The sequence below is a fragment of the Podarcis raffonei genome, chromosome 5 (genome assembly GCF_027172205.1).
Source record: "Podarcis raffonei isolate rPodRaf1 chromosome 5, rPodRaf1.pri, whole genome shotgun sequence".
In the NCBI taxonomy this organism is placed as follows: Eukaryota; Metazoa; Chordata; class Lepidosauria; order Squamata; family Lacertidae; genus Podarcis; species Podarcis raffonei.
Window position 1 is genome coordinate 48,403,981 of NC_070606.1, and position 288,358 is coordinate 48,692,338.

The window sequence follows — 288,358 nt, forward strand, 5'->3', positions numbered from 1 at the left end:
ATTGAGCTATGGACCTTCCCCAGCTAATAATAACGTGAATAGTAAAAAAGAAATGTGCTACTGCAGTAGGAAGAGATTTGCTTCAGCACTCAAAGGTGGACCATCATTACCAAATAAACCAACTGCAGTATTAGTGTGAAATGCATTTTTACAAGAAGGAAAACAATACAGTTACACTTTTGAAGATTCTCTGAATTCTCCAAGATCCATAGCAGGAACTTTCCCTCCCTCCCTCCCTCCCTCCCTTTCTTTCTTTCTTTCTTTCTTTCTTTCTTTCTCTATTGAGCTAACTCCAGAAGTCTGAGATCCATCAAGTTTTTCATATTTTGAAGTGCCTAGCAGCACCTCAGAAAATACTGTTAATGGTTTGCTAATTATTTACTAAGCCATGAATATTGCAGATTCTAAAGATTGAGTTCTTAACCTATCAGCCATGCCAAAAATTTCAGTCCTTAAAATAAGTGAACAGGGCATGCTCACAGAGAGCATCAGTTGGACTGCATAGACCTGCATAGTCCTGTGTTGCATCTAGTCATCGTGTGACAGTATTCCCCAAACAAAAAATATTTAAGATCAACAGATACAAGGAACAGACAACATTGGCCCCTTCAGCTAGCCCAAGGACTCAGCTATACAGCTGCAAGTAAAACGTTTTGAATGTGTTGTAAAGTGCAATATATAATTGTGACACTAGATGAGCTATAGCAAATTCAACGCATTTCTCAAACTGATTTTTTAAAAAAAGCATTTTCACAACATTTTCAGCATGTGTGTAGATTCCACCACAGTCTTTCCTTGAAGGGAGGGCTGAATGACCTAAAGTTTGTGTGAGCCCTTGTTAATATTTCCTCTCAAGATGGGTGTGCCTGATCTGCCTAGTATGCCTGTATGCACAGGGGAGTTGTCTCTTTCCCCTTCTACATTCAATGACTTCTTATTAAATGCTGATCAGAGAGTGCCCTGACTTTCAGGAGCGACATTTGAAAGCTGTGAGCTATTGCAGTTAGAATGCAGGGTCTGAAGTCTTGGTACACCTGCAGCAGTTTGTATCTTGATTAGGGGGGACTGCACATAATAGACCAATTTTATGAATACACGCACACACACACACACACGGATGGATGGAAACAATGAGCCAGCATTCCCATATCCTGTGTAAAATTGGCCAGATCTCTGAAAAGTAGTTGCATAACTCAAAATGAAAACCATTATCTCAAGTTAATGACATGGGATGAAAAGAAACAATATGCCATTTCTAAGGTCATTCTGGGACAACTGGTTAATTCAGATCTAAGTTCTATATTGTGATCCACAGAGCCATTGCCCAAAAGCAAATTTTAAAAAATATAACAAAGAGGTATATAGGATAGAAGGCTGTTCATTTCATTCTGAACCAAAAAGCAGCCATCTGTTGAATAGGATTCTCAATCTGTTTAATGGTCACAGAAGCGCTACATAATAAGTTAAGATGGGACATTGGCAAAAAATATTGCCTCTAATGAAAATACAGATAGTCGCAAGGCAGCAAAGGTCCATATGGCCCCCAAATACTTATGCACACTGTACAAAGCCTTGTTAAAAATGATATTAAAAACTAACTGATGTATTAAGGCAAGAGATGTTAGAGGAATCCATTGAAAGCAGACTATCAATATTATTTCCTTCTGTCATGGCAGCCCCTCATAGCAACAGCTGCTGTGAACCCCAGCAAGTACTTAAGGTGGAGCAAGGCAGATACACTGAGAAAAATTGAACTAAGCGCAACACAAGAGTGAACAATAAACACAGGTTGCAGCTAGGAGTGACTAGGAGGTAGGTGGAGTCATAGATCTAAAAAAAAAAAGTATAGACTCACACACACTGGCCAGCTTCTGTTTTGACTTGAAGTGTTCTCAGAACATTGGGCTTCTCAGAAGTACATAAAGGCAAGAAGCAGGCAAGGGGACCGCCAGTCCGCAATAGTGTCCACTTGAGAAGTGCTGGAACTGCGCTCCAGCATGCTGTGCTGAAAAAGAAACCCACCAATACTGAGCCAGCTCATTAGTCTATTTAGTTCAATATTATCTACAGAGGAGTCTTTCATATTGAACTGAGACCTTTTCCTTGCAATTTGGTCCTCAAACCACCGAACTGCCATTTCTCCCAATAAGCTCTGAAGAACCTAATTTTGGTCCATGTATGGGCAATCCATCCAGAAGATAAATTGTATTTTGAGGAGTTAGTGATCTGACATGATTACCCTTAAGTTCTTTGATGGCATGAAGAACAGCCTTTAACGCCCTAATCAGTTGGAAGGAAGTGATAGTGCTAGGTACCTTCTTTGATGTTGGACATTGTTTTGAGAAAGTGAGGCATTGGGAAGGGGTGGGTAATGGATGATCTGCATGTAGCCAGTCGGGCAAGCCACACAGGCTAGCTATCTATAAATCGGATGGCTTTGGGCAGAATTTTTGAGAAGTTCATGCACAGACTGATCTGGTTGCAGGGCCATGCAAACTGAAGCTACCTGGGGAGTCACTTCACCTCTTCTTGAGGGCTTCCAAGTGGCAGACTGAAGTGCTTGCTTGGTATGTATATATTGCTTGCTGTTTAGAATAAAATCTTTAATCTTCTCACTCGTGTTTTGTATTACTTCTGAATCTCATTTTAAAATAACCACCTTGCGTTTGGCAAGACAGCCCAACATTTAGTATTGGCTACTCTGCAGAACTCATGCAGAAGCTTTCTAACCTCACTGCCAGATATCATTTCCGACTGAACCTGTGACTTTCTGCAAAACGCATACCTCTCTCCCTGACTCTGGCTATCTCCAAGTGTTGGTCTTCACTGAAATACAACGAAGAAAAGGGAGATGCATAAACTTAATTTAGCATAGGAAGTTTCATATGCTAAGTGCCAGGTATATTGTACCAAAATAGCACCCTAAGTGCACCTCATCAAGGAATTTGTCATGGTAATTCAACGCAGGGGAGAGGCAGGATCAATCTGTCAAGAGCATTTTATTTCAGCAAGGAGCATCAGCTATGTCTGCTTAAATCACTCTGTCCTCACTTCACCTTTAATACAAGGTATAAGTATTATCTTAGAGCTGAGTAAAAATGGGAAGGGGGTCAATTTTTGTGCCCCTGCAAAGCACCCCATCAGTGTTTCAGGAGTACATGAATGGCTGTGATATTGTTCATAGTGAGGAAAATGTGTTAGTCCCTTGCAGTGGCAATCTGATCAGAGCTCCCTGTCTTGTTATATTGTGTTGGTGGGCAATGAAGTTCCAGCACAGCAAGGTAAGACAGACACCCCAGTCCAACAAAAGAGACTGATGTGTGGAATCAGGTCTTCATGTGCCAATCATTCACTGGATTAGGAAACATGTCTTAAATCAGACCAACGTAGAATTCTGATGGGAGAGAGGGAAGGGCAATGTGTTATTTTAGCTTTGAAGGTTAACTGAAGAAACAGAGCCTGGTATATTCTGTCAAATTTAATACATAAACTTAAGTCAGAAGCACATAAATTATGAACTATGTTTGTGTCCAAAAGAAACAGTGGTAATATAAAAGAGATATGGCTTGAGTGAGACATGAAAGGAATAAGACTAACTTGCTAGAGAAAAAGCTACACACAAAAAAATAATAATAATGAAAGGCTGCATGATGGAACATTTCTTGCTCTGCAAGTGAAAGAAAGAGAAAGAGGAAAGGGTAGCAAAATAAATAGGACAAGAATTCTGAAATGACTGTGGCAAAAATTAAACGAAGATCTCACAAAAAAGTGGCTATCACCAAGGAGATGTGTAAATATAGTACCCAAGTTTACCAGCAATGGAACAAGAGGCAGATAGTTTGACATGTCAGGTCCTCCATCATGGAGGGCACGTGTTGTGGTGAGATCACCAGAAACTGCCTTCCTGTTGTGGGGTGGGACTGTTTGGATGGCCACAACGCCCCATTGGTTGCTCCTCTGTTGCTGGGGCAGAAATTTGGTCAGTTGGGTTGGCTATTGGCTGCTGAGGGGCTACTTAAGCTGCTGCATGTCGCTGGAGAGTTTCACTTTCTTGAGATGTGCAGTGGATCACCCATCCTCCTCTCCCTATATTTAGGGTTGTTCTTATGGCCTTGCTATGCCTGTCTAGGGGTTATCTGTTTTGGAGCAGGGGCCCAGTAGGAATTTTGCCATTTCGTTGATTGGCTGATGCCACTTGGTTTTGCCTACCATGTAGCAAATCGTCACAACTTTGTAAGGTTGGTGGTTAGGCATTTGGTTCAATGTTTTGGGGAGGGAAAGAGGTTGGCTGTACCTGCTAGGGAATTCCATTAAAGGAATCCAGGAGCTTGCCTTTCCTTTGTCCAAACCCTGTCAAGGGGATAGGATCACGCCAGAGCCCCTGGGAGCATCTGGGGTGAGCTGTGAGATCGAAGGAGTTCTCACTCCCCCAGGATGCTTTCCCTTACTAACATATGGTGGTGCCCAGTGTCAGTCCTGTTCCTTAGTCTGGAACCAATGCCTAAGCAACCACTCCCATGCTGTAATCAATAAAGTTGTGGCCAAAATTTAATGCCAAAAACCTTAAACTAAAATCTATTTTGTCTTCATTTGGGGGTAGTTTTGGGGGTTTTCACACACAACTAACTCAAGAAAACAATTTTTGAATAGATATTAGAATTGTAGCATTAGGCAATTGAACAGGTTGGGAAAGTTGAATAATCAGATTTATGAGAGGTATCTATGAAAAGTTTGTGAAATGATGTGTAGACAATGCTTAGAGCAGTAAATTGTGTCTACAAGGAACCAAGCCAGATGATCTATAATGCCTCTCTCAACTCCTAAAGGTATGATCAAGTCCCATTGATTTGGCTAGGAAAATTAAGCACGTATCTAATATCAACTGCTGAAATCAGTGGGACTTTGTCTGGATTATGAGTCTAAAAAGGGACCAGAGTGGTTCTGAAATAAAGATTGCCTATCCTAGTTTTGCAATGTATTTCTTTTTCTTGGAGAAAGTAGACCAAACTCTTATTGGATGCTTGCTGCACATACTAGATTCATCCTTGTAAAGTACATATTCATACCTGCTTACTCAGAAATCTCACTGAGTTCACTGATGATGAGTTTCAAGTAAGCATGCACAGGACTGCAGCCTTATGAGTGTAATATTCTGCATGCTTACTCAGAAGTAAATTCCATCTAGTGCACTTGGGCTTTCTCCAAAGAATGTGTGCATTGGGTTGCAGCTTTCATCTGCCAATTTGTTCCACCTTTAATATACCCTCTTTAAAAAACAAAACAAAAAACTAAAGCCATGTTATTAATTGAAATAGTAATATGGTTTCACTTTCAACTTGACAGAAATTAGGATAACTTGAAATAATACAATTCTAATGTTCAAGAATGGCAGTGAACAAAAATTACTTGCCACATAGATCTTGATGACTTTCATGAAGGTCAGATATGACAGAGGTTTTACTCAAATTTATTAGTAGTTAATTGAAAGAATGAGCTACAGACATCAATCTGAATGTTGAATTGTTTGACTCTTCTAAATTTTAAGAGATAATGAACCAAGATTCCACTTTGCCAGTTTTCTGTCTCATTAAATTGCTACAAGGCTTCCTGTGCCAGGTAATTCAGTCCTTCATCAAGGCAACTCCAAGCATTTTCTATAGCCAGGTCATGGCACAAAAGATTTTTTTCCTCAGAAAGAGACTAATAAAGTAGAGATAGACTCACAGAGGGAAGAGGGCCCGTTGCCCAAGTGCCCTCCAGTACCTGGAGCTGACACTGTCAGAAGCCACTGAAGAAGCTCTCCATGCTTCTCTATTGCTATCACTGAAAAAACGATTTGAACATCAGGATTTGCCCTTCAGGTGAGCCAGCAAAATATGTTCTTCTCAAAGTCAAAGGATTATCACTCGTGCATTGGAAATGTGGTACATTCCCCTCTCTTCGCATGGGACACAGCACAGCCACCTCCTTTCTGAGACATTGGAGTGAGGAACTTTCTTCACCCTCTTACCAGCTGAAAGAAAAGAAATAAAAGACAGGGCATGGAGAGTAGCACTATCCTTGTCTTCTCTGGAAGTAAGAGACTTGGGCCTGCCTTGTGTTCCTCCCAACTAATATACAGGTAGCCCTGAGGTTCAGTTGGTAGAGCATGAGATTTTTAATCTCAGATCATGGGTTCAAGCCCCATGTTGGGCAAAAGATTTCTGCATTACAGGGGGCTGGACTAGATAATACTCGTAGTCCCTTCCAACTCTCCTATGATTCAAATTCACATTTTACACTTATTTAGCATACATGACCACAGCTTTACATGTGTTACTGAAAAATAATTATTTATTAAATGGCACAAAAATGGTGTGCAGTGTGAGGTGGAAATAAGAAAATTGCATGTGTGGGGGGAAAGGGGGCAGGAGAGCAGAAAAATGCAGACAGCAATCTCAGAGTGTTTGGCTGCAGAAGAAGCGGTTGCAGAAGGTGATCAGAGGAGCCCAGTTAAGAAGGTGGTGATGACTTTGATTACCTCATCCAGGAAGACGTGGAAGAGCTAACTGAGGGTCACCAGGTACTGACTGTTCAAGAACTGGAAGAACTAGTCAGATCAAGTTCAGAATGTGAGGATGAGTCAGCAATCTGGCACCTCCAGAAATTTTCTCAACTCTTCCAAGTCATAAAGCACACAAATGAACTGATTGCTCCAGCTTGTGGATGTAAGGAGTGTGTTGGAGATGATCTCATTACAAGGAAATTGATGCAAATTATATAGATACTGTACCTCGTTTAAAACTTTCATGTTTTACAATTCCCACAAATATTCTGAAGACAGGATTTTATTTCAACAATGAATCAATAAAAGGGGTATTTTCCAATTAACCAGTGAAATTTCAGAAGTGGTGGCTTTAGAGAATGCACTGATTTTTTTCCTATCATCCACTTGAACTACTTGCTTCGGCAAGTTGATGCCATCTAATTCCCTTGCACTTAAATCCACAGAACTGTAACACACCTATAATGCTCCAGTCTTCAGAGACGACCCAAGGTCAAGGACTGCCTGATTCAACACTTAATGCCTACAATCATTCCTAGCTCCTTGTGCAACTCTCTCCATTTTACTAAAGAAAATAATTTCATTAGCGGGAGATGGGTGTAGGTTTTCCCTCCTCCTTGCAGGTAAGATTCCCAGAACTGCATAAGGGGGGAAAGTATTGAAAGATCTCATTAAGTTCTTCTCCTTACTGCTAACCTAGATAATATGCTCAAAAAAAGGAGAAAGGCAGTATGCTCATCTTCAGAACTGCTACCCTGTGTGGGTGCAGACAAGTAAAATATGCCCAATCTTTGGGCATTCTTACAGAGCAGCTCCAACTTGGCCCATTGCCCAGTTGATTTTGTGCTGTCTCACTTCAGAGTTATAGCAAGCAATATCCCCACAATTACAAACTTTAAACAAGCTTATGGAACCCATAGGTTGTATTTATTTAAATCATTTATCCTTGAAAGATTTGGATCAGTATATGTGATGCTTCCAAGTTGCATCCCATCTAAGCCTTTGCCTGGTCAGGGAATGCTGGGTTTCAGAGCTGAAGAAAATAAATTAGCCACATTCTCAGGCTGTTCTCAGATGCTGCAAGATGGACTATATCTTATGTCAGTTTCAAACATACAATTTTTTCAATCTTTCATATACCCTTTTCCAAGTCTGTCACCACAGGAACACCATGTTATTTCTGTTCCTGATACAAGTCTTGAATGATTTTTTATTTATTTATTGTGAGAATCTTTTGAAAGCTGCTTTGAGAGCCTCTTAGGACCACAAAGCAGGATACAAATATTCTAAACCAATAAATGTAGGCATATATTGGAAACAAATCATAACTACTTAGGGGTTCTTTATTATACAAGCCTGAATACAGATAGAGATGTGACCATGGGGTGCGGGGAGGAATCCAAGGGAAAAAGATCTTTTTCTGTGTTTGGCACATCAATAAATTTAGCGACCTCTTCAAGCTGCTCTGGTTTTAATGTCAGCATTTTGTAATGACCCAAGATGTAAAAGGCGCACTTTGTATGGGAAAGGTATAATGTGCTCTTAAACTGCTAAGTGAAAGCGTTTCCCTGGACAATAAAATATTAAGCTGACTGGCAGAGTCTGGTCTTTTATGGAAAAAAGGTCCTTTTGTTTTTCATCCGCTGACTTTATAATTTTCTATGTTCAGTGAAGCTTTTTACGACTCTCTTCCCAACCAAAATTCCTCTGACAAATTTGGAAGGGCAAATTGCAGCTGCCACCCTGTCTTGGATCTAAGTGGTTACTCATTCTCCTGGAGGAAATGACAGAAAAGCTTTTAGGCAAATCCAGTACTAAATGTCCCTCAGTTGTGGCAAACCCTATGGAAATTCAGGCCATGCAACCATTTCACATTGTGTGGTGCCTCTGAAATCTGTGTCCTCATTGCTCTCTCACAACCTTGATGTACCTTATGTAGACATCACTATCTATCCCATCACCAACTCCTTGGGTGCCATGGGGGAGGGGGCAGTAGGATTACAGGTAGACACTAGCAACCTAAATCCTTGAGAAAACATCTATAGCAACTTCCCCATGGCAGAATGAAGGAAGAAAGCAATACTGAAAATGAATGCCAACCACAATCTGAGGTTTGGAAAGTCTTTTGAAGACAAATGAGTGATATTGAACACTATGAATCTTCAGACAGTTGTAGTCAGACAGAGCTTCCTTTCCAGCTGAGTATTTAAACTTCCTTTTGGTACTTACTACACCTTTATATGTATATTTGTGGCTGCTGAGTTTTGTGGGTGATTTTTTTTCTAGTTTGGCTAACTGAACTGAATCTTTTTGTGAATCTTTTTGTGTAACGTTGTCATTATAGCGTTGCTGGTTGTTCTAGTGGAACAAATTGTTTTGTGTTGAATATTGGATAGGGTATTGACATTGTCCTGTGCTTTTTAAAAGAGTTGTTGATTTATTAATTTTCATAATGAAGTTAATGATTACACTGTTGTTTCCATATCGGAGCCACAATGGGTGTGGGGTAATTGCAGTACACAAATGCAATTCTTGACTTACTTGCAGTTCTGGCAAACGATGACTAGGTGAAAAGATTCCCCCTGTTCCTCAAGACCAATGTTTGGGTTGATGATAGAAGCCACATCCATTACCGGTAAGCAAGCTCCGAGAGCAGTGAGAGGGGCCAGCCTCTCTGGAGGGGGCTTGTAAACCAACATGGCAATGGCGCCCACCTGAGAGGTGCCGGAACTGAATTCCAGAGAGTTCCGGCTGAAAAAAGCCCTGGTACAGTATATTAATCTTCTCAAAGTATAGCCAAATTCACATTTATTACACACATTTATACACTTTATAATATCCAACACTCAGTAGGTGTTATGGGGTTGTAATCAAGTAGGTCCCTCTAAGGGCAGACCAATTGAAATTAATGAACCTAAGTTAGTCATGTCCATTCATTTCAGTGGGTCTACTCTGAATAGGACTAGTGTTGAATACCGCTCACAGACTGTCGGCGACATTCAACATAGTGCTAAGTGGGGATCTGTGTGCAGGGAACAAGTTCTGCTTGCACAACAGGACATCTTCCCTCTTTCCCTCATGCACACCCTAAACCAGTTCTAGACTGAGAAATGGAAAAACCTCTGATTTTATCAGAAAGGTATTTTCTGGGATATTTCATCTGAGCTCCAACTGAAACCCAACACTAGGCACTCCACAACACTGTCTCTAGCAAGTGAGTGAATGATGGGTGCTTTTCACTAGAACAAAACTGGTTTTAAAGAAATGTTTTGTACAAATGCCTGAATCCCAAAAATCTGCACAGAAAAATACCAGTGAACTAGAAAGCGGGGAGTTAAATGGAAAACTAGGCTACTTCTGTGTCCTCTCCCCACCCCCACCCTACCTTCTGTTCCTGATCATGGAGGTTTGGGTGGTGGTGAGAGAAGTACGCCTCATCTCACTGCCAGCATGTCCTGTGACAACTTGGTCCTTTTTTACTTAGAGGTGAATCTCATGGGTCCCAGTAGCAATTACTTCCAAGTATGCTTAGGCTCCCACCCTAGGATAAATCTTCATGATAAGGCACGTCCTTGCTACTGTAAATAGCTCAGGACCCAAGTACTGTTGCGTGGAGCATTTAACAAGGAAGTATTAGCTTCCAGATAGCCTGCATGCATATCAATATTTAATGCTTACCACTGACACTTCAATAACAGATTTTGTTTTACAAAACCTTCCCCTTCTTCCGTATGCTGTACGATGCATGGAGCAGTGTCTCAGCTGGAAATTTACAGCTTTCTCCTGAAGTAGGTCTTTGTCTCTCCCAAACTTTCTACAAACTTTCCAGACAAAATGATGCTGTGCCAACTCTTTATCCATGCCTCTTTGCCTTGTGCCCTTTCCTCTTCAGTACCGGCAGAGAATATTACACGACTCCAGGATACAGAGCTGTGGGTCTGTGCCCTTGTCATCTCCAGGACTGGCCCAATCCATTTTGCTGCCTAAAGTAAAGGCCAAGATGTTTCCTCTCTCCCTATTCCATGTGCAAAAGCCAACCAGATTGGTAGGTGCATCTTACTTCAGACCAGTCTGGATAGTTAGCTTTGGTGAAGACTTGACGTTTTTATCCTCAAAAAAAGTTTTTGATTGAGTTTCCACTGAAATGAGGCTGCATTTTAATGCATTTTAATGTTTTAATGTTGTATTTTAATCTTGTTTTAAGCTGCATTTCAAGCAATTCTTTTTATATTTGGTGTTAGCCGCCCTGAGCCCGGTCTTGGCTGGGGAGGCGGGGTATAAATAAAATTTATTATTATTATTATTATTATTATTATTATTATTATTATTATTATTATTACTTCAATACTGAAAAGTGGGCGGTGTCCTCCATTACACCCCAGAGATGCTGTCTAGATTAGGGCAGGCCGCGTGACATTTGCTCAGATGCCTCCCCATTGCTGCCTACCCTGCAGCATCTGCTGCCTCACTCAGCCTAATAATATAACCCACACCCCCGGTCATCTCTATATTGCAGACTGCAGTGTGTTTGTTGGGGGGATAGTTTTCTTGCAGCGGAACCAAAATATTCTATCAGTAGCAGTGCATTGTGAATTCACACTAAAGGTGATATTTGAAGAAGGACATCCTGGCATGCAGATAGTTCTATTAACCACTATGCTACATTACTTTCCAATTCGTTCTTCAATGGGACTCCCTAGAAACCTAGTTTACCCTGTCTCATAACAGGAGAGAACAAAGAAACAAGCACTTCTGAAAGGAATGTTTGTTTGCCTGTTTCATTATTGCTTTTACCACTATGTCTATATTTACACTTCAGTGCAGGCACTCTAAAACTTCTCAAAGCACCTCAACAAAGCAGAGCGGAGGGAATATAGATAGCTGGATGGATGCAAATCACCTGCAAGAGTCCATATACACCAGCCTCCCTCACTGCCACTCTCCCCTCCTCTTGCTATTTACTGGAGTGAGCCACTGCATTTAATTAAATTAGTGGCCTCCCACAGGAAGATACCTTTCTTTATTTCCCATGTCGTCATTCTGAAATGAAACTCTGCTCCTGGGGATTGGAAAAAAATGATTTTTTAAGAGAAACAAAAAGATGCATGGTGATGAGGGACAGAGAAGGGAGGTATGAAGGCAAAATTATAGAGGAACAAATTGGAAAATGAGTACATGCCAGTTACTTAGGAGAACATGACAGGAGAGTAAACATTGACTATGAGAGGAAGTCCCTTTGAACTCAACAGGACTTGAAATATGCTTAGCATTCTCTTGCATGCAATTGGGCAAATTTGTAGCCCAATTGGTTCAGATCTTCCATGGAAAAAGATTTAGACTGAACATTATGAAGAACTTCCTGACAGTGCAAATATTTGACATTGGCACATGCTGCCTCTGAAAGTAGTGGATTCTCCTTCACTACAGGTTTTCAAGCAGAGGTTAGATGTTCACTTAGCAGGGATGCTGTAGTGGTGGATTACTTGCATGGGGTGAGAACCTGGACCAGATGATCTTTGAGACCCCTAGCAACTGTACAATTCTGTGAGATGAGCCCATCAGCCATGCTGCTTAAGATGAAAGGGGAGTAATGGTCTTGTTGTCTTTATCCCGCAACCTGTCCTCCATGACACAAAAAAGATCAGTTAATCCTACCTTTATGGACCATTCTGAGTTGGACTTTCAACACACGCCTGGAACAGCAAAGCAAACACTATGTTTCCTATTGAAGACAGCCAGCACAACTCCTCGAGAACCTGGAAAACCACTGAGAGTCAGAGTAGACAGTACTGAACAAGATGGCCACATAACCTGACCTGATATAAAGCACTTTCCTATGTCTGAATATTGCTCAGTGAGGAAGAGAGGGTAAGTTAGCAGCAAAAATCAAGCTCAGTTGCAGCAACCCCACATGACACATGCTGTTGCACAAAGAAGAATGCGGTTGTGGATCGAGGGCCCGACCCCCGCTATGTGAAATAAACACACAAGGACACGTGATATAAGGTTAATGGGCAAGAAAAGGCCACAACTTTATTGATTACAGCAGTGAAAAGGTATTGGCTTAGGCATTGGATGACTATAGGAGGTGGGTTTATTCAACAGTAGGTGGAGCCTGTTGATGCTAATCCAACTATAGGCTCACCCCCTGATGTCACCGAGGGTCGTGCCATGGCCTCCCGCCAAGCAGGCATCGGACGGAATACACGACCGCCAGATTCCTTTAACGGAATAACCCACGGTAGATAGCATAGGCGATGGCCACACCTAGCCCTTGACACACATGAATCCAATGCCTAACCTACCCACCAATACCACAAAAGTTGTGACGATTGCTACGAGGTAGGCGAAAAAACCAAAAACCTTAAGGCCAAATGGAAAAATTCCTACCAGGCCCCCCAGACAACCGGGGCAACCAACCTAAGGTCCATAGCAAGGCCAAAAAACCTAGACCCTGAGCTAAATGGGAGTGGAGGGTGGGTGACTCGCTGCGGGACGACGACGACTGAGGAGGAGGCGGAGCTGGAGCCGCAGCATTGAGCTGCTAAACACGCCCCCCGGAGACACCTGGTTGGCTGCCTCTGGTGGGCGTGGGCACCAGCCAGGTGAGGAGGGGCGGGGGCTAAGGCCCCCGGCCAGGGGCGGAGCTCGGGCTCCCGCCCACAACCACTCCCCTCTCTTCCAGGGAGGAGAGTCTTTATCTGCTATGTGCCTATGTTCTGCTCATTTTCCTACACAACTATAGTGAGTAACTCACATTTATAGTTATATAAACATGGGCATGCTCAGAAGCTTAAAAAAAAAGTACTACAAAGCTACAGCTGTGCATTGTACTTTCAAAGATTTAAGTAATTCACCCTGATATGCAGGGAGTGGGAGCCAAACTTGGATTCTCTGGGGCAGCCCACAGACCCGGTGACTGCATTAGCAAAAGGTATTAAAATTCTGGGCATGTGTGCTCTATAACTCCTGAGGGTACATTTCTTCTAGTTGAATTTTCTGGGTAATAAATATTTCAGAGGCAAAGCACCACCTATGCAGTCATTCCTCCTATCACAGCTTCGCTCAAGGGTTCCAGCTCATTTATCATTTCCACAGAACCCCACAAGTCTCAGATGTTTGTCTGGTGGAATTAGGCAAGTGCTTTATAGAATGAGAAAGAGTAGTTCCTCGTGGAGTGGGAGAAGAACAAGCAACAAAAATGGGCCACTTCCATGGAGGCCAACGCTGGCAAGCTCCACTAAATAATTTCTAAGTCTTTCTGCTTAATTATGTTCCAACCACCTCAACCAGGTCAGAATCCCGATAGCTGCATGGGTAGTTCCATCTTCCCAAGCTTTGGGACTGGGTTCAGGGGAAAACAATACTCTCTACCACATAGCGAACCACTTTTGAAACTGTCAAGACTTTTAATAGTTGTTAGAGATATGAGAGGGCAGGGGCTTCTGGTTAAAGAAAAACAATCCAATATCTTATTGAGCATTGAGAAGTCCATGAATTCTACTTCCAATAGTTCTTTGGACCCATATACAACTGATTGGCACATACACTTTAAGATTATTGAAACCTATCTCTATTATTGAAACCTATCTCAACAACCTCAGATGACACAACCTTGATGGCAGAAAGTGAGGAGGAATTAAAGAACCTTTTATTGAGGGTGAAAGAGGAGAGCGCAAAATATGATCTGAAGCTCAACATCAAAAAAACGAAGATCATGGCCACTGGTCCCATCACCTCCTGGCAAATAGAAGGGGAAGAAATGGAGGCAGTGAGAGATTTTACTTTCTTGGGCTCCATGATCACTGCAGATGATGACAGCAGCCACGAAATTAAAAGACGCCTGCTTCTTGGGAGAAAAGCAATGACAAACCTAGACAGCATCTTAAAAAGCAGAGACATCACCGTATAGTAAAAGCTATGGTTTTCCCAGTAGTGATGTATGGAAGTGAGAGCTGGACCATAAAGAAGTCTGATTGCCAAAGAATTGATGCTTTTGAATTATGGTGCTGGAGGAGACTCTTGAGAGTCCCATGTGTTGGGAAAGATGGAGGGCACAAGGAGAAGGGGACAACAGAGGACGAGATGGTTGGATAGTGTTCGCGAAGCTACCAGCATGAGTTTGACCAAACTGCGGAAGGCAGTGGAAGACAGGAGTGCCTGGTGTGCTCTGGTCCATGGAGTCACGAAGAGTTGGGCACGACTAAATGACTAAACAACAACAACATCATCTCTAGTGTGCCAGATCTAGCTCTTGCATACTATTATATTTCTGGATGTCACCTCACAGTGGATGCTAGCAAAGTCAACAAAGTATCCTACGGTAGTTAAAAACTAATATACATATATGTGTGTGGAGAGGGTAACAACGTTCAGATTTTTGGGCATTGAATTACAAGAGGATCTGTCCTGGAGTGTCAACACAAGGGGGCTTGTGAAGAAGGCGCAGCAGAGACTGTACTTTTTGAGAATTCTAAGGAAAAACCATCTCCCGCAGAAACTGCTGCTTGCCTTCTATCACTGTGCCATTGAGAGCGTGCTCACTTATGGCTTATGCGTGTGGTACGGAAGCTGTACTACCCAGGACAGGATGGGGTTGTGCAGAGTTGTTAAGGCAGCAGAGAGCATTGTTGGCTGGCCACTCTCCACCTTAGAGCAGATTTATGCCACAAGGTGCCATAGGAAGGCACTGGACATAGTAAAAGATCCAGCTCATCCTGGTCACTGTCTCTTTGAACTCCTGCCTTCGGGACGGAGATACAAGACGATGAAGACAAGAACGAGCCTTGTTAAGAACAGCTTCTTCTCCAGAGCCATCTTGGCCCTGAATGGGAAGCCTGGACTTTGAAAGTCATCTAATCTTCCTTGCTGTACTATACTGTATTGTTTTAATTCGTGTTTTTATGGAGCAGTCAAGTAATTTTGTTGTCCCCGAGAGGGGGCAATGACAATAAAGATATTATTATTATTATTATTATTATTATTATTATTATTATTATTATTATTATGTTGTGGAAAAAGAAATTTTTGCTCTAAATATACTCTTTATGTACTTCTGTCCACCTTTTTAAACAGCTTTTTAAGTTATTTTATGATTAAGTGGTTTACATATAAATGAATGAGAAATAACAGGCTGCCATCTATATCACCACGTGCATTTTATTTTATTTTACATTTATAGCCTAAGGCAGTATACATGGTTCTCCCTCTCTCCATTTTATTCTCACAACATCTGATTAAGTCAATAAAAGCTGCTGCTGCAATATTAGCAACACTCTTTTATAAACACCCACAATCTAGGTAAAGTCTACCTTGACTAAAGCTGCAATCCTATGCCCGGTTACTTGTGAGTAAGCACCATTAAATCCAATTGTCTTGCTTTTGAAAATGCATGCGTCACATTGCTCTTTTAATCCTGTTGTTGGTTGCAACAAAGCTGTTCCATTTGTTTCATTGGACCAGTATCATTTATACTCTAGCAGGCCAGCACACTACTTTTTTAGAGTTCACAAATAAAGTTGTCAGAAACGTGTTTCCTTGCTTTTTCAGCTTGGTATCTCACCTAGCAGTAAAAGAGCTATCTGGGCTGCTTGCACTCACAAGGGACTCGTACACTGAAACTTAGTCACGGCGAGGTTTAGTAAGAAATATATACTGTACCAATTCAATTCTGGGATGCAAATCTTGGAAACCTCAATGAAAGAAAAAGTAGTATCTTTTAAGTCTTGTGCACACCATGCAACAGCTGGACTCCAGATCATTACCTAGAGCTGCAATCCTATGCATACTTTCCTGCACAATGGAAGCAGTTGATACTTAGTTCTGTTCTGAGCAAGCATGCATAAAATTGTACTGTAATAGTGCAGCCCAAGGGACTACACAGAACTCAGTGTCTACACTGAACCCAATGGCACTTACACCCATGTAAATATGTATAAGACTGCAATGTAAATCACTGAAAATCTCAGCTTTATTATATTCTATTTTAAGGCAGGTTTCTGGCCCTAGGGGGAGTGAAATCTTAAAATGTGTAAGCAGTTCTGAAACCAGACCGATGTTTCACTTAATGAGGCTTGGTGAATATTTTTGCACCTTGTCAACACTTGATACAAGTTAGCAATGTTGCAAACGTGCTTTCAGAATCCACTATTTAGCCTCTTTGACAACGGAACATTCTGTTTCCTTTTAATGAAAGGTAGGGTAAGCATCTCTTTCTAAATCTATTGTAGCAGGGTGGCAGCAACCTTGCCCTTGCATTAAAAGATGCCAGAGAGAAAGAGGGAGAGAGAGAAATCCCAGCGATTCTTTTTTGAAAAGAGAGCATACACGAGGAAATTTCTGTACTGAATTGTGTTTCCATGTAGTTTATTTCCCTTGCCACTTTCTGTCATGTTATTATATAGTGGACACTAATAAAGATAGCGACTTCCAATGATCAGAATGAAATTGATGGTGTGTACATAAATAGCTTGCAATGCTGATTAAATGAGAAACAAGATAGGGTAGGAAAGAAAGCAATCTGATGCACGAGATAGCATCTCACAGGAAGGATATTTCAAATATAATAGTGTTGAGGAGAGTTCAGTGTTCAGCATGTACTGAACAGGAGTTGTTGGCTTAATACCATTCTTTAGCATTCATTCCCTGCCCCTGCTACATGCACAGGCCTGGAAGCCCCACTGAGTGCAGTGAGACTTACCTCCAAGTAAACCTCTAGAGGAGGGTTATATAAATATACCAAACACTGTGATCAACTCCCAAATCTCATATTTTCATTGAATCACAACTCTGCAGAAAAGGGACAAAAGAGAATGAGTTGATAATCTCCAATTTTCGGACTTCCGGGTTGGCGCAATTGTTTAATGGCGGATTCCCTCCGAGCTCCGGAGAGAATCGGCTCCGTAGCGTCTGGGTCTGGCCGCTGCGGCGAAGCGGAGACCCTTAAAATCACAGGCGCGGATGCCTGTGAACACAGAGACTCGGCGGGCACCATTTGCGCCCCCCCAATCCGCGACGGAGCCTTTTTAAAAGCTTCGGAACGGAGGCAGGGTGAGGCGTGGTGCTGAGAGTACTCCCTCGCCTACGGAGTGAAGCCGCAAGCCATTGACAGAGAGCGCCAACTTCTTCCAAGACCGACTGGACTCTAAAACATAAACCCGTGAGTAATACGGAGATTGGGACTTTAAAAAAATTTAATTCTGGATTTGGAACGAGCGGGAAGGGGCTAAAAAGGAAGTCGCCCCCCCTCTTTGTAAACAATTTAAAGCAAAGGACCGGGCAGCTAAGGTCGAAAGAATCTGCTTCTTGTTTTTTAATGAAAAGATCTTGACTTCACGGTTTTGACACTATAAGAAGACTTACTGGAGGATAAAAAGAATTTGGGGACTGAAATTTCACCCCCCCCCCGAGACCCGGGAACGTCCTATGAGAAAGCCTGTTGTATGGAAGATTTTGACAGCTGTCAAGTGAGCTGTTAGTCAGCTAGTTGTCAGCTGGAAAAAGAGAACATTGTTTCTGCTGTTTCTGCTGGTTTATTTGGTACAACTTTGTTGAAAACAAGGAGGGCTGATACAAAATAACTGGACTTTTGGTTTTGAGCTGAAAGGAATATTAAGGAACTAAAATCCCCCTAGAGGGGTAATAGGGACACTACATTACAAAAATGACTGGAGTATGTAAATTCCAAGCAGAATTGGACAGAGCACTCGTTCTCTTGGGAAACTTGAAAGATGAATACAATGCTTTGTCTACAAAGGTATCACTACTACACTGGACAGTAAACAACAGTTTTGAGCCTGATAAGGACTTGAAACAGGAAGCCTATTCAACTGAACAAATAAATGAAACTGAAAGTGTAGAAACGATGGAGCAATGTGTTGTATTTGAAGAAAATGAAGGAGGAGCAGGAGATTTGCAGGAGTTAAAGGAGAGTTACAACATGAGGCCTGACATGATGATAAAAAAGGACAATAAAAATTGGATGTGGAAAGCCTGGTCTGAATGGGAGTCTGGAAAATGGAGAGATCTCCTCTGGAGGAGATCTGAAGACCTGAGGATTACAAATTGGTTGAAGGTGAAAGCTGGAGCTTTGGGGACATTTGGATCTGTAAGAAATTTGAAACAAGAGTTGGAGCACCCCATAGGCTTTGCTTTTAAGTATGGAGGACTGGCTGGAAGCAACATGGATTCTGTTGGGCCGGAGCCCCTCCGAGACTTGGGGCTTAACATCAAGGACCATCAAAGAGACCGGCAGAAAGGAACTGAGAGAGATATAAGGGCCTCAGACGTGAGATCTCCAGGCTAAATAAATAACATAAAGACTGATGGATATTGGCTGGGGACTGGAACCGGGAAAAGGGTGGGTGGAGGTTGGGAATCCAAAGGGTACATAAGGATAATTTGCTTTTTATATTTAGTTAATGGTAAGGAAATTGGGTAAATCGTGGAAGGGAAATGTCGGTCGACTTTAGGAAAAAGGTTTAAGAATAATTAATGGGGTATAAGTATTGATGTGTGTTTTTAATAAGGTAAAATTGGTTTTTTCTTTTTAAATTAATTGAAAATAAGATTGTTAAAAATAAATTGAGGAAAGGGAAAAAAGAAGGAAAGTAAAACAATAGTATGTTAGAACAAATGTATAAGTTAAGGTAAAGAAATAAGTTAAGGACTTGCTGAACTGACAATTTAAATTGGAATACAAGAAGGGGAGGTGTGAGGAGGTCTGAGAAATAAGGTTAAGAATAATAAGTATCAGAAACTTTATGTGTTTTTTCTATTTTTTATTGTTGTTTAGTTTTGAATATTATGTATTTTTGTGGTTTTTTTGTTTGTTTTGTCTATTTTTTGTTCTTGTTTGTTGTGTGTTTCTTGAAAATCCCAATAAATATTTAATAAAAAAGAAAAAGAAAAGGAAAAAAAAAAGATAATCTCCAATTTTCTGAATAACCGATGCACAGAAGTTGAAGAAGTACAAAGCTGCTTTTTCCATAAGGACCACGTGAAGAGAGCCATGCATTCGAGGATTTGGTTGCTGTGCTATTAACTGCTGCCAGATTAACAACCGCAAACTAATTGGAAAACATCACATTTAAATTGATTAGAAATACAATATCAAGAAATGTGGACTACAGCGCTGACGGAAGAATTAACAATTAAGCTGCAAGCAATCAAGAAAAGAACTAAAGTAGATATATTTGGAGAAATTGTTTTATTGAATCTAATACACACACACACACACACACACACACACACACCTTTACACCACCTGGGATGCATGGAAGCCTAGAGCCATTGGCTTTGGTTAACTGTTTAGTTAACTACTTCCCCTCTCAATTATCTATTAGTCTCAAAATTATAGCTTAACAACTACTCCATTATTAATATATGTACTCTCCTGATATTGTGTTGCCCTTATTATTTTTGTGATGTTATGTTTGTATGAAAAACTTTATAAATAGAAATATGAAATAAGAATAGCATATGGCGCTTTGACCTGATACTTCTTCAGCAAACAGCTTATCCAATTTATAGTTCTGTAATCAAATCAGTTAATTGTAATAGCTGGTTCCTCGATGACTTCCTAGTATCAGCCTAGACATGAAATTACTTAATTGGGGGAAGAGATTAGAGGGGATGTGAAGAACTTTCTAATTAACAACCTGACATAGCAAATGCACAGGTTGGAAGGGGGTGGGAACACGCTGGTCCAAGGTGCCAGGGGGTCACTTGGCGAGAGGTTATTCTGGTAATGCTTTAGGAATGAGATTTCTACAGCCAAATCAGTGACTGGATGCAGAGAGGTCTGTGGAGGAAATGACCAGGCCTATAAAAGGCAACAGACTAGCAGACTAATAGAATTGTAAATTGGCAGCAATGAAGGAAAAACACATTTTCTTCAGGATTGTATTTGCCACCTACGGACACAGAGAGAAGCAATGGAATAACAAGGTTTAATTTCCTCATTATAAAAATGCCACACGACTGGCAATTTTGAGCAGGTGGTACCCAATAAAACCCACACACTAATTATTTTACCGAGTGACTACATTTCATGCAATAGGACTTGAGGTATCATTTCATTAGGACAAAGACCGTCCTGAGGGAGTGGAGAAACACGGTGCCTTTTCTATCCCCATCTTCCTTTTCAAATGTCACATTTCATGGTACCTTTAGCAAATGAGAATCAAACAGCTGTGGAAGCTTAATGGGAGCTTACAATATCGTTGCTTGATCACAAGATCCAAAGTTCTACAGCAGGCATAGGCAAACTTGGCCCTCTAGATGTTTTGGGACTACAATTCCCCTCATCCCTGACCACTGGTCCTGTTAGCTAGGGATGATGGGAGTTGTAGTCCCAAAACATCTGGAGGGCCACGTTTGCCTATGCCTATTCTAGGGCCTACAGAACTGGGAGCAATCTCTGAAGTTATTTTGTATTTGTGAAGTTTTGGAGTACAGTAATGTTTCCGGTGAGACTCTCTTCTCCACCCCACCCCACCCCGCATAAACCTTCCCCCAAAACGCTCCTTACTGTATAGAATTTTTAAAGCCTAAACGAAACATTAGCACTGCAATGAATTGACTCAGGTTGGGTCTCCCTGAGTGTGTGTGTGTGTGTTTGAGATAACTCAACAAAGCTTATTACAGCTAATAAAATTGTTCCTCCCATATAATCAAGATGTATGTTTTTTCTATCTTTCATCTATTTGGCTACTGAAAATATTTACATTATGTTGAGGTAAGATAAGATAGGCACTGGCATAAGATTGTAGCCCTAATATAGTATTCCAGGATGTACATAACATACCATTAACAACTGAGCGTTTGGTAACTTCTTGACATGAAACAGAAAGAAAACTGAGACAGCACTGGAACATCTGTAGAAAGAAGTATTTTTGTTCCTACTATGTAGCTGGCAGCAGCTCCTGTGAATAAAGTAATCAGTAGTTGGTGCTAATTTCTCCAGCAAGCAAATATTTTCTCAGCCGAGGAGATTTACAGAAGTGGTGACATATGTTCATAGAGGTATTTCTTTCCTGAAGTGCTTCTGTTTCAATATCCAAAGGGAAGCTAGGTGGATACATAATGCTAGCTTCATTAGAACATTTTCTGCTCATATGCGTGGAGGAAATGAGCTCATCTGGACCTGTCGTTTCACAACTGCTAGAATGCTACAAATTCCAAACACTTCTTATAACTCCCAGATGGATGGAATAATCTTTGGAGGGCGATAGCTACCTTCTCTCTATGGTAGAGAAATGACTTCCCTGTCTTAAATGGGCAAAACCTATCTTGGTCTCTCCTATATTCCTCCTTAAACACTTTGTAGCATGCAAGAACAGTTGGGCACACTTAGGGATAGAAGAATGTGCCATTTTTGGCTCCCTCTGTTTTTCATTCTTACAATCTTAAATTCAGTTCTCCACATTTTGCAGTGATATTTGATTTTATTTTAAAAAATCCTCATGAAATTTCATCAGTGTTTTAGTGCAAATTTCTCCTAATGAATGCATGTTTCTGTGGATCAATGTACAAATCTTTACAAGCAAATTCCCCTAATAGAATGCATTGGTGTGAGTTATTTCCACTAATATCTTCATTTCTACCCACATGTATTTCTGTAAAAAGTGGTTTGGTTGGAGAACTGTATCATAAAACTCAGATAAGTGCAAATTTTGAAGGATAGCTGTGTTTCAATTTGTGCACTGTTTTGTAAAGTGCAAATTTGATAGATGTGGCTTTAGATGCATACTGAGTTACATTTTTTGCCCATCCCCAGGCGCAGTAGGCAGATTTGTGGAGGACATGGCTGTCAATGGCTACTACTCATGATGGCTGTGTACTTCCCCAAGGAGCAGAGGCAACTGAAGACTAAGCACCGAGGAACTGCCATCACAATCTGCCTGTGGGCTTCCCTGGACTAGATTTTCATTTGGTCTGATCCAGGAAAGCTCACCTTGTGTTCTTGTTCACCAGTCATAGGCCAGGTTCCTATTCAGTAGCTTGCTCCCTTACAAAGATAAAAGGGGGAAGCATTGTAGATAAACGGTTTAAATAAAAGAAAAGGTTCATGTGCTATCTCAGGTATTTGTTTTGGAGGAAAAAGCTGGGCAGTTAAGAGTGTGCTAGCACATCAGATATGAGCAGCAGTAGCTCTCTCCAGCAGAAAATGGCTGACATAATCTCCAAGTAAGTAGCAATTTAAATCAAATACTTTACATTTAAATTTTTCATGCTTCTTGGGTACTCTGTTCCCAAGGGAGAAAATAAATCTTTTTTTAAAAAATCAAATGTACCTTTTTATTTTCAACTCCCCCCCACACCAATTAAAATGTCAGTAGGATCAGCGTAATAGTCTCCTTTGTGGATCTCAGTAGGGAGAGATTTACCAGGTTTTTATGTTGCACTGAAAACATCATATTATGACATTTGTGTTCAGATGGAACTGGGAAGATTTCTCCAAGGACATAACATTTATTTTCTTGGGTTTTTCTATGGACAATATTTACAATTGCTACATAATGAGGGTGGCGAGAGCTTTTTAATGATCCAATAGAGACATTAGCCTTATGGTAGGAAAGGAAATAAATTGAGGGTCCAACTAGACAAGAATGCATTTAATGTCTCTGATTTTCCTTATTTAAATAGCAGCTGTGTGGAGTGGGGGTGAGGATAAGGATCAGGGCCATTTTGCACAAGGATGAGGCTGATCCTTTGTCCCTGTGGTCTTGATAAAAAAATGAAAAGGGGGGGGGACTCCCCTGTAGCTGCTATTTGGCTGGTTAGAAAAGCTGCCATTGGCGAGCATCATTTCCCTACCCCTGGTGGATGTTCTTCAAATAACAAAAACCAAGACATGTTTATTGCATTCACGCATCTAACATATCATGTACTTTGGCCCTGAGTGGCTGTGACTAAAATTCTGCTTCATTTTATATATTCTAATAATGAATTAAGCAATCAAAACATTGACTTTCCTTCCCTCCTTTGATTCTTTCCAGATCACTTTATATTCTCCTGGTGATATTCAAGACATAACTCCATCCTGACGTTTACAACTGAGTATTAAGTGGGTCACAGAGCTCATCTTTATACTTCTACATTTGTTTCTTCATTCTTAAGATATCCTTCCTCTGGAGGCTTGTACTCCCCTCTGGCAGTGACTCCAGTTGATACTGAAAATGTTCTTGGATCTGTTGCCAGCACTCCCATAGTCCCTTCAGACGCTTTCCCCCCTCTTTATTCTCCTCACAGGGAGTTCCTTTTTTCTCTTTTTCCCCCTCATGCCTCATATTATTCCATTTGATCTTCTTCTCTTAACCTCTACATTTCTCAGGAACTTACTGGCTCACTCCTTAGATGTGGCTGACACCTCTTCACCCTGGGCCTCTGACACCTTGGGAGACATATTTTTAGGACACTTTCTAGGTTTGATTGAAATTTATTTTAAACCATTTTTAATGTTGTATTTATATTGCTGTAACTTACCCAGGACATCATCACCATTGACCGCTATTTCAAGCAGTGACTAGACTCTATTAAAGACTATTTTCAGGCATTCATCTCCTTAGGAAAAATAATAAAACTAGGTGCACCATAACTCCAGATGGTCAACACAAAGTAGAGACCGTTGCCTGGGCAAGATTTCTTCTATGTTGGCTAAACATCTACCTCACATTAGACAAACATCTACCTCCTTTGGGGTAGGTTCTCGGGAATGGTGGAAGGAGAAAGAATATGCCCATGTGAAGACCACCTGCTGGAAACTCTTACTCACATGGTTCTTAAATGTAAACTATATGCTGATCTCCACCAGCAGTTTCTAGATCAACTCTGCATCCCCAAATGGAAACCAGAGTTGGAGGTCACACAAACACATTGCAAACATCTGATCTCCCTGGAGACCTAGAGATGTAAAGTTAGACTTTTTTGCCTCTTTTCATTTGACAAATGTTCTGTGACATTGGGGAGGTGGTAATTCTATATTGATTTACTATGGATGTTTGTATGTGATGCCAATAAAAGGTTTGATGATAATAATGATAACTCCAGACCAATTTGTCTCAAAATTTAAATTTAAGCTATATAAGAAAATACTCATCTGCCACAGGTTAGCCACAACAAACTGGCACCAAAAGGCTTATTTCATACGTTTTGTTTCAAATCAGTATTCCAGGTCTGAAATTACCCAAAGTGACAGAGATTCCCATTCATTTATTACATGTTATTTGACATCACCCCCACAGAGCCATCTCCAAGAAATTGAAGCTCCATAGTACAGACTCTGTGTCTGACTTTCAGAATGGTCAACCTTCAAGGCAACTTTGTAGGCAAGGGATTTTGGGGGAAATCCAATGAGTATAAGAGTAGTGAAATTTCTCTTGTGAGATTCATACAAGCATATTGGCTCCATCTTAGTACTAGTGATAGGTGAAATCACTACAGATTAAACTGGATTGGTTCAAACATAATCTTCCCCCCAATTATTGTACCTTACACATTGCAGCAGAACAGTTGTAGTGGGAGAGACTGTGTGTTCCCTTTCCTCCTTCAGTTTGCCATCACTTCTTGTCTCTATTATTGGCTGCTTCTATTACATGTTGGAATATATAATCCTTACCTTGTATTTCAGGTGAGTATTGTATGCTTGCCAGACTAATATCTGTGAACCTAGAAATACAAATTTCAATGATACCACTAACCCAGACTTTACTCAGTTATCTGACCAGCTATCCAATGCATTGAGTACCACTGTATGAAATAGCACAAATCTGCTGAGTGCCAAAAGCTCTCTTTGAGTGAGTTCTTATTATATGCACAGAAGGCAACTTCTCCCGATATACACATTGTCATTTCAGTATGCATTGATGGCTGCCAACAAGAAAATATTGTGTAATATAGCTACGATTGAATTTTTATTGTGCATAAGGGATAAGAATTAGGAACAGAAAAGGGACTGCTTTGAGAATGTGGGAACCACTTATCAAAAATAAATAAATTGTGCAGTTGGGTTGCCTGAAGCTATAATAAGTGCTTTGTAAATATAGCATTAGCTTTGTCAAAACTATTGATCAGGGGTAGGGCATCTATGGCTCTCCAGATATCATCAACTCATACTCCCATCAGCCTCAACTAGGATGGCCAATAATCGAGGATGATGGGAGTTGTAGTTGAGAAAAACCTGAAGGGAAACAGGTCCCCCAACCATGACCAATTATATAGGGTATAGGGCGGTGTATAAATTGAAATAATAATAAATAATAATAATGATAATACATCAAGGGTAGTCAATATAGTGCCCTCCATCTGCTTTGTGATACAACTTCCATCTGCCCTAACCACTAGTTATGTTGACTGAAGCTGATAGGAGTTGGAGTCTGCAATGTCTGGAGGGAGCCACATAGGCTATATCTGTGCTAAATAACCAGATGCAAAACTAGAGACAAATCTCTACTGTCCTGTAATTAATCTATGCATTTTCTGCTTCTACAAACCTACCAGCAACAGGGCTAGGATGAATGAAGCCAAAATTTAGCATCTTCTGCTTTTAAAAAACAAACAAACAGAAGACTGAATCATAATTCATGTTTCACTGCCAGAGAAACAGATACCCAGAGCCTGAATGTGTCCACTGAACCAGGCAGCTGTGTTAAAAACCTGGTTTATAGTCTACTGGCTTTCTTTTCTCTCCATTTTCCCCTGAAGCTATAATTCAAAGTCACCTGGGCATCTATTGCTCTGAGTTGATTAGGCCCTAAGAATGTGATGCTACTTGCTTTCAGTTAAAGGACATAATATACCATCTCTGCTAAGCCAAACATTTTGATGCACAGAATCATATCATCATATGCTATCAGTCGCTCTCACATGCATCACAGAAACCACAGTTTCTCCTGGCAAAATGTAGAGAGGTAAACATGAATGAAGCTGAATCTATGACCAGAAAATTGGATTGCGGGAGTTGTATAAAAAGGAAAGAAATAAGATCATTTAGGGATTCAAGGAATACTACAGACGACATTTCCTTTGTGAGACAGCCGTGGGTACTTCCCAATACCAGCTTGATGACAGCTACTTGACAACATTATCAACATTCAGAAGTCAGTAGGGCTTAGAAAGCCAAGTCTCTTGCCAACAAAATAAAAATTACAGCATCACAATGTGCAAAGTTCCCACATTCAAGTTCATTTTTATTGGTGCATTACAGCATTTACATTTCCTTCACATTAAAAGCACAAAATTAAAAAGACACTGATCCACAAAAATGCCTTTTCCTCACCATCTTGCACTAGTAACTGCAGCTCTTCTGGATATTTCCGTAAGGTTTACATCATTACATCCTCAGTAAATTTTAATTACATTAAAATCAAAAGCTTTTACATGGATTCTTTTATGGCCCTCAGTGTAATTACCTCCATTAAATACACTTCATTCTTTTGCCGCATTGCAAACTCTCTCCCAACTATTTATCTAGCAGTATAGATATATTTTTGTGGCACTGAATGCCACATTCTATAATCTGGTTAGCCGGGATTCATTTAATGGTTGGCAAGTCTTCTAATTATATCTTAAGGAAATGGGTGGAAATGGCTGGAGGAGGAAGGGATGTCTTCTTCCAAGACATGGTGAGTTCATACAGCATTCTGGAGGAGAGCCTATGTATTTCATTCATTTTTAAGAATTAGGCAGAACGAAATGCATTTAATGCATCACTTAGAAACATTCAGTCTTGTTGTGAGAGGAAACTAGGAAGGCAGCTTTGTTATGGAAGAGGGAACATTTATGAGGAAAATTAAGAATGATTGATGATACCTTAACATCATTATGCGAATCAAGCCAAGATCCAAATGCATACTGGAACAGTGGCTACATTCAAATCAGCAGAGTGAAGCTGCTCTACATAGTGACCAGGCCAATTTTGCCATTGACACTGCAAGCCACAGAAAAGAGCTTGAAATGGTACAGTGGAAGTCAAATGCCCTGCATAGTGAATTGTGGTGCACAAATGGCTTGCTACAAGAGGTTGCTTTCTTGCTTTTGAAATGGACACCATGTTCAGTTTGTTCCTGTAAACTGGGCCACCATGAGAAGTTTTTTTTAAAAAAAACCATATGGATTAAGCCAGAGCTTGAGGGCCACATTCACCAACCTGGGCAACTTTCTGGGGGCCACATATCAGTGGCAAAAGTGGTATGAGCAACAAGCATGAATTTTACCTTCATACAGTATGCTAGCTTCTTCACATCAAGACGCATCAGAGTTCAATGACATATTTCAGCCAAGTCAAAACACTCAAGGAACATGCCTGGTCAGGCATGTGGCTTTGGGGATGTATGGCCTAGAGGGGGTCTCAGACAGAGAGGCCTAGATTGCTGCATTTGCCTCCTGGGCCTGAAGTTTCCCATACAGTCAACTTGACTTGGTAGCCTCCAAAGCTCCACCTGGTTTAGAAACTCGAGATGTGCCATTGCAGCAACTTTCAGTTTTTATCCCAAATATAGTGACATTGGTGGAGGGCATGTATGAGTAGTACAATAGCAGATTGGGGCCAGCCTCAAAGGAAACAAAGCAGGGGAAACAGACCATTGGAGAGAAACCTTGTGCCTGATCTACTAGTCTCACCAGGACACCTGAAGGCACAGGAGCAGCTAAACCTCCAGGAAAGCTTTTTAAACCCAGGGCAAGTTCAGCAACACCTCCTGCTTAAAGTCCGGTTCCCATGACAAAGGTTTTGGGTGTTCTTCAGGACATTCCCACTGTCCCTCCTCCAACCACAGTTGGCACATATAACATACTAAGGTTTTGAACAGTTTGTTTCATGCATAGACAGATGTCTGAATAAAAAAATTAGAGCACCTCTATAACAGAATTCATTCTGTAAGAATTTTTTTCTCTCAAAAATATAGATCTAGGACCATTGTGAAAATTTCACTAGTAAGACAGTAAAGACAAGTGATTCAGAGTATATGTAAGTATCTGATCATTGGGGGAAATACTGCAAAACTTCCCAAACCCTATAAGGTAGGCAAAAGTTAAGTCATTGCATATTCAGTGAATCCTGATACTATTCTGACTTTCCACCCATTCATAATTTCCTTTTCTCTCATACATACAGAGGTGTAAGATCCATATCTCCACAGTATATTTTACATCCCAATATATTTACATAAAACACACACACAGGAACACAAATGTCTCTTCCTATTAAATTCTACAGGGCTTTTAAAAGAATGTGATTCAAATTTATTGTATATTTTCAGTATACACAATCCTCATTTCGGGCTTATTTTTATTTTACTGTGTGCAATGGATCTATTTTAAAAAGGGGGGTTCATCTGTTCTCACCTCTGACCCAAAAAAACATAGTTGTCAACCAACAATCACTTCCTTCAGGTAACCCCGACCCCCCCCCCCCGCAAAAAAGGAAAAAAATTGGCAAAGAAAATGCTCAGTTTTTGTAGGGAGATGTGAACTTGTTAAATTACAGACTAGGCCAATGCATAGTCCATCAGGCACACATTAGGTGTAAGTATAGCTATGGTAGCAATCCCTTCCAGTTGAAAGCACCATAATGGGTAGCATTGATCAAAGCAGCCTCCGTTAGTCCAGCTAGCTGATCAAACCCAAAAATCCCATTGTCAGATTATTACATAAAACATCTTCTTCCCTAATAGGCTTTTATAAAGATTTCAGCGGCATGTTTTTCTTTCTGCCATCAAAAGGGACATGATTTCACTGCAGTATGACACTTGCACAAAGAATTAATGGAAGAAGAAGAAATAAAGGAGGGAAAGATTAATGAATGTGGGTATGCTACATAATTGCTCCGCTCCTATAAGGGTGGCAGAGACCTTCACCAATGCATCCCTAACTAGACTGGGGAAAAGATGCACAAGGCAGCAACCTGGACCACGTGGTTGTATTCATGTCCTGAGGCTGTGAGCATTGCTTCCAACACTGGGTGCGCAGTGTGCAATGAGGGACCGAAGAAAGAAAAATCTCACTTGAGTCACCCTTGTTATTCACCACACCAAATAGTGGCCAATGACTTTGTGAGTTTTTGCTGAGATATCTGAAATCTGAAGAGGGACTGTTGGAATAATGAACAGGATATAAACCATTTTGTCAGTAGATGCAGTCTTGTGCACACCTGTGAAATATCACAGCAGGTTCACGAATCTGAGGTACAGCCTGAGGTACTTATCAAAATACAGTGGGCTAGTTCATACTTTGAACACTGCCAACAACCTTGCATAAGCGAAAGGCTGCACACGAGTGAAGGGTCCCTATGGAGTTCACCAAAGCAGCATGCTCGGCTGGGAGTCCCCGCTTTTTGCCACAGACTTCTGAAATGAGGTCTACGATTGTTCACATATATGCCACTGAGTGCTGCCACACACACACCTTCCCATGCATGCACTTGTAGTAATATAACAGCAGGCTCCCAAACAAGCATAGCTGTCAACTTTTCCGTTTTCTTGCAAGGAATCCTATTCAGAATAAGGGAATTTCCCTTTAAAAAAGGGAAACGTTGACAGCTATGCAAACAAGGTGCTTGGGAAAGTGCTAGATTCAGAATTGCAGATGCAGAAGATAACACAAGTTAATATAGCGTTGGTGGGGGCAGGGAGAGTCAATCTTCCCAAAAACAGATTGCCATGAATGGCAAACTATTAAAATCCCCAGAAAATAAACAAAAGAAGAAAAACCCATTAGACTAATGTGACTCTAGCTCACATATTCACAAAAATGTGGTTTTTTCACCTTCACAATTCAGGATATTTTCGATGTTAGGTTTTTTTGTTTTGTTTCTTTAAAAAAAGGATTACAACTTGCTGTTTGGCAATGAGTTATTCAGCTTGAATGTAAATTATGCTCTCAAGGGAAAGGGGAAAAAATGTTCCACTAATGTGTTAATATTAAGAGTGTCCAAGTGATCCTATCAATATACGTTATTGCCAGCTGAGAGTTCCAAGGTCTTTGCATAACTGTGCTGTGGACATCTTGCTAAGGAATGACTGATGCCTGCAATCTTGGCCTCCTCCAGCTCTTGCTCTTTTGTATATTTAAAACCATCATTTCATTATAGTCAGCACAGAAGAACGCTGCCAGACTTGATGGGCAGCACAAAGATATTTGCACTGCTACGTGTTAGACAACTGGGAGACACCCAGAATGCTCTTGTAACCGCATACAGAGTTATGAGACATAAAAGAAATAAACCTTTTTGATACATGTTGAATGCCTTCGGAAAAGAAGGTGTGGTGTCAATCACGGTTCAGAATGCCTTTAACTTCTTAGCAGAAGATATTTAATCCCTTTGCAGTCGATATGGTCCATCCGAGTAAGAGTTGGTCCTGATCCGTGTTCTAGCTCAGCCACAGGTTCACTGGGTGGCCTTGAGCAACACATTCTCTTCCAGCCTCTGCCACCCATCTATAAAATGGGAATAATAATGACCTGCCTCAGACGGCTGTTGGTAAGTATGAATAAGCTAGCACTCTGCACGCTGGAAGTGCCATGTAAATAGAGATTAGTAATCATGAGCGGCGTCTCACGGATCTTAGTTCTGTATTTGTCCCCTTAAACAATCATTGCTTTTGCATGGAACAGAGGGTGTGGGAAACACAGGACAGAGGTGTGTGAGGGGAAAGAAAAGGATATGGAAAAGTAAGGGAGGGGTATGGCAGAATCACAGCTGTTTAAGAGACATTTGTTATGCAGAGAGACCAGTTTGGATTGGCGGAATGTATGAAAGGGCTAGAAGTTCATCCTGCATGTGTATTAGTCATACCGGACCTTCTGTTATTCCTTCCAGAGGCAGGCTGGTTGCATTATCCACTGTGGGCGCCTCTTCTTTCTTCAGCACAGTCTGAGCAAGCAGACTGACGTAAGGCTTGTGACAAGACAGGTTACCCAACGGAGGGTAGTGTTGTCTGTAGCAAATGTAAGCAAACATGAGGCCGATGACCCCTCCGACAAAGGCATCTAGATGTGGGAGGGAAAGGAAAACAATATTTGCTTAAAAGTCATGTATTACTGTTAGAACTACAGGAAAGGCAGAAAGGGAGGGAGCCCCCAAATTAGATACAGCACGAACTCATTACGGCCTTCCCACCCCCTTCAGATAGGGGGATAGCTCAGATAGTGTGGGGAGGGTCAGTGGCGTAGCGTGGGGGGTGCAGGGGGTGCCGGCCGCACCGGGCGCAACATCTGGGGGTTAGGGTTAGGGGGCGCAAATCCACGGGTTAGGGGGCACAAATTACTTGCCTTGCCCCGGGTGCTGACAACCCACGCTACGCCACTGGGGAGGGTGGCTTGGTGGCTCTGGGCTACCACACCAGCAGGTACTGAACAATCTTCACGACACAATAGCTTGTCTTCTTAAACTGGACTGCTGAAATGAAGTCAGCTTGGAATGACCAGAGACTGATTTTTAAAAATGTAGAAGCTCACCTGGTTCAAAACAAAATCCTATGCTCTGCTCAGAGGCAACATGTCTGCACATTAAAATTAATTGTTTGATTAATGCCTTGCTCCTGTTGAAGTTTGGGGTTCTAGTAAAACACAAGTGTCAGCTTCCTTCCCCCCCATTTGGATGAGACTTTTCGGGCTTTAATGTTAATTATTACCTAGGGTTTTTATTTTGATCATCTTGTTATATTCAGTAAGTCAACTGAAACAAGCAACACACACACCAAAATTAAGAAAGGTAGGAATCACACGTGCTTGGTTTTGGTTAACCAACATGTTCTGTATTAAAAGGGACCTGGAATACTTTAGCTGCGGAATTCTTACACTTTAGTTTCATTGGTCAACTTTTGATAGTCAGCAGAAGAAACAGTACACAGAGAATCTGTCTTCAGGTGTTTATTTCCCTACAAGATTGATATTGCAAAGAGGAGGAAGCTGAGGTAACTGCCTCCCTGCCCCCAATGCCCTCCAGCGCTGTCCTCTACATAAAAAAGGCAACCTTCTGTACAGTTACATTCAGTGTAACAGTATGAATTACACTGTTACAAGAGCCTGTTACACTCATGTATGCTTCCTGCATGCATTAGAGCCCTAATTTGCTTTATTTTGCAAATACATGTATTTAACTATATAAGGGTTCTAAAGCTGGGGTAGCCAACCCAGTGTTGTGGACTTCAACTCCCAACATGCCTGAGTCATTGCCAGGCTTGCTGTGGCTTATGGGAGTTGTAGTTCATAGCATGTGGAGAGCACTACAATAGCTTTCCCTGTTCTAAAACATGTAAGGAGCTTACACAAGTGCAGCAGACTCCTCACTGCTGAAGTTCACACTCCAAATCATGGCAGATGGCAACAGACAGGTTGAAGAGAAACCCATAGAGGGTTCATATACAATTTCAATGTGATTATTAGCAGTAGCAGAAAACTAATTTGGGGTTTATATCATGTTGTTAGGAAGCCTATTATCTGGAAATGCTATCGCCCTGAAAATCGCTTGCAAAGGTTAAGTGAGAATCACCACCGTAGTTAAACATATGATCTTTAATGACTAGTCCTGGTGCTAACAATTCCACATATTCACTTTAATAGTAACAACTACAATTGCCATGTGGATAGTATAATGACTTGAAAACACTTCATATTAAAGCTGGTCTATGACAGTCATTCCATGCAGCAAAACCAGTTATCACATAAGTACAGTCGTACCTTGGAAGCCAAATGGAAGCCGTCCCGGAAGTCCGTTCTACTTCCAAAACATTTGGAAACCAAAGCGCAGTTTCTGATTAGCTGTAGGAAGCTCCTGCAGCCAATCAGAAGCCACAGAAGCCCTGTCAGACATTTGGTTTCCAAAAATAGTTTACAAACCGGAACAGTCACTTTCGGGTTTGGAGCGTTTGGGAGCCAAAACGTTCGGGAACTAAGCTGTTCGAAAATCAAGGTGCGACTGTACTGGGTTATGCTGTTGCTATTACATTGGTGTTAAATAAATGAAATTTGTGCTTTTTAAGACCAACCCAAGCAATTTCCAAGCAACTGTACTTTGAATAGATTTACAAGGTGGCATCCAACTTCAACCTTGTTCATTATTTGAAACCACTAGAGGAAACTAATACTTTGTTCTATCAAGCAATTAGTGCAAAACAAAACATGCCATGTTGAACAATACATATTTGTTTTAATTGATATTGATGACTAACACCCTCTCTCTGGGCATTATCACCCATTTCTTCCACCTTTATTAAACTCCTCTGCACCTATGTGTGCACTCAAATGAGGGGCTTCAGCTACTTATTGCTACTTTTATTATATTTGACACAATAAAACCAGGACATTTAACCAAGATATTAGTGCAATATGCTTGTTCTTGTTTTTTAATTGCATGACTGCTTTCCACAAGGAATTGCAAAAGAAATCTATTTAAATACATGGCTTCATGTTTATAGTCTTTACTCTCAGCCTTTTAAAAGTTCCTACACAGAATTTATAGTGCCCTGTCACTAAATAACCAAGATCTATTTATTTTTCTCCATTTGTGTTCTGCACTCATTATAATTAGCATGCAGTACTTCTCTCCCATCCTCTATCAAGAGAATCTTCTTCCTTCCCATGAAAATAAATGGTGTCCCAAAGAAGATAAAACAAATTTAACACAAGCAAATATTGGAGATCATCTTGTATTCAAGAGAGCTGTATGCATCTAAGGTTGTCAACGACAACCATATAGAAATGTGAAACAGTGAGCCCCAGGATACTTGAACAATTACACTTGCACACACACACATTCACTTGCGCAACTAGTAAAATAAGAGACATTTTGGGGGACACATATATAGAGCAATTATTTCATGCAATAAACTTAACACTAATGTGTAGGATAATCAGAAACCTAAGAACATAAGAAGAACTGCTGTGAGCAATTCCCTCACAGTGGCCAACCAGATAGCCATGGAAAGCCAGGAGTTTAATTTGAACACCCTGATGAGCGTGCTTTCCCCATCTTGCTTGAAAATACCTCATCTTGCACAGGTGTGTTTCCACTTACTTCAAGGGAAACCTTTGAGTATTCCTCTTGAGTCAGAATCTTCTCCCGGGGTGGGCAAATATTTACATGGATTTTATGTCAATTTGCTTTTTTTAACATATAATTTTATGAGTAGTTAATGAATATTTTATATTTTTTATATAACCCACTTGGAGATTTTTGTCAATTAAGTTCTATGTAAGACTTTAAAAACAAAAGCCTGAAAGCAGAACCTGAATGCAACCCCACTCTTCTCTTTCCTCTTTGTGGTGCTTCCATTAGCAGCTGGCAAACTAGAAAGCCATTTCCCCAATTCCCCACCTCAAATGGAAGGGCCTGTGACTTTGAACTTTTTGGAACTGCCTCAGAATTATTTTACTTTATTTTTTTATCTCTACAGTACGGAAATAAACACAAAGGATGTCACAAGGAATAGGCTGTTAGCCCAGATTTAATGCTTGACACTCAGTAGCCTTTTATCCATTATAATTATTCCTGTGTACCTTGTTGGGAAAATAAATTGCAGTCTTTAAAAAAAGAAAAGAAAAGAAAAGAAAAGAAAAGAAAAGAAAAGGAGGGTGGAAAACCTTGTTAAAAGTAATTACCGACCTGCTTGGAATTCATAATGGAGCAAGTTCATCTGCCATCGTTCCACCGTTATGCTATGCTTTCCCATTAGAGTGGAAAGGGGGTCGTCATATTAATTTAGTCAAACTTATATATGACTTTTTAGGTGTATGCTGTCCTATTTGCCTTTCACATACAGTACCTGTGTCCCATATGTTATGCTGATCGTCCCTGTTTGTTCCCCACTGGGCAATAAAGGCTGTTATCACAAGTAATTCAGCACAATTGCCTGTCTCCTCTCATCATAAGAGACAATGACTGAGCAACAAAGCCTGTAGCTGCATTTTACTGAGTCATTTAAGTCTCCCCATTCTGGACGTGGTCCTTTTAGGTAAGTGCTAAGGCCACCTGCAGAAAAACATGTTGTTAATACAGTCCTTGGTTCCCATCAAAAAGCCAGCAGAGTTTTCCCAGTTCTACCTCCTTAAACTTCAAAGACAAGCATAGACAGCCGTAATGGACATAGCAGTAATCCCCTTGGGTACAGTGTATTTCCACCATACAGAAAACGCTCCTGTAATTATCTGCCTCACAGCACACATTTCATTCCATGAATAATTCTGGCTTTTGGCACAGCAGATTTCTTAAGCACATACTTCTAGACTTACCTCTACAGCAGCCTTCGGAATAGTTTTGCCTTTTACACATATACATATGCATACCCACAGGTGCACACACATACACATTCTGAACACATCACATGCCCTGCATAGCAGATCAGGGGAAAGCATATTCTACAACATAATATCTATGAATTTGACAACACACTCTCAGTTCATGATATGAGGTTAAGAGAAGACTTCCTGTGTGTGTAGAATTCTGAAATAGTTTTCACTGAACTATCCCCAAGAGCCTTCCAACACACCCTCTACGTGCTCATCCAGATGCAAGACCCACTGTATTCAATGGGTCTTCACTGTATTCAATGGATCTTTTTCTAAACCTTTGGTGCATTTATTAGGGAGTTGCAGGACTGTTATCTGACTACCTTTAAACAAACTGGGTTTCTTCTGCTTTTTCTATATTATCTTAAAATGCAACCTTAAAGCTATTAAAGGATTCATTTTCAATGACTCAGAGCTGGATCAAAACACCAGATGATAAAATTATTCAATTCCTTGTCAAAAACAGAAGATAATCTACTCCCAGACCTTCAAAGTGTAAGATAGGTTATCAAAAAATTGCATTAATAGGCAACACCCAAAATGTGGAGAACGTAGACATTCAGACACAAATGCTGACTATAGCAAATGGTTTTTGTGTGTGCCTGAAAATAGTTATACATTCCCTCACTTCTTGAAAAAACACCAGTGTATGCTGACAAATCACATTTAGGAGTCTATTAACAGCCATCTGTTTATTTCTAAGATTCTGGGCATAAGATTCATCTGGGATTCTAATGTTCATATGAATGTAAACATTCTCTATATTTTGGATTCACTATGTTAATGTTATATCATCTATAGTATGATGTTACAAATACAGTATTTATCTATATAGTTAACTACAGATCTAAACTACAGTTAAGCATCTGATGCCTGAAAATACAGTTAAGCATCTGATGCCTGGATATAACACTTGATGATGTAAATCAAATACGTGCATACCTGTACCTCAAATCAGTACCTATCTATAGTGGACACAAAAATGGACACATGTAGGCTCAGTAAACTAACAGTTAGAGTGGACCATCATTTCTTTCTACTTTATTATGTAAATAAAAAATATATTTCCAAAGGAATACCCTGGGGTCAGAAAATTTGTAAGGTGGAATGGGGGACAGGTTGGAGCCTCGCCAACTCTGTTCTGTTTTACACTGGCTAAACTAACTGCTGACCTGTAGCCAGAGATCTAGCTTCCAATTTGTAGTCAGGAATCTTGTGAGTAAATTGCTGCTTATGGGATACCCACTGGTGGAAGAGGCCATCAATACCAATCTCCCCTCTAACCTACATTCCTTCTTTCCTTGGAAAATCTGTTCCAGAGGGTTGGGAGACCCCCCCCCCCAGAGTCACAAGAGAAGTGGGATGGGGAAGAGGAAATTGGCAAAAATGTTCCACAAGCCAGAGCCTCTGCTGGATTATTCATGGAAGAGCAACTCTGAAATTGGAACAGATGTCACTTACAAGCCTACAATTACAAAACTGAACTGGGTCAAAAAGCCTTAACTAATTACCTCTGCCCTGTATTTCATTTAAAAGATTTATTGTATTTATTTATTTTTAAAAAGCCTATGTGTGGATACTGAATCAGAGCAGTGATTTGTCTTTCCCCTTACTGTACATGGATAAGAATCACTATAGCAGACAAAGAGCATGGACAACTGACATAAGGGGGAGATTCCCATGGCTCACCTTGCCAATGATGCTTGTAATCGCACATGCGTGACAGAGCGATCATCATGGCGCAATACAGAGGTAGAATCGCTGCACAGAGCCGCCAGCTTTTCCCACGGCCTTTCTCGGTAAAGCAATGCAACTTCCCAGCCAAGTAGAAGGTGGTGAAGCCAAGGCCTGAAAATGCAACTGCCAAAGGAAAAAGAAAATGTAGAACCAGGTAGCAGATGAGAGGTAGCAGAATGATACAAAGAGGCTGCTTAGAGAGTTGTGCATCTAGAAATCCAGTCCTTTTGCTGCAGGGAAGCAACAGCTAATGATGAGATCTTAAGCTCACAGTGCATCATCGTTAAGGATCTCTTGTGATTTCCAACAACTGGTATTCAGAGGCATTTTTCTGTATCTGCTCTCATACGACTTATTAGAGACTTACATTTTCTCCATCTTTTTTATCTGCAACAACCCCTAGGTACATTCTAGTTTCTTCCTGTTTTATTGCAATAAAGATTCACCTCCGTAGCAATACCAGCATTGCTTAATTCACCTCTCCCCACCCCCATGGCACATTTCAATCATTTGTGAATATTTACATAATGTTACTCTGGTAAACATTACGTAAATATTCATAAATGGCTGATATATATCAAGATGCACATGTAATTGGCTTTAGGTAATGTGCGATGCTGACATTATTTATTTATTTTAAAGATTTCCTTACCATCTTTCTTTTTAAAAAATGTCAAAGTAGTTCACTTACTTTTTTAAAAAACAACAACACACACACACACACAAAATAGAATAAAACAAGCAATACAGCATCAGCTATAAACCAATGCAAATCTCTGTAAGCTGGTAGTAATGACCAGTGAAGGCCTGGAAGAATAAATAATTTTTTTAGCAGGTTCTGATAGCAAAGCACCATTGGTGCCTGCTTTCTTTCAGAGGGGAGGTTGTTCAATACACTGGACTCCACCAAAACAGAAAGGCCCTGCCCCTGCTTGCTGTGAGCTGGATCTCATCAGGATGGTCCTCAGCAGGTTGTTTTGGAGCTATTTTTAAGGAAAATCAGCAAAAACAAGACTGCCAACGTGGGTTGCCATACATCTGGACATTTTCCCCGATTTCTGCCCAGATACTGTTTCCGACTGCAGTATTCTGTGGTTGTCTGGGAAATCCCAGACGCATGGCAACCCTCCAAGGGCCTCATTAGAAGATCTTAGTGAAAGAGCAGGTCAATATGGAAGAGGGCCAGTAGTCGATGGTGGGCTGGGATGGCAACTCTTGGTGGGGCGAGCTAGCACCTTATTGGCTCCACCGGTGCATTTGCACAGCAGAGCTCCTTGCCACTTTTCCTCTTGCAGCTGCTGGTAAGTCAGGTGGGCATCTACATTCCACTCCACCCTAGTATCCACTACTGGAGAAGGCATTTCCTCAGATAAACTGGTTTAATCTTTATAGGTCAGTACCAACACCTTACACCTGACTGTGGACAGCAAACTGGCAGCCAGCACAGTTTTTTTAAAAGTGGTGTCTCAGGATCATGGCAAGTAACTTCACTTAGCAACCTAGCCAGTCCATTCTGCACCAACAGCAGCTTCTAGGCCAGTCTTAAGGGCAGATCCTTTTGTTGTGCCTGGTTTGTGATGCCTTGTCCTCAGGTTATTCAGGTTGGCTCTGGTGTGTCTATAAAAGGTAATTCCAAGAGTCCTGGGATAACTGGTGAGGATTCCCATCTCTAATTAAGGGGTTCCATTGCCAAAAGTGGGAACCAAAATATGAAAAATAAATGCAATTTCTCACTTGATTTAAAGGCATTGCTTACAGGGTGCTCTCTGACTATCCAAGTAAATGGGAGTTGTGTTTACGCATAGAGCATGTGAGATAATTTAAATGGAATAGCTACTGTTATTGCTCGCAAAGCACTTAAAGAAAAATCCCCATTAAATTCAAGTTCAAATATAATAATTTACACATTTGATTTCTATAAACTTGCCACAGGCCTCCACTCGTCCCACTGTACATACCTTCCCATACAAAATGAAAAAAAGAAAATATAATTACTTCAGTGCACTACAGATGAAGATGCAATTTTAGCTGAAATTATAATAGTTGTTTTTTTTTAAGCATGCTCTAATTTGAAGCCTGCAAGCGTTTGTGCACAATTACTAAAGAGCTGCTTTTTGCCTTTAATCACACCAATACATCACCTCTTTGAAACAAAAACAACAGCGGGGGAGCCCAGATACCAAATTCTCTCATGATGATTTCAAAAAAGTCTTGCAAAGATGCAGCAGCAGCCCAATGTAGTGCAAGGAAGGCAGTTAGTGGAAGTAGCAAAATGCATAGACCACATCAACAGCTGATTTGCATGAAGGCATATAGGAATTATAAGGTAAAACCTAGGGGGAGGACTGGTGAATAGATTGTCCCTCGAGCATAAGCTGTCAGTTTTCAAAACCACAATTTAAGTTAGAGCAATTACTGAAACCCCCTCTTGTTAGGGGTTTGCCCCACCTCTGAAAAGATCTGTGGGAAATGCACAGTGCTAAAAGTAACCAGAAGCATAAACTTCATCATGCAAGCCTATTCTCATGAGATTGTTTCACGTGAACACTTCCAAAGGGGTCAGAAAAGTGGGTGAATCTTTTCTGTGGCATAACACTTCTTTGGTATAATGTCTTCTTTCATTTAGCATCAATAAAGGTCAATTTCTACACAGAAAAAGAATCAGCAGCTGCAATTTCCATCGGGACGGCAGCTCCTTACAGTTTTATAGTTATGCCTTGTCTAAAGATAAAACACCTCTCTCAATCAGCCTCCCAACTGAACTTGCCATCGATTTGAATCTGTGATTAAAAATGCATTTGTTTTGAGGGATGAAATGTGCCAAAAGCTTCAAAAGCAAATGCCATTTTGGCCTTTGTTTTCAGAAGCAATGAATGCAAGATAAGAGGGTTAACAAAACTCTAGTACTCAATAATTATGCCTTTGTAGGAATACAATGCCCATTCTTGGCTACTGGCAATTTAGAGAAAGTTTAAGTGAATGGAAGCAAATGGAGAAGGAAGCAAATGGTATCCTATTGGTTACTAATTCCTTTGTATTTGGTGCTGTGGGTTAAACCACAGAGCCTAGGACTTGCTGATCAGAAGGTTGGCGGTTCGAATCCCAGCGACGGGGTGAGCTCCCGTTGCTCGGTCCTTGCTCCTGCCAACCTAGCAGTTCGAAAGCACGTCAAAGTGCAAGTAGATAAATAGGTACTGCTCCGGCAGGAAGGTAAATGGCATTTCCGTGTGCTGCTCTGGTTCGCCAGAAGCGGCTTAGTCATGCTGGCCACATGACTGGAAGCTGTACGCCAGCTCCCTTGGCCAATAAAGCGAGATGAGTGCTGCAACCCCAGAGTCGGTCATGACTTGACCTAATGGTCAGGGGTCCCCTTTACCTTTACCTTTAACGGAGTTGGGCAGGGAAGATCTGGATTACAATCAGCCATTTGCCTAGCTAAAATCACTCATTTGCCAGCTAAAACACTCCTGGTTTAACAAAGCATAGTATATTAAACCCACACTCTCGTTCTGCTTTCCGTTCTTCCTCCTCCCCTCTACTGTCTCATGCAAAATAAATAAATAAGCCACAGTTTCCGATTACATCAGAACTGAGAAACTGTGTGTAGGGATATCGCGGAGTGGGCAGTGGGGTCCGGAGGGAGCACACTCCCCACCAGCAGGCAGCCACAGTCTGCCTGCACGCGTGACCCTGGGGTGCAGGGCACATTCCCCCCCCCCAGACAAGCCACAGCTGTCTGGAACATCGTTCCCTCTGTCTGACCTTTTGCGGTCTCAGCAGTCTGCGGTGTCCTGTCTGTAACCTTTGTCCCTTAGACCTTTTGTCTCCTTCATCATACACTGTGCAAGGGGGAAATGACGCTGTGGAAACAGGTGCCAAAATAACTTTGTACCACCCCACGATCTCGGGACCGAAGATGTGTAAAGGTCACAGCCCAAAATGTATTTGCCTGGTTTGCATATTTGTCTCAATAAAAGGAGGCTCCACAGGGCTAGCCAGCAGCTTGCATGCAGCTCACCTGTGCGCAGCTCACCTGATGACCAACCCCCAGTCTTGTGCCTTCACTTCACTATGGTTCAGTCTCTGACTACAAACCAGGATATCAAACTGGCCTCTGATTGTTGCTTGATATCCTGGTTTGTAGTCAGAGACAAAACCAGAGCTCCCCAGCCACATTTGCAATGTGTATCCCTGGTATTAAAATGAATGGGGTGGAATAATGTAATGATATCATAACATGTCATTTACATAATTCCTTGCGTAAATTATGTAAGCTCACACCCTCCAACATTTCTCCAATGAAAATAAGGACGTCCCATCCATAATGATAATTTTACTATTTATACCCCCACAACATCTTACTGGGGTGGAATCTACACACAAAAAAACCCACTGTGCTTTTTAAAGAAACGTTTTGAAAAATGCATTGAATTTGGCATAGCCAAATGTCACATTTGTATATTGCACTTTACAATACATTTAAAACATTTTATTTAAAACTGTACAGCTGAGTCCTGGGTTGCCCCAGCCACTCTGAGTAGCTTCAAACACATATAAAAACATAATAAAACATTTAATATTTAAAAAAATCTTCCCAATACAGGATTGCCTTCAGATGACTTGGGGGTCGGATAACTCCATACCCTCCAACATTTATTCAATGAAAATATGGACATTCTAAGGAAAAGTGGGACATTCCAGAATCAAATCAGAAACCAGGATGGCTTCTCTAAATCAGGGACATCCCTGGAAAATAGGGACACTTGGAGGATCTGTAAGCTATGCAATTTCATCACAGATGACAGGCAGGCAAGTGATGTAGTGTTTGGTGGAAGATGAACTGCAGCAGAATGGAAACAGTGCTGCATGCAATGAATACAGGGTAGGACAGATAATTAGGCCTTCTTACATTTTTATATGCAATAAATAAATATGAATGGTTTCTATTCATAAGAGGGTTTGGTTGCCGGCACACAGTTGAGTTCAAAGCATGACAAGTAATATTTTTGCTGGCGACTAACTTTTATGGTCTTATGTAAAAGGCATAATGTTTTGTTACACTAAATCTTAGTACTACTTCCAATTGGGTACCAGTGGTGAGAAGATATCCCATCTCATATAGAAGGGGAGATGGGAATCTTGTGCAGGGGTGCGGAGACTGACTGTCACATTTGGGGTACCTGCCACAGAGCTGTCTCAGGGAAGGGTATTGTAAAATAGTGATGAAAATGGTAAAATAGCTTACAAGTCATTTTAATAATCTAAATGGGCACTTGAAGATGATAGACAGATGACAGATAGATAGATGATAGATGATAGATAGATAGATAGATGATAGATAGATGATAGATAGATGATAGATAGATGATAGATGATAGATGATAGATGATAGATGATAGATAGATAGATGATAGATAGATAGATAGATAGATAGATAGATAGATAGATATAGATGATAGATAGATAGATAGATAGATAGATAGATAGATAGATAGATGATAGATAGATAGATAGATAGATAGATAGATAGATAGATAGATGATAGATAGATAGATAGATATAGATGATATAGATATAGATATAGATATATAGATGATTGATAGATGATTGATTGATGATAGATAGATAGATGATAGATAGATGATAGATATAGCTAGAATCATTATGAGTTTTCCTCCAGCCTCACAGAAACCAGAGATAATAGGCAGCTTCCTTGATGCTTCGCTTTTGCAGAACGGATAGTCTCAGGAGGGTTCCCAGAGAATGAGATATTATTTTTTCCTTTTAACCACACAAAGGCAACATGAAGAAGGTACAAATTATCACATCCACAGGGTTTCCAGGCCTTATTTTGGGGGGAAAAGAGGCAGGCTTTAATGCTTTTTCCCCCTTTGAGAAGAGAACAGATGTAATTGGGAGTAAGGGGCAAAAGGCTGTGAAACAAATCAGACTGAAATGTATTACGACTGAATCAAACAGACTATGTGGAGCTGTTAATATCAGATGTGAAGTAGAATTTGTTCCTATAACTAAGAATTGTTTAGGAATGGAGTTGTGGTGTTTTTTAAAATTTGTTTGGTTTTCATTTAAGAGAACTGACCTAATTCACACCTCCTAGACTAAGTATTGGGGTTTTTTGTATGAATGGTATAACAAATAGTTCAGTGTTGAATTTGTGGGGAAAGTGGCTGAATTTAGTTTGCTGGGAATGACATTTCAGGGCTCTTTACGACATTTCAGTGTCCCCACATTGTGTTTTGAATAGTTGTAATATTTTAATGCCATTTGATGCTGGTATGTTAGAGGGAAAGCACTTGTGATGTTGTCCACCTGTGAAATGGAGTCTAATCTAGCTGTTACAATCAATATAGCTCTTTCCTCCTCCCTTTATTAAGTATTATCTTTTGGCTGTGTGAAAACTGGTAAATAATAGAAAGAACATGATAGGATTGAACCAGAAGGTGGATATCTAGCAAACTCTGCCTTAAATTGTTAAGCTTATTTCTTTAAGGTGAAGGGGATGAGGGCAAATATTGACACTTACAGTCCTGAGTACCATCAAATCTTTCCTGTCACGTGGAGCTGCTACTCTTGTGCAAGATGACTAACTGAGGGAACCCTGCTGTGTTGTGTGGCTATGAAACTAAATACAATTTTTGCCAGCCCTAGCCTTTCTAGTGAAATATTTATTGTTAAGATTGATTTTCCCAGCTGTGCAACCATCCAAAATTGGGTTATTTATCCAACAACCAGTGCACAAAATGTTAGCAGAAAAGAAAAGAAATGTAATTATCAGCAGTTACAGAAAGCTCTCCAGTCTTGAGATGCATATGGATTTTGAAATTGTCTGTAGACTAATTCTCAGTTTGATAAGGTGAGGGTGTAATTAGTAAAATAAATAGGAGTGGTAACATTATGTCCTAAGGACTTGGGGATGCTGTTTCCTCTGCCACAAATTAGCTTTGCTTCTTCCAATACTATACTTTGTTTTCCTACACTCTATACATTGTGAGGTGATCAGCCTGTGGCCACAATGTAATAGGGGCTTATGGCACACCGGCACAGTTGCAAAAGGATCCAGAGGATGAGTCATGGCATACAGAAGCCAGCCTCTCTCTCATATGCAACATACTGCTGCCAGGTACCTGGCTCAATGTTGTTGTTTAGTCGTTTAGTCGTGTCCGACTCTTCGTGACCCCATGGACCAGAGCACACCAGTTACCTGGCTCGATAGTACAGCTGATTCTCAATAGTACAACTGATCTGCATTTTCAAGATGGGGAGGTGGTGAGGCATTTTTCTACTAGGACCCTGCATGTACCCCATGATTAACCTTGTAACCATAATTGTGTTGTTAAAACAGTCCCATAGTTTTCTCAGTCTGTCCTCGGTTCACTCTGTGATTTGAGTTTCAATTCACTCTGCGTAAATCAAAGCTCTGTGTTTCACATTCATTCTTAAGGGAAATCTAAAAATGAATATTTTTTTCCCCTTTGGGCAGAAGCGTATTAAATTTGCAGGCACAGAAACTCCTACTGAGTGGGTTAGACCTGATGGCACAAAAAATGCTTTTGTGAAAATGGTAAAAGGCCCCTAAGAATGCTAGCTAAGTTCATATGTAATGGCAAGTATGGTTTGACTGGTGGTACCACCAGAATATTAGACATACATGTTTTCCTCTTCCTTCCCACATCATGCACTCTTGATTTGCTCCCTTACTTCCTTGGTTGAGGAAATCTATGCTCTGCCATTACATTTGAACCAGTGAAACTATGGTTTCTGCAAAGTAGGAAGTAAGGGAAGGAACTAGAATATGCAAAGAGAGGGAGCGTACAAGCCCAGATGTGGGAAATAGCAAAACCATAGCTTGCAATTATGTGAGAATCAAACCACTATTTGATTGGTTTCATGAAGGACAAGGAGGAGGAAGCTTAGGCATGGAAATGCAGCACTCAGTAGAGTGAAAAGGAAGGGGGAGGCAAAGGTAAATATTGGAGGATTTGATGTGGTTGGATTGAGATAGGTTATGTACAGTCTGATCAAAATTATCTCACTATCTTATTTTCTCAGCAATTTCTTTCTTTCCACAATGATTAAGGAAAATGAAAAATCATTTGAGAATAGGTCATGAAGAAAGCACATTCAGTAATCCTATTAACCAAGGAGATACTCAAGCAAAGTATATATTTTTAAAATGCAAAGTATAAATTCATCACCTCCATCCAACCATGCAGACACAAACACACACACAATTCTAATAGACCTATACAAGCTAACAAATAAAGCTGGAAAACGTCATATTAAAGTATTAACTGCAGTACTTTAAACAAGGTTTACATTCTACTTTTGCTCCATTATCAACTGCCTTTCCCCCTAGTTGTGAAGAATTAATATTCTGAGACGGTCCATGTAATGATTTGACATACTACAACTCCAGTGAAAACAGGAGAAAACAAATGGCAAACAATCATCAGAAAGTTTGTCAGGCTTTGATAAATCTACCATTAACATAAGCTCACTGTTTTCAAACCTTGATACTAGGAATACACCTATTCCAAGTCCATTCATCTTGGGTTTGGTGTTAATAGGAAAATAGGAACCCTTGTACCAAGTGGGACTTACTTCTGAGTAAACACACTTGTGTTTTACATACTGTAGTGAACACTTAAGTCTATTGCACTATGTGTAATTGTCATTTGAAGAGGGTTCATGTTGAATGGATGGGAAAATAACCTGCAAGCCAATGGTCTCCATTTCCTTTTGTCTGCAAGCTTATCAGTAGCTCCTTCTTTTTAAAAAAAACCAAACAAAAAGAAAAACCCCCACAGAAGTATGGCTCATTGCATGATCTCCACATGAGGGAGGGCCAAAGCAATTTTTCTCCTCAAAGAGTTCCCCTATCTTTTCAATGCTGAGAAACATTCCATCAGCCCACCATAGGCAGAGGTGAAGCAGTGCACATTCATTTCATGCAGGTTCCCACGGTGAAGTAATACAAAACAGTATTTATCGTCTGCTATGTAATAATTTAAGGGGCAGAAATTCACTGGGGGAGTTCACTGCTCTCTCCGCTTAGGACTCTGCAGTATGTCAGCAGCAATGCCAACCCTGACAAACACTGGAAATATTACAGGGTTTACTTTCTCTAGGCCTTTTGAAGCTATAAGTAAATGCTGCAGAGATAGAGGTAACAAAGCAACTGGGGCAGATCATTCCATAAACACTGTTCTTCTGTGGTGCCTGGCAAAGATGATAACGGACTGGCTTTCCTCTAGGCTGCTGAAGCCCATGGAAGACAGTAAGATGAAACAGAAACCATAAAATATTTGAATATAATATGAATTATAAATATTTAAATCATGTAAAATGATTCAATAGACTTTTTAAAAAAATAAGAACATAAGAAAGCCTGCTGAATCAGGCCAATGGTCCATCTAATCTAGTATTCTGTTCTCACAGTGGCCAACCAGATGCCTGTGGGAAACCAGCAAGCAAAATTTGAGCACAACAGCATTCCCCGTCTTCTGGTTTCCAGCAACTGGTATTCAGAAACATTGCTGCCTCCAACTGTGGAGGCAGAACATAGCCATCATGGCCATGACTCTTTCCTCCATGAATGTGTCTATTCCTCTTTTAAAGCCATCTAAGTTGGTTGCCATCACTGCCTTCAGTAGAACTTCCATATGCACTGAGTGAAATGCTTTTATCAGTCCTGAATCTTCCATCATTCAGCTTTGCTGGATGCCAAGGGGTTAAATTCATTGGATGTTCACATTAAGACATACCTAAGCAGCTTTCCGGGACGCGGGTGGTGCTGTGGTCTAAACCACAGAGCCTAGGGCTTGCCAATCAGAAAGTCGGTGGTTCGAATCCCTGCGACGGGGTGAGCTCCCGTTGCTCGGTCCCTGCTCCTGCTCAACTAGCAGTTCGAAAGCACGCCAAAGTGCAAGTAGATAAATAGGTACAACTCCGGTGGGAAGGTAAACGGTGTTTCCGTGCGCTGCTCTGGTTCGCCAGAAGTGGCTTAGTCATGTTGGCCACATGACCCAGAAGCTGTACGCCAGCTCCCTTGGCCAATAAAGCAAGATGAGCACTGCAACCCCAGAGTCGGTCACAACTGGACCTAATGGTCAGGAGTACCTTTACCTTTACCTTTAAGCAGCCTTCCCAACCTGGTGTTCTCCAGATGTTTTGGACAACAGCCAACAACATCCCTGACCATTGGCACTGCTGGCTGGGACTGACAGAAGCAGTAGTTAAAAATGTTCAGAGTGCACCTGGATCTGTAAAAATTGTGAAAGGCTGAAACTAAAGCTCAATTGTTTATCAGTGCTCCCAGCCTATTTGGTTGCAGTGGTGGAAAGTGGGCAACAGGTTCATGCCTTGCGGAACAATTGTCTAGCATTGTGATTTGGAAAGGACTCCCATCTGCTTGGAACCCTCTCGACATGGACCTATCTCTCAATAAACCCCTGAACATGGGTGAGCATTCTGAGGTACAGCCTAGGGCACACTCTAATCTAGGCAGGGTTGTTGGGGCTAAAACTTCATCCATGTAATAAAACATTACAGCCAAACTCCTCTGTGGTTGTTCATTTACAGGGGAAGATCAGTCATGGCAAAAAAAACCCCTGATTTTCAGGGAAGCTTGGTCATCATGGCTGATTGTCTAATTAAGGAACACCTAATAAATACCCAGGGACATGGGTGGTGCTGTGGGTTAAACCATAGAGCCTAGGGCTTGCCGACCAGAAGGTTGGCGGTTCGAATCCCCGCGACGGGGTGAGCTCCCGTTGCTCGGTCCCTGCTCCTGCCAACCTAGCAGTTCGAAAGCACGTCAAAGTGCAAGCAGATAATTAGGTACCACTCCGGCGGGAAGGTAAATGGCATTTCCGTGCACTGCTCTGGTTTGCCAGAAGCGGCTTAGTCATGCTGGCCACATGACCCGGAAGCTGTCTGCGGACAAACGCCGGCTCCCTCGGCCTATAGAGCGAGATGAGCACGCAACCCCAGAGTCAGTCACGACTAGACCTAATGGTCAGGAGTCCCTTTACCTTTACCTAATAAATACCCAATAAACCCCAAGGTGTGCAAGAAGTGATGGCAAGCCTCATCTTCTTTGCTTAGAAAAGTGGTTCGGCATGATTGTTGCATGCAAACTTGGAGTGAATTTTCATTGATTGATTTGCACTTTTCATATCTAGAATGTGCAAAGCACAAGCTTGTTAGACTGATGCATTAAACCTCAATGGGTGGTATTCTGTGCTAGTCCTGCTCAGAGTAGCCCTACTAAAGTTAATGAGCATGACTAACTTGGGTTTATTAATTTCAGTGGATCTACTCTGAATAGGGCTTAGATACAACCCAAATACAACTAATATGTGCATGCAGCATTTTTTGTATAAAATGAAACAAAAATCGTATTCTGATTTTAATACTGCAAAGCAACATGTATGACAAATTAGCTCTTTCTGTATACAGTTGTCACAGAATGTCTTAGCTTGAGGCAGCAGATGGTAAATATTCATGTGTTGATTTCGTTGTGAGACAGATATGTCTCCGAAGAGTCTTAACTCAGATTTGAGCTGGCTCTTCCCTTTAACATGTTACTTTTTTAGATCACAGAGGCCACAGAACAGGGGAAAGATTGGGAAGCTTAAGCAAAAAAGAAAGTAAAGCAGTGATTGTTTTCCTCTCCCACAGGCATTGTAAGATGTGAATGCATCCTCTCCCCCCCCCCCTCTCTCTCTGAGAGAATTCTGGAAGAAAATAATTCAGGGTGAATATTTATTATTTATAAAGCACCAGAAGTGTGCCAGGTTTTTATTTATTTATTTGCAGAAACAGATGCACAAGAAATTTGCAGAGGAAGCTCCTGGACAGACAGATTTTTGTCCACATTTTAACCGACAAAAACAGGAAGGGTCTGATGAGGGCAAAAGCTCTAACTGCCCTTCATCTGCACCTGAGGCCCAGAACCAGAAAGGGCAACAAAACAGTGGCACAGGTAAGGACCTTGAAAGACACTTCATGGCTGTGCAAAACTGACTTCTTTAAGTGCACCCTTACGGTCTCACTTCGGAGACTGGAAGGAGAGCAGCCATCTAGACAATATGGATTGGCTCCAGATTTCACAAAATGCAGGCAACCCCTGATTTGCAGATCCCATTCCATCCTCATTCTGCTCTCTTCCAGATTCAAAATGACCCACACGTCTGCGGTTGCACCTCAATTGCATGCACCCAAAATGGTCACAGCCTGTACACTATGTTAGTTCTGCAGCCCATAAGCATGACACACATTTGAACCCACGCATACCTGGCAACATGTTTCTGCATGTCAGTTGGTGAATACAATATAGTTATCATAATGAACTTCTCCTTCTTTTTGTAGGGTAAGTCGATGAATGCTTCTCAACACCAGCACATTCCCCAGCCATTAAACGCTACCAAAACAGCCAGCCAGCCAGTCGACAAACAAAACAAACAAACAAACAGAAATAGGAGAACAAAAATATATGGCCAAACATCTGAAGGCCCCAATTACACGGCTATCATTTTAAAGCTGACTTCCGTAGTCGGGTACTAATCTTCTAGTACTGATACTTGACTTTGGAAAGCTTGACTTAGAAGTCTTTGCAATGTGTTACTATGCGTAACATGAAACCTTTTGGATCTGCTGCCAATGCAGCTGTGTTCCGAGTACTTGGAGGTGCTATAATAACTGATACCCCCCCATCTGCCCTTTTCAATCCCTGAAAAAAAATATGTGTGTGATGATGGTGAGGAACAGTTGAGACTTTCAAGGGTGGTTGGCTACCCTTAGTAACCCATCAGTATTCCCTTGGAAATTGGGAACAGAATGTCCCAGGGGAACAGAGCTACACCTATAATACAGCCTAGTGTACCTAGTGCATTTCTTGCTTGTCTCCTGCAGTGGGCTGACATACCATACCTTGAGAATGCTAGGTCATAGAATTGTAGAGTTGGAAGGGACCTTAAGGGTCATCTAGCCCAGCCCCCTGCAACCTCATATAATATTGCAATGTCTGCTGAAATATGAGCTGCATCCGATGAGCATATATTACTTTGCACTAAAGAAGAAAATTATCACAATTTCTAAATGGCAGAAAATTACAGAATTGCCAAAACACCAATTTACAAAGCTGCCCAAGCAACAGCAAGAGACAAATGATCCAGCGCTTTTGTTTATAGATCCTGATACTTGCCATGATTACCATCTATTTTCCAAATGCAAACAGTTAACATTAATCATTGGAATGGCACAACAACTTGCTACAATTCTAGAAGGGGTTTTACACTGCGAGCTTCACACTGTTCCTGCAACTGGATATATGTCTCTCTCCTTAAGGAAAATGCATGACATCAGATGGAAGCCGAAATTACAATCTGACTGTGCAACCAAAAGAACAGTTGATGGATGTACATTTCAAGGTCAACATTCTGGACTTATTGGCACAGGAACAATACCTTTGTGAACAAATGAGATAATAAACCAGGACAGAACGGTATGTTCTCACATTTTTTAATATACAGAGTAGCAGAGAAAGAAGGCAGTGAACCTTTCAAAAGAAGGTATATGAATATTATGAATATTAGACAAAACGTAATAAACAAACAATATAGCAGACATTGGTGATAGGATTTTACAATGATACATAACTTACCAATGCTAGATACAGTATGTGTTCCTCACAGCATCCCTGCAAGGCAGGCCAGTCATATAATCTCCCTATAAAATATGGGAGACTAAGCTCCAACACCCCAACAGTGTTGATACTTCTCTAGAACTTTCCACATTCGGCAGCTGGGTCTGCGAGTATCCATTTAAATTTCCCACAATGCCCTGGAGTGACACTAATTTTTGGCATGCAACTTTTGGCATGGACGTGGCCAACTGAAGTGGCACCTCCCAGCTGCCCCTTGAAGGTTTCTTCTTATCCTATGAGGTTCACCAGGGGGCATTTTGCCCAGGACCACTCTCAGACTCAGAGCCTGCCCTCTAGGGTATGTAGGTATGTGAAGTCAGGCAGGTTGGAAAGCAAGCAAACCAAACAACCAAGAAACAAACCAAAAACACCTTTTGCTGAAGCATTTGTTACAGAGCGTTTATAGCTGGATTTGGATTTTTTATGTGAGGAACACTCAAAATAACTAAACCCATGCAGAAAGTTTGCCTTTCTACTAAGCACATTTATCCTTTTGATGCATTGTACCTCTGTAAGAGGTAAAGTACTGCTTATTAAAGTCAAAGGAGAGCACAAGTGGACATTTTTTACCAGTCTCTTGGGATTTGTGTTTTATTGGAATCTGCCCAGTCTCCAATTACCTATAGCAAGCTTTTTCATCTCCCAAGTATGTATGAGACAAAGGTGTGTGGAATTACCTTTGGGGAAAATGTAGCAAATATTGTTCAAACTGAACTGGGTCATAGCATCACATTTATAATAGTATTACTTCAGCCAACAATGGGACTTCTTTTTTGCTTTCTCTCATAGAACGATATTTAATTTGGCGTTTAATCACAAGCTGCTATGATTCTTCTCAATCCTGCTTTCTTGTCTGCTATTTTTAGCTTAATCATTTGGTTCCTTTCAGTTTCTTTGCCTTTCTTCCCAGAAGCCAGACCGGTGATTAATTTTCCTCATAAGATTTACTTCATCAGGTTCCTATATAATATTTGAGGCCGCACATTTTTTATATATTTAAAAGTTTCTTGAATAATAAAAAGCTAATAAACATTAAACTTTAAACAGGAGTTTTGTTTCTCCTCTGAAGCTTCATCCATGACCAATGGTAGGTAGCTGAAACTGGGGCAGGAACTTAGCTAATTAACTAATAATGTTTGCATCCCGAGGCCCCCAAGCCCTTCCCCTGAAAATAACTTCACACTGACATGTAATTTTAGTTTAAGTTATTGGGCAAAATTTAGGCCACAACTTTATTGATTACAGCAAAGTGAACGGTGTTGGCTTAGGCATTGGCTACAGACTATAACTGACTCCTGCCTCTCTGTATGGAAGTCTGAAAGGGTTAAAACCAAACGAGGGAGCAACATCGATGAAGACCAACAAAGCTCACCCTGGGGTTCCTGTGGTCCTGGCATGGCCCTAGCCCCTCAAGCGGACTTTGGACGAGATCCAGGACCCCCAGATTCCTTTACCGGAATACCCTTATTCATGGAGGGGCAGGTGATGGCCACACCTCCTCTCTCACACACTTCAATAGGCCAATGCCTAACTGCCAAACCTTACAAAGTTGTGACGATTGCTAAGGGGGTAGGCGAAAACCAAGTGGCTACATCCAATATGCCAAATGGAAAAAATCCTACCCAGCCCCTGCTCCAAAGCAGGCGACCCAATCCAAAGCAAGGCCAAAACAGCAGCACCTAAAATTAGGGAGGGAGGGCGGGTGTTCGGCAGCACAATGCAAGTTCCCCCGGTTACGCCGTGCTGCCACTTTTATAGGCCCCAGGAATCGTGCCAACTGCCCAGATTGGCCCAAACAGCCTGGCACGATCCCGGGGCCCAACGGTTAAGGCTTGGGCCATGCCTGGCAACAACTCTGCCAGTGGGGTGGCTTAGGGGTCCGTGCGCAACCAGGACCCTCCATTAAGGAGGATCCTATATCCAGTGCTATTTTTCTTAGAATGGCAATGGTGCCTACCTGAGAGGTGCCGGAATTCTGGCTGAAAAAAAAAGTCCTGGTTGTATCGATTCTAGAAGAAAAATACTTGAGGTTGCAATCCTAAACAGATTTTTGTACACACTTAGGCTGCAACCCTATATTCACTTAATTGGGATTAAGTCCCATGGAACCCAAATGGTAATTAAGTCTGAGTAACCACATAGAGGACTTCAGTGAACAGGAGTAAATTCCATCAAACACAGTGGGCATAACTTCTGGGTCAACACGCATAAGATTGAACTACAAACTAAATTTACGTTTTCACAGCTGAAGTGGATTAAAGTGCTCTGTCACCCTATCACAACAAGTACATTAGGAAATTGAACTTTTGATGTTAAGAAAGTGATGCGGAAGTGCATTGAAAAGTGCGGAACAAATGTGTGATGAAAAGGAAGGCATAAGAAAGGACTACAAGGAAACTGGGATAGAGATTGTCTGAATGCTCATTGTCATATAAATTTCCTGCAAACAAATCAAAATGAATGCTGTAGAATCTAACCACCTTTGTGCAACCTAATCCAAGATGGATGCTCAATAAACAGGAGGAACCTATAACCTGAGACTACCTGTTCATTTCATGTCCGACTGGCCTTCCCTGCCCAGTTTGAACACCAGTGGAAATGTTATCTGAAGCACTTTTTCAAAAGTGGCTTGCTGTTCTAAGTGAGGAGAGGGGAAAGATTTAAAACTACAATGGGAGTGCAGTTCTCTAGACTGTGATGAAAATGCTCAGCTCATACTTGTGTGGTGTGTGCACTGAAAAATCAATGTCATTTTCATCAAAGTAAGCAAGTAAACAGTTTGGTTATAATATACAGCATGAGTAGGCCGCATGCAACTCAAATGATTCTTCGTGGCCCACTTCTCCCCAAGGTGTTTTGTGTTGGCAATTGGATTTTATTAAGCACCAAAGAATCCCAATGGTCCATTTGAAATAGTAAATTTACAGCTCTTGAGTCTTTGGGGGCAAGCTTGAAAATATGATAGCAGTTCTCATTATTTCTAGGCCTCTATCAAGGATTTCATTTCATTGGCTCAGGGGATTTTAAACATTTGGGGTTTAACAACACAGAACTGGAATGTAAAAGCAGCCCTACTCATAGCCCAAGCCCCAAAGCTACTAGTTCCAAATTTGCAGAGGACTGTGTAACAAAAGGAAAAAATAGATTTCTGCTGTATGTTCCAGTGCTCTGGGTGCTCAGAATTTTAGGACTACAAATGCAGACTAAGCTAAACAGGATGCTTAGACATGTGCATTTTGTTCCCTTACTTTATTTTTCCTCTTACAACTAAAAAATAAAAAATGAAGTCATAGGAACTACACTTTACAGCGGAAAACTCATGAAGGAGAGTGGCTTCTTAACCCTTTCCCCTCCTGGCTACTTTTTGCCAGAGAGAACATAATAATAATCTGGGTACCCATATTTGGGTAGCTTTCTCCCTCTCAGTTTAGGGCTGCAGCCTCTGTAACTGCATTTTGTATAACAACAAAAAGAAAAACCCAAACTGAAAGAAAAAGAACATCTTGTATAATTTGGCCGCAAGCTCTTCCATGTCCCAAGCTTCTCTCTGAAAAGCTATTGATTGTCCTTAGTCCTTTGCAGATTTACAATTACACAGCAGAATTTGACCAGCTGGAAAGAGAATTCTTTTGTGGTTGACCTGTCTAGTTGTTTTCTTCTTAAGATTGGTTTTGTCTGTTGTCTTTGTTTCTACTGCTATTTACTTTTGTCAGTATTTTTGCATATAACGCTGCATATAACGTTGCATAATTAGCCAGGCTTTAAAAAGGAAAACAACAATATGTGAGCATCTCAGAGAGAAGAGGGTTTCAAAATGGGGCAGACCAATGCAAGTAGAACTGAAATGGGTCAGAACTGCCAAATTTCAGGTGTGACTCCCTTAAAAAACATATTCCTCCTTCATCCCTACTGCAGATATTCCCCCCAAAGTGTAGGGAAGAAGCCAGTGCAATCCACAACAGCAGGGATGGGGCAAATGTGCACATCCATCATATGCTTGTCACTGCATGCTTCTGGGTGCCTTGAATAGGGCTCACCCCACTCGTGAAGTTTATGGAATTGCCCTTACAGAAGGGAGCGTTGCATGTATATATTTAAGTTTCCACACTAACAAGGAAGCACTGGATGGGGGCAGATGTCCTTAACTCAAATGTTGTTATGTTGGGAGACATTTAAGAGAAAGAAAACCTTCCAGGGTCCAAACTATTCTAAACAAATATAAGAGAATGAGGATAACAAATCACACTAAACGTCCCCAAACTAAAATTAGGAGGTCTACGGGAGGTCTTCATTCTCCTCAACTGAACTCTTCCCTTTATTGCTATGGCTTCTTCAGAGGGTGAAATATTTCAGAGACATTCCTACACAGTTGTTAATTAACAGATTTATCTTGAAAATAGGAAAGTGGTTGCAATTATGGCCAAAGACCTAGAGCTTGTAGCTCATCTATTACTTAAACTGTTCAATCAGTGCTGAAGGAAATATGGTTATACTCCATGAAATTACTAACTGAAGATAATTAATAGCTCAGATTCTCATACCCAACTATAATGGCATGTGCAGAAATCATGCATGATATAAATTCTCTTACTGTACAAAAGTAGGCTATTGAAACTAAATTATGTCTCTACTACACCACACACAGTTTGAGTTTCTTCAAGCTAATGAATAGCTTCAGGAAAAACAAGACTATTGTCTTCCATAATTCATTCATGTCCCAGTTAGTTTATGTGAAGAGATTTTTGATGAAAATAATCTGCCAGATTGCATATTTTTCTACATTAATCTTATTTCATTTGGAATGCATCTTACTAAATCATACTCAGAGTACATCCACTGGAATCAATGAACTCTTTAGTCATCTGTGGTGCAGGAGTAAATCCATATATTCAGAAATGAATTCAATTAGCAAGGTAGCTATGAATCACTTAAATTCATTGATTTTAATGGGTCTACTTAGTGTAAATTGAATGCAACCCTTCAACTTCAGCAGCAGAAATGCAAATATATATATAGATATAGATATAGATATAGATAGATATATAGATATATAGATAGATGATAGATGATAGATAGATAGATGATAGATAGATAGATAGATAGATAGATGATAGATAGATGATAGATAGATAGATGATAGATAGATAGATGATAGATAGATAGATAGATATACCATAGAGGATGTGCTTCTAAACTTAGGAATGCTTCAAACATGCATATCATCACTTCACATACTTGAATGTGCAGATGTCTCATCACAGGTAAACCACAGATAGAACTTTCCTATTATCTCACACAACCACTAATGCAGGAGTTAAGTTCAAATAGTCAGATATTACGTGGAAACATGTATGAATCATCCCATTTTATCCTCCCTCCATTATACCCTGACAGCTTTGCGAGGTATGTTAGGCTGACAGACAGCGACTAGTGCAAGGTGACCTATAGCAGGATTTATGGCCAGGTCGGCATTTGAACCTATATCTCCAATGTCCTAGTTGCTAGTACAACCAGTGCAACCCAATGGCCAAGTGCAGCACTAATTCAATTTCAACTCAATTCAATGCATATCTAGTGAGTCAATCAAAATCAAGCTATCAATTTACCATGCAAGATTAAGGAGTGTGTGGTTTTCACCTTTTATTTCTTATGTAAGATTTACCCTATATAATTTATCTTATGCCTCAATGGCACCTTCAAATTAGAACCATCCATTTCACACCACTAACTGGCTGCCTAATTAAACAAGAGATAAAACAAAATCATGAATGCAACCAGCTGGGTTAAGAAATGTATATTAAGTCATGTCTGCTTTTTGGAGTGTTGCCTGGATAATGCTAAAGTCATTTTTTTTGCACCACAAAATTGACCAAATTAGGAAGTTCCCACCTAAACATAAAATCTTCTTTAAAGTGATTTTATTATGTATAAAATCCTGCAAGCAATTTTTTCTTAGAGGTGTGTTCACCCAACCAGATACTGGCAGTTGCTCCTAAAAAATGTGGAGTTATTGTCAAGGACCAACTGCTTCATAATTCTTACACAGTGAGTGCTTTTGAATACTGTAAACATATTGGGAATAGTTGGTATCTGCACAAAGACGTTGCAAGAGGAACAGCCCTGAGGTTACCATAGCTTAAAATGAAACTATTGTTGAATTTAAGAAGATAAGGGTGTAAGAAAAGCCTACTGGATCAGGCCAATGGCCCATATAGTCCAGCATCTCATATTGGCCATCTAGATGCTTGTGAGAAACCTGCAAACAGGACCCAAGCACAAAAGCACTCTCTCCTTCTGCAGTTTCCAGCAACTGGTATACAGAAGCATTCTCACCTGGGACTGTGGAGGTAGAATGTAGCTATTGTGGCTGGTAGCCACTGATAGCTTTATCCTTTATTACGTTGTCCAGTCCCAATTTAAAGCAATTAAAAAAAGTTACCGGAAGAATAGCAAAAACATCAGAAGGCTATAGTCTTGGGCAGAACACAATGAGATCAATCTGCATTTTGTGAAACAGATAATATTAAACACACACACACACACAGAGAGAGAGAGAGGAGAGACTATTTCACAAACAGCTCATCCAGCTAAAGAACTCTGGACAATTGCCCCTGTTTACTAATATGATGCAACTTGCAGCCATTTCATAGGCTATAAGTTGGCACTGGCACAACACATTCCTACATTTGAGAGTCCATGAGAAAAGGCTATAATTTCTATGCAAGGGGGAGCTGGACAGCAGCCTCAACCAATATATCTGGGTCCAATCAGTTACACACTGAAGTGCTCTTCTGCAGTCCACTGATCATGGAAATATCCAACATGCTGCTTCTATATTTTAGATCTGTAATGTAGCGTAGTGTCAGTGTGATCCTATGTCCTTACACTCAATTTATTTTAATTTTTAAAGCAATATTATACCACTTTCTATACCCTCCCTAACTATGGCAGCTATCCTGAGATTCCTTCACTGGATTTCTACTCATCTCCAGTCAATGCCCCATCGTCTATTAAGGAATGCAATTGTTATTTAGGGACTTATGAGTGAGGGGTCATGCTAGCTGACAGCCTGCAGCTTTCAACACCCCCTCTGAATTCCTTGCTTACATATTAGGTATCTTCCAATTAGCTCACTGATTAAACTGCTGGGGTGGACACAGGCTTCTTAGATATGATACACACAGCTACTGCTCATGGGCATACCTTCCCCATCCCCACATAAGAATGGGAAGCCAAATCCTTGTCCTGTGCAATGGACCACAGTCAGGAGTTGCATACCCTTTGTGCTCCATCCCTGCAGGATGTGTAGCCCCTGGACCATGCGGTACCTAAACTCCAGGTATTCCAATGACCGCTCCCCACATCAAATGGGGGGCACCTTTCGCATGGTCATGTGCAGTCCCCCAGATCCCAATGTGGCTCCCAATAGTATGGGCTGGCTTCACCTTCCCCAGGCTGGATACCTGGAGTTCTCCGCCTACCTCAGCCAATTGCCCAATCCCGCCTGGGGAGGCGTTGCCAAGGGATTGGCCAGGTTGGGGGGCCGCCCTGCCCACACATCAGAAGGTGAATCTCACCTGAGAAGTGTCAGTTGGCTCCAGAGCTTTTCCCACCCTGCCCTCCCTCAGTTAAACCTTCTTGTGCAGGTTAACCTCTTCTCCACAGGTATGCGGGCGCTGCTACGTCATGGTCGCTGTTGAAGGGCCGGAAATTAATTTTTCTGCATTGGCAGGTCTTGCCTTCCCCGTAGCAACTTTGGCGGTTTCAGGCCTTGGACGGAATCCTTTAGTCTATCTTCCCTAAATGGGGGGGGGTGTGAAGCGGTGATCCACCCCCCCTTGCGGCGGTGATCCCAGGGTTCCCCATTAAAGGGGTCTTGAGGGGACGTATTGCCCATAGGCTGAGAGGTTGTCATTGATCTCCCCTGAGACGGCGGCAAAACAGGAGGCAGGCTCTCTGCTTGAGCATATGTTCTCCAGAGCCAGCCCAATCCCCACACATTCCGGATAACCCTGATGGCCCCCAGATCCCCAGCTGGGGACTGGGAAGGATAGACGCCCAATGCCTGAGCCAAGGTCTCCCTACATCTGAAACTTAATAAAGTTGTGGCCAATTTTAATCCCATAGCACGTTGTCTTGAGTCATTATTCCACCCGGGAGTCACCTGGGGTTGGGGGGGACTCTGCCTGTCCACGCAAATGTTTTCTGATACTCAGTTGCCTCCATTGGCACGGGAGGAATCTTTGTATCTTCTCATCTTAGCAGAATCCCAGGTGAGGAAATTCCATGTGGCTCCAGTCTTCTCGCAGGAGTAGGTGGGGTGGGGTGATCAATAAACTTTATATTGGCTGTTTAAAACACTAGCAAAAGTTTTCTAGTGGTTTCGCTTAATGCTTGCTGTTTTATCATTCTTGGCAATAAAAAGTAATATAAAAGAGCATGCTTTTTGACCAGAAAGCATCAACAGAAACAGCACCCCTTATTAGTGCATTAACTTTCAGTTTCATACTATTATGTGTATTGCGTGGACAGGCGGAGTCCCCAGATCCCGCGCGGTCCCCCCATCATGTGGAATAACGACTCAAGACAACGTGCTATGGGATTAAATTGGCCACAACTTTATTGAATTTCAAATGTGGGTAGACCTTGGCTCAGCCCTGATGCCGGGGACCTAGGGAGCATCAGGGTTATCCAGTGTGGGGGGGGGATGGGCCGGCTCTGGAGAACATATGTTCAAGCAGAGATAGCCGCCCCCGTTACGCCGCCACCGCAGGGGAGAGCAATGACGACCTTTCGGCGTACGGTCAAAGCCTCCCTTCAGAAAACCCCTTTAATGGGGAACCCTGGTATCGCCGCCGCAAAGAGGAAGATGGACTAAAGGATTCCGCCCAAGGCCTGATACCGCCAAAGTTGTGACGTTTTGCTACAGGAAAGGCGAAACCTGCCAATGCAGGGAAATTCCTTTCCGGCCCTTTAACAGCGACCTTAACGTAGCAGCGCCCGCATACCTGTGAATAAAAGTTAACCTGCAAAATAAGACATTAACTGAGGGTGGGTAGGGTGGGAGAAGCTCTGGAGCCAAGTGAGGATTCCCAGGTAAGATCCTCCCTCTATTGTGTGGGCAGGTAATCCCTCCCCTACCTGGCCTGGTCTCCTTGGCAACGCTTCCCCAGGTGGGATTGGACAACTGACTGAGGTAGGCGGAGACCTCCAGGTATCCCACCTGAGGGAAGGCAAAGCCAATCCTATGCTGTTGGAGCCGCTCCAGATCTAGGGGCTGCACGCGTCCATGCAAAGGGCGCCACCCGTTTTAAGCGGGGAGCGGTCATTAGTGAACCTGGAAAAGCGAAACAGCTTTTCTTTTATAGGGACATAATTCTTTCAAAGAAAAAAAAATTCTACCTTAAAAAAAAACGGAAGTCAGAGTGCAGCCACTTCCACAAGCAAAGGACACGATAATTACTGTTATAGAAGTTACAGCCAAATACACTGATTACATGCTTTATCTTACGGTTTCTCATAATGAAAGACTCTGATCTGCTGTAGTCAACAGTAATTGCCACAACTATTATTCAGTCAATAGAACTCACATAATGGTTAGATGAAAATAAAAAGAAAGATTTAGTGTAAAGGGCTAAAACTTATAGTGGAAGAAATAAACAATGAGCAGAGATAATACCCCAAATAATGTCCTGATATTCAGATCTCAAGTGAGTGTTGTTGTTTTTAAGTCAATAAGGCTTTTGGCTTCAAAAGCAATTGCTCACTCTACCCAAAAGTCAACATATCACATCAATGAATCTTTACTAATTGAAATATGTCTAAGAAAATTAAACAACTTACAGGGGTAAGGGGAATAAATTAAATCAGGCATCCCCCAACTCAGCCCTCCAGATGTTTTGGGACTACAACTCCCATCATCCCTAGCTAACAGGACCAGTGGTCAGGGATGATAGGAATTGCAGTCCCAAAACATCTGGAGGGCCGAGTTTGGGGATGCCTGAATTAAATGATCTCATCAGAGGCCACACAGTTATTGGCAGGAGTGCAGCATACACAGTAGTCCCTTAATTCATCAAATATTAGGGTATATAAACATTTCTCACAATGGTATTTTTCATTTACAAAGTAATTCAAAGTCTCCAAAAGCCAAGAGAAGTTCAACAGAGTGCCAACACATTAGTGCTGAAATTGTAACTGAGTGTTAAAAAGAGGGAAATCAGGAATTGTCTGGTAGAAAGGCAGATACCTTTTTTTCAGGACATGGATGATGGACAGTAAATAGCTTAATGCCTAGGTTAAAATATTGCACTCCACCCTGCCTGGATTGCAGAATCCCAGCTATATGGAAGAAACCCTGGTAAAGTATATACATTGCATGCAGAATGTTGAACCCAGGAGGGAAACACCCCCATTTTTAAAAAAACAAAATTGATTCATTGCAATGAAAAGCTAGACAGGAGGTACCAGAAAAGCTCCAATTACTATAACCATTTTTAAACAGATGGAAGTTAATTAAAAACTCAGATAATAACTTTGAAAAAGAGACTTGTCAGGTTCTCATACTGTTAGAAAATTGGTATGCTAATTCAGCAGGAGGCTGTGCATATAATGCCCAGCAGATTGTTTTCCAACTTCTAATGGCAATACACATTCCTCCTAATCTTATTAGGGTGGGTTGCTGCTTTTGTGCCCTCCTTGTGATACAAGACTAGGTGGACCTTTGCTCTGATTTAGCAGGCCTTTAATCACTTCCTTTTAAATTCAACAGCTGTGTGTGTGCATGTGCAAGCAATCTGGGAATCCCCCATATATCCCATGCATACTGCATGTTCACAAAAAAAGTATTTGAGAAATGGTTTAATTTTTTATAACACAGTACACATAATTACAAAGGTTTTTAGCTAGACCTTTCATAACAAACTACACTTTAAAAGTTTAACATTAATAATTGTCCTAGAAGACATGCTTTTCAGAATACTTTCCAGTTGTATTAATAACACTGAGCCTTGCACATAAGCAGCTATGTTCAGACTTGCAGGCTAAAATAATACAAGTGTTGATTTAGGTCACACTCAAGCCATTCATCTCCTCCGTTCAAGAATGAATGTAACTTCCCAACCCTCACAAGTAGCAGCTGCTGCCTGAAATCAAGTATTCACTGCAAGGGGCAGAAGGCATTCAGAAATGATGCACTGAGAAATCATTCCTCAATTGCTCAAAAACAGAGGGCTATTTACAGTAACAAAGAGTGGAGCTATTTTTTAAAAGCACCTCCCAGATTTAATTTCCAACCTTTTATCGCTGGACATCTGGTCAGCCTGGATTTGCTTTACTGCATGCAAATGATGGCCTCGGAAGAGTTTATTTCCCATGCACTCTCACTCTGTGACATTGTTTAAAGCCAAAATTACACTTAACAAGAGACGCTTGTCCAGCGGAAATTCTCCAACAAATATTCGAAGAGTGACACATTATTAATTTGCTGATGAATTACCCTACAGGACTCAAGCCACATACCTCCCTTATGAAAGTATATTCTTGACTTGGCATGGATATTAGGACATTGATTACTTGAACCTGCCACAAGTCCAATCTGGAAGTACCATTTGACTATTCTGTTAAAGTACATGGAATGGTTGCCAACGTTTCTATCTTATTCAATTAAAACACATATACTGGTCTCTAGAGAACACAGGTGAGTAGCCCTTAGCCTAGGGGCTGTATGTCCTCCCCTAGTGCTTCCTGAAGCAACTGCATCCATCTACCCATCACAGCTCCTTCCTTTCCAGTTGTTTCCTTCTTATTCTTCCTGCTTTAAAAATGTTTCCCCCTCTTTCAAATGGGGGGAGAATACAAGTGCAGACCCAGGCAGCAAGAATAGCAGATAAAAAGACCAGTACCAGAAAAGTATCTATCAAAAGGAATTTGGAATTTTAAAAAAAGCATTCAAATCCCACTTAAAAACCTTCAAAATAGAGGACATACAACATGATCTAGGAAGGGAATTCCATAGGCATTGGGCCATCATTGAAACCAAAGGGGAGAGAACAAAATATAGTAATATTTTATGAGCTCCTTGGAGAAAGTGCAGGATAAAAATCTAACAATAATATATTTTGTTTTTACAAGATAATGAAGTCATAGGTACCTTCGAGATTTATCTGATAATGTTTGTGTCATTTAATTATGATTGGCCCTGATGGAGAATGGTGCTCAAAAAGGATCTTTTTAGCTTTGCTAAATCCTTTTGCAAGTTTTTATGGCTTTCTTCTTTTGCACTATTCCTGGCTGCTTTGGAAATAACTTTGGTTTGGATTTTTTCAGTGAGCCAACTCTCAAATTCCTTTCTTCGCCACCTGTCTGTCAATTTCTAGAAGTGAGCCAGACCAAAAGCTCCTGCCTGTGACAAAACCCAACAGATAAACCCAACGGCTTTCCTTATGCTTCATTTTTATGGCTGACATGGAATTGATTTACTAATGGTACTCGGCATTTGTGTAGGACTTTGTGAGTACTCAAGCACATTACAGTAGTACCTCAGGTTAAGTACTTAATTCGTTCCGGAGGTCCGTTCTTAACCTGAAACTGTTCTTAACCTGAAGCACTACTTTAGCTAATGGGGCCTCCTGCTGCCACTGCGCTGCCAGAGCCCGATTTCTGTTCTTATCCTGAAGCAAAGTTCTTAACCTGAAGCACTATTTCTGGGTTAGCGGAGTCTGTAACCTGAAGCTTATGTAACCTGAAGCATATGTAACCCGAGGTACCACTATACATGCATGCTGAGAACGATCTTTATGGCTCTGTAAGGGAAATCAGTATTATTAATATTAACCCTATTTTGAAGATAGGGGAGAAGAGACTGAGAAATAAGTGGCTTGTCAAAGATCACCCAATAACTCCATGGCTGTTCTGACATTTGAATAGGGGCATGCAAGGCTCATGTTCTTAATCACTATGTTCAGTCCTTTGCTCTTAAGAAACTGATAGGCAATCAACATCTCTGTAAACAAGCAGTATGTTTTGAAAGACCGAGAGCCTCTTTTTGTATTCCTCTGCTCTCTCATTTAATTTTGTTTTGCAGCCAGCTGAACAGACACCAGCATCTATAAAAAGACTGACAGAGCACAAAATAAGGCCTTTCTTCATGAGCCACACACTTTTCTCAACTTCTGTTCATCAGTTTATTTCAGGGGCTACTCAGCTAATTGTCTTCCTACACATCCGAGGAACATCCAGCCTTCTCCCAGCAAAAAAGGATGGGTGGGGTATAAATAAGAAATTATTATTATTACTATTATATAAAGAGAAATATTCAGCAATACTTCCTGAAATAAGAATAATACAAGGACAGGCTGACATACATCCGAGCAACATCCAGCCTTCTCCCAGCAAAAAAGGAGGTATATAAAGAGAAACACTCAGCAATACATCCTGGAATAAGAATAATACAAGGACAGGCTGACATATCAAACAGTCCCCATTTTAGCACTGTCATAATCAGCCTGCAAAGAAATCACCCTCATTTGATGCCAAGAGCAAATTGTATGATTTAAAGCATGTTTTGATCCTACCACCCACTGATCATTGGTGGTAAGAATATGTTGTTGCTTATTGGATGTTCAGCTATCACACTTGCTCGTTAATAAAGTAGAAAGATAGCAGAGGATTTTGGGGTTTTTTAAGTCTGGCAGATCTAGGACTAGATGTACACAAGAGGATGGACTGCAGATTCATGTGAAAGCAAACTATTCAGCAATTTTCCCTCCCTCTTTAAGATGTGAGATTTTAAGATGTGATTTTAAGATGTGAGATTTGTCTTGTTTTGCTTTCAGTAGGAAATAAATCCAAGGCATAAAGAGAAGAGGAAAATCACAGAATATTCGCCAACATTCTGTTACTATCCAAAAGCATGTCATAAAGACAGGCAGTGAGATTCATTGAAATGTATCTCCCTTCCAATGGAGTTCATGTGAGTGGAGGCCAGGACTTCCACGTCAGGTAGAGTGAGCATGTTTTGCAGGCAGTATAATGCTGAACCCAAATGCAGCACTTTCTTCTTAGCATGTGATCAAAGAGCAGAACTCAAGGCCAACTTTGAAGTGAAAATCTGTCCCCTGGCTCTTCCTCCTTCCCTGCAACTACATCCAGAATCACAATCCATTTATTTAGAAGGGGAAAAGCCTAGAAGGCATTTTCTTGGGCTTCCATGGTAATGGATTTCTAATCTCACTACATGACTCTTCCCCTTTGCTGAGGTGTTCATTGGATTCCTTCTTCTGGCGTTATGCAGCTTTCTCACTTCAGCTGTTAAATATTCGAAAGAACCGGAGAAGGTAATGCATGATCTGGCTCTAGGACCAAGGTGGGAAATGTTATGTAATATGTCAAACATGCCAATCCAATCCTTGCTGAACACTGTCAAGAAAATGGAACCTCACATAGCAAGAATTTGATATTATGAACTAAGAAGATCATCTGTTTTCAACTGGTCTTCTTTACTCATAGTGTGTGACATGTTAGCTTCATCTACAATTTCCTTCCCATGTTCAGACAAACCTGGGGGGGGGGTTATATTTAATCATAGGAGACTGCTTTTAATTCTCCTTTCAAGAGACTCATCATGCATTAATCATGGCAACTGCCATTCTTTTCTGAGAGAGCCAGCTACATTTTTAAAACAATCTTACTGTAAAAAAAATGAAAACCAGCAAAAGAAGGGTTGTGTTGTTGTTGTTGTTGCAATATTTCCAAATGCAACCGGTGCTGGTGAAAATTTGTTGAACTAACCTTGAATGGTGTTTACAACAAGAGTGGGGAACCATTTTCAATCTGAGGGCCACATTCATTCACTGACAGATTTAAGGTAAGATTACCAGATGTCCCTGTTTCCCAGGGACAGTCCCCAGATTTACAAATCAGTCCCCATACCAAATCCATTGAAGTTGAAAAGTGTCCCCGGATTCATTGAAAAAAATCTGGTAACCTTAATTTAAGGGTGCCACATTCCAATAGTGGACAAGGCCAAAGTACACTATTTTTTTCTATTGTAGGCTATGTTTCAACTATGCAAAAGCCAGAAGGTTCTGCACATGCACATCTCTCTCTATTCTCCATCCAGGCAAGCAACAGGCATTATTAAGAGTGAAAGAGCACCTTCCAGTCAAGGGGGAAAGCATTTGAGAAGAGTGTGGAGCAGGCAAGTGGGAAATGTGGCCTGAGGAGGGAGAAGGCCTGGGAAGAATCATGGATTGATAGATTTAGCAGGCCACCTTCAGCACCCAGGCCTGAGGTTCCCTATGACAACACAACATATATTAGCAGAATGCCATTCTGCTGAATTAACTGGCTACAAATAAGACCAACCCTCTCACTTCCATCTCCCGCCTGGCTCTCACTTGTTTCACAAAGTCACAAGTTCACCCCCTCTTTTCCTGCTTCAGCATTAATCCATCTCTGGAGGGCCCAGACATGCCCTAGTGGAAACCATTAAGGAGATACTGGTTTGCCCAAAGTCAACTTTGCACAGGCATGGTCAGTTATTGACAACTGCTTCTTCAAGAGATCCTATATATTTTGGAAAGGGGCGTCTCAGATCAAACTCCATCAAAAGCATGCATATAATTCTACAGCCACTTCTCTAACAACACTGCTAATCTTTCAGCAATTTTCGCAAAGCAGATTACTTATTCATTCAAATGCAATGCACTTGAGTAGCTGCCACTCTCCGTGAATGCCTGACAGCTCTGCATGCACAATGACAGTGTTCTTTTGCATTCTTCTGTACATAATTTGCTGGGTGTGTGTTACTGGTGCATCTACCTGCAGTTGTTTTTTATGTAGGTTTCTTTCTTCCTTTAAAAAACAACAACACAATAACAGTATCCCAACAGAAATGACAGGTGCTGAACAAAAGACTGCCAAGAGAGATGACGATCACAAAGGCTGCACTTGCTCCAACACATCATTTATTTCCTCATTTAAATTTATACAGTTACTTATCTTGTAAACCAAGCCTGAACAACTTGCGGTACAACGTACAAAATGCAGCTCACCAGCCATGTATGATGGCCTATCAAGGTTTTAAAAACTCATGGCCTTCCAAAAAACAGGGACTGATGAAGTAGCTGGCAGGCCATTCTCAGGAGCACCTGGTAGAGGAGGGCAGAGTTCTGAACCTGGCCTCCCAAGGAGAGGCTTTGCTGCTGTATACCAGGATAGTGAGCAGGTGGGGCAGCATAGTAGCAAGGTTGCGACAGTTCAGATTGGCAGAGAAAATCTGGTGCTCCCGCCAGCATGCTCAAACTTTCCTGACTTCGCTGCCACCCTTCACCATCCCAGTATGCAGTACTGAAGAACATTTGCTAGTCCTTTAGACCCAAAACATTTCTTTTTAAGTTGCAGCCCTGGACATTCCTTCCATCTCAAATCACTCTTGAGCCCTCAGGAGGAATAAAGGCAGAAAAGAAAAGAAAAGAGGTGAGCAAAAATGTGGAGCTACTTTGGGATGAACTTACAGGAAGAATGGATACTTGGAAAGCTTTTCCTGCCTTCGGAGACCACATCTGGATCGCCTGTGCAGTCCATGTTAGACTTCATGTCTCCATCTGGAAAGCAGCGGTAAAAGAAATCGGGACGAGGTCTGCAAGGAACACCATGGACATTTGAAACGAAAGAGCAGCCATTAGTAAAACCTCAAAGTGATAATTACATTAAACTGACTGTTTACATTGCGGGAGTTCATTTCCTCCTGTTTTCTGTTGAGCAAGGGTGCTGCAGGAAATCAATTTTACTTGGTGATTTAATCTAGAGTGCTCTGGCCATGAAAGTTGTTAGGAATTCTTAACAGCCTACTACATAGTGTTGGTAAAGAAATAGATGAGTTTCAGAGTGCAGAGCAGTTTCTTTAGAAAATTAACTGGATAGTTCAGTTTTAAAGTACATTTACTATATATATCAGGGAAGGGGAACCTGTAGTCCTCCAGAATGTAGGATTTATCTAGCCTTATATAGCCGACAAGCTTAGCTCTAATTAATGCATGAAGGGGTTAAGACCATAGAGTAAGCTGTCCTGCCAGGCTTTGCTAGGTCACAACTTCTCACCTTGGGAGGAAGAGTTACTAAACACTTTGTTCTCTCTTTTTCCACCATGTGAACCCTACCAGTAAGGAAGTCTAAACTAGATCATCCAAGCTTAGACAGTGGGGCTTAAGCAAACCATCTTTGTGTTTTTATACAAATGATTTAGAAGCATTTACGACTTTTGGAACCTAAGTAAAGCTGCATGTCTTTTCTTGCTGCTGTATGGAGTAGCACCTGAATCTGACCTTTGAAGAGTTTGTAAGTAAACCATTTCTAACTTACCAAATGTGTGGTCTCTTTCTATGCTAAGGGAAGTGGAGAAATTTGGAAGCAATTTAGAATGTGATATTTTGAAGGTCTTATATTTCCACACTTTATTTTGTTGCATATTTTGTTATTTTAAATCTCTGCTGGGGTTCTCACCAGAGAGTACTTGCCCCAAACCTGGATCTAGGCATCCAGGGAATTCACTTTTTATTCTATCATATCTATTTTCCCTTTTACCAAACCAACACAGACACTGCCAGACTTCAGCTTTCATTACCCTCATCCAGCATGACCATCAGTCAGGAATGAGAAAGCTGTAGTCCAACATCATCTCTGGGGGCCTCAGTTTCTTCAACTCTGAAAAGCCCAGAACTGTGTGTGAGGGGGAAATGGAGAAAACTGTGGTATGGGCCCATATGTCATGCAGAAAGCACAACTAAATTCCAGATTATTATAAGTCTTTCTTTTGAAGCTGACAGAGATTTCAGCTTATGAAACAAAGCTAAAAGAGAGAGACAGACTGGTGTGAATCAAACTGAGTAACCCTGAGAAGCTAATGTAAGGAAAACAAACCAAGCCTACACATTCCTAGTAATGACCCCTTTTCACACACCAGATTGAAGAAAGAGAGTAAGATAACACAAAGATGAGGAACCTATGGCCCTGGTCAATGGTGAGGCCTATTGGGAGTTGTAGTCCAGCATTATCTAGAGCTGCTTTCTACAAGTGATGTCCTCCAGATATTTTAGACTACAGCTCCCACCATCCCTAACCACTGGCCATGCTGATGGAGTTGTGGTCCAAAAAAGTCTAGAGGCACATCAGGTTGGAGAAGGTGGATCTAGACAGCCAAGGTTCCCCAAAGCTGAGTTAAGATATATTGCTGCAGCAAGTGTTGAATGCAAAATAACTGGGATGGAGGGAGCAGGAGAAGCACAGAGCTTGACATCAGGCCCTTTATCTGATATTATACATAACAATAATCCCAAAAGGCCTGTTGTGGGTTATGCATAATGACAAGAAAATATACAAAATTCAGCTGATTAATGCATATTTCCCTGCTTAAAATTTTGTATATTGACCAAGCAATGTGCCACAATTCCTCTGCACATTCTCTGTGAGGCAGTTGTTAACTATTAAAATTACATTCCCTTTAACCATCATTTAAGTGACACCTCCTCTTTGACCTTTTATGTTCTCGCTACTAGTTATTTAGCAAAAACGCCTAATGCTCTTCTAGGAAGAAATCTAACTATGTCCAGTCCATTCCACAGTAACTTTCCATAATCTTTCAGTGTGACTATGAGCTTGGTACTGAAACTTATTTTCATGAGATTTTATTTTCAAGGACTATAAAATGTGGGGGTGGGGGTGGAACTCTGGCTGCCAGATTGTTTTTTATAGCTTCTATCTGAATACCTGCACCTCTGAAGAAGTGTGCATGCACATGAAAGCTCATTCCAAGAACAAACTTAGTTGGTCTCCAAGGTGCTACTGGAAGGAATTTTTTATTTTGTTTCAACTACAGCAGACCAACACAGCTACCTACCTGTAACTATAACTCCATTTATATTGTTCATTCTATTGGGCATTTAAAACAATTGTTGTGATTCCACACTGGCCATATGAAAAAAGGGTTCATGCGAGGTAGTTACTGGAAGAAGGAATGCTGGATATGAATACTGTTTCATAAGGTGACTGCATTATTCCTGCTTATGCACAATGAACTATTTCAGGTACAGAAGATTAATACCTTCAGATGTGTTACTGAGCCCACACATACTAGATATTTCTAAAGAATAGCAGAACTGTTAGAACAAGCCATTAGTATCTCCATCCTTTATATAGCAGTTTCCTATTCTACAAGGACAGGTGCTGCAATCATTACACTACCTTTGTACTAACTTTTATTTATGTAAACTTCCTGATTACCATTTCCATTCAGAAGTTCATGGTTACTTGACAGTTAGCAAAGCTCAAGTCAACAGTTGGAATATTCCAGGACTTACCTCCCCACAATTAATTTAATAGTGTTTGTGCAGACTCCATTCAAAGCAAGAGCCAAGGAAACAGCTAAAAAACAAAATGAAACAAGAACATAATAACCCAGAACCACAGCATATAGAGCCAGATTCAAGTCAGTTGTTGCACTGGTGCAACAGGATATTCCATCCCTCTCCTCTCCACATTCCCTCCCCAAATCTATTCAAGAAGGTCAGAAGAACCCTCAGAATAGAGAAGGGAGATCATCCCTCCTGGGAAGCAGAAATGCTTGCACTGAGGGAACAATCTCCTTAGCATGATGTTGAATTCCAACCATACATTTTAAGTGTTCAATATATTGAGAACTCAGAAGTAGATTGAAATAAGAGTCTTTAGTAAGGTTAACTCATAGCTTGTAAATATTCAAAGCGCGCGCGTGTGTGTGTGTGTGTATGTGTGTGTGTATCACCCTTCCTTCAAAAATCACAGGGTGGTTTACAATCTGAAATATTGTATACAAGCTATTCTCAGAGAACCCACACTAAAATCAATGGGCAAGTTAGTCATTTCAGTAGATCTCCTCTGAGTATGAATTACAGTAGTCAGATACAACTCAAATACCCAATTCTCCTTGGTTTTCTTGCATCGTGGGGTTGTGTCTTAAAGTTGCCTCTTTATTGGTGAGATAGATGGTTTTGTGGTGGGCTCCAATTACACATATAGCACTGATGGAGCCCATAAGGCTCCTGATTTCTTAAGCTCTACCTCAGTAAGAGATCTTCTGGGGTATGTTGGGTAGTCTCCCACACTCCTGAGGTTTGGTCAGCCTTTAACAGGGACTGAGCCTTTAGTGTAACTGTCAAATGCCTTACCAACAGAGGTATGGCAGGAGTCATCCATGCTTTCTCATCTTTTAAACACTGTACTGCTTAGCGGGTCTTTAAAAGTCTCATTGTTTCTCCAACCAGCTTTTATCAAATGTTACTGTTCTTGTGCCATGTTTTCAGGTTGCATATCACCTTGCTAGCTTTCCTATAAAAACATGGTTTATAAATATCTAAATAAAGTAACACTACTAACCAATTAGGAAGCTGGGTTGTGATTCCAAAGTTACACTGGGAAGGTCAGCCCTGTACTGAGTCAAGGAGATAAGAGGAAAATGGACAGGAGAAAGCACATGGGTCCCAGCAAGCCAGCAATCAAAGAAGCAACAACCAATCCAACCAAAAGGACAAGCAGGGGATGTTGGTCAGTTCATTAGCATACAGAAAAGTTATACAGAAAACTGCCAAGTGCTGAGACCTACAGATCCTTAAAAGTGAAAGAAAGCTTCTCCCCAACTGCCTTGTGGCTTTGATTAAAAAGCATCCTGCAATATTTTGAGATAGATCACTTAGGTGAGACTTGCTCCATGAGGTCTTGTGTTTTGTTTTAAAACAGGCATCCCCAAACTCGGCCCTCCAGATGTTTTGGGACTACAATTCCCATCATCCCTGACCACTGGTCCTATTAGCTAGGGATGATGGGAGTTGTAGTCCCAAAACATCTGGAGGGCTGAGTTTGGGGGTGCCTGTTTTAAAATCTCATGATGGCTCTCTAATTCAAGGTGATGATTTTAAAAGGCCACACAGTGAGACTTATGTATATTTTGAACTAACTACACCTGGAATCTTGCATATCCAGTGGCATGAAGGCTGTGCTAGTATGAGAGAAAAGCCCACCAATAGCTTAGTATTCCCCATCTTTGAGCAAAATATGTGTGGCTTCTCACTTGTCATGGAGTTCTTGCTCAACAACAAGTTATTTTGTCTAGTATAAAAAGGCCTGTTTACTATTTAAAGAACAGCATTTCATGGCCTCTGTTGACAAACTTATAGGGCTTTGTTACTCAGTGTTCCTTTCTGCAGAGTCATAGCACTGTGCAACACTGTTAGGTGGCAAGGAAGCACAGGGTCATCCAGCAATTATCTGAAGTCATTCAATTGTCCTGAAAATTTCTGAACAATCGTTTTTTAAGGGTTACTTGCCTCTCAAAGGATTCATTGGAAGTGCAAGAATGTCGCAGCACAAGTCTGTGGTATTACCTTGAGATGCTTCTGGTTTGTTGTTGTTTTTTATAAGATATTTGTTAAAGTTTTTTTTTTAAGTACAAAAAGCAACATCAAAAAAACATCCTTTTAAACAAAACAAGATGAAATACAAAAAAGAAAAAAGAAAGATCAAAAAGAAAAAAACCAAGAATTAAAAGCCATTTAAACAAAAAGAAAAGTCAAGAAAAAAAAATACAGCAATTCTTCCCATTTGTTTTCTTTCATTAGCTTATTTCCTTGACCTCCTCACACCTCCCTTTTTTGTATTCTAGGTCACTTTTCCATTTCAGCAAATCCTTTCCCTCCTTTCAAATTTTTGTCCTGTAAATTTATCTTGATATTAATATAACTTTACTTTCCCTCCTTTCACCAATTAACAGTCTGTTTTTTCCTAAACCTTTATAACATTTCTGCTAAAGTCACATAAATTCATTCCAACATCATTCTAACATTCATTAATTTTGCAGTATTTCTGTAAATAGTCTTTAAATTTCTTCCAATCTTCTTCCACCGACTCTTCTCCCTGGTCTCGGATTCTGCCAGTCATTTCCGCCAGTTCCATATAGTCCATCACCTTCATCTGCCATTCTTCCAGGGTGGGTAGATCTTGTGTCTTCCAATACTTTGCAATAAGTATTCTTGCTGCTGTTGTAGCATACATAAAGAAAGTTCTATCCTTCTTTGGCACCAATTGGCCGACTATGCCCAGGAGAAAGGCCTCTGGTTTCTTCAGAAAGGTATATTTAAATACCTTTTTCATTTCATTATAGATCATCTCCCAGAAAGCCTTAATCCTTGGGCATGTCCACCAAAGGTGAAAGAATGCACCTTCAGTTTCTTTACATTTCCAACATTTATTATCGGGCAGATGATAAATTTTCGCAAGCTTGACTGGTGTCATGTACCACCTGTATATCATTTTCATTATATTCTCTCTTAAGGCATTGCATGCCGTGAACTTCATACCTGTGGTCCATAACTGTTCCCAGTCAGCCATCATGATATTGCGTCCAACATCTTGTGCCCATTTAATCATAGCAGATTTCACCGTTTCATCCTGAGTATTCCATTTCAATAGCAAGTTATACATTCTTGACAAATTCTTAGTTTTGGGATCTAACAGTTCTGTTTCCAATTCTGATTTTTCCACCTGGAAGCCAATTTTTTTATCCAAATTATATGCCTCCATTATCTGATAATAGTGAAGCCAATCTCGCACTCTATTTTTTAATTTTTCAAAACTCTGCAGTTTTAATCTGTCTCCCTCTTGTTCCAAAATTTCCCAATATTTCGGCCATTTGGCCTCCATATTGAGCTTTTTCTGAGCCTTCGCTTCCATTGGTGACAGCCACCTTGGGGTTTTATTTTCAAGCAAATCCTTGTATCTTATCCAAACATTAAACAGTGCTTTTCTGACAATATGGTTTTTAAATGCTTTATGTGCTTTGACCTTATCATACCACAAATATGCATGCCACCCAAAAACGTTGTTAAAACCTTCTAAATCCAACACATCAGTGTTCTCAAGAAGCATCCATTCTCTCAGCCAGCAAAAAGTGGATGATTCATAATGAAGTTTTAAGTCTGGCAGGGCAAATCCACCTCTTTCCTTAGCATCGGTTAATATCTTAAATTTTATTCGAGGTTTCTTGCCCTGCCAGACAAATCTAGAGATATCTCTCTGCCACTTCTTGAAACACTCCATTTTATCTAATATTTGCAATGTTTGAAACAAAAACAACATCCTTGGCAATACATTCATCTTTATCGCAGCAATTCGGCCTAGCAATGATAACTTCAGGTTCGACCATATTTCTAGATCCTTTTTCACTTCCATCCAACATTTTTCATAGTTATCCTTAAACAGATTCACATTCTTGGCAGTCATATTAACCCCTAGGTATTTCACTTTCTTAACCAGTGTTAACCCTGTCTCCGAGATGCTTCTGGTTTGAGGAGCCAGAATTAAATTAAGGTGTTGTCGTATGAATAGCATTCTTTCACGCTTTATGTGCCAGCAGAAAAGTGCTGGACAGCTCCTAAGAAACAGCTTTCTTGGGTAGAATGTGGCAAGGCACTTCACACTTTCGTGATTGAAAGTATCCTTTTTTGCAATAGAGGTAGACAACCCAAGTAATGAAGGCTACAGTGCTGGAAGGGGCAAAGTTGACATTAAATATGTGCCATTCCAAGGAACAAGTTCCATGAAACAGCTTTGCAGCTGGTATGAAGAAAATAACTATGAACGGTAAATGAGCAGGGGATGTCAATAGTTTTGTGGTGGAATTGGAACTCTCCCACCCGCAGTTCTTGTTTATGTTCACACTTCAGATGACTCAAGTAGGTGCTTTGAAATAGTGGCATGAGAGCACGTCCTCAGTGACTGCTCAAAGCAAATGTGTCTATTTCCTTGTGTAGCATTTGGAGAGGCCATAAAGATTTGCTAAAAAGCAAAGCCACTGAAAAGGCTAATGTAATAGGAAGGGACATGTAACTCTGGTGGTCTGGGCAAAATAGAGTGGAAAGGGGTAGAAGGGAGGGATAGAACTGGTTTGATGGAGTGTAGTGGGAGGTGACTAGATCTTTCCAGTCCCCAGTTGTCCACAGGCTACTTTGACAGGTGATGCCACTAGCATGATAGCTGCTTTGGCTTCAAATGAAAGAGTACAATCCTTTCTTCCTTGAAATCAAATGACACCTGCAAAGGAAGATCAAACTGGGGATACATAGGAAGATTTGGACTCTAAGTGAACTCCTGGATTTTTTGTGTACACACCAGGTGTGGGGATCCTTAAACCTTTCAGAAGTTGCTGAAATAAATTATTATTATTATTATTATTATTATTATTATTATTATTATTATTTGTATGCCACTCTGGGTGGCTCTCAACAGAATATTAAAAGCATGATAAAACATCAAACATTTAAAACTTCCCTAAACAGGGTGCCTTCAGACGTCTTCTAAAAGTCAGATAGGCACCCAGTTCAAAAAGCACAGAGTGTTGGCTGCAAACTTGAGAGTGTACTACAAGTTCTTTTGTCTTCACTGCAGCTTCAAGTTTCAAGCCATGGCTTGAACTTTTCTGTGCCTGGTTATCATATATGATCCTGGGAAAGGTTGCTGGGTTTAGCCTAAAACTGCCTGGCAGTCTGAATGATAATATAAGGCTTTGGTGTGGGGCTCACTTAGAAAGTTTAGAAATCTCTCACTCTTTCTCTTTAGATCAATTACCACAAGAAGAAATGTAGGCTTCTTCCAAATAGCTGCAGCAGAAATTCAAACACGCACAATGCTGCTCATCTCCCCAAGGACAGAAAGAAACACTATTTAATACAACCTTCCACTGCCACATAGCTTTCGCCCACTCCTCTCACCTTTGCCTGTTCTTTACTGCTCTATCGGTAATTTCTGCTGACTTTAAGGTGCTGTAATGAACACAGGTTTCAGGAGAAATAAAAGCTCTTGCCTAACAAAGCCCAGGAAATGTTGGTTGTTTTTGTTTTACTTTTCCTTTTAAAGGTATAAGAACATCTGACACATGCTTCCTGAAAGAAATAAAAATGTTCCTCCCACATTTTCTGAGAGCAATAGCTTTCCGATAAAAAACAAATGAAAAAACAAGAATATGATTTTCAGTTTACCTAAAAAAGCTTCCTTAATTTCAGTCTTGTCTGTCCGTCGAATGATTTTCACCACAAAAATGACAGCCAGAGGTGTCAGGAATGAAATAGCCTATGAGAGAGAGATAAAAAGGCATCATTTGTTACTGCATCTTCTCTCCATCAGTCCCATGGAATTAATAATTTCCAGTTAGCTTCATTTAGATGATCTGGCTGAATTATCTCTGGCGAGTTCCCTAGATTAGAGCAAAGCTGCATGATCACTATCTGTAGCCAAATAGCACACATGCTTTAAAAAAAATAAATGAAAAAATCAGAGGCTTAGTTCTGAATCTTAACTGATATATAAATCGCTTGGAGCCCTACTTAAAATGTGTCAGCTTTTAAAATGGAAACTAAGAGCTAAAAGAGGACAGATTACTAAGTTGCAGATCAGGAGTGTTCCCCAGAAATAGCTACACTGTTTGTAAGCCCCAAATGTGTGGAATCTCTGTGTGTACATGACAGTCCAGTTTGTACGTCATGGTCAACCATAGTTAATGGTTTCCCATGAGCACACCAAACTGGGTACTTGCACTACTTCCCAATCACACCAGGGAGAAATAAGCCATGATCTCTGGTTAAGTATTATGTCCAACCCAGGGAACATGATTTGTTTTTCTCCAACAAACCAGAATCAGTAAGCCAAGAACAAACATTGGCTACATTTTGTTGTTTGTTAGGTTTGGATAAACTCCAAGGCAAGGATCACGGTTGGTTTCCTCCCAACACAAGCTGGAAAGCATGGGGCAGAGTGGTATTTGGTGTGGATAAGGAACTGCAGACAGAAATGAAATCAGCAGCCTCCTTAGGCTTGAGCATGAGCTTCCATGCATCCCTGATGTGTGGGTTTACTGCCTGGTATGTAATGCATCTAAATGTTTGCAGCATCAGGATCTATTCCGATAGATAGTATACTATAAAAATATTGTTGCAAAGTTAAACAGTAAACTAGCCTGTATGATTTTTGCATTCTCCTAGGAAGCAGGGAATCCCTTGCTGCCATAGACAAAGCAAAGTTTGGCACAAGGATGTCAAGGCAGTTCATATTGCTTTGAATAGGTTTCATGCTAGTGATATACAAAAATACAACCTAGTGTTGTTGTTGTTTTTAAAAGCAACCATGTTGTTGGCTCTGTTACCACTAGGATGCCAGTGTAATTAACTGGCAGAGTCAGGTAGTTATTACTTTGGGGGGAGGGGAGCAAGCAGACTATAAGGGATGCTAAAAGACCAACAATAAAACAATTCTTTAAATACATTAATAGCAGAAGGCTGACTAGGGAGGGGGCTGGATCCTCTAATGGAAAGGAAGTCAAAGGTATGCTAAAGGAGAATAAGGAGATTGTGGAGAAGCTGAATGAATCCTTTGCATGTGCCTTCACAATGGAAGATATAGTGCAGATCCCAGTGTCTGAACTAACTTTTGCAGGAAGGGAGTCTGAGCAACTGAGGGAAATGGTGGTGACAAGAGATGATGTTCTCAGCCTAACAGAAAAAATAAAAATCACCAAACACCAGATCCAGGTGGCATCCATTCTTAAAAAACTCAAATTTGAAATTGCTGGTTTTCTAATGAAAATATGTAACCTGTCCTCAAGATCAGTCTGTATAGCTGAGAACTGGCCAATGTAACACTAATTAATTAAAAAAAAATCTCCAGAGGAGATATGGGAAACTTAAGAGCAGCTAACTTAACATCTCTTCTGGGAAATCTGATAGAAAGCATTATAAAAGATAAAATTATCAAGGCATGTTCAAGAAGAACAAGTCTTGCTGAAGCAGGGCCAGCATGGTTTCTGCAAGCGCAAGTCCTTTCTCACTGACCTATTAAGTGCTCTTTGAGAGTTTCAAGAAGCATATAGACTAGTTGCCAGAAACCACAGGAGGGTAGAGTGCTCTGGCATTCAAATCCTGCTTGCTCATTTCCCACAAGTATCTGGTTGGCTACTGTGAGAACAGGATGCAGGCCACTGGCCTGATCCAGCAGGATCATCTTATATTCTTATATTCTGTTCCTTGTTAACAAAGGGATTGGAGATTTTTGCTTTTCAGCCACAATGTTTCTGTGCAATGGCATGATGTGTGTGTGTGGGGGGGGGTTCTACTTGGGCTCAGTTCTCCAAGAATTGACAGTGTTCCTGTTCTTGCTTCCAAAAAATAAGGGAATGGGCTGATTTACAGTCCAGAGGTCTGGTAAGTGGAAATGCATGGGGCCTTGTCTGCTGTGAAATATGCCACTGCCCACAGCTTCCATCACTCTTATCACAAGCCTCATAAGCTTCATTAGTGCTGGGACACTGCTACCATTCATCATTTCAACTTCTTCCTGCCACTCTCACAGAAAGGATTATTTTTGTCTTGAGATGGGATTACGATATAAAATATAAGTCTAAATTCAAAAGGCCCAATTAGTTGGAACAAGACTTACAGTGAAATCCTGTGTATGTTTACTCTGAAGAAAGTCTCATTGCATTTAATGGGACTTACTCCCAGATAAGCATGTATAAGACTTTCCTTATACATAAGTTCTGGAAGCCTTCTCCATTGCTGCAATTATGTAGGCTCCACACATCACAAGGTTGCACCTGTGTTTACCATCCAGTTACCATATACAACATGACACATGAGAACGTCATAGATGCATGTGCGTGCATCTTTAAAAAATATTATTATTCCAAATGTTTGCAGGCTGTTAAGGGGGAAGAAACTTCTGCCTCTTCGGTCTCTTATTTGTATAAAGAATTGCATTGTACCATATTCAGACAAATGAGCCTGCCTTTGATTATTCCTTGGATAAATGCGTTTGGTGAGTTAGCTTTTCCACAACGGCTATAAATCATATTTTTTAATGCTATAAATCTTTAAGCAACCTGTGTTTGTGTATATAATTGAGATTGGATTCTGAGCTGTGTATAATAGCGGTGTGGCATCGGCTCTGTGTGTTTATATGAATAACGTGAGGTGATCCATGTTAACAAGGCGTGTCAAGGTGGATCAGGGAGTTCCTGAACTTCTGAGAGACTCTGCTGCCTTTTCCTTCTTTTTTTGTACATAAAGTCAAACTCTCAGCTCCCTACCCACTGCCTTACTTTGCTTTCCTGAGAAATGAAATGAAGCTGACTAGGGAAATGTCAAGCAGTCAAGAAAGAAAAAGTTGGGTCGTTTGTTTTGACAAGCAGGTCTACCTTTTAATCACAGTGAATTATTCTCCCAGTGAACTCCAATCAAAGTTATTTAGAGGAGGGATGCTGAAGGAAACACACAGATTCTCCTCCTTATAATTTTGGCTGGGAAAGCAGAACAAAAGTGGTTGGGTTAAACTATGGGCGTGACCTGCTTTCCCCCCAATCATTCTTTTTTCCCCCTCTTACAAACAGAATCATAGCACTTTGTTTTTTCTTCATGGAGGGTACTTCCAGGAAGAGTGATGAGAAAAAAAACCCCCTAACTTTTCAGGGATTTTTTTACTGCAAAGGTGAAATCACTGAGCACAATAGCCAGTGGACCTATTTCTCCAGACTTTTGTGGCTTTGGTACCCAGGCACCATGTATGAATGTTCCCTCATGTCCCCAGTTTTCAAAATGATTGCCCAAAACAATGTGAGAGAGGGAATGTGTCTGCTATTTTCTCATCCTCAAATGGTAAAAGTCTGCCCTTGCAGGGAAATCGCTGCCACATATTTTTCTGAAATTTGGCAGGCTTCATTCCTTCAGAGAGCATCCAATTCTGGCAGAAAATAGAAGAGGCTAAGTCTTTTTTAAAATACAAAACACCAACACATAAATGCCATGATAAATTTGTTTGAAATTTGGCTGGCACAATCCACTCAGGAAGGGTTCCTTTGCAAGTAAATCTCAACCACTTATGTGTAAAGAGGGGAAAGTTATAGCCTTTTTAAGATTCCACATTATAGCCAACAGGGCCAAAATAGAGCTTTGGATTTAACCAATCTGACTGGGACCCAAATAACAAATCAAATTGGAATGACACAGAGCAGATTTGAAACAGATTGGGCTGTAGAACCGCTCCAGGTATAGGGCGGTATATAAATCCAGTAAATAGTAATAATAGAACACTACAGATACAAGGCTAATCGTGTGATTGCTGCACATACCTAGAATGTGCATGCATATGAGACTAGTAACACCAGCATTTCCTGCAGCAACCATGATTTGTGAAGATGACCTCAGTAACGTGAAGTGTGGAGCCGCCCTTTCAATAAAGAAAGCTGCTCAAAAGGTATTCCAAGCAGGTTAAAACAGGTCTCCTAGCCACCGGCAATCATACACAATGCCCTCTCCTGAGTTCCTATTAATATATGTGGGAATTCACAGAACATTTCCCTCTGTTGTTCTTTAAACTGCCTGAGGGCTGAACTACACATTATTGCAGTAGATCTGTGGTTGGCTGTCCAGGTGTTTTTCCTTCATTAAAGAAAAGAAGAAGCCATGTGGGGATGGGCTGCCAATTTGTCTGGAGCACATAATGGTCCTGATAATTTTGATGGGCTTCCCTTTCATAGAATCATAGAGTTGGAAGAGACCACAAGGGCCATCAAGTCCAACCCCCTGCCAAGCAGGAAACACCACCAGAGCACTCCTGACATATGGTTGTCATATGCAGGACTGTTACGAAAAAGGAGCAATGCAGAAGCGAGCTCCAGATGGCTGGAATGGTAAACAGGAAGCTGATGTTTTGGGACTGTACCGTGGGAACCAGGGACGGTCTATTCAGTGCACTGAGCGCCGGATGTTAGCTCAGAGTGGCACACGACCCTGTACTGGAAGTACATGGGTGGAGTTATTCTCTCTCTGCAGCTGGTGATGAGAGGGTACAGACATGATTTCTCTGTACTGCTGGAAAGACAGGAATAAAGACATGTAAATATATTTCTGTCTGTCTCTCCCCCCCCCCCCTGGCGATGGGAGGGGGAGGAATGGTGTGTTCTTCTTCACGTTGGGAAGAATCGCCGGTTGGAGACCCTTGATCTTGCCGGGAGTCGCAGACAGGAGGTCAACAAGGATTCAAGCCGGGCACCTGGAGGGTGGCCAAATTCCTCTGAGCTTCTCTGGCTCTGCTGGCTTGAATTCAACATCTGGTAGCAGATGAGCCGATGGTTTATCTGATCCACGAGAATCAGCATGAGAGGTGAGAGGTCGATGAATCGTTGCCATCCTCTGCACCTAAGGAGATAAAGAAAGCGTCTGCCTGCAGCCAGAAGCTGAACAGACAGTAAGACACCGAGAGGAGTGTATTTCCAGGCAACGGAGCCCCAAAAGGTATGCTGAATTTCGGGCTAAAGAGAGTGAACGCAGAAAGGTTTAATTCTCTGGTTCACAAAAAAGAGCTGCGTTTAAGAAAAACAGCTCTGAAAGAAAGGCTTGCATACCAGGAATTCTTGTGGCTGATAAGAATTCTTGTCCTGAGCAGGTTGCTAGGCAACGACAGCCAGAAGGCTTGGAAAGTTACAGAATGGCTCAGAGAGCGTGAGAAGTCAAAGTTTGTTTTGACTACGCAGCTGTGCGAGGATTGTGAAAACAGCCCAAAAGTTTGCCTGCCAGAGTAGGCAGTAAACAAGAGAGACTGTTGGATTTTACAGGCTTGACATAGAGAGCACAGACTTGGGTTCACAATGAATGCCAAGAAGGGGGGAGGCTTACCTTGTCCACCTCCCCTGAGTGCCGTGGTTCTGGATGAACACAACCGGCTTGCTGCACTGGAAGTAAAGGACAGGGGGAGGGAGGAACGGAGTTCTAATTCCCCCGCAGATGAGGCTACTGGAGAGAAAGCTCTAGCTTTGAACGTTGTCCGATGTTACAATTGTGGGCAGGCTGGGCATCTTCAGCGGAACTGTAAGAAGCCACGTCAGCCAAAAGGAGCTAAGGGCCGCTCAGCAAAGCCTGAGGCGTCAGGCAAAGGTCATACCAAGTCTTCGGTGAAACCTGCAAAGGCTTTGATGGCAAAAGGAACCACGCCAGATGTTGGGAACTCGTTTGTAATCGACACTGGGGCCACGGTTCATATGTCCCCACACAAAGGACTCTTTTCAACGTTTAAGAAGCAAAGCTTCGCTGTGAAACAGGCCAACGGTCAGGAGCTGGAAGCGACCGGCATAGGGACTGTGTATCTTAAGAGTCTGAACTTGACTATAAACAATGTTTATTTGGTTCCTGAATTGAAGTTCAATCTGCTGAGTGTTTCACAGATTGCAAAGAAAGGACTGCAACTGTCCTATGATGCTGAGAGCTGCAAGATCTACAAAAATGGAGAGTTATTTCTTTCTGCCAGAGAGAAAGATGGACTGTATTTGTTGACTTTTGACCAAAGTGATTACATGGAATGTAATTCATCTGTGTCTAACCTAGTTTCTCTTGCAGGTGTTACCAAGAAGGTGACCGGGGTCAACAGAGCATTTCAGCGGGTGTATGCTGATGTGATTGGTCCTCTAGAACCATCTAGAGGCAATGCAAGATTTTATCTTGTGTGTGTGGATCATTTCTCTAATTTTGTCTGGATTTATGTGTTGAGAAAGCCACACGAAGCCTTGGAGAGGTTTCAGGAGTTTTGTGACAAGGTTAAGAGTATGCATGATGCTAACATTGATTGTCTATTCACAGACAAGAAGCAGATTTTTCTTTTACAGGATTTCCAGAGGTTCCTGCAGAAGAAAGGGATAAGACACAAGATTGCTGTTTCAGAGGAAGCGTGGAACAGGGGTGTCTGTGTACGGGTGAACAAAGAATTGCAAAAGGGGATGAATGCGCAATTGCTTAGTTCACATCTGCCACATGAGTTCTGGGCCGAGTCGCTGATGTCGTATTGTTATACGAAGATGAGAAAGGTTTCAAAAGAGTTGGGAGGTTCTCCTTTTGAGAAACTGTTCCATAGAAAACCTTCTGTTGCCCATTTCAAGGTTTTTGGGTCTCATGTGAGGACAGAAGCTCCAGGTGGAGTAAAGAATGCCAGAGGCATTTTTGTGGGATATGAAAAGGGTCTCTACAGAGTAATTTTGTCTGAATCTGGTCAGGTGATTCTCACAAAATTTCTAGAGAGTGCTCCTGAACAGGAGAGAGTGATAGTACACACATTTCCCACTGAGGACGATTCAGATGATGATGTTGATTTTACTGAGTACAGTGGTACTGAGAGTGACAGTGATAGCTCGGAGAGCTCAGTTGTCACAGTCATTGAGAGGAAATCTCACACAATGGATAGGCCTTCACAGGTGAAGGAAGAACCACTGTTTACCATTGGAACTGGTTCTCCAAAGAGTCCAGTGAGTCCAGTGAGCAGAGAGGATCAGCACCTCATACGTAGGTCTGAGAGAGTTACAAAGGGTCAACCACCCAAGAGGTACTCAAAAGAGTTTGCTAACTTAGCTGTTGCATGTGTTGCTGTTGTACACAACCGAGGACAGGTTGGAGCTGTGTCTAAGTCAGAGACAAAGACACAACAGAGAGTTGCTAGCCAAGGTAATGCAGATGCACTCATTCCTTGGAAGCCAGACAACCAGAGAGGTACACTGGGGAAACCAGTGGCGGGGAGTTCCGAGGGTGGAACTGAAACAACAGGGGAGTGTTATGTGTATAACAACTGTTTGTTTTCTTCTCTGGATCACGCTTTGTTTGCCGCAACACGCATTGATTCTTTTGGGGGAGGATGTTACGAAAAAGGAGCAATGCAGAAGCGAGCTCCAGATGGCTGGAATGGTAAACAGGAAGCTGATGTTTTGGGACTGTACCGTGGGAACCAGGGACGGTCTATTCAGTGCACTGAGCGCCGGATGTTAGCTCAGAGTGGCACATGACCCTGTACTGGAAGTACATGGGTGGAGTTATTCTCTCTCTGCAGCTGGTGATGAGAGGGTACAGACATGATTTCTCTGTACTGCTGGAAAGACAGGAATAAAGACATGTAAATATATTTCTGTCTGTCTCCCCCCCCCCGGCGATGGGAGGGGGAGGAATGGTGTGTTCTTCTTCACGTTGGGAAGAATCGCCGGTTGGAGACCCTTGATCTTGCCGGGAGTCGCAGACAGGAGGTCAACAAGGATTCAAGCCGGGCACCTAGAGGGTGGCCAAATTCCTCTGAGCTTCGCTGGCTCTGCTGGCTTGAATTCAATGATTAGAGCTTTATGCAGGACATGATTAGAGCTCCCTGTTCTCTCCCCCCCCTTTTTTTTAATGAAATGTAGTTGTAGAGCAACACTGCCAAGTTGTTGAGAGCAGCAGGTTCAATACTTCCCCCTGAAGTTTTCCCACTCAAAAATCCTCCCCCTCCAGTGGGTGTATGAACTCAACAGTGCTTAGTTTATCTTTTGGTTGCTATTTTCTTGATGTTGTTAATACTGTTCTATAGATTGTAAATGCTGTGTTGACTCGTTGACTCGTTAATCGTATGACATGACTTTTGCTTTAATTGTGATTGTGACATTCAGCTTATTTTTTTTAGTTGTTGCTTTGTTAACAGAGTTTTATAAATTGCAATTGTTTCACTGATGATCTGTTACTCTATATGTTTTATGCTGTATTTGTGATGTTCCATTTTGTTATTGTTATTTATTGTTTCTAAGCCACTTTGGGACTCATCTGAATGAAAAAGGGGCATAGAAATATTAACAATCAGATCAGTTAAAGCAATCAATGGTAAGCTACCTTAAATCTTTTTGTGACCTGTATCATCTTTCCCCTACATATCTTCCTTTCCTTTCCTTACATAGTATCAGATTTGCTGTCCTTTGTCTTAACTATGCTATTTTCCAGCAACAGAGATCCCTGCATGCTTGTCCCGTCCATTAACTGCTATAGCAAAGCCCCATCTTTACAAATTAGCCACCTAAGGTCGCCTAATGTGGAGAGCCAGTGTGGTGTAGTGGTTAAGAGCGGTGGACTCGTAATCTGGTGAACCGGGTTCGGTTCCCTGCTCCTCCACATGCAGCTGCTGGGTGACCTTGGGCTAGTCACACTTCTCTGAAGTCTCTCAGCCCCACTCACCTCACAGAGTGTGTATTGTGGGGGAGGAAGGGAAAGGAGAATGTTAGCCGCTTTGAGACTCCTTCGGGTAGTGATAAAGCGGGATATCAATTCCAAACTCTTCTTCTCTTCTTCTTCTAACTCCAAGGTCAGTTCTAGCCCTGACAGCAACCAACTCATAATAGCATAATGAATAAGAGTACTTTGTGTATATGCGCACCCATAAAATGTAATTATAAATACAATGCTATGGTGTGCAACTCTAAAACATTCTTCTGTACTCCCCACCCCACTTCAAGAGCCAATGCTAATCGGTTGTCTTTTACAAGTTATTATCTCTCCTCAGAATAAAATCCATAAGATAAGCCTAGATGAGATCTCCTCTATATAATTCCAGGTAATGTTTTCTGTCCTGCCAGTGACATTTTCCTGGATAGTGGTTGCTTTCATGGGGCAAGACCTTCTTAAAATCAAGCACATTCATTATCTATCCTGGCAGCTGAAAGATACAGAGCTGTACAAACCTTCCAGAAAAGCACTTCATGCCCTCTCATTACTTCAGGAAAACCCACTATCAGATAAGATTTAATGTGTGTGCTGAAAAATATTGATTTTCATTTAGGGCCACCTGGATAATATTTTTCCTGGATAATATTTTTAATAGGTCACTGCTGAACTGAAACATCCCCCCCTTTTCCTTTTAAACAAAAAAAGTCAGTGGACAACTGGGCAGCCTTACTGCTATGAAATGAAAGGAAGCCATGTTTTGCTCCTGAAGTGCAGAACAACACATCAGTATACAGAATTTGCAAGATTTTACCTCCCTCTCCAGTCAGAGAGTAGATTCATACCTATCTACGACACCCAAGTACAAAATGCTTATGGCTCATGTCAGAAGTGAGGGGCACATTATGTATTAGGAGGGCTTCGCCCAAATACAGGCCTAATCTTTTCCCACTTGACAACTTGTGCTTATTAAAGAGAGAAGTGCCATGAAAAAAAGTATGCATGCAGAGCTGACCTCAAAAATTTGGCCATCTGAGGTAAAGGACAAGATAGTGCCAGCCATTCTGTGTACAGAAGACAACATTGTACAGAAGATCAACAAGTTCAATATTACTTCAGTGCTGGTGACATGATCTTGTCCATACAGGCTATGGTGTTTTTTGGGTGAGGAGGGTGCAAATGGTGCACTCAGCTCTGATCTCTAACAGAACATAATGAGTGGTGATTCAGGATAAATGGCTATAGGGCTGTCCCTGGCATATATTCTACCTGAGGTAATCATCTCACTCTGCCTAATGATAGGGCTGGCCCTGCATGTATATCCTTTGCAGCAACCTCAGCTATGCATGCGCCTCATGAAAGGTTAAGGAACACAGAACACTTCTGTTCCTTTTCAATAGGAATCCAGAGGACTGAGTCCATGTTGCAGAACTTGTCTGAGCAATGTCGAACCAAAAAAAAATAAAAGCTAGCCTGCCTGCTCAATACATCCACTGGTGCTGAAAACAATTATACACTTCAGGCCTACTGGCTGGCACTGTACTTATGGCAGTCCCACATCTCACATGGCAAATGCATGTGGTGCATACAGTATGGGCTGTCATCTCCTTCAGCAAACAGGTTTGCAGTACACAGCAAGGTCCTCCAGCTGAAAGACACCAAACTGACTTGGTAATATCGCCTGGAAAGCCAGATAGCATGATGGCACAGAGTCCATGAAGAAAACCAGGGAACCCTCTAGCATTCTGGCCCAGTCCCTGTTAGAATTACTCTCCTGCCATCTGCACTGGGAAAAGATCAGAACAGTAGGTTAGACAGACCATCAGGCTAACTGCTGCAAGGACGCATTTCCCTCTCACTCCTCCAAGGAAGTGTAGGTGGCAATGATGAAACTGACAAGTTGGGGAGGAGATGTGGTGGATATTGAACAAGAGATGGGTGTTTAGCAGCAACCGTTTGAGTTCCAGAAGCCTGCTTTGATTTAAAACCACTATTACACCAATATTTAAAATGCTTTGGGATCCATGTTTACCTGACACAGGGAAAGCAGACTGGCACCAATAATTTTGGTTGCAGGCAGACATTTTTCTATTTCCTGGGGCATCTGAACAGCACCAATGATATGATATTGTATGGTTAAATCTATTTCAAATAATGCTCTTCTAACACACACACACACACACACACACACACACACACACACACACACACACAATCTTTGGTTGTAAATGAGTTTTGGAACTTCTGGAGAGGGAGTGATATATAAATTGAACAAACCTAATTTGACTGGCAGTCAACAATTTATAAAATGAGAACATCAATCAATCAGAATTTGTGACAGGGTGGCTTAAAGAAATGTCATACTGTCCTTCACCCCAACATGCAAATAATATCATATTCCATTTATGTTCTCACTGCAGCCTGCGAACGTAACTGTTCTTTTAAAAATGCACTCATTTCCAGTTTCGCTTTAGCTAACACACAGTCATCAAACAAGCCTCACACAGCCGTCAAACAATCATTAAATCTCTAGTACTTACAAACATGAGGCGTGTAGGTATGTTGTCAGATTCAACCAAAGGGTTTTTATAGAGCCAGATCTCTTCTGGCTGAATAACTCTCTGGAATGGATCCAAAAATTCTGTAAAACTAAACAAAACAATAAAAGAACACATTGTTTCACCATGTACCTGGAGCAAAAGACCTCAAAAAGTACATCACGGGAGATTCCCGCTTGCCATATTGAAAGAGAGACATTGTTTAATCAAGTGCAAGCAAATACAAGGCAGAAAATGTTTGTTTATCTCCCTTCTTACCCTTACCCATCTCTAGAGTCCAGGGTGAATTCTATATTACAATATGCAAACAAAAACATAGCAAAATAAAACCAGACTAAGAAAACAGAATACATATTATGAGTTGCATCCAATGAAGCTGTTGCACTTGTGCAATGGAACTCCCCCTCCTACCCCCCAGCAACCTCTCATTGAACACCCTTAAAATGGGTTAGGGGATTCTCCAGAGCAGATTTTTACAGTTTGCAGGAAAAGTAGAAGAAGTGGAAGCCATGTTACATGAATGGTACTCCACTCACTGCTTTATATCTCTAGCTCCTTATATCATACAAGCTGGAGTTTTCCTCACACCACTGTTGTCCAAAATGAAAAGGTTTCAGCAGCATGAAGAAAAAAAACCTGAGTTATGTGGTAAACTTACAAAGCAGTGACAGACAGTATTAAGAGCAATGAGTCAAAGACAAAATGCCCGAAGTATTTTATTGTTGCCCAACACACTTTGGAAAATAACAAATTTGTTCTTCAGGAGCAAACTTCCTCATCAGCAAGCTGCGAAAATATAGTACTCTAGCTTCCTCCTTTGCCGAACTGTTAAGGAGGATTGCCCCATTGAAGAAATCTCGTTTCCAAAATTTGTTGGGCAGCAATCTAATATTCTGGACCTTTTCCTCCACTTGCTTCTCCTTTGTTTGGCCTTAGAGAGTACAGTCGTGCCTCGGAAGTTGAACGGAATCCGTTTTGGAAGTCCATTTGACTTCCAAAACATTTGGAAACCAAAGCGCGGCTTCTGATTAGCTGCAGGAAGCTCCTGCAGCCAATTGGAAGCCGCGGAAGCCCCATCGGACGTTCGGCTTACAAAAGAATGTTCAAAAACCGGAACACTCACTTCTGGTTTTTGCTTGTTCAGGAGCCGAAATGTTCGACTCCCAAGGCGTTCGGGAGCCGAGGTACTACTGTACTTGGAACTACCTGAAGAGCTTCCACAGGGCAACCATAACATGTAAACTGACCCCCAAGAGGCACACATCTGTCAAAGCTGCTACAAATGTCCACACATAGAAACACAGGAGCCTGGCTTAGGTTGAGTCAGACCACTGGTCCATCTAGTCCAGTCATTGTCTACATTCACTGGCAATGGCTCTGCAGGGTTTTAGGCAAGGCTCTGGCCAATCTAAAGATGCTGGCAATGGAACTTGGGACCTTGTGCATGCAAAGCAGATTCTCTGCCACACAGCCACAGCCCTTCACACTCATGCATCTCAGATCTGCAAACCAATGGCGGGCGCGGCAACAGTGGGTGTGGCCCAACCGACACAACTCTTCATTCTCTATCCAAGCAATCAAGAGGTATTATCACAGATCAGGGATGCAGTCTAGTCAAGTTAAATAACTAGAGGAGGGTCCAGGGCCAAAGAGGACTGTAACCTGGAGTGGTATAGCCTGGACTGAATTCTACAAATCCCTGGAAAGCTACATTCACCCTCTGGGGCTGAGATTCCCCACCTGTGATCTCTTTGTTCCCTCCTACCTCCCAGTCTTGCATTGGATGGGTGAAAAGCCTATTAAAATATGCATTCAGAAGCGTGTTTTTTAAAAATATTTTTTATTAAGGATTTTCTTGTTTTACAGAAGTGTAGTGCCTCGTATTTTTTTTCTTCTACCATGTAACATTTTTACAAATCCGTTTCATTTGTTGAGGCATTAGGGGGAGAAGAAAAAAGAAAGAAAAAAGAAAGGGGGGTGGAGAGAGGGAAGATGGATGGGCCCTACTAAACATCTTCCAAGACAACAATGCCCATTTACACCACAGAAGCGTTTTTGAGCAGGCTGGCCTGCACAACCTGTGGCCCAGCAAGCCAAAGTGACCCAAAGACTCATTAAAAATACTGGGTTTGCTACTTTTCTGGGAATACAAAAGCAAAGGGTGAGGCGTTGTCATGCATCTGACATGCTCGAATGCATGCTGCATTCGGCATGCCAGCTCATCAGTTTCTTCAGGCCTACGTTCCATTTTGTTTTATAAAGAAAAAGTAAATGTAGTCACAGCAACAAAATCCACTGCATTTAAATACTGTCAGATTGCTTCCTTCTACATTTCCTCTTCCGTCTATGTAAAATGTTCAAATTATGTCTTTCAGCCATATGCGGGGGAGGGAGGGAACAGGCAAATTAACCTGATGAAAGCGAACAATAATCAACTAGAGTCACAACAGAAAAAGAAACTCCTGCTGAAGACTTAGCTGCAAATCCAAAAAACAAAACAGCACCCCCCCCGTCAAAAGACCAGATGTATTTCATGCTGTTTGTCAACACTTGTGCATATATGAACTCAGTAGTACAGTGGCTCCTAAACTCTACAGACCAATTATTGGAGGTCTCGGCAGACCACTTTTTTGCCTCTTTTTAAGCATTTGTAGTGCACTGTGCTAGATACCGAAGTCATCACTGGGGGCCTGAATGAAGCTTGTGGGCCCCTGGTGGTCAATGGACCTCATTTTGGGAACCTCTGCTGTAGTGTATGAATTATATTAGTGGGCCTTCTCAGTAATATCACCTACCCTGCAATCCCTGCCTCCCTCCTCAGCAAAGGGCTGTTTGGAAGGTGCAAACTTGGCTCATAACATACATTGCACTCCTCTGTTTTATTGATGCTGTTGATGGATTCTTTGTTTTTACTGATGTATTTCTTTGTATTTTAAGCTATAATGTGTGTGTGCGTGCGTGCCATTTACTCTACTTTTTCTTGTCACTGGAAGGGGGACTGGAAGTCCTATAGTGAAACCCTTAGTACAACAAACACCCTCTGCCAAACACTTCACAGGGATCGAAAGTCTATGGCAATAGCTATATCACAGTATTAATTAATGATGTAGCAACCTTGTAGATGTGGCTGGAACTTTGGGCTTAATCACATCTCCGTTTGCCCAGTCACTTTCCCCCAGAAAAACCCATCGTTTAGCACTGAATCGGAACCAACAGCAATCACATTTTCCACAAAATTGCCTTTCGTTCTGATTTAGTGCTAAAGGGCGGGTTTTCCTGGGGCAAGCAGCAGGGCAAAGCCAAAACTGGTGGAAATGTTGAACAAGCCCTAAGCAAGAAAGAGTCAGGAGTGCAGACAGCAGTTTCCAGAAGACATTTTCAAAGCAGCCATCAAATCGTGAAACCCAAACAATGGCTTTGGCAAAGTCAGTTGTTATTGCATCTGCAGGATCAGTGAAGAGGAACACATCTTTGAGTATGTGCTAAGTTGCTGACAGTGTAGGTGAATATTTGTTGTTGGGCAGGTTTTATTTCTTTTGCACCAGGCTCCAATTGGTGGATCTTGGGATTCTAGTTTAAAAAAAAAAGTAGTTTTCATAAGTTTGAAGTGTCTCTTGCCTCTCCTCATCCACACACACACACACACCAGAGTTCCTTCAGGAAAGTTCAGACAAAGATTACTCCCAAAGACATACCAGAAAATATTTCAACAGACTTTCACAAAGGAAAGTCTGGCCTTTGTTCTTTTTTTCTTTTTTGAGTGAAAATAGGAAGGTCTTTGTATTTCATCCAGAATCTCCAATCCAGAATACCATATGTAGGCTTCCAGCTATATATCAGTCATCAGAAACAAAATACTTACCCTGGTGTTCTTTCTTTTTGCCCTTTTCTGTACAGTTTGGCATGGAAATGTGTATTTGCTGAAGGCTATGAGCAAACATTTCAAATCTAAAGCTATGATACAGGTGCCAATAAGCCAATGGAACAATATTTGCTGACTTTTAGTGCTTTTTAATAAGACTTTCCCAAAGAACAGAGTTTTCAGAAATACCATTGGAAGTCAAGATTGCCACGTTTTATAAAAATTGGTTTGGGTTTCTGTGCTTTTTATTTTATGCTTTGCTGGAGGACCCAACGTGAAAGGTTTTAGACTCAGACCATAGTTAAGGGACAGGCTTGGATAAGTTTGTTAGATGAACCAGTGAGGACAGATATCTGATTTCTTCCGTATAATTGATGTTTCAATTATTTAACAATCAGAAGGTAGCTTTAGCATTTATTTCATCATATTCATGTTAGCTACTTCACACAATGCACCCAGCCTCAGTCTCCATCTGCCTGAGGCTGCACCTTCTTACATAAACCTCCCAGAGAGTTTACCTCCAGAATATAGCAAGCCTCTCGAAAGGATATCACCACAAATTTAACTTGAGAACGTTCTAGAGGACAAGTTTCTCGAATCTTCCTTCCTCCCACAGCCACCTGCAAAGTGAGGCCATCTGTGAGAGGATGCACAGCAAGGCTAACTGAGGAAGACGATCTTAACAGGAAAGACTCTAAAGGATGGAAAAGAACATGTTTGCAGGTCTCGAGCCTAGATATCAAATTTGGAAGTAGAAGTAGAGTCAAGGGACTCCATCGTAGAGAGAACCCTTTTGAGAGACACCCTTTGGTATGAATGAAGGAGCCATGATGGGCCTCCAGATGTACTTGGACTTATCAGCCCTGGCCAGCATGGCCAAATGCCAAGGATGATGGGAAATGGAGTCCCATTCTCAGCATGACCAATTGCCAAGTTGTAGTCCACATACCCCAGGAAAACCACAGCTTCCCCATTCCTGACATAAGGAAAAGGAGGAATAGAGGTTCCACTCATGAAAGATGTGTAGCAAGCCTTCTTTACTAAATAATAATGATACATGTATTGTAGATTACTTCCTAATATAATATGGGGTAAAGGTAAAGGTAAAAGTCCCCTGGATGGCTAAGTCCAGTCAAAGGCGACTATGGGGTGCGGTGCTCATCTCACTTCAGGGTGAGGGAGCTGGCATTTGTCCACAGACAGATTCCTGGGTCATGTGGCCAGCATGACTAAACTGCTTCTGGCGCACAGAACACCATGACAGAAGCCAGAGCACATGGAAATGCTGTTTACCTTCCCGCTGCAGTAGTACCTATTTAGCTACTTGCACTGGTGCGCTTTCGAACTGCTAGGTTGGCAGGAGCTAGGACAGGGCAACGGGAGCTCACTCCATTGTGGGGATTCGAACTGCTGACATTCTGATCAGCAAGCCCAAGAAGCTCAGTGGTTTATTTTTTTTTATAATATTTTTTATTACGTTTCTTTCCAAATTTTATACATTACAAACAAGGAGTTTACAAGAAACCATTTTTTTTTTTTTAACAAAAATCCCAAATTGGACTTCCCCACCCCTTCCGATTCTGCGTTCTTTATATTAACAATGTCAGCAATTTGTTACCTTATGTCATACCTTATTGTAACTTTTACATGTTATGTATCTATGTTCAATGTATTATGTCAGAATTTTTATACCTTTAAAATAAACGTAACATGTTCAATTTCATATTATCTCCTTTTCTCTTTTATCACTTAGTTTACTATTTACTTAATCATAATTGCTAAAGCGTATCATTTTCAAATCATGCACCGTCTTAAGATTCATACAGTTTGTAATACTTTTGCAAGTAGTCTTTAAACTTTTTCCAGTCCACCTCAATTGTTTCTACATCCAAATCTCGGATTCTGCCGGTCAGTTCAGCTATCTCCATGTAGTCCATCAACTGCGTCTGCCATTCCTCCAGCGTGGGTAAATCTTGTGTCTTCCAGTTCTTTGCGATGAGTATTCTTGCTGCTGTACTAGCATACATAAACAAAGTTCTGTCCTTCTTTAACACTTTCTGGTCTACCATGCCCAGCAGGAAGGCCTCTGGTTTCTTGGGAAAGGTATACCTAAATACCTTTTTCAACTCATTGTAAATCATTTCCCAGAAAGCCTTAACCTTTGGGCATGTCCACCAGAGGTGAAAGAAAGTCCCCTCTGCTTCCTTACACTTCCAACATTTATTGTCAGACAGGTGATGTATCTTAGCTAACTTGACTGGGGTCATGTACCACCGGTATATCATTTTCATAATGTTTTCCTTCAAGGCCGTACTGGCCGTAAATTTCATTCCGGTGTTCCATAACCTTTCCCAGTCTTCAAACATAATGTTGTGTCCAACATCCTGTGCCCATTTAATCATAGCAGATTTAACTGTCTCATCCTGTAAATTCCACATAAGCAGCAAGTTATACATTCTAGATAACAGCTTTGTCTTTGGTTCTAACAATTCTGTCTCTAGTTTCGACTTTTCCACCTGGAAACCAACTTTTTTATCCATTTTGAAAACCTCTTGAATTTGAGCATAATGTAGCCAGTCTCGCACCTTATTTTTTAGTTTGTCCTGGCTCTGCAACTTCCAATTGTCTCCAATTTTTTCAGTCAATTCCCAATATTTCGGCCAATAGGCCTCCATATTGGGTCTTTTTCGGGCCTTGGCCTCCACTGGTGATAGCCACCTCGGAGTTTTACTCTCTAGTAAGTCTTTATATTTCATCCAGACTGCAAAAATTGCTTTTCTGACAATGTGGCTTTTAAACAATTTATGTGCTTTAACCTTGTCGTACCATAGGTATGCGTGCCATCCAAAAGCATTATTAAAACCTTCCAGATCTAGGACATCGGTGTTTTCCAACAAAAACCAATCTTTCAGCCAGCAGAAGGCTGCAGCTTCATAATACAACCTCAAGTCCGGCAGGGCAAACCCCCCTCTTTCTTTCGAATCTGTTAATATTTTAAACTTTATTCGGGGCTTTTTGCCCTGCCAGATAAATCTAGATATATCCTTCTGCCATTTTCCAAAGCAATCCACTCTGTCCACGATCTGTAAGGTTTGAAACAAAAATAACATTTTCGGCAACACATTCATTTTTATAGCTGCAATTCTTCCCAACAAGGAAAGTTTCAATCTTGACCAAATTTCTAAATCCTTTTTAACTTCCAACCAACATTTCTCATAATTATCCTTAAATAAATTCAAATTCTTGGAGGACAAATAGATCCCAAGGTATTTCACTTTTTTAACCACATTCAGTTCTGTTTCTCTCTGAAACCCCTCTGTTTCTGTAATTGTTAAATTTTTGGTCAGAACCTTAGTTTTTTGTTTATTCAACCTAAATCCCGCCACCCGACCAAATTCAGATATAAGTTCGAGAACTCTTTTTGTACTGGATTCTGGCTCCTGCAGTGTCAAAACTAGGTCATCTGCAAAAGCTTTCAGTTTATATTGTTTCACTCCGACCTCTATCCCTTGTACCAACCGGTCCTCTCTGATCATATTCAATAGCACCTCCAGGACTGAAATAAATAACAGAGGGGATAGAGGGCACCCTTGTCGTGTCCCTTTTTCAATTTTAAATTCCTCCGTCACCACATTGTTCACTATTAATTTAGCTTTTTGTTCTGAATAGATTGCATGTAATCCATTCTCAAACCCCCGTCCCACTCCCATCCCCTCCAAGTTCTTCTTCATAAACATCCAAGATATATTGTCAAATGCTTTCTCCGCATCAATAAAGATTAACACCGCCCTTGTGTTCCTGTTAGTCTGCAAAAGTTCTAAAATGTCAATGATGTTTCTAGTGTTCTCATATAAATGTCTACCAGGGAGAAAGCCAGCTTGGTCTTTATGAATTACTTCATTTAAGACTTTTTTAAGTCTATTTGCCAAAATGTCTGCAAATATTTTGTAATCCACATTTAGGAGTGAGATGGGACGGTAGTTTTTAAGCTGAGTCTTTTCAGATTCTGACTTAGGTATCAATGTGATGAAGGCTTCTTTCCACGTTTCTGGTGCCCTCTTCCCATCCATAATCTGGTTACATACCTCCAACAAAGGTTGTATCAAATAGTCCTTCAGAACCTTGTAATATTTGGAGGTAAGTCCATCCGGGCCTGGAGATTTGCCTAGTTGCATATTCTGAATGGCACCTTCAATTTCCTGTGTGGTTATTATAGAGTTCAAGATTGATCTTTTATCTTGAGTTATTTTTGATAGTCCATTTATCTTTAAAAATTGATCTATCTCTGATTCTTTCTGGGGCCCCTGTGCATACAGTTCTTTGAAGTATCTGTGGAAGCACCTCCTAATTTCTTCTGGTTTCTGTACGGTCCTTCCATCAATCTCTAGATTTGTTATCGTGTTTAGCTTTTGTCTTTTTTTCAGCTGCCAAGCTAGCAGCTTTCCACATTTATTTGCTGATTCAAAAGATCTTTGCTTCATCTGTTTTATTTTCCATTCAATCTCCTGATTGATCAATTTTGAGTATTCTGCTTGGTGGAATTTAATTTCTCTCAGCACCTCCTTGGACTTTGGTTTGGTTCTCAGTTTTTTTTCTCCTTGGTGTATTTTCTCCAATATTTTGTCCTTCTTTCCGTTCCAGAGTTTTTTCTTGATTGAATTCTGTTGTATCAGAAACCCTCTCATAACAGCTTTACTTGCGTCCCAGATCGTTCTTTTTTCAACTGTAGTATTCAGATTTATCTCAAAATAGTCCTTTAATGTTTTTTGGGCCTTTTTCACAATCTCTTGATCTCTTAGTAGTGTGTCATTCATTCTCCATCTGAAGGAACCGGGTTGAGTTAATCTAAGTTCTATTTTCAAGGCGTTGTGGTCGGAGCATGTTTTTGGGCAGATTTCCACCTTTTTAGTCTTGGGTGCCAGCCCCCTGGAGGTCCAGATTTGGTCGATCCTTGACCAAGACAGGTGGGCCTCAGAGAAAAAAGTTCCTTCTTTACCTAGGGGGTTCTTTGTCCTCCATATGTCGATCAAATCCAGATTGTCAGTCAGTTCGAAAAAAGTTTTGGGCAGTCTGCCATCAGATGTTAAGTTTTGGTTGTAAGACTTATCCATATGTGTAGACACCACTCCATTCATATCTCCCATCATTATGATGTTAGCATAGTCCAGATAGTCCAGCAACGTCTCATGCAGCTTCTTGAAAAATTCTGATTTCCCGTCATTTGGGGCATAAATTCCTAATATCAATATTTTTTCTCCTTGGGTTTGAATTTCAATTGCCAAAATTCTTCCTTGTTCATCCTTAAATAGAAATTTGGGTATCAGGCTCTCCTTAGCATAGATCACCACTCCTCTTTTCTTTACTTTGTCAGACGAAATAAATTCTTGGCCTAATCTTTTATTTACCAAAACCTTCCTGTGGAGCCTGGTCACATGGGTTTCTTGTAGGCAAATAATGTCCAATTGTTCTTTCTTCAATATGTGAAATAACCTCCTTCTTTTCTCCGGGGAATTTCCGCCATTTATATTCCAACTGAGTAGCCGCAGAGACATCCTGAACTATTCTGCTACACCTAGAGCGGTGTATCTTCTTTCTCCTCTGGTTCCGAAGGTGCAGGTATTGCTCCACCTGGGTTGGGTATAGGCCAATTAGCTGCTGCTTCTTTTTGGAGGTCTTCTCCGTGGTCGTGCTGGAACTTTTGTAAGTCCTCTGGTGATCTTATTTTAACCTTCTTCTGTTTGTAAGTAAATGATAGCCCTTGTGGGAACTCCCACCTATAAGGAATTGTGTTAAGTCTCAGTAACTTAGCCAAATCTGAGTAGGTGGCTCTCAAGTCCAATAACTGTTTAGGAATATCTCGATAAATTTCCACCCTTTTCTCTTGTATCACAATTGAGTTTTTGAAGTGTAGGCCTAGTATTTTGTCTCTCTCCTCCCTTGATCTCAAAGCTATTAAGCAGTCTCTGGATCTATCTTTTCTTACTAATCTTCCCAACCGAAAAGCCGATACAATTTTAAAATCAATTTCTTCTTTTAAGTCCCAGAACTTTGTAAACTCTGTTGTCAAAAGTCCTTTCAAATCTTCTTGTTCAATTTCTGGGACTGCCCTTAGTCTAAGGTTGGTCTCGCGATTTTTCAATTCCACCAACGAGAGATAGGTTTGTTGGTCCCCTATCTGTTTATGAAGAGGCTTGACTTCCGCTTTAACTTCCTCGACTTCTTTTTTAGCTGATGTTGCAATTTGAACGGCTTCCCCTGCCAGTTTACGATTCTCTTCTGTTGCTCCTTGCAATTTTTCAATTGCTTGAGTATGTTGGGAAACCTGATCTGTCAATTTCTGAATCGAGGATGTTGCTTGGTCAATTTTTGTTGATTGGTTATCAATTTTTTGATTTATTGCTGACAGTTGTTCCAAAACTTGTTTCAGTACTGCCTCAGCTCCTCCTGCTGCCATATCTTCCTCTTCAGATTTTTCAGGCTTTTCGGTTTCTACTTTTTGAGTCGCAAGCACAGCTGGAACTGATAATCTACGTCCCTGAGTTAAAGTTGTTTGCAAAAGCTGTGCTTGCTTTTTTGCTTTCTCTTTCTCCTTAGCTTCCTTAGCTTTGGCTGCTCTTGTCTTTCCTGTGCCACTCATCAGTCAACGTTCAAGGTCAAGTGTTGTAATCCCATGGGAAAGGCAAGTCCAGAATTAAAAACAGTCTATTGAGAGAAGGTAAACAAAAAAAACTTTCCCAGGCCTCTGTATTCCCAATGTCCTCTAGGGGGAGTGCCACCAAAGTTTTAGTAAGAAGAAGGTAGCTTTCCGCAATTAAAGTCTCTTTGTTCCAACTTTAAAAACAATTTTAAAAGCAAATTAGTTCCAGCACGCTAAAAAAAAAAGTCCTGCAGAGCCCTTTTCAACATATAACAAAGTTCCAGCAAGGTGCCTGCAATTGTATCCACTTCAGCTAGATGAGCTCAAAAGTTACAAAAGTATCTGGAAGCTTGCAACAGTTCCGCAGTTTAAACAACTTTACCCGGCCACCCGGGAATTTGGGGTTAGAGTCTTCCCTTGCCCTTGGGGTGTCCGCTCCAGGTCAATTTTATGCTGTATTTATTCTTTAAAAGTAAAATTCAAATGTGCACGAAAGTCCCGATTTAAAGCTTCAAAGCTTCCCTGTTCACAGCGCTTTCCGCTCTTTAGACCGTCTGCTTTGATCTTGAAAGCAGTGTCGGAAGACGGACTTCCTCTTTCTCGTCTCCCGTTTTTAGCCAAATTTTCCGATTTAATTTGTAAAGTCTTAGGTCCTTACTCACGGGTTTGATGTTTCAGCCCGATGTTTCTTGGAAGAAAGGTCAGCGCTCATCCGTGACAGCCGCGCGGCTTCGCCTCCGCAGAAAGAGCGATGAACCCACAGCACCGCTCCCCCTCCTTCACTCCGGAGCCCCTTACGGGGTTCCTTTTGTGATTTCGGGGTCGCTCCAGGTGCCCGCCGGGTCCCACGGCCACGGACTCACTCTGCCCGTGGTTTATCTTGATGGGTTGCCGCTGCGCCGTCGCGAGCAACCCTTTTCTGCGGTGCCCCTCTTCAGAGCTCGAAGAGGTCCGCCATCACGGTTTTGCGCCGCCTCCGGAAGTCCCGAAGCTCAGTGGTTTAGACCACAGCTAATCTGGGGTACGCCACTTAGAGATTTTTAAAAGTATTAAGCAGTTCATTTAAATGCTTTTCAATAAATTGAATAAATACATTACCAACAATTCCCTCCTTTTATTTCACTACTTAAACCTCACCTTTCATGCCTTGAAAATAACCACCATAAACGTTAAGGAACCTTTGCATCACAAAAGAAACTTTATGTCACCTTCATGCATATTTAAAATACCACTTTTAGAAAATGGTTTTTGAACCTCTTTCTAGTTCCTCTGCAAATAAATGACTGATATGAAATTCCTTACTGCCGCTTTGATGAAAAGCCAACCCAAAAGGAGGCCAGAAGCTGATAGTCAGGGGCATTGGTGAGGCAAGATAAGTACAAATGCCGGTGTTTATCACTGTCATCCTGTTTACCACATGGAAGTTGGAGGAATTCTATTAAACAGAGCAAAATGTTGCTGACCAGTTGTGCAGCTCAAATAAACTGCTTTTATTTGAGCGCAAAGACTCCCCAGAGCAGGGAGGCTGTTTTCAGGACAGTTGCAATTCATTAGCCTGAAGGGTGCAATAAAATAAACAGAATGCTATTACCAAAATATTAAGCTGGCATTGACAATGTCCCCCACTTCTACAGGGCAACATTCTGCCTTCTTCGCCGAATATATAAAGACTGCAACAGATTCAATGGAGCAGAGAGTATGGACCAGCTTCAGAAGCCCATAGGATGAATGCTGAATGAACCACTGTGATGGCTACTAACCCTTATGGCTTCAGTCTTCCTCTGCGTCTGAATTCTGGTTGCTGGAAACCATAACAGCGGAGATGATGCTGAGCTCAGAGTGCTGCTTGTGGATCTCACTGGAATCTGGCTGGCCACTGTGGAAAAAGGATGCTGGACTAGATGGGCCACTGGTCTGATCCAGCAGGTCTATCCTTATGTGAGTGCACACATGACGGTTTCTGTATGTATAGCCCCCACACAGAGGAGGCAGTTCATATAAATGGCCATAAGGTCAGAATCTGTTTGGACAGTTCCCAAGGTAGCTGCATGGGAGACACATCACACCGATTATTGCTGTGGATCCCTGTCCAAAGGATGTTTGAGGAGCTCATGTTTTGCAAATTCCACTAGAAGCTGTCCTGACCTACATCACCTGGCCTAGTGCATGGATCGGAATGCAGTCATCCATTAGTTTTCACTCTCCTCCGGGCATGTGAAAACTGGAGGGAACAAACCTATGAGTGTGCACGTGTAAAAGTGGCATAGCTTAGGAAGAGACTGCTTTGTCCATGCCTACCCTGCCGCCTTCATATTTTCCTGGGGTGAGGAATCTGTGGCTACAGCTCCTATCGGTTCTGACCATTGGCCACGCTGGCTGGGGCTGTTGCGAGTTGAAGTCCAACATCTGGAGGGCCAGAGATTCCTCACTCCTGATATATATCGGAAGGGTGTGAAGACAATAGATTTAGCATGGGGAGAGAAAGATGCTTGCCAGACCTGAGAGAAGAAAAAAACTAAATTCCAGCAATTCCATTCTATTTCAGGGGTGGAAAATTGGTGACTTACACCTTCCCTGTCCTGACCCTTTGGCTATTTTTGCTGGTACTGATAGGACAAACAAGACCTGGGACCCACATATAAGCTGCAAATAAAACATTTTAAATGTGTTGTAAAGTGCAATATACAAATGTGACACTAGTTGGCCACAGTCAGCTATGCCAAATTCAATGTATTTTTCAAAACATTTCCACAGCATTTTTTTTATGTGTGTAGGTTCCACGCTGGAGAGCCACAGGTTTCCTACCCATAGAGCAGTATTTGTTCTTCTGAAAAACCACTGAAGTCTAGAATGCAATTATCTAAATAATTGAAAGCATCAATAATTATCCTGATTTCCCCCACACTTCAACAAATGTTCATCAAGTATACTTGTTGTGTTCATGCACTACAAAGGCTTATTGCAAACCGTAAGATTTATAGTTTGACCAGGCTGTTAACACTATTGCAAATCAAATTTTGGCTTCTGTGTCGTAAAGGGGAAATGCTGCATGATAGGTTTCTGAACAAAGTAATATGCAGTGTTTACTCTCAGTTTTGATTAACAGTCTATAAAGCAAACATGAGCCTCTATTGCCTTTGATTGTCCTAAGGGACAGAGGGTTCTTAATATTCAGCAAACACACCATGCAAAGAATTTAAAATTCGTTTCAGAAATGAACAGATCTAGTATCTCATTTTTATTCTTAGCCACACTGTAATTAGGGATTGCTTTTTAAAAAAACCAAAACCACACCAAATATTAAGACAGCAGTAATGACAACTATTGGGAATAGATAATATAGTTTGCAGTAGGAGGCAGTCTAGATGACAAAGGTAGTAAAGCATGGGTCAAGAATCCAGGAAGCCCAATCAAAACTAAATGGCAAGTCAAATGAGATTCAAAACATAAAAGCGCATTCCAGGTACAGCCCAATGCTAAAATAGTACATCGCTATGCAAAGACAGTGAGTGCAGAAGCTGTAACCAAAGATATCTTTCTCAGAAGAAGCTGAAAACACCCACCCTCAAGTTCAGGAGTCTCCAAATCTTCTGGGAACAGGGGCACATTCAGAAATCTAAGAAATGATCAAGAGCACCTCAAAAAAGCAGGCAATACCTGCTTCCAAAAAATGGGCACCAACCCCAACAAACAAAGGCCTTAGTGGGTGCCAAGACTGGGGGGCATGCCCAGTGGTGAAATATTGGGAACCTGAGTCCAAGTAAAAGTTCTATGGCAATAAACACAGTTAAAAATGTAAAGGTAAAGGACCCCTGACAGTTAAGTTCAGTTGCGAACAACTCTGGGGTTGCGGCACTCATCTCACTTTACAGGTGAGTTTTTCTGGGTCATGTGGCAACGGAATACCGAAACCAGAGCAGCGCACGGAAATTCTGTTTACCTTCCCACCTATTTATCTACTTGCACTATTTTCAGCTTGCTTTCGAACTGCTAGGTTGGCAGGAGCTGGGACCGAGCAATGGGAGCTCACCCCATCGTGGGGATTCAAACCGCCAACCTTCTGATATGCAAGCCCAAGAGGCTCAGTGGTTTAGACTACAGCGCTACCCACATCCCTGGTTATACACAGTTCTCTGGGAGTAAATCTCTGGAACTTAACATGCATTGACTTGCACAATTTTATACTATAAGTTTATTTTAAAGTATGCCTCATTTTTTCACTTGAACTTCTTACCTTAGAAAAGGAGCACCTTTGAAGCCTGTAGTCCTTCAATTAGTTGTTTTCTGTTCATATTAGGTATGAATTGGCTACAGTGGTACCTTGGTCCTCAAACGCCTTGATTCCCAAATGCCAAAAACCTGGAAGTAAGTGTTCCAGTTTTCAAACGTTTTTCAGAAGCCAAACATCTGATGTGGTTGTCAGCTATTGTTTCCAGGGTGCCTGCACCAATCAGAAGCTGCGCCTTGGTTTTCAAAAATTCGGAAGTTGAATGGACTTCCGGAACGGATTAAATTTGAGAACCAAGGCACCACTGTATTTAATTAGTCAGGTCCTCCTGTCAGGTAGGATCTTGAATTGTTCCTTTCCTCTTTTCAAGCCAGAGCAATTTCTCCTCCATTTATTTTCTTTTAATTTCCATTTGTTTCAGTTCGGTTTTATCATAGTTGTCGAAAACTAGTGTGGAGGAAACTCAACTGTAATTAAGGCTATCACTTCTAATTTACTGGAACAGTGAATCCACTTCTTTTCTAACTCTCAAAGTAGCTTCCCCTTCCCAGAAATAGTGTCTCATTTGCAAAAGTTAAAACAAAGGATACAGTAATTGAAACAAAATATATATTTGTCTATTTAAACACATATATAAAATTTTAGAAAACTCAAAGAGAATAAAAGGGTCCAAAGTTGTGGCTCCCTTATCCTACCTGGGTGAGCAGATAAATGGCTACAATTCACCTCCAATTTTGATGGACATGGATCAAATGCATAACACACCCATTGGCCAGTCACATCTGTTAGAATTCCTGCGCCATGCTTGCAGTCATGGGATTGTTGTCTATCACATGACGGTGTATGTTTTGACTCCACAGAGTGGGAAGCAATGGAGACAGGATGTTTGTTTTACTGTATTCTGTGAAGTGGGACTATTGTCCTTTGTTCTTTCTCTTTGCTGTCTGATTCTAGAGAGAGAGGGAGCCATGTTGCAGTGCTCAGTGTGTGTTTATATGTAAATAAAGTAGATTGGCCAAAATGCTGAGTTGCTGAGGTCTGTTACGCAAGCTGCAAAGACTCTGCGGATCCCTAAGTGTGCCGAGGTCTGTTGGCATCGGTTGCTATGATGTTCGGGCTTAAGAAAGATTTTGAAGCTCCCAAACTATCGACCAGGAGGGAAATAACATGCCAGTCAGGCATGTGTCTCTGCCTACTCAAGAGTAGGATGAGCTCCTTACAACATCTCCCCTCCATTCAATAATGTGTTCCTCCTCTGTCAAATGGAAATTGCTTTTTTATACTGTCAATCTGGCCAACTGACTCCACAGGCCTGGAGCAGTTACCAAGCTATACACTATTTATTTATCTCCTCTCCTTCGGGAGGAAGGGAAGAGCTAATTTTACAGAAATCACTGGTGTAAGTAGGTAAAGGATCAGCACCCTCTGTGCCCTATTGAGTCAAATGCTGGGGAAATATTATAGAAACTAAATTGCACTGGGCTACTAATTGGCAAACAAAAAGTTATTAGAACACACCTGTATTTTCTGACAAACTAGGACTAGTGATCAGAAAGTCTGTCTCGCTTGCATTTATTTATTAAAATCAGCTTCCCAATGAAACACTAATTTGTCGTGCACATCCTCTCCTGGGTATCCCAGATGAATAAGTAGGAGTGACCTCAGAATGTTTAACAACGTTGCTTCTTTGTGGAACCTGACTCTGTATCATTTCAAACATGAAAAATTCATGGTTGCGCCCTGGAGATACTTTAAGGAAATCAGTAGAAATAATAAATTACTTTTAAAAGGGAATTTCAGTGGAGAAGGATTTGTCTTTGTCCTAGTCCAATGATACAGATAAGATAAAGTTTCGCTATATATTCTTTCTTGTTGCTTTTAACGTCAAGGAAAATCAGCAGCAGTTCAAAAGCTATGAGTTTTATTTTTACCACAGTCAGAAGCTTTCTGTGGAAAGCCCTTGAGAATGAACAAATTTTAAAAGTTTGTGCACACACAATTTATATCCAATAATCTGCTGATTTTGCAATTCACAATTTATTGTAATTTTATGCTGATCTTCATATCCCCATTAGTCTTGCTAGGGTATCTGCCATGAAATATACAATCCTGATACTCTGCTGATAAAGGAACATCAATTATACATTTACAAACGACCAAAGTTTGTTGAGGGATTTGGAAAGTTGAATGTGAATGTAGATATTCAAAGGAAATGGATCCTTGCCACTGATTTATAATCTACTATGATAAGCAGGTAGGGAGGAAACAAAGACTTTGAGTGTGTCTGTGGAACCCAATAGGCTTTTTCAGTAAGCCACCAGGTGTTCTGTAAATCAAGTTCTCTTCTAAGCACAATGGGAGGTTATAGCTGCTTTTTTCTGCTTTCTCACTCAGCAGATGGTTCCCAAACCAGGGCAGGCTTACCTTTCCCTAGGCTACGGCTGTTCTGCAGTGCAAGATCTCTTGCTCATATTCATTCTGCCTATATTTAAGGGCCTAAATCTCACTGAGCATCAAGACCCCTAAACAGAGGTGCCAACTTATGCCGTAGGTTGAGGGGGCCCAGGGTCATGGGTCACGTTACACATGAGACGCACGAGTGTGACATCACACACACATTGTTGGAATGAGGCTGAGCAGGGAGCCGAGCATGGTGTGGCTTCTAAGGCCAGCAGCTCATCCTCTCTCGCACTCGGCCTCCTTCCACAGCAGTAGGAGGAGGAGGAGGAGCCAGCCACACCGCCTATGACAGCTCAACCTCCATGAGCTGGCACTGCTGCCCCCAAACCTAGATATTCTAAGGAAGATACAGAGGAAAGGAATTACACATTTGTCCCAACTAGAGGTCTTTTCAGCCCCTTCTCTGGCCCCTAGTCTGAATATATAGCCCTTCTGCTTTTTTCTCACAAACTGAACCCCAATAACATCTCCATTCCTTGCAATATCATGAATTCTGCACATACAGACTTGATGAGGCTTTTTAAGACAGCACAGTAATCTCCTTCCAGGAGGAGTCAACTTTCCCAGCCTATTTATGGCCCTGCAGCTTACAGAGAGATATGGGTTAAAACCAGTATCAGATCACAAGTATTGCCACTCTCTGAAGATGTATTGTAGAGAGTTCTCTAGCAAGGCCCCGGGTGGAATCTACACACATAAAAAACGCTGTGAATTTTTTTAAAAAAAGGTTTCGAAAAATACATGGAATTTTGCATAGCTCACTTTCGCCATCTAGTGTCACATTTGTATATTGTACTTTAAAACACATTTAAAACGTTTTACTTGCAGCTGTGTGAGTCCCAGGAAACATTACAGTTAATGTCATTGTAATTGTAATTAGTGTCATATAGTGCTATACTGTGTCAATAAGTGTTTGCGGCTGAGGTCAGGAGTTTCCTGTTGAAATTCTGTTCTCATTTAAAAGAGATAAACTTCTTGTTTAGCTAACTGTTCAGTGTGTCCTCACAGCTTTCCATGACAGTTTTTTTAAAAAAATAAAATAAAACATTTATAGGTACAGAATCAGCACATTTTTAAAATGACTGTTGCTCTTGCTGAGTTTGTCTAAGATCTACTCTGGATCAAGCTGAGTTAGAACAGTGATTTAAAACTAATTGTGTGTTGATTCTGTACCTATGAATGAAATGTTAGGATATTTCCGTTCCACCTTAAAAGGGAGCAGGATGTTTGTATAACAGCCTGCGTAAGTTCCTGTCTCACAGGATGTTTATGTTGTAAGTTCCTTTCGTTTTTGTCTGTTTTGCCTGAGCAGTCGGAGCAGACGGTCATGCCTTCTTTGTTCTGACCAACGCCTAATAAACTGTAAATATGCATGTTCTGCTCTCATGCTGTGCAACTTCTGTTGTGTGAATTCTGCTGATAGAGTGTGCACAAGTCCAAGAATGTGGCTATCTTTTCTTGAGGCTTTGTGTCGCTATAATTGCTAGATACTGCGTGACTAAGGGAGGTCGATGGATCATCCGGCACCGAGCTTGGGGGCTCAGATGGACTTTATCTCCCTGGCAGTATCCCAACAACAGGTTTCGGGCCCAGATTCACGGCACTTGCAGGAGAGTAAGACAGCGACAGACTGCTGAAAGGTATGTGCTGGAAAAGTGAAAGCAGAGGCTTTTCTGTTTGCCGCGGAAGAAGTCTTTGATGTCCGGCAAAGACTAATTGGCCTGGGAGCCGAGCCAGAGGCATCGTGATTTATGAGCTGCCGAGATAAGAAGTCTTTGGAGGCATAACGGCTCACGTAAAAAGCTGGAATGGAGTTTTTCCAAGCTTCGGAGGCCACTGAGTGCCCTAAGTTAAATCGGCACAACTATCAGACCTGGGCAAAATGGTGTGAGAGTTTGCTGCGTCAGTTTGGAGTCTGGCATACTGTCTCTCAAGCCACTCCAGTTCCTCGGACAGAGAAATGGAAGGCCCAGGATTCGAAGGCCGTGGATATTATAGTTTTATCCGTCTCTCTGGAGGAAATAAAGATGCTTGCTGGAAATCTCACGGCACGTGACATGTGGGATGCTTTGAAAAGGGCCCACCAGCCAATAATCCCAGCCCAGTGTTTGAATGCATCGGAGGTCCTGGCTGTTTCCCAGAATGCTAGTGAATGCAGGGATGCTGAGGGCACCGGTTGCAAGCTGCAGGGGGAGCAGACTATAACGTCATCCCAGGCAGCATTCCAGCCTCCAGGGGGAGCCAAGGAGTCGGCAGCTGAGAGCTCTGTTTCTCGTGAGAACCAAGGTCAGAGCCTTTGCAGAGGCCGGAAGACCAGATGTAAACAGAGCAGGATGCTTGCAGGTGGCCAGGAGCGGGGGGGCAAGTTGCAAAAGCCCATGCCAGTGGAAAACAGGGCTATGTTTGCTGGCACAGCTCCACCAAAGGCTAAAGGCACGTCTGATGGCCAGGAGCAGGGGGGCAAGTTGCAAAAGCCCATGCCAGTGGAAAACAAGGCTATGTTTGCTGGCACAGCTCCACCAAAGGCTAAAGGCACGTCTGATGGCCAGGAGCAGGGGGGCAAGTTGCAAAAGCCCTCGCCAGTGGAAAACAAGGCTATGTTTGCTGGCACAGCTTCACCAAAGGCTAAAGGCAAGCTGCAAAAGTCCACGCTGGTGGAAAACAAGGTTTTGTTTGCCAGCAAATCTGCTTCGAAGGGGAAGGCCAGGTTTGTTATTGACTCTGCGGCCACGCGCCATCTCACCAAAGACCGCCATCTGTTTATCTCCTTCACACCTCAAGATGGAGAGGTCCAGCTGGCTGATGGAAGGACTTTGCAAGCTACAGGAGTTGGGACTGTGAAACTTGCTAGTCTGAATACTACCATCAGAGATGTACTTTTTGTTCCAGGAGCTGCGGACAATTTGATTAGTGTACCACAGCTGACTGGGCGTGGTTTTGAGGTTTCCTTCAAGAGGACTGTCTGTGTCATCAGAAAAGGCAAAGAGGACATGTGGCATGCAAAGTTGATGGATGGTTTGTTCAGTCTAACTTATGATGACAATGCTGTTATATCTAATGCTGATACTTGTTGTGTTGCACAAACTAACAAGGTTCTTCATGCAGGATGCATTCATGATGCACATCGAAGATTTTGTCACCTCTCTTGGCAAGCGCTAGCCAAGATGCCTGAGTTGGTTGAAGGTTTGGACATCAAACCTTGTAAATTTCACATGAAATGTGTATCTTGTGCAGAGAACAAGGTGAAGGTTGCTCCAAAAGGCAAGGAGTCTAGCAGGCAGGCTTCCAAACCCTACCAGCTAGTTCACGCAGACCTGGTAGGTCCTCTAGCGCCCTCTTTGGGTAGAGCAAGGTACTTCATGGTTCTAATTGATTCTTTTTCCAGGTACATTCATGTGTTTATGCTCGAGCAGAAATCGCAAGCATTTCCTAAGTTCAAGGCATTCTGTGCTTGGTTGGAGAATGCTCACGGTAAACGTATTGGTTGTCTGTTTACTGATCGAGGCGGGGAATTCACTTCTCAGCAGTTTGAAGCTTTCCTGACTGAGAAGGGAATCCAGCATGACTTGTCAACGCCTAGATCGCCATGGATGAATGGGCTTGCGGAGAGAGCAAATCAAACGTTGCTGCAAGGGATAAAAACCATGTTGCATGATGCCAACCTCCCTGAGAAGTTTTGGGGGGAGGCTCTCTCGAATTTTGTTTACACTTTTAATCGCAGACTGTCATCACCTATAGGCTGCACTCCCTATGAGAAGATGTTTGGTAAGAAACCTAACACCAAGCACTTGAGAATCTTTGGTTCTGACATGTGGGTGCACACCCCACAAAGCAACAAGCTTGGGAAGCGTGGGGCACATGGTTTGTTCATGGGGTACGAAAAAGGTGCATACAGGGTATGGATGACTAACTCTAAATCCATAAAGTTCACAAGGAGTGTTGAGTACAATCCTAAGTGGGGGGAAAATGTGGGAATTTTCCAGAGTTACCCAGAGGAGGATGAAGGTGATGTGAAGAAAGCAGATCATGCTGAGAAAGCTGAGGAAACTGAGGATGATGATGATGATGATGATGATGGTGATGATGATCAGAGTTCGGATTCCAGTTCAGTGGGCGGCGCTGCTGCTGCTGTCAGTGACAGTGATGACACAGCAGACTACAAGAGCGCAAAGGCCTCAGTCAGACCATCTGATGAGTCTGACAATGAACTGGAAGAACCACTGTTCACCATTGGTCACTTTTCTCCTAAGAAGGAGGAGATGAGCACAGAAGACTTGCGTCTGGTTCGCAGGTCTGAAAGGGCGACCAAAGGCAAACCTCCAAAGAGATTTGCTGATGAGTTTGCTAAGATGGCAACTGCTGTTCTTAGTAGCTCAGAGAAGGTGTGGGAACCTTCAAGCTTCAAGGAGGTCCAGGAGTTAACCTCTAAAGATGCTGAGCCTTGGCTTAATGCCATGAAGGCTGAAGTTGATTCCTTGAACAGGAACCAGACTTGGGAGCTGGTACCGGTAGTCCCAGGGATGAGACTGGTTGGCAGCAAATGGGTCTTCAAGGCCAAGACAGACCAGAATGGCAAGGTTGTCAGACACAAAGCCAGATTGGTTGCCAGAGGTTTTTCACAGGTACCAGGACAGGATTACCACGAGACCTACTCACCCACGGTCAAATATGAGAGCATTCGGCTGATGCTCAAGATCGCTGCGGAGGAGAAACTGCATGTTTCCCATCATGACATAAATACAGCTTTTTTGTACGGGATTTTGGGGGAGGAGCTGTACATGCTTCCACCTGACGGGATGTAGATACAGAAGGGAATGGTCTGTAAACTGTGGAAATCCTTGTATGGTTTCAAGCAGAGTGCCAGGTGTTGGAACACAAAACTCACTGAAACGTTGCTTTCTCTAGGTTTTCACCAGGGCAAAGCTGATCCATGTGTGTTTGTCAAGGAGGAGGGGCAAAACAAACTGTATTGTTTATGTTTTGTTGATGATCTTCTGATGTTTTGGAAGAATCAGGCTTTCTACCAAAGCACCCTAGCTCAGCTGAAGGAGCACTTTGACATGAAGGATCTTGGTGAGGTATCCAACTATCTTTCTCTGCAGGTGGAGAGGGACCAAGCAGGTAATTTTCTGGTACACCAAACACAGAAAATTGCTGATGTATTAACCAGGTTGAATTTGGTTGATGCAAACCCAGCAGACACACCGATGGTGACAGGTTACCAGGTAGACAGTACTGCTGAAGCGTTTTCTGACACAACGCTGTACAGATGCATTCTAGGCAAGTTGAATTTCATTGCTAGATGTTCAAGACCTGACATTGCTGTAAGCACTAACCTGCTTAGCAGACATGCTAACAATCCTACTGTTCAGGATTGGAAAGCTCTGAAGCGCATAGCCCGGTATTTGAAAGGGACTATGCACTACAGGCTGAGGTTCACCAGTCAGAAGACTGGAGGTCTTGAAATCTTTGCAGATGCAAGTTTTGGAAGTGACACCACAGATGGTACGAGCACTTCTGGAGTATGCTACATGTACAACCACTGCCTGTTTGACTGGTTGTGCAAAAAGCAGACGACAGTTAGCCTAAGTTCCTGTGAAGCAGAACTCAATGCTCTGTCATTTTCACTCATGGATTGTGAATGGTTGATGCAACTGTTTAAGGACATTGGGGTTTCTGTGAAATGTCCTATACAAGTGTATCAAGACAATAGATCTTGTTTGGCTTTGCTGAACTCGGAGAGTTGCAAGCAAAGGACCAAGTACTTGCAGATTAAGCTACATCGTGCAAGAGAGTGTATTCAGAAAGGACTCATTCAGGTGTCCTACATGCCAGGAAATGAAATTCCTGCTGATCTGTTGTCTAAGGTTGTTAACAGAGAACAACTGAAGGTTTACGCACAAAGGTTGCAATTGGGTTGAACCACAGGTACTACAGGTTACACGGAAAGGGGGAGGATGTTAGGATATTTCCGTTCCACCTTAAAAGGGAGCAGGATGTTTGTATAACAGCCTGCGTAAGTTCCTGTCTCACAGGATGTTTATGTTGTAAGTTCCTTTCGTTTTTGTCTGTTTTGCCTGAGCAGTCGGAGCAGACGGTCATGCCTTCTTTGTTCTGACCAACGCCTAATAAACTGTAAATATGCATGTTCTGCTCTCATGCTGTGCAACTTCTGTTGTGTGAATTCTGCTGATAGAGTGTGCACAAGTCCAAGAATGTGGCTATCTTTTCTTGAGGCTTCGTGTCGCTATAATTGCTAGATACTGCGTGACTAAGGGAGGTCGATGGATCGTCCGGCACCGAGCTTGGGGGCTCAGATGGACTTTATCTCCCTGGCAGTATCCCAACAAGAAATGCATTTATTTATTTTAAAACCCTTCAGGAAAAAGTGTCATAATACTGCAAAATACTTTAAACAAAACACTGAAGAGAGAAAAATTACCTTTTCTGTCTTCAAAGTATTGTGTGTGTGTGTGTGTGTGTGTGTGTGTGTGTGTGTCTCAATACTGGGAAAATAACCCCAGAAGAAAGGCAAATTTATAAATCCCACTTCATAGTCTAATAAAACACATTAATGTGATGGTGGGTGGTGGGGACTTTAAGATGTCAAGCAAAGCAATGTACAATCCTATAAATGTTTATTTTGAAATAAGCCCTGCGGTGTTCAATGTGGCTTACTGTCTACTGTGTTTAGGATTGCAAACATGCACATTACAGCTTTAATAATGGAGGATGAAAAACAGTCTTGGAGGCACAGTAGATAGGAATAAACCATCACAATCCCGTAAGTATCTAAAACCAGATCATGGAGCTTAAATAAGTTTTAGCCCTTCATTCCAACCATGGGGATGAACTGAATTTCATTTATTGAAAGGATAAATCGTGCAATAGCGGAATATCCACCTCTGCTTGGTAAAACATATGAAGACCAATTATTCAATAACAAACCATTGAGCTAAACCATTGAGATGTCACAAGTAGCAGCCGCCATTGACCCTGTTCAGTACATTATTCAAATACTGGGAGGGCCTCCTGTAATAGGGCATCTTCTGTATCCATAGGGACTCTTTGTGCCTTTTAGAACCCTGCTTTTCCAGGGTTTTTTAATCTGTGGGGAGCATCCATGAACACAGAAGTCTCCCCGCTTCATGCGATCACACCCCACCCACCCCCAACTCAGAGAAGGTAACAAGGGGAAAGGGTGAGCGCACTCATCCCTACAGCCCACTCTTATGGGATTACTCTACCCAGCAACAAAATGCCTGACCAAGGCTTCAGAATTTAATTTGTTCTGAGAAGTACCAGAACTGAACAGAGCTCACATTTAAAAAATCCACTCCTAGTGACCTCGAGCTTTCTTCATTTCTGCAGTACAGTTTAGGGTGGACTGGGGGACGTCATTTTGTTGCTGCTATCGTTAAACAAATCAGAGTCAGAAATCCTTACTGATCTAATACCAATCACCCAGGGATCTACCGGCATATCCAGATCTACCTTCTGCCAGCCACTGACTTAAAAGGGAAATCTGGCCAACACAATGTGAAACCTTGCCCCACAAATTTTACTTGTGTCCAAAGATTTCCAAAGACCTTAATAAACTAGCTTCTCTTCTTATGAAATAGATAATGTTTGGTGAGCTCTTTAGGATGGGAAAAGCTCTATAGAACTGTTAAGTATCACTGTTTCAGATGTGACAGTAGTGAACCATTGAACCAAGATAGATACAGTTCAGTGAAGGGAAAAACTGATCAAACAAGCTCTTTGCTTTCCTTTTTATTGCCATCTTCCCCTTAGCAGTGCTATGAAAACAGAAGCAAGGCAAGAAGTAATGGCTTTCAATGGTAGATATGGAGACACAGGTGAAACAATTGTCCTAATCTTAAGAGAAGGTCAGAGTTGTGCAGGGATGGGGAATTGGACAGAGGTTTTTGGACTCCAACTCCCAACAGCATGATCAATAGCCAGGGATGCAGGAGCACAAGCTTTAAAGGCTAGAGATGCGTAACATGTGGACCACACCAGGACCAGGTTCGTACTCTGCAAAGTTGTTCTTTTTCCACTGCTTGACCCCTCACCAATCACTGTGTGGCTTACCAGACCACTCACACACCAGGAGTGTATGATAACCATGCATTTACTTCAAATAATTAACAAATAAGCATTATTACAGTAAATCATAACTCCTTTTCCCCTGTTGTAACCAAGTCTGCTTGGCTTCTTGGAAGCAAGCAGCTTCAGTGATCCAGATGGTAACTCAGCAGCCTGGGTGCTTTTACCCTCCAAGTAGGTCAGCCAGCCTGGAAGACGAGGCAGAGCACATCCCCGGCTTGCAAGCTGGAGCTTGACAACCATAGCAGGGTCAGGATTACCCATCGGTTCTTCTGTAGCAAATGCCCTGTTCCACTTGAGGTGTCCTGCTGCCCACATTGTTCTCTCTCACCTTGCCCAGCGTCTGATGCTGGTGGTCGAGAACTGGATTGTCACCTCACTAGAAAGGGCTTAACTGAACTCATTTACTGAAAGAACAATGGGGGTCACATTGCAGAGTCCTGCTCCATGCAAGGGGAGATCCTGATTTGCAAAGGATCCTCTCTTCCAAGGAGGAGCTCTAATAATAATAATAATAATAATAATAATAATACATTTATTGTCATTGTACAACCTGTGTGAAATGAAATTAAACAAGCCTCCCTCCCCCCCCCACCACTCAATCTCTTATCGAACAACACACCACCTCGCAAGTCAATTTCGCAATGTTATTTTCTGTTCAACAGCCTATCAGCCTATGGATAGAAGCTATTTTTTAGCCTGTTGGTATGGCTGATTATACTTCTATATCTCCTGCCCAAGGGTAGAAGATTAAAGAGGTGATGGCCGGGGTGTGAGTCATCCCTGATAATTTTTCTCACTCTCCTGAGGCAACAATCCCTTGCAATGTCATCTAGCAGACTCAAGAGACAGCCCATGATATCATGTGCTGTATTCACCACCCTCTGTAGAGACTTTCTGTCCGTGGCTGTCAGGCCAGCATACCACATTGTGATACAATATGAAAGAACACTTTCTATTGTGGGCCGGTAAAAGGAGTTCATCAGTTGTTATTTAACATTATTCTTTCGCAAAACCCTGAGGAAATGGAGTCTCTGTTGGGCCTTTCTTACCACCTGAGTAATGTTGATTTTCCAATCCCAGGAATTTAAAGGAGACTCTCTCCACACAGCCCCCCCCCCCGATATACAATGGGGCAGGTTCCTCTCTCTTCCTCCGGAAGTCCAACACCATCTCCTTTGTCTTACTAATATTTAGGTGCGAGTTATTCTCTAAGCACCATGTAGATACTTTTTGAACCTCCCCTACAGGTGCACAATGGGATGAGGCCCCTTCTCAACAGTTGCTGAACACATGTCTAGTGGGAGTTATGACCAGCCTGGGTTAGGATATAGGAGCACAGCAGAAGGGCTGCCTATGAACTGTGAATGAGGCAGAGATAGTAGACGGGTTGGAGCTCCTTTAATTTCCTTGATCAAAACCAATGGGTGGGTGCGTGAGTGCGTGAGTGAGTGAGTGAGTGAAGGACAAATCTCTATTGTTGCTTGGGCCAGTCCTTGCATTTTTCTTTGGTGGGTTTGCTAACAAAATTCAATCTGCCTTGGATTCCTTTTCTCATCCCAAGTGTCAGGGACAGGCTGCAGGTTTTGGTGATGAAGGAGAACACTCTGCGCGTGCATAGGCACTGTTCTTAACTTTTGCTGTGCATACTCCAGAGCTCAGCCTGACAACAAATCTAGGGCTGGTGAACCCTTCTGCCACTTAAATTCCACTCTCCAAAATACACATCCTCTCCCACAGTGCTGATCTGAGGCAGTGGGAGTGGGGAGAGAAAGATTTACTAGAAGGGTATCTGGAGATCTGGAATTTTCCCATATTTTTCAGTAGAATCCTGCAACACAACTACATGGGAGTAGGCACCATTAAACTTGGGGGGGACTTATTTTGGAGAAGAGATCATACATTGGTGGAGTAAATCAAAGGAACTTCTGCTTAAATATGCATAGGACTGGACTGAAAGCTTCATCACAGTCTCCCAAGCTGCTCTGTTTTTTTAACCATGCCTAGAATTAAAATGCTGAAGATCTGGAGGAGAGTTTTCAAAACACATTGTTCTCCTTGTGGATTAATTCAAGCAGGTGGTTTTATAGCCTTTAGAACTAAATGAAAATCATCATTCATATTAGTGGTTTAAATTATAGAAAGGCAAAGGTAATTCATTGAAATGCCCTAATGTAGGGGAAATATAAGCTTCACTCTTGGTAGTCAAATGTGAAGACAATAGCATCTTCAAAGCAGTCACTCGCAATAGGAAATTAGTTTCTACTGCAAAGATGGCTTCATACAGCTACATACATCTTGTCGTCAAAACACTGATTTCAGGAACGCATATAAATATGGCTCGATGGTTCGTACAAATGCTTTTGTTTCACCACCCCTTTCCCCCCTTTCTCTGTGTTTTTCTTGTATCTGCACATTTCCTTTGCTCCTCCACTACATCATCTTAAATTTAAGCACTTGCGGTTCACTGAGTTGTGCCTCGTGTCACAGATATGTCATTCTTGATAGGACAAGAGGAGAACAATATCCAACAAAATTACCAGCCATGTGACTGTTATTGACTAAAATCCAGATCCTCCAGCTTATGCACTTCAAAGCATGCTTCTGAATACGTAAGGGTAACATTTTCTTCCTTTGCAGCTGTGAAAGGCGGCAGGGAGCCATCTCTTTACAGGTCTGAAATTGGCAGACCATGTCTTGTCCAAGTTCACAGTTCAGAGTTTTGTTCAGTTATTAGAAATCGCAAGATGGAGATTGCAAAAATAAAAAGTAACTGACAGCAGCGGTGCCAAGGAGCAGTCTCAGAGCCAAGTCCTCCTTATTTATCTACCACAGTAGAAAAGGTCGATGATGTTGTTTTGCAACAGAATGAATTACATTTCTCATTGCAAGTGAAAAACATGCACTTGATGGCACTACAGCCTCCCCACAATACAAAATTGCAATGGAAATCGATTGTAACCAAAATTCAATCAACAGGTTCAAAAGGAAACTGGCCACTTTTTCGACTGGGTGCAACGATGTAGCACACTCACATTATAACTGAACATCCAGACATTCACATGGAATAGAAAAGATGGAGACATAAAATGATAATACCCTATTTATTTGCAGAATCCGTTTCACAGTCTTGTCTCAACAAGAGCCCTTGGCAGCTTCGTTGTTGAAGGGTTACTGAAAAACGGCAACAAGGAAGATGAAATTGATGGCGACTTATTGACAATGATGTGGAAAGTGCCGAGGCAGCAGTGACTGGTACCCAATACAGCTGGTGAGGTGGAAGGCAGGAAGCCCACCAGCAGATGCAGCCAGACCAGCAAGGAAGGGCTGGGCCATGGGAAGTAGTCTGGAGCAAGTCCGGAGTTGGGAGCCAGGACTCTGGATCAAAGAGCAATCAAAGATCAAACCAGGAAGCAGAACCAAAGTATAATTAGGATCCAATGGAGAACATGCAGGCAAGGCGGGAGAACAAGTCAGGATTCAAGGAAAGATCAGAAATGCAGAGATATGCCAGGGCTTAGGCAGAGTTTGCTGCTCAAGCAAGACACAGATGAAAAGGGGAAGCCTTTTATACCTTTTCCTGCAAGGAAAAAACAATGATCAGCCAGCATAGTGGGAAGTGGGGGGCAGTTAAGAAGGTTTCTTAATGCATTCTTAATGTAGCGAGGCAGCTACACATGTCCTTAAGCTGCTCTTGACAGGAAGCTGGACAAGAATTTCATCACCTCTGAAAAAAAGAACAGAAGAGCTGTAGAGAGCATTCAGCTCCACTCTAAGTCCAGGGCCACTGAGTGACTCAACCATTACATGACATTAGAGGTTGGATGGCCATTGGTTAGTCACGATTTAGTTGAGATTCCTGCATTGCAGAGGTTGGACTGGATAAGCTTTGGAGATCCTTCCAATTCTACAATTCTATGATTCATTCCCCGCAAAGACAAGCATAGGACAAATGTAACGAATGGTTCAGCAGTTTAGTTACTCTGTGCAGATAGCAGAGTTCAGAACAGATAAGAGAACAGTCAGGAACATTAATTTGTCATTAGCAGGATGCCCACCAAATGTTGACGATGTCTGTAGTTTTAAACATAGGCCACCTTTCCATTGTAATCTCAGAATTTCCAAGCGTGTAAATACAGGGAGGGCAGACAGAGAGAATCAACTTCTGACTCCTGGGATAAAAACAACCCTTAAGATATGTTTGTCCTTGCTGCTCTTCTTAAGTGGGTATTTCATTTGGGAGGGCTGTCACCAGACTGTCTTTGCCCCTTCCCCTTCCTTGCCATCTTTCTGACAGTCCACACTGGTCAAAAGACAAGTGTACAGACATCTGGAAATCATATAAAATTGTTCTGGTTTCTCAAGGAGACTGTTTCAAGAAAAAGTTGTATCTGAAGCACCAAAAATATTTCTGCAGAGGAACCCCAATTCACTGTCCATCAAGTCATATCAGCGAGAGCATGAGACAAAATGACTCTGTCGGCATTAAATACATAATCTTCTGAAGATCAATTGCCTGCACTGTTGGATGGTCTATTTTCTACTCACCACCACAATTTTGTGCCAATATAAAAGCTTTAATCCTTTCTGTTTACCTAGTACTAATACTACTTATTATAAATCACCAGTTGTTTGCTGGTACCTTGAAGTACGTAAAAATGACATGCTCCATCTTGAGGAGACTTGCAATAGTAAATGAAAGTCACAGTCACACACACACACCCCGCACAAAACCCCCGCATTGAGGACATTGAAATTAAATATAAATAAGGTAAGAGACAGGACCAATTTGATGAACTTTTGCATCATCATACAGCAAAGGTGGAAAAGAAGAAAACATGTTCGTATCCTTGTTTCTCATGGGGACTGAAACGTAGGATTATATCTGTAGTCATGAGTGAATGTATTTGTTATGCCACCCACAAAGGACAGGTCTGGGTTACCAATAGCTGATTAAGTCTTAACTGACGTAGGATTACACAGGTTTAATATAATAACTATTCAATAATAATAATGTACATGTCTATACAGATTACATCCATATCACCCCACAGATAAACACATGTCTCCAAGGGATGCTGTTAACAAGATATTGCTTCTAAAGCACAATCCAATTACCCTGAATGACATTTCTACTGTGCATTACCTCACAATCAGTGAAGATCTCAAGCTATGATAAAATGGCCCTGAAAAGAAGTTGTTCTTAATCAACACGTGAAACAATTTTTAATGTTAGGCAATGTCACCTTAATCAACACTAGATCCCAGTCATGACTGCAGTAGCCAAATCTGAAAAGTCACAAAACAGCATTCTTTTTACGAATGCCATCTCACCAAAAAGCTAAATGTGACCATGCAAAGGCATGCATGGTATGTAGGCTTTTCTGCAGTTTGATAATGAAAACTATGTTACTTTGCATGTCCCTTTATTTAGGCTGGCAGCCAGGAAATCAAGAGCTAAATTTGTGACTCAACTATGATTTTTTTCCTGTTGTTTATTTTTTTTGCATTCTGTTTGGTTATGGCTTTTAGCTAAGCAAATAAAATTATTCCTACCTAATGACAACCATACCCCACCTTGTCACTACTGTATTTTTAAAGTCCATGCATCTTATAAGCAGCCATGTTACTTAAAAAAAAAATACACCCAAATCTACTTCAAGTGTTTAATGAGCAGACACTTTGTTCCAATTTGTATCTTGTAATCCAGATAAATATATTTATATGGTATCAGGTATACAAGATACAAAATGTAGAAATCAAGCTCACAGATCAATGCAGAGAACATAATAAAATACAGTATATATCAATGAGTTCACAGAAAAACAATATGAGACACCTTCAAAGACTTGCTGGAACAATAACATTTTATTATTTAGCCATTTTTATTAACACTTAGCTAATGCCTAAAACACATTGCAGATAGTGCCAGCCTGATCCCAGTGGACACAGAGTTCCATAATCTCAGTAGCCACAACTCTGCATGCACATTTCTAGTTAGTGATAACATGACATTACAAGAGCAGTCAATCATGCCTCAGTGATGGACCATAAATGTAGTGCAGGGATATAAAAAGTAAGGTGGTCCTTTAAATACTACAGAACTATGAAGAAGCCATAAACTTCACTCTGACTTTGTGCTGTGTCTAGTCTAACAGCAAAAAATAGTGACACTTTTCAAAAGGAACATTTTGATTTAGCATCACTGCAAGCCTTATTCAGGCATTATGGTCTCCACAAGTAGCGATCTGCTTTGTACACTTTCAGCAGTACTAAACTGTGTAGAATTAGTGGTCTGTGTTCCTCTGCCCACATCTGCCTTGAGGTTCCACGTTAAAATTGAACCTTTGTTTAAGCAGGTTCTAGATCATGCAATCTCCCCTTGACTTCTATTATGCATCTCGCATCCTCATTGTCATTCATTTTAACATCATAACGCCATATCTAAGTTGTCATTTTGGTGGTGTGATTCATCCCAGCCCCCTGTCCAAAGTCTGGATGTTCAACCCTATATTTCATCCTACAGTATCCAGCATGCTACATGCAAACAGGTGGCTACAGAAGGTCAGAAAGAATAGAAAGGTGTGTACAAGTGTGTGTAGAAATTAACCTACTGTACAAAATGTACACTTGTTTCTCCACCTGCTTTTGCTTCTGGCCCTGCCTACCTCTGGCATGTAGTCCAAAAGGTTATCCAGAATGGAATGCACACTCTGATACCAAAAAGGTCGCCCCAACCCTGCTGTAGACAGAGATGGACAGAGAACAGGAGGATCTGGCAGGCTTTTTCTCTCCAAGAAAAGGCAGGAAAGGGAACCAGGATTGCAAAGCAATCTACTTTATCTCTTGTGTCTGCCTGTGGAAAAAAAACACCATTACTCAAAAGAGTAAAGCGGGGATGCAGATAGATATTCAACTATTTACTGGGCACAGAAATGTCTAACTATGACTCTGAATCATGTCTGAATAGACCTGCTAGGTCAAACATTCTGCCTTCAAAAGCCTTCACTTCATTCTGCCTTCAAAAGCATACACTTATCTCACCCCTGATTTGAACCATTATTAGGCTACTTAAGCTGTCTAACTTCAGTAGCAGAACACCCTGGAGGATGAGGTAACCTTCACCATTTGATATTTCTAAATGCAAAGGAGTATTCACTTACTCAAATTTTAATTAGGTTATTAATTACTCATTCATCAAGTACAGCTGATGCCATCTCAAACAACTGCTTGCAGTTTTATTACTTTTATGAATGCCATACTCCCACTCTAACTCAAATACGTGTCACACCCCAGTGCTCTGCGATAACTTAGGCCCAAGAGTTTTCATCACTTTGAAATAGCTGGAGATTGCTAGTCAAGTCCAGCCAAGGTCATTCACACACAAAAACCAGTCTGAATCTTGAGTGCCTGGGTGCTCACAAAGGAGAGGCATGGTGAGAAAAAGAAAGCTAGTCCCATGAGTGTGCACAGGCATTCATAGTTGTTATGTGCTGTGCACATCACCCTTGCACTGCACCACTGTTGGTGCTCTGGAGAAGTGGAAGTACAGTGGTACCTTGGGTTAAGTACTTAATTTGTTCCGGAGGTCCATACTTAACCTGAAACTGTTCTTAACCTGAAGCACCACTTTAGCTAATGGGGCCTCCTGCTGCTGCCGCGCCACTGGAGCCCAATTTCTGTTCTTATCCTGAAGCAAAGTTCTTAACCTGAAGCACTATTTCTGGGTTAGCGGAGTCTGTAACCTGAAGCGTATGTAACCTGAAGCGTATGTAACCCGAGGTACCACTGTACTATAAATATAGGTACTGTCCATTGTCCTGAAACGGGGCATCAGCACTGTCCTACTGGACAGCACCATTCTTGGCTGTACTGCAAGGAAAGGCAGACTATTGGGAGAATTTTATGCACAACACAAAGAAAATAGCCCATTACAGCACTGGTGTTTGCTATCACAGTTAAAGAACACGGCCAGGATACTATATATGCAAAACAGATAGCTCTTTTACTGTTATCTGACAATCAACTGAATTCCTGTTAAAGATGATCTGGTGGGACGAGTTAACTTTTCTACCTGTACTTATTTTTCATTCATTAAAGTTAAAACTAATGAACACAGGATGTCTCTCTTATGTGGTTTAAAGTGCCAGACTCTGGAACTGTATTTGGAGTAATAGATACCTTAGAAAACCAGTAATAATTTGCAAATCCCTTCTCATTAAAAACAATCTTTTGATCCAGCAATGAATTTGATAACCTGGCTTGATAAAAATTCTATTTTTCTTTCTCCACTTTCATCCAACTTTAGTATTCAAGGAAGAGTGGAGTTTATTCCCATGAATACAGAATGCAAACCTGACAGCATTTGTCCCAGATGAACCAGCAACTCTGCAACATCGTCACAAAGAACAAAAAGAGCTTTCACCAACTCTCCCCCTTCTCCTGAGAAAAGTGCAGTTTCAGTTCCTGCAGCCTTGAAAAAAAATATTAGAACTGTGGTTCATGGTTCACTTTTTCAGGTAGCACATCAGACCTATGGGGGAAGATAAGGAAAACTAAGAGAAATGGGGTTGTCTTTAAAGTTACCGCTACAGTGATGAGGATTTCATAGAACTGGAGTTCCAACAGCGTTGGGTGGGCCCCAGCTTCTGCACTCCTGCAATAGTCTATCCCTGCAACAAACCATGCTTTGTCATGACATGAATGCATTATTTCAGTGATCTAAAATGTGTTCCTGTAATCAGTATGATCACCCTCTTGCTTCTAGGGAAGGGAATTATCAGGACCTTCTTGTGCCCTGGTAATTAATTTCTGGCAGAGGTGAGATGTCCGTTCCACCAGGACTTAATTTCTGGTCGACAGTTCAGTTTCATAGCCATTCTGCTACACTAGCTCACCCCAGCCCCTTCTACTAAACACAAACACATACAACATAACAGAGGATTGTAGCAAAATGCATCATACTAGCATAAATCTGTGAGTAGTTCCCATGGTGGTTAGCACACATGGAAATCTTATCACTTGCCAGCAGGAGTCCCACTGAAAGTACTCCTGACAAATACAATTCCATCTTTATTTGACTCTTTTATCACAAATCAGCTAACAACCAAGCTTCCACAACATCTATTGTAATTATCATTAAAATCATGTTGCCTGAATCCATGCCTAGTGATGTGTCGTTTCCATAATGAGGGCATCCAAGTATGAATTCTGGTGCTGTTCTGTATTTTATCAGCCTTACCAATTTGTGTGGGACAACATTTATGGAGCAACAGAATAACTGCTTTAACATGAAGATGTCACATTTATCAAGCATTATTCATCTCTCTCTCTCTCTCTCTCTCTCTATATATATATATATACGCAAAGAAAGGGGCCAATGTACTTTTGAAACCTCATTCAGCTAACAATCTATCAGCAACGATACAAATCCCAATGACTTTTGCCAATATGTGGTAGAAGGGAGTGGCATTGCATTTTTCTGTGCTACCAAGCTCCAGCAACAGATACACCAGGCACTTAAATTCCCTCATCATTATTTTCATCTATTCAATGGGAATGTTTCCTTGTCAAGAGAGTGGTGGCATTTTTGTGCTGTCAATTGACAAATGTATTCGTTTAAAATATTTATAGTCCACTCTCCATCTGGAGATATCTGGGCAAGTAAACAACAAAATCTATTTAAATAAAAAATACAAGACCATAACAATTATGAGCAGAATACAATACACTGAACAATTAATCACAGAAATGGAAAAAGAAAACTGCAGTTCCAGCTGGGTATTAATAACTTACAAAAGCCAGAGTGAAGAGCCAAGTTTTAAGCTGTGTCTGAATGAAACAAGTATAGGCACCTGCTGAATTTCAGAGGGGAGAGTTCCACAGTCGGGGTAGAAGGTTTATGAACATAACATAATGGAACAGGTGGGAAATCAGTTAAAAGGAGGAAGCTCCTTAGTAATATTATATGCTTTGGATGTAAAAGGTAGCAGATCCTGGTATCTCCAAGGTAGGAGTGCAACTAAGACTTCAATGTGAAATGGTGGAGAGTTCCTGCCATTCAGTGCAGTCCAGGGATGGAGAAATGTTTTCGGCTCAGGGGCTGTATCACCTCAAAGAGAGCCTCCTGAGGGTGGGGCCAGCAGCAAAAGTGAGTAGAGCAACAGATATGTATAGGAGGCTACATTCCAGCCATGCAAAAGTCAGATTTTTCTACGAATGTGTTCACACGCACATCTCCATTCAGTAAGCAAGAGGCATCATCACAATACAAGGACTATGATAGTTCAGCCAAGCAAAAGCAGGGAAGTAGAGCATGGGGTAAGGCTGGTGGAGTGAATGGCCTGTCCTACCAGACAGAGAAGCTTGGAGCACCACATTCAGCCCTGGGCCTGATGTTCCCAATGCCTGGTGTAGACAATAGACCAATGTTCTCAATATCAGGCAACTTCCCTATGGACAAGCCTCAGCTCTCTAAGAAACAAACAGATTCGACCTGGAGAAGCCCCCATTCAAGGCTCCTTCTTTTAGGCAACTGCAAATTTTTCACTGAATAGACCACAACCCTCCAGCCCACAGCCAACCATGACAGGGAATCTCCTAGTTCAGAAGCTATCGGCCATCGATGTGCAACAAAGTAGTAACTTCTAGCCATCGAAAGTTGTACCAACATTTTCAGCCAGTTCTGGAAACATCAGATGGCATGATCATCAATGTTAATTAAAAAGCAATCAAGCTGAACAAAAGATGGTAATCTCTACATTTGCCAGTACAGGGTAAACTTTTGTCTTACACAGCATGTTAACCAGCTCATTTTTTTTAAAAAAAGAAATGAGAATAACTACAAGCCCTCTATCTAAACTCAAGACCAACAGAACTGGAAATGCATGAAATATCTCAGAAAGTATAGACCCGCCCCCAGTTGTTCACTTTAATGCAGCAACAATCTTGCTCCCCGAGTAAGAATTTTGCCACCTTCCATTCTTCTGAAGTAACTCTAGACTCACCTTCAATGTTAACAGGAGCATATTCTCTGTGGGTAGCCAACAAACCTTTGCATGCTGTTGAACTCCATCTCCCATCAGCCCCAGTCAACACAGTCAGGGGTTCTCAACTCCCAGCCCAATCCACAAACCAAAACACTTGGGGTTTTAGAATTGGGGGGGGGAGGGGATTTCCCCTTTTCTTCAGCTGGGTTGAAGACTGTAGCTGTTTGATCTGTCCTCCCTTATATTGCATCCCAATCTTGAACTCATTCACTCCCATTTAGAAAAGGATATCCATGCATGCATGCAGCCATGCTTATCTCATCTGGAAAGGATTTGGTGGGTACATCTGATGCTTCCAGGAAGCACTGATGGGCAACGTGCCAGCTTGTGGGAAGAGAAAGCAACAGCTTTAAGCATACCCCACCTAGAGGTGTTCCTCACAGCTTCTGACCAACAACGATCCCTCCCTATATGCAGTATAGAATTTCTGGCTGGTGTCAAAGAGTTGAATGGGAATCTTTTTGTCCCATGTTTTGATTGACCTGGAAGAATGGCTTTTGTTTTTTTCTACTCTGAAGACTGACCGTTAGTGAGGGGCCCAAGTTAAATAGGTTGGTTGTATTTGATGGCTTGGCAGGTATGTGCAGGAACAGGTAGGCACCTTGAGACATTTTTGCAGGTGAACGGTGATTCCTGAGGCTTCCACTCAGGGCTGTGAGACCCAGGAGCACCATATGAATCATTTGGGGGGCTAACCTGTATCACCTACTCAGAGCTACAAGGCACCAAGGAGAGAGGAGACAGGAAGACCTTCCTCCTCACTTGAAAGGTGTGGCCTGGGGGGATAGGGGATATATTTCACTACTTCTTTCCTTGGCAGGAGAGTTTCATCCAATTATATCTGCTTTATTTCCCTGTTAGAAGGATTGAACTTTATCCCCACATATGTTTTCCACCCATTCAGATCCTACACTGTAGCAAATGAAACTGACCCTAGTTAAACCCCACACTTGGTGTCTTACTACACTATTTACACGTTTGCGCACACAACAATCTGATGTGGTAACCAATCCAAGCTGGAACATTAATGTTTTCTTTTCCTCTCATAGCCTACAGTACAATTCTGTGAAGATTTCCCTGCACTGGGTTTTCTTATGGCACATTTCAAACTGCAACCTTTTTAACACCCTATCTGTCATTTTTAGTGGTACCAGAGGGACGTCTTTTTTAAAAAAAGAAGGGGAGATCCCATAGAAAGGGAGTCTTTCTCCTCCCTCTCATCAGTTTGGCTCCTGCGCTCAGCAACCAGGCAGGACTATTCTGAATATTTAACTGAAAGCATGCACACTATTTTGTAATGTATTGATTGGCCTAATAAAAATCCCTAATGTGGATTTTTATTATGGGCCAACACCTTTGCTTCCTCTATAGTCAAACAAATATTCTACTGACACAGAGAACAGAAATCACAAAATGTGCACTGCAAATCCTTCCAGGCTTAGCAGCATAAAAGTGAACACTTTCAGCATGCACTAACTTAATAAAAAGTTGATCCAAACAAAATTGTACTGTAAGCTTTTCTGATCAGTGTATCTGGAGGGTGAAGGCTGGTATTAACAGGCAAGGGAGGGAGTACGGAGAAATCTCGCATCCAGTCATTGGAGCAAGCTCTTAATGTTACTTTGGAAGCTCCTTAAGGTAGCCTTGCCGAATGAAACCCTTGTGAGAAGTTATTTAAACAGATTTGCATTGTTCTTTTACTTTGTGCTGAATACGTGCCCTTCAAGTCCTTAGTCCATGCTGCAGGTTTCAACGGAAAGGAGAATCCCAAATATGATCATAAGGGTTACCAACTGCTGTGTGGCATTTCCAGACTGTAAAGTGAAAGCCAAGTATGTTCCCTATGGGGGGGGGGGGAATATCTGCTACATATTTTTTTTTTCCTTAGAGAAAGGTGGTTTGCCTCTTCTAAGAAAGGTGGGGTACAGAAGGGTGAGTTTTTGTTTAAAAACAAGAAATGTGACAAATCATTAATAAATGCACACAAGATTCATTTTTTAGCTCCAGAGTCCCTTTGAGCAAAATAGACCCTGCACCATTTTTAAGTTATGTTACATAACATGTCCTCCTCCACCCTGCAAGGGGGGAAAAAAAGACAAAACAAGGCACCAAATACAGCTGATTCACTTTCTTTTTTAAAAAAAGAAGATGAGAATCAGCAACTGTTTTCTACTACTTCGAAGCTACAGCATGCACTACAAAAGCCAAACACTTGGTGGAAATTACTCAGCACAAGTGTCCAAGATCCTTTACAATTATCAAACATGCAACACTAACATAAGCGTCCCAGCCAATTAAGAAGCAGCAGTGGTGCAGGGAGGCTGTGGAGGCAGCAGGACAAAAACCTGTTTTCTTTTGTCCCCCCACTTCCCAAATCACAGTCATCTTTCTCCCTCTTGTCAGCTTCCAGCAAAAGGCAGGAGGAACCTATTCAGCAGAATCCTGGCACAGGCAAGGAGGAGAGAACAGAGCATATAAACCAAGCCTCACTGCAGCACCTGTGCTCTCAGGTCAAGATTCCTTGATGTTGTTCAACTGGTCTAAGGAAGCATGTTTTTTCTATCCTTGGTGGAGTGAGGAATTGAAATAAACAATTCTGCTAGCAACCTTGGTGCTATTTATCACTTTCTGTACTTTTTTTTTTACACTACAAGCCTATGCATGACTACTCGAAAAGTAAGTCTCATTGACGTCAATGGGACATATTCTAGGGTAAGCAACCATAGGGCTGCCACCTTACTGCAGCTTAGGGTTAGAGCATGCAGAAGGTCCTATGTCTAATTGTGGGCATCTCCAGGGAGGGCTGCTAAAAACCCTGGAGAGCTCCTGTCAGTCAGTGACAGCAGTGCTGAACTAGATGGACCAATGGTCTGACTCAGTATAAGCCAGCTTCCTATGTTAACTCGGAAGTTAGTGCCACGGGGTTCAGTAGGGCTTACTCCCTTGTATAAGTGAGCATAGGATCGCAACCGAAAGTTATAACGAGGAGAAGAGAAGGAACAGAAAAGTTGAAGCAGGTTGAGGGAGAATTGAAAGTATGGATAGGTTACTAAAGTGAGCCACTAACAATGATTTCTTAATTTTTAACGGAACAAAATTTAAACAAGCCATAGAACAAATACAGTGCTAGTCATGGGGCTTACTTTTGGGGAGACAGGCACCGGATTGCACTGTAAGTCAAGCAGAGAAAGGCACAAATATTGAGGAACAAAAATGGGATTTCTCCTGGTGTTGATCCCCTCCTCCCCTTCTAAACCATTCCCAGCAGATAATGAACAGAACTTATACAGAGGGGCACTTTGCAGCCACACGTTGCAATCATGTTCCATTATCTAGATGGTGCTGTTTTACAAATTCTTCAGAATTATTAATTTTCATGAGAAGAAGAAAAACATTTTATTTCTTTTCCCCCTGTGGAACAAACTGCACCAACCAATGGCCGGCTGTGTCAATGTTTTACTGTTGGGAGCATTTTGACACCCCCTCCCCTCAGGCAGCTTTCGGAGTGAAAAACACGTTCTTTGCGGCAGGATTCGTTTGTGCCAGGGCTGCCTGTTTCCCGTGACAGGACTTAACTCTGGAACACGCAGAGACACCTCTGAGAAAGGTGTCTGAGCGCGTGCAGAGTGCATTTATTTTCCTACCATGTGATCACTAGCAGACTTCGCATATTAGGCGGAGGGTGCAAAGAGAAAGACTTTTAAGTTAAAAGAGAGGGGTACCCTTTGGTTAGAGTAAGGCTTTAAGGGGAGGCAAGTTCATTTTGGGAAGCTTTCAGTACCGCAGGTCCTCCCTGACCACCTTGACAGGTAGGGCGCGCAGCTGGAGCCTCAACCCTCCCGCAGCCACAGATCTCCCGGGTTGGCGGCACCCAAAGGGCATCTAGTCCATCCCCTCCCCTCCAACTCTCCCCGGCTCTGGCAACGGAGCTTTTAAAAATAATAAATAATAAATAATAATAATACTCGGTTGGTGCGCACTGGCGAGGCGAGCCGCCGTCTAGAGGAAACTTCCCGGGCTACTTACATGAAGACGCCGAAGAGCAGGACCCGTATCCCCACCTCCAGAGCGAGGTCCCACATGGCTCGGTCCAAAGAGAAGACGGGCTTTTTTGGGCGGTGATGGTGGTGTGGAGGCAGGTGAGAGGTCCGATCCACTCGGCCGGCGGCTGCTTCACCACCTTAGTTTTAATCCCATGGAAAGAGGCAACAGGGAGGTGAGAACCTCAGCCCAAGCGCGGCGTCTCTCCGGAGCCCTCCGCGGCCAGCCGAGTCCAGCGCGGCGCTCCCAGTCCATGCCAAGCGCCACCCAAGCGCCCGAGAGTGCAGCCTGCGCCCTAGACGGCAGCCGCGACTGCGGCGTCGGCGCGCTGGCCTCTTGGAGCTGCTGCTGACTCTCCCGCGCTGCCCACCCGGCGCTGCCGCTCTTCGCCTTCTGGCCGGGACTCCCTTTCCTCTCGCAGTCTCGCTCCAAGCGCGCCTGGCAGGAGAGACGCCTTTCGCTTCCGAGAGCAGTCTGGGCTGAAGGGATCCTGGGGGGTTTCCATGCCCCTCCCCGTCGAGGAAAACTATCTGTTGCCTGCCTCTAGTGGTCCGACGCTCTCCTGCCTCTCCGCCTCCCGCCCACCAGCTCGGGAGATTCCCCTCTGGCAGGATCTCCTTGGCTCTCTTGATCAGCATCCGGAGTTGCCCATTTTCGCCGGGAGAGATGCGTTACCCAGGAGCGAAATGCCAACGCTCATTCAGTGTGTAGTACGGCGTGGAAAATCACCCGTTATGTTTACGCGGTTGCAAGGTGGTGGAATAAGGGCTAACGCTCCTGTCAAGCCTGCGTAGCGCAGCATCACAGGCAGAGATGGAGCAGGTAAAGCTTTCAGCAGGCAGGCATCAGGAAAGCTTTCTTGGATGAATGGTTTGCTTTCTGTTCCCTTGACACAGAAGCCCCGCCAGGAAGAGATTTAAATAAGGCAAAAATCTTTCAGAAGTACCCCCCCCCCAAAAAAAATCCCCAATCAGCATTTATTTATTAGCTTCATAATCATGCTTCCACTCTCTCCTTCCATTTTTGTTCTCACAACAACCCTGTGAGGTAGGCTAGCGTGTGAAAGAATGGCTGTCCCGATGTGCTCTGCAAGCTTCATGGGTGAATTGAGATTTGAACCTAGGTCACCATAGCCTCACAATATAGCAGGTTTCCATCCCCCTGGTCAACAAATTTCGACAAGGGCTGAATCGGGAATATGAGAATCAGGACCCTCACACCAAGAAAAGAGCATTTTTTGTGAGCTTTTGCATGCAGTTTTCAACTATAGCACTCAAGCTCTTCACTGGTTTTCTAAAAGATAGCCAACAGAATATTTAGTTCCAGGGCAAATAGCAGCTCGTGGGCTGGAGAGCGACGACAATTTTCATTGGGATCAGAGAGTTGGGAGGAAAGGGTGAATTTGTCTTGCCTGCCACAGTAAAACTCCTGCTTGGTGCCCCTCTCCACCCCCATATTAGCTATTTACATTGGGGAAAACATGCACATTAATTCATGTAACTAATGTCACGTTTAGTTTGGCTGCTGACTACAAGAAGCAGTGTCTGGACATGATTGTGCTTGTATTGCTTTTCTCCTTAAAATATCTAAAATCCTTCACCCCATCACCCAACATCTTGATTCTAATGTACTGCATGAAGATAGAACATGTGTAGATAATAATACTGGAATATTAAAAGTCGCAAAATAAAGGCACCTTGGAAGAGAGAATAATCCTGCTAAATTCCCAAGAAAAACTTCAAGCATGGCACTCCCTCTCTCCCCCTCATACACATTTACAACACCCAATATCCCACACTGAAACCAGCAGAGGTTTTATATATTTTATTTAACGAACACATTTACATCCTGTCTTTCTGATTAATTGTCCAAGGTAGCTCACATTAAACATATAAAATGATAAATCAACCATAAAACCATAAAATGCCAATGAACATTGCTAAGACGCTCTTCGACTAGGGAATATCCACCCGGCAAAAGCATAAGGATCCTGTGGCTCACCATATGCTGTTGGACTGGGTCTCCCATCATCCCCAGCCACTGGCCATGCTGCCTGGAGCTCATGGGAGTTGGAGTCCAACAATACCTGGAGGGTCACGCATTGCCCACCGCTGCCCTAGCAGGTAAAAGAGCAGAGCAGGTGGTAGGTGGTAGGTGAGCCTTCTTGTGAGGAGAGTGTCCCAAAGCCAGGGTGCCACAAACAAAACGGCCACCTGTTTAACTTCTGAGAACGGGGCAGCATTTCAATCAATGGCAGGGCCAGGCTGACCATGAGGCAGGCGGAAGCAGCCACCTTGACCAGCAGAACCCAAAGAGGTGATGGCCCTGTAGACCACCCCACTTGCAGAAAAGCAGTGGTGATAGTGGCTACCAGTGAAATCTTGCAGGAGCTCACCAAAATATCATGAGATCTTGTAGGCTCTGTGAGATGTGCTAGAGCTCACTGTTGCTGCTTTGCGGCTGCAGCCACACTATCTAGGTAAGGGGGAGGCTTCGGCACCCAGAAGTTTCAGCAGCAGGGCAGTGATGGCAGGGTGGCACCTTCCTATTTTGCTTCACGCAACAAAACTGGATGCATCGCCCCTGGTCAATGGGCAGATTGCTAGGGGAGGGGAAACTGGATCCTCCCTTAAAGAGGGAACGTATTGTGGTGAGACCTGGAAAACTGACACCCTGTGTTGTGGGTGGGTACAATTGGTCAGCCACAACACCCGATTGGTAGGTCTCTCAAAGCTGGGTGCAATCTGCCCAATGGGATGCAGTCCAAATTGTTTGAGGGACCTATTTATGCCCATGCACGTGAACCAGAGCTTCCTCTTTCGGTGCGTGCATTCAGAACACCCTCCCACTTCTCCCTACTTTTAAGGCTCTGCGTTTGACCTTGCTATGCCGTCGTGTGTTGTCTGTCGTTGGGACAGGGGCACGGCAGGAATTTCCCCCACTTGGCTGATTGGCTGTTGCTATTTGGGTTTCACCTGCCACGTAGCAAATCGTCACAACTTGTAAGGTTGCGGATAGACTCTGGTTCAGGTGATAGGGATGGGAGAATGCTCTCGCCATCCCTATGTGAAGGGTATTCCATTAAAGGAATCCAGGGACTCGATGGTTTGGTCAACCCCTGAGAGGGGGTTTTGCCCATGCCTGAGTCCAGGGGGACATTTGAGTGGCGGAGTTGGCCCATTCCCGGCTTTCCGCTTATCTAGGTGTTCATCCTTGGCTGACCTATGCTGGTGCCCTGGGTCAGCGCTACCTGCATGACCGGGGGCTAGTCGAACCAGAGCCTATGCAACCAGTCACTTTCTGTAATCAATGAAGTTGTGGCCTAAATTCTGCCAAAAACCAAAACCAAAATTTGAGTCATGTGTGAATTTATTTAGGGGGGAGTTTCTGGGTCTGAACAACAACAACAACAACAACAACAATAATAATAATAATATTTTTTAGCAAAAAGTGTTCCTTTAGAGACCCTAGTCTCAGGCCTGCTAGACAAACACACTTCCAATTGGGCATGTAATTATACTCGGATGTGGATGAAAAATTATAATCAAGGTATACTAAAAAAGGTGGGGGGATTACGGAGGCTCTGATTTCTTGGGGCATAGTTGATATACCATGCATGCATGTAACATCCTCCGGTGTTTAAAGCCAGCTGTTGTCTCGTTAAAGGTTTGCTGCTGAAGCATAAAATAGTCTACCTGAAATCAACTGAAATAGCTACAACATATTCAGTAAGCCATATAATCTCAGTTTTTAGTTTGACTCCTGTATCATAGCTTCTGTTTTTTCTTTACTGATGAAGACTTCATGAAAACAGTAGTCAACAAAATAACTGTGGTCCTGCACAGCAGTGCAATGGAGCTTTCTAGATTTATTCACTGAGTGACTGTGGAATAGAGGTGCACAGGCTCTGGGCTGTGATCTCCAATCAGGTGAGCTGTGGAAAGGTTATGGAGCAACTGAGAATGTCTAGTTGGTGGCACACCTGATTTATTTTGTCTAACAAGAGAGATCTAGCCCATTTTTACAGGGCCAGATTGGTGAAACAGGCCCTGTGATTTCTCATAATATGGCATCACTGCAGTCTACTAATTTCCCCCTCGAAATGTTCCGGCTAAAGGGGACTTTCTAAGCAGCCTAGCCTAGGGCATGTGATATTCATAACACAGCACTGCTTTTGATGAAAATGCCATTGCTGAAGGGAAAATATATATATGAAGTGGTCTGCTGAGACTCTAGTCATTTTCAACTCATCTGCAGGTGGAAGTTTTAGATCTTCTGCTTGAGACGAGTAATACAAGTATTCCAAACCTAGAATGTAACACTTGTAGATGCAGGGATAACTAGGCATGACACATATTCCAGCATTAACTGAACACATATAAAGCAATAAATAATTCTGTATCTTGGAGTATTCCATGCCTTTTTTCTTCTGTAATATTTTTGGCTTCTGTTTGTGTTGTGTGATCTTTGCCTTAATTACTAAAAAGGTGTCTATATACCGGTAGTTGCCAGCAAAGGAATGCCACTGCTGAATCTTCTTAGCTGTTGCTTAGGCAAGCAACAAATGTTAGAAGTGTTTTTTTATCAGATCCCCTACAGGCTAAAATAATCCCCAAGATTCAATAGTAATATATGTATTTTTTTTCCTTCATAACAAAAGCCAAATGGCTGATTTCTCTCTTCCCCCCAGGTAGTAGATGTAAATGGAAATGTCAGGCATAATATGCCTGCTGTCATTCTCATGAAGCATTTAAGTATCAGATCAGAGATTCTCCAAGAGTTATCTGTTAAATCTCTACAGCCAGGTATTCCGTTTGATGATACGGGGAGAATTCAGAATGGTGAACAGTCTGCTTACCTGGGCATGTTACTATTAAATTTCTCTCCATAGCCAGTACCTGTCACCAGACTATACAAGTTCACTGCATTCTGCACTATTTGCACTCTCAGAGCCAACACCCATCTAAACCAGTACCCAGATTATGAGCGAGAAGAAAGGCTCTGACCCATTAACCTCAGCTGTCATCTCCCTTAGCTATTGTTTTCAGAAGGCTAGAAGTGGCAAGGTTAAGCTAAACTGGGAGGAGTCAGTGGTCAGGGCTGGTGAATTTCACAAAGGACCCACCATAAATGGAATACAGTGCCAGTCCAATACATTTTGCTGCTGGAATCAAGGTGGTGCTTCCAGTACAGTACAGAAAGTGGTTACACCAGAGATTGAATCTTCTTTCAACATGGATGACAAGACAGCACCCTCGATGGATGGGGTGAGGAGAGACATTTGGTTCAGCTGGCATTTTAATGAGAAACTACGTGAGTCACACATCCCAAAACAAAATGCACACTATCAGCTACCCTCTGAAATTATCATTTCTCTAAATTTTGTGATACAGTAATTCAGCCAGGCAATGTATCCAAAAATGCATATGGCTGGGGAAAGTGTGCATAAAATAATTTACAAAACTCAGTATATTGGGGGGAAATACTTGCGAAACAATTACTTGTGTATTAGTGAAAATAGATTACAAAAATGTGTATTGTAGGAGAATGTGGTTTTGAGAAGTCACATATAACACTTTGATACACATTGAGAACTGAACTTAAAATTGTGAATTTGAGAAAAATCAAAATCAACAGATTTATTCCTCCCTAGATAAGGATGTGTAGGGCAGCCTGTGGGGACCAGGACTGATCTGTTCTCCCAACACCTCGCCCCTTCTCTCCACCAAGCAGCTGCCTCACTCTGTTTAATGACAGTGCTAGCCCAGCAACCACGAACTTCTGAATAAACATTCAAAACCCTGGCAGGCTACAACAGGGATCTGTGGCCCTCCTGATTGTTGGAATCCAGCTTCCATCAGCCCCATCTAGCATGGCATATGATTAGGGGTGATGGGAGTTGTAGTCCAACAACATTTGGAGATCCTCAGGTTCCCTTCCTCTGGGTTATGAAATAGGCTTTTCTATACACTTGTAAAGCACCAGATGTGAATCTGGATAGAGAGATTTGTTTGCCTTATCTTTGATTCATTATCTGGGATGTTTATGCCATTGAATCCATATTACTGGCCTTTATATCATCAGCTTTTTCAGTGGATAGTCTCACTTGCAATATTCCTGCTTAGGAGTAATTTACACACATGGATACTGCTTTATTAAAATTTTCAGGCTCATTTCCAGTGGTTTTTTGTTGTTTTTTAAAAAGCCAGTCTATATTTGTGACCCATTGCGCAGAAATGACGCAGCTCACATTATACATGCGAAAATAGTATAGAGGTGGCATTTTTCAAAAAAGTCAGTCTGTCATCCCCATGCATCGAAGTGTCAGACAAATGTTGGGGGTGTAGACTTAAATCTCTCTCTGGGCATCATCATTTTCTACGTTCTACTTGGAATCTAGCTCACAAATGACATTAAATAAATGTTAAACAGAAACAATGGCATCATACTAAGTCCCACTGAGTCCAATGGGACTTCATAGAAGGTGTGTTGAGGATTAAATCTAAAGCACTTCGAATATTTAAAAAACTGAAATCTAAATTATGAAAACTTTAAAAAAAGTCTAAAAAGCTAAAAACACTGAATATTCTTATCGGCTCAGAGATTATTCATGTTGTAAAACTTTTCATCTGTTATATTTTTTTTAGAATGGCAGACAGGAAGAAATCAAAATTAAGAGGCAAATATTTCCATAGTAACAAACCAAAGAACACTTTCTCTCCCTTGAACTATTATAGTGCTAAACTGTGGATCTAGCCCTAAATATATGGGATTCAGGCAGCAGAAAAATATTCCTTTTCATTTTCCATATTGAACACATCATTTAATTTGGCTAGAAGCTGCCTTCTTAATTTAAATTCATTAGGTACTTGCTATCCTGCGCAGTGAAAACAAGATTTTTTCCTCCTGAGATTGCTTATATGTCCCATTACCTGCTGTAATAGTCATCATAATAAATTCATAAAAATGAAGCAAAGTTTTTCCCCTGCTATCATCATTGGCTTGCTGATGCCTGATCACTAAACATTTATTGCTCCTGGTTATTTATGTAGCATAAAGATTGAAGATTGATTTTCTAATACTAGGTGGGGTTTGCTGTGCTAGCAGCTGGTTAAGTTTCCTTTGGAGTATTCAAGAGAGCAAAATTGATCCAAGGATAGAGGAAAATAATTAAGATATATACTGTACTCTATCAATATTGTTCTGCTCTGATCTCAGGCATGTCCTATGCCCCTCAGTGGAAGCTCCACGATCTCACTCAATGCACATTTGTTACTCTACATCTCCATGATTGTGTCTTGTTCTGAAATCAGGTTCTAAGGCCAAGGGCAGAGACAAATGCAATACAAGATGGCGGCTCACAGTGGCGTCCTCCTACCTTTGCAACTGCTCTGCCATCCAGATAGACTGAATGCTACCCTTGCTCCTTTTGGGCCATGCTTCAGTCTCAGCCAACATCTGAAGGGCCGCAGGTTCCCCATCTCTACTCTAAGCCATGGTTTGTCTGCTGTACATCTGGAAGCCCAAACCATGGTGTGTGTTCTCAGCTCTGGTTAGCACATGGTTTGGCGTGATGTTTGAATTGAGCCGCAGATAGAGAGAAGGAGAGAAATGTAGGAAGCGATTGTAGGCTCAGAATAAGGCTGAGTTTTCTGGAGATTTGTAGAGGAATGGTGATGCTATGGACATTCACAAGGCCCCTAACTGGAATTGAAATGCGGGACTGGCCCAAGACTCCAGTTCATAAAACAATGTGTTTGCCATGACATCAGAGAGAAAGAGAAGAGAGCTCAGTAGGCACTGGAGTTTTACAGGAGAAAGCTGCTTATTCACTTTGCAAGGCTTTGGTCAGACTTTTGATGATACACAGAAGGGAAATATAAGGCAACAGAAGAACTTGGCTGCTGCATCACTTTATTCCTTTGAGACAGGATGACACAAGTCTTCCTAGCATAACTTCTGAAATTGCCACCATAGAAACTAGAGTCATAAAAAAAAAAAAGTTTGTCCCTTGGGACCAGAGAAGGGGAATGGCATTTTGAATACCGTATATGCTGCCACACAGCTTCGTTTCTTCAACATCAATGAATGCAGCAAGTGTATTCTTTCTGTGGCTTAGGGACTTCTGCCCTCCCCACACTGTTCTACCTGGCTGCATCAGCTGTGGTGTGAGGGAAAACACAAGAGGAAAGCAATCTGTCTTTCTCCTCTAAGAAGATAGCCTGACAAAACTCCCTCCAGAGCCAATGGCTATACAGTGGTACCTCGGGTTACATACGCTTCAGGTTACGTATGCTTCAGGTTACAGACTCCACTAACCCAGAAATATTACCTCGGGTTAAGAACTTTGCTTCAGGATGAGAACAGAAATCGTGCTCCGGCAGCACAGTGGCAACAGGAGGCCCCATTAGCTAAAGTGGTGCTTAAGCTTAAGAACAGTTTCAGGTTAAGACCGGACCTCTGGAATGAATTAAGAAATGAACCCAAGGTACCACTGTATATTTATGGTCCCAGTGTGGGGCAGTAATTAAGAGTTTTTGACCAGCACTCAGGAGAGCAGGGTTCAAATCCCCACTCAGCCATGGAGCTCACTGGCAACCTTTGACCACCCACTGGCTTTCAAACTAACCTGCTTCACAGTGTTGTTGTGATGATAAAATGGGAAGGAGAAGAAGCATGTAGACTACTTTGAGACACTTAGAGGTGGTTGGACTAGATGACCCTGGAGTCCCTTCTAACTCTACAGTTCTATGATTCTGTGTTTATGCAACCACAGCTGGGCATTTTCAATAATGTTCTTTTTCATGAACAGAGTTCTCAGAGGATCAATCCCATCTGTAGCTCTGGACCTCTTGAATAGTTACATTTTCCCTCTACCAATTTACAGGCAACTCAGCTTTACTCTCTCAGACTATGCTGAGCAAGTTAATTTACCAGCAAGCAGGTGCTTTTATTCCTGCCAAATCTCATATGATTACATTTTGCCGGTGCCACACAGTTGCAGACTTCAGTTTAGCTTAGCATGATACAATTCTGGACATCATCTTAAAATCTGCACATATGCACAAATGATTGCTTCAGAAAAACCCTGGCTGTTATAAACAAGGGCAATAAAATGGCAGAAACAGTGCAGGCAGAGGGGCATAAGCAGTGCTTTTTTCCTTAAAAAAAATGTTCAAGGGCACTCTCATTTTCCTACTCATATTGAAATACTGCCCCTCAATGAGGCAAAACGTAGATTCACAAAATGTTTAGGGGTATGCACCCCCCTGCGTCCCCCCAAAAAACAGCACTGAGAATAACTGGCACGCCATGAAACAGTGTCAGGCATCAGAGAGAGCACAGCAACAGCTCTGTTTAAAGCAGTACTTTAAATATCAATGGCTTCCCCAAAAGAATCCCGGAAGTTCAGTTTGATAAGAGTGCTGAGAATTGTTAGAATACCTCTCTTCCCCTCCCAGAGCTACAGTTCCCAGAGTAACAGACCATTCCTCTTCCCTGGAAGCTCTGGGAGCTCTTTAGTACTGCCTATATTCCAACTGTTTGAAAGGCTTGTTTCTGTGCATGTTGCCAGAAGTGGCTGACTGGAAGGGAGAGGCTGATGGATGAGGTGGTGGAGAGATCAGCACGGTGCAAATGCACCAGCAGGAGTACTGAAATGGCTCTGCCATTGCATTTGCACCACACCATACTCCCCATCATCCCCTCCCTCTTGGTAAGGTAATATTGACACACCTGCTGTGAACCTAGGATAGCACATCTGTCCCAATTGATGAGCCATTTTTGGCACATACTGTCCTAGGAGATATGAAATAGACCGGTATGTTGCCCACTTCATCCTCACTCTGCCCGGCTCTCCAGTGTTGCTGGTTTTAGATTTTTAAAATAAAATAAAATCTCAGTGTCTTAAAAACTATGATCACCTTCAATACAGCCATCATTATGCATAATTCTGTTGAAATACGGGAGGGCTTTTTATGAGTCCACAGAATGGAAAGATCTAGTTTAATCAACTCAATTACTCACATAGATGCACAGTGCAGGCTCTTTGTTTGGATTTTTGATATATAAAAAAACAGACCTGAAGAAGTTCATCTCCTGATCTAGATAGCAAAGATATGTTTTGGAAAAGTCAGTTTAGCTAATGTCCTGAACCCCTGGCCTACCTGACAGCAAGTCAGTATGTCAAGTCCAAAGTCTGGGAGTCCAAAGGTTAGAAAAACACAGTCCAGGGTCATTCCAAGTAGGCCAAGTCTGAAGTCCAGCAGTCAGGATACAGTGCAGAGTCAAACCCAAAGCACAGTTCCGTAGAGGAGCATCCAAGCCAAGGTCCCTCAACATGGGCAGGTGAGCAGACCCAGCACTTCAGCTTTGCTACCCTTTTATACTTTGTCTGCTGTTTGCAGCACCTGGGTTTGATGAGTCATGTGACCCTCATCTGCTCCAAGCCCACTCCAGCTGAGGAATCACACATCTCCTCCCAGAGCTAGCGAGCCCCACCTGGCCAGCTAGGGAGCTGGGCTGTGGGCCCTTGCTTGCCTCTGCCTCCTAATGTGTCCTTCCTGCTGCTTCCTACACCTCAGAGTCTGCCAGGTTCATGAAGACAGGGCTCCCTCTGGCTCTGGTGATGGATCCTGCTACTCTCATTCCTGTGCCTTGATCTCCATCCCCTCGCCATCCTCCATCACCCTCTAAGTACTTACCGATACTTCCCCATCTCCTGCTCATCTCAATGTGTCCCAGTCCAGGCTACATGCCTCGCCAAGACCCTCTTCCTCCTCCCTGTTGCCCTACCAGTTCACGACACCTAAATACCAGTTGTTGTCACAAGCAGATATCTGGATTGATGAGAGCACTTTGAACCAATCTTACCCACATATCAGCACGGCCACTAACCTTTGCTGTCACAACCGTGGGTGCCTCCTTCTTCTCCAGACTGTCACTATTTTGTGGGAGGGATTCAATAACATACTGGAAATTTAGGTTTGCACAATTAAAGTTTGCACGATTAAAGTGCTCTGTTTCCCTAGCGCAAGAAGTTCACTTTTTAAAAAGCACATGTAAAAAATAAAAAGTGCAGTTAGAAAAGTGACAGGGGAAAGTGTTGTATGAACAAATACTTAAAAGGAAGGTGTGTGAACACCCCACAAGCAAATCAGGATCAAGCATGCTCACTATTGTTGCATAACTAACAAATCAGAAAGAACACTCACATCAGAAAGAACTTGGACATGGTCTAACTTCTGTGTAAGCTTTTGTGCAAGCAAATCAAGAGGAAAGCTTCATACACAAGACGTCTGAATGAGTCCTGTAATGCACTCAAGGCATAGGCTCTGTGTATGTTGAGTTCTTGGCAGAACAGGAAAAACTGATTCAGGCACACTGATTCAGAGGCAGAAATGTGACCTTGTCTCTTAGCAAGAGAAGTTGTTCTGTGGCCAGTGAGGCAGAAGAGAGTATCAGTGCCACATGAAAGTCATTCCACAGGACAGGGTCTTTCAATAGGAAAGAAAGACTCAAAGGACTTGCAGACTTCAGTCACTTTGATGTAATCATCCACATCTTAATTACTTTATGCAGCAAATCTTAGCCTTCCAAAAAAAACAAAAACCACGGTTCACACTTCTGCTGGGTTCTTGTATAACCAACTGCAATTGTCTGGTGTCTGTGGCTAATTGGACAGCTATTCTGTTCATTAAAGTATCAGTGTTGCTTTAGCACTGTTCATTTAAAGAAATTATGTCAGCTACCGACAGGAAATTTATGAGGCTTTGAATATATGTGATGGGAGCCCCCTTGTGTCCTAAAATCATACTGCAATGTGTAGTAACACAAGATGGATATGCATACTGGGTGGCAAGGGGTATATACCAGGGGCAGTAATAATGTCCATGCGTATGTGTTCAGCAATTTGCTTTAAATCCTGGTTTATAACCCTAATGTAGCAATCAATATGGCTGATAGTCTAATTAATATTTTTAAGCAGGATGATCTTGCTGGATGCCACTGACAAGTATTTCACAATAGGACTAAAAGGAGGGAGATCATTGGTGGAATAGAGAAGAGAAAATACATTACAATAAGAGAAATTCCAGAGAGAATTTTTGTCACACTTCAAAATGTCTACATTTTGGCGGGGAAATCCCCTTTAAGACTCTAGAAATGGATTGCTTTTGCTCATCCTCTCCTAAATTCACAGCAGTAGGAGGGGATGAAGAAGACTCAAGTCGTCTTCTTTTTTGTTTTTCCCCCATCTCTACTTGACAGCTTCATGGGGGAAAAGAAAAGGGGACTTGAATAACCTAATAGGCCATTTTAACTAAATCATTGTTCCATCAGGAAAGCCAAGATTTGAGTGCTGCTCTGGTGCCAGACAACCTTACCCAGAGGGTTCCTATTTATCATAATGCTGTGATGGAGTTTGAATTGACATTTTATGTCTCTCCTCTGGCAATGCCTGGAGCTTTCCTCTACACTCCAGCATTGACATAAAATCTTTCTTTTTCCTGAATGGAAGTAGAGCACCTGCTCCTTAAGATTATCCATAACTCCATCCAGCTACACCAACTTTTCTTTTCTTTTGACTATGTGTGTGTGCGGAGAAGTATCATAAAAGTTTAGTAGCACAGGTCCAGTTCTCATTCTGCTGCCGCCGCCCCCCCCCCCCCGCTAGATATATAACTGTCAGGTGCAATGTGGGATGTAGAACAGTCAACATGGATACAGAATTAGGTGCTTGGGCTCAAAGCATCCACACCAAGGGACTTCAGAAGCACTGAGCCAGGAACTTCCCAGAATGAATCACAGTATTCTGTCATTCCACCTGCAGTGAATAGACAGTTAAGAAGAACTTCAGGTAGAGAACTGGGGGGGGGAACAGCCAGTGTTATATTCTACTGCACCCCAAAAATGTGCTCCTACAAGTGGAATATGATTTGCAAACTTAAGAATAATTGGACATCTGTTTATGGCCACTTTTACCGGTGGTGCTGAGGAAAGCTTTATTTTAGTATTTACCGTATTTTTTGCACCATAACACTCACTTTTTTCCTCCTAAAAAGTAAGGGGAAATGTCTGTGCGTGTTATGGAGGGAATGCCTACGGGTTGCATGCCTACAGACTTTCCTCCTCTAAAAACTGCGTGCGTGTTATGGTCAGGTGCGTGTTATAGAGCGAAAAATACGGTAATTTGGAGGATGGCTATTTTTAAAATTTCAAATTGTAGCCCCTAGGAATATGGTTATTACAGTCAAGTGATCAAGCAGATACTTTTCCCCCCCTCACTTGGTTTCCCATAACAGGTGAGGCATTGCTTCCAGATGACATCATTCCATTCTGCCAGAGAGCTGCCTAGTACCAAGTCCAGCACTGTCTGACACCACTCCTCCAGGTTTTCAGAAGGAGGTCTTTTTCCTGCCAGCTTGATGCCAGAGACTGAGCCCATTACATTATGCATGCAAAACATGCACATTCCCATTGATGTGGACCCTGATGTTGATCATTATCTTAAGCAGATAAAGATACGATGTTTCTTTGTCCTGCCCCGTACCAGATCATTGCAGATGGCAATCTTTCAAGGAGCGAAGGAAGCAGAAAACTTTGAAAATGCTTCACACAATTAGTTGTGGACAGAAAATTCTGAAATTCTCTCTTGTGGAATCAGCATTGCCAGTTTGAAAATGTTTTGATTTCTGCCATTGAGCAGAAAGGATGAATTAATCAGATGGGCCTGTGCAAAAGCATTCCATTATCGCAGATCTGGAAAGCGTTCAGATACTTTAGCAAGAGGGGTAATGAAGAGAACAGATCCATGTATTACCAGAAACACATTTGTGCCAATCTGTGCCTTCATTAGAAGTGCAGCAATATATGTGACCATGTAAATGAACAACATAATATTCATTTTACCTACCCTTCACATCCTGTAAAATGAATAGCTAAAATAAAAGTGCACCCAGTGCATCTTAAAATGCATTGTGTGTCCTCCACGACACAACTGTAATTAGGTGACTAATGTACACCCGATTGTGCAGACTTCTACCAGATTTTAATGTTGTCATTGTTATTCTAAAGAATTCCATGCACTAGCAAAACAAGACACCTTTGTGAATTTACTGCTTTGCGGTGTTCTTACAACATCAGCTAATTCTGGCAATCAGGAGTAATAAAACTGCCTGTGATGGTTATGTAGCAGCTTATGTGTTCGAGGTTTGAACAGAGTCATAAAGTATCGTTTTCCTTTTTAAATCTTACTAATGGTTATAGCAAATCATTTCGAAGAGGGAAAATTATCATTGTTTGCTTGCCCAAAATGAGTGGAATTCTTATGCAAGCTTTTGTTCATTTCTTCCATGAGATAAATGATCATTCAAAGTCTTATAACATACCAGACTCAGAAAAGTGTACAGCAGCTTTACCCAGCTATGGGTTCATCCACATTTCTGTTTGGTCCATGACTTGTGGGCATGGGTCCAATAGGTTTTTCTCTTGTCCCACTGGTTTCACTGGGAAAACCTGCTGTTTACTGCTGAATCAGAGCAAATGTCAATCAAGCTTCCTGCGGACTGACGTTTGTTCCAATTCAGTGGGAAACAGGTTTTTCCTGGGGAAAGTGGTGGGACAAAAGAAAAGCTTGGATATGTGCCTAGAAGTCATGGACCAAATGGAAGAAATCCTGGACAAGAGAAATTGTGGGTGAGCCTTTAGTGCCCTCCAGATGGTTTGGATTACAACGGACTTGGGGTGCATTATTTCAATGCCATAAGGCAGCCTATCTCCAACCTCGTGTCTTCCAGGTGTTTTGCATGGCAGCTCACATCAACCCCAGCTGCACTGCCTGAGGCTAGGAGGTTCTAGTCCCAAACATCTGGATGACACCAACTTGCAGAACATGAGATGATGTATCACATGCTGCAAATTTCCCCCACTCCTGCTCCACATCTCTGGCTACTGCTTGTGGGGAAAATACATGCCACATTCTGTTTCTAATCATTACTAAGAAAGAGGAGAAGATGTGAGACTGCTGCTGCTGTTTGTTTTTTAAAAAAATTATTAAAATGCAAAATTAAGCACAGAACAAAATCATTGCAGAAAACAAGTATGAAACGTTGAAGCAGGGGCCATACATTCCAGACTGTTGAAAGAAGAGAGATTATAATAAGTTATAAAAATAAAAACACCATTGACATGGATATTCCTTATTTTCCAGAGGAGTAAGCTGCATTTCCAGCAAACTTTATTTTGTGAAGCTCTGCACGTATTCCTGCTTTATTGTATTATCCACAGACATTTATAGGCCAGGGGTGGGGAGCAGAAGATTGGTGATGTTCTGCATAATTAATGTAAACAATAAAGTCATACCAGACAGAAAGAAATTTGCCTTTACTTTTTTGACCTCTAGAGTTTCTCCGTTTGTCAAGTTTTCTAGCAGGGCTGATTCCCATGTCTTCATGTACCAGCAAGAAGTGTGTGTTCTGGTTAGGTCCCTCCAAAAAATCAGGCTATAAGTGGCTCTGGCCACATTTAGCATACGGATAATCAACTCCTTCCAGCATAATCCTTTATTATCTTCTTCAAAGATGTTTAGAAGAGCCAGTTGTTGCGTGGGTGTTATGGGTGTTAGCGTGGGTGTTATGTTACAATTTGTAATTGTGTTAATCTCTTGAAACACAGAAAACCAGGACTTATTTAATATCATATATTTTACACATATTTTCTGTAAAAGATGCATACAGAATATGTACTGTATTTTGCTGGTGAGTGCACTGCAAAGTGTGAATTTTACATAAACGTCTGTCCTTTATGTAAAAAGTGTGCATAAATGCAACAGAAAGGCCTGGAATGGTATGAAACAGATCTGTTATTGAATGTTGCCCAAATAGGACAGGAGTGGTTCCTCAGTCCTTCCCTGTCTCAGAAAAAGGGGAGAAGAATTATGCCATCCATTTTTCTTTCACACCAAATCATCACTTGAGGAGCATCCCATCTAAAGTAGTTTTCTTGCACTTGCCAGATGTTCCCAGTGATATAAAACTAGGTTAAGAATAGGACTGGGATAAATTGTGTTCGCTGAGCCCGTATTTTATACAGTCTGTATATGATGTTTGTTTGTTAATGTGAGGTGTGATATGCCTAATAAAGGATTTTGAATTGATATAAAACTAGGTCAGCTCTCTGTTAATAACGTGTCTCTTCAGTGAAAGAATGTCATTATTACCTTTGTGTTTCTTGAGAATTTTAAAAACAAAGTTCCATCACTGCCTTCCCTGAAACATAAGGCCCAGCATACTGAAACATTTGAGTTCCTATCGTAGGGCCTCTCCAGACTGGTGATTTATTGTGGATGTATTCTGCAATGTGATACTGATGCAATAATGATCCAACATGCTAGTGATGGATTTATTCTGAACATTTAAAGGTAAAGGTAAAGGGACCCCTGACCGTTAGGTCCAGTTGTGACCGACTCTGGAGTTGCAGCACTCATCTCGCTTTATTGGCCAAGGGAGCCGGCGTACAGCTTCCAGGTCATGTGGCCAGCATGACTAAGCTGCTTCTGGCGAATCAGAGCAGTGCACGGAAACGCTGTTTACCTTCCTGCCGGATCGGTACCTATTTATCTACTTGCACTTTGATGTGCTTTCGAACTGCTAGGTTGGCAGGAGCAGGGACCGAGCAACGGGAGCTCACCTCGTCGCAGGGATTCGAACCACCGACCTTCTGATCAGCAAGTCCTAGGCTCTGTGGTTTAACCCACAGCGCCACCCATTAATTGTTCTGTTATGCTTCCACAGGGTTGCTGCATCATTGCTGCCTAAAATGGCACTTTTATGCTATAATGCAATAGAAGTGATACAAAAAAAACAACAACAGCAACAGAACATTTGTAGTAGGAAAAGTTACAGGATTTCTTGCAGGAAGCTATGAGACCTGTCCCAACTGGAAACACAGCAGTAGATCCATTCTGAAACCTTAGCAGGTACAAAAAAGAAAAGAAACTGGAATTGCATATAACCACCCTGATAGCATCATGAGCACAAATCATCATCAATAAAGAACAAAAAAAATGATTTCTAGAAGGACCTTTAGGGCAATGACTTGTAAGGTTGGATAATTACTTCTTTGTATGTTCCCTGAGAAAAGGACCACAGGGCTCCTTTAGTGTACTAGTTAAATGATCTCTTTTAATATTTTTCTTCTTTTGTGCTGTTTTCCATGCAATTTCCCACAAAATTGTAACTGTGAAGAAGATAAAAAGGCAACATGATTCACAGCTGTGTTTGAGAGTGTTCATGCAAGCATAAATGTATTGTTAATTTCCTGCAATCTATGGTACAGTGAAGGTTCTTTATTAAGGAAGAAAACTGCTTGAGTCCTGGCTTCCAAGGTATAATAAATAAGTCCTGGGTTTCAAGTTCATCATTCCTCTTAATAGCAAACTGAAATGATTGAGTGCAATCAGTATGGGAGAAAAACAGTCACCAAAGGTGGTTTTCACATACTCTGGGAACTCCTTAAATATACAAAAAAAAAAAAAAGTACTTGCATACTAAGAGGAAAATACATTTACTTTTCTTTTTATAAAAGCCTGACCTATGAGCTTCCAGTCTATACCACACCAATGCTCCAAACTGATCTCATGTTATGTAATTTCAACAATAATCAGATGCCCCATCCTCACCGGAAGCAAAGGGACACCTGCGTCAGAGATCAAATAGAATACTTTGCCCATGCCTCTTTCTAGCAGTGCTGGTTAAATAATGTGAATGACTCATATAGCTAAAGATGTGTACAGAACTATGCAGATATGGTGAATATATCCGAGCTTGCTCTGGTCCCTCCACCGCTGCCTAAAAAGGTTTCTCTGAGCCTTTGAAAGGTGAATGTCACAGAGAAGTTTCTTGCATCATTGTGGAAAGAGAAAGTACGTATATCTGCTTGGTTTCTTTGCATCACCGGTTGTTAAAGGCTGGCCTTTGAGGCATGGGGAGTTCTGGAGATGCTCCTGCAGATACAAGCTATCACACAATGCAATTTTGCAACAAAGCAAAATTTGTCTCCATGACAGCTTTCTGCCACACCAAATTTGCAGTGTTTAGATCATGAGGTCAATGTAGATTACATTTTACCCAGACTCTCCTGAATCTGCTATTCTAACTATCTGCACTGGAGTTAATTCTGTCCTCGTGGCAGGAGTGGAGAGACACAAGATGAGGTCTAAAAGCTGGCTTGATATAAGTCCCACTTTTAGGATCAGGTTGTTAATCTTTTTAGCCTATTCCGTAAGTGTTCAGTAAATCTGATTGCCCTTCACTTGACTTTTTCCAACAGACACTCGTCCTTGCATTTATGTAAGCAAAATTGTACAATAATGCAAAATTCTGATGCAAAATAGCTTATCAGATTTGGTGACATAACGAAGTCAATTGGCAACAATTCTCCAGGATTTCAGACAGAAGTCTTTTCAAGCCATGCCTGGAGATGCTGAAGATTGAACCTGGGATCTTCTGCATGCAAAGCATGAGCTCTGCCCCCAAACAATAGCCCTTCCCTAAGCAGAGCATTAGGGTATAAAAAGAGCATTGTGGGAACACTGGAAGAGTAATAGCTGGGGTGTATTCCAAAATTAACACTCCCTGCCCAACAGAATCATAGAATTGGAAGGTGCACAATGATCATTTAGTCCAGTTCCCTGCAATGCAGGAATCTTTCACCCAACATGGGGCGTGAACCTACAAACCTGAGATTAAGAGTCTCATGCTCTACCAACTGAGCTATCCCTCAGGGGTTGCTAGGCTTCAAGCATCTATCTATGCAAGTTCTCCACATGCAGAAGTGACTTCCTGCAACATCAAGAAAAGAAGTCAATAAATCTAATACATGAGCAGGATCTTAAGGTGTTTATTATTATTATTATTATTATTATTATTATTAAAAATCTCTAGACTGATTTTTGCAACTACTGGAACATGATTTCATAGAGAAAGTGCCTTGTGCCATAATTAATATCAACATAGAATAATACTGTACTATAGAGAGATATTTTGGATCAAAGCCCAAGTATTTCATGAATATATGAAGGGAATCAGTGTAATGGAGGTGCTCAGCAAGGATATCATTTAATGCAGATGTTATCAATTAAATTAAAATCATGATGGGGGCGATTCCTATGTTCTAATTTCTAATTAATTCTCTGCCCCACATAATAAATATTATGGGTACCCAGAACTATCAGATAAATTAAGGATGATTAGAAGGTATTTTTGAGATGAATAGCTCCATAGCTGTCAGAGCATAGTCTCCCTGAATAAAAGAGAACAATATATTTTTGATTATAATAAAGCCCACAAATAGGTCAGGATTTCCCAAGATTTGAGTACATGTGACCCTCACCCACTGAAGAAGTGTGTTAGCTCCTAATTTAATCTAAGGAGAATTTCTAACCAAGCTTCAGTTTACGGTTGAGAGTGGGTAGGAAAACTTTATGTGATCATCAAAGTTAACCTCACCTTAGGGTGGAACAATACTATAGCAGTGGCTATAAAGTATTCTTTTTGAAATGGACTTGATTGGCACACTAGAGGATCCCTAGATAAGTCATAAAGCTTCACTGTTCTTCCATCTGCCTGGTTTTTCTGTTTATTCCGAAATGCAGTTTTATATCTGTCTTCCCAGACCTTAATAGGATGAAGGAGATGATGCCAGTAAAACCTTTGCATGGAGCTTTTCCCACCATGAAAGGAGTGTGGTAAGAAATATTTAGTGTTCTGACATAATTTTTGTCATTTCTCTGTGCTTATTTTTCCTGTTTATTAATGTTGCCCAGGTTGAATCTTATGGGTGTTATTATCCTGGATCTTGCCCAGATCACAATCACATTGGCTTTTACTTGAGAGTAAGGAAGAGATCGATCTTCAGACAGAAAAGAGATATGAGCTCAGGAACAGGTCACAACAGCCTCTATACTCAGGCTAGATGATTAATGAAGCATAGGAACAGGTCATAAAAGCTTTTAAATATGTCCAGCTGTTTGAGGCAGCTGACCCACTTTCAGCCCTCATGCAATGACACAGACCACAATCTGAAGTAAGTTTAAAGATGATTTACTTACTTAATCCGATGTCACAATCATGCACTATCTTCATGCAACCAGAAGAATATGCAGGTAAATGTTCTTGGGTAGAAATATATAGCAAAGGCAGCCTCAGAGAGATAAGGCAGAGAGATAAGTTGAGGCATGTCTGTCTCTGTTGCTTGAGTGTGAAAGGGCGGGGGGGGGGGAGAGAGAACAGGAACAGAAAACATCACCCGGCATACTGTAGCAATCATAGAATCATAACATCAGCTGTTCCTAAAAGCTTGGGGAAACATAAAGTGAGAGCTGATTAAGTGAGAGCAGGTTAATCTTTTTGTCTGTTTGAATGGGCTGTTTCTGTGCAGTATTTTAATTTGCTCCATTATTTCATATGGTTCTATGGTTAATAATAATAATTATCCTTCTCTTCCCAGCAGAGGTACATCTGGCAAGATCATTTTTCAGCAAATGCACCTCTTTAACCTGGACTTTGACACCTGAGATGTATATGATTAGGATCCATAAGATTTTTGTGACTGCATTGTGCATAACTGTAGATTTTTAAACTGCTTTTAATGTTGCATTTTAAATTGTGGGACCATAGGGTGAAGGGCGGGCAATCAATAATAATAATAGGGGCTACAGTGCATGCATGAAGCTCTTTCCTGCTGTTCAGAAGGGAATGGGAGGCTGGATTCTCAATGATCAGGGTAGACCCATGTATGCCATCTTGAGTTAAAGGTGAGCTATGAAGAGAAGAAGAAGAAGAAGAAGAAGAAGAAGAAGAAGAAGAAGAAGAAGAAGAAGAAGAAGAAGAAGTTTGTGAATATCAGCAGAGATGGGCAAGAGTTGCCTGTCAATGAACACAATGGACAACAGTCTACTTAGTCATAATCACAGTAGACCTATTAAATTATATGAACTCAGAGTAGACCCATTTACCCCAATTTGATGATTGATTTCCATGTTGGTATGACTAACATTGACTATCACTGAATAAATCAGTAATAAGGAGGCTGATTATTTTCTGTGGTTCAAACATTTCGAGTCAAAACTGACTAGCCTCATAACCTTCATGGGTTTCAGCTATGAGAAACCTTGGTGTAGACTCTATTGTTTTATGGCCTCTTTGGAGGAAAAGAGAAACCACACTCACACCACTATGTGTTTCTAATGGACTCTTCACAGTATACCTCTTGACCTGGAGGGGCAGAAGAGAAGAGTTAATTACTCCCTTTAAAATGTGCTAATAGCTTACACTTTTTATCTTGGAAGGCTGCCTGCATCTGAAGTGAGCTACATACCTTCACTTTTCAGCAATGCACTGAATCCACAATACTAACTTGTTTTGATGTCATTATTATTATTACTATTATATTGAGGAATTGCTAGGGATACGAAAAGCTTGCTTTGCTTTGTATGGTAACACATCACAGCATTTCCTGTCAAAACTTAAAGAGGATTTTCTTGCCTTCCATACACTGGCAAGAACTACGAAATGCACATCCGGCAGTTTCGGAAGCTATAAGCACACCACTCTAGAAATATTCCTCACTCACAGTTTCCTAGCAATGTTCTTTGTGCTTTTGAGTGGTATTCTAATTGTTTTCGAATGGCACATAAGGTTTGGATCCTAAGTAAATTTGAGGCAGGGGTCACCACTGTGGCACCCACAGGCACACATGTGCCTACAAAGGTCTTCCCTGGGGCCCACCAGACTCTCCCCCCCCTTTCTAAAACAGGCTTTAAAGAAGCTTCCAGTACATTTCCAAGCACAACTCAACGTGTTGGTGCTGACCTTTAAAGCCCTAAATGGCCTCAGCCCAGTACACCTGAAGGAGTGTCTCCACCCCCATCATCCAGCCCGGATACTGAGGTACAGCACTGAGGGAGTTCTGGTGGTTCCCTCACAGGGAACCAGGCAGAGGGCCTTCTCGGTAGTGGCACCCCCCTGTGGAACACCCTCCCACCAGATGTCAAGGAAATAAACACTATCTGACTTTTAGAAGACATCTGAAGTCAGCCCTGTTTAGGGAAGTTTATAATGTTTATTTTTTATCGTGTTTTTAATATTTTGTTGGAAGCCGCCCAGAGTGGCTGGGGAAACCCAGTCAGATGGGCGGGGTATAAATAAAAAATTATTATTATTATTATTATTATTATTATTATTATTATTATTATTATTTTGCAAGCAACAGGATACGCTGAGGCGTATGCTATGCGTATGTGGTGCCACAGCAGTTTCTTTCATTTGCAAATGTTCCGCCCAAAATTAGTGACCCCAAGTAAGGAAATTCATGGAAAGAAAGCTTCCTGTCCCCTTCTCCCTTGTGCAGCCTGTGTCCCCTTTGCAGCTCCCCACAATAATCCAGAGCCCCCCCAATCCTGTATGGTAAGGTTTTCAGCGTACAAAGGGCTGCAGGGAAATGAGGAATTGGTGAAAGTCTCTTCTGCCACTTCCGCCACTGGGAGCACTCATGAAGGGGTGCTCCCTCTAATGGAAAGGAACTCAATATGTATGTTAGCTGTATAAAATATTGCTGCAAGACTGTACTTCTCTCACACACATTTGCATTGTAAAGTGTGAGGCTGCTATAAACAACAGCTCAGACATCCCATATAGGTAGGGCTTTCAAAGAATGAATCATTCACCTTTCTGCAAGTTACACAAACACAGCACATCCAAATCAGCTCTTGCAAGAGAATAATGAACACCTTCGTAGCATTTTTTCATCAGCAGTTTTTCAAGCCCATCACAAGCTTTATGTCATTAAATCTCCCAATATGTTTGCTGTGATACACCATTCATGCCATTATAAAGGTGGTTAATATTAAAAAAAAGTTGAACTTGTTTACATGAATGATGGAGATAATAATGAATCCCCCAAGAGACAACCTATTGTTTCTTTGTGGCACTGTCATGGCACATAAATAGCAGATCTTCATTAAGATTCATGATTAAGTCTCCAGCAGGGTTGTAAACTTTGCAGTGCTGGCAAGAAAAAAGATTGACTTTGAAGAAGGTTTGATCAGAATTTGGTCCTTCGGGACCCAAAGAAAATTCAGTAAAGACAAGCCATTCAAGGCTTCTTCATAGGGGAGCAGGGTTGTGGCAAATTCATCCAAGTCAAAACTAGGAATGGCAGTGCCAAAATCTCTTCTCCAATTTCCTGGATGATTTATTCCATTTTTCAGTCCATTATTTTTAGGGTGCTTGCAATTTCCTCCTTTGAGAAGGGCAGAAGACCCTCAGAGATGTTACTGTGAAAGTTGCATGCACAACCACACAACAACATGGAGACAGTCCTCTTCCGCCTCAGAGCACCAAATTGGACAACATACTTTCCAAATGTAGGAACTTCACAGAGCTCTAATAGCAGCAGACAGGACATTCTTCATGCTTTCAGGTCTTGTTAAGAACTCAGCTCAGCAGAAACGTTCAACACAGTCAATCTGCATAGCTATCTCTTTGCCAATTGGAACTGTACATCTGGAAACAATTTAAGAAAAGGAAAGCGACCCATTAATCTTGGGTCTCAGGATTATTCTGCTGTAAGAAAAACACGGAAGCTAATCAGTTCTTGCTAGGAAAACATGTCTGCTTGGAATGGATAAAGCCAAGCCTGCAGTTCAATGAAATTCAAGCTCACATTTCTCCCCTTCTCTTTTCTCATTCTGCCATGATTATTATTTTTTTTAAAAAAAGAGCTACTTATGGCATTTCCACAGTAAAAGTTAGGGCAGATTGTCCAACAGAGGTAGTCAGACCACGATAATAAATGAGATGCTACCTTCTTCAGTACCTATAGCTTCCCACCTGAAGCTATGGCTAAAGGAGATATGTGGATTTTTATCCATGAATCTAAATAAGTAGCAAATTAGAGCTAGGCTAAAGTCTCTCAGAATACTTCTTTGCTTTAAAAAAAGTCTGAGATTTTTCTATTTCTCATCTCCTGCCCCACCAAGAAGACGATCACATCACAGAATTTTCTCTGACTGTTCTCCACCTTTGTCATGTGTGTGTTTTTAACCACCATTCCTCCTACCTCCACAATGTCTCAGAGTGATGCCGGGAGGCTACAAAATGGTGAGCAGATCAGTATATATTTTTGAAAACACAACAAATGGGGAGCTTTGGAGAAAGAAGTTGTGCTACTGCCATTGCTAATGGTGGGCTCCACCTCTGAAAAGCTGTGGGATAATTTCTCCTTCCCTGGTAAAAGAGCAATTTAGCACATTTGCAAAGCTAGTCAGAGTCTGCCATGGTTTCAGATTGGATGGGGGACCGTGTGTTGAGATTCCTTTATTTCAGGGGGTTGGACCAGATGACCCTCTTGGTCCCTTCCAACTCTATGATTCTATGAAAAAGTGGGGATCCCTCAAATGTAACTGTTGTAGTAGCTAATCAGGTTCAGTGAGGATCATTCTGAGAATGAAATGAAACCATTATTATGAGTTGTAGGGTTTTTGCTAGATGGTAACCTTACACATTTCCAACAGCACCTGGTCGACTTGGAGGCTGAGAAGAGTCCCAGGAAAAATCTATCATTTTTGCCACCAGTGCTCCCTTGATCTGTCCAAGAGGCCATTTTTGTGGACTGCTCAATCACTATTATGCCTGTCATTGTCCTGTTTACTCATGAGGGGTGACAGTGTAGGCGGATCTGTATATATTGAATCATTCTGTAGCTCAAGATAGCACTGAATCTCTTTTAAAAAAACTAACATCCCTCATTCCACAATTGGAGGTATTTGGGTACGCCAATGCAACGTGGTTGCATTTGGACTTTACTGCTATCCCCAGTGACCTGTTGCCCATATTGCTTTGTGAATATGAGCCATTATCTTTTGGTGCATATGGACAGGCTTATCATGGTCTGCAGGAAGTTACGATGAGAATGATTTTGGCTGATCAGCGCAAAAAAAGGCACACAGTTATAATGCTTTAGTAACACCATTATGTTCTTGCTGTCGAGATAAGTTCCTTCAGTGGAACCTGGTTGTGCTTTTTTGTTCATTTGTTTCTTTGTCATTTGTTTTGTACTATATGTTCAGAGCACAATAAGCATTTTTATTGTGCAGCAGCAATGAAGCTTTCCTGCAAAACAGGGGAGGGAACCACCAGCATTCTTGTTTATCAGTTTTATGGCACTTTTACGGTTCTGTCAAGCATCATAAAATTGAACTCACAGCAGCTCATCCCAGGGTTTCCCAGGGCACATTTTGTCATATGCAATAGCCTTAAATGGAAGGCAAGTTGCTGATTGAGGAAATCGTCAGCGTAGGAGATAGCAAAATGCAACACTATTTTGGGATAAACTTGAAAAAAATGGATTGTCCTTGAAAAGGACTTTTAACCCTTAATGGTAGTTAGGCAGCAGATTTCCTCCTTCCCCTATATTTCCTTTTCTATTTTGTAGCATCTGTTGAGAGCTTCCCCTCTCTCACTTTTGATAGAAATTGATGGTGCACTTATCTGGTTTCTCAATTATGGGGGGAAAGGCAAGTGCTTAAGGGGATCAAGAAATACCATCCGCCTGAAAGGGAGCATTCCTCCTCCTTTCTGCAGTCTAGCACATTCCCTGCACTGTTGAGCAGACAGGGTAGAGTAGGAGGTATTTGGATCTTCAGGTGAATTAGGTTTGGAGAAAAGTATCTGTGAAGAGTTCAGCTCAGGTCCTGCGAGCTGCTGATCACTAGCCTTAGGTTCAGTATCAGGAACTCAGTATAGCTCCTCAGTTCATGGGTACAGTCTTTGTGAACTTGGTTGATTCATTCTCGCCTGACTCTGAGAGCCATATAGTGCATACTTGTGCTTTCAGGTAGGTGAGTCATGAGTTCTAGCTCAATCACCTATGCCATAATTCAACAAATAAAGATCAGAACTGAGAGATAAAATCACCAGTGAAAAATGCTACACAGAAATGCCCAATGGCAATACAAGGAAGCATCAAAAGAATGCCAAGGTGCATAAAACTGCAGTTACCCGTATTTTTCGCTCTATAAGACACACCAGACCATAAGACGCACCTAGTTTTTGGAGGAGGAAAACAAGAAAAAAAATATTCTGAATCCCAGAAGCCAGAACAGCAAGAGGGATCACTGCGCAGCGAAAGCAGCGATTCCTCTTGCTGTTCTGGTTTCTCGGATAGCTGCACAGCCTGCATTCGCTTCATAAGTCGTACACACATTTCCCCTTACTTTTTAGGAGGGGAAAAGTGAGTCTTATAGAGCAAAAAATATGGTATTTGAAGGGAACCGTGTGCCTGCGTAGGTCGTGTGAATTTGCAGCATTCCCTTCATGAAAAAGGACCCCCACCAACTGAATAGAAGCTTGATCACAACCATCATTTCATGATAGTACAGGATAGTACCGGCTGCCCTAACATCACCTACCTGTCAGTATTCCAGAGCACCATGACTGATGTTAGCAATTAAAGAACAAAATGGAAAGAGGCTTTAAACTACTGGAGTTCAAATCTTAAAGACGGCATATGGTAGTGGGCTCTGTGCTACTGAAGATGGAATTGGACTTATAAAAAATGGAGTAGAGAGCAAAGAGAAAGAGAGGGAAATTGTTTTTAAAATGGTCACAGCACTGCAGGTCAGAGGATTTCTTTTCATCCTTAACCGTGGGAGCATTTGTGAAACAATCCCTACAATCCGGTATAGCATGCTAGGAAAATGATCTCTGCAGTTGCAGGGAGATTAGACAAATTCATGGAGGATCAATGAATTTCAGTGGCTACGGATCATCTGTCTATCTGCTACCTCCATTTTTAAGTGTTGTATTTTCATAGGTGTTCCAGGGTTTCTCATCCACACCAGTAGGTTCTTGGAATGTATCTGTGTTGCGTTTCTTGGCAATTGCTACTCCCCCATCGTTCACTACTTTTTCTTGTTCTGGGCTTGCATACAAGTGTTTTCACAGGAAGTGTGCAGATGTTACAAGGCCCTAGTTGTCAATATTTACCCTAGGGTGGGAGCCTAAGGATACTTCAGAGTACCTCCCATTGAAACCCAAGAGATGTATCTGTGAGTAAATAGGGATAGAATCAAGTTGATACCTGCCTGTTTGGGAGGGCTAGTCCTATAGGAAGCATAAAAGGATACAAGGGAGATAGTTACCCTTTCTTACAGTGCAGCCTCCAAGTCTGAATTCCTGGCTCATGCAATCCTACCTTGTAATGCTCACCTCTCCAAAAAAGCCATTAGCATTAAATGAAAAGTTATATCTCTACTGTGGAATTCCAAGTGATGTATTAAAAATAACTATGGGAACCAGATTGCACTGCACAATCATGTCAGATACACCCACCCACACACCCACACACACACCCCTCTTAAATTTCCTTTAAAAAAAAAAAACCTTCTCCTCAATAAAAAACAAGCAGAAAATACATATTCAATAGCTCAAAGTTATCCATAATGGATGGCAAGCATGAGACCATATTATCTCTCATGGGCACAAGACAGATTGCTGGAAAGAGGAAGATACAGTGAAATGTGAAAGGTGCAGATACTAGTAAAGTAACTTGGAAAGTCTGTGAAGTTTGTTTGATAACAAAATGACTGCAAGGATTCTTTAAGACAAGCAACAAATGAAGACCCAACAGTCGCTGCAAATTAAAACAAATAAAAGCACACTGATGTAGGATAACATTTATTGAAATGTGACAGTAAATCAATGTTATCCTGCAGAAGCCTTATTTCCACAGTTAAAGATCACAGCTGGGATTCAAAATAAAAGTAATACTTTAGGGGGAAAACCTCTCTGTAACTCTGGGGATATTGGAAAATACTGTCTTTCACGTAAGTGAAATCAGAATTTAAGGAGCCCTGGAATCTGCTAGACTCCAGCAACGTACACATAAAGAGTGTCTCTGGGCAAATGGAGAATGTCTTTCCCTTAGCCCTAAGTCCTCACACATGGGGAAATAGCATCCAGATTAGAAGTTGCAACTGCCTGCAAAATATGCTTGAGTTTCATCACCTCTCGCACTAGAAACAAAGTCTTGATTAGTGACTGCTTCTTGCACCTTTCCCCTATGCATCCAGGAAGCAACTTCAATGAAACCAATCAGCTTATTTAAAATGGGAGGATTGCCATTCTATTCCACTTAAGCATCCGCAATCAGCACCCATTTTTGGAGCACCGTATTTTGCACTGGTGGAGAGAGCTGGGAACTGCCACATTGCTTCATTTAGTCCAGCTAAAACACTGAAGGAGAGGATGATGAGAAAAATCAAATTCCTCCCTCGCGATACTCCATGCTTTCCTTGAGAGGTCCATTTCAAAGTTGAGACAAGTGATTCTATAGCATGTTTTCTTCTAAATTGCACAGCATGTTATAGTGGAGTCAATGGTATGGCTCTTAAGGGACACTTGCTGCTGTTACAAGATGCCTTAATAGTTGCTAGGCAACTGTTGCATTGGGTTCACTATGGCCAAGGAGAGCTACTGTTTTCACTGTTTATTGTGGGTCCAAAAATGCCGGGTTTGCATAAGAGCAATTGAGCAGAAGCCGTCAGTCCATTGAAGGGGCAGAGCTGCAGTTCCCAGAATGGCTGAACAATCATTCCTTCTACACAGTGAAGTCGGGGGGGGCAGCTCAGTGAGGGGGTATCCAAACAACTCTCAACACACTTAACAAATTCTTTGGGGAAAGCCATGACTGCTTGAAGTAGTATAATATTGCTTTAACTATGTTCAGCTGCGGTCCTAGACACTACTATTCTCTTGTGGCCCAGCTGCTTTACATCTAATGGTGATAGGGCACAAAGTGCAACCTCTGATGCCAATCTTAGGGCTTGGAAGGAGGCAGCTCTTATGGTATCTTGGTCCCAGATTGTATGGGGCTTTTAGTGCAAACATTTTAGTGCAAGTGGGAGAAGCAACAAGAGGAACAGCCATTTTAGATCTGGTCCTAACCAATGTTGATGACCTGGTTAGTGGGGTAGAAGTGGAAGGATCATTAGGCACGAGTGATCATGCTCTTCTGAAGTTTACTATACAGCGGAAAGTAGCAGCCAAGCATACTAGGACTCAATTTCTTGACTTTAAGAAAGCCGACTTCATAAAACTTAGGGAAGTGCTGGGTGAGATCCCATGGACAGTAATACTAAAAGGAAAGGGAGTTCATGATGGCTGGGAGTTTGTTAAGAGGGAGATAGTAAAAGCACAACTTCAGGCAATACCAATGAGACGGAAACATGGAAGGTGCCTAAAGAAGCCAGGGTGGCTATCTAAAGAACTTTTAACTGCGTTAAGATTAAAAAAGGATGTGTACAAAAAATGGAAAAGGGGGGAAACCACCAAAGAGGAATTCAAACAAATAGCCAGCACGTGTAGACACAAAGTCAGAAAAGCTAAAGCACAGAATGAACTCAGGCTTGCTAGAGAGGTTAAAAGCAACAAAAAAGGCTTTTATGGGTATGCTCGTAGCAAAAGGAAGAACAAAGAAACAGTGGGGTCACTCAGAGGAGAAGATGGTGAAATGCAAACAGGGGACACAGAAAGGGCTGAACTCCTCAATGCCTTCTTTGCCTCAGTCTTCTCCGATAAAGAAAACAATGCCCGACCTGAAGAATTTGGAGCAAAGGATTCAGCAGAGGAAACACAGCCCAGAATAACTAAGGAGATAGTACAAGAATACTTGGCTAGTTTAGATGTATTCAAGTCTCCAGGGCCAGATGAACTGCATCCAAGAGTATTAAAAGAACTGGCAGATGTGATCTCAGAACCACTGGCAGTCATCTTTGAGAATTCCTGGAGAACAGGCGAAGTCCCAGCAGACTGGAGGAGGGCAAATGTTGTCCCTATTTTCAAAAAGGGGAAAAGAGAGGACCCAAATGATTACCGCCCAGTCAGTCTGACATCAATACCAGGGAAGATTCTGGAGCAGATCATTAAGCAAACAGTCTGTGAGCACCTAGAAAGGAATGCTGTGATCACCAATAGTCAGCATGGATTTCTGAAAAATAAGTCATGTCAGACTAACCTGATCTCGTTTTTTGACAGAATTACAACCCTGGTTGATGAAGGGAACGCAGTGGATGTAGCCTACCTTGATTTCAGCAAGCATTTGACAAGGTGCCCCATGATATTCTTGTAAAGAAGCTGGTAAAATGCGGTCTTGACTATGCTATATGCTACCACTCAGTGGCTGACCAAACCCAAAGGGTGCTCATCAATGGTTCCTCTTCATCCTGGAGAAGAGTGACTAGTGGGGTGCCACAGGGTTCTGTCTTGGGCCCGGTCTTATTCAACATCTTTATCAACGACTTGGATGAATGAGAGGCACAAATACAAGATGGGTGACACCTGGCTTGAGAGCAGTACATGTGAAAAGGATCTAGGATTCTTGGTTGACCACAAACTTGACATGAGCCAACAGTGTGACGCGGCAGCTAAAAAAGCCAATGCAATTCTGGGCTGCATCAATAGGAGTATAGCATCTAGATCAAGGGAAGTAATAGTTCCACTGTATTCTGCTCTGGTCAGACCTCGTCTGGAGTGCTGTGTCCAGTTCTGGACACCACAGTTCAAGAAGGACACTGACAAACTGGAACGTGTCCAGAGGAGGGCAACCAAAATGGTCAAAGGCCTGGAAACGATGCCTTATGAGGAACGGCTAAGGGAGCTGGGCATGTTTAGCCTGGAGAAGAGGAGGTTAAGGGGTGATATGATAGCCATGTTCAAATATATAAAAGGATGTCTCATAGAGGAGGGAGAAAGGTTGTTTTCTGCTGCTCCAGAGAAGCGGACACGGAGCAATGGATCCAAACTACAAGAAAGAAGATTCCACCTAAACATTAGGAAGAACTTCCTGACAGTAAGAGCTGTTTGACAGTGGAATTTGCTGCCAAGGAGTGTGGTGGAGTCTCCTTCTTTGGAGGTCTTTAAGCAGAGGCTTGACAACCATATGTCAGGAGTGCTCTGATGGTGTTTCCTGCTTGGCAGGGGGTTGGACTCGATGGCCCTTGTGGTCTCTTCCAACTCTATGATTCTATGATTTTGAATGTAACCCAGAAACATAATCTCAGGATTACATGACCCATGTAACAGTACATAACCCTTATTTGGCACATGGAAATGTGCCTTCCTCTGGTTCCTCTCTTGCCAGTACGATGCAGCAGCTGTTGCCGAGGAGTGTTGAGCCCTACATCATCCAGAGCTTTTTCTAGCTTGCACATTAGGGCTCTCGGATTCATCTCGTTTCAGCAGGAGGACCTTTGCACCTGTTGCTATGAGCTGCTGGCTCAGCAGAGTAGGTCATTAGCAGCAAATATATAGCAGTACATTGTCTTGTCAAACACACAACCCAGTAACATGTTTCAAATAACCAGCATGTGTCCCCCCACCACCACTATACAGTACCCTATATAGTAGAACCGAAGCAGGTATGTAACAGCATTTTCAAGAGCTTCTCCTATCTTCCTTTCTTCTGCTGAATGACTGAGCTTAAATTTGCACTGCATGGCTTGTAAAGTTCAAGCCACGTATTTGCAAGTTGTAAGCATCCATGTTACTATAAAAATATTTGAACAGCTACCAATTTACACCCTAATCCTAAACACATTTGCTTGGGCAAAGACCTATTGATTTCAGCAGAATGACTTTGAAGGGAACTGTTCCAATCCAGCAAAAAGAAAATTGCTGGATTAGGTCCAAGAATAAGGAATACTTTAAAATAAATGGATACTGTCTGGGAAGCCTGGAGCTATTCATGTGCACCCCAATTGGGCAAATGCACTGATTGTATGTTCAAAGCTTCACCCCAAGGCTCACATGCCCAAGATCAAGCCAGAAATCAACCCCCATAGCTGTTAGACAGCTGCCAGGTTTAGTGCATTTGCATTTCCTTGACTGTGCCGCCCATTGATGAACTGCCCAGGTACCACAGCTACAGGTTTAGTCAGCACCTGAAAAGCCAGGCAAAAAAAATTTAATTTCTCGCAATGCTCCTAACATTGCATCGCTCTAGAATTGTGGGGAAATTAAATGGCCCAGACTCAGGGACCACAGATGCTCAAGGAGATCCATCAGAAGGCATCTTGCTTGAGGAGGGCACTTCCAGTGGGGCAGCACAGGAAGGGATGTGTTACTAACCTGGATTCCCAGTGTTGGGCACCACTGCTGGTTACTGAGAGGGCAAGGTAACAGAGAGGTAACAGGGAGGTCAGCACAGTGCAGGCACAATGTCTGAGGCATCAGATTGGCCACACTGTGGTGAGCTCCAGGCTGCCTCCCCCTCCCCCTCTCAGTAAGTGGCAGTTGTGTACAATGTTGGGAATCTGCGTAGCCCCACCTTTGCTGACCCACCAGCCACTACTGTTAAGCCTTAAGAGGCACCATTGCTGGGTCTCAAAATTGTGCCTGCAGAGCCCCAAAGCGAAGCTAGGAAGATACTCCTCAGTTGCAAGTACACCATAAACTACTGTTGTGTATGCACACATAACTGAATTAGGGTTTTTTTTTAAAAAGGACTGAGAAGTTACATCCCACACTAACAAATTGTGAAGGAGAGAAGCTTTTTTCTCTGAAATGTATAATCAGAGAATTTAACCAACAACATTTGCACTTAGTACCAATAGCTGGCAATCCATCTTTAAATTCCACATGCAACCCCCAACTCCAAATGTTGCAGGAATTCACATACAGCTTTAGCCTATTTGTTGACTTTTGAAACTCTGCATCAGTATTTCACACAAGTTTCCTTGAAAAAAATCCACAGGCTTTATAGAACATGTTTGATGGTCCACAGGAGAGAAATTGCCCATAGTTAGCAAGAGAAAGCGGCCGCCTCAGAACAGACACAAATGGAGACTGTTGTGTGCATTTAGTTGAAGATGGGCACATTATTTGAAATATACATGCCCTTCAGAGAGACAGGAAACCATGAAAAAAGGAGAGTTTAAAAGGAAGGCTAGACAAGGCAAAAGAGAGAGTAAGGAGGTCATAACAAGGCTGGAAGGCAGAAAAATGGAAAGCTGGCTGGGTTGTCAAGATAAGTGAATTATAGTCAAGAGAGAAAGAAGAATCCTAGATGTTTTCTTTAATCTCCAGGTCAGCCATCCAAGCCACATCAGATTGGCAGGAGCATTTGACAGCCACTTCAGATCCTTTGTGAAATCACTCTAAGACCTAGAAGACAAATGGCTATGCAATCAAAGATGCCATCCTGTCACAACTGTCATTCGCTGCATCAATAGAAGTCCTAAAAGGCCAAACAGGAAACAGCAGATTGAAAATTCTGGCCATTTGAGCTCTTCCAGGCCATTATTGCAGGGCACATTATGGCAGCTCTGCTGTGAATTCTTCTGAGATGCTGTTCATACAAATACATTTCAATACTCTAAAAGGAAGAAATTCAGTTTCTGGATATCTGGCCAGAATGCCCAATGCTATTTTCTGTATTGCAATTACAAAAACCAAAACCTTAAATGCATTGGTATATATCGTTATGGATTTGAGGGGACCCTCCTAAAACCTAGAAATTAATAATTTTTGATTATTTGGGATGTAAAGGAGAAAATACAAGCTGTAAAAAGAATCCAAAAGAATTCTCAAGGTGGCTCCCATTTCCTCCCCATTAGATCTGACCATCAATAATTACTCAGTGTATACTGAACCAGATATGTAATCTATCTATCTATCTATCTATCTATCTATCTATCCACGCACAATACAGCCAGAAGTAAGCATCTTGGTGGTACGCATTATTTCAATGGGAGATAGTTAAGCATGAGGGATGGGCAAGTAGCTCTATAGCACAGCTTCTGCTTTACATGCAGAAGATCCCAGGTCCAATCCCTGGTACGGCTACGGGAGACCCCTGGCTGAAACCTTGGGGAGCAACTGCCAGTCAAAGTAGACAATACTGAGCTAGATGGATCAATGGTCAGACCCAGTATATGGCAGCTTGCTATATGTTTCACTCTCCTATTGAAATGCAGTTCTATGTTTCTGTAATTTTTATTTGCTGCTTCTTTGCTTAGGTTAGCCACCTTGAGCATAACGAGAAAGGCAGGATTTGTACTCAGATTAATAAATAAACAGAGAGCCCTATGCCCACAATATTTTTGTTTCTTTGTTTCTGTTGTTGCCCCTGTTGGCATATCTCATTCACATGTGTGCAGCAGGAAAGGAATGTTGGAAAGGATGTTTGGTAAATATGAACAGGTTTGAAATGCATTTCAGGATTTCATATGCGGATCTCATTATGGGTATTTTAAAAAGTTACATGAAATATTGATTCAGCATGGTTATTATTTTATTTGAAAAACACACCACCGGCATTAAAAAACAACAACCCTGCTATACTCCTTTAAAGCAACCTCCTGTGAAATCCCATAGTTACACATTCTGCACAAAATAAATGTAGCATTTTATTAGGACAGACCAGGATGAGGTCTAGCTGCTTTTGTGGAACCCAGGGTGTGTGTGAAGTATTATTCCACTCTGGTGCCAGGAACAAAGCTGGCAAGGAATGTACTGCTTATTTCTGAATAATAGATAGTATTGCTTTTTCGGTTTATCACTTACTCCTCCTCATTTTCTTTGTGAAGTTTTCAAGTCCTGGGAGTGGGGAAAACCTGCTCTTTGTGTTTCCAGCCAGGAGAAATAGTTTGAAAGATCCAGTACTGTATTTGTTTCAGATTTTTGCTAGTGCAGTTAAAGCATTTCCTTCCAGCCTTTGTTTGTTTAGTCGTATTCTTTTCTCCAAAATCATCTTTCTTGCTCTTAAGGTAACAATATGACCAACATTTCAGGGACTTCCTTCTTTTATGTCTGTGAAAGTAGAATGGATTACGCTAATTAGTATAATTAGTGCAATTCCTTGACGGAGGTGGAATTAATTGCATTCATTTATTTTGGATCAGTTCAATGAATTGCAAAACTAACACTAGCTTTTCAGTCAAGGCAGTGGGGGAAGGGTTAAAATGACTTTCTCCAGAAATGTATCTCTGTTAATGCTCAAAGACAAACAGTAGGAAAAATACTGGTGATAGAAGTTCTTCCTCTACAATCCTAGGCATGCCAGTGAGAGGGCTTTTTATTGCAAGTCTACTTAGAAATAGGTATCACTGAGCTCAGTGGGAGCTGCAATCCTATACACATTTACCTGGAAGTAAACTTATATGCAGAATTCATCATGTGAAAGGCTGGGCTGGATGAATCCCAAGCCGGAATTAAGATTGCCAGAAGAAATATCAACAATCTCAGATATGAAGATGACACAACCTTGATGGCAGAAAGTGGTGAGGAATTAAAGAACCTTTTAATGAAGGTGAAAGAGGAGAGTGCAAAATATAGTCTGAAGCTCAACATCAAAAAACACATCCCCAATAAACCCCAACAAAAGTGCAGCAACCCTCCCAAATAACATCTGAGGACCACTTAGAAGCCTTATCTCATGGATGAGAACCTGTGGCCCTCCAGATGTTGGTGGACTCAACTCCCAACTGATCATTGACTATGTTGACTGGAGTGGAAGGGAGCTGGAGTCCAGCAACATCGGATGGGTCACAGGTTCTCCATTCCTGTCCTATGAAGTCTTAACCAACTCCTGAGAGAACTGCTATAAGTAATTGACAACTGAGATGGGGAAACATTGGAGTCCAATAATGCCACCAAGTATTATGCAGACACAGATGCTGTTCCTATTTGCTATTGGTATGGGAAATCAGAAATCCTTTCACTATGTGGCTGGGCAAGGAAAATGGAGTGTTTGTATATGGAGAAGGGGCACTGGATCTTTACAAGGTTGCCTCTAGGGCACAATTATTATTTGGATTACTTTGAAATAGGACCAATCTACCACAGCGTGGCTGTGGAATTGATTCTCTCTCGGTCTCAGGAAGGGGTTTCTCCAATAGTGAGAATTAAGTTGGTTCTACAGCAGCTTCGCTTCACTCTGGCCTGTCAATTGATTTCTTCGTTTTAGAGTCCCCAAAGGATTTTCAGCCCATCTTCGTTCGCATGCTTGCTCCAAATAAGCTCCATTCCTATGCTGTTCCAGTAATGGTAAAACTCAGAGGTGCCTTCTAAGATGAGAGATGTGATCTTAGGCTTTACCGAGCCCTTGATTAGTTGTCCCTGACTTTTCATTTCTACTACTACTGTTATCATTAATTCAAGGGTCATTCCTGGTCTATCCCCCTTGGAATCTGCTCTGCTTGCGGGAAGTTGGTCTCTGCTTTTCTCAAGAAACATTCAACGTTTACTCATTAGCCTGGTTTGGTGTGATTTTTCTCCGTATAGTCCACCACCATCACAACCCAACACAGCAAGCAGCTGTATCCTTGCCAAGGGTTTTAATGGGGACTCTGTCTCCCCAGGACTTTTAAAACTAGTGCAACTTGAACTTCAGCTTCCCTCTCTACTTCTTTCATGAATTATTTCCCCTCTTAGCATAGTCTCAACATTTTCAAATTCACCTTTTCTTTAATAGTGCCCTGGATGTTTCTTGACATCTTGGAGACATCCTTTACCACAATCTTGTTCTACGGTTTTAGCTTCGGGGTTTGATTTGATCACAACCCCTCTCTGACAAGAAGGATGCATTTGTGGATTAATATTTATAAAGAGAAGCTCACATTTCCATGAGCTGGGTTGCTCTCTAAATAATACAGAGTCGTGCTTTTTTACATCAACAAGGAGCTGGTGACCTTGAAATATGTCCTCGTATTCCCCATCCATTCTAATCAGTTTTAATTCACAAAAGCCCAGCCAGAGACCCCTAACAAGGATGATAATGCATTTAACCTCTGAAATAAATCTAACGTACCAAAGTTAGGCAAAGAGATTGAAAAAAAGCCATAGATATCAATCTTTATCAACTGAGGTTTTGAAGTAATAGCAAGCTGGGGGGAGAGGCCCTTCCCATCTGGGATGAGCATCCTGTGGCCACATGGGTTATATGTGTCCCTAAGACTAATTTAATGCAGCCCATATAGATATGGTAGAAGAGAGGGAGAGGGAGAGGGAAAGGGAGAGGGAGAGGGAGAGGGAGAGGGAGAGGGAGAGGGAGAGAGAGAGAGAATGGTGCTTGAAATGAAAAGGGCTTGCTAATTTTGCTATGGATTATTATATTTATGTTTCTTTTTTGAAGCGCAGTAAAATGCAGCACAAACATTAAAAATGAACTAAAGAGGGAGGTATAATCCATGGAAAATATATGCATAGATATCTTAGAATCTGTTAGTATTCCAACAGTTGAATATTCATGCTGTATTTAATGAAAAATGAACAGTTGCTGGAATTTACAACAACCTTTACAATAGTACTGATTGTAGTACTGATTCTTCACATTGTTCCAATGCTTACATAACACTGCCCCACCACCAAACGTTGGTTTGACAAGCAGAAGCACCAATGTGCTCTTCCTTTTCCCCCATCATCACATAAAGGTATCTACTCCTCCCTTTCAGTTTTGAAGATATCTGTGGGTATATTTACATCTGTGCCAATCTTATTTTATTATACTATTGTGAACCAAAGTGAATGCCAAACCACAGTTTGCTATCATGGTCAGAAGCAGGTTTGCTATCATGGTCAGAAGCAGGTTGGCAGACTGTGCTAACTATGGTTAGCAAAAATATCAGAACAGGTATAACAATAACTATAGCTCTATCCTGCTCTGAAAGAGAAGGACAGTGCCTATAATGAGAGATGAAGAGGGGGTGAGGAAGGAGTGTGTGAGCCCTTCTAGTCACCAACCCATGGTTGGCAATATGGAAACATTGCATCTGTACTAGGCTATCATTTACTGCACATCCTGTTCACTTTCCTCTAAAAGAATCCACAATATAAACATAATTCAAGTAATAACCTTCCTATATTCGTGTGCTGGCTATACCCAAATCTGATATAAACGGTGTGTTCTCCAAGTCTCTGAGGTCAGTGGCTAAAATGCTCTGTTGATTGGTCAAGGATAGAAGGTTTGGCTCACAGTATGCATACTAGGCCTGGACAACAGCGGCTTCCTATTACCTTCCGGTAGTAAGAGCCAATATTACATAGTCCACTTCTGTTCTCCATCTGAAAATCTTTTGGGGCCTTAACAGCTTGCCAGGCTTAGGAGCCAACTTCAGGTTTCTGATTCAAAGTCTGGGCTTCCTAACAGATGAGGCAACTTCAGAGAACCATTTTTCTATATTAATATTGTGAGGGAAAACCCACCTCATTTGATAGATAGATAGATAGATAGATAGATTCTTTATTGTCATTACACACGTGCAACATTGCACAAGTGCAACGAAATTGGATGCCATCCCTTAAAAACAACAAAAGCAAAACAACAACAACAACCAACAAACCACATTCCAGCCACACCCACACCCATCAATCTCCCAGGTCACACTATCGAGTTACAGCATTCAAAAGGGCCACAGCTCTCGGGTAAAAACTGTTTTTCAGTCTATTTGTCCTTGACTTGATGTTTCTATATCTCCTGCCAGAAGGCAGTAGTGCAAACAGACTGTATCCCGGGTGAGATGAATCCTGCAGGATGTTGTTTGCTTTCCTAAGACAACGGGAACCGTACAATTCTTCCAAAGATGGGAGAGGTTGACCAATAATCCTTTGTGCTGTGGTTATGACCTTCTGGAGCACCTTCCTCTCCCTAGCTGTACAACTGGAGAACCAAGCACAAATACAGTATGTAAGAATGCTCTCTATGGAGCCTCGGTAGAAGGACACCAGCAGTCTCTCACTCAGATTGTTCTTCTTTAAAAGTCTGAGGAAATAAATTCTCTGCTGGGCCTTCTTCACCAGAGCAGTGGTATTTGCGCTCCAAGTCATGCCCTGATCGATAGTTACTCCCAAAAACCTGAATTCCGCCACCCTCTCCACCCGTTCCCCATTGATATGCAAGGGCTGAATGTCCGCCTTTTTTTTCCTGTAATCCACCACTAATTCCTTGGTCTTAGCCGTATTAAGAGCCAGATTGTTCTCTCCACACCAAACACAGAGCCGCTCCACCTCGTCCCGATAGGCGGACTCATCCCCTCCTGAAATGAGCCCTACCACCGTAGTGTCATCAGCAAACTTGATGATTTTGTTGCTGGAATAGGTGGCTGTACAGTCATACGTATAGAGAGCATAGAGCAGGGGACTCAACACACAACCCTGTGGTGAGCCGGTGTTAAGGCTAAGGGCTGTGGACATATGTGACCCTACTCTAACCCTCTGAGAACGTTCTGACAAAAAATCCAAAACCCAGAGACAGGTGGAGTTGGAGAGTCCAATCGCCTCTAGCTTGGACACCAGTCTATGGGGGAGGATAGTGTTAAAAGCTGAGCTAAAGTCCACAAACAGCAGCCTCACATAACTCCCCGGCTGCTCCAGATGGGACAGAGCAGCATGGAGAGTGGTGGTGATAGCGTCCTCTGTGGATCTATTTGCCCTGTATGCAAACTGGTAGTTGTCAAAAGTTGATGGAAGACAGGAAATAATATGACGGCGCATCAGTTTCTCAAAACACTTCATGATGATTGGAGTCAGTGCAACTGGTCTGTAGTCGTTCAAACTACTGATTGTGGATTTTTTAGGCAGAGGGACAATAGTTGACGACTTCAGGCAGGGTGGGACAATAGACTGGTGTAAGGACTTGTTGAAGATCTTAGTAAAGACCCTCGCCAGCTGATCCGCACAGCCCTTCAACACCTTTCCAGTGATGCCATCAGGTCCAGCCGCCTTCCTCGGATTCACCATCCTCAATACCTTTCTCACCTCATGCTCCTCTACCGTGAATGAGGGGCCCCTATGGGCTGGTGGCTGTAATACCGGCGTCTCAGGTGGCTCCTTCTCGAAGCGAGCAAAGAAGAGGTTAAGCTCCTCCGCCAGCAAAGGGTCACCGTCGACAGCACCAAGGTTAGGTTTGTAGTTGGTAATGTGCTGAATCCCCTGCCACATCTGTCTTGTGTTGTTGCTCCTTAAATTGTCCTCAATCCTCAGCCTATAATCCCGTTTTGCCTGTCGAATACCCCTCTTCAAGTTTGCTCTTGCCACACTGTAAAGCTGCACCTCGCCTGACCTGAAAGCCCTGTTCCTTTCCCGCAACAGGCCCTGGACCTCTCTATTCATCCAGGGTTTCTGATTGGGATAAAACCGGATGGATTTGTTTACTGTGACAGTGTCTGTGCAGTGATTGATATAGCACAGAACTGCCGCCGTGTGCTCCTCCAGGTCTGAACGATCGAAAATATCCCAATTAGTTCTCTCAAAACAGTCCTGCAGCTGGTGAATAGCACCTTCAGGCCAGATTTTAACAGATTTTAATATTGTGGGAGCCCGTTTCCTGAGTGGGATATATGCTGGTACCAGGAACAAAGACATATGGTCGGACTGGCCCATTTGATATTCTCTCACTCCACACACTGTCCTATAAATTAGCCCACATTGTGCTGTATTTCATATTTCAGCTCCTACAAAGATAAAAAATGCTGATACACAGTTGTTTTATGTTATATGTTACAGTAGCTCAAGGAATATCAAGGAATTCCAGATCTGTGATATCTATGTCAATTTTTCAGTGCCAGTTTTGGATGATTTCAAATTAATGCCACTCAACAATTTATGATTTTTGATCATCTTCAACCAATAACAAATTTGAAATCCAGCTTTCTGTCTTGTAATGTAATGTTTCCCCCCAGTGCCAGATTCAGTAAGTAGATTTTCTGAGAGCAGACCTAATCAGGGACAAAATTGCTGAAGAATTAGCTCCTCTCAAGAAGCTGACACCAGATGTGATCAATGGCATTGTTTAAGAAAGTTCATAAATGTATCATTTTCCCCAGCTGGCACATCACTCAGAAGCACATTAGCCGAAACTGAACAGATTAAATTATTAATAGTTTTATAAGATGGGCAGACTCGCCACAGTATGAAGTCTCCAGAATATGTTGGATCTTTGATCTTCAGAGACCAATAAATCATAATGAACTGGGGAGCCTTCCCACACATGCTAAAATATGTGATCTACTGCCTTTGTTCTTATTGTTTTAAATTATGGGGGTGCTCTGGATGCTACTGAAACATTACTCCAGCTGCAGAAGTTGGTTTCTGGAGAAAGGGAAGGGAAAAGGATACAGTATTATACCAAGCCAAGATATGGGAACTTTCAGAACTCTGTTGTTAATGCAGTAAGTCTGCAGTTGTTACACAGAATTTGCTATGTTTTATCCTGAGGAAAACCAGCTCACATAGCCACTGCTGGTGTCACTGCTGTGTTTGATAGGCTGACCATCTGAAGAGTGCTAAACAGTGTCTGAGGCAATTGACTTGGAGCTAAGAGCAACCAGAAGCAGGCAGTGGGATGCGGTGGAAAAGAGAAGATTTTGGAGAGCGGAGAAGTGGGCTGAAATTGCTGCTTTCAGATTCAGTTACTACAGGACCTTAGAGAGCTCCCAGGGACATCCAGAGCTGATTCAAGAAAGTCCAATGCTAAGCTGAGCCTTCAAAAGCCATCAGATGATGGCTAGGGTCCCAGATGGTGTGTCTGTAATAGGATGTGCATTTGAATACACAACCATTTCTGCCTTGTAGTTTAAATGACCCTATGGCAGAGCTGGACTCAGGGTACAGGTGCATGGAGTCTGAGAGTGCATGTTTTTTTGGAGGGGGCACTTTTAGGCTCCAGGCTAAAAAGAGGTTTTATGTAAAACTGAGTTATTTATGATTAAGCAGATTATAAATCCTCATTAATGAAATTTTAAATTGACAAGCCATTTGCTTCCCTTTTGTCTCTCAACTCCAGAGGGTGAGAGCTTGTGCTCTGCTCTCTAACTCATCTGAATTCAGTGACAGCGTGAGGGCAGTCCCTGCCAGTCTTGGGGGAAGTGGGAACTTGACTTCCCTAAATGCTCTCATCTTCAGGAACTCTTGTCTCTTACCCCATTTTTGTATATGCTTCATTCACATATGGACAACATATTTTATTGATAGCAGTTTTCGAAAAATCAAAAGCAGCCTGGACAGGCGAGGAGACTGAGAAGAAAAATGTTGAGAGGGGCTAAATAATCATTCCATCACCTCCCAAGTCCTTTTGAGCTTGAGAGTTTCCTCCCCCAGCTGTTTGTTTGTTTTTTTAGTCTAGAATGTCCTCGTAGGGAACTATATTTTTTCCGCTGCTGGTGAAAAAGCAACCAGGGGAGCATTTCTGGACTGAAATAATGACCAAAGGGTGAAAAGATTTACCCACCACCCTTCTTCCTCTCAAACCTGCAGCTCTCCCTGGACAGCTGAGAAGAGGAATTATAGAACACCATATAGCACGATGTTTGAACCTAAGATTAATACACCTCTTGAACTTTATTAAAAGTGATGTCCACAGACATGTACAGGAGTTTGTGCTGAATTTTATCTGCAAGAATGACACAAGGGTTTGGAAAGGACAGCTAGAACCATCTAAAATGTTTTTATATGGATTAGGCTACAATCCTATGCAAGCTTACCCAGAAGTAAATACCATTGAACTCAGTTGAATTTACTTCTGATTAGACGTTTGTAAAATTGGTTAAGCTAACAGCACACTAGAAGCCACTATGAGTAATGGTTGCTGTGCAGCACAATCCTCTGCATGTTTACTCAGAAGTAAATCCCACTGTGGTCAATGGAGCTTCCTTCCTAGTAAATGCATTTAGGATTGCATCCAAAGAGTGCTAGTCTGGACTCAGCATGTCTGTTCCAAAACTGCTTCTCCATTCCTTACTCCAAAATAAACAACAGGATTACACAATAGGTGAAATACAGATAGCTTTGTTTGGTTTTGCTGTTCTCTTAGAGCCAATTATTTTCTCTGCTTTCATTCGCTTTACAACAATGTGCTTGCATTTTTTTATTATCAAACCGTCCAGGCAGTTACTGCTTTGAGGATAAGAGTATTAATCTTCTCTTGTTCTCAAAAATCTGTTGGATACAATTCTCTAGTGAAAATTCAGTGTAATTTAATTCCTCTTTCAGGGGGCCACAGTGAAATGCAAGAAGTGCCCTTCATTAGCCTCACTTTTAATTGTTTTCCTATCTCTGCGGGATTTAAAAATAGAGAAAGAAGAAAATCAGACAACAACAGCTTTTAACACTGTAATTTGAGGACTGATCAGATTCTCATGATCCTGGCACATGCTCAAAAGTTTTGAGCAAAGCAAAACAGCTGTACTTAAACACAGTGCATCTCTTGTCATCTGCCTGAAATGCATTGTCAGAAGGAGTGGAGTAATGGTGAAGATATCTAGCAAGGTAGCGCAAATCACATGGGGTTCACTGTCTATGTATTATCCTGCTGTGCTTGAGACATGATAGCTCAGGCAGATTCAATCAATCCTATACAAAGGTTTAACTTCATTGCAATCCTCACAGAGACAACTGCCAATAACCTCAATTTCATATGCTTATGTTCTTGACCTCCTCGCACCTCCCCCCTTTTGTATTCCCATTCAGATATTTAATTCAGCAAATTCTTACCCTTTTTCAAATGTTAAACTTTATACCATAACATATACTATATCCATATTTTCAAGCATATCAATACCTTTTTTTTGCATAATCTTATTAACTTTTATCACTAATTACCACTTATTGCCAATCCAAGCACAGTTTTAGCATTCATTAATTTTATAGTATTTCTGAAGATAGTCTTTGAATTTCTTCCAGTCTTCTTCCACCAACTCTTCTCCCAGGTCTCGGATTCTGCCAGTCATTTCCGCCAGTTCCATATACTCTATCAGCTTCATCTGCCACTCTTCCAGGGTGGGTAACTCTTGTGTCTTCCAATACTTTGCGATGAGAGTTCTTGCTGCTGTTGTTGCGTACATAAAGAAATTTCTGTCTTTCTTTGGCACCAATTGGCCCACCATGCCCAAGAGAAAGGCCTCTGGCTTCTTAAGGAATGTATATTTAAATATTTTTTTCATTTCATTATATATCATCTCCCAGAAAGCCTTAATCTTTGGGCATGTCCACCAAAGGTGAAAGAATGTTCCTTCACTTTCTTTACACTTCCAACATTTATTGTCAGGCAAGTGGTAGATTTTTGCAAGCTTGACTGGTGTCATGTACCACCTGTATATCATTTTCATAATATTCTCTCTTAGGGCATTACATGCCGTAAATTTCATACCTGTGGTCCACAACCATTCCCAGTCAGCAAACATGATGTTATGACCAACATCTTGTGCCCATTTAATCATAGCAGATTTAACTGTTTCATCCTGCGTATTCCATTTTAGCAGCAAGTTATACATTCTTGAGAGTGTTTTAGTTTTGGATTCTAACAACTCAGTTTCCAATTTAGATTTTTCCACCTGGAAGCCTATTTTTTTATCCAAGTTATAGGCTTCTCTTATTTGAAAATAGTGCAGCCAATCTCGCACCTTATCTTTTAATTTCTCAAAACTCTGCAGTTTCAGTTTATCTCCTTCTTGTTCCAATATTTCCCAATATTTCGGCCATTTGGCCTCCATATTGGACTTTTTCAATGCCTTTGCTTCCATTGGTGACAACCACCTTGGGGTTTTATTCTCCAGTAAGTCTTTATATCTTAACCAGACATTAAACAATGCTTTCCTGACAATATGATTTTTAAATGCCTTATGAGCTTTAACCTTGTCGTACCACAAATATGCATGCCACCCAAAAACATTGTTAAAACCTTCTAAATCCAAAATGTCTGTGTTTTCAAGAAGCAGCCATTCTTTCAGCCAACAAAATGCAGCCGATTCATAATAAAGTTTCAGGTCTGGCAGGGCAAAACCACCTCTTTCTTTAACATCAGTTAGTATTTTAAATTTTATTCTGGGCTTCTTGCCCTGCCAGACAAATCTAGAAATATCTCTCTGCCACTTCTTGAAACAGTCCATCTTGTCCAAAATTTGCAAAGATTGAAACAGAAATAACATCCTTGGCAATACATTCATCTTTATAGCCGCAATTCTACCCAACAAGGAAAGCTTCAAGTTTGACCATATCTCTAGATCTTTCTTCACTTCTAACCAACATTTCTCATAGTTATCTTTAAATAAGTTTAGGTTCTTAGCTGTCATATTAACCCCCAAATATTTAACTTTCTTTACTATTGTTAGGCCTGTCTCCTTCTGAAACCTATCTTTCTCAATCGGTGTTAAATTTTTCTCAAGAACTTTAGTTTTAGACTTATTCAACTTAAAACCAGCCATCTTCCCAAATTCTTGAATCACTTCCAAAACTCTTTTCGAACTAGATTCTGGCTCCTGTAATGTTAAAACTAAATCGTCTGCAAATGCTTTCAATTTATATTGCTTAGCTCCGACCTGAATGCCTTTTATCAAACGGTCCCTTCTAATCATATTCAATAATACCTCCAGGACTGTAATGAATAACAATGGGGAAATTGGGCAGCCTTGTCGTGTGCCTTTCTCTATCTTAAATCCCTCTGTCACCATATTATTCACAATTAATTTAGCCTTTTGTTCTGAGTAAATTGCACTTATACCATTTTCAAACCCTTGGCCCACCCCCATCCCCTGAAGATTTTTCTTCATAAAATTCCAAGAAATATTGTCAAAGGCTTTCTCCGCATCTATAAAAATTAAAACTGCTTTAGTGTTTATATTCACTTGCAGCTTCTCCAAAATGTTAATTATATTCCTCGTATTGTCCGACAAGTGTCTACCCGGGAGAAAGCCAGCTTGGTCCTTGTGAATCTCTTCCAATAGTACTTTCTTTAATCTATTTGCCAAAATGTCCGCAAATATTTTGTAATCCACATTAAGAAGGGATATGGGGCGGTAGTTCTTAAGTTGCGTCTTTTCAGACTCAGTTTTTGGTATAAGTGTAATATATGCTTCCTGCCACGACTCCGGCGCCTTTTTCCCCTCTAATATCTCATTGCACACCTCCGTTAGTGGTCGAATTAACCAATCTTTCAAAACTCTGTAGTATTTGGAGGTTAAGCCGTCTGGTCCTGGAGATTTGCCCAGCTGCATATTCCGAATGGCGCCCTCCACTTCCTGTTCTGTAATTTTGTCACTCAACATTATCCTCTTTTCTTGAGAAATTTTTTGTAATCCATTTTTCCTCAGAAATTGGTCTAACTCAACCTCTTTCTGTGGCCCTTGTGTATAAAGTTGTTTGAAAGATCTCTGGAAGCAGTTTCTAATTTCCAATGGGTTCTGTATAATCTTTCCATTTACCTCCAAACTTGTAATGGTATTTAATTTCTGTCTTTTCTTCATCTGCCATGCAAGCAGTTTCCCACATTTGTTAGCCGATTCGAAAGACTTTTGTCTCATCTGTTTAATTTTCCATTCCACTTCCTGGTTTATCATTCTCATATATTGTACTTGGTATAACTTAATTTCCCTCAGAATTTCTTGGGATTTTGGTTTCGCTCTTAATCTCTTCTCTCCTTCTTTTATTTTTTCCAAGATTTTATCTTTTTTCTCATTTTGGATTCTCTTCTTTATTGCATTCTGTTGAATCAGAAACCCTCTCATGACCGCTTTGCCTGCGTCCCAGATTGTTCTTTTTTCCACCGTAGTGTTTAAATTTATCTCAAAATAATCTTTCAATGTTTTTTGGGCCTTCTTAATCACCTCCTGATCTCTAAACAGGGCGTCATTCATCCTCCATCTGAAGGAGCCGATTGGCGTTAGTTTCATCTCCATCTTTACTGCATTGTGGTCGGAGCAAGTTTTAGGGCAGATTTCCACTTTTCGAATCTTAGGTGCCAGTCCTCTAGTTATCCATATTTGATCAATTCTTGTCCATGTCATATTGGCTTCAGAGAAGAATGTTCCCTCTCTTCCAAGGGGGTTCTTAGTTCTCCAAGTGTCAATCAAATCCATATTGTCAGTCAATTCAAAAAATGTTTTTGGTAATCTTCCATCTTTAGTTACCACCTGTCTTTGCGACTTATCCATATTAGTAGATACCACTCCATTCATATCTCCCATCAAAATGATGTTATAGTCCATATAGTCCAACAATGTCTCATGCAATTTCTTAAAAAATTCAGATTTCCCCTCATTTGGTGCATATACTCCTAGAATCAGATATTTTTCACCTTGTAGTTGAATCTCAATTGCGATAAACCTTCCTTGTTCATCTTTAAAAACAAATTTCGGTGATAGGCTCTCTTTAGCGTATATAACAACTCCTCTCTTTTTAACTTTATCCGATGAAATAAATTCTTGACCCAACCTTTTGTTGATAAGAACTTTCCTATGGAGCCTTACCACATGAGTTTCCTGCAAGCAAATTAAGTCCAATTGTTCCTTTTTCAATATATGAAATACTTTCCTCCTCTTCTCCGGAGAATTCAAACCGTGAATGTTCCAACTTAGTAATTGCAGAGACATAGTGTATTTATTTTAGTTTCCTCCGGCCGCTCCCAAAAGCTCGTCAAGTTCTTGCGGTGGTATCTTCTTCTTTTTTGTCAAATCCCAAAGGTGGTGGTGCTGTGTCAGCTCCTGGTCTCAAGGCTTTTGGCAGATCTGTCGCTTCCTTTTGTAGATCTTCTTCAAAATCTCTCAGAAATTTTTCCTTATCTTCCACTGATCTAATCCTGTACTTTTTCCCCTTAAACGTAAAGGACAGTCCCTGGGGGAACTCCCATCTGAAAGCAATAGTATTCCTTCTCAACAAGGCCACCAAGTCTCCGTAGTTAGTTCTCAAATCCAAAAGGTGTTTCGGAATATCTTTAAAAATCTCCACTCTGGACTCATTAATCTCTAAGGTCTTCTGGAAGTGAGCACTCAATATTTTGTCTCGTTCCTCTTTCGATCGGAGGGTCACCAAACAGTCTCCCACCCTGTTTTTCCTCCCTCCTCTTCCAAGTCTGAAGGCGCTCACTATCTTAAAATCTTTGTCCAGCTCCAAATTCCAGAAGTTCTGAAATTCCTGTGAAAGATAGTCATTCAAATTATCTTTCTCAAGTTCTGGCACCGCCCTGATCCTCAGGTTCGTCTGCCTCTCTCTCAATTCAACCATAGACAATAGGGCCTGGTGGTCCCCAATCTGTTTACGTATTGGTTTAATTTCTTCCTCCACAGCCACGGCTTTTTCCTTTGCCTCCTCAGCTATTTTCCTGGTAGTCGCAGATTCCTCCAACAGTTTTTCTATAGCTTTAGTATTTGAATTAATACTAGCTGTGTTCCCTTTAATTTCAACTGACTGATCTGAGACCTGTTTACTTAGGCCTTCCAATTTTTCATAGATTTTATTCAACACAGATGTAAATTCCCCTTCTGAGGCCATTCCTTTTGGCTCAATTTGCCCTGGATCTTCCTCCTGAGTCACAGGGAGGCCAGGCACAGATGCCCTGCGTTGCTGGGAGACTGAAGTAGATTGTTGCACTTTGACCTTGGATCTTGTTGCTCTTTGGTCAGTCATTCCCCTTTATCTTCAGTCAAGGTCAATTCCCACAGTCAAGCCTTGCAGTGGAAAGTCCCCAAAGTTAGCAGTGGAAAATTCCTCCAGTCAGATACTAACTTCAATAATCCTCTAGGGGGACACAGTAGCCACCATAAAGTTCTCAGTAACCAAACAACAAAGTCTTTTTGTAACTTTCCGTGTCCCCTCTTTAATTGAAACTAAGTATTCAGCCCAAATAAAACTCAGGATGCATCTTTTTGCAGAGTTAGATCTTAAATATTTACTGTATCCACAGTCAATGCGAGCTCAAATGTAGCAATCCTCATTAATCTGACAGTCCGTTCCCATGAGAGTTCGAAAAAAGTCTATTTAAATGCCCAGAAGATCCCCAGAAGAAATACAGTCACTTTCTTAACTTCCCCCCTCTCCTCTAACGGGGGAGTTCTTTCTTTTGGTGCTTAGAGTTGAAGTTTTACGGTCCACATTAAAGTAATAGCGCAAAAAGGTCTTTGCTTTAATCTTTTACAAAACGGAAAGGCGGACTTCCTTTTTACACCTTTCCGCTTCGGAGCCCAAATTCACATATTTTTTGTTCTCAAATCCAAGTTTCTTAAGTCCCCCTACTCACGGGTGTTCTTTTTTAGAGCCGAATTTCAAAGGAAGAAGGTCAGCGCTCTCCGGCAACAGCTACGCGGCTTCGCTCTGTAGACGCAGCAATCGACCCGTAGCACCGCGCCGCTCCCGCTGCACACCGGAACCCCTTACGGGGCTCCCTCGCAAAAACGGGGGGCGCAAAAGGTGCCTGCTGGGTCCCACGCTCGCAGGCTCTTTCTGCCTGCGATTTCAAGTCGGGTCCCCGCTTCGCCGTAGCGGAACAGACCCTCTTTCTACTGAGCTTCTCCTCCTACTCAGAAGGAGACCGCCATTGCCGTTGGCGCCGCCTCCGGAAGTCCCCTTGAATGGAGCTTTCCTGGTCTGGCACCAGCAATGGACCACCCAATGCTGCCCTCCTTAGTAGGGAATTAGAAGCTATGGCACCATTTTTCTATATTGTTAAGAGAAATGAAAAGTATTTTTTAGTTTTATGGGTTGGTGGGCATAAGCTGTATGCTGAGACCCTTCTAATTCCTGGATCCAGCAAGTGTTAAAATCTAAGTAAGGTTCAAATTCCTGGAATAGCCAGGCTAGCTTCCTGAAGAGGTAATGGCCCTCTTAGTATGGGCCTTTAAGGTAACAAAGGAAGTAGTTCTATGCCAGATGCCAAATGTCAACTCGCTGGTAGTTAGAAAGACAAAGGCAGAGTGGAAAGTTGAGTTATGTGATCTAGAAGCTAGAAGCCGGCAGGATGCAGGTTGGGCAGCTGGGAGACAGAGTCATGCCTGATTTGTGTTGGAATCCAAGGCTGTGGCTATGGGGGAAGCAAGACCCTCCTTGGGTGTTAATGCTGTGAGCTCCTCCATAACAGGCTCAGCTTGTATAATGTCTAATTTATGCTTTATGGACCTTAAGGTCCATAAATAGCAACACCCTAGAGGTCCAGGGCCCTAAGGAATTTAGACTAGCCTCAACCAGAGCCAGCGTCTTTTCAACACTGGCTCCGGCCTGGTGGAATGCTCTGTCTCATGAGACCAGGGCCCTGCAGGATCTGATCTCTTTCCGCAGGGACTGTAAGACAGAGTTGTTCTGCCTGGCCTTTGGCTTGGAGTCAATTTGATTCCCTCCCCCTCTTTCTTTTTTCCTCTCTCCTCCCGTGATGAGGCTGCATTTTAATGTTTTAATGTTGTATTTTAATCTTTAAGTTGTATTTCAATCAACTTGTTTTTATTATTGGTTGTTAGCCACCCTGAGCACAGCCTTGGCTGGGGAGGGTGGGGTATAAATAAAATTTATATTTATATTTATTATTATTATTTTGCTATTTCTACCATCCTGTTAGGAACAACATAAATGCAAATGCATTTTTTACTTTCAATAAAGGAATAAAACATATAGCAAAAGCACTATGAGACTGATTTCAAATCATATTAAACAAAGGAAAAAACTGATGCCCTTTCCAAACTTTGGTGCCAAGAAGGTAACTCAAAGGAACTATTTCACAGATACAGGAGGTGAACCAGCAGAAAAAAGAAATAGGCATTTGTCTATTGCATGTGAAAGTAGATAATGCACTGTACCATGTAACCTGTTGCCTTTGTGTATTCACCAATAGATGTCACCTGTAACAATTCTTTCCATTCATTAGTGCTAACTAAGATAAATATTGGCTGCATCTTGTCAGAAACAAATTGGATTTGGTGCCTTTTCAGACACCCTATGAAGTCCAAGCTGTGTGAGAAAATTGAGCATGATTGAATTATTCCCATCTTGATACTTTGGGGTGCCAAGAGGTACAAAAATTAGAATAAATGGGAGGCTGCATGTCAAGCAAGAAGCCGTGTGTGTGTGTGTGTGTGTGTGTGTGTGTGTGAGAGAGAGAGAGAGAGAGAGAGAGAGAGAGAGAGAGAGGTGTCAGTAAAGTAACTGTCAGAACAACTGAAGGAACATGGTAAGTAGATCGCAGTCTCTTGGGAGTTGGCCACCCCTGATATAAGGTACAGTAGTACCTCAGGTTAAGTACTTAATTCGTTCCAGAGGTCCGTTCTTAACCTGAAACTGTTCTTAACCTGAAGCACCACTTTAGCTAATGGGGCCTCCTGAGGCTGCCACGCCACTGGAGCACGATTTCTGTTGTCATCCTGAAGCAAAGTTCTTAACCCGATGTACTATTTCTGAGTTAGCGGAGTCTGTAACATGAAGCGTATGTAACCTGAAGCGTATGTAACCCGAGGTACCACTGCCTTCATTTCTGCCCCATTCACTTTAGCCAAGGGAGAGCTGCAGGGACAAAAAGCACAGTCAGCGCTATCCCTTTCCATCAGTAGGAATGGACCTTCTCCCTCTGAGGAGAAGAAGAACTTCATCAAGGTGAGAGAATTAACTACTCAGGACCCCTGAGCATGAAGTCTCAACCCACCAAAGGGGTAGGGCACAAGCAGGAATTGGCCAGTGCCTTAACTGTTGATGGGGAACCCTTTCTCAGCCCAGTTCCCTACTGAAGCCCACATGCCAGGGGTGAGCAAGACAGTGGGAACAGTGGGCAGAGAACAGATGCAATTTTTACCTTCGTATAGTAGGCTAGTTTCTACAGACACTCACACGCACGTCTCTATTCTCCATCCCGGCAAGCAAAAGGCATTATCAGAGTTCAAGGACTCATTCCGGTCAGGCCAAAATATTCAAGGAAGGTGCAAAGCAGCACTGGCAAAGGGAGAATCCTGAGGGTCAGGCTGAATGGCTCAGGGCAGCTTTGGCTCCTGGTCCTGGGGTTCCCCAGCTCTACATTACATCAATAGGGAGCCACACTGCAGAGAAATGCTTTTGTACCTAGCATTCCATTCAGCACAGATGCTTTTGAAAAGTTGTCTTTAATAAAGCTGTTGCTCATAATCAACCCAATTTGGTTATTGCTGCATCTGAGGGGGAAACCGCACAACGCCAATCACAAGCTGTCCTCCACTCCCCAGAGGCACCGTTCTTGCAATCCTATTTGAGGCAAAACAAAAACCTGTACCAATAATTTTATTTGAAAATTAATGAATTAGAACTGAACTCCTGAAGCAAGCAGTGCAAGAGACCGCTTTGAATCTCAGCTGTATTAATCAGCATTCGTGCCGTTACAAAGAATAATGTCAAGTCTATTAGAGCTGCTAGAAAGCAAGTTGGGACTGGATTGTGTATTGCCTTGGAAATCCTTCTGGCTAGAAAGAGGCCTATATAGACAATACTATTCTTTATCTTTCCCTCTCCCCATATTTTAGATATTCTGTCTCAGTTTTCAGTGTGGGAAGTGTGTGAAGTGTTTTCATATTTTCTAGAACTTTCCATTCTTTTCAAGCCCCAGACTCAGTGGCATAGCATAAGCCAACACCACCACCTAGACGTTTCCTCACACGCCACAGACTCTTTCTGCCCCCTGGGCAGGCTTGAACCAGGGGTGGAATTGCAGCTGGTAGCGTTGGGCTGTTGCATGAGGAAGCTGTCTCTGCAGTTCCTTTGCATGCCAGAGCCAGGCTCTCATGAGGGAACATGTTGTGCGGGTGCCTGGTTGCACCCCCTCAAAAAAAATGCACCCAGGGCTGGAGGGGCCCCCCCATGCCATGCTACTGCCACCCAAAGGTCTGTGTAGCTAAAGCACTCAGCATACAAAATTCACTGTTCTTACAACAATGTTGTAATGACTTGATCTTATTTGAATTATTGAACTCAGTTGTTATGAAAATGTTGGTAATCCACAAGAGGCAACATATAGTGAAACAGTAAGCCACCTTCCCCATGGATTTGATGACAGTATGTCTTGCATGAAGTGTCCTCCCCTCTCTTTGGTAACTTTACAAACAAGAATTAACGAGCAGCTTATATTTTATGGTTCTTTTTATTCAGTCATCTGGTTACAAGCAAAAATCCACATCCCTCCATAAGGAGAGCAGTTGGCTACTCTCAGTCCTCCCCCTTCCATCCCCAGCAACATCCTGGGCACCAACAGGAAGTTCCTCCTCCTCTCTGTTCTTTGTTCTCTAATACGGACGGACCTCCTAGTTCTTGGGGAGGGAGGGTCCCCCACACTCTAATGATGTCTCTGCTGGCTGTTCCCTCCCTTCTGTTTCTCTTTCCACTATCTTGTAACTAGGCAACTCCTGTCGAAGCTGCTCAGTGTCTGTGTCTCTCTCTGCTTCTGAAACCACTGGAAACAATGGGGGGGGGGCGAATCTTCCCCCTCCTCCTCCTCTTCAGAAAGGAGCTGATCTGCCTGAGAATGCATTCCCCACTCCTCTGATTCAGACCATTCCCTGACACAGAGCAATGGAATGAAAGAAGGCCTTGAGCTGGCCCATGAGAACAGGCTGCTTTAGTGCAAATTGATAGGTCTATAGGTTTAATAGGGCTACTTGCAAGAAACCAATATCCAGTGCAAAACTTGAGTGTGTCTGCATAGCAATATGGACCACTGGAATATAATAAGAACACTTAGCATTCATATAGGTCCAGTCCAGGTGTAATTCTAAACATTAATTTAGCATTCCAGAAACAAGCCATTTTTTACTCCCCCCGCCCCCTCTTCCTCCAACAGATACCAAAGAAGGAGGTTGGAAGCATTCACTTCCTTGTAAATTGCAGTTTCTTATTACATCAGAATCAGGAATTACAGTTCAATAAACTTATCAATTTTGGAAGTTATGGTTTGATCTTGACTTGTTTCAATAAGCCATAGTTTCAACAAAACACAGTTAAAATTGCATGACAAACTGTGGTTAGTGCAAAACAAGAATCTGATGCTTCCAATTTCCTCCTCTGGTGCAACCCTGAACTTTGGAGTGAGGAATGCTCAATGATTTAGTTTTGCATCTGAACCAGGTCATCATACATTTCAAACATTCAATGTTTTTTCTTATATTTTCAGAAATATGTTTAAAAGTCATTTAAGACAGGGCCTGAGAGAACAGTCTTGTCTACTACTATGTTTGCTCTGATTCTTTTATATTCATTTACCACACCAAACACATTTTAATTCTCAAAGGCCATTTGGCACAAAAATCTATTTCCAGGATTCCAAAAAGTTTCATTCCTTAATGCAGACCAAACTGCTACTGAATCAGGTTTTGAATTTTTTTGGGAACCATTATAATAGTCTTCAAGGAAACTGACAGTACAAATATGTTCTACACAAATAACTATTTCCACATTAATGTAAGGGCTCACTTTTTCACAAGATTTGAAGTATACAGGAAATACCTTAGTATTGAAAGAATGCTAAAAATCCATTCTTTTGAAAGGAAAATGCCTATATGCATCATCTATTATCCCTTTATTACTTTCCACCCTTGCAGTATGGAAACAATGTTGACATTTAATATTTGTTCTGGAGAATTGATTTCGTAGCATGATGAGGTCCGGTGAGACAAAAAGGGGAGGGGGGAATACTTCATTGCAATGTATTTCCTAGGGTTTTTTAATCATTCAAATCCTAAATGAAATTGGGGGAATAAATTGCTTTTCATTCTTTTTCTTCATTTCTCATAGGAAAAGCATCTGACAGCAGCTGTACACTGTAATACTTGAGCCTGTGACACCGTCCATAGAGGACAAGACTGGGAATTATTTTTATTTATTTATTACTATTACAAAACATTGTTTGAGCTAGAGATACGAAACCTGTAGCTACAGAGACTTCACTGGGGGAGGGGGGAGGAGGCATATTATAATAATAAACAGAACAACACCATAACCCCCCCACTCCCCCTCATGCAACACCCTTAGCTGTCTTGCTGCGAGTAGTGAAATGATATATCAGTGCATTTTCAAGTCAACAAGACAATTTGCAAACTCCCAGTCCCCAAAGTGTCAGAAGATTATCATATTGCTGTCTGGTAACTCAGGATAATAAACCCTTTTGGGGAGGCTACAATAGCAGCTTCAGAGATGTAGGTTTTTTCCAGCCAAATATTGGCAGGATATCTTGAAATGCACCATGTGTTATTTACAGGTTGTACTTTTTGCAGGAAGCAGTTGTGTCACTTGTTGCAGCAACGTGCGGATGAGGCGCTTGTCACAAACCAGGTGCTGGGAATCAAAAGTGGGGAGAGTGGCTGTACCACTCAGGTCCTGTTTGCAGCTGCACATAGGCAACTGGTTGGCCACTGTGAGAACAGAATGCTGGACCAGATGGAGCCTTGGCCTGAGCTAGCAGACACTCACAGAGTGAAACAAACAAACCATCTCAGGTCTGAATGTCTCACTAAACCAAACCATTGCTTTGCCCTGGATATCATGACAGCAGCAGGACTGTGTGAGGAATGCAATAGCTCCAATCTTCACTCTAAGAAACTGCACACTTGTTCATTCTAAGCCATGGTTGGGATATGCAAATTGGGCCTGTGTCAGTTGGCTATGGAAAGCCCTGAAATTTCAGGTGACCTCTACAAGAAGTACTTTCAACCCCGTGTAAAACATATATGCCCTATTTTAAAAATAAAATGAATGAGTGAGTGGTGGCCTCTCTTTAAATTCAGGCTTAGAATGAAACCTGAACCTTGTAATAAAAACCCAGGCCCTATATTCTAAAATGAAAAGAACATTTTCCCATTTCTAACTGGAAAGACACACAGATTCTAAAGTGCAAGAAGATAATTAAAACTTGTGATTTAGCTCTCTTAAAGTTGATTTTGCCAGTTTAGAATCTCATACATTTATTGCCGAGACTCAGAATTGTTACAGGTAATATATTTTATTGAACCAAACTGAATTACAAGAAATAAAATTCGGAGCTGATTAGGTTTCATATTCTTTCTTTATAATGGTCTTCATACCTTTGGCAACTGACCTTGATCCATTTTCCTGCCTTTTACAAATGCCTTATGTGATTTTCCAACAATCACTATACGTTTCATTAAGACTTACTATTGACATATTCCCCAGAAAAATTGTGAATTAGTAAATGTAAATGTAAATGCTAAAATGAATAGCTATGGTAATTGCAGCTATTCTTTTTAACAGCCTAATGCATAAGTAAGTTGTTCAAGACTTCTTAATCCCTGTTTTCTCCCCTTAAATTGCCATAAATGGGTTTAAGGATCTTCATTACTGGCTCCAGAAAATGCTCTCAAGTGAGTATCTGTGTACTTTTGGTGGGGGGGCACATGGTCAAATACATCTGTATGCATTTAGTTTCTTATTTGTTTAAGGTTTTTTTGTTTATTACACAACCACTCAACAACTCTCCAGTGAAACAAATCCTTCCATCAGTGCATCATTTCCCAAACAGTTCCATTATAACGGTGCAATAAATCAAAGGCGTGATTTGTGATTTGTAAACAGCATAGCATCATTATCTGAATGAGTACCCTTTATGATCTTGTGCAGTAATGTGTTCAGGTTGTTAGCAACTGTTAATTAAAAGGACAGGTTTTCCATTATAAATTCAGGGATGGTTCAAACAGGATTATACCCACCTAAAGGTAAAAAAAGACATTGAGCATTTGCTACTTACGTAGATGCTTTAGCAAAGGTGTTATACTCTAAATAGGGAAAATATATAGGGTGGAATTCAATGTCATATAGGGTAGGGGAGAGAGGAGGGGCAAGCCCCACTGCACTACCAGGAGTCCTTGCACTAGCTGCTGCTAGTAGGACAACATTTTTGAATCTGGCCCTTAATTCCTAGAGCAGGGGTCAGCAAACTTTTTCAGCAGAGGGCCAGTCCACTTTCCCGCAGACCTTGTGGGGGGACAGACTATATTTGGGGGGGGACTGATGCAAGAGCACCACGAGCCCTGGTGGCAGCTTACCTGTGTCTTGCAAGCAGCAGGGGCTGGCAGCAGCAACAGGACATTGAGCAGCATGCGAAAGGGCTCTGGAGAGGGGCTGCTTAAAATGGCGGCCACTCGAGCACTGCTGCTGCTGGCACCAACAAAGCTCAGCCCCCTTCCTCCCCTAGGCAGGGTGGGGAGAAGCCAGGAGGAGGGAGGCAGGAGGCACTGCCACTGTGTGAGGGAGGGAGAGGGAAAGAACACATGCGCTGGCGATCCACACTGCGATTCCCAGACCATCCGCGAGCCAGATCCAGAAGGCAATTGGGCCTGATCCAGCCCATGCGCCTTAGTTTGCCGACTCATGTCCCAGAGAGTCAACTGCACATGTAGAGAAGAATCTGCAAGAAGCTCTGCTTGCTCATCTATAGCCAGATAGAGAGCCTGGAAGTGCACAAGGGCGGGGTAAGAACTGAAAGAAGAAAAAGGAGCAGGTTGTCACGGGTTAGGATAAATGTCTGTGAAGTGTGTTCACTAAAAGTGATGCTTACATTTATAAGCAGCTGAGCTCATATTCACATAGGACAGTAGATGGTCTTGAATGGAGTGTCATGCATCTATACTACTGTTAGCCTCACTCTGCAGAAACCAACCAATGTAAAGGATGTTCAGGAGCTACTACAGTATATTTCTGCTGTGCTAGTTTTAGCTTCACCACCCTTAGCAAATGGGGTGATGGAGCTGCACGCTCACCTGATCTCTCTCTGACTGAGTCACAGCTGCATGCTGGGATGGAGAGAGGAATGGACCAGGCAGAGAGCTCAGTGCAGTAGAAATGCACCTGCAGGAGCACAAATGTGCCAGGACAGCTCCGCCAGCTTGTTTGCACTACGCCAGCCTTGCCACCACCTGGCCCCTCCTGCTCTCAGTATGGTCAGCTCAGCACCGCCACACTACCATTCACTGTTGTATAGAGCCCTGGAGAGCAGTTCATAACAATTGTTTGTGTATAGCAGAAATTCTAACGGGAAGAAAAGGCAACAGAAGCCTTCCTTTATTCACTAGGGACCACGCAACCAAATGTCAGTTTCATAAATATTTATAAAGATAATCATCAGGCAAACTATATTTGAGTCTTAACTGTTTAAGGATATTACAACTGCTTTACATTTTTTAACAAAACCTGTAGCTCTTCCATACTCTTGGGATCACACCTTCCTGATGCTGTGTTTTTACAACTCAATGAAAATAATGTGATATTCCATCATGAGATTAAAAAGGTTCACAGATGCAATTTTCTAGAGCTCTCCAAAAGATCACTAATTTCATTGCTTACACAAAAACAATGTCCTGAACCTCAGCCCTGAGCTTTTTTGGGCGATAGAGCAGAATTGATGATGATGATGATGATGATGATGATGATGATGATTACAAGCACCAGCATTATTACTATTAATCTCATTATTGTTATTGTTAACTTCACTACTGAGCAAAGTACCCACAACTACCAGGCATGCTCTTCTCAAAAATTTCTCCCACATCTCTTTTTTAAACCATTCTCCATAAATCAATGAATAAAGAAATTGTTTTTGAAAATTATGAAGGGGAGAGAGAAAATATAGCGAAGTTCTCATGGGTGGGATGCAGTATTTGTGTTTGTTCTTTGAGTTATACTTATCCACTTATGAAATCTCTAATAATGATGGTTTACAATAGTTCCAGAAGTTGTAGCTCCTTTTTATTTTATTAATTCTTATTTTTAACCCCATGGCAGTAGTCTTGTTTTGCAATTCGCAAACAGGCTGGGGTTTTAGTTCACAGTTGTTATTTGGAGAGCTCTTTCAAAAAAATAATAATGGGGGGGGGCATCAGAGTGCTTGGGAAGCTGTTCCAGGCTCTTTTCCACTTTTATTGGGGTTGCCCCCCAAATGTGCAAGAGTTCCCTGCAGGCTTCCTTTCCTTTCTTCCCCCTTTTCTTCCTTAGCTCCTCCAATTTTTAAAAAGTTTCTCAAACCTCCAGCTGTCAATGGACTTTCACTTGTAACTCTCTAGGTAACATACAGTTAAATCTGCAAACCATTAGAATGTAACCATCCCTCCAGCCAAAGTTAACTGTTGCAATTCTCCTTTGCTATAAGCAGAGTCTGAGTCCCATTCACAAAAAAGTTCCCTTTGCAGAGCCTGTCCGCAAAGATCGGAAGCTGACTTCCTGTTTTGCTTCCGTTTTGCCAAATTGCAATTTTAGAGTCTAATTCCACGTTTGAAATGTTTTATTGAGAGAGATCTCAAGCCTCTTCCCCTTCCCTCCTGCGCTCACAACAGCGGCCGGAAGGCGATAGGGGGAGCGAGAATTCTCACTCCGCTGGAATCCTCAGGTCCCCACTCTCCTGTGGGGTTTTTTGAGGGGGTGCACTGAGCTCTAGCGCTGCCCTCCAAGCCTCTCTGCCAGCTCTGTGTCGCGGACGACACTCAGCACACCACCATTGTCCTCCGCAGCAGACTCCATTTCCAGTCATCTCACCAGCGGCCTGCACTGTACAGCCTTCATAGATGCCTATGCTTCAATTAAAGACCGTCATGAGGTAGCTCCTCCCACTGGGCTTTTTCAGATCTGGAAGCATGAGCAGACAGGGAAGCTACAGGGAATGCTGGATAAATGCTAACTGGAAAGGAAAAAGCACACATCACGCTTGGCCACCTTGCAGTGACAAGGTAAGCTCAAAACCCTTCACCCACCAAAATTATAAAGGAGTTCTAAAGTGCAAAGAGAACAAGGTAGAAAAATGGACACCATTTTCAAAGCAGGAGGAAACTTTTGAGGAATTGGAGGGTGGATTTAAGCATAGCACTTCTCAAAAGAGTACTGCCCCCCAATAATAAGATAGGACTGTTCCTCACCCTCCACAGGACCTCTGCTTAAGGCATAAGTCCAGTTAATATAATAAGTAGTCTTGCTGTGAAGAATCAGAAAGCACGCCATAGCTCTCTTTCCTTATTATCCTGTATTTTTTTTATTTAATACTCTGCATATCCCATTAAAGCATTCCTACATGATGAAAAATGCAGGTCAATTACTGGTGATTCTGAATAGGAATATGTAATGGATTCTCATGAAAACTCAAATGCTAAGTAATAGATATTGTCCTTCTACAGAGTGGCTTAGGTTACATCAATGTGCATGACAACATAAAAAGGTCCAAATAGCATTTTCTTAAGAAGTGAAGTCGCTAAAGAACTTGAGTTTTATCACTGAGGTGTTCCACAAATTAGAGTTACATCCCATAGAATCATTTCCTATTCAAACAGTCTCTAAACCCATATCACTCCAGTATCTAAAATGGAAGTCTCTGCCTGTGCTGCCCACATGAAATGTCTCCTCTATCTGATGAGTAATTAAAGCCTTATTTTCCTATAGGCTCTTAAGACAGATGTCCCGCATCTTCTCATGGGCGCTAAGGGATGGGTGGTGGACCCTGATGCTCAAGCAGGGACAAGACACAAATTCCTTGCACTTTTTTGGGGGGGGCAATTACATTGTATTTCTAGGTCTGCACAAAAGTAAGTGCCATTGATACTTCCATATATCTAGGCTTTCCCTCTAGAATTCCTACAGAAGTATTCAAGAAAGTGACCACCTCAAATTCTTAGGTACTTCATTTATTTTGATAAATTTATATCCTGTCCTCCCTCCCAAAGCAGCCCAGAGCAGCAACCCCTAAGTGCTATGAAATGAAATAATGAAATGTTATAAAATAAGAGCAATGGCTAGAATCCCAACCTTTTTGGCTCAGAAGTTAAGTCTTAGTGAATTCATGGACTTATGACCAGGTAAACTGACTTTGGATTGCAGCCTTAGTCTGCGTATGTTCACTTAAAAGTAAGTCAGAGTCTCACATGTGGTTTGGACAAAAACATCCCTGCAATGTAGCAAAAAAGAAAAGCCCCACCGCCTACAGCCACCTCATAACAAAAAGTGAAGCTCAACCCTGACCTCACTGAAATGCTAAAGAAATTCTAGAGCATTCTGAGAAAGTTCTTTTAGAAAAAATGGTGGACAGGTTTCAACAGAGAGCTAGCTATTTGTGTGGTAAGCAGCACACAGTGATGCACATGCTGTAAGATTAAAGAGATCAGAGGAATTGTGTCTTCCCAGCTTCCTCTAGCTAAATTCTCAAAATCGTGACTTCTTGCTCGCTAGGCTTGTCTCATTACTCAGTGATAATTAGATTGAAGATGACAGGTAGCTTTGTTGTGAGAGGAGTCTTTTTGATGCACCATTTTTTCCAGTTGCAATCCATTATCTTGGGAGCAAAGTCAATTCAGTTCAAAGGCAGCTAGACGGTGGGGAGAAGATACTTTTAATATGTGTTCATGTTGAAAGAATGACAGGCCAAGGTGGTTCTCAAGAATCATCTGAATTCATATTCTCAGGCTAACTCACAGAAACTTTTGAGTCCATGGTAGGCAGTGGCTTTTGGTCAGCCTGGAATGTCTTTTTTTCTGCAGTCATGAGTTCATATGGTCATGTAAAATCAGACCACTGCTGCCTGTTGCACACTAAGCTCTTCTTGGGACAGCTCTTTGTAACCATTGCCTGATCCAGACTGAACTCAATGTGCATTTGGGAGCAGTGACCAGATGTCACATGGCTTTTCTGACCCTATAACATTGCAAGGGGAAAAAATCAGTTCAAGTTAAAGAAAAATATCACATCATCCACTGGCTCAAAAAGTTATGTGAACTGAGATCAGTAACTGATGGTCAAAATACAGGATGTTATTCCCCCCCCCCCAAGGGAGCTAATCCTTTTGCTAAAAAGAGTGTTCACACTCTAGGAATGTACAACACAAGTGATCAGGCCTGTCAAGTCCCACTCAGCCATCCTCTTGCCTATCCTCATAGCTCTTCACCTTTCCTGAAACCCCCCCGTGGGTATTATCTCAAAGCTTTTTAAATTCTGTTCTGGGTCACTTTACATACTGCAGCAGTGCAGATGACACTGGAAAATGAAAGGGGCTCTCTACTTACTAGAGGCGAGAAATGTTTCTCTGTAAGGTCCACCAGTGGCCATGTTGCACTCCTAGTGTGCGACCTCGGATGGCTTTAAAAAAGGATTGGACAAATTACTAGAGGATGCAGTTGGGCTCTTTTTATATGTGTTAAACACATTACATGCATGCCTGCATACTTGTATGCCACCTTTCCTTACTCCAAACCATTAGCATTTGCAGCCCTTCTTGGAGATTTGTAGCAATGTAAAAGAAATTGTCCTTTTTCAATATGATTCTAAAAGGAAATTGTATTTTACTTTTTTTTCTTGAAGGATACTGTTAACTTGTCTCAGCTCCCTATGACATTGGAGCTTATCTGAGGAAAGCTCTTTCAGGATTTGTATTTGTTTGCCATTATGTGAAAAGTCTTTAACTCACCATAGTTATCCCATCAATTCTTCCTTTTGATGAAAACAAATTACAATATCTCTGGCTTGAGATTTATCTCTTGGCCAGGGCTGTAAAGTCCAAAGGGGATCACTCTAATTCTGTCTTGGAAATTTCAAAATCAGGAGGGAGAGGATTGATCTAGTTAATAATAGATGCTTTCAAATCCTTCAATTCAATTCCATCATTCCCCTCACCCTAAGAGGAAGATTGTTTGTGATTGTTCTCATGATGTTCCAGTTTAAGGGCTTTCTGAGCATGTATAAGGTTTATATATTTTTTAAAAATGGTTATTAATGTTTAGCTCCAAGATTCATAGTTGAGTTAGCAGTTTTAGCTATTTCATCTACTGTGGAGGTTAATGCTGTAATCTTTTCCTCAAGAGGTTTAAAAGCTTTATCAAACTTCTCTGTGAACTCTGTTGTAATTTGCTGAAAATGCTTCATAAACTATTTTGTACTCAGAGGCCCATTTTCCTCATCAAGTGTTCTGGGGAGTTTGAAGGAGACATAACCACTTTAGAACCACAATGCGATCCCTTCTCATTAGTGTCCAATATTTTCCTCACCTTGAAACAGCTTGTTAACAGCCACTCCTTTTCAATACAGGCCCAGGAAACATTCCCCTCAGCTCCTACCTCAAATCAATCAATCAATCAATCACTTTAGTATGGTCAATGACCTGTATTCCTACCTCAAAATTTTTTCATCTCACCACTTTTTCTAGGAATCTCAGTCTTTTTATTTTCTGTCAGCATCAGAGCTTCAAGTTCACGTTGCAATCTTGGATCCTGGCAAAACCACACAACACAAACACACACACCAGTTTTAAATCTATGTCACTTTTGCATATGTGCATCCACAGTTCCATTTCTGTATTTTGCAACTTTGCAATCATTTTCAAGGCAAAGAAGGATAGAAGCCTAACCTTCCACAACAAGGTGCCTTCAACCAGCAGCTCCCCCTGCTCCTGAATTTGTCTCTTTCAAACTGCAAACTTGCTGTTTCTTCATGAACACACACTCACTCACACTTGGTCCCTCCCCTAAACTGAAGTAGGCATACAGGTAATTTAATATCCCAGGAACTTATTACGAGATTTTGAGACCGCCCTAGGGTGTATTCATACCTCAACATTTTTTTTATCGCACCACTATTTCTAGGATTAGACCTTCCCCAAACTCTGATTTCCCCTCAAAGAACTAAAGAGCGATTCCCTGCCCACCCCCATTATTTCTTGCACTGACGATTTAAAAAACAAACAACCAGTGTTGTTTGGTTTACTGTTTTCTACAGATACTTGCACACATGAACAAAATTGTCCTTAGAGTGGGGAAAATAGGTGCCTCCTATAAGTTATTTCATAGCACATTGGTCAAATAAACATGGAAAAATTGCACCAAAGTTACAGGTAATCCCCTAAAATTTAACAATAGTATTCTAGGACTGTTAAACAACTTGCATCTTTCAGTGTGTTAAGAACAGAACTGAAAAACAAAGATCTGCTTGAAAACATGATCACGTATCTTAAGCATTTGTGTTTTTATTTCCAGGGACTTGTGGGGAAGATGATTTGATCCTCTATAGCCAGGACCAAGCTGCAAGAATTTACCTTGTATGCAAAAGAAAATGTAAATTCCTGAGCTCAGTAAATTACCAATACAATGGCCCTCTTTTATTGTAATGTTCTTATCTCACCATAGCACCTTTTGCAATGTCATAAACATGTCCTTGCTTTTCTTCTAACCACCCAGGTAAAGATTTTTCTTTGTACAATCTTGAGAGGAAACCAATAGGTCAGCAACTTATCTGTATTGGTTTTCCTGGAACAGAATGTTGATTTACACCAACAAAGGATCAGGCCTGTGCTTTTAAAAAGGACTCACATTGTCCTAGGGTGACCTTTTCCTTACATTCCCATCATTCAGAAAATGATCTCCAGAAGCTCATGTTCTAGTTGTTAATCATGAGACAGTGGCTATAGTTTTAACTTGCAACCTAAGAGAAAATCCTTTGTAGATTACCATTTCCCCCTGTGCTTTAAAGGTGGAAATAAGAGGGGAAAGCTGTGTATGTTGTACTCGTTTCCCGGCAACAACATCTTTGCCATTTTCTACATAAAGTTGTCACTAGATCACCTAGGCATTAGAGTTCTTGGTAATACAACATTAAAGGTACAATTCTGTTGTTTTCTTTTTTTCTCTTAAGTATGAATATTTGACTACAGTGTTACGAGAATTCAGTATCTGGTAGCAAGGGATTTGTATATATGATATTGACTGGGAACAGAATGTTAGTCATACCCTCCAAGGAGAAGCCATTAGAGCCGAATTAGTGGTTCATCAAAAGCACATGATAAGAGTTTTTATGAGATTGTACCGCTTCATAATGCTGGGGTGCGGAGAGGTGGGGAGAATCACTTTTTTTTTAATGTTCCCATTTATCAAACAAAAGGAAGGAAGCTTCTGCATACAATAAATATGCAGAATCCAATCCAGCTTTTCCTTTCTGTGCGGGAGCTACAGCATTTCAAATGCAAGCCCTCACCTGCAGTCTGAAGTGGTTTGGCCCCACGAGGACTCCTAAGTGGTGCATTAAGTCTGCCTAATGTCACTCAGCATTGATTATATTTCTGAGCGTCTATGAATGTCTTATCACTGAGTGTGTTTGACACTTTTAAATCATGTATGCCAAGCCGTATAAGCTGTCTTTGAAGCAACTCTAAAAAGTCTTTCTTATCCATATCTACATGCTTTGGCTTTGACTTTCAGCAGACTCCTAAATCACTATAGGAGTCCTGAATGTGCTGGAATAGGTGGGACTTGGTTGCAAAGAAATATGTTTCATTAGGACTGGGAGTAGATGATGCTGTCTAAGAAGGCACATTCAGCTCACAGCACTATCTTCACAACGGGCTGGGCTGAAGTGTCTGGAAGTCAGCATGAGTTTGCTTTTTCTTCTGTCTGACATGCTGAAAAGGCTGTGTAAAGAAGTCCTGTGTTTGCTTATCTCTCTTCCCGCCGCCCTCCACCTTCCTAGTTTGCTGAGCTCTCAACATTTCAGGAGTTTCTTACCATCAATGAATTAAGCATCAATATTTCAGTGACAGGTAGGAAGGAAGAGAGATAGATGGAAATTTTTTTGAGAATGGGAATCTAGTAGCTACCGGTATGTTATTTTTGGCAGGATGGTGACAGACAATAACATTAATTGATTTTTTGAAAAAAATATCATGCCTGTGTTTTCATTAAGCATTGATGCTAATGGCAATGCAGGCTTCTAATGACCAACCTCCCTATCCACTCAGATGCAAATCTTTACAGCTATAGCACAGTTTAATGAAAATCTTCTGAATGCTAGTGATGTATTTTTAATCAGCTGCATGATTTTGCACAGGAGGTTCTAAAATGTGCAGGGATCCTCCAAGCATGTAAGAGGTTCCCAATGGCAGGCAACTGTCTTCCATGGGCTGGAAGGTGACAAAAACAATGACAGATGGTCATCTGTGCCCTTCCGCGGGCACATATTAATATTGCCCTCTTTGCAAGCTCTAAAGACTAACAGTTCTAATGAAATCACAATTGTCACTGATAACAATAGTGTAATCATAATGTAAGCAGCTGTGAGACCAGGAAGTGGAAGCTTTTGAAGTACTTGGGTTGGAAAGGAGATGTCATCACAAGAATAGAAAATAAAGGGACATAGGTCGTGTCCTCTGCTTCCATATTTTATAAGCCCATATGCACTCTCAGGGTTGAAATAAAAGTGATTTCAGTTCTTCCCATCATGGATCATTTGCATTCTAGTACAAATGGATTTAGTTATCTTCATACTTAATGAGTCCAGGGCTGACAGGATGGGGGAATTCAATTCAGTTTGCATTTAAAATTTCTAAAATACTATGAGAACTGAAACAGAGCCTTCCTTTGAAAAATGCATTTTTCCACATTTTGCAATGCAGTTTTCTCTTCTAACAAGTATCTTGGATGATTGTTCTTTTGAAGGGCACGTCTTCTTTTTAAGAAAGCATGGGGGAAGTGTGATTTAAAGCACAGGCACAACCTATAGGTGCCAGTGGCTCTTATGAACCTAATGAATGTGCAGTTTGGAGTGAGCTGGAGAACAGAGGGATGCACAATTCTGATGTGAAAGTTCTTCTTTGCAGTTCCCTGGCCTTCTTTGCATGGCATATAAACACAGAGACTCTTGGCAGGTTGTGCCATGATTGTCATTCAGACTGTGCTAGTGAGCCAAAGGAAACTCAACAGGAGATCACAACCTTGACCTTCCAGCTCTGCAGTCGGAGAGAACTAATAAGCAAAATGCCATCTGCTGATCACATTGGCCCTTCAGCTGAGGTGCAATAGCTAATTATCTAGAGTGCTGGGTATTAAGATTTTAAAATGACATAATCTCTTCAGTCAACATGCTAAACATTTTGGAATTCACACCACTGGGGGATTATAATGCCTATATCTTTCCATCCTGGATTTACCACAGAATGGCAAAGTACAAAGATGGAATAAAACTTTTACAATACTAGCATCAGACATGTTTCATAAGAGACGGCTGTGGTCTACTAATACCCTGAGATCCTTTTCACATATACTACTGGCAAGCTAGGTGTCCGCCATCTTATATTTGTGCAGTTAGTTCTTCCTGCTTAAGTGTAGAATCTTGCATTTGCCCCTTTTGAAATTCATTTTGTTAGTTTTGCCTCAGTTCTCCAATCTGCTGAGGCCATCTTGAATCCTGATTCTATCTTCTGTGGCATTAGCTATCCTTCCCAGTTGGTGTCATCTGCAAATTGGATGAGCCCTCTCCCCTCAATTCCTTTGTCCAAGTCATTTATAAAGACGTTGAACAGCGGTTAGACCCAGGACAGAACCCTGTGGCTCATTAAACTTTAGTTAATTGGGCCAAATGAGCACTGTAACTCCCTATTGTCATGCAGAATAATGCAAAATGCCCAAGATTTCTCAAACCTCAATTTCCCATTATGTCTGAACAAAAAGCCTGTGATTAATCTCTGACTACAAACAAGGTTTGAAAATTAGGTTCAGGTCTTTATTTCAGATCCTGTGGTATAGTAAGAAATTAAACTACAGCTTCCCAGTGCAGCTATAAGATTTGCTTCAGGACACGTAAGAGAGGGCAGGAAGAAAGTGGAAAAGGAGGCATTTTGGCACAATAGTTACAGTATTTGTAGACTACTAAGCCATGGTTATGGCTGAATTGGACCAAAGAAGCATTGTCCTATATGTTATCCATGCATCATCTTTATTGCTACAATTTGTGCATCCCTAAATGAGAAGATTCGGAATCATCAGAGAATAAATATTCAGTTATCATGAGCATGGGGTTTTACTCTACCTGCTGAACTCCTCCCGTTGTTTTGCCATGTATTCTCTAAATTCATGTCCTCGTGTTCACAGCATGGCATGATCAATACATATATTGTTCTCAATACGTATGAACTTTACACAGCATGTTATTGTGGGGCTTTTGCCTTTATCAGCAGGGAGGATTTCAGACTCTGGGCTTTCTTTTGAGTGTAAGATTTATGTACGTGAAATTGTGCTGACAGGATTACTCATGAGTGACAGAATGAAATGGAGCCACAAGTGTGTAAAGTGGTCATCCCAAATGAGTATAAATAAATCCAATATTTGGAGAAAGATGATGCCTTGCTTGATTTATGCCTCCACTGCCTTGGAAAACACTATTGAAGATTTTCAATTATTTTTGTTTGAGGTTGTCAGGAGGTATCTGTGCTTAAGGAAAATGGCCATTATGATCACTGGAGTAGAAAGGGAGCTGGTTTTGTCAGGAAGGACTTCACTGTGCTTTTTAAAAAAGCTGCCTTTATGTAAAACTTTCCGTATGTTCTCAATACACTTTACATGTTATCTCAGCAACTAGCCCCCAAGACAGGTCACTACCGTATCTCCACATTACAGATAGGAAACAATGAGAGCCAGAAGCAGGTTCAAGATCCCAAAAGAGCTAAGACTTCAGCTGGGAGGTTATCACTTCGCTTGTATTTTATTTATCTCCACAAGTGCATTTATGTGGCAAGGAACTATTGCTTCCAACTGCAGAGAAGGAACTAAGAAAAAGACTGACTTACCACCTAAAAGTCATCCCATGAGTGCTGGGCTGAGGAGGGATTTGAACCTCAGTCTCCAATCCAACCTTTTTGATACTAGAGCCTGGTATTAAACCTTCCACTCATCAACAGGTAAGTGAACAGTTAAATCCTGCTTTCTGCAGGGGTCTGCTCTGCTAGTGTGGTACCCGCATGGAACACAATGGCAAAGCATTACTAAGCAGCTGATGAGTGAAAGGTTCAATCCTGCTTTCTTCAAGGTTCTCCTATGCCAGTGCATTTACCACAGTAAACATGCTGGCAAAGCAAGATCAACGTCAGGAACTGGGCAGAGGAGGAATGGTGGAGACCATCTCCTCAGCCTGAGCCTTCCAGAGAAGAAGAAGACAGTTCAGAATTACAACAGGGGGTAGAGGGAGGTCACAGCTCAGAGGAAGATGAGGGGGGAAGCTGGGAAATAATGGGAGAGGAGGAGGAAGAAGAAGCACCAGAGAGGGGACAGCTGACAGACACAGTATTTTTAGAAAGCATTCCAGTCCCTCCCTCCCAGAACCCAACGAGCCTTGAAAGTAGGAGAGCAGAGAGCTCAAAGGCAGAGGGCACCCATAGCGATGACGCATGAGGAAGTGGGAGAGGAGGAGGGGGTGGAGACAACACCATTATTCTAAGACGCTGCATTCCTAAGCCTCTCTCTGTAAATACTGGATAAAAAGCAGATGGTAAAGACTTTTCCTTGTCTTATCCGTTCCTGGCAACTTGCCATGGGGATTGGTTCCTCTGACGCCTGACAATTAAGCAGGCTTGAGCTTTCCACTCACCAACTGTTGAGCAGGGACTTGATTCCTGCTATCTGCAGAAGTCTGAGTTGCCAGCATATTCACTGCTATGCCACCTAGTGGCATAAGCTCATTGATGGGTGGACATGGCTAGGGCCAAATTTGACCCCCTAACTGGCTATTATTGACCCATGGTCTGGAGGCTGCCCATTCCTGTATAAGAGCATGTTAGCTCTCATATCTCATAATAAGCTGACCAACACTGAATTCTCCTGATTAGTACTCATGCTGTCTACAGGGTTCCTGCCACATCAAACTCTAAAAAATGAGAAACACATTGCAGCTTTAGCAATTGAAATAAGGCCATCAATGATCTAATGGCAAGTATTGATCTGAATCTGTCAGGTCAAAGTCCAGCATTCTACTTTCAAGACCATGCTGGCTCTTAAAAATACTTTAAGATAGTTTAGGCAAATAAACCATCAAAAAACCTCTATATTGTTAGAAACATAGTGGATGACTTGAACCGCTGAATTGAAAATGCAGTCCCTGCAGGGAAATCTGAAGGACTATAAAATTCCATAGCACAGAGAGAGCAAATTGGCTGATGTCAATTTGCCAGGGTCAGTGAATTTGAAAACAGTAACGTTTTAGTCAAAAGGAAAGGTCAGTCATAAACCCAAGACACTCATTATAGCTCTCCTTGTGAAACTTCATCTCTTAGCTTTGTACTTCCATCAGAACATGTGTACAGTCTGTAAAAATAAGTAAGACATCTCATATCCTCTTAATGGATACAATTTGTTTCTCATTTCTACATATGGCTGGTCATAAAATTAAGACTGCAATGCTATAGCTACATAACTGGGAGCCATCTCCATAGGATTGCACTGTAATTTATTTAGTAATAATTATTTATTCTCCTGTTCACATAAGGATATGTTTCTTACATATAATAAAAAATTAAGTCTGTCATCAAGCTACAGCTTGCTTAGCCACTAACAGGTGGCTCTACAAACTACAGTGTGCTGAGACACTTCTGAGACATGCTGCACCAGTGGAAGACAGATTTAGAGACAGAGGTAGGCAGGCAGGTGTAAAGGAAAGTGATGGTTCAGGTTTGGCAATGAGTATAGGGAAGGGTGAGGTGTTAAAGAAGGGTTTTTGTGAGGTGTAAAGCAAGGAGATGGTTGGTTTTGGTAAATTTTAAATGGTCTGTGGGTGGTTTGGGTGAGGTATAAAGTAAGTCAGTGGGTGAGGTGTAAAGGGAGGCATTCTTTTTGTGAGTTGGAGATGTTGGTTTCTGTGTGTTGCCACTGTGCAGTGCTTTGGAGTCACAAGACTCTGTTTTGCATTCCAGAGATTCCAGACTGTTGGAAGTCTCACGGAAGACGGGAGACGGATGTGGCGTTACTGGTTTCCTGTTCCTTTGGTTCAGTTCTTTCTGCTCTTACAGAGAAAGGATATATTTCTTTTCTGTCTGCATAGCTTAGCAATAAAACTCTTAGCATGTAGCTCATATTTCTCAGCACTTCTGCTGCTTTGAAACTCTGCGTAATGGGAACGTGCTTGGAGCCTTATCAAAGGCTCAGGTCATTAATCACGTCAGAGGGCGATTCCGGAGGAGTCGCTCGGTCCAACGCAGGTTCCGACAGGAGACAAGTGAGGTTGGTGAGTAAAGCAAAGTGAGCAGGGGTGTAAGCCCCTTTAGTATGCAGTCTGTCTACATGAAATTAATACATGGTAGGGAGACTGGAATTGTTCTGGTTTTCCCTAGCCCTGCCCAAGTTCCACACATTGAACTAGTCATGTGTACAGAGCCTGCAGCTGTTCAAGCTTGCAGGGTACAGATAACACAATCAGAACCTATGTAGTCAACATTTAGGTTCTTTGGAGATTTCTCACTCTGTAAGGGTGGTCAGCAGGGGCGATCTGCCCCTGTTCGCTACCTGAAGCAAAACCTTCTGCCCTTCACTGCGCATCGCCTTCTGTCACAAGGGCACTCCTCAAAGTGTTGCTACTTGGCTTACCCCCACCCCAGGTGGGGAACCAATCTGCAACGTGGCACACAGGAACACTCTGGCTCCCACCAAACTCAGTGAGAGCCAGGGCACTTCTCAAAGCATTGCTGCTTGTTCAGTTTCTCCACCCAGGGACAGGGAAGACAAGCGGCAATTCCATGCGCCATTGCACCTTCCTCTCGGTGGCGAGAAGCAGTGGGACAGGTGGAGCGCTGCCTCTTGCACTTTTGCCGCCTGAGGCAGATGCTTTGGGCTGGCTCTGGTAGTCAGGGTACAGTCAGTGGGTCCAGCTTGCTCCTCTCATTCACGTGTTGCCTGCTTATAAGAATAGGGTGCTGGCCTAGATGGGGCAGTGGCTGCAGCCTCTTATGTTCTTATGTTGATGGTAATCAGATCAGTTCTCTGAGCAGACCTACATAAAAGTAGAGGAATAAGAGCTTTTCTGTCTTTGACATAAAATGTAGGAGTTTAATTAATGATGTTGAGAAACACTCTTGGCCAATTTACATTAAAAAGTAAAATCACCACCAATTAACACAGCATTCTTTGCACATTGTATAATTAATCAATCTATAGCACTCACAGGATGCTGGAATGAACTCTATCAGAACCTTTAAAAAGTTTTCAGCGATTCCACCATAGATACATCTGTCAATGCATAACAGAACACTCTGTGCTTTGCGCTGGGAATGTATACAGGGCCTACAGTGTTGTGCCAGCACAGTACTAGGGGACAATGCTGCTGTAGCGATGACCACCTTCAGCTCATCCCTGTTGTGATTGCTCTTTTAACATGTTTAATTATTATGCCGTTTAACAAGTTTGTTTTATTATATATTTTAATTCTAGATGTTTTAAATGCTTTGCTGGGATGGTTTTATTGTGCATTTTAATTAGGCGTAGATATTTTATAAATCATTTAATACTTGTAAACAGCTTAGAAGCCTTTGTCAGATACAAACCTTGCAGACCTAGAAGCATTTGAAGAAGAAGAAGAAGAAGAGTTTGGATTTGATATCCTGCCTTTCACTCCCCTTCAGGAGTCTCAAAGCAGCTAACAATCTCCTTTCCCTTCCTCCCACACAACAAACACTCTGTGAGGTGAGTGGGGCTGAGGGACTTCAAAGAAGTGTGACTGGCCCAAGGTCACCCAGCAGCTGCATGTGGAGGAGCGGAGACACGAACCTGGTTCCCCAGATTACAAGACTATTGTAATTTGTCAGATAAGCAGGATATAAATTAATTAATAAAATAGCAGAATGCTATGCTGCACACCACACAGCTGAGGGGAGATGGAGTGGAGGCTGGAGACACCATACGTGAAGGCATTTTAACTATTATTATTATTGACAATTACAATTTGCTCCTTCCCCACAGAGATGCATCTAGCATCTTTGTTTTATATAAGATCTTAAAGTTCAGCTTTAGCAGGAGAGGCAGTCCAGGTATCCTAGTCCCAAGGCATTTGTAGCTTTAGATATCGGCAGCAAAATCTTGAACTTGGCTTGGTAGCTAATTTTTCAGTGCAGATCTTTCAACCCAATGAAGGATGTGTAAAGCTGGGGTTTCCACTAAGTATCTGAGCCACTACATTTTCCACTAGCAGAAGCTTCAGAACCAAGCACAAAGGTAGCCCCACATTCAGCACACCACAGGAGTCAAATCATGAGGTTGCCAATGTGTGAACCATGGTGAAGTCAAGGCATGGCTATCCTTGACTATAAGTAACTCATATATGAATGCAATACACAGGTGCCTAACTGATATCTGCTCGTTGCTTCCTCTAATGAGACTGCGGTTGCCTTGCAGTATAGCAATGTAACTCTGGCCTCTCCTTGCCATACCAAGATTGCCCCCTAAGCAATGAAAGTACAAGCCATTCTGTGTGTCACTGAAGCTATCTGTACCTAAAGGACTGTGTGCTCGTTGCTTATAAATGCTACTGTGTGCAGTAAATCTGAACCGAAGCTATCCTGGGGACTATTGAAACAGTTTGGCAGGGTGAGCGTTACAAAAATAAATATAAATAGCTAATGCTCTCTTCAAAGCCTTGCCCACTGAACCAAAAATGTTAATATAAGCACATGCCCTTTCCCTGAGAGCTGAAATATCAGGCATCAGCATTTAAGTGGCTTGCAAGGATATTACCAGAACGCCTTGATCCACTTACCTGCTGATAATATACAACATAAATTATTGTAGTATTTAAGAAAGCCACCACAGCAGATCACACACTTCACTGGAATCGTCCACATCCCAGTTTGGAAGAGCTTTCATTCCCCCCCGCCCTAAATTCTGTTGCTTAGTAGAAAGTTGTTTCCCGGCCTGGAATCTGTTCAAGCTAACAATGAGCTGAATATGAGACACATTTCTTTCTTTTCTTGATGGACTGAAGCTTAGCATGACCTTGGTTAACCTTTTGTTATTAACTGGGTAGTGATGCATGATTTAATCATGAATTTTATAATGAAAGTAGCCAAAAAAGCTGGGAAGCAATTAATTATTTACCATCTTAAACCACTACAGTGAGGATGAGAGAAGCAGGTTTAGAAATGTATAGTTAAATGTGTTTTTCCGAATTCAGTATCCCGGGGTAATTTTTTTTTAAAAAAAAAACTATTTTATGTTTACATGTCTCAGCCCATATTATTATTCTTATTAGAGTGAAAATATCCTCTTTTTTGCAGCTGACAAAGACACAAACCTCTAAGGCAAAAATGTGAAGCCTTTGTTATGTCAATAATGTTTTAAAAGTTTTAAGAATTAAAAAGGCCCTTGAAATAAGAATGTGTCAGATCCTCCTTGCCTCAGTTTTCCCCAAGTGCCCCCATCCGTGTACCTTCAAAGGAAAATGCCTCCTGATGATACACATAATGTGCTAAATGCGTGGCCTGTGGGAACAGAAAATCTGGATTAACCGGCAAAACTATAATCAATTCATCTTCTGGGTGTCTTTCTCCCACACTGTGCAATATATATTTCCAGGTTAAAATAACAAAAACCTGAAATACCAAATAATCTAACTTGCATATTCCCATGTCATGTGTGACTGTCTAGATTGAACACTACTGGAGCATTCATAGGAGGCATCTCAGAGGGTTTTTCATAATCAGACAAGACAAGCTGACATCTAATCTGGTCCTCTGTGATGCAAGGCGAATAGCAATGGCCAAGACAGGCACCTGTGGTCTTGCTGAGCTTCAAAATGCATCAAACACAAATAACAGTTTTCCCCTCCCCCATCATCTTGGCAGGAATCAAAAATGCTCCATCTTGGAACATGTTGACAGTCGTAATTTATTCTTTTAGTGTGTTGGAGAAAAGGGTCACTAAACAGTTAGTGTTCTATTAGGGATTGCAACACACCTGCCAAGAACTCTGAAACCAGGATATTAAATTTCCCATTCCAGATGGTACTTCAATAGAAAAAGAAGCAGAAAATGAAGGCTGGTGTCTGATCCACAGCATATGTGGAATTTATTTCTACATCAGCTCAGGTCTTTTTTATTTTTACTTTTAAAAACTCTACTTCAATTCATATCACTCCATCTATCATGGAGTACTTCATGCATCATCCCAATAAACCTTACAGCAGCAAGGTAGAAAACTGTTATTATGGTTTTTTTAAAAAAATATATGCTAATTCACCTTTCTACACAAAAGTGTTCTATTAATAAAACAACTGTGGCAAATCCTAAATAGCAAACCTGCAACAAATACCAATTATTTAAAGCAACAAGGAGACCATAGGAAGCTGCCTTAATATTATGCCAGACCTCTTTGCCATTGAGCAAACTCACTGCTGCACTGATTGACAGCGACTCTCCAGGTATTCAGAAATGGACCTTTCCCAGTCCTACCTGAAGATGCTGGGGATTGAATCTAGAGCCTTCCATAGGAAAAGCAGATGCTCTACCACTAAGCTATGGTTTGAGGGCAGCAGACTAGTTATGGAGATGGGGGGCAGGCTATGTGACACACACAGCTCTATCAGAAGGGCACAGCTAGGAAGCTCAGAAGGAATAGTCAGGGGTCTGCCACTGCTGCCCAAGGTAGTTACCTCACTCTACCTATTGATAAGGTCCGTATAGTTAAAGCCATGGTTTTCCCAGTAGTGATGTATGGAAGTGAGAGCTGGTCCATAAAGAAGGCTGATCGCCGAAGAATTGATGCTTTTGAATTATGGTGCTGGAGGAGACTCTTGAGAGTCCCATGGACTGCAAGAAGATCAGACCTCTCCATTCTGAAGGAAATCAGCCCTGAGTGTTCAATGGAAGGACAGATCCTGAAGCTGAGGCTCCAATACTTTGACCACCTCATGAGAAGAGAAGACTCCCTGGAAAAGACCCTGATGTTGGGAAAGATGGAGGGCTCAAGGAGAAGGGGACGACAGAGGGTGAGATGGTTGGACAGTGTTCTTGAAGCTATCAGCATGAGTTTGACCAAACTGCGGGAGACAGTGGAAGACAGAAGTGCCTGGCGTGCTCTGGTCCATGGGGTCACGAAGAGTCGGACACGACTAAACGACTAAACAACAACACCTATTGATAGGGACGGCCCTGTTGCCTTGCTGTAATCCAAAAGCCTGGCCCCATCATTTCTCCTCATAGGCTTTCCTTACCAGATTCTACCCGCTCTGAATGTGCCATGTAGTGATTTATCATGTTTTAATTGCCTGCCATTTTAAGTCAGTGAATTCAGTGGAGATAAGATGGTGGTTCTGGGAGGAGAGAGAACACAAGTCTTTATAGATGTGGTTGTGGTACTCTGAGGCATACAGAAAGTGATGCAGAATAATTAAGGAAGGTTGTCATCACAGGAAAATAACATTTAACAGAAACAGAGGCATCTGTTAGTGCATTACTAGAAATCAGTCAATCCTACAGAAAATGCTACAAAGGCAATTAATAGGATCCTGATAGTAAACTCTAATGAATGGATCAGGAATGAGATTGTAGTGGATAGCTCAATGAAGATGTCGGCCTTGTGTGCAACAGCTGTGAAAAAGGCACATGCCTTGTTAGGGATCATTAGGAAAGAGACTGAAAATAAAACTGCTGATATCATGAAGCCATTGTACAAATAAATGGTGCAATTGCAACTGAAGCACTTTGTTGTCACACTTCAAAAAAGGATATATAGCACTAGAAAGGTTCAGAAAAGAACAACCCAGATGTTTGAAAAGTTGGAGTAAATCCATTATGAGGAAATGTTACAACATTTGGGGCTTTCAGTTTAGAGAAAATGCAAGTAAGAGTGGGCATAATAGAAGTGCCCTCTTTTCAGCCTGAATCTTCTTATGCAATATGGAGAAAATGCTTACACCATGCCTAACTTTGTACACCTCTAACATGCCCCCCTCCATGCCTTTTTCCTATGCAAAATCAGTCAAAGATTGTTGTGGATTTTTTCTGAGCTTGTGGAATTCCTGGGACACACTTCCAACCAATGTGAATGAAAGAAAGAAGAGTGTTCAGTAAGCTTTTTGAGATCAGCTACATACAGTGGTACCTCGGGTTACAGATGCTTCAGGTTACAGACTCCACTAACCCAGAAATAGTACCTTGGGTTAAGAACTTTGCTTCAGGATGAGAACAGAAATCATGCGGCGGCAGCGGGAAGCCCCATTACCTAAAGTGGTACCTCAGTTTAAGAACGGACCTCCGGAAAGAAATAAGTTCTTAACCCGAGTTACCATTGTACTCCAATATTGATTGACCTTCCTTCCTCCTCTTTTGACATTTGAAACATTCCACATTTATACTTTGCCTCGGAGCATAGTAACCAGACAAGATCTTTTGCAACTATGCCAAACTTTTATCATCTGCCTTTTGTGGTTGCACCAAACTTCTTAAAAGGAAATAAGTTTGACTCTCACAAGCGCTGGAAAATATTGTCTTTTGTTTGTCACCCTCAGTGATTTCATTAGCAAGGAAACAGTGGCCCAGTCTTTCCACATATTGCTACATTTCTTCTGTTTGTGGATTGAATTTCTCATTTCTCTCACAGGATGGAATATCTATCTGATTTTTCTCAACACCACTGCTAAGTTCTTATTTAATATATAAGGCAGGGCTACTCATTTTTGTATGATGGGACAAGAAGCTGCGTATTGAGGAATAAGCTAACACACAACTGCAAAGGAAAATGAAAAAAACTCTAAGTTCAAGCTACAGAATGGAGCCTTGACTCCAGCCCATAATAATTAAGGGCTTATACATACTTACCTTTCCTCTGCTCTTGGTCCACACTTTAAAATTCCATGTCCAAATGTCTCCCCTTTTTTTCTTTTTTCTTTTTTGCTCTGAAGCTTTCCCCGTGAAAACCCACTCTTTAAATATTGATTGAAGCAAACACAGAATTGACATTTGCTCCCATTCAGCTTTAAAGACTAGGGGTTTTTTTTGCAGGAAAGCTCAGGGATAGACACACACACACACACACGTGTGTGTGTGTGTGTGTGTGTGTGTGTGTGTGTGTGAATGAAATGGAGTGTTAAAGCGTAGACCTTTGCCTGAAAGAGCTGAGCAAAAGGTAAGTGTGGTTGAGCCCTAAGACAATGTTTCACTGTGCCATTGCTCATTACTACAGTAACAGCACTCTGTGCTTCTATACAAACAAAGCAAGGAACATTTGTTTCTTCAGAACTCCTACAGCCCATTGCAGATTTTGTGGGAATTCATTCCCAGCTGTTGTTGAAAAGGCTTAGCTACTTTCGGACCTTCGTTGAGGGATGCAGGCAGTCCATACAGTTGACCCTAAAATACACCCACATACTTTTGACTTTGGGGTAAATAGGTTCTTCTAACTTTTTGTGCTTATTTTCAGGCCAATATATCTCCAATCCATCTTTTTATGCTCAGCCATGTTTGCCCCTTGTGAGTAATAACTCCTAACTGCAGTTCTTTATCTCCCTCTCACTTGCTAGAGGGCATATAGCACTAGACCACATCAGAAACATGTTCAACCACTAATGGAGAGGAAGAAGTGAGAAAAATTGCACTGCCCTCTTGGATACTTGTAAAGTGTAAAACTCATGAATCTAGTCTTCCTTTTGGTATCACTCTTGGCTATTTGATGGGAGAAAGAGATTACCTTAAAAAATGTAATGAAATGAGGAAGTTGTGCTGAACCTTGGTCTGAATGTCTTATCCGACTTTTGTTATGAGCAGAATGATAAATGCACAGCTGAGGCAAATTGTACAACTTTTCAGCTGGTTCCTTGAACCTTTTCTCTATTATGGGCTGTGTCCAATGTAGCACTAAGTTAAAAACATTTAGCAGTATACAAATTCCACTGACAAAATGTTTTGTGCCAGATTAATATTGTTGGTCAAGAGAATGCATAAGCAGGTTGTGGATTGCTTTGCTGCATAATAGATAGTAGAATTTGTTGCATTGTATTCCTTTGTTGCATAGCATTAGTATTCACTCATCTGCCAGGGGACAGAGAATATTGGCCACAGCCCAAGGAACGCATCATTAGTTTAGTGAAATCTTGAACTGACCTGGAAAATGTCATTCTGATGAAGACCATTTTCTGTAGAGGAATCCATGAATCTCTGAAACATTGCATTTCTTGATATTCAGAGGTGATGATCTCTGAGGTGCCATAATATATGCATTAGAGTATACAGCAGATCATTAAGGAGCACAGCAATTTCATGTGCAATAAAAACATGACAGTCCCTCCTCCAAATCAAAAACTGCTTGGAAGGAAGGGAGCGATTAGTGCAGAGAAAGAACTAGAAGGAAGGGAGTGTTCTCATTCTTCCATGGCTAGCCAGGTAACAATTGAAACTTCTCTCTTCCTAGAAGTTCCCTGCAGAGTTCCTGATCTGTATTTTCAAGTTAAAGGTGGTTCTGGAACAGCACTATTCAAAGGGGTCTGTCTACAAGCCCATCAACTTCTGGTCCCCACTGATTCCACCACAGCCCAGATTGGGTAAGACCCTTCTTCCAGGACCAATTATGGTACTGGTCACTGGACATTGGGTGGGGGGGGGAATTGCCTGTCCACCACATCAGATAGCTTGAGAAGCACTGCTCTAGAACATTGGTGGGAATTAAGGCAGCTGGGGCTGTGGTCTAAACCACTGAGTCTTGGGCTTGCCGATCAAAAGGTCAGCGGTTTGAATCCCTGCAACGGGGTGATCGCCCATTGCTTGGTCCCAGCTAATGTCAACCTAGCAGTTCAAAAGCATGCCCAAAAGTGCAAGTAGATTAATAGGTAGCGCTCTGGCGGGAAGGTAATCAGTGTTCTGTGCGCTGCTCTGGTGTCGGTGTTCTGTTGTGGCAGAAGCGGCTTAGTCGTGCTGGCCACGTGACCTGGAAAAACTGTCTGCAGAGAAGACAAACGCAGGCTCCCTCGGCCTGTAAAGCAAGATGAGCGCAGCAACCCCAGAGTCGTTCACAACTGGACTTAACTGTCAGGGGGTCCCTTTACCTTTAACTTTACCTATAAGGCAGCTGGGAGCACTCAAGAGGAAAACAACCAATAAGGGAAAGGTTAAGCATCCACACCCCAAGCTTTTTCCCTATTCAGACAGCCAGTCTGAATAGGCCTCTGGTCTTGGTTGCACATGGCTTGTCCATAAAATATTGTTACAAAAGTTGGGTGCTACCCCTACTCTCTGCCAAGTGGTAGCAAGGTTCCAGGGGGTTCCAGGCACTCACCCAGGGTTTCTGCTCCTTTAGGGAATTGAAGGCGTGGCGGAGACAGTCATAGCTTTAATAAATGTGGTTTATTCACCTATTTACACCTTCAGTCTGCATGGAGGGAGTCCAGCTCTTACAGCATGGTCATCTCAAGCAGGGTTTATTCCCCACAGCAGTGCAGAACACGAGTCAAAAGCATCTCTCCCAGCCAGTCTCCAGCCAGCCTGCCCCAAATGGATCTCTCCTTGTTCTTTCCCTTCTTCTTCCCAGCACACCTTGCTAAATACTCTCTTTTGCTGTCACTTCACACCCAGTTATCCTGGCAACTTTCTGCCTGGCCCTGATGGGCCCTGCCTAGGAAAGGAAGCTTAGCCTGTTGCAGTCTTCCCTTCAATATTCCAAATAATCAAAATCCTACCATTTCTTAATTCCTAGGGTTTATAACAGTATAAACATTTGGGTGAGGGGCATGCTGGATGCGAATGCAACAACTGTGAAAGCAATTACTTGCTTGTGAGTAAAAGCCAGGGAGAAGACTAAGCAGCCTCTGACCTATGGGTGCTTGGGGGGAAAGGGGAAGTTTACCTCTTCCTCTCCCAGTATTCCTGACAAAAACACAAAGCTGATATTTAAGAACATGGGAAACTGCTTTCTAGTGAATCAGACCATTGGTCCATCTAGTTCAGCACTGCCTACGCAGACGGGCAGCAGCTCTCCAAGGTTCATTCCCAGTCCTAGCTGGAGATTCTGGGGATTGAACTAAGACCCTCTGCATACAGCAGGTGCTCAACCACAGAGCCTTGGACAAAGGATATTCATGGTTTTGTTTAGTCCATAAAGGGTTCCTTGGTGAGAAGATTGGCTCTAACTTCACTTAAGAATGAAGTCAGGGCTGCGGAGTGGAAGAAAAAATCACCAGCTCTGTGGTGAAACCTTAAAATAACAATGTCCCCTTTCCACAGCAAGGAAGAAAGAGGAACAAGAGTTACAAAGCCAGCTGTTGAAAGCTGAAGGAGAGCGGATGAGGTGATCATTCTCACTCACATCAGCCAGTGGCGACATGAAAGAAATGGCTTGCATCTCTTTCCATAGGGAGAAAGGGGAGATATTGGGTAGATCATGTATCATCTGAGTTAAGTGGAGGTGAAAAGATCCAGGCATGTTTTTATTGCCACAATAATTTGGAGCTTCACTTTACCAATTTACAAAAGCTGGAGGAGGACAAAGAATGGCTCTATGGGAAAAAATGCTGTATGCACTCCTCAGGTTACAAGGCAGCGAGTACAGTCATTGAAGACAATTTCTCATGAGTTACCAAATTCCCAAGTTCTACTTGATCCATTATTCTGTCTCCAGTGCTGATCAACCAAATGCCTGGAAAACCCACAAGTTTGAAGTTTGTCCTCAGCCTCTGTCAATCAGAAGCCTGTTTTGTCTGAACAGAGAAAGGCCATTATTATCTATCTCATACACTATTTATGTAAGCATTCTCCACGTGTGAGTTCTTCTGTAGCCAAAATAGCTCCGTGCACACACAAGAGAGATATGAGCAGACTTTACCAAGGTTTATACAAATCGTGTCCTCCCTAAAAGAGGGCACGTGTTGTGGTGAGACCTGGAGACTGACCTCCTGGTTATGGGTGGATATATTGGACAGCCACAACACCCAATTGGTAGGTCCCTTGTTCCTGGGTTTAATCTGGCCAATGGGGTGCAGTCTAAATGGATCAAGGGACCTATATATACCTGTACACGTGACCCAGAGCTCCCTCTTTTGGCTCGTGCATCAGAACACCCGCCCACCTCTCCCTACTTTTGGGGCATTTTGCAATTGACCTTGCTACGCCGTCGTGTGTCGTCTGTTGTTGGGACAGGGGCATGGCAAGAATTTTCCCCACTTGGCTGATTGGCTGTTGCCATTTGGGTTTCATTGCTTGGTCCCAGTTCCTGCCAACCTAGCAGTTCAAAAGCACGCCAAAAAGTGCTAGTACATAAATAGGTGCAGCTCCAGTGGGAAGGTAAACGGCGTTTCCGTGCACTGCTCTGGTTTCAGTGTTCCATTGCGCCAGAAGCGGCTTAGTCATGCTGGTCACATGACCTGGAAAAACTGTCTGTGGACAAACACTGGCTCTCTCGGCCAGTAAAGTGAGATGAGCACCGCAACCCCAGAGTCATCTGCAACTGGACTTAACTGTCGGGGTCCTTTACCTTTACCTTTTTAATGGGACATTACTTCCCCTCACATATTACTAATTTCCTTAGAAAAGTCACAACCATTTGTCCACTTTAGCATAAGCTAAAGTGTACCCTGGCACCATTGAAAAAGACTCAAGAGCCAGCACATTTGCCCTCACTAATGGCAGAAAAGCCATTCTGATACAATAGCCCAGCCAGTATTCTACAGAGCACAAATCACAGAATCACAGAATTGTCAGGTTGGAAGGTATATTGAGGGTCATCTAGTCCAACACAGGAATCTCAAATGGAGCAAAGAAAAACATTTTTGACCTGTTTCCATGTATGAAGCCTCTGAATCGTATATCTAAAGCTCTTTACCCAAATAAATGTGCATCAGTGCATCATCAGCTGTGTTTAAATGTGCTAAATGAAAAGCCTAATTAGATATTATAATAGGAAACACCAGGATGTTTCTTAATTAACATGCAGCTTTCAATTAATCCTTCTTTAATTTAAGATTACGGCATCAGCCATTTGTCATCCTTTTACTAATGACATAAATCTGTCAATTATTTATTAAATGAAATACTGAGCCTATGATAAACGCTTGAAAACTGATAACTTGCACATGTAAGAATTAAACCCTTTTATGTGAAATATTTACTCCCCTACAACTTTGTGGGAAATAAGCACTGCAGATAAATAAATAACCAGACTATTTTGTTTAAAAAAGGAAAAGAGAGAGAACCTGATTATTCTACAGACCAAAAAAGGTATTCCCAACACAAATCCAACAGTACTGGGTCCTATTACTGATTTATAGGTGGGACTCAAGCCCTGCTATAATCCTGCAGAAAATTTCAGTCCATCCAGGGAAAGAAGTCTATGCTTCAGAAGGGAGCTGCAGATTTATTATACCAGCTCTTAAAGAACAAGCGATACTGTAGAATGGTTTGGTATAGCTGTGAGAATTTTTTTTAATTCCAGGGATGTCCCTGATTTAGAGACGCCATCCCAATTTCTGATTTGATCCCAGAATGTCCCACTTTTCCTTAGAACATCCCTATTTTCATTAGGGAAACGCTGGAGGGTATGGAGTTATTCTACTCCTGAGCTGTCTGAAATTGCATACGGAAGGTTTTTTTAATGCTTTATATTTTATGATGTATTTATTTATGTTGGAAGCTGCACAGAGTGGCTGGGGCAACCCAATAAGATGTGTGGGGTATAAACAGTAAAATTATCATTATGGAATGGGACGTCCCTATTTTCCTTGGAGAAATGTTGGAGGGTATGAATGTATAGTGTGGATCTGACCTAAAAGGGGATTGGCTTGGCCTTTAAACATTACAGGCTTACAAAGAAGAAGCCCACCATTTTACTTATAAGTGACATCTTAAGGGGTTGGCTAGGGAAACTTCCAAAAAATGGATAGGTGTCAGATGTTGTGGCTGCATTATACTGTGTCAGGGCCATGTAGACCAGTGTCGTCTGTCACAGAGGTGCAACCTGTGACCCTTGCTGATGGTTACAACACAGATATCATCCCTGACCATGGGGCCATATTGGGTAGGGCTGTTGGGAGTTGGAGTCCAACAACGTCATATGGAGGCCCGCTGGTTCGTCGTCACAGGCCCACACTAACTGGCAACATAACTGCAGGATTTCAGGTAGGGATCTTTCTCAGCACTACCTAGAGATGTTGAGGATTGAACCTGCAGCCTTTTTATCTGAGGTGCTCAGCCAGTGAGCTAGAACTTTTCCCATCAAAGTAGCTGGACCAAGGGTGAGGAAAGCTAATGAAGGTGCTCTGTAGAAACAAAAACAACAGTAGTGACCTGACACAGGACAACAAGTAGCAAAATCTTTGAACGGTTGGCTGCTAAGTTATTATTCCAGGACACTGCATTACTAACTATAGGCATCTGCTTTACATTTGCCTACCCTCAAGAAGATTTATGCTAATAGAATGTCTCTTCCCAGTATTTGGTTTTGATCTACACTTTATTCTTATTCAGATTAATGTGTTTATTCAGTGGTCTGAATTAAAGCTAACTAAAATTTACTATTTTCCTGAAGTAATATCCCATCCTTGTCTCTCCAGTGCAAAGTGATTAAGAACATGTGAATCATGAATTCCCTTAAAGACAGCAAATAGATACCCATTCCCACAATATATTAGTCTGTGTTGCAATGTCCATAACAGATGCCCACTGTTTCTTATTGTAGTGTGCCATGCTTAGTCCATCGGACTCTGTTGACAACAAACCCATAGTTCCTGCTTAGTAATCCATTCCGTAGAAACAAATTGCACTACTCAATCAGCATATTTATTGCACATAGTATAAAATGCATTAATGGTACTCAATATATCTCGTGTCCAAGGTATAGTTCTTGTTTTCTCAGGGGCAGGCTATTAAGCACATGCCAGCTAAACAAATTAAGATAAGACTCACCTAGTCAAGAAGATAAAAAAAGGGATTGTAACATTAACACTTGAATCATTAATAAAATCTATTACAAGAGAACAAAAGCTAAATAGCCTTGTCATAAATGGTAATAGTGGGGCTGATCTCTCTGGCTTCTAGATTCCTACTGTGTACACACCATGTGTTTAATACACATGTAATACATATGACTTCCCCCATAGATTCCTGGGAACTGTAGTTTGTTGAGAGTGCTGGGAATTGTAGCTTGGGGTTCTCAGAGTTCTTCGGAGGAAATCACCTGCCTCTGCCTGTACTTCTGTCTCCATCCTTCTCTTTCCCAATGACGCTTGCCTGGAAAGAAACCCAAGCCTCCTGTAAAATAAAATGACCCCTTTTTACTGTGGGCATATTCTGCCCCTTCCTCTATTTTCCTACATCACAGAAGCTGAAATCCTAAACCATGGGAACTTCCTTCTCCTGCCCTGAAGATGGTTTTCACTGATGGGTTAATGACTTACATCCAGCACCTTCTGTCATTCTTAACTACTTCTATCCCAGGTGAAGCCCTGGAAAAGAAGCTTAACTTGTATTTTTCACTAGCCTGGTATCTTCCCTTAAATACTCCAAATATTATCTAAATTTGGTCATTTATTAATTTATACCATCCGGTAATTCTAGCTGTAATGGGTGCCGTTGCACTGCCAGAATCTGCTACCCCACATCTGTAACAATATGTCCCCTGTCTACTGAACTACCTAGTCTAGTGGCAAGGAGATGCAAGGACATTGGGATAGAAAGGGCAGGTTGTGATTCTCAGACATACACAGGGCATGGTTACCTGGGTAAGGGAAACATGCGCAGACAGGAGTGCTTTGCACGGCAGGGTTGACGTGTATGTGAACTTCTGCATTCAGACATCACACATTAAGCTTATATTTTGAAGGTTAAAGATACAGTGTTTGGAAGTGTGTTTTTTTTAAAGGCAGCCAAAATAAAGAAATAAATGAAGCCATTTCGATTTCTGTTTGAGGTATCTAATTTGGGGTTTTTTACACTGAAAACAAACACCTTTAATCTCTTTGATACATGCAACCATTTCTAATCTACCTACCAGCAAACTGCTTAGCCACATAGAGAAGGGTGCAATGCACAGGTCATGAATTAAACAGGGATTTGTCCAGATGGAAAAGTAAGATGTCCTTCACTTTGATTTACTTGGAAGCTCCTGACTTTGAAAGCACTGCATGCACATCAATCATTCATTTTGAAGGCATTCTTTCTTTCCAAACTCATTTTTAAATATAAAATGGCAAGACGGCAGCAATAACTCTCATGAGGTCCCCTCTTCGCATGAGTAATGTGAAATAAACAAGAGCTTTCTCAGCACTGCACAGAATTTGGCCCCTTCCATGGATTTATATTAGCAATGTGCTGTGTAGGCTTTGATATTTTCCTTGTAACAAGCTTGATCCATAACTTCACGGCTCTCGCTGCTTGCTCCTGCTTGCATGTCCACTGCCATTTCTTACTGCACCTATTTCTTGCTGCCATCACAGAGGTTTGTTGTTCTTGTCCCCCAAACTCTGCTTCCATGGCTGTTACTATGGACTACCATCATTTTAGCATGCATTAGGTGAGTAATAATTCACCTAATAATAGATGATAAATCCTATGTGAATACTAATACCTAGGGGAATAATAATTCACAATAAAGGTAATAATAATAATAATAATAATAATAATAATAATAATAATAATACTCTGCCCATCTGGGCACTCTGGGCAGCTCCCAACAGAATATTAAAAACACAATACAGCGTTAAATATTAAAAACTTCCCTAAACAGGCCTGCCTTCAGATGTCTTCTAAAAGTCAGATATTTGTTTATTTCCTTGACATCTGATGGGAGGGCATTCCACAGGACGGGCACCATTATCGAGAAGGCCCTCTGCCTGGTTCCCTGTAACCTCACAGTCAGGGAACCGCCAGAAGGCCTTTGGAGATGGACCTCAGTATCCGGGCTGAACGATGGGGGTGGAGATGCGCCTTCAGGTACCGTATACTGGGCTTTAAAGGTCAGCACCAACACTTTGAATTGTGCTCAGAAACATACTGGGAGCCAATGCTGGTCTCTCTGGTGTTATATGGTCTCGGCAGCCACTCCCAATCATCAGGTGAAGGGTACAAACAAAAGCAGCGGTAGGATGCAAAACCTGAAAATATCCATTACGAGTCATATTTGGATTTGTCTCTTATATATTATTTATTTTTGCATAAAAAATGGAAAAGGTGGAGGTCATTAGTGATAACTGCCCAATAAACAGGGGCATCCCATAGCTTCAGGTTTGCTTTCCTGGAAGTTTCAAAGTTCAGATTCAAGACCTAAAACTGTGTATTTGAATTAAAAATAATTCTAAATTGGTTCTATATTTATTTCTTTGTGTTGGAATAGCTTTAAATGATAGCTCTGGGAGCACATTTCATGTCATCAAATGTTTGACATGAGTCTCACATTGGAGACCAGGACAATGTTTTCATAAGCTGTGCTTGCTACCTTGGTTTGTAGGGCAAGTGGAAATTGGCTGATAAGCACACAAACACAGTTCACACTGCAATGATTACAATCTCAATTGCAACAAGCTGAATGAGTCTTCCAAACAAAGCAGGACACACAAAAGTCAGGTGAAATGACTCTCAATGATTATAGAATCATAGAATTGTAGAATTGGAAGGGAGCCCAAGAGTCATCTAGTCCAACCCCCTGCAATGCAGGAATCTCAGCTAAAGCATGCATGATAACTGTTGGATGGCCATCTTTCAATTCAAATTCCAAGGACAATTCTTTCAAAAGGTATACTGCTTAAACATATGAAATGATTGGTTTATCTTATAAGGTAAAGGTAAAGGACCGACTCTGGGGTTGCGGCGCTCATCTCGCTTTATTGGCCAAGGGAGCCGGCGTACAGCTCCGGGTCATGTGGCCAGTATGACTAAGTCACTTCTGGTGAACCAGAGCAGCACACAGAAATGCCATTTACCTTCCCGCCAGAGCGGCACCTATTTATCTACTTGCACTTTGACATGCTTTCGAACTGCTAGGTTGGCAGGAGCAGGGACCGAGCAACGGGAGCTCACTCCGTCATGGGGATTCGAACTGCCGACCTTCTGATCGGCAAGTCCTAGGCTCTGTGGTTTAACCCACAGCGCCACCCGCATCCCGGTTTATCTTATACATACTCCTAAAACACTTCACTAGCCTTCCCCACTCATAGCTTTAACCAATCGCAATTACAAATAATGGTTTTACTTCATTCCTTGACTGTGCCATGGAATTTGCACAGGTCTTGTTTTGCTATTTCCAGGAAGGGTGGGGGCATAAAAACCTCCCTGAAACCTGTGAGGGGAGCATCTAGATGGCAGAGAAACCTTTGGGAGAGGGTTTCTGTTTTTAATTACAGTGTGGAGAAGGCTTCTTTCTTTTTCTTTCCTTTTTCATCTTCTTTTTTGACTTTTGAAAAGCCCAGGCACAGCTTAGCTTCAGGCCCAGCAGCCCAGCTGCCAAAGACATTGAAATGCTAACTGCAGATGCCCCTGGGGACAATACTGTGTGATGATATAATGCTGTTGCCGGAGGCATTCCTGGGACAAAATGATTATTTGCCCAAATGGGCTGTCCATGGGGACAGCCGACTCCAGGAATGCTGCAGAGAACAAAACTATGCCATCATCACACAGCATCCCTCCCAATGGCATCTGCGGCTAGATCAGCTTTCCAAATGTCAAAGAAGAAAAGAAAGGGCAGGGAAACCCCTTTCCACCTTGGAATCATTAGCAGGACCTGCGCCACCCAAAAGTTGTACAATTTTCATCCTCGTGTCTCCCTCTCATGCCTCTTCAGGAGAGAAGGCTTCGGTGAATCTGGGAGCGGAATGAAAGCTTCAACCAGTATTCTTAGAATTTTAATACATGGTGCTCGCCAACCGTTCTTATCTTACCTCTCTGATCAATGGATAAAATATGCAAGGTACTGGACATGAAGGCACCAAAGGGGAGCAGGGGGCAAGTGTCTCCCCAACAAGGATGTTTTCCTTTCATTAACATACTGTTTTTTTTGCTCTATAAGACTCACTTTTTCCCTCCTAAAAAGTAAGGGGAAATGTGTGTGTGTCTTATGGAGCGAATGCAGGCTGCGCAGCTATCCCAGAAGCCAGAACAGCAAGAGGGATTGCTGCTTTCACTGCGCAGCAATCCCTCTTGCTGTTCTGGCTTCTGAGATTCAGAATATTTTTTTTCTTATTTTCCTCCTCCCAAAACTAGGTGCATCTTGTGTTCTGGTGCGTCTTATAGAGCAAAAAATATGGTATGCTGTTCTTTTCCTTTCTCACCCACCTTTCTTGTCCCTTCTGTCCCCCCCCCAAAAAAAAATTCTGTTGATGCCACTATACCTTATGGCTTAAGGTTTCTGCTTTTGTTCATTTTTTAAGCAAGTAAGCCACTCCTATCACCTTTCTTTTTCCGTCGCTGTACAAGATGGGCTCTTGGGAATTAGAAATATTTTTCTGTATTTGATGGTAGGAAGGGAATGAGGAGATGGGGTAACTTCACAAAGCTTATAAACTGGGCAGTTGACAACCACACCAAGGGCTCAGTTCAAAGAAATTAATATCAAGCAGGCAAACAAGGGTTACATTTCTACACATTATTGCTGACTTGTTCAGCAATGTTCCCAACACCCTGTCCAATATTAGAGAGGAGTAGAAACTCAACAATAAATCTGCCTTCCCTAAGGCCAAAAATAATAGAGTTAGGAATCTGCTTAACTGCTGAAGGTGAGGATTCGCTATCCTTCTAAAAAAACGCGTCTGTGAAACAGTTGTGGTAATCAAGCAAGGAGACAGGCAAAGTAGAGGAACTAAATTAATGGTATTATTAGCACTTAGATTAAAGTGACAAAAATATTACCACAGTGCACATCTCACTGTTAGCTCTCTCGCTGGAATTATTCTGAAAGTAATTGCAACATAGTCATTGATTTTGTGATTTCAGAAGTCATGCTTGGTGCATCGAGCTTCGTATTATGTTTGCTCCATTATAATTGCTATTCCCGTTAGGAAGAGAATGATTATCACTTTCAAAATATACAGCAGAAATTTGAAAATAAGATCATCTCAGATGCTACGCTGTCCATAAGAGCCAGCTTCCAATTTTATGGCACCCTTCCTGGCATGACCAAGAAACAGTCTTCCAAATGGATATACAGGCGATGCAGAAGGGATGTTCATTCAGGCCTCATTCTCCACCTTATATTTAAAACACCTCTTTAAACAGTTGTGGCTTTTCTGAAAGTACTCTAGGTAGTGTAGCTTGTCAAGTCTGCTTAGAGTTGTTAAGAGACTCCTATTCCCCTTACAGATATGCATAATAATCCCTCTTCCCAGGGAATTCTATTAATGTTTAGTTATTCTTTAATGATCATTTTTTTTCTATGTTTTTAGTAGAAAGGGTTAAAATAATGCAAAAATCCTAATAATAATAATAAATAATAATAATTTTTTATTTGTATCCTGCCCTCCCCGGCCAAAGCCGGGCTCAGAGCGGCTAACAACAAGTAAAAATAGAACAGTGTACATAAAATCACACAGTCAATTAATTAAAATACATTCTAAAATCAATTCAGAATCAAATTAATGGCAACCATTGGGTTAGAGTTCTATGAGGATTACAGAAAGAGAGAGGGGGTCAGACTGTGCCTTGGCCAAAGGCCTGGCGGAATAGCTCCACCTTGCAGGCCCTGCGGAAAGATGTCAAGTCCCTCAGGGACCTAGTCTCTTGTGACAGAGTGTTCCACTAGATCGGGGCCACAGCCGAAAAAGCCCTGGCTCTGGTCGAGGCCCGGGATCTCCAAGATGCTTTTATTTGAAGACCATAAGGTCCTCTGTGGGACATACCAGGAGAGGCGGTCCCGTAGGTGTTCCTAGTGGGTGTCCTCAGGGTCTTGGGTAAACTGAAGTAGTTAGGAGAAAGTTTGTATTACTAGGTAGTATAACTGGGGGCAAAATCTCTACCCCAAAGGTAGACAGCTTGGTGTCCTCCAGATGTTGTGGGACTACAAGTCCCATTAACTCTGACCAGTGGTCATGCTGGCTGGAACTGGTGGGAGCTGGTTCCAGCCACATCTGGAGGGGGCTCAGCAAATCCAAACTTCACCAGAAATTGGTCTGACCATGACAATGGAGTAATTTCAACACACCATCCCTGTCAGACCACGTGAGATCTATATGCTGTTTAGGGAGGTTTTTAATGTCTTATGTTTTATTGTATTTTTAATATTTTGTTGGAAGCCGCCCAGAGTGGCTGAGGAACCCCAGCCAGATGGGCAGGGTATAAATAATTTTTTTAAAAAATGTTGTTGTTTTTGTTGTAACATTTGACAATCTCTAATAGCAATGTTAGTAGCACTTTGGGGGCATTGGCTTATGAGCTCTGGCCTCTTGTGTGGTGTGTGTGGAGAACTTGTAAATAATACAGGTATGGAAATCTCATGGACAAAATACAATTGGGAAAAGGTAGCATGCAAGCTCAAGATCAGAAATGTTTGCTCTGAAAATAAATTCTTGTTTGCACTTTTCTGCCGTTATATTCAAAACAAACACAACAGGAGAGATGAAACAGCACTTGGCAGCAAGACCTCAACAGTATAATAAACTTGCTGTCAGCTACGAGTGATCTGCGAATCCAGTATTACTCCTAGAAGGAAGCATGCAGTCAAAAACTAATTCAGGACCAAGGACAGAGCTGATGAAGCAGTGCCAATAAGTGATAAGAAGCTAGGATTTGAAAACTGGGGAAATAGATGATTGACTTGATAAATAACAACTCACAGCAGAGAGGTTATGAGAAACACATGAAATGTTGACCAGGGAGAGTAGAACACCAATTCATCTTTTGAATAACTCATGCATGCAAGATAGTAGGTTTTCCAGCAGTAAAGACAAGGCAAAAACTTCATAGCTGTTTGAAAGGCAGCCTGAAAAACATATCAAAGCAGGTTCAATTGAGTGATGTGCCCTCTTCTAATCTCAGATTGATTCATGAGACAGTAAGCAATATCTGCACTGTCTGGTTTGGTGCAGAGGAATGTAAGATCTAAAGCAATTTCTACCTATCAGAAAATCAACTCTCACAGGGTTAAAAGAAAAAGCAGTGACTCTAGTTTCATGCCATGAGGTCCAAATTCAATTGCTTATTGACAAACCCAGAGCTATAGTCTGAGCTCCAAAGATTGTCAGGGTGTTCATGAAGCAGCTTGTGAGACAGATGCGAACTACAAGATGCATATGAAAACAAGGATGTTCACCCCAATTTATACTTTTATAATCATCTAGATTCCACCCAGCTCTCTTGAAAGGTAGCAACTTCCCAGTCCATTATTATATGTAAGTCTACTTTACTTCTCAATTTGTGTGGGGGGGGTGGATAATAAGACCTGGGTTCAAACAGCAGTGGGGTGAATGAGGGGAAAGGGTATTAGGGCTCCAAATCAGTGTGTAGTGGCACCAGTCCCACATTTCCTAAAAGGGAAAGGTGGGGAATGGAGTATGGTGCAGAACTTGACAGAAGTGCAGTTTAAATACTTCCTGTATAATCAACCTTTTATTTCTGTTATGAGTGCATATTGATCTATTTAAGGTAAAGGTAAAGGGTCCCCTGACCATTTGGTCCAATCGTGACCGACTCTGGGGTTGTGGCGCTCATCTCGCTTTATTGGCTGAGGGAGCTGGCGTACAGCTTCCAGGTCATGTGGCCAGCATGACAAAGTTGCTTCTGGTGAACCAGAGCAGTGCACGGAAACGCCATTTACCTTCCCGCTGGAGCGGTACCTATTTATCTACTTGCACTTTGACGTGCTTTTGAACTGCTAGGTGGACAGGAGCTGGGACCGAACAACAGGAGCTCACCCCGTCGTGGGGATTCGAACCGCCAACCTTCTGATCTGCAAGTCCTAGGCTCTGTGGTTTAACCCACAGTGCCACCCGTGTCCCATTGATCTATTTACCTTCTTGTAATAGATTGCATATTCTTTTATTTTAAGCTCTGGCCTGGTGTCTGCTTTACTCTGGGCATATATGTATTAAGTGTAATTAGTCATATGGTACACTTTGACTCTGAGCTAAGAGGTCAACATGTGTTTCCTCCTTTTTGTGTGCATTCCTGCAACATGCATAGATGAAGACTTGTGGTACCACTTGAAAGCAAACCCTTCCGTCTCCTACAACATTGCCTAGAGGCTTGAAAGGGCTTTCGGCATTTCCCAGGGCACTACACATTGCACAGCAGCATCTATACTGCAAGGCTCCAACTGTGAGCATACAACTGTTCTTTGCCAACTACTGTCATGATGAGATTGGAGTATGTTGGAGATCGTTATAGCATGGCTCTGTAGATTACCCATGCTATACTTAGTAGAGCAAGTGTGACTGCTGAGCCCACGTTATACAGGAAAAAGACACTTCCCAGGCAGCTATGCCCTACTCCCTCACATCAAAGTGGTGCAGCAAGATGAAAAAAGACCTCTGACATCTAGGTTCATAATGTATCACAGCACCAAGATGGTGTATGTGCTTTTTATCTTGCCATTCCCTTTGTAAATTCCTGCACTGAGAAGAAATAGACTTCCTCTCTATTCCTAGAAATGTGTTCTTTACATTTGTGCACCCTTTAGCCTTGAAAAGAGCTGCATGTATTTTGTTGTTAAGTATCTATACACCCATTCGAAATGTATAGTCCTGAGCTATTCTTTGACTAGCTCTACATTTTATATAGATCTAGTGGTTCCTACTGCTTAACCCCCAAACACTCTAATCTCCAATATTGTTTTCAGAACAAAGTGCCTCTAGCAGCTCTAAACAAGCAGCAAAACAGGGAGTGAGTTTCCGTAAGGGTGTGATTACTTGAATAAAGAGTGGAAGGTTTAAATGAATGGAGTGCATTCATTTGATTCATGGTTCATTACGGAACAAATGGCAGAGTAACAAATGAGTTCTGAATGCCCATAGATTCGTTCGTTACTCATTCAGAATTCATTCATTTCCATTTTCCTCTAGGAGCCAAGGCAGGACAGGTCATATGAAGGTTACAGGTTGGTGGTAGAGGAGAAAGAACATGCATTTAGATTTCTAGCTAAATCTATTTTTGGTCCAAGTCTCATTGCTGCTCACAAAGAGCAGCAGCAACAAAACACGTTTGGACATTAAGTCTCTAAGGACTGGTGGGAAGCCCAGTGATGCTCCTTTGCCAGGAAGCCAGGTGTTCATCTAACAAGCCTAAGATAGGAACAAATACAACTATAGAACATGCAAGGTAACCTATGTATACTCAGGGATGGAGAACAGGTCTGGGGGCAAAATGTGGCCCTCCACACCTATCTGGCTCTCTGGACCACAACCCACACTGGAGCTGCTCTGTCCCATTTGCCTGATTGGAATGTGTGCAGATTCGGGTGATAATGCCTCTTGCATCTCTAAATAGAAGATGCAGAGGTATCTGCGGGCGAGGGGACCTCTGACTTTGGCAAGGGTGGAATATACTTATTGTACAACAGTAAGAGTCATACCTGTTGCTCCACCCACTTTTGCTTCAGGCCCCACTCACGATGGGCATTTGAGCCAGGAAGGTTGCCCTTGATGGAATATGGCCCTCTTTTGTCTTGATGTCTTTAACTTATGGTGAGGTAAATGCAAAAACAGCCAACAGCCTCTATAATAGGCTGCCTTGTCCCAACGCTTGCAAGTGTTACAGCACTTCTTTACTGGCCTGTGAGGCTTTTAGTTTGCCCTCTGTGAGTCCCTATTGGCATCCATGACTTTGACTAAAATAAATGATATTTTAGATAGTAGTTACGTCTTATATGCTTTTAAAAATTACCTGTAATATGTCTGATATTTGACAAGTCGGATCCGAAACAGATGGAAAGCACAGATGTTATAGGCAGCCGAATATGAGCTCAGCCTCTCATTGAAAGGAATGGGAAGTAAACAAATAAAAGTAATAAAAAATAAACCAACTAATAAGTAAATAACATAACAAGTAGGATTTTAAGAAATGAATGGTGAGCAACAAATAAAAAAAAAACCTGCTTGTGCACTCCTAATGGATTGCATAACATCAGAATGCAGGCAAGATATGCACATTTCCCAAGACCTGGTGAATGTGCACAATGTCCAGTCGTTGTGCACATTAACCAACATATATTCCCTTCAACATATAAATATATATCCTTTTGTTGAACCTATGCTGTTCTGTTTGGTTGGAATAGTGTTACTTGTTCTTTTAGCTGTAATTGCTCTGCTTGCTTTGGTAACTGCAGTGTTGCTGAAACTCACCCCAGGACCTTGTGGTGAGGGGTGGGTAGGAGATCTTATAAATAAATAAATTAACTATTAAAACACTTGTTCTATTGCAGGGTATAGCTGCAATCCATTTTGATATGTGTGAATTCTCCCTGCTGCAAGTCTTATTTCTTTGTTCTTTGTCCCAAGTTACATGTACACTCACTTAGTTGCATCGAATGGCACAGCACAATAAAAAAAGGCTATTGTAACAGCCAATTAAATTTAAGTCCTTATACCACCTCATCCCCATGGCAAACATGAAACAGAAGTAAAGATGAATCACTGAAGCAAATAGCCAGTTCCTGCCATACACTGCCCACTCACAACACTCCAGAAAGATTTTATTACGTAACAAAAGCCACATATTGGCAGGAATATATAAATTATATAGTTAGAAAGAAAACAAGCTGCCTGCCAGTTTGCACTGCATGGGTTGTTCTTATACATTTCAGCTAGTAATGTGTTTAATCTGAATCATACTTTGCTATGGATTATTCAGTTTGATCCATATAGATCAACCCTCAAGTTTCAAATGTATTTTGTTTCAAACGCCAACCTCACCATCAGACCTCGTAAGAGGACAATGCTCACAATACTGGTGAAGAGGTATCTCATCTGATGCAAATGGAGATAATCAAACCTAGCCATCGCATAAGATAAGATATTGCCAGTTTGTTATCGTGCCAAATTGTCTGAGGAAAATTGAAATTTTACTTTGCAGGGGATCTAACACAGGCTTCCTCAACCTCGCCCTCCTGATGTTTTTGGCCTATACTCCCATGATCCCTAGCTAGCAGGACCAGTGGTCAGGGATGCTGGGAATTGTAGTCTCAAAACATCTGGAGGGCTGAGGCTGAGGAAGCCTGATCTAACATGAAAGAAGAACTAGATGCACATCTGAGAAACTAAGATGGCTCTCCAGGTTGTTGTAGGATTGGGGGTTTGGTAAAATACAACGAGTCTCGATTTCAATTTAGGGTGGGAATTATTTGATCTCCCTGAGCATTTTGTCGGCACTTGGTTCCCTTGCCAAAATGTAGACAAATAGGTTGGGGGGGCTTTTTTGGGTGGCATTTTTAAAGTTGATTTTGGGGTGGAAAGAACTAAAAGAAATTTGCTTTCTGGCTAATTCATTTTCTCTGGATGTAAGTTAGAGCTGTCAATCGCGAGGGTGGTCCCTCTCCTGCTATCCATCCTGCCACCTTCCATAAGCTTAGAGACATAGGTTTTACTCCTGAGAAGCTGCTCCCTTCTGCAGAGCAAGGGGTTCAAGAGTGTTGGTGAAATGATTCCCTCTGCTTAAAAACTAGACCTGTCAGCTGCAAATAACTTTCTCCTTCCACTTCTGATCCTTGCATTTCCCTTAAGTTATTGATGCAAGTCTAAGTTTTGCACACCTGCTCTTTCGCCCACATTGTCGATGCACAACAAGCTGCTTCAAGGGTCACTCTTTGGGTTTGTGCAGTCTTGCGTAGATCCAGCTTCTCCCTAAGTCCCACATCCCTCCAAGGCACCTTGTTTTGCCTTGGGATCCATCCAAATCCAGTGTCTACCCCTAATCAAAGTATATATAGAAAATACAGTAATAAACAAGGTTGTAAAGAAGAGCAGCCCAGAGAAACAGTAAAATATGAAATCAATGAACCTTTGAAATGATGGCATACTAAGCTTAAATCACTGCAGTACTAAAACTTTAAAGGAGCTCTCAAACCATGTTGACACAAAGCTGAAAGAACTCCAAATTCAAGAGCCAGGTGCCATCTTCACTACAGTCGTACCTTGGATCTCAAAGGCCTTGGCCCCCGAACAAATTGGCTCCTTAACGATCGAAACCCGGAAGTGGGTGTTCTGGTTTTTGAACTATTTTTGGAAGCCAAACGTCCAACGGGGCTTCTGCAGCTTCCAATTGGCTGCAGGGGCTTCCTGCAGCCAATCAGAAGCCACGCTTTGGTGTCCAAATGTTTTGGAAGTCGAATGGACTTCCAGAACAGATTCCATTCAACTTCCAAAGTACGACTGTGTTTTGGTACATGGCAATGAAACTGCTTCTGAGAGGCCGGGTCTATGATTCTTTGTTGAGATTCCTGCATTATGAGGGTTGGACCAGATGACTATACAATTCTATGATTCTACCACTGCTCCTTCACACTGGCTGTTCCTCCAGCATTATGTGGTTCCCAGAGCACCTCCTACCCAGACACAGATAATACACAGACCAGCTAAGCTTCCCCAAGATTGTGGCTTCATGTGTCTTCACAACATACCCTACCAGGCTCTGACAGATTAATACTTTAGAAATCTTTTCTGGCCATTTTTCTTTCTGATACTTAACAGCTTGTACTGAGACTGTGTTTTCACTTTTCTGCTAGCCATAGCTATGAAAGGATGAGTGCTTATTTTCTTATTTTCCCCAAAAGTGGAAAGTCTTGCCGTTTTATTTTAGGCAAATCAAAGCCCTGGGAAAGAAAATTGTTGTATTTTGCCTCACTGATTTCCACTCTACTAAAAAAGTAATGGGAGTTACTTCTAGCTAGATAGACATAGGATTGCACTTTTAATCATCATTCCCAATTTACATAATTTCAAGTCAATAGCATTTAAATATCCATTTTCTTTTATTATTTGTTTCCTCAAAGTCTGGTCCAGAACAGCAAATAAATAAATAGTTGGCTACCATCACAAAATATTTTTCCCCCTTGCGGAGTAAGGATTTGGAAAAGATCCAAGTTCTAAAACATAAGTAACAACAGAAGTTTATAACCTATACCAAGATACTGCTTCTTGGTGATGCCTCTTTTTGAATCATAAATATGGAGATATATATGGATATATATATGGATTTTCTTGGACCTTTGTAGGTTTCAAGTGCAGTAAATCTTACTCTGTTGTGAAAGTGAATCAACTTATTGAAGAAATGCTATATCTTTTTTTAAAAAATAAAAAAATATTGATTACTGCCAGCCTGACGCTTTGTAGATAACGAAGATAAGCAAGGAACGAGAGCTGTCCCTAGGTGAAACCAAGAGTAACAGTTTTGCCAAGGTTTGATGGACTTGTTTCAAAGTTTCAGGACAAATAGTTAGGTGCAAAAAATATGTCAACCACCTTGTTGTTAATTTGAAATTAAGAAACAATGATTATCAATGCAATAAGCAGTCTTCTTTTTGCACATCCATGTTCGTTGACAATCTACCCATTTAAATATTGGGTGGTTTTCAACTAAGTTTTACTCACAGTAGACCTTTCTAAATTAAGGAACCTATTTTAGTCAAGTTCATTAACTCCATTGGGTCCACTCTAACAAAAATTTAGTTGAATCCCACTCAGTAAGATTACTGTATACTTATCTCATTCACCTTTGCAACTATTCTGGGAAATAAGTCGAACAAATCCCCATTTTACAGATTGGCTAAACTGCGTGCTGAGGGACAGTACTTTGTCTGAAGCTACACCCAGCAAGCCCCAGGCTAAACAGGAATGTACAGCCATCATAATATGATACTGCAACTAACAGTGCAACCCAAGGCATGTTTACTAAAATTAAAAAAAAAAGTCCTGTTGTGTTCATTGGGGTTCACTCTCTAATGTTTCTAGGACTGCAGCCTAAATCAATTGGCTAAGTATATATCATCCTTTCTGTGAAGTTTATCCTCAAATCTGTGCTGGGGGAATACTCTGAAACTCTAGCAGCACAGTCCTGAAGTATGTCACATTGAGTTCTATGTGGTCTGCTTCCAAGTGTGCTTAAAACTACAGCCTTGGTGCTAAAGAGGAAAGGACATTTTCTGAAGTTTGGGTTTTCTGAACCTTGTGCTATCCTTCGTACTGAGCATGATGAACAGTGCTGGAAATTTGACATACGGTCTTTGCATGTGGTTCATTAAACCCTACACTGCACTCAAAATTATTTTTCAAATAAAATGTCCATTATAGCACTGCAAATTAACTTAGCCAGTGAAGTGAAGTGACAGTAATTCCACAAACGGCAAAAGCAATGTAGAAATCATCTCCAATATAACCTAATAAGGAACACATCATGGAAATGAAATCACCCTATGGTGTTTCCCAATCAATATATTAGATGCTGCTTCCTTAAGCATTGTTGTTTCTAATAAACGGTGCATAAGAAAGGGGCATGAAATGATTCTTTATGAGAACTATCAGTTATTTAATTTCCATGATGTGTTCCTTATTGGGTTATATTTGAGTCTAATTCTATGCTGGCTTGTTGCACAAGATTTGTAACCAACAGCAGCTGTAGGCTCCAATCCTATGCATTCACCCAGGACCAAGTCCCATTCAACTCAATAGGATTTACTGCTAAGTAGACATGGCACAGAATTGCATTGTAAGTCTGCTTTAGCAGGATTTTAATCCCACTTGTAATGTAACATATTTTATGGACAATATGGATAGATACAAAACATAGACTATGGAACAATATGCTGTTGGAAATGTTGACAATAGGACCCATGGAGGGGATGGGAGGAAGTCGCGAGATTCAGAGAAATCTCTTTTTATGGATATGTATTTGGCATTGTAATTAATTTGCATTTGTAAAATCAAATAAAAATGATTTCATAAAGGGGGGAAAGCCTGCATATCAGCACTTAGGTGACACAGGTGGCACTGTGGGTTAAACCACAGAGCCTAGGGCTTGCCGATCAAAAGGTTGGCAGTTTGTTTGTTTTTTTAAAGAATATTTATTAAATTTTCCAATTTTTTAAACAGACAAACAAAAACAGAACAAACAAAAACACTAAAAAAAGGCATAAAATTCATAAACCATACTTTTAAATAACAAATTTCTCAGACCTCCTCATACTTCTCCTTCTTGTATCCCAATTAAGGTTATTTGTTCAGCAAATCCTTCATTTAAAGCATTACAGCTTGTAACATTACCTTATTTTTCAAACCCTTTTCCCCCCCATCTATGTTCTTTTATATCATTACAGCTAGAAACCTCTCAATTTCAATCCAGCACCATCTAACTTTCTTTAATTAAAAGGTTGGCAGTTTGAATCCCTGTGATGGGGTGAGCTCCCGTTGCTCGGTCCCTGCTCCTGCCAACCTAGCAGTTCGAAAGCACGTCAAAGTGCAAGTAGATAAATAGGTACCGCTCCAGCGGGAGGGTAAACGGCGTTTCCGTGCACTGCTCTGGTTCGCCAGAAGCAGCTTAGTCATGCTGGCCACATGACCCAGAAGCTGTACGCCGGCTCCCTCAGCCAATAAAGCGAGATGAGCGCCACAACCCCAGAGTCGGTCACGACTGGACCTAATGGTCAGGGGTCCCTTTACCTTTACCTTTAAGCTCTATAGGTTCAGTGGGGTTACTCCCATGTAAGGTGGCCAGGTGAAGCAGAGCTCAGGGCTTCTACAACTATTAAAGGTGCAGAAGTTATCCCAAAGATATGTGCATAGAATTGCAGCCTGAAAGTGCAATCCTATTCATCAGTTGTGGGGGAAGTTTGTTCCTCCAAATATTGCTGTACTGCAACTCCCATCATCTCTGGCTGTTGGCCATGTTTCCTGGGGTTGATGGGAGTTGTAGTTCCTGCACATCTGGAGGGCCAAAGGTTCCCCATCCCTGCTATACATGTCTTCTTTGAAGTAAGTTCAACTTGAGTTTAATGGGAGTTATTTCTGAATAGGATCTGTAGGATTGCACTCTGTCTCTTTGGCTTAAGTAGTCAAATGGCTTCCTCCATGTTTTTACACGGGGAGAAAACATGAAGGTGACTGGGTTCATGTGGTACAACCCATGAGGCTCTTCCAGTTACCATTACATCATAAATATATTTCTTTTCTAATAACTGTGAAGTTTGAATCAAAGGGTCCAGCGTCAAACCTGATTTATCCAAGGGAATCAAACTTTCCATTTATAAAGTTCTGCAAAATGTCATTTGCAATTCAAGCTGCATTTTCATACGTCTTAACTGTTCAAGGGTTCTGTGGAATTTATTAGCCTCAAACTTTCCTCAGAGACTGTTTAACTGTCTCTTAAAAATGAGTTATTTATCTCAGTGTGGGGGTTTTTTAACATTCACCTCCAAGTAAATATTATAAGTCACTTATATCTGGAATATGCTTCGCCTTTAAGCATCCTCATTCAGTGTTGTATCTTATTTGTTTAACTTCTTAGACATAACTATTCTATGTATAATAAATATGTGGACCAAAGAAAATGGTCTGTGTTTGGTTTTGACTGATCCTGGAAAAGAAGGTTGTAAATAATCTAAGTTGACTGCATATGTTTTCAGATGTCACAAATCATTCTGAAATACCGAATTCAGAATCCCTTTTATTTAGGAAAGGGTTCTTCAAGATCATAGATTTTACCCTTTGTTCTTTTCTATGAATGCACCAACCACTAAGAATGAGACATGAGGTCCACTGAATTCACAGTCCTGTCACTGGCATAACAATGGCTACTAGGCATATTCCTCATTCTCACTGAAGGCCCATTGGGCAAGTGGGCTGACCTGCCAGGAAAAGGAGGACAGGCAATTGAAAGGTTTAGGCTAATGAAATTATATAACTGCATAGGCAGTCGATTAGGGTGGTGAGCAGAAGAAGAAGCTTTTGCAATGACCTTTCAACATATAATAAATGTTCCTCGTCATCACAGCTGTGCTTGCCTGTGCACATTCAGCAATAAAATGTGTTACCAACAGACAGGATTGAGGGGGGGAGCTCTAGGTGGTGGTGTGTCCATGACTGTGTGAGGACTCTAGCAAGATGCCCATTCCTGCCCATCACTCCAGTTAGACCTGAGACCATAAAATAAAATAAAATAACAATACAATCCTTAGTTATGCATTCAACCCAGATATTCAAGTACTCGCAGCCTCTGTGACTTTTCTTGTTTCCATGCCACCAAATGGATTTTTGATGCTTTACAAAAAGAGATAATCAGCAAACATTGCATTTCTTTGGAAGAGGCAATAATCAAAGCCAGACATTATATGCAAAGACACTATTCATTCTGCCAGGGGCTTTCCCAAACAAAAAAAATATATATGAAATATTAGAACTGGAAGAGCTGTCTCTGTGTTACAAAAATCACACATGTTGCTCCAAAATAATGAATGCCTCTTGGGCAAAACTGATAGCCTAATTCAAGGAGGGGATGGGAATGCAAGAAAAGCATCACATAGGATTTCTTTTTCTCCCTGCTGATTGCTAGCTGGCCGGCATAAGAAATTAGAGCAAGGAAAACAAATTAGTTTGAAACCACATTAATAATGTCTAGAGCACCAGCATGAAAACAATCACATATGAGTGCTGCTAAATTCTGAATGTAAAACTATATTCACCCAAGCACCAGATATATATATAAAATAGAAACCAGTCCCGAATCTATATGATTCTTTCCTATAAAGATTCTTCCTGTAATGCAGGGAGGAAGAGTTCAGTTACCATTCTGATAAAGACTCTCCTCCCTGGAAGAGAGGGGAGTGGTTGTGGGTGGGAGCCCGAGCTCCGCCCCTGGCCGGGGGCCTTAGCCCCCGCCCCTCCTCACCTGGCTGGCGCCCACGCCCACCGGAGGCAGCCAACCAGGTGTCTCCGGGGGGCGTGTTTAGCAGCTTAATGCTGCGGCTCCAGCTCCACCTCCTCCTCAGTCGTCATCGTCCCGCAGCGAGTCACCCACCCTCCACTCCCATTTAGCTCAGGGTCTAGGTTTTTTGGCCTTGCTATGGACCTTAGGTTGGTCGCCCCGGTTGTCTGGGGGGCCTGGTAGGAATTTTTCCATTTGGCATTAGGCTTTTTGGTTTTTTCGCCTACCTCATAGCAATCGTCACAACTTTTGTGGTATTGGTGGGTAGGTTAGGCATTGGATTCATGTGTGTCAAGGGCTAGGTGTGGCCATCGCCTATGCTATCTACCGTGGGTTATTCCGTTAAAGGAATCTGGCGGTCGTGTATTCCGTCCGATGCCTGCTTGGCGGGAGGCCATGGCACGACCCTCGGTGACATCAGGGGTGAGCCTATAGTTGGATTAGCATCAACAGGCTCCACCTACTGTTGAATAAACCCACCTCCTATAGTCATCCAATGCCTAAGCCAATACATTTTCACTGCTGTAATCAATAAAGTTGTGGCCTTTTCTTGCCCATTAACCTTATATCACGTGTCCTTGTGTGTTTATTTCACATAGCGGGGGTCGGGCCCTCGATCCACAATCCTCTGCAGGTTCAAAGCACTTCACAGGGTTATTTCACTAACCCTTAACAGTTTGTAAGGTTTGAGGGAGCGTTGGACAAAGTGCCCTCTGATGTGCCTCTTCCTCTGCAAGTGGGTCCTGGATTCTGACTTGGCTTGCATTACTCCCAAGTAGTACTGAACAGCTGGGTCTAGCAAGTGGAGGGGTCTGAGCTCAGTTGCAGTTCAAATGCTTGACATGCAAGAGGTCCCAGGTACAGCATCTAACATAGGGCTGGAAGCCTGGGAACATCCCCTACCTGAAACCCAGTAGAACCACATGCAGTCTGCGTAGAGAATACTGAATTAGATAAAGCAGCTTCCTATGCAACTATTCTAATTTCCCGTGCTGCCTACTAGAGTAAGGCTAGATGTAGGGCCTTGTGGGAGATTAAAAGGTGGTGGCTCGATCTAGCTGCCTGGAGGAACTCAAAATACTGGGTTAAAACAACAACAAGAAGAGGGCTGGTCAAGGTTAGGATCAGCAGTGAGTCTGCTTGCTCAATGGCACCAGTATTGTTCTACCCATATCACAGACAAGAGACTAAAGTTGAAATAGATCAGATTGCCTACAGTGGAATGGGTCTTTGACTGATGGAAAAGGAGCACTCAGCTGGGTGAACACTCAACACTGGCACACCCCAACCGAAGGCAAGTTGCACCACTGATATCTCTACCACTTTCCTATCTCTTGTTTGTCACCTGAAAGGAGTGGCTAAAACTTGAAAGCTATCAGGACCACCTAGTGAACCTATGGCTGAATCAGAAATTTCCAAGTCATTCTCTAATATTTATTTATTTATTTTCAACAATTATTTCTATACTACCATATATTAAATTTTCACGGGGGTGTACATCACTAAAACATTTTTTAAAAAAAATCAACAACACCCCAAAAAAGTAATAAAATACAATACAGATACACATGTGGTCAAAAATTTTAAAAATCTGTAAAGCTGCAAAGGCTTGTCGGAATAAAAAGGTATTCAAGAGAGGGCTGAAAGTCAAAAGTGAGGATACCTGCCCAAGTCTCTGTTGGAATATTATTTCACGGCATGAGACCGGCAATTCAAAACAGCCAGCACGCTACACTAATTCTTCTAAGTCTCCTTTCCACAAAGAATTCTGAGCTACAAATCCTGCTCATAAACAGGAACTTTATGAACCTGCTTGGATTTGTGCATCATGACTTAACTGTGTACAACATCTTTGTCCTGAAGCCTGATACTACCCAAGTTTAGTCAGCATCTGCGTTCAGTGGAGTTTTCTCCATACGAATCACTGCAACTTTGATGTGGACCCACATCTCAAACTGTAGGTTGGTTCAAAAAGATTGGCAGTTGTATCATAGCTTAACATTATACAGCTGAAGCAGACAAATAAGGACCCTGCTGCTAAATAAGGCTTAGTTGAAACAGTGTTGTTTCTTACTCAATATTCACTTTTTTAAAAAAATCAAACCTGTGTACCAGTGTTTTGGTTTGCTGATTTGATTAGCTAATCAGTTATATCACATGTTATGGTCCTTGGTGAAACAGGTGTGTCTCTTCTGCGATGTTGTCTGGTGTTAGCTCAAAGAGGAAAATAGAAAATGTAAGTGTGTGTTTTTTAGGCACCTGGCAAAAGCTTTTTTTAAAATAGTCACTCAGACTTTTTTTTAAAAAAATACTTTCTTAAATATCTTAAGCTGACTTTCAATTGTGTTTTCATCTGCTGGCTGCTTTGTTTGAATGTTATTGCTGTTTGGATTTTTTGTGAACCACCCTGAAATCATCAATAAAGATGACATAGAAGTGCTTCAAATAAGACAGCACACGCATCATCCAATTGTTATTTGTAGCCCATCTTTCCAAGATTTTTCAGACAATACTAGGAAAAAGGGTTTTCTGAAAGCTTGGAAATACAGTGGTACCTTGGGTTACAGACGCTTCAGGTTACAGACTCCGCTAACCCAGAAATAGTACCTCAGGTTAAGAACTTTGCTACAAAAATTGCGTGGCGACAGTGGGAGGCCCCATTAGCTAAAGTGTACCTCAGGTTAAGAATGGTTTCAGGTTAAGAATGGACCTCCAGAATGAATTAAGTCCTTAACCCGAGGTACCACCGTACATTGTCCACATCATCCTCAGTAATCGGTTTACCTCCTTCCCCAGTTTCCTGAGGGGTGGCTGAGAGAAACTGGAACTAGGGACAATAAGAAGATCTTGCTGTGTTTCTGAGCATGTGTTAGACATCTCCATTGTGTCTCTGCAAATCCTGGAATTTGTGGCTTCAGTTTGTCTTGCTTATGTGTAGAGTGGAACAGAGATTACAGGTGCCCTAGCATAGTTTGAGGCTGCTTGGGAAACATCTGGCAGAGAAGGAGACCTAGAGGAAGTAGAGGGCAGGGACCGTCAGTCCTGCCATCTGCTTGATATAGGGGCAAGTCCTGTCGGGAGGCATTGCTGAGCTGTATGCCATTTTCTTGTATACAGAATTAACTACACTGCCAAACTCTGCATCTTGTGTGCTGACCTGCATCTGACTGAGCGCCAACATTGTATAAATCCACTGCTAATGCACTATTATTGCATCCATGACATGTTACAGAATACCTCTGAAAAAGAAAACCCACCTTAATCTGAAGGGGCCCTAAAACTGGCAACAGGGAAGGCTGCAAACAGCTGGTGCCAAGACCAGCTAATTATGAGTTAGGCTAAGGGAGTTTGTTGCTGAGCCCTGCCAATTCCAAAATTTTCAAGGCTTTCTTTCCAACTTGTCTGTTATATGAGCTAATCTGATGACTCCCACCCTGATATCATTAAAATGATCAAACACTGAGATTTCAAAGCAAATAGACACGTATTCAAGCATCCCCTGGTTGATTAGAAGTGCCAAGCTTTGTACCAGCAAGCATACAGTTCTCAATGATTACAGTTCTTAATGAATACTGACCATAAATAATAAAGGCTTTCTAGAGAAGCTGGCAACTGGTCGCATCGTAAAGATGATAGGCAAGCCTTCAAGGTGCCTTCTCACTCAAGACACAATTCTGAGCCTGTAAATGTCAATATCAAATCTCCACTTGATTTGGACAACTGAAGCCCCTGGTTGCATCTGTGAATTGGTTTGTTCAAAGTGTACAGGCTGCTTTTCAATGATGTTGGCCAGTTTTCTATATATTCTACATTCCTATACACTTCTATGTATTACTAACCAGACAGCACATGCAAAGATGATAACATGTGGTGTTCCAACACAACAGGCAAAATCATTACCACCAACGTGCTCCATTTCCATATTATTTCATTTTTATGGCATGTGTTAAATATGAAATCAGTTTTACTCTTCATAATTCATCACCTTAGTCTGTGCTATAAACTCCTACTGCTTCTACTGTTCCTGTGAGGCACCATGTTCAAATGAGCTTTTACATTCCCTGCAGTGATAATGTGAACACAAAACTTTATGACTTTCCTTCCCCAGGCTTTGCAAACTCTCCTTTTCTTTTAGGGGAGAAGGGGCATAGTAAATTTGCACACCTACCTCATCATATTGCAGGTATGTAGCTAAGATGATAGGGCAGGACCTACAGTTCATTAATGATGCATTCTGGAAATTGTGGCAAAAAAAGACAACCATTGAACACCACTGGCCTTGGAATAAATATTTTGCAGATGAGTGCTAGAAGTTCTGTATTCAGGAGAAGGGACCAAAAACTTTGACATTAGAGCTGATGGGATAATTTACATATAGGAGATTTTGCTTCCCAATCCAATGGAAATAATTTAATTTAGTGATTTTTAAAAAAAGTCAAGAGGGTCTCTCACACTTCCACAATTCCTTATGGGACATTTAATCAGCAAAATGTCTGCTATTTTCATAAATGCTGCCAGTTTTTTGCTTAATCAAATCCAGTTGCACTGATTATGAGTGTCAGCTAAGGAGCCATGCACGGGGAGGGTAAAGCTTTCTGGCACACATTTCGGCAACATGATAGACAACAAGCTGTTGCTCACAAAACACTTTGAACAAATAATCACTTGGAAATGAACTAGGAAAAACATGATTAGAAAATGTTGATTAAATGAACTAACTTAATGAGAATATTGAGCATTTGTGTAATTGTACTAGGAGTTTTGGAATGAGTTCTAATTCTAATTTAACTGAAACTATCATTGCATCTCAGCCCAGTAAAGTCCCTCTTGGCAATCACCATCTGCATTTGTTCCATCTTTAAGGAGCTGATATATCTTTCGCAGAAGTCAACAGGACAGTTCTGCCATGGATTTTAACATCATTTGAGATGGTTGGTGCTTTTTATTTAAGGAATCCATGAAAGGCTCTGGCCTCCCCCTCTTCAGTGTGCTGGCAAGATGGAGAGCAGATGAAGGTTTACTTGACCAAGACAGACACTGGCTCAAGGCCAGAAGATAAGAGTCTCTTTCCTTTCATGTTAAGGAGGAAAACAGTTTAATTAAAAATGAGGACAAAGCTGGAACAACCTGGAACCAGAGCAAGCGAGATAATTCATTCAGAGACTAATTGATAGTTCAATTGTGTAATGATGATGAACATGTTATATCTAAAATATATAAACTTCTGTTGAATTTGAAATGGAAGAGGAACAAGTTAAAGAATATACAACTAAATGAGCAAAAAACATGGTTATAATATATAGATGGATCAGTGGGAACACATGTGGACTAAAGGTTATAAAACAATGTATCATTGGTATCTAACGCCTGATTAATTATCTAGAATGTATAAAAGGGTTCCAAATGTTTGTTGAAAATGTCAAGAACAAGAAGGGACATTTTATCATGTGTTGTTGACGTGTAAAAAAGCTCTAAAATGGATACAAATACATACAGAAGCTTTTAAAGATTAATGTTGAGTCGAAACCAGAGCTTTTTCTACTGGGACTTATGGATATACAACTAGAAAAAGAATATGGAAGACTACTGCAATATATGATCACAGCACTGTTATGTGCACAAAGATGGAAGGACTTCTTATTACCTACTATGATCTTATTAGCTGCTACTCTCTGTTAGTTATCAATTCAGACCTCTGGTATGGGCATTCAGTCCCTATTCTGGAAACCTGCTGGTTGGAGAAGAGCAGCCCAGCCTGTAGCAGCCAGAGCCATAGCTGGTACTGAGCTAGGAACAGCTGAGGATTAGCATTCTCAAAAGGTCTTTGCTCTTGAAGCCAGAAGCAATGGGGGGAAATTGGGAATCAAGGCAGGGTTTGTGGGGGCAGGGAAAACTCTGCCTCCAGGACTTCAGGTGGAGTGAGGTCCACCATGGAGCCCCAGGTCTTCTCTCTAGGGTCTTGATAAGATGAGGTCCTGATGGAGGGGGGATGGTGACACCCACTTTTGTTCTAGTCCTGTCCACCATGTCTTCAGTCTAATTCACAGCTAATATTCAGAAGAAATTCAAGGCGGCTAACAATCAAATATGACAGGAAAAAAATGGGAGGGGATCCACCGTTCAACCAAGTTGTAAAACAAACTATTAGCACAGTGGCTATTGCAAAATACAAAGCCGCCATCGGAATTACAGCATCAAAAGTCCCTATGAAATGTAACCTGAAAGCACTTTCTCACCTTGCAGCCAGCATTTCTTCACTGCCTCTTACCACTCCTGGCAGTGGCAGCGACTGCACCGTCTGCATTTTTCACACTTCCACTCTGACAGATTGAGGATAGGAGGGCTTCCCTCGTCCCCACTCTGAGTTGGCTTCATGACTCCTTGATATAGCCAGAAACCATTGTGATGATGCCACATTGCCAATCAGATGTTTCACAGAGTCAAAACATAAGGAGGGCATGAGTGTTCTCACTACGGCACAGATGTCAAGGGAAGTAAAGGGTGTAATCGCTGCCTCCACTAGGACTTCTGGTAATGACATGGATGTGAACATTTCACCTGTATTCAGGGAGTCCCATCCCAAAAAATGCCCAAATGTGGACTTCTTTGCAAGTGGAGTTAGAGGAGTCATCTCAGCTTCATCCTATTCTAGACCCTTTGTATACATCCCTTTCTCTGTTGTCCCTTAATATCTCAACTCTCCCCTTCCAGTCTGTAACAAAATTCTTAAAGCACTATCCAGGTTCCACATAACACATAAAAAAAGAACAAACAAACAAACAAATTTCTTTCCAGTAGCACCTTAAAGACCAACTAAGTTAGTTCTTGGTATGAGCTTTCGTGTGCATGCACACTTCTTCAGATACACTTCTTCAGATTGGTATCTGAAGAAGTGTGCATGCACACGAAAGCTCATACCAAGAACTAACTTAGTTGGTCTTTAAGGTGCTACTGGAAAGAAATTTGTTTGTTTGTTTGTTTTGAGTATGGCAGACCAACACGGCTACCTTTCTATAAAAAAAGAAGAACAGATTGTCAATAAAACTCATTGCGCAATCCTGCAAGTCTAGCTTTCTTTCCAGGAGAGTGCATGCCATAGAATTTTGACTTAAAGCAGTCAAAGGGGGGAGGGGAATCTGGGGATATTTTTTGTGACACAATCAAGCAGCATAGAACTTGGATTCCTAAAACAGGCTAGAATGAAAAGGGTGCTCCAAATTGTTTCATACATATGCAGTGTGTCTGACTTTCAAAACCTCAAACCACACCACTAATCAGAATGCACCAAGCTGTCCCTTTATATTTAGATAAGAGGGAAAATACTTGGTCGGGAGGTGCAAGGAAATCTAGCCCATTTGTATTTTGTAGACATCATGACCAGACAGGATAATGCATTTCATTTAAAAGCAGCCTGTAAATACAGATTTTTATGGTATGGTAGTAATTTTGGGCTGAAAAGGGAGCTTTGAGAATCTTGATAGTATCTGATCAACTGTCAAAAGATCCACCTTGTCTCGACAGAACTATGTGCTCACCTTTCTTTGATGGAACCTTAAAGAAAGCAAATCACTTGCTATTTTCCATTTATCTTTGTAGTGCTGTTAGAGTAAACGATGGCACTTGCTAAAGGCACTGATAAGCTCCCTAGTTACAGCTGACCTTGTGTAGCAAGCAAGTATTCTATAAATTCCCTGAATGATTATAAGGATGTGGCAGAAGACTCCCTGGGCTATTTAGCTTCTGCCAAGTTTGCAAACAACAGGTGCAGTGCCTTCTAAACACCTGTCTGTGATCCATCTTCTCTGCACACACACACACACTACTTGAAACGTGAATAGCGCCTGCCTGCTAGTCTGCCATGAAGTATTAAAGTACAAAATAACAATCTTCTATGACTTGTGTGATTTGTCCCTTTGCTGAAGGTTTAAGTGCATCTCCCCAGATCAAAAGATGGACGTTCATTATTTGCAATAATACCAGTAGTACTGAGTGTGCCATCACAGGACAGATTAAAATTTGAGCCAACAATTAATTAATTGCAATCCATTAATCAGACTATAAAACCAATTAATATTTTCAGCGCCACAGTCCAAGGCTGGAGTTTTGCACTTCCCAGCAATTGCTTTGATGAACTGAAGTTGTTCACTGTGAGTCAAACAACAAACACAAAGGGTTGTGAACTAGCAGGATGATGGGGAGGAGGGAGAGGATCCGGGTGAGGGGTGTAACCAGGCCTGGGACACATCAAGGAAAGCAGGCGATGGGGAAGTAAATACTCACAGGGTGATGGAGGATGGTGAGGAGATGGAGGGCAAGGCACAGGAACCAGAGCAGCAGGACCCACCACCAGAGCCAGAGGGGCCCCTGTCCTCATGAACACAGAGGGCTCTGAGGCATAGAGAGCAGTGGAAATGGAGCTCTCAGAGGCGGAGGCAGGCAAGGGCCCACAGCCCAGCTCCCTAGCTGTCCAGGTGGGGTTTGCTAGCTGTAGGAGCAGGTGTGTGATTCCCAGCAGGAGAAAGCTTGGAACAGGTGAGAGTCGCATGCCTCATAAAGCCTATATGCTGCAAAAGAACATGCAAAGTACAAAAGGGAATCAGAGATGAAGTGCTGGGTCTTGGCTTGGATGTTCTTGTACCTCTTTGGGTTTGACTCTGCACTGTATCCTGACTGCTGGACTTCAGACTTGGCCTACTTGGAATGCCCCTGGACTGTGTTTCCTGACTTTAGTTTTTGGACTTTGCTTGCACGGAGTGACCCCTAGTCTTGGAACTTTGGACTTGACATAGTGACTTGCCACCAGGTAGGCCAGGGGTTCAGGACACAAAGATGCCCAGTGTAGATTTATCAGTAGTGTGCAAAAATCTGTTTCCTCTCATGACCACCATTTCAGTCAGCTCACTCACTTGCACAATGCAATCCACTGGCTTTCCATCCACACAAGTGGTGAACATTTATCTGTGGAAGTGCTTTTTAGGGCCATGCTGTCAATAGGTCACTGGAATGCATTCACACAACACCATTTTTCTGGAGCAGTTGTGAAATTATTCATAAGGAGGCTATAGAGAATGTAGACAGCTGCTGCTGCCCAGAGTCATGTTGTTTAACTTGTATTTTCCAGTGGTTCCAAAACTGAGAATAAAATACACCCCCCACTGTATCTGTATATTAAACTATAGTATTTTGTGTATTAACATAGACCAGGATCTGTATTAACATAGACTCACACATGGGCTTTGCACAGGTCCAACAGAATTCTTCTTCTTTTCTTTGAGCAGTGAACACCTCCTTCTGCCAATGTCATATTGCAAACTGCTTTTATAAATCATTCTGTCTCAAAGGCAATTTGCCATATGGCTGGGAGCTTTGGATACCATTCCATTACTCAATTTGCACAGGTGTCAATCCCCAGCATATCCAGTTAAGGATGAGATCACAGGTAAAAGACCTGAGAAGAGCCACTGCCAGTCCAAGTAGACAACACTGGACTAGAAGGACCTATGGTATGACAGGTCCTATGTCCCAATAAATATACTGCAGATAAATAAAAATAGCAATGTTGTTATAAAGTACTGTTTTTTAATTAATGGCCACTGTTGCTAAAGTAGCATTTTATTTTCTTCTGACCTCACTGCATACAGTTCCCACCCCTCAGTCATGCCTGCAACTCAGAATAATAATTTATGCATTTGGTGAACTGGTGTGCAGTGCATGAACTCTTATGCTATTATAAATGTGTTGGTCTCTAAGGTGCCTCAAGTCTCTGATGTTTTTTCTGTATTGTTTTTCTTTTGGATGTCTCTACCCACCAGCCTCCTGCCCACCTGGCACTGAGCTACAGTGTATTTTCACTTCTCACTCTCTTGAACAGCTGAGGAAGAACAATACCTCTGGCTAAATGCACATCAAACTCCTGTAATTATCATTACAAATTGGCTACTAAATGATTCAGAAATTCCAAAGTGGGGAAACGACCTTTTTGCATTCTGTTTGGCAGTAATAAATGGGACGCCTTGGTTTTGGGAGAACTGTTACACAGTTTCACTTCAAAAAAAGACTGACACCTAATTAAAATAGCCTCTATTATAGAACCACCTTGGTGTGGGCACAGTCTTCCAAGCATTGCTCAGTAAACCTTTTTATGGGTGGACATCTTGGTTAATTGCTGTGCTCACTCAAGGGAATCACCTTCGATCATCTTCTGAACCATGCCAGGATTCTTGGCAGGACAGAGGCAGAAGAAAAATGCAGTCTTGATGTTTATCATTAGATGCAATTAGCTTGCAATCATTAGCAAGAGATTTATGCATTCTGAGTGCACGACAACACATGGTAGACCGAACTACATATTTGGACGTCCATTTGCTTCGCAAATAAATACATGCTACATAGTTTTTATTTTCTACTTTTGGGTGGTTTTACTTTGCAAGCTTTAGCCATTCATGAGTTTAGTGCAGCATCTAACCGCTGAGAAGGGTGATATATTACAGACATAATTTCAATCAGTTGTCTCTCCTACTGCTAAATTAATGTTAGTGCTGTGATAAGGACTTTCAGCAGCAAATACCTCCTTGCAGAGGTGCCCTTCACATAAAATCTACTGAGCTGTGAGAAATGCTTTTCTCTATGATGTGCTCCCAAGCGCCTGGGGGATGTCGGGGAATAATGCACCCATACTGATGGGGGCAATAATGTCAATCTTTCGTACAGAACTGGCAATGGTGGGAAAGACACTCATGGCCAGCCCCATCCATTCACATGTCTTGCCCAGCTCATTACAGAAAACTGCTTTCTCACTACACAGGTGGGGGTGGAGGAAGAGATTCATTTCAAGGTCACCTGAGGCAAAAACACTTGAAGTTTCTATGTAAGACATCTTGTTTTCCCTCTTCTGCCAATACCTTTTCCTTTAGAATTAATTTCTGACCTTGGACGGTGGGCTGGTAGCGAAGCTATCATTCTTTTCTGAACAATAAACTCCAACTGGTGTGACTTGTCAAACACTGTGCATGTCGAAAGAGATCTATCAATCTACACCAGCTGGAGCCCTATCCTTTCTGCTGTGTCCTAATTTTATAATAAATGCAGCAAAATTACCACAGCACTATTATAGCTGAATGGCAATTGGCATGTAGCTTTTCAAAGCATTTGACAAATTCTTGTGAATTGTTCTTACACTCATACAACTGAACGTGACACATAACAGGTAGCATTCTTCAGTGTGTCCTTCCTGCATCTATTCAAATGGTTTCATTTCCTGTTAACCATGCGCCGCAGCAGACTCCGGTGAAAGAAAATGCACAGTGAAAACTTATTGCGTGTTCAGACCTTTAAACCTCCCCCTTAAATAAATTCAGACAAGACTCAAATTTTGGTTTGGTTTTTTGGCCACAACTTTATTGATTACAGCAAGTGAGTGGTTGCATAGGCTCTGGTTCAACTAGCTCCCTGCACCCTTGCAGGTAGCGCTGACCCAGAGCTCTACCATAGGTCAGCCAAGGGTGAACACCTGGATAAGTGGAAAGCCGGGAATGGGCTATCTCCGCCACCCAAATGCCCCCCTGGACTCAGGCATGGGCACAACCCCCTCTCAGGGGTTGACCAAACAATCAAGTCCTTGGATTCCTTTAACAGAATACCCTTCACATAGGGGTGGCAAGAGTGTTCTCCCATCCCTATCACCTGATCCAGAGCCTATCCGCAACCTTACAAGTTGTGACGAATTGCTACACGGCAGGCGAAACCCAATTGGCACCAGCCAATCAGCCAAGTGGGGGAAATTCCTGCCGTGCCCCCTGTCCCAACGACAGACAACAAACAACAGCATAGCCCTAAAATTAGGGAGAGGTGGCCGGCTGTTCTGATGCACACACCGAAAGAGGAAGCTCTGGGTCACGTGCATAGGTATATATAGGTCCCTTGATGCATTTAGCCTGCATCCCATTGGCCTGATTAAACCCTGCATCAAGGGACCTACCAATTGAGTGTTGTGGCTAACCAATCTTACCCACCCACAACGCAGAGTTTAGTTGCCAGGTCTCACTGCAACACATGCCCTCTTTAAGGGAGGACCCGATTTGCTGTCCTATTTCAAGATTTAAAAGAGGTGGAGCAACTTTGAATTGTGCCTTGAACTTGCTAAGAAGAAGATGAAATTATTTGTGAGGTGCAATGGTTCTGCATTTGTACAGTTGAGAGGGCAGGTAATAGTTTTCTATTCCAAGAAAATGTCTAGAGTGCTGTTACTATCAGATGCAGTCGGAAAAGTGAATAACCATAATCAAGGTGATAGCACGGAGAAGGACTCTGGAGAGGTGGGCCCACGTCTGAGGTTACATACAAACAAGGTTAAACACAAACAAGGTTTAAACAAACTTCTGGCCAGACTTTAGTATCAAAGCCAATGCCCTGATGGCAATTGAATGAATAGGAAACTGAAGCAATCTGAGGTAAAGGTAGAAAGTTTCAGAGACTGGCTATAAAAACTGATATAGCACATGAAACCATGGAGCATCCTTGTTAAAATCAACCGTAAAAGTGGGTACTGTTTTCTTATGCTGCAGAGTGGTCATAACTCTTTCTCGCATAGCCACCAAAAGTGCTTCCTGCATACAAGTTGGGATGGGAGGATTTACTTCAAACTCAGATTTAAGTAGCAATTAACACTGTATACCTCAAAGTTAAGTTTCAAAAACTGTTTTGCACTACTACATCCATGAGAAGCAGAATTCCCTTTTTAAAAAGTATGAGAGGCAACAGGGAGTCTTTCTTGGAAATGTTTTGTAATGCCTTTCTACTACAAACCTTTTAAAAGAGCTGTGTTGGGTCCTTCTGTACCACATTGTTTTGTCCTTGATAATAGATTCAAACGCATTAATTCTGAACCTTTCACAAATGGCGATGTAGTTGTTATATGAGCCTTAGGAGCACACTCGTCTCCACGCACCATTTCAGAGTTAGATTTTGTGGAATTAAACCTTGGCATTTAACAAAGTGACTCCTGAGCCATTAATACGGGTCCCGTGTGCTCTATCACACTTTAAAAGCAGATACAGCCGCTGTTGTTGCTTGATGCTAGAATTATAGCCTCTCTGCTCTAATGCATTCCACTACCTGAGATAATAACTACAGCCAGTGAGGAAGCTGTAAATTGTCTGGCATCGGCCCTTATCTTCTCTCCAACAGAAACGTCTCAGAGATTTGCTACCAAGCACTAAGAGCTGAAAAAGTGAAGACAGAAAGAAATGCTTACAAATGTGCTGTGAAAAGAGAAACAAATACAAATAAATGTAGCCTGTGCTTAAAAGATCAAATTCATCAGTAAATGGATCCTTTTCTTGATGAACCACAGACCATGGTGGTCCTGAATATGTTCTGTTTATGGCCAATAGGCCTCTGCCTGCAGAACTGCCATTTTGCTGCCACTGGACTTAGTTGCTGACAAGTCCGTCCCATTTTTCTCACTGTCCTTGTGACTGTTGATTCTGGTGACAGATCACTTTTCAAATTTGAAGTTGATTTCAAAAATGATCATCTATGTCACAAAAGCAGCTAGTAGGATGAGCACTGATGTCAGTGGAACATAAAACTGGGAGAGGTTTCATTTACAGTGATTTGACAGAGGTTTGCTTCCAATAAGGCTCAATAAAATAACAACATGGTGGTAACATATGGAGGTAACAGCTTGTTTCTTTTTGTTTATGTCTTGTATGCTTGTATCTACACTATTGTGTTACTGTAAAGTGTTATGTAATATTCTCAACTTCAGCTGTACTAAAAATCAACCACAAAGAAAGTATTACGATGCATTTATCTATACTTTCCCCATAGCTTCATTTGTATATTGAAGTTAAATTTTATGCCTGAGTTCCTTTCATGTTTTTAAGTAGCCCCAAATTACTCTCTTGCTCAGCACCTCCCCACAAACCCTGCTGCCACGACTGATATTAGCAGCAAATTTTATGTGCACCTTCCACCTGGCCACTGCAGAAGTCCTCTGTGTAATTTTTTTCCTGTCTAATGCTACACAGGTAGAGTTGTCACCACTGTAGTGCTATGTTAAAGTCACGTAATGGTATACTTGCTCCACTGGTGAAATGTTTTGTGCCAGTGGAACATCGTTGCCTAACAGAATGCATAAGCAGGTTGATGGTAACTTTGTGCAATGAGTTTCCATTAGCGCAACTGTTGCATTGAATGCCTCTGTTGCCCTAGATTAAAACTCACCCACTCACTAGTGCAAGAGTCCTTGTGCTAGCAGACAGAGAAGGTTAGATACAGCCCTCAATATGTGAATGCAATGTTTCAGTCAGATGCACATTCATCATTTCATAGTTTATTTTTATTTTATCACAGACCACTTTTAAAGGGTCACTGCAGATAGAAGTATGTTGAAATCTTCTGGAAGTTGAAAGACACCAAAGAGATTTTGATTAGGTACTAAAGAAAATACTTTTGATTAGCTGCTATAGAAAATGCTTTACCATAGAGAGAAACTAGTTGTAAATGGCATCATTACTTCTTAGTGCGTTCATGTTGGGCAGTGCTCTGTTTTCTAGTGCTTACAAATGACTGTATTATTCCTCTTTCTGGGTGCTGATGTCAAGGCAACTAATGTGTATTTTAATGGCTCTTCCTTAAAATCTCTCTCTCTTTAATCGCCTCCTTTCTTGTTTCAAGGACTTCATCATTCTTCACGAACACTTATACATAAATGGCAGCAGTTGTGAGATTTACACACACAGAATCCTTCAGTGAATGTCATTAGGCCCCACTGATTTTCATTCTTTCACATTCTTCCAGATATCTAAACTTGTTTCATGGTTATTAATCCTTCTTGCACCAGTTTCAAATTTTTACAGGATGGTAGTGTGGATCTTGCATTTAACACCACAGCAAAAAGGGACAAATGGAATTATCCAGCTCATTGCCATATCCATCCCTATGTATACACATGGGAATTCCCTTACCTGTGTCCTCTTTCTAGGCCATCCCAATCTTGTATAACCCACCAGGTTCACACATCTTGACACACAGCAACAGAGGCTGCACTAATCTAAAATATTTCTTCATGTTTGTACCTAAATCCAGCATTTATTTTTATACCACTTTTCTAGGTAAAAAGCATTCTCACAATGGTTTACAGGCAAAAGTAATCATATATGTGTGTGTGTATATACACACATGCATACACACACAAACACATAACTTTTTCTGGGGAGACACAGGGGGACACATACCCCTAAACATTTTTTGAATCTTTGTACTTTTGTCCATTTACTGTATTTATTTTTCCTGATTTGAACTATAAAATGGTGATTTTCTTGAGTCAAAATGAGAGTACCCCTAAACATTTTTTTAGGGGAAAAAGCACTGTGTGTGTGTGTGTGTGTGTGTGTGTGTGTGTGTGTAAGTAATGCAGCAGCTAAAGCCATCGGTAGAAAACATTCCATTTCACTACAAACCAAAAATATCAGTGACCGTTTAAAAACTACTGTTCATAACATTTAGACCAGCAACATTATTCACTTAAAAGCAAATTGAAACATACAGGTCCTTAAGGCCCATAAAGGAAGCCAGGTACCTGTCCTACAGAAAAGGCCCTGTCTCTTATGTCCACCAATCTGATGAACGTCAGTGGCAAGCCCTTGAGCAGACCCTTCCTGGCCAATCTTAGAGCCGGGACAGGTCCTTCAAATAACACAGCCCCAAGTCATTTAGAACTTCAAAGGAAATCACCACCTAACTGGGAACTGGAAAAGCACTGGCAACCAGTACAGCTGGTTACAGAATCACTGTTATACTTTCTAAATATTAATCTCCCATCTCACCCCACCCCAAGCATGAGGCAGTTACATTCTATACCAGCTGCTGTTCCAAAAGGTCTTTGAAGACAGCCATAAGGACATAACAAGAACCCTGATGGAAGAGACCAAAGTCACATGGGCCAACCAGATATATGTAGGAAACTCACAAGCAAGACAACGATCATAACAGCATTCTCCCCACCTTTGTTTTCTCCAGCCAATGGCATTTATTTGTGTTTGTTCATTTGTTTGTTTGTTAGATTTATGCACCATCCAAAGATCTCAGGGAGGTTCACAAAATAAAAATACAAGAGGCATCCCACCTCAGAGACTAGCAGTACACACCCATCATCATGACTAGTAGGAATCCTCTTCTAAAGCTGTCCAAGTTGCTGACTGTCACTGTAGAGAATGCATTACAGAGCAACCAGGGCATGGGTGACTGTAACACAGTCAACTATCTCTAGATATGGCAGAGATGATGATGATGATTTTTTTATTTATACCCCGCCCATCTGGCTGGGTTTCCCCAGCCACTCTGGGCAGCTCCCAACAGAATATTAAAAACACAATAAAACATCAAACGTTTAGAAACTTCCCCAAACAGGGCTGCCTTCAGATGTTTTCTAAAAGTCGGATAGTTGTTTATTTCCTTGACATCTGTTGGGAGGGCATTCCACAGGGCGGATGCCACTACTGAAAAGGCCCTCTGCCTGGTTCCCTGTAACCTCACTTCTCACAGTGAGAGAACCGCCAGAAGGCCGTTGGAGCTGGACTTCAGTGTCCGGGCAGAACGATGAGGGTGGAGATGCCCCTTCAGCTATACTGGGCCAATGAATCTGATGAAGGGAATGCCAGCTAAAGGGCACTATCAACACTTCACAGATAGAGCCAAGTCCAGGAAAGCAGCCAAGCTGCACACTTGGTCATTGAGGAAGTTTCCTTCAAGACCAGTTGTGCTCTTCCATCCAGCATGCATCATTTAGGAGCTCTTTAGCCACACACGTTTTACTTACCTGCATTTAAAGTGACCAAACCCTTATTTTGCCTTGAGAGAGTTTTTGACACAACTAATTCAACTGCCATTAACATTTACATTAAAACTGAAATTATAAAAGTACAAAGCCCTCATCAATCCCCTGACAGTTTAGAAAGCTAATTTATTAGAGTCTTTCATGGGTTGTTTTTTTAAAAAATAATAATTGAATACTGGGGTGGGGTGGGGTGTTCAAGCAGAAAGCCTTGCATCCTTGTCTATGTATGGGCATACTACAGAGAAAGAAATCAGGCTGGTGCTCAAAAGCATGGCAGAAGAGGGGGAGTGAGAGCAACTGATGTGTTCAGAGGCAGGGAGGAAACTCTGGAGATGCATGGGAAGATGTGTACCCTGCTAAGCAAAAGCACGAGATTAAAAAATGATGGCAGCTGGTAAACACAAAACAGAGAAATGCAGGGAGGGAAATTGAAAGCAGGCAGGAAGCTTCAGAAAGGCATGGTGAGCGAGAAGACAAAAAGCAATAACATTTTAAATAAGAGACATCCAAGGGAAAAGCAATAAGCAATCAAATTTCAAACAGTAGTCTGCAGGGGGAAAGGCAACGCTGAGAGTTTAAAGTCATAATAGCAGCTGAAATCGGGGCGGCAGAGGCCACAGCAATGCAGGAACAAATTGATGCATTGCACACAAATGTATGGACCACCTCCAGGCATCACAGATTTTAATCGCTTAGGAAGTATTTGGTGAAGTGGGCATATCCACAGCAACAACTGATAAAAGATTTTTATGTTGTAGACTTCAAGGCTATGTACTTAGATACTGATGTGGTTCAAAGTTCTAAATCAGTATAGGAAATGTGCTTATATCGTTCCTAATATTGAAAGGTCTTTTGAAGCCACATTAGCAGAGGTTAGATTCCTTGGCTGTGCACACTGTAGTGTCGAACTTGAAGCAAATGACGAGGGATAGGGATATTTCTATGTAGGAAGCATCCATCCACCAGGCACTATCATCCCTTGGGCCACCCAGAGAGGCGGGGGAAACCCAGTCCGATGGGTGGCATATAAATTTATCATCATCATCATCATCATCATCATCATCTACACAGCATATAGCTCTTTGTATCCATCTGCAAGTGAATGTCTTCATGCCCCACTGAAATCTAGATAGGCAATTAAGAATGTGGATGTTCCATCAATATCAGTTTCAAGTCAACTAATATTAACATACTCTGCCTTTGGTCAGCTGCCCACTAGAAAGCTGTTTCCTAAGTCTGAGCACCTTTCAGAAACTGGATTTCATACCTCATGAAATCACCTGGGTACCAGCTCTTTTCATCATTTCAATGCCAAAGATTGACATGTCCGCCCAAACATTCACAGTGTTGCAGCGTATTTATTGACATAGGTTGAGCAGCCCATTCTGTAGTTTTAGCTGCTCTGATAGTTTATATCGGGTTGTATAGTTTATGGTGGTTTTTATGTGATTTGTATTAATCTGTACCCTGCCCTGTGAACTGTTGTGATGAAGGGCATGTTATAAATGTTCTCAAATAAAAATAAACAGTTAAGTTCAGAGAGAGTTTCTGTTCATACTGCTATTTGAGGGTTGAGACTACACTATCAGGGCTTACTCTCAGGCAAGTCAGGTTAGGATTGCTGGCTAAGTTTACTTCAGATTGCTTCAATCCCAAACACATCTACTTGGGGTAAAGTCCCATTGGACACAAGTAAGACTTCTCAAGAGACTTGCATAAGAATTCACTACAAATGTTGAGCATAATTTCTTCCAGGAAGCCATATCCAACCAAGCTAAAATTCAGATGTAGGATTTTAGGAAACCTTGGTGAATATTTTATGAACCTCCCAACCCACTTCCTACCTGTGAACCCTTCAGATGGCCTGTCAAATTCTGACTACAGTGGTACCTCGGGTTACAGACACTTCAGGTTACAGACGCTTCAGGTTACAGACTCTGCTAACCCAAAAATAGTACCTTGGGTTAAGAACTTTGCTTCAGGGTAAGAACAGAAATCATGCTCCGGCAGCACGGCAGCAGCAGGAGGCCCCATTAGCTAAAGTGGTGCTTCAGGTTAAGAACAGTTTCAGGTTAAGAATGGACCTCCGGAACGAATTAAGTTCTTAATCCAAGGTACCACTGTATTTACTTTCTCTATTTCCCAAAGCCTGGTCCCACCAGGCTCTTATCTGGGGACAGGTAAATTGAAAATCTAGTTGATCCAAATCCAAAATCAGAAAGCTTGAAGCCACGAGGAAGGATCAGTGGTTGTTCTCTTCTACCTTCTGGCATTTAAGTTTCTGCTGGCAGGAAATTGAAATGTCAGGGAGTTCAGCAGAATGCAGCTTTGTTCTGTTTCAGCTTGGCTGATGAGTACCTTCTAAATAGTGATATTCTCTGAGAGGTTATAGTACCCCTCTGAATTAAGAAGCTTGCACTTCTGTACACGGTCAGGATGACTTCAATGAGATTCAGTTACTCCAGCCTACAGGGTGCTCAGGGTGAAACAATTCTCCAATACTGGCCAGTATGCCAGAATATTCTGGTCCATTTCAAGTTTTATAGGGTGTAAATGGGAATGAAGTAGCACCTTTGTGAGCAGGATTGCATTTTGAATGGAAACAGGAGGAGATAAGGTGAGCATATGATTAATTATCTGTGGTCAGTTTCTTTAGGGTGAATTGATGTCAACAGAAATAATTTCATGTGGGTGATGGAAGTGGACAAACTATTTCTCCCAATAAGTATTAAATGAGTATTCAAATGAGAATCCTTCCTTATAGCACATTACAAAGAAAAATAGACAGAGAATCAGCATTCCCAATAGTTCTTATGCATATTGCACCATTATTCTGAAAGTACCAATGTATATTGATCAGTCTGTCAGTCAATAAGTCAGTCTGCTGTAACAGTGACTGTTGTTTTCTTTGATAGCTATTTCAACTTGGAAGACACTTTTATTTTCTTACTGTAAATGAAAATAATAGACAATGCACAACAGGGTAACATTAGGTCATCATCCTTAGTATATTACTACTACTACTACTACTACTACTACTACGGACCCCTGGACGGTTAAGTCCAGTCAAAGGTGACTATGGGGTGCAGTGCTCATCTCGTTTCTAAACCACTTCTGGTGCAACGGGACACGATGACGGAAACCAGAGTGCACGGAAACGCCATTTACCTTCCTGCCGCAGCAGTACCTATTTATCTACTTGCACTGGTGTGCTTTGAAATGCTAGGTTGGCAAAAGATGGGACAGAGCAACAGGAGCTCACCTGTCATGGGGATTCGAACCACCGACCTTCTGATCGGCAAGCCCAAGAGGCTCAGTGGTTTAGATCACAGCACCACCTGCTTCCTACACTACTACTACTACTACTACTACTAAAGGTAAAGGGACCTCTGACCATTAGGTCCAGTCGTGACCGACTCTGGGGTTGCGGTGCTCATTCATAACCCAGAATATTTCTATATCTTTGCCACTATTGAAATCAGCAATGTGTTTATAATGGATCAATATTCCCTTATACCAACCAGAATGAATGAGAAACTGCAAGAGTTGTCCATTCCACACGTGCTAATGAACTAAAGGATAAGTAGCACTCTAGGAAGAACATGGACATGTTCTTGTCTGTTATGACCTGAGACGTTCAAATGTCCAGGAGTGGGTAATAATCTTTTTTTGTTCAAGTTGATTTTCCTCAGGGGTAATCTGTCAGAGGCTGGCCGTGGGTGGTGCTGGAGCTGAAAGTAGCTGGGCAGCCCTTTTCTCTTTCTGCTACTTCCTTTCCCTCAGTTTTCTCTTCCTTGCCCCCCCCCCAAGAAATTAATTCAAAAGCCACAGGAAATTGAGGCAAAAACCACTTGCAGCACTTAGGCTAGAGGTTGCCAGTCCCTCACCCAGGCTCTGGTTTTAGTTGCAGGCCATTTCTCAATGGAGGCTGCAACACACACCACAAACAAAAAACCCTTCACACTCAGAAAATGCTGGAATCCAGGTCCAGCAACACTACCTGAGGAAGTGACTCAATAACACTACTCTGGCTGAGCATGCTGAGCTCGGCATGGATTGGTTTTTAGCATGCCACTGCACTGATGAGGTCCAATTGTAGTGGACTGAAATAAAGCAAAATCGTGTGGCTTTTAACACTTCATAACAATGAAAACATTTTCAGGCCTTGCAATGCTAAAAGCCAATCCATGCTGAGCTCAGCATGTCCCAGGAGCAGCCACTAATGATGGCCGAACTCCACCCCCTGCTTGGTTTTTAATTGGCTGGAAAGGTCAACAGGATAATACTGTGTGCTCCTTGTGAACTGTACTTTGGTTGCTGAAGCAAGACTGAATTTTTGCCAAGTGCGGGTGACACCACTTTTTGACTGAACGCCTCTCGTGAGGTTGGGAAAGTGAAGAAGATACTTGCATGCTGCCATTTGTGGCTAACTTGCCAATGGATAAGCACAGAATAGTAGACCAAACCAGAGACTGGAGGCTGGTCGGGGCTGGTCTCTCAGATATTCCCATTGTATTGCTGTTTTCCATTGTGTTGTGCAACATTGTTTATGGGTGTGTAAAAGAAATTCTCTTCCTTGTGGTCAGCTAACTGACTCATAGACTCAATCTGCAGCATCCATAAAAGCTGTTATTGAGAGATCAGTTTTCCCACTGTCTTTTTCATCAGGATTTTTGTTTCATTGTTGTTGCTCTAAACCACGGGTGTCAAACACAAGGCCCGCGGGCCGAATCCGGCCCGCCAGACCTCGTCATGTGGCCCGTGTAGCGCCGGCCGTTCTACACAGGAAACCTCCACTTTACATGCATTCAGGAAACCTCCACTTGTTTTTATATTGAGCGCATGCCATCCTGTGATGTGACAGATACAACCGGCCCTTTGAGGGTGACCAAACTGCTGATGCGGCCCCCCGATGAATTTGAGTTTGACACCCCTGCTCTAAACCAAACAAGGTAATAATAATTGCAATTATTGTTTAATCATATTGCACATATATAACTCAAGGTGGTGTACAAAATAGCTAGAGAGCCTTGGAGGTTAAGCAGCATAAAAAGTTCCCTTCAGAGTTAGCTGTACCATTAGGCAAAGTGAGGTAACTGCTTCAGGTGGTAGATGTTTAGGAGGGCAGCAGTTATTCCTCCTGAGCAGACATGCACACCAACTATTGCCCTGTTGTTGTCACACAGTCTGTCTGAGGGACTTGGTCCAGCTCACTGCCTCAGGTGCAGTGAAGGATGCTATCCTCTCACCAGTGTTTAGTCCATGTAGCTTCCATATACCATTTTGTCATCAGGTAGCAGCATGATGCCCTTCAGATGTTGTGGACTACAACTCCCATCTTCCCTGACTGGCCATGGAGACTGAAGCTGATGGGAACTATAGTCCACAACATCTGGAGAACACCATCTTGGCAAGCCCTGTTTTAGTTGTCCCTCATTTATACAAGGGACAATGCATGGATTGGGGCTCATCCCTCTGTCATTAAAGACTGTGGCAGTGTTCAGTGCATTGTGTGTGGCAATATAGTGTGTTTTTAGATGTGAAGGAAGGGCAAGGGATATTGTTTCTCCATCTCCTGTCCATATTTGTGAGCATTAGCTGCAGGACTTTGAAACTTCCCAAGCCCGAATGGTTTAAAACAGCCCACTGCCTCAACAGCTAAAGTCAAATTGAGACCATATAACAGCACCACAGAGTAAGAACCAAAGATTTTAGAAGACCAGTAGTGGGCAAGGGAGTTGCAGCTGAAAAAACTTATCACAATCTGGGTTTTTTGTTTTTGTACTCAGGTCATTTATCTTGGTTCAAATATATATTAGTTTGGCCTAATACGTGTCATGCAATTAAGCTGTATCTGAATCTGAACATAAGAGATACCCCATTGTTCTTTATTATTAAAATACCTACTGCCGAGCCTGAGAATCTCACTTGATGGTTAGGCAACTCTTCTTTGGCAAGGAAAAGCTGTGGTTTCATAACATGGCTCTTAACACAAGATATTTTATTGAATGCGCCCCATGAAAATAAACTAAAAAGGCATTATCGTTCTCAGAAAAGCCCTGATGAAGCCAAGAAAAGTACCCCACACCCCACAAAAAAACCCACACTACTAGGCCACTTCCCCCACATAATCAATCAGATGTAAACCTCATTCCTGGTATAGTACCAGATACAGATAGAAAGGATTATTTTACTTTTGGGGAAGCAAAATAACTTTGACCAAAGGGGATTAATTTAGGATATCTACTGTTTATTGAAATCAGTCTGCATCAAGATAGCTACAGAACTAAATCACATATTCTTATTAGCCCCCCGGCACTGGATGTTAAGATTTAATCATACTAACCTCTAGGGGAGGGAGGCAGAAGCATTTTGTTTTATTGAGTAGCTTAAAGGCTAACTTTTAGCGCCACTGGGTTAATTATTTCAGTGAAATATCTTCTTTGCTTTCCCCTCTTGTTAGCACAGAATGTTTCTTGGCCTTAGAAGAATTGCCTTGGGAAATCATTCGTCGGATTGCTCTGATTTTGGAATGGAATGAAGTACCCTTCAGAGGAAGAAGATGTCAGGATGAAGACAGTCACACACCAAATAGGACTATGAATTGCCACCACACTCCATGGGTTAGAACGGCAATGGGTTACAAAAGAATGGAGCCCCAAGTGATGGTGCCCAATTTTGTGCTGGGTCTACACCAGTTAACTATTATCCTAATCCAGGGTTGGGAGCTGAACTACAACTCCCATCCTCCCTAATCATTGGATGTGCTGGCTGAGGGGGATGGGAGTCCAGCAACTTCTGGAGGGCCTCAGTTTCTTTGCCCATGTCCTGATCTTTAACTATGTGCTTTGGAAAATACTCCACTTTCCAAGATGGAAAACTAACAACACATCACTATATTCTCAATATTGATTGATTGTGCTACCCAAACCATTCAGATTGCACTCCATAATTGCTCAGCTCACTTCATTTTATCATTTTCAGCAACTAGCCATCACAAAACACACACACACACACACAAAGATTTAAAATGTCAGTCATGCAGTCAAGTAGACTATTGAACATCTGTGACATGGTCAATTATATTCTGTTTAGTAAGGCCCACTTGTGGCTTGGTTAACCCGAAAATGCAGCAACTCTACTCAAGTTTCTATCTTTAAAACAATGAAATCTATCTTTTGAGTGACAGACCAGTTATTGAAATTATTCAAATGTACAGGAGGTATTTTTCCTTCACATGCAGCACACATACTTTTTCATCACATGTTAAATACTCCCACAACAAGAGAAACATAGGCTTTAAGGGGTCTTAGACAGCAAACCCTCAAACCCAGTGGTAGGGAACCATTCCCCCCCCCCGTGGGCTGCATGACCTCAAGGAAAGTTGTCAAGATGTACCATGACCACTGTTGGTGGATGGGGTCAAAGCTTATACAGTCTCTTGCTCTCACACGCTATTCAGTCAAAAACAGGGAACCACACAGTCCACTAACTTTGTTTCCAACTCTTCTGTGTTTGGAGCCCGCTTGCTCATTCTGCTCAATGGGGTCCTGGACACCTGCCCCAAGTCCTGCCCTGAGAGCTTCACTGGCCTTAATCTATGGAAATGGTTTGTGTCTAGGGCTGTGCAGTCAGTCCCTGCCCTGGCAATTCCATGCACAGCAGACTTATGGCAGAGGCCCCAAAAGTCCCTCCTCTGTTAACCATATCAACAGAATTGGGATATGGATGCTGTCTTGGGGGAGACTAGCTCATGGCAGACACATGGATGAGTTGGAGTGCTAGGTATGTCACACACCAGGCTCAGATAAAGAGCCAGTGTGGTATAGTGGTCAGACTAGTGTTGAACTAGAACCTGAGAGAACAGGGTTCAAATCCCCACTTCACCATGAAGTTCACTGGGTGACCTTGGGACAGTCACTCACTCTCAACCTAACCTACCCTATAGTGTGGTTGAGAGGATAAAATGAGGAGAAGAATTATATGTGTCACCTTGAGCTCCTTAGAAGAAAGATGGGATATAAATGTTAATAATAATATGGTTTTGTTCATGACATATAGCTTGTCCATTCCTGCAAACCATTTGCATTAAATAAAATAGAGCTGGTAACTATACTTTTCAACATTAATATTCAATATCATTATTGTTGATTTTGTAGTGAAAAGCCTATTAGTTATGGTGCATAGTTAAATTTAACAGCCTTCAAACTGCTGTTGAAATTAGACTGTGTGAATACAGCAATGTTTTAAGGGCAAACCAAAGCTGTTTATCATTCAGATTATTTCTGTGGCTTTTGTCACACCACATCTAGATAAAGAAACACCCCTATGAATTTTTGCTCAAGGGTCGGTCCCACATGAGGCTTACTCATGAGTAAATAATGTTCAGGAATGCAGCCAATTGGAATGTGGTAAAAAGGATCACATCTGTTCTTTCGTTTTTCTGGCATATGTAATTCCCAGTCCATGTGATCTGATACAACTCAGGAGGAATGGAGTTGATAATGTTTAAAATATTGAGGCACACGGTAAAAATACAAGACGCTCAGCATTCAGAACCTGTCTTTCCTCTCTCTCTTTCAACATTTAAATTGTGAAGGGAGGGGGGGCAAGATTCACACAACAGCAGAGGCATAGCAGTTGCATCTTTGCTCAGTATCTTAAAGGGTTCTCTTGGACATATTTGTGATTTTAAGAGCATTTGTTGTGGTTACTTTTGCAAACCTCTTAAGGAACAGAGATTAGACCACTGGGAAATGCACAATTTTATTAATCCATTTCTGAAATGTAGTATGCCCTGTCCAATACAATTAATAGAGTTGCTTTTGGGAATGGGGAGCATGGCACAGAGGCAAAAACATTATTATGATCACCTCAGACACCTCTAATTTTGACCTAGTTACATTTATTTAGGTGAATGAATAGGGAACCCCAACAAAGCCCTGTGTACATAACTCCACCACTGGTTATTTGTTAAGGGAACTGTGAATTATAGCTCTTTGAAGGCTAAAATACAGTTCTTAGGAGTCTCTGGGAAAGAAGTACAAGTGTGTTAAATGTATGGTGATGATGTGACCACAAAGTCTTGCTTGCCATCAAGCCCTGCAGTTACATGGGAGTACTAGCTTTAAATTTGTGGTTAAAGCAGTAGTGACTAGTCATGCAGATTAACCAATTAAAAATTGCTGCTCATTTTAAATAGATCTTGGCCATGACTTGGCCCTATTGTCAGCACAAGCAGCTCATAGGATCAAGTTGCAAACGAGTTTAGTCTGATTGATTTAACTCTGTTTAATTTTGTCAATAGCCAGTCTTGTCAAGCATGTCCTTTTGTGGACTACAGCTTAATGCTGATATCCTGAGACCATTTACAAGCACGCAAATTTCAATAGGACTTGAGCGTTTTAAGTAAAAATAACAGCTGAGCCAGCCTGATACCATCCATAAATACTTGAGTGAGCCCCACTGATTTCTGTGGGTCTTACTATCAAATAAATGTCCTAATAATGCAATGTAGGATTACAGCCTTCAGCCATCTGTTGGTTACTTCGTTGTAAATCTCTTCAGAGAATTCTGTCAATGCAAAATGTTTTAAAAGCTGCAAACTGTCAGTCATGGTTAATTTCTTTCCTATATTGAATTCCTTTACTTTCCCATTAATTACTTGCTCTGTCTTGTTCAAGTTTTAATTCTACACTTGTAATTTGCTTCTGGGGTTTCTTTGATACACTGAACACTTTTCATAGCTGGGGGGACAGGGGAAGTTGAATGGGCATCATTCAGGCAAAATTTAAACACTCTTGAGTCAAATTGATTTCAGCTTGAGCTGCATTGTTCTCATTGTCTGAACACACAAAAGAAAAATGGGGGGGTGGTTACTTCCTTAAATAAATAAAAAATACAGTGGAGGCAAATTGGTCACTCCTTGCCTTGATTTTTAAGAAGAGTTTGATTGGATTAGTTAAAGCAGCCATCTCCAGCCTAGATTTCAAGGAGACTGAGGCTATATATAACATTAGCAGCTTAAAATGCAGTGAGGTCATTTTTCACTGTTGCATATCAGGTTGCTTTTGCACATTGTTGTATATGCGGGCGGGGGGCAGGCACTTCTTCACCCCAAGCGCATTACCTATTTGGTTTCCCCAAGCCTGTGTGACATACACCCCAAGTCCTATTCACTGAAGCAGTCACCTGCATATGTCCCCTCTTCTGCACATGTGCAACGGCTGTCACCAGTCTACACGCTTCAGCAAAACAAATGTGGATTCCATTTGCAAATTGGATGGGTGCTGGTTTGAGGGGGGACACGTCAAACAACAACACTTCTCTACAGGACAGGTGTGTGTTGTGGCTAGCGCCATGTGTCCATGGCTTCAAACAGCAGCAGTGGAAGTGCACTGGAGACAGGGTAAGTGGTACCCTTACCACTTTAGTCTTACAGCTTTAGTCTAAAAACTCATTTTGGCTGGGCTGGAGCCACAGGCTGGATGCTGTAGTTAAGAGCAAAAGCTCTATCATCAAAATAACTTGCAACCATTCTCAGCGTTGCCTGCCTCTGTTTACTCTTGTTTTCTGCTGTTGTGTATCCCTGACAGATACAGTAATTCATATTTGTATCAAGATTATCTTTAGGGAAGAGGCTATAGCTCAGCGACAGAATACATTTTACTAAATATAATAATAGGAGTGGTGCAGTATTTCCCAGTATCTGTGATTTCCAGTTGCAACTGAGTCTTTGCATAAAACATCAGTAGCCAGAGCTTTCCTTTTTCATATTTATACCTCAGCATCTTCCCATTGCTGTAGGCAAAAGGATTTGTTTCTTTTTCAGGTCAAGCTACCAATGCTGCTGAAATCTCGCCTTCATTAAGGTACCGCTTCCGGCAAGCTTTCCAGAGCTCAATAAAGGAAGTAGCTACACAATAGAAATATAGATTTCTTAAACTTGATTGTTTAGCCTTATTGACTCCTTGAAAGTGATATAAGCTTGCATTTGTTTTGTGTTAGCTTTGCTCTGGCTCCAGAAACTTAAAAGCAGAAGCAGAAATTCAGGCTCCAGGGGAAGGCAGGAGGAGATTCACCCTAGGGCTCATAATCCTCCTTGTGGATAGATAGGTATATAAGCATGTTTTATATCTCTTTTTTGTAGTTCCCAATAACCAGAGATATAGATGTTCCATCACATGTGATCCAAAGCACATGAGGGAGAACAAATGCTCTCCTTTCTAAATGACACTTCTGAACTTCTATCCTTGAGTGAATCATGAGATGATTGACATGCACATTTATATAGAACGAAATAAAGCTATGACACTTTGGATTGTTTTGTGTTATCATTGTCTAAGAAAGAAATATATTAGCGAGTCCAAATTTTGGAGAAAGGCTAACTTCTGAACCTTACACTGATTTCAGCAGGCATTCAAGAGGAAACACTCTCACCCAAAGCCATTGATTTGAAAGAGAGAGTCTTATGTTTATGGGATTGGAATGTCTGACTTTGCCTTCTTGGTACTTTTTTCAGCCCACAGTTTGTTAAGCCTGGATCTTGAGTTTCTACTTGCATGCAAATTTAAAATTGATAGATTACATATTTTTCGCCCCATAGGACGCACTTTTCCCCCTCCAAATATGAAGGGGAAATCTGGGTGCGTCCTATGGGGCGAATGCAAGCTTCAGGAAGACATCCGCAGCCCAGGCAGCCCTGCGGGAGGTCCCGCAGGGATGTCTAGGCTGCGGATAGCAGCCTGTCGCCCGGCGCGCGGGGCGCCCTGAAATAGAGCACCCCGCACGCCAGACACACATCCGCAGCGTGTTGGAGCCCTCCGGGAGTTCCCCGCAGGGCTCCCCACGCCGCAGATAGCAGCCTGCCGCCTGGCGCGCAGGACACCCTGAAGCAGAGCGCCCCGCACGCCGGACAGACATCGGCCAGCCCCACAAGCTCGGGGGACAGCAAGGAGGCGCAGTGCCGCCATCCTGCTGTTCCTCGACCTGGTTCGGTTTCCCCGACCTGGTTTGGGGGGGGGGAATAAAGGGGAAAAACATTTCCTTTATTTCCCCCCAAAAAAACTAGCTGCGTCCTATGGGACGGAGAGTCCTATGGGACGAAAAATACGGTAGTTGTCAAAAACTCTTACTTCAAACTGACTAAGATTTATTTGATTGACACCCCTAAATATGAGGAACAGGATTTGACATCCTGGAAAAGGCCAACACTTCACATGTCAAGGTGAGAGAGAAGCAGATGATCCTGTGGCTCATGATATATCATGAACATAACAATACACTGTGGTTTGTTGATGCACTACCACTTCACAGGTGAAAACAGATGCTGCAATCAAAAGCTCAAGGTGACCAATGAACCAGGTCTCTTTCACATTTAAGTGCAACATTATTATTATTATTATTATTATTACTACTACTACTACTACTACTACCACTACTACTACAGTGGTACCTCTGGTTACGTACTTAATTCGTTCCGGAGGTCCGTTCTTAACCTGAAACTGTTCTTAACCTGAAGCACCACTTTAGCTAATGGGGCCTCCTGCTGCTGCCGTGCTGCCGGAGCACGATTTCTGTTCTCACCCTGAAGCAAAGTTCTTAACCCGAGGTATTATTTCTGGGTTAGCGGAGTCTGTAACCTGAAGTGTATGTAACCTGAAGCGTATGTAACCCGAGGTACCACTATATTACTATTAACTGTATGCCTAGATACTCTTCAATTGTACTAATCTGAATAGGAGTAGATGGGAAGAGGTTATAATATGAGCCACAAAACAATCAAGCCAACATGGTGTACCCTGGTGACCTCTCGAATGACAACAGCATGTTAAGTGAGATTGTTTAGAACAGCCTGCAGTACCTAACACTGGATGAATAGGTTTAGATCCATCCCTCACCAGTGTCCTTGACTATGTCAGTGTTCCCATCTGTGAAGCAGTAGTATGCTTTGTAAGGTTATGGTGATACCATTCTTTATATAATGATTTTGAGCTTTCTGCAGAATAACGTGGAGAACCTTATTTTGTAAGCTGTGATTTCCTAGATAAAGAAACGAACAAATAAATAAATGAAACTTATCCAGAAAATTGACTTTAAAAATATGTATCTGGCAATTTTATTTCCACAAAGACTTTGATCTACTCCTGATGATGAATGATGGTGATGATATCAATAAACCTAGGGAGCTTCAAACCAGCTCTAAGTTATTGGTTTAAGGTTCCAATACTGAAAACATCCCCTGCCATAGTTAAGGGAAGATGAAATCAGGGTCTTTTTTGGCTTGTAACCTCCCAGAACTGGCACTAAAATGGAAAGGGGAAAGCAGTGGCTACTTCGGTGTCTATTATTAGATTGAATTTTGAATTCATGAATCTCAAGGCCTGGAAAGCTCAGTTGGTTAGAGCACGGTGCTGATAAATGCGAAGGTTGCAAGTTTGATCCCTGTATGGGACAGCTGCATATTTCTCGATTGTAGGGGTTTGGACTAGAAGATTCTCAGGATCCCTTCCAACTTTACAATTCTATGATTCTAAGACAATTCTTTTTCTACGTTAAGATTCTTTCCATGTTGTGTATAATTCTGAGAAGGTACACAATGGAAGAGACTATGCTTCTGAAATGTCAACCAGAACAAACTCCTGATAAGAAACCGGCAATGGTGAAAAGTGGGATCTGTTCATACATTTATAAGCATCATGTATTATTCGTCTCACAACCAGCACCCCCCCCCTTGATGTTTTAGAAGACAAGGAAAAAAGAAAGGCCACATCCCATTTTTTTAAGTTCCATCATTCCCCACTCACATCAGCTGCCCAGCAGTTTTGAACACCAGTTCCTAGATGCTGCTGTGTAGTGCAGAATAGGTTTAGGTAATTGGAGGAAAAAATACAGAGCTAAAAGGACTGGTCTTTCTAAGGGCGCTCTTCTCCTGGTGGAGGCAAAAAGAAAAAGGTTTGAGTTTTTATAATTATGAAGAGCAATATATTGTGTAGTGGAAAGCCTCCAAGCTATCTACTTCCACCAAGCCATATATTTATTTATCATCTTACTTCAATTCCCCGAGACTTCTGTGGAAAACAGAAAATTCCTACCCTACAGCAAAAGAGATTTGTGCAGCTAGCACAAGTGATATAGAGAGCCACAGCCCTCCTGAACCAAATTCTCCAAGAGATTAAAAAGAAATGGCTTAACAAAAGGACCCTAAAGCTCCAAAACCAAAGGCTTCAGCTCAGATTGCAAGAGACAAGCATCACTTGCCCTTTGTTTAGCAATGGAAGTCTTTCTGGCAGCTGTAAATAATTGTTGTTAATTATTTTAAGCAGTGCTGCTGCACTCATATTAATAACCCCAACATTCACGGCTATGTCACTAAATTAACTTAATTTGAGGCTCCCAAAATTTAACTAATGGCTCACCCACACTTCTGCTTTTGTCATGCCTAGAAAGCACAGGTCCAAGCAGTTTTCCTTTTGCCCTGCTCCTTTCCAAGGGAAAACCCTCTGTTTAGTTGTAGATTGGGACAAACAGCAATCCGGGGGGAAACCTGAATTGCCATTTGGTCTGATTGTGCACTAAAGAGCAGTTTCCCCAGGGGCAAATAAGAGGAACAAAAGGAAGTGTGAACAAACCCTAAGAGCTCCATTAAGGTAAGAACATAAGACATCTATTGGTTCAGATGCAAAGTTCATCATAGCTAGTATACAGTCTTCCATCACGGCCCACCAGATGCATCTGAGAAAGTCATCGACAGGACTTGGTCATTAGCTCTCAGCAACTGGTACACAGAGGAACAGTGCCTTGCATGGAGGTTTCATGTATCTATCATGACTAATAACCAGTATGGATCCGCCCTCCCTGAACTTATCAAATCACCTTTGGGAGCAAGCTAAACTAGTGGGTCATGGCCATCACTGGGAGAGGAAGTGCTTTCTTTTGCTTGTCCATCATCTGCTGGTACAGAGGGACACATGTTCCTACTTTCCTTACATAGGTTCCAGTTCCCGGGGGCCAAGGCACTTTGGAACCCCCTCAATGGTTTTTTTAGGGTGCCCCCGCCATTGTTGAGACCAAATATGGAGCCAGGCATGCAGCAATGTCAGGGCATCCTGCAATGTCTGCCTGGAATTTGGCCTTACTATCAACCTGATGAAGACCAACATCCTAGGTCAGGAAGTAGCCAGCACTCCATGCATCAGCAGTGGTGAGCACACGCTTGAGATGGTAGGATTCTACCATAACCAGCAACCTCTCAATTGACACTGAGCTGGACAAAAGCATTGTCAAGGCAGCTACGGCAATGGCTTGCCTCTCCAAACGGGTATTGGAGAATGTGATGCTAACATCCAACAGCAAGATAAAGGTCTACCAGGCTTGTATGTTGAGCACACCGCCTTATGGGCAACTTACACAGGCAACCTACACCCACCAGGAATGATGGCTCAATGCCTTCCACATGCTCTGCATCAGGAAGATTTTGGGCATCACATGACAAGACAAAGCCTCAAAGAAAGATGTGGTCTCCCAAGCCTACATTCCCAGCATGTTCGCACTTCTGTCTCAGTCCCATCTATGCTGGCACAGAATTGAAGATGGCAGGATCTCCAAGGATGTGCTCTATGGGGAACTGGCTTCAGGCACCAGGCCCATTGACAGACCAACTCTGTGTTACAAAGATGTCTGGAGACATGACATGACGGCTGGCAGCATTAACCACATTGTGTGGGAATCCCTGGCAGATGGTCACAGCACTTGAAAACAATCAGGAAGCAGTGACCAGAGGAGAAATGACCACTGGGACAAGTGCAGAAAGAAGAGACGCCATGGTAAACCTGCATCAGCACAACCAGATGCCTTCATCTGCCCCAGCTGCCCCAAAACATATCTCCCCCAAATCAGTCTCTACAGCCACAGCAGACACTGTAACTCTACAATGGTTTGAGCTCCGCCCTGAAGGCGCACACTTCCATTGTTTCCTGAGACAGACAGATGCCAGCCAACTAGTCCTGGATGTGGGAGGTCTCAGCTTATCTAAACAGTGAAAGGTTTGAATATGTACACGCTAGAATACTTTAGAAGCCTGTGGAAGTACATTTTGGTGTCTCTAATTTATGCATTGATTTTCCTTCCTAATATGATAAATGCTTCCCCTGTAAGTTTTTGTCCTCTTCTTGGCCTTGGCAGGTTCCCTCCATCATTGATGTCTGGCTCCAAATAATGAGTAATAACCTGATAAATGCCTTCTTGCCTTGCCCTAGTTTAGGCATCTATTATCAGTATTACTCAAAGCTACTCAAATAAATCCTAATTCCATATCCTGCAACCCTTCTTCCCTGGACCTAATGGAACATGAAATATCCCTTTTAAAATGTCATTCCACCTGTGTGTGCTTCAATCGTGCATTTGTGCTAATTAACTATCAGTGTGCATGTTCAATGAGTTGTCAGAATTAAGAAAGAATTGACTCGGTTTGAAAGAGCATCCGATCACTTTTTCTTTCCTACCTTGCAGTTCTTTGCAATCTGTAAAAATGCTGGTTAATTCAGAAGTTGCACAGAAGCCCCTTCGGCATTTTCTGTAATGTGGGGAAGATTACTTAAGTGATTTGGAGCTGCATAACATCCACATATCTTTTGTGTGTTGTGCCTTGGCGTGTGTGGCTTTTTAAAAAAATGTAGATGTTTTTCATTAAAATATTAACATTAAACAGCTTAAAGAATTCACCACTTACAATGCAACAGTGAACATACATAAACAATGTAGCTGTGGAATAATTAAAAAGTTGTCTCAATAAGGAATCAGATGCTTTTAAAGATAAATATCCACAAGCCTGTTGTATCTGGAAGCTTAATGTCCCTGCAATTATGTAGAAAACTCATTAATTGTACTGATTGTATAAACAGCATTGTAAAGTTGCAATCCTATGCACATTTTCCTGGGAATAAGCTCCACTGAAGACAATAGGATTCACTCCTGGGTAAACATATAAAGGATTGCGATTTGAGTCAAAAGGCTGCTGTTTCTTATTGTTGTAGGATCACAATAACTGTAGGAGCATAATCAAAAGCTAAGCGAGTCTCCCATGTATACAAGGATTCCAATAAATATCAGAATTTATTTGGTATTAGGGAACTCTTGCTCAGTGCTGGATAAAAGTGGACAGCCACCTCTCCACCACAACCCCAATTGTTGCAGTGTAGCTGCAGTGTTCAGCCAATGATTAAATACTGGTTCAGCCCCAGATCACACTATTAGATCATAAGGCAGTTAGGAATTCTGGAGAATGCTCTGCCCCCACTGTTCCTACCTGTGAGCCCTTCAGGTGGCCTGTCAAATTCTGACTACAGTGGTACCTCGGGTTACATACGCTTCAGGTTACATACGCTTCAGGTTACAGACTCCACTAACCCAGAAATAATACCTCGGGTTAAGAACTTTGCTTCAGGATGAGAACAGAAATCATGCTCCGGCGACGCAGCGGCAGGGCCCATTACCTAACATGGTGCTTCAGGTTAAGAACAGTTTCAGGTTAAGAACAGACCTCCAGAACGAATTAAGCTCTTAACCCGAGGTACCACTGTAGTTTACTGCAGGGGCAAAACCATAAGTGGTTCTGCACCTTTTTTTAGTGATGCGACGTGAATGGTGGGAAAGTAAGCTGTGTAGGGTGTCCTCTGGCTGGCACCCCCCTAACACACATTTCTCCTTCCCAGTCCCAGCCCACCCATGAGGTGGGGTGAAGCACCTGCCTTAGGCAGCGGAAGTGTAATAGGTAGTCTGCCCCACCACTTCCCGCAAGAGGAGGGCATTCCAGCACATGGTGTTGCTGCTCATATTCCCCACCCCTGGGCAGAGAAGCCGAGTGGCAATACTTTGGGAGGGCACCCTGGTTCCCGCCAAGAGCCAGGGCATTCCTGTGTGCCACCCCTGTTCCCTCCTATCACTATTTTGCAACCAATCTGTAAATGTTTGTGGTGTTTATTCTATACTGGTTTGGTAAAGGATGAACATATTCTTATGAGCTGGCACTGTTGTTATGGACGGATCCCTACCAATTCTTGTGATCTTGTATCTGTGGGGGTAGAATGTATGAGCAAGCTTGCCAAACCAATCAAGGTTGCTACTATTGTGATTAAATAAATTTGTATACTGCCCTACACCCATAGATCTCAGGGCGGTAATGGCTTTGATTGACTAGTTGGATTTTGGGCAGTGCAGGTGGTTCCCCAACACATGGTGCTGAGCAGAAGGGAGCAAAACTGAGAAGGTTCATCATGGAGGCAAAATTTTGGCCTTGCTCAGGGCGCTATGCTACCAAAGATTACCAAAGTCCACTCCTGCTAATTAAGCATCATGAATTAACATAACCAAAGAAGTTGCTCTGTGTCATAGAACACACCGCAAGCTGCTACATATGCGAACAGTAACCAGAGGTGTGAGAGAGCTGGAAGCTGCAGTCAGAGAGACATGGTTTTGCCCTGTGCTGGACCCACAGCTGTGAATGAAGGTGAAACAAAATCTTTTGGGTTGTTGGTGCTGTGAGCCCCTCCATCAGGTTGTATATATATGCAAAGAAAACCCAACAACCATGTATCCTAAAGACACCATTCTAAGGAAACTGAATCCTGGGTAGTTGCTTGGGGCTGATCTTCCATTTCAGCTGCAGGAGTGCACATCATCTGTGCAAGTTGCAAAGATAGACTCACACCATAGGTAATGGGCAAGGATTTCTTGCCTTTATCTATGCTTTGAAAATGCTACACCTGAACGTATCCTCAAAACATATGTGCATGTTCTATCATTGTGCCTACATCTCTTGGAAGAAACAACCTTCAGGCAACAATGTATTTGAAAATCATTTTCCTTTAAATATTTCAGGAAGTGCATCTGTCTGGCTCTCTCTTGAGTTAAAATTCCAATCTTTGATTTGAAGGATGTGGGCCTTTCGTCTTATTTAGCCACGTATGTTCCTTTGTCCAATATGAAATGAGAACTGTTCCTGACATCTGTACCATACAGTCATTTTGCCTTTGATATTTCTTCCTGCTGTACTCATTAGCCTGTGCCCTCCAGGCATTTAAATATTTCATCTGCCCCTGCTAGACTATATTCATTCTGAAAGAAATCTAACTACTGTAGCTTGTAGAAATGAAACCAAATATTTTGAAGATGCATCATAAGTCTGCGTTTCTTACTACCTGAAAGTTATTACTGGGAAGGAAGGTACAGACTCTCCCCACCAGAAAAAAAATATGTCATTGTGTTTAGAAATACTTGGTTCAGTTTTGTCTTATCTCTGGTTTTGTTTCAAGTACCCATCCTATCAACATCACAATATCAAGTCCCATCATCCCTGGCCATTGGCCATACTGGCTGGGGCTAATGGGAGTTGTAGTCCAGCAATGTATGGAGGGCCATGAGTTCCCCATTACTGATCTAGAACATGGATGACAGAGAGGCGTTGTCCTTATTCAACTTCCCAAAATTCCAATCATGAAAGAGATTCCACCCCACCACGCACACCCATCCCCATCGCTGTCTTCTACAGGCATAGGCAAACTCGGTCCTCCAGATGTTTTTTGAGACTACACTTCCCATCATCCTTGACCACTGGTCCTGTTAGCTAGGGATGATGGGAGTTGTAGTCCCAAAACATCTGGAGGGCTGAGTTTGCCTATGCCTGCATCAGAGGGATAATATCTGCAGCTGAGAGCCTGCTGTCCTTGTATAGATGCCCTGCATGATCTAGACTTCTGTTAGATCAGGGTGCTAAAACACATCGAGAGCCTACATAACGTCAAGTCCCCACACTTTTAAGATTTGCCATTAAACATGCAGAAGTCAGTGATGGAGAGACAGCAGAGGTTGCTGTTCTATGAATACCTAGATTCTCCAACAACAGATCCCCTGTTCCTACTGTAAATGTTTAGGGGAGTCTTGTGAGAGTTTCAGTGACCCAATTAGTTTCTTAATTATGGGGATGGGGCTCAACACCACATTCTCTGATGCTATTCCAATATTATATCCAGCAGGTCTGAGCATCATCAGGTATCAACTTACACACAACCGAATCCCTGTGGTCCTTTTAAAGCACACAACTTTCCTCTAAACCTAGAGGATTTGCCTTTCCTAGCAAAACCACAAGCTAAAGAGATTAACTTCATTTGTTATGTAAGGTGATGGATAGCCTTATAAAAGGGTGGTCGCTTAACAGTCCTGGGGTTTAATGATGTTTAAGCTCTCTGTGCCAAAATGGAAATTAATGAACTGTCTAAAGAAACGTGTACCTATTTTTTGGGGTCCCCAAACCGCTCCAGTTTCAGGAATGCAATCACATCTAGGAGTATAGAAGATATCACCCACGATGGGACGAATAGGTACAAACACACTCAGCTCTCTAGAAATGCATAATGAATCAGACAGACAAAATGTAGCCCACAGCATCCAACAATGGTTCTGAGCCAGAATAATTGTATGCTAAATTGCTAGAAATGGAGTTCTTCACTTTTAAAAATAGTCAGATAAACTTGCTTTTCTAGGACGCTCGGTGGAGGTTTTGAAATGAGAGCATCCTCTTTGGGTACAAATGATTGATTTGTACTGGTGCATAACTGTTCCTAAATAAGTCACAGTAGCCATTAACCTCAGAATGAGATCTCCAATTACATTTCATTGCTTTAAAAGATGTCAGTTCAAAACTTGTTATAATGCCTCTGCATTATATGTATTTAGAAGGTAACTTGCAAAAGTTAAAGCTATCATTTTCTCCATACAGATATGCTTAATATATGTTGTGTGGCATGAATGTTACTACGAAAGACTTGCCTATCTATGCCAGCTCCCTTGGCTCTCTGTCAATAAAGAGGAAGTTATGAGCACTGGCCACCAGGCAAGATTTGAATGTGGTACTCACTGCAAGGGTTTGTAAAAGAGCATTTGAAAGGGCATGCCAAAAGGTGAAGCCTACATGAGCTCTGCTTCCTAGACTTGAATTCTAACCTTGGTGGCATGCCAACAAGCTCAGATCAACTGGAAGTCTTCTATGTCCAGGAATTATGTGCTTATATTGGCTTTGCTCTGAGCTCTGCCTTTGCCAAAGAATAGTTCAAACTATGTATACTTTCAGTGGTTCTCCCCAAATACCCTCTCCATAGTCCAATATACCTGAAGGAGCGTCTCCACTTCCATTGTTCTGCCCAGACACTGAGGTCCAGTGCTGAGGGCCTTTTGGCGGTTCCCTCACTGCGAGAAGCCAAGTTACAGGGAACCAGGCAGAGGGCCTTCTCGGTAGTGGCACCTGCGCTGTGGAATGCCATCCCACCAGATGTCAAAGATATAAACAGCTATGTGACTTTTAGAAGACATCTGAAGGCAGCCCTGTTTAGGGAATCTTTTAATGTTTAATAGATTATTGTATTTTAATCTTCTGTTGGAAGCTGCCCAGAGTGGCTGGGGAAACCCAGCCAGATGGGTGAGGTATAAATAATAAATTATTATTATAGTAGCAGTTGTAATAGAGATGCATTAGATTTGGGTTAACCACAAATCCTCAGCTGAAATCCTCAGACTGATTCAGGGCTTGTTCAAGCTGAAATGCCAAATGCCCCTGAACCAAAGCAGGGGCCTCCAAAGTTAAAAAATTAATAAAAATCAATGTGTGTCTGCGAGTTTCCCTCAAGCTTTCAATATAGGGAAAGCACCTGGGGTGGAGAGAGGCAGCTCTTTTATGACTGACAGCTCTAGTTTCTAATCAGAGATAATGTTTTTGCCAGAGCTCTCTAATCACAATGCTTTGGGGGAGGGACATTGAAGTAGTGTATCACCTTGTTCGTGTGTTTTTTGTGCTCTATGCTAGATCTGCTGGAGGTGCTTGCTTAGAAGATGCTGGACATTTATATGAAGGAATTTCTAACGCTGCTGATGGACTGTGATTGTTGCTTATTAGGGCACTACAGTACATTCAATTTTTCACGCGTTTTTAATCTTATTCATATTCAGCAACAACAAAGGAGTGGACCAGAAAGAGACAAAAACCAACAGAACTTCACAATGTCTAAATTGCAGGAATCAGATAACACCAGAAATAATCCACAACTGCTGAACTCAAAGGAGTTTGGATAATGGAGATGCTCTTATCCAAAGATGCTATGCAAATAAGGGCAACCAAATGCCTCCATCCATTTCATAGCAACCGTCAATGGACCCATTCATTAATAATCTTGTTCTAACAACAGATGGAAGAGAAGAGAATTTGAAGTCATAGAAACAGCATTCTCACTTGGGGTTGCTTCAACAATGCCATCCCCCCACCCCACAGTTAGATTTCCTATAGCTCACTCACTGCTTATTATGTTCACGGAGTCATGCGGCAACTTTCTCCATATTTTACTAAGTAAATGAACCTCACTCAGACAGGCTATGAATATCAACACTTCCGACATTCAAGCTTAGCAAAGCACCATTCCATTGGCACCCAGTTCCTTACTCGTAGCCTTTCTGTCAAAAAGCCAGACTGAGGTGAGCAGAGAAGCAGCACACGCCGTGTGAGGGAGATATAAACAAATACCTATGCAAATCCATGCGTTTGAATACATCAAGTCATGGGAGAAAGACAACTACATTGTGGGGAGAGAATGTGCTGGCACATTCAGATATTCAAAGCATGCATTTGACAATCTAGCGATTCGCATGACAGACCTAGTCTGCCAATGTGAGTGGCTGTCAAAGAGCATGAGTCAAATTCACAGAGGATGAAGGTTATCAATGGCTGCTTTCCCTGATGGCTAAGTTCTACCTCCACCGTCAGAGGCAATATGCCTCTGAAGACCTGTTACTGGGAATCTGCAAGTGGGGAGAGTGCTGTTGGGCTCAAGTCCTGCTTGCAGACTTTCCATCGGCATCTGAATCCTCTTGGGGAAACAGGCCATTTTGCATCTTCAGCAGGCAGAGGGAAGCCTGCAGCATCCCCTGCTGAACTGAGAGCCTACCTGAGCTCAATCTACCATGGGAATAAGGGCTATATCAAGACTTGGTTGCCCTTTGAGGTGAGCAGCAAGGGCCACCCTCATAACACCATCTTCTCTGGGATAGCCTCACCCAAATGGCTTTAACTGCCATTTAACTTGTGTATTTTTAATTTGGGTGTTTGTTTGTTTTTAATTTGTTTTTAATTCAGGGGTGGTAAGATATGCCAGGGAAATAAGGATCTGGGGAGAGCAGGGTGGACCCCAATCAAAGAATTATAGAGTCAGAAGGGACCCTGAGAATCATCTAGTTCAACACACTGCAATGCAGAGACAGGCAGCTGTCCCAGATGGGGATCAAACCTGCAACCTTGACATTATCAGAGCCACACTCCAACCAACTGAGCTATCTTCTGAGTAAGGCATGGGCCCAGCCAAATTCCCTTGTCACATCTTCACTGAATATGTGAAGGTTTTCATCTGAACAGTGCTACACTGCCTCCCGTATAAGCAATATGAGGCCCTGTTCTTGGAACTGGCCACTCCTCAGGGCATTTCATCCTCTTCTCTTTCTCTGTCCAAATGCAAAAAAGGTTAATAGCTGTTCTTTGTGACAGATCAGTTGTTCGAAATTATTACTTGTCAGGACTAGATGAGGCATGCTTGTGATAGACTGGTTGTCTAAGTCTCAGTAGGATCTATCAACAAAGTATTGTCTGCTTCTCTGGTCCATTTTAGTACAGTTGGACCAGCGGGGGAGGAGGGGGAGTCCTTTAATGCAACACTTGGAGATAGTGCTGCCATTTACACCAGTCAATCTATAGCTAGGTCCAAATATCCCTTTTCCCATGTGATCAGCAGCATGTGCTAAGTCAAGGAAAGGGGTGCCCCAAACTTTTTTTCAAAGAGGGCCAGATTTGATGAAGTGAACAAAGAAGGTTGTTGAGCTTTTTTTAGGATTGAAGTTTACCCCAAAGTTGCTGAGCTTTTTTAGGAGTTTTACGTCAGGACAAATATTGCCATGGGGGCCAGATGAAATCGACTGGTGGGCCAAATTAGGCCCCTGAAACAGACTTTTGACATGCCTGGTCAAGGAGGACTCAGTGCTCAACCACAAGATTTGCTTTATCTCTGTGTCAGTAGTGGGTCAAAATCTGATCTGTTAAATCCAAAGTTCTGTTTTGTTCCTATGGACTGTAATGGGGAATCTTTAAAACAGCTATTTAAAAAAAATATGCAAAGGTAGATGAAATTTGCAGGCAAAGGAAACTCTCTGGAGTGGATTAAATCTATGAAATTTCATGTAGAATCATCCAGGGGATTTCGTATACTCCGCGGGGGGGGGGGGAGAGCAAATTTCAGGCACAATCACCCCTTCCAAGGGAGATAATGCTGAGGAAAGGAAAACAGAAATAATGTCCTCCTCTACTACACTTCTACTATGTTTTTGAGGGGAAAGTAAGTTTGAAAACTGAGGAAATAAGGGAACTGCCCCTGAGCAAAAAAACCTGCTAAAGGTCAGAAAAATATACATGAGGGCTACCGTGTTATGATTATTTTTAAAAAAGCAGGAAGAGTCACAAGTTTTTCCTCAACATAGAACTCCCCCTTCCTGGAAATAGAGAATAATAAAGAGGGGGAGCCAGGAGGAGTTGTTTTAATTGTTTCAGGTGGAAGGGGATGACCAGGAAAGAAGTTGGCACCCCAATAGCTTAACTCACCTGCCTACTCCCTGCTTTCCCAGGCAAAACTTAGAGAATGATAGAGCTACGTGCAAAATAGTGGCTCAGCAGGGTGGTCGTTCACTAAAAATTAACCTTAGGGTGCTTCTAATCCCATTCTCAGTCCAAAAATGTATGATAAGTATCAGAATCAAGCTCACAAGAACTTCCACACAAAAATCCACACTTAGCCTCTCCCTGCTTTCCCCCACCCATTTCCCCCCCAGCAATTTAATTTAGAGGGCAAAAGCTTTTTTGTTGTTGCTGCCGTTAGACAATTGGAAGCCAATCTTCTTCCAATCCAGAGTCTGCAATTTCTAAGGAAAGAAGAAAGCTGGTTCCCGCTTCCTGTCTCTGCTGGCATCTCTTTTAAATTAAGTCATTAATATTTGAGGATAAGTTCTGCCCATTCGGGAACTAACCAGTGGAATATCATGTTGTTTACGACTCCTAAGGCAAAATTTAAAAGGTGTCATTTTTCCATTTTTTTAAAAAAAAAAACCACCAAAAACCCAAATATGATCTTTTAATGTATTTGCCTCTTAAGGGAGCGATTCAAAGAAAGATGCTTAGAACTTCTGATAGGAATTTTATAATGGTATGAAATGCTTTACCGCCCCAGAGCTCCTCTCTGCTTGCCACTGTTTCAGAGAAATGGTTTTAAAAATGGCCCTGACAACGGATGCATTTAGCAGCTCCTGCAACCACAGGTGGATAACAAATATTCTGGCCTCGTCATTTCTAATTTATAGCTCTTAACTGCGTGTAGCTGTTGTTATGCTTACCCCGCCTCTTCAAGCAGTTTAGGCATTCGAAGCGCACAGCTCTTGGCCAGGATTGGGTCCCTTTGGAAGAAGGTCTCTGGTTTTCTGTCAGAAATGTGTTTGAATACAAATATACGAGTTTGCACATTTGATGGGGCACCCACACCAGATCTCAAGGGAGAACCAACACCCCAAAATGCTGTTAGCTTTCAAAGACTAAATCCAGCCGTCTCAAGTCTCTGTAATAGACCTTATAGATTTTCTATTCAGTTCATTCCCAAAATGGTCCTGTATCGATTGTCTAACCATTTTGTTCCCATGGCAACTTAGCACCTAAGAAAAATGATGCCCTGGCCAGCAAATTCAACCACATTTAATCAGTCATTTTTGGGTCCATTTAACCCTTTCCCATCCAACCCCCGATCTTACAGCAGTAGGTTTTCTCTCCACGTTTTCCCTTTTCTTTCACAATGCAGTTTTTCCCCCCGAGTTTCTTTTTGTTTTCAAGCTTTGTTTCATCTGTCCTATCTTTGATTTATAGGCTTCCCAAGCAGGAGGGAAGGCAGGCTCTTGAAATCAACAGCACAGCAAGAGCAGGAGGGGATAATTTTTTTAACATCTTGGCATAAAGTAATTAGAAGACACCAAGCCATTCCATTCCAAGCTGGCAATGTCACAAGTCAACCAATATGTCCAGGCAATTAGCACCTTATAAAAGTTAGTAGGCTGAAAATTTCCTGCTCTCAGATTTCCCCAGCCTTCCATCTGGACGTTGATTACTTTTAAAAGAGTCATTACTCCAATGCCTTAGGAACCTTCTCTAAGGCCCACCGCAATATAGTTTAGCAACACAGTATTTCTCCGTAACTGATAATGGTAAGAACCCACTGGAGGAGTATCTAATAGATACTGGAAGAGGTTTGTTACTGGAAAAGATGTTCTACTCAGTGTATCTCACACAGGTGGGAATGATACAAAAATGCAGTTAAGCATTTTCTAAACAGAATGCTGTCCAGTAACTCCCAGCAGCAAAGAAAACTGTTAGGGACCCATCTTGTACACTGTTAACAGCATGCTATTAGAACATTGAATTGTTTCTCATTGTCAAACATGCTTCATCTACTTTCAGTTAACCCTCACGATACCTTTCGGAAGGAAAATACAACCAAGAAATATGTTATTATGGCAGAAGCTTCCATTGGCAAGAGTCCACATAGACAACGAGTTGCACATCGGTGAAGGCACAGCTTAAACACTCCAGCAGAGAGACAATTTCCCAGGGGGCACAGCCAGCACCATAAGTTGATGTTCACAAACTCAGCTCATTCTACGTGTTTGATAAAACTGCAATCTGCAGTCTGACCCATACCGCCACACTGCAGTCTGACACTTAGATTTCATCATTTTAAGATGGAAGAGAGGGTAGGCATTCCTTTTAGCAAAATAGCTCTCCCCTTTGAAAGGTGTCTCCAGCTATTGTGGGCCATTTACTGGTCTTTTCCCTGGCATGCTTGTCATCTTTGTCTGGGCCATTAAGGCAATATCCAGCAATACCTCTGGCCCCGTTAACCTTCCTTTGTCCAAACCCCCAATCTTACAGCACTACAGAGATTGTAAGTGGTAGGGTAGGTTCAGATGATCAAGAAATGTAAACATAAAATAAAATACAGTCAATAACAATTGCAGGCAGTGTCATCGTTTGGCTCTCAGGAATTATAAAAATGGAGACATCACCTCTGACGTGTCACCTAGGGACAAAGGGACAAAGCCTGTGCTTGATTATAGGCTTAGTCAGCATTCATTTAAGAATAAGCAAGCTCAATAAGAAGAGCCTACAGCCTACTGGATCAGGCAAAGGTCCATCTTGTCTAGCATCTGATTCTCATAGTGAGAAAACCTCAAGCAGGACTTGAGCGGAAGAACGCTGGAAGATTGTAAGTCTATTGAGTCCAGAGCCTAAAATTTCCTAACTGCACCACTGTTCTTCCTGATTTCCTCTCCCCATCCTTGGATTCATCAGCAGGGTGACTCGTGTTTTTATTGGGATGTCTGCCACCCAACAGTACTTTCCATACCATTCCATCCATAGCAGCAAAGCTCACTTTGTTGCAAATCAAACACAGGTTTCTGATTGAAAGTGATGGCATTCAGTTGTTATTACAAAAGAATAAGAATAAATCAATGCTTCCTCATCAGCCTCTGCATCGGTTTAATTGTGGTTTAATTCGAGGTGACCATGCATCTTACTTTAAAGTTTAAAGAGAAAGAATCGTAAAAAGAGAGAGAAGAAGGCTTGACGTTGCCCATCAAAAGTTAGCACCTGGACTGAACAGTCAGAGGTCACCTGGTAACAATCTCCCCCCCCCCCCCCGGTGAGATCATTATATTTCTGTTTAAATTGCAGCAATTATATCAATATTTATAAATTAGAATATGCAGTTTTTATGCTAATCTGTGTCCCCTTTGCCCTCTTCTTTGTTAATGCATTTCCTCTTGTTTCGGTAATGTGAAAGCAGGCGCCCTGTTTAATTCACTTTAGCTTATAATGTTCGTGCCTAAGTGCTAATATAACACACAAATATGTAGAGTAATATTTATCTTTCCAGGATGAAGAACAATCCTCCAAAAGAACAGACTGAAAAATGACCTCTCTCTATCATCGATGTTCAATAAAACCATAAACAAACAATTTATTTTACTCATCATCTTGTTTCTGAACGGTGCGCAATGTAGCAAAGGGGGTCAAAGCTTGGAGAATTAGTCTCCATCTATTTAGAAATCCAGCATCTGTTCACAGTAAATCCAGCCAAATAGTCTCGCATTCTTTTTCACTTTGTAACATAGTATGCTTTTGCTCTGCAGAAGTAAACACTATCTTAAGCAACTGTTCATACACCAAAGAGCGTCTGTGTCCTATTGGACCACTGCCTTAGGGTGAGGGCTCCCTGATTTAAGATGTGCATCCCTGATACCATTTGACCCATGGGAACATCACAAGTTAATTTTGAAGAGAGATATAAGCAGCAGCATCCTCTCATGATTAGTGGGCCATTCTGCTTTAGAACTCCTAAGCAGTCATATCATTTAGTATTCCATTCAAAAACTGCTGCTGGCAGAGCACCACATGCAGCGTGGCCACCAATGACAAATGTAGACGCTGTACAGTTGCCCAGCATCACTCACTGATGCTAAGTTAAGTCACAAACAACTTAATTGAATAATTGTGAGTGATTTATCCTTTCCATGGTGCTTAGAGAATGTTTATGGATGCCATTTCTTTCAGGATCAGGGCTGTTCAGACAAAATATTTTCTAGTATAGCTATTAATGGTGTGATAAAAGACCACTCTTAAAGACTAGTCTTGTGCAATAATATTTGGAATTAGAGGAGCACGCAGTTACCGCCTGCTGTTTGGGAGACATATTTGTCATAGATCATGGACAGACTGACTGGAAATAAATGGGTGGGTTGGGTCAAAAGTGGTCCAACACAGTGACTGGATGCCCTCCTTCCCCCACCCAGATGCAAAAAGGGGAGGTGAGACCAGTGAGAAGAAAGAGAGCAGCTGCAGCATTATGTCTCTGGAACTATTTCATCCAATAGGTGGGAAGGAGAGAACAGCCACCAGCTATGCATGGGCATCTTTAGGAGAAGAGCATAAAGAATGGAAACATTGATTCATTTGACTATTTTGTCCAGCAGACACTACAAATAATGACCCTTCATAGAGGGGGAAAGGGTTCACTGATCATTTGTTGATTTATCATTCTGTATGATTGTGAGATTTTGAAATTTAAATATTTAATAAATATAAGCATTTTATAAAAAAACACACACACACACAAAACAACCAGTTCCTGCAACTGAGTTTGGAAGCAGAGAGAGTGTGGAGTTATTTAAATGCAGGTGAGAGATGATATCTTCAGGCACTTAACACTCTAGCCTCAGTGTTTTCAACTAGCTGCAGTTTCTAAACTGCTTTCAATAGCAGCCCCATGTAAAATGCATTTCACAATTCAAACTTGTAAGTTACCAGAGCATGGATAACTGTAGCCAGACTATCTCTGTATAAGGCGGCATATTTGCCTCTGGCTAAAAGGCCTTTCGTGCTACCGAGACTACTTGAGCTTTAAGTGATAAAGATTAATAGCACTCCCAGGCTGTGCACCTGATCTTTATGGGAGAGGTAAGGAAACTGTGGTCTTCCATATGTTGTGGGACAACAACTCCCACTAGGCCAAGCTATTAAAGTCATTGGGTCACAGAAGATGGGAGTTTTATCGCAACATCTGGAGGGTCACAGCTTCTCCATTTCTGCTTTAGTGTGTGTGATTCTTTCCAGAACTAGTTGATCACCAGCTCTCTGATTGGGGAAACCACCCATTAAGAACATTTCTATCTTGTCCAGATTTGAGTTTTAATCTATTTACCTTTATTCCACTCATTACTGCTTCCAAACACCAGATCAGCATTTCCTCCATGTTACCTAACTAGGCTAGGAAAGACAGATGGAGCTGGGCGCTATCAGCATATTGATGACACCCAGCTCCAAATCCTCTGAAGGCCTTGTTCATGAACACATGCATTTTTGGAACAACATGGGAGACAGCAGTGATTCCTGAAGGACCCCATAGTACAAGTGCTGCAGGGGTGGACTGTTAATTGGAATTGCCCATCTCAGGTAGGAACAAAGCTACCGAAAGATGGGGAAGTAAGAAGGAAAGATTACCCCCAATGTTTTATGGATTGTTCATCTAAGGCTCTTTGTGTGTGTATACTTATTTGTACTTTTACAGATAAATTTCCAAAATATTTTTAAAGTGAGACATGCATTTTGCAAACCAGTCATCTGTGACATTCTGGGACATGGGGGGTGTACCTAGAGGTCTGTATGTACCCATCACTATTTGGTCCTAATAGCTGTTTCCATGACTAAGGGTCAAACTAGATGTTCGCTTAATGCATTGGCATGCTGCTTGCACCCCACACCACTATGTTATCCCTTATTTGCTGTTAACAGAGAGCTAGATTGCACCAGGACTCAGTCCAGGAATGTTTTAATACTAAGGTCACTCCTTTTCCTTCTCTCTCCACCCCCTCCATTTTCCCCCAACCTTCTTTCTTCCTTTTTTCTCATTTCAGATGGCTCCCTACATACCTTATAATAAATTCACATAGCCTGAAGAGGAGCTCCCTCCCTTGCTTTGCCAGGTTCCATCTCCCTGCTCATTTCGTATCTGAAAAGCATCTCTTCCCTGCCCCATATATATATATATACCCATATATGTGTTGGAGTCAGCAGTACTTCTGAATGCCAGTTTCTGGGAAACACAGGAGGGGAGCGTGCTCTTGTGCTCAGGTCCTGCTTGTAGGTTTCCCACTGGCATCTGTGTCATCAACTGGCAGGACAAGGGGGAGGAGGAAGAGGAGCCCAACCTGAGGTGTAGCTGGGACTGGGCTTACACACTGGGGTAAGCTGGAGATGGGGAAGGAGGGGTTGGTGTAGGAAGCATTCAGAGGCTGACAGAGGGTGGTGAAGAGATGGGAGTCAGTGCACAGTAACCAGAACAGCAGGACCCGCCACCAGAGCTGGAGGGACCCCTGTCTCTATGATCATGTCAAATTTTGAGGTGTAGGAAGCAGCAGGAAAAATGCTCTAGTAGGCTGAGGCAGCCAAGGGCCCACAGCCCCTCTTTCTAGCTAGCTAGGTGGGGCTCGCTAGCTTTGTGAGGAGATGTGTGATTCCTTAGCTGGAGTGGGCTTGGAGCAGGTGAGGGTCGCCTGCCTCATCAAGCCCAGTTGCTGCAATCAGCAGGCAAAGTAGGCAAGAGAAGCAGAGCTGAGGTGCTGGGTCTGCTCAGCTGCCCACAGCTTGGATGGTCCAGGATTGTCTGTGTGTGGAACTGACCTCCAGGTGCCCTGATCAGCTGCAGAGGTAGGAGCTAGACTTTTGACTTCTTGGCCTGCCGGACTGCATGCTAGTATCTGCTGTGGGATTGTGCACTTCAGCCAGCCTGGCTGCCAGGTACACTGTGGTCCAGGACAATCTGTTTGGCCACTGTGAGAACAGGATGTTAGATCAAATGCGCCTTTTCTTATGTTTTTATGTTGTTTTCCTAGCAAGTCTTCATTGGTTCTTGCTTCAGAATAAGAAGGTTTAGTATCAAACTTCATAACAATGCCCATTGATACCATAGAAGCTTTCTCGATGCTGCATTTTATTGTTCAGAAATTCAAGGCATGGGTGCAGTTTATGGAGGTCTTTACTATTTGCCCCTATTATGAATGCAGTTTTCTTTGATGATAGCAAAGCCTATTTTACTTTCTGTGATTTGACCCCTCTCTTCACTGAGCTTTTGGCTGTGAAAGCATGGCCACACATTTATGAAAAGGTTGTGTGCTATTTGAGTATGCATATAAACATGTGCCACTCTTTCATTGGGTGAAATATGTGAAGCTTTTAAAATTCACTCAAGTGTTAATGGTTTTTATGTGATGAGGGGAGACTGTTTGCCATGAAATAAACATTCTATGTTGTTGTGTTTGGGCTTTTTAAGTAAGACTTTGCATTTATACCAGAGGGATTATGGAGAAATTTAATGACAGCAGCCTTACCCCCATCAATAACTTATTCTCACCAGATAAACTGTAATTACAAGAGCATAGCTTGATCATTATTCACCTGTAGAAATTGTGTTTCGTTTCTGAAAGATGTCACGTGAACTCTCTGCAGTCTGACTGAGGCTTCAGAAAGGAATTTATTGCTCTTCCAGATGTTTTCAAGACAGCATTTAGCTCTTTTTGTTGTGGTGTTTAGTATGGGAGCTGCAGTATTATGTTGTTGAGAAGACAATATACCTTTTACACCCATATTTCTTTAATTTCAGAAGGAACACATTATTAGATCAGCTTAGAAGCAGCCCAGAGGCACCAGTTTCATGCAAAATATATTGTGTTCAAGAGATCACATTAACCCAGAGAGGGAAGATGAAAGAACAACCATTCTTACACCATCCAAACTTTTTTATTACTCTTGTGCTTCACAAATTGGCTTTGGGGCAAGGAGGACTGACTTGTTTCTATCTTGGCTGCTGAGAAGTATATGGTTGCAGCAGAGGTGGGCAACTTATTGCCAAAGAGCCCAGTGCAGCCCTCTAGTCTTCCTTAACTAGCTCTTGACTCTCCCAGGCCACACCTCTCATTAAGCTTGCTCCACGTCAACTTCAGGTGCTTTTGTCTGCCTGGAATGTCTCCTTGAACTATGGTAATGCCTTTTGCCCGCTAGAGATGGGCAAATGTGTCGATTTCAGTTTCTCTCAGTTTCTTGTTTTTCCGATCTGCAATTTGATTCTCTTCATTTCCATAACAGTTTGTGATTTTTTTGTGAAATGAAGTCCTCTTGAAAATTCATCAGCATTTTAGTGTGAATTTAACTTAATACACACATTTGTATGCACTTTTCTTTAATATACAATATTTTACAAGACAGTTTCCCCTGATATAATGTGTTTTGTATATTATTTTCACTTATAAATGTGCATGCACATAAATGCACATATGAGGGTAAAGTGTGCAAGTGACTTGGCTGGGGAACTGCACTGCAGAATTCAGAGAAGTGAAAATTTCAAACAGGGCTGCACCCATACAATAAATCATTGATTAAGTGCAAATTTCAAAGGGTGGCTGTATTTTGGTTCACATCATTTCAGAAAATTCAGATTTGTCAAGATTGCTTTTGGATGCAAACTGAAATGAATTTGATGCTCATCCCTACTTGCTTGCCTGAATATTATTATTATTAATAATAATAATAATACCCAGCAGCAAAATATAAAAGCATAATAAAAGGATGGTGAGATGGCATGCAGGTAGTGTAGAAGCTTCTGGCTTTTGTGTGGCTGGAATATAGCACTCTATAAAAAGGGAAGACATAGAAACTGTAGTGCTGTATGCCTACTTGTTTTGCTGAAGCATACTCAGCTGAATAGCCCAGAGGGTTTTCATTAGTCCAGCTGCTATATCCTCTCTCAGAAGACACAGAAATAAGAGAAATATCACTTGTCGGGGGTATTGCAAATTCTGTGGCTTCATGGCACCTGTAGCGGAACAGATTGTTAAGCCATATATTTTTTCTGTAGGAGCCAAGTGCTCATTGCACATGAAATCCTGAGCTTAAATATTTAAAAGACCCCTCCTGTGCAACTTTTGATGTTAGGTAGGGGTTCCCCATCCTTTCAGTAGGGAGATAATTTTAATTATTTGTTTCATTTTATATACCATCTTTCCCCACCATGGATCTCAAGATGGTGTACATGGTTTTCCTCTGCCCAATTTATCCTCACCTCACAACAACCCTGTGAGGTAAGTTAGACTGAGAGACAGTGACTAGCCCAAAATCGAAACCAGAGGCCTTTCTTCTGGGCATTGTCGGCCAATTGGTGCCAAAGAAGGACAGAACTTTTTTTATGTACGCTACAACAGCAGCAAGAATACTTATTGCAAAGTATTGGAAGACACAAGATCTACCCACTTTGGAAGAATGGCAGATGAAGGTGATGGATTATATGGGATTGGCAGAAATGACTGGCAGAATCCGAGACCAGGGAGAAGAGTCGGTGGAAGAAGATTGGAAGAAATTTAAAGATTATCTACAGAAATATTGTAAAATTAATGAATGTTAGAATGATGTTGGATTGAAATTAAGTGGTTTCCAGCTGTAATGCTTTAAGAGAATATGAAAAAAGGATTATAAATAGGTAATAATATAATGGTAAGGATTTGCTGAACCAACAATTTGTGGTGGAATACAAAAAAGGGAGGTATGAGGAGGTCCGGGAAACAAGTTAAAGGAAAATAAGCAATGGAAAATTTATGTGTTTTTAATTATTTTTATTTTGTATTTTTGTTATTTATCTGTTTTCTCTTCTTTTTCACTTTATTGTAATACTTTAAAAAATCTTAATAAATATCTTATAAAAAAAAAATCACCCAGTGAGCTTCGTGGGTGAGTAGGGATTCGACAATGACTAGAGGTTGTTATATAATTGGTCTTCATTACTTTTATTGTAACTACATACCAAGCTCATCATTCTTTTGAAATATTCAGTTCATCAATTTGTTTCTTAACCAGTGGAAGCTTATTTTGAAACACCAGTAGGGTTTTTCTAATTTATCTTTTCTCTGGGAAAAAAAGAGGAAAAAACTTTGCAATAAAAAGTAATATTAGCAAAGCCCTCAGGTTTCTACATAAAGACATTGGAAAATCTACAAGCACCATTTAGAAACATCAATAACTCTTGGCTTACTTTCAAGCTCCTTATGGGAACTGCAGAGTTATTTGTCTGCTTCCTTTAGCATGCTTTGAGAAGTGAACTAGATTGTTTTTCCTGTTTAGGAAAAAAATAATAATCCTGAGACTGTGATAAACTTGGTGTCAGAGATCTGCCAAGGTCTCACATATGAAATGGCTTGTTTTAGAATGGCAAAGAAAATATGTTTTGTAATGGGCAACAAAGAGAATCTAAATGGTTATGCCTGGAATTCCCAAACAAAGAATAAAATGCTGAAGGTCAAAAAGCTTGTGAGAAGAAGGGTGCAAGGTTCTAGGCATAACACTCCAAAAATGTGGGTCCGGGTAGAACTTGCCATAAACAAAATAGTACACATGTCTATTTTATTTGCACCCCGGTTCCTGTCAGCTCTGTGGCAGAGTACATGCTTGTGAGTACTGGCTTGTGAGCCAGTGTGGTGTAGTGGTTAAGAGCAGTAGACTCGTAATCTGGTGAACCAGGTTCGCGTCTCCGCTCCTCCACATGCAGCTGCTGGGTGACCTTGGGCCAGTCACACTTCTTTGAAGTCTCTCAGCCCCACTCACCTCACAGAGTGTTTGTTGTGGGGGAGGAAGGGAAAGGAGAATGTTAGCCGCTTTGAGACTCCTTCGGGTAGTGATAAAGCGGGATATCAAATCCAAAATCTTTTCTTCTTTGCCGGAATATAGCCAAATGTTCAATCCCCAGTTTGTCCAGAATAAAATAGTCCAGAATAAAATTGGGAGGGCCCAATTTTTACAGCAAAAGAGACACACAGGTGGATGCTGATGGATGCTCTCTTCACCAGAAGTTTACCCCCTGGCGTCCTGTCCCCTAGTCACGTTTCTCCTCAGCTAGGACAGCTCAGAGCTTGAGATAAGAGAGAAATGGAAAGTAAAGGAAGGGTTTGGCTCCCCTCTTCTTTACATTCTTTTCCCTCTAAAATCCAAACTTCTGACCCCTCTGTTATTATACAAGGTTAGGGAAGACCAAACTTGTTTAAAGAAGCTGGTCAGTCTAGAGACAGTGAGTGTTTAGAAAGCTTACCAGGTCTATCCAAAATGGTGCACTGTGATGGCTGTTTAGAACACACTGACTTATTAGAAGCCAGCCTGGCATAGTTTGCTTGCTGACATCCAGTTCAAATGCAACTGTGATCAGGATTAAAAAAACAAATTATGATTAGTATTGCTTCGTCAGACAGAAGCTCTAAAGCTGAGCAGCAAAGCCTGGCAGTTCCTAATTAACAATGGCCCTTGAGGTTTTTTAATGTGGTGCATAAGGACAGGCTCATGCCATTATGAAAAATACTCTACTCAGAATTGACCACAGCCAAAGTGAGTTCAAGGGCTAGGGTGAGAATTTTGCCCACTAGAGGAGAGGATGAAAGAAAACACAGAGCAGGCTTGCCATACGTCAGGAAAACTCCTAACATGTCCTATTTTTAGGTGTAAAAATGGCATCATAACAACTTTGCGGATGTTTGAAATATGGCAACTGTACTTTTTGAGATATGGAAACCCCAGCTTCCAGTCACTGAAGATTTACCGGCTAATTTGAATTCTGCATGTGGTCCCTTACAATTCACTTGATTGCTACAAATGGAGGGTCTCTTCTTTAATTCTAGTAATGAGCATTTAAAAACCTCCACAGGATCAAGATTTCAGTTATATTTATCTTTCATTCAGAAAAGTGGAAGCTTCACTTTGTTTACAATGGCAATTCATAGTCTGAAGCATCCAGAAGGCACCTTGCTGGGGAAGGCTTACATGACTCAATCAAATTCCACTAAATAAAGAAGAATATGATGCGGATTCAGGGGCAGGAGCAGCAGCACACGAGGTGGGAAGAGCAACAGTAGTGCCCTCCCTTCAGTGGTCCTACTATGCTGCTGAAACGGGGGCTGGATGGGTCTTTGGGAGACAGCAGCAAAGCTGGATGACGTCCAAATTGGGGAGAGCAGCATTCTGCCCCTGAACCTGTGGGACACTGATACCACCAAACTAGAGGTTCCCCCCTTTTCATCACTTCTTCCCCACATCCCAGTGAGTCACCAGCACTGGTGCCACTCCCCTGCCCTCCATGCCACTACTGGACCCTCCATGCCACTACTGGACAGAAGAAAGGAGATAATTTGACTGGTTTCTAAGTTTCATATAGAAACTTTCCTTTTGATCAGGAGAAAAATAATGCATATGGGATGGTTGGGGCACAGCCTTTCAAAGAATCCTAGTGCGAACAAATTGCCTGTGAGAAGGGGAAAGGGTTTATAAAGCAATCTAAAGGAAATGAGACACAAACACCCCAGCGATCAGCACAGCATCTTGGTGTTTCCTCATGTATTTTAAATACTCTTTGTGGAACAAGGGTCTGCAGGTCAAAATAAATGTAATAAATACATAACTATGCCAGCTTCTGTAGGCAATTAAGGGAGAACTGTGTTTTCTTTCTTTTTCATTTGTCATTATGTATTTCCTGTGACAATAAATTCTCTAAATATTATGCCTCGCAGCAGATTGTAAGGCGTCTCATCCACAAATTCCCCAAAGTGTCAGTCTGATATTCAGCCTAGTATTGCAATTATAATGAGGTATGCTCTGAATTTATAAGTGCCTACCTTCCACCATCTGGAGAGCTTCCTTTATTAAATTTGTTTCCTGTATTTATATAGTTGTGCGTTAATTAATTTAAGAGTTAAAAGAAATCATCTTCTACGTTCAGCAGCCTGTCACTCCTCTATTTAATGGCAAGCTGAGGGGCGGGGGAGAGAGAGCGCTGAAAGCTGAACTGAATGTGTCTATCAGATGGATGGATGTCGGATTTCTCATCGGAAGGAAATGCACATGTTGAGACTCCATCTGCATCAGCATAAATCCTCATCCAGAGTTAAGTCCTATCCAGTGATGAATTTCATAGTGCAGGTCATGGCAGCCCCTATAGCTCTCCCTAAGGAGAATCCACAGCAACACCAAGTTGTGTCCCTCTATATGTATCCCAAATGCCATTTACGGAACTTTTTTGATAGCAAACAACTGACAGTTTTGAAGTGACAGGGCAACACAGTTTTTGTGAAATGGGTCCTACATGTTACAATGGTTAGTTATCACCACATTCAGGAAAATACTAGAAAAGAAACACTGGGCAACTAATTAAATGGAGGCTTATGCCAATATGCAGGCCAAAGGTACAAATCCCTTTCCTTCAAAATCAGTAACTTTTTTGTGTGTGTCTTATAACAAAATTTGATATCTTCTTGCATCTGCCCCAGCTGCAACAAAACATGTCTTTCTCATACTGATCTCTACAGCAGGCACCATAACCTTCCAACAGTTTGATGTCTCCCCAAAAGACACACTCCTCCATTGTCTCATGAGACAGATGGATGCCAACAACTGTTTAGGTTACATGGTTTTGAAAATAAGTTTAATCACAACACATATTCCTAAAATACACAACGGTTTGCAGTTGTTGTTGTTGTTGTTGTTGTTGTTTTATATGTCTCTCTTCTGACTGGGTTGCCCCAGCCACTCTGGGCAGCTTCACGCAAAATACAAAACCCCAATAAAACATCAAACATTAAAAACTTCCCGATACAGGGCTGCCTTCAGATGTCTTCTAAAAGTTATCTTTCCTGTATACAATACAGTGGTACCTCAGGTTACAGATGCTTCAGGTTACAGACGCTTCAGGTTACAGACTCTGCTAACCCAGAAATAGTACCTCAGGTTAAGAACATTGCTTCAGGATGAGAACAGAAATCGTGTGGTGGCAGCAGCAGGAGCCCCCATTAGCTAAAGTGGTACCTCAGGTTAAGAACGGACCTCCAGAACGAATTAAGTTCTTAACCCAGGGTACCACTGTACTAGACTTTTGTGCAGCAGCTTTGCAGGGATGATGTGCCCTGCGTGCAGTCTTGCTGGCTGCAGGGGTCTACTTCACCAACAGCTTCTCCACAGGGTGCACATTGCCAAAGGTCTATCCAGCAGGACTGAAGTCTCCTGCTCACTGCAGTTTGCTTGGAAGAGGAAAGGAGATGCAGTGTCTCTTTCCTTCTGACCAGATAGCATTTTAAGAACTCTAATCCACCACCAGATTGATCCGGGACCAGATCTGGGTCAGCAGATGATTCTCTCTAACACACACATAAAACACCCACACCCCAGTGAAGGCTGGCCCATTTGGACAAATGGGGCACAGTGCCGCTAACTTCAGTCAGTCATTGGCAAGACTCCCCTTGCCTGCCTTCTTACTTACAACCAGTCAATAGGGTGCCGTTGCCTGTCAGCTTCCTCCTCCTCAGGGAGTCTCAATGTTGCCCTTTTACAAAGCTCAGTAAGGAGGAAGATGGGGGTGGAACTAGAATTAGTTAGCCCTGCCTGTCACTGGTTCTAGTTCAACCTCCTGTTGGCTTCTCCACCTTCAGCCCTACCAATTCCAGTGGGCTCGCAGTAGCTGACATTAGCAACAGATGTTTGGAATAGTCAGTGGCTGTTGGAAGCACAAGTGGCCTTGGCATTGTATTCTGGAACACCACCTCAAAATGCCCATCTCCTTTCATCTGTGCTCTATCAGCCTCTGGAAGACAATTGCATTATATCAATTGGGCAGTGCTTCCTTATACTCTGTGCAATGATTGTCCCTGCTGCTATCAGACCAGCAACCCTCTTATCTTCTGTAATGTGCTATGAACTCCTTGAATAATCCATTTCTCGGGAAGCAAATAAACGTTTATTCATTGCTTTTTTTTAACGTTTCCTAAAGATACTTAAGCATGCTATAATGGTTTCATTAATAGCCAAGCAAGGTTACGCTATTGGCCTTGCATTTTCAGCTTTGGCAGACGGAATCATGTACATGCAAAGTAATTAAGATTAATTTACATTTTTATTTACAATAAAAAGGAAATTATTCACTTTACCCAGAATGCATTTCCAGAGCTGATACAGATGAAAACCCAGAGTGAGAAAATCACATTTAGGTTTACCGTTCTCACTTTCTTTGATACTACCAAGTTTTTACGTGCCATCTCTACAAAGGTTCGTATGAGTCTCATAGGATACATGCAATATCATTTCACACTGTGAGTCAGGGCATAAGAATTAAAATAGTCAATCACGCCACGGGTTCAGATAACACCATATTCAACAGACACCAGCTTGAGGATCACAAACAGAGCATGATGGAAATAAACATTTCCTATTATTCCCCACCCCAAGTATGTGGTACCTGGAAGTCCTCTGCCTCTGAATAGTAATGCTCCACCCTTTTCTTTTCTGGTAGATGTTATTCATATATTCCTCTCTATGTATTCCTCTAAACCTTTTTTTAAGCTTTTAGAGTTATGGACCATTGCATCTTGTGGCACTGAATTTATAAGTCAATTATGGGCTGAAGAAGTACTTTTGTTTCTCCTGAACCTTCTGCCAGTCAGGTTTAATGAATAATCCCAAATTCTAAATGTTTTGAGGCAAAGCTATTCAGATTTTTCACTTTCTTCATAACTTTATAAGCCTTTATCACATCCTTACTTGGTTCTCTTTTTAAACCAAAACCAACACAATATAATATACAGTCTGTCAAATATGAAGAGGCTATAGATTTTCATAATGGCATTTCCACTAAAGCTGTGGCACTGGATCCAGCTGAGACCTGAGCCAAATTGGGCCTATTTGGAGGGTTCCAGGCATCAGCTGAGTCAGCCTGAGACAGCTACTTATCACTGCAGGTGGGGTTGGGTGGCCCAGAGTGATCTGGGCCTGTCAAGAGGTGGGGCATCAGGCAGGAAGGAGAGGCAGACTGGCATCCATGATTCCTGGAACCTCTGCTGACACTTGCTGGCATCAGGTTCCACTTCCACATGCAGAAGATGAGTGGAAGATGTGCAGAGGAGCAGGTCCCTCCTCAGACACAGCAGCCACCTATTGTCTTAAGGATGAGGCTGTGTGCTCACTTCAGCAGCACATATCCTCAAAACATTAAGGGTGAGGCTGCCACCTCTAGTGCCACCATAGATGTTGGTGGTGATGCTCTATGTTCAGACAGTCCAGAGCATTGTGACACAGGATAAACAAGGGGCCAGTTAGGACCCAGGACATTGTGACACTTTGTGAATAAGCAAACAAGTAGGGTTTGGG

At 41.8% G+C, this 288,358-nt stretch overlaps 1 protein-coding gene across 1 annotated transcript; it reads right to left on the reverse strand.

The window, feature by feature from the left end:
* Positions 1 to 27,791: 27,791 nt before the first annotated feature.
* PLPP4 (phospholipid phosphatase 4) lies at positions 27,792 to 129,012 on the reverse strand. Its single transcript, XM_053389033.1, has 7 exons — positions 128,289 to 129,012; positions 87,901 to 88,009; positions 76,361 to 76,451; positions 70,655 to 70,718; positions 67,814 to 67,938; positions 37,520 to 37,690; positions 27,792 to 31,531 (listed from the first exon to the last, which is right to left on the reverse strand). The coding sequence occupies exons 1-7, from the start codon at positions 128,342 to 128,344 to the stop codon at positions 31,332 to 31,334; spliced, it is 816 nt and encodes a 271-aa protein (XP_053245008.1). The 5' UTR covers positions 128,345 to 129,012; the 3' UTR covers positions 27,792 to 31,331.
* Positions 129,013 to 288,358: the final 159,346 nt, after the last annotated feature.

Coding starts and splice junctions, on each gene's coding strand:
- PLPP4 (XM_053389033.1), bottom strand. CDS start 128,344: ATGTGGGACCTCGCTCTGGAGGTGGGGATACGGGTCCTGCTCTTCGGC. Junction 88,010..128,288: donor CTGCTCTTCGGCGTCTTCAT/GTAAGTAGCCCG, acceptor TGTTTTGTTTAG/TTTTACAGAATTTTTGGATC. Junction 37,691..67,813: donor TCCAAGTATCCATTCTTCCT/GTAAGTTCATCC, acceptor TTCCTTTGGCAG/TTGCATTTTCAGGCCTTGGC.